The 284,431-nt window shown below is 39.3% G+C and overlaps 23 protein-coding genes across 27 annotated transcripts; 8 read left to right on the forward strand and 15 right to left on the reverse strand.

Moving 5' to 3' along the window:
* Nucleotides 1-1,540: 1,540 nt before the first annotated feature.
* On the reverse strand, nt 1,541-29,383 carry pi4kab (phosphatidylinositol 4-kinase, catalytic, alpha b). Of its 2 annotated transcripts, XM_053326165.1 has the most exons (55): nt 29,272-29,383; nt 27,850-27,966; nt 27,243-27,336; nt 26,767-26,855; nt 26,596-26,668; nt 26,178-26,440; nt 25,937-26,003; nt 25,070-25,218; nt 24,909-24,974; nt 24,706-24,802; nt 24,408-24,599; nt 24,183-24,283; nt 23,904-24,033; nt 23,242-23,371; nt 23,050-23,145; nt 22,760-22,943; nt 21,654-21,757; nt 21,218-21,386; nt 21,088-21,138; nt 17,153-17,261; nt 15,626-15,762; nt 15,411-15,544; nt 15,232-15,314; nt 15,079-15,149; nt 14,780-14,904; nt 14,609-14,690; nt 14,301-14,384; nt 13,909-13,998; nt 13,446-13,565; nt 12,474-12,488; nt 12,242-12,334; nt 11,868-12,024; nt 11,635-11,762; nt 10,405-10,563; nt 9,830-9,981; nt 9,627-9,734; nt 9,367-9,494; nt 9,038-9,196; nt 8,808-8,887; nt 8,491-8,690; nt 7,975-8,065; nt 7,081-7,248; nt 6,730-6,783; nt 6,492-6,612; nt 6,245-6,374; nt 5,263-5,406; nt 5,083-5,153; nt 4,891-4,997; nt 4,665-4,769; nt 4,386-4,511; nt 4,160-4,280; nt 3,164-3,323; nt 2,993-3,082; nt 2,815-2,898; nt 1,541-2,697 (listed from the first exon to the last, which is right to left on the reverse strand). In XM_053326165.1, the coding sequence occupies exons 1-55, from the start codon at nt 29,368-29,370 to the stop codon at nt 2,646-2,648; spliced, it is 6,309 nt and encodes a 2,102-aa protein (XP_053182140.1). In that variant the 5' UTR covers nt 29,371-29,383; the 3' UTR covers nt 1,541-2,645. The 2 variants fall into 2 exon arrangements, with proteins under 2 accessions (XP_053182140.1, XP_053182141.1); XM_053326166.1 differs by lacking the exon at nt 12,474-12,488.
* serpind1 (serpin peptidase inhibitor, clade D (heparin cofactor), member 1) lies at nt 17,574-20,643 on the forward strand. Its single transcript, XM_053326167.1, has 7 exons — nt 17,574-17,633; nt 17,818-18,088; nt 18,311-18,954; nt 19,040-19,188; nt 19,375-19,499; nt 19,698-19,842; nt 20,038-20,643. Exons 2-7 carry the CDS (start codon nt 17,826-17,828, stop codon nt 20,227-20,229), a joined length of 1,518 nt encoding a protein of 505 aa, XP_053182142.1. The 5' UTR covers nt 17,574-17,633; nt 17,818-17,825; the 3' UTR covers nt 20,230-20,643.
* Nucleotides 29,384-29,879: 496 nt separating the features above from the next.
* Nucleotides 29,880-34,917, forward strand: snap29 (synaptosome associated protein 29). Of its 2 annotated transcripts, none has more exons than XM_053325087.1 (6): nt 29,880-29,974; nt 30,677-30,910; nt 31,042-31,235; nt 33,136-33,221; nt 33,317-33,421; nt 33,735-34,917. In XM_053325087.1, exons 2-6 carry the CDS (start codon nt 30,677-30,679, stop codon nt 33,893-33,895), a joined length of 780 nt encoding a protein of 259 aa, XP_053181062.1. In that variant the 5' UTR covers nt 29,880-29,974; the 3' UTR covers nt 33,896-34,917. The 2 variants fall into 2 exon arrangements, with proteins under 2 accessions (XP_053181062.1, XP_053181061.1); XM_053325086.1 differs by lacking the exon at nt 29,880-29,974 and adding an exon at nt 29,997-30,151.
* A 4,542-nt stretch (nt 34,918-39,459) lies between these two features.
* Nucleotides 39,460-52,060, reverse strand: si:dkey-178e17.3 (somatomedin-B and thrombospondin type-1 domain-containing protein). Its single transcript, XM_053325859.1, has 5 exons — nt 51,773-52,060; nt 44,146-44,331; nt 43,575-43,665; nt 40,202-40,360; nt 39,460-39,780 (listed from the first exon to the last, which is right to left on the reverse strand). The coding sequence occupies exons 1-5, from the start codon at nt 52,020-52,022 to the stop codon at nt 39,675-39,677; spliced, it is 792 nt and encodes a 263-aa protein (XP_053181834.1). The 5' UTR covers nt 52,023-52,060; the 3' UTR covers nt 39,460-39,674.
* Nucleotides 52,061-55,400: 3,340 nt separating this feature from the next.
* si:dkey-178e17.1 (tricarboxylate transport protein B, mitochondrial) lies at nt 55,401-74,024 on the reverse strand. Its single transcript, XM_053325357.1, has 9 exons — nt 73,728-74,024; nt 64,273-64,380; nt 62,335-62,434; nt 58,489-58,627; nt 57,922-58,006; nt 57,671-57,775; nt 56,837-56,952; nt 56,658-56,731; nt 55,401-56,266 (listed from the first exon to the last, which is right to left on the reverse strand). Exons 1-9 carry the CDS (start codon nt 73,840-73,842, stop codon nt 56,152-56,154), a joined length of 957 nt encoding a protein of 318 aa, XP_053181332.1. The 5' UTR covers nt 73,843-74,024; the 3' UTR covers nt 55,401-56,151.
* Nucleotides 74,025-75,075: 1,051 nt separating this feature from the next.
* cltcl1 (clathrin, heavy chain-like 1) lies at nt 75,076-104,509 on the reverse strand. The gene is made up of 31 exons (XM_053326272.1): nt 104,396-104,509; nt 97,746-97,953; nt 94,204-94,472; nt 93,139-93,300; nt 92,794-92,907; nt 92,533-92,706; nt 92,088-92,285; nt 91,523-91,723; nt 91,165-91,317; nt 90,863-90,985; nt 90,257-90,394; nt 89,988-90,152; nt 89,632-89,812; nt 89,316-89,479; nt 89,097-89,222; nt 88,683-88,825; nt 87,115-87,349; nt 86,900-87,022; nt 86,661-86,806; nt 86,204-86,387; nt 85,546-85,738; nt 85,287-85,444; nt 85,010-85,174; nt 84,124-84,399; nt 83,866-84,015; nt 83,646-83,777; nt 83,440-83,550; nt 82,785-82,955; nt 82,233-82,454; nt 77,681-77,756; nt 75,076-76,906 (listed from the first exon to the last, which is right to left on the reverse strand). Exons 1-31 carry the CDS (start codon nt 104,435-104,437, stop codon nt 76,701-76,703), a joined length of 5,109 nt encoding a protein of 1,702 aa, XP_053182247.1. The 5' UTR covers nt 104,438-104,509; the 3' UTR covers nt 75,076-76,700.
* A 2,306-nt stretch (nt 104,510-106,815) lies between these two features.
* Nucleotides 106,816-117,712, reverse strand: si:dkeyp-117b11.1 (B-cell linker protein). The gene is made up of 19 exons (XM_053325141.1): nt 117,531-117,712; nt 115,141-115,166; nt 114,994-115,028; nt 114,864-114,889; nt 114,320-114,413; nt 114,133-114,200; nt 113,996-114,047; nt 113,781-113,882; nt 113,171-113,199; nt 110,360-110,396; nt 110,156-110,210; nt 109,882-109,912; nt 109,674-109,707; nt 109,461-109,566; nt 109,259-109,296; nt 109,009-109,052; nt 108,835-108,903; nt 108,167-108,325; nt 106,816-108,042 (listed from the first exon to the last, which is right to left on the reverse strand). The coding sequence occupies exons 1-19, from the start codon at nt 117,537-117,539 to the stop codon at nt 107,926-107,928; spliced, it is 1,131 nt and encodes a 376-aa protein (XP_053181116.1). The 5' UTR covers nt 117,540-117,712; the 3' UTR covers nt 106,816-107,925.
* A 4,720-nt stretch (nt 117,713-122,432) lies between these two features.
* On the reverse strand, nt 122,433-133,829 carry plat (plasminogen activator, tissue). 2 transcript variants are annotated; one of them, XM_053325352.1, is made up of 15 exons: nt 133,754-133,829; nt 128,637-128,706; nt 128,050-128,092; nt 127,627-127,761; nt 126,695-126,805; nt 125,673-125,847; nt 125,063-125,154; nt 124,785-124,959; nt 124,580-124,665; nt 124,364-124,426; nt 124,047-124,251; nt 123,825-123,961; nt 123,412-123,552; nt 123,124-123,272; nt 122,433-123,008 (listed from the first exon to the last, which is right to left on the reverse strand). In XM_053325352.1, the coding sequence occupies exons 2-15, from the start codon at nt 128,691-128,693 to the stop codon at nt 122,841-122,843; spliced, it is 1,737 nt and encodes a 578-aa protein (XP_053181327.1). In that variant the 5' UTR covers nt 128,694-128,706; nt 133,754-133,829; the 3' UTR covers nt 122,433-122,840. The 2 variants fall into 2 exon arrangements, with proteins under 2 accessions (XP_053181327.1, XP_053181328.1); XM_053325353.1 differs by lacking the exon at nt 133,754-133,829 and adding an exon at nt 130,457-130,510.
* A 4,602-nt stretch (nt 133,830-138,431) lies between these two features.
* Nucleotides 138,432-161,549, forward strand: ikbkb (inhibitor of nuclear factor kappa B kinase subunit beta). Its single transcript, XM_053324592.1, has 22 exons — nt 138,432-138,582; nt 140,420-140,541; nt 142,537-142,631; nt 146,455-146,575; nt 148,015-148,084; nt 150,532-150,620; nt 152,394-152,483; nt 152,570-152,694; nt 153,330-153,437; nt 153,569-153,698; nt 153,994-154,188; nt 154,291-154,405; nt 154,871-154,994; nt 155,107-155,258; nt 155,491-155,552; nt 155,651-155,751; nt 156,150-156,199; nt 156,292-156,391; nt 157,535-157,682; nt 158,815-158,912; nt 159,259-159,352; nt 159,479-161,549. Exons 2-22 carry the CDS (start codon nt 140,437-140,439, stop codon nt 159,536-159,538), a joined length of 2,232 nt encoding a protein of 743 aa, XP_053180567.1. The 5' UTR covers nt 138,432-138,582; nt 140,420-140,436; the 3' UTR covers nt 159,539-161,549.
* vdac3 (voltage-dependent anion channel 3) lies at nt 161,055-171,039 on the reverse strand. Of its 2 annotated transcripts, XM_053324593.1 has the most exons (10): nt 170,912-171,011; nt 168,089-168,205; nt 165,572-165,643; nt 165,355-165,404; nt 164,211-164,363; nt 164,023-164,075; nt 163,662-163,889; nt 163,298-163,448; nt 162,132-162,189; nt 161,055-162,041 (listed from the first exon to the last, which is right to left on the reverse strand). In XM_053324593.1, exons 2-10 carry the CDS (start codon nt 168,201-168,203, stop codon nt 161,950-161,952), a joined length of 972 nt encoding a protein of 323 aa, XP_053180568.1. In that variant the 5' UTR covers nt 168,204-168,205; nt 170,912-171,011; the 3' UTR covers nt 161,055-161,949. The 2 variants fall into 2 exon arrangements, with proteins under 2 accessions (XP_053180568.1, XP_053180569.1); XM_053324594.1 differs by lacking the exon at nt 168,089-168,205 and having other exon boundaries at nt 170,912-171,039.
* A 1,280-nt stretch (nt 171,040-172,319) lies between these two features.
* enkd1 (enkurin domain containing 1) lies at nt 172,320-176,259 on the forward strand. Its single transcript, XM_053325853.1, has 8 exons — nt 172,320-172,515; nt 173,595-173,685; nt 174,317-174,541; nt 174,761-174,933; nt 175,022-175,177; nt 175,414-175,556; nt 175,686-175,822; nt 175,954-176,259. The coding sequence occupies exons 2-8, from the start codon at nt 173,601-173,603 to the stop codon at nt 176,112-176,114; spliced, it is 1,080 nt and encodes a 359-aa protein (XP_053181828.1). The 5' UTR covers nt 172,320-172,515; nt 173,595-173,600; the 3' UTR covers nt 176,115-176,259.
* A 924-nt stretch (nt 176,260-177,183) lies between these two features.
* Nucleotides 177,184-183,313, forward strand: polb (polymerase (DNA directed), beta). Its single transcript, XM_053325081.1, has 14 exons — nt 177,184-177,353; nt 178,403-178,460; nt 179,148-179,214; nt 180,124-180,198; nt 180,312-180,370; nt 180,482-180,531; nt 180,728-180,779; nt 180,894-180,948; nt 181,038-181,110; nt 181,195-181,265; nt 181,380-181,466; nt 181,615-181,682; nt 181,959-182,098; nt 182,238-183,313. Exons 1-14 carry the CDS (start codon nt 177,293-177,295, stop codon nt 182,330-182,332), a joined length of 1,011 nt encoding a protein of 336 aa, XP_053181056.1. The 5' UTR covers nt 177,184-177,292; the 3' UTR covers nt 182,333-183,313.
* Nucleotides 183,314-184,294: 981 nt separating this feature from the next.
* On the forward strand, nt 184,295-186,712 carry dynll1 (dynein, light chain, LC8-type 1). Its single transcript, XM_053325822.1, has 3 exons — nt 184,295-184,366; nt 185,187-185,325; nt 186,326-186,712. Exons 2-3 carry the CDS (start codon nt 185,194-185,196, stop codon nt 186,461-186,463), a joined length of 270 nt encoding a protein of 89 aa, XP_053181797.1. The 5' UTR covers nt 184,295-184,366; nt 185,187-185,193; the 3' UTR covers nt 186,464-186,712.
* Nucleotides 186,713-187,246: 534 nt separating this feature from the next.
* rpl6 (ribosomal protein L6) lies at nt 187,247-191,193 on the reverse strand. The gene is made up of 6 exons (XM_053325801.1): nt 191,027-191,193; nt 190,823-190,921; nt 189,602-189,745; nt 187,816-187,864; nt 187,526-187,710; nt 187,247-187,427 (listed from the first exon to the last, which is right to left on the reverse strand). The coding sequence occupies exons 1-6, from the start codon at nt 191,171-191,173 to the stop codon at nt 187,275-187,277; spliced, it is 777 nt and encodes a 258-aa protein (XP_053181776.1). The 5' UTR covers nt 191,174-191,193; the 3' UTR covers nt 187,247-187,274.
* A 2,483-nt stretch (nt 191,194-193,676) lies between these two features.
* On the reverse strand, nt 193,677-199,890 carry acaa2 (acetyl-CoA acyltransferase 2). Its single transcript, XM_053325062.1, has 10 exons — nt 199,751-199,890; nt 197,714-197,880; nt 197,464-197,592; nt 197,210-197,326; nt 196,919-197,066; nt 196,665-196,840; nt 196,040-196,169; nt 195,348-195,418; nt 195,065-195,219; nt 193,677-194,978 (listed from the first exon to the last, which is right to left on the reverse strand). The coding sequence occupies exons 1-10, from the start codon at nt 199,764-199,766 to the stop codon at nt 194,897-194,899; spliced, it is 1,191 nt and encodes a 396-aa protein (XP_053181037.1). The 5' UTR covers nt 199,767-199,890; the 3' UTR covers nt 193,677-194,896.
* A 436-nt stretch (nt 199,891-200,326) lies between these two features.
* mrpl40 (mitochondrial ribosomal protein L40) lies at nt 200,327-202,815 on the forward strand. The gene is made up of 5 exons (XM_053325344.1): nt 200,327-200,485; nt 200,832-200,915; nt 201,073-201,228; nt 202,117-202,198; nt 202,319-202,815. Exons 1-5 carry the CDS (start codon nt 200,424-200,426, stop codon nt 202,547-202,549), a joined length of 615 nt encoding a protein of 204 aa, XP_053181319.1. The 5' UTR covers nt 200,327-200,423; the 3' UTR covers nt 202,550-202,815.
* Nucleotides 202,816-203,472: 657 nt separating this feature from the next.
* On the reverse strand, nt 203,473-206,232 carry c9h22orf39 (chromosome 9 C22orf39 homolog). The gene is made up of 3 exons (XM_053325701.1): nt 206,167-206,232; nt 204,236-204,403; nt 203,473-204,018 (listed from the first exon to the last, which is right to left on the reverse strand). The coding sequence occupies exons 1-3, from the start codon at nt 206,194-206,196 to the stop codon at nt 203,887-203,889; spliced, it is 330 nt and encodes a 109-aa protein (XP_053181676.1). The 5' UTR covers nt 206,197-206,232; the 3' UTR covers nt 203,473-203,886.
* Nucleotides 206,233-207,417: 1,185 nt separating this feature from the next.
* Nucleotides 207,418-212,018, reverse strand: ufd1l (ubiquitin recognition factor in ER associated degradation 1). Its single transcript, XM_053325106.1, has 12 exons — nt 211,905-212,018; nt 211,561-211,693; nt 211,026-211,058; nt 210,811-210,932; nt 210,400-210,530; nt 210,251-210,323; nt 209,750-209,818; nt 209,585-209,653; nt 209,455-209,505; nt 209,287-209,375; nt 208,333-208,417; nt 207,418-207,970 (listed from the first exon to the last, which is right to left on the reverse strand). Exons 1-12 carry the CDS (start codon nt 211,926-211,928, stop codon nt 207,896-207,898), a joined length of 954 nt encoding a protein of 317 aa, XP_053181081.1. The 5' UTR covers nt 211,929-212,018; the 3' UTR covers nt 207,418-207,895.
* Nucleotides 212,019-213,489: 1,471 nt separating this feature from the next.
* dhx37 (DEAH (Asp-Glu-Ala-His) box polypeptide 37) lies at nt 213,490-223,503 on the reverse strand. Its single transcript, XM_053325125.1, has 25 exons — nt 223,401-223,503; nt 222,735-222,904; nt 222,504-222,616; nt 222,019-222,400; nt 221,580-221,728; nt 221,377-221,469; nt 221,162-221,258; nt 220,047-220,160; nt 219,727-219,943; nt 218,845-219,014; nt 218,584-218,719; nt 218,417-218,493; nt 217,356-217,588; nt 217,155-217,266; nt 216,927-217,033; nt 216,459-216,647; nt 216,127-216,251; nt 215,687-215,803; nt 215,429-215,601; nt 215,221-215,335; nt 214,942-215,079; nt 214,762-214,856; nt 214,171-214,244; nt 213,981-214,078; nt 213,490-213,883 (listed from the first exon to the last, which is right to left on the reverse strand). The coding sequence occupies exons 1-25, from the start codon at nt 223,501-223,503 to the stop codon at nt 213,807-213,809; spliced, it is 3,474 nt and encodes a 1,157-aa protein (XP_053181100.1). The 3' UTR covers nt 213,490-213,806.
* Nucleotides 223,504-224,893: 1,390 nt separating this feature from the next.
* gp1bb (glycoprotein Ib platelet subunit beta) lies at nt 224,894-227,429 on the reverse strand. Its single transcript, XM_053325770.1, has 2 exons — nt 227,376-227,429; nt 224,894-225,844 (listed from the first exon to the last, which is right to left on the reverse strand). The coding sequence occupies exon 2, from the start codon at nt 225,830-225,832 to the stop codon at nt 225,209-225,211; it is 624 nt and encodes a 207-aa protein (XP_053181745.1). The 5' UTR covers nt 225,833-225,844; nt 227,376-227,429; the 3' UTR covers nt 224,894-225,208.
* Nucleotides 227,430-229,556: 2,127 nt separating this feature from the next.
* On the reverse strand, nt 229,557-237,109 carry septin5a (septin 5a). The gene is made up of 11 exons (XM_053324605.1): nt 237,035-237,109; nt 235,465-235,555; nt 234,723-234,809; nt 233,678-233,801; nt 233,378-233,512; nt 233,065-233,182; nt 232,794-232,895; nt 230,948-231,044; nt 230,711-230,846; nt 230,487-230,589; nt 229,557-229,619 (listed from the first exon to the last, which is right to left on the reverse strand). The coding sequence occupies exons 1-11, from the start codon at nt 237,107-237,109 to the stop codon at nt 229,557-229,559; spliced, it is 1,131 nt and encodes a 376-aa protein (XP_053180580.1).
* A 17,088-nt stretch (nt 237,110-254,197) lies between these two features.
* Nucleotides 254,198-278,970, reverse strand: zgc:63587 (uncharacterized protein LOC393431 homolog). Its single transcript, XM_053324607.1, has 12 exons — nt 278,874-278,970; nt 272,548-272,603; nt 271,940-272,039; nt 271,747-271,833; nt 271,162-271,285; nt 269,788-269,922; nt 269,086-269,203; nt 258,419-258,520; nt 258,070-258,215; nt 257,804-257,887; nt 257,560-257,617; nt 254,198-254,311 (listed from the first exon to the last, which is right to left on the reverse strand). The coding sequence occupies exons 2-12, from the start codon at nt 272,572-272,574 to the stop codon at nt 254,246-254,248; spliced, it is 1,047 nt and encodes a 348-aa protein (XP_053180582.1). The 5' UTR covers nt 272,575-272,603; nt 278,874-278,970; the 3' UTR covers nt 254,198-254,245.
* A 2,756-nt stretch (nt 278,971-281,726) lies between these two features.
* Nucleotides 281,727-283,448, forward strand: cldn5a (claudin 5a). The gene has a single exon (XM_053325627.1). It carries the CDS (start codon nt 281,957-281,959, stop codon nt 282,605-282,607), a length of 651 nt encoding a protein of 216 aa, XP_053181602.1. The 5' UTR covers nt 281,727-281,956; the 3' UTR covers nt 282,608-283,448.
* Nucleotides 283,449-284,431: the final 983 nt, after the last annotated feature.

Raw genomic sequence — 284,431 nt, forward strand, 5'->3', positions numbered from 1 at the left:
TGTAGTATTGTGAACCTACCCATAAACAACCATCAGCACCTTTTTCTTTAATTAAATCTGATGGCGTTTCATGAAGACTGTTGGTGTATCTGCTGTGAGAACTGAAAGCATGAGCAGCTCTGTGTGCTGTCAAGGGATCTCTGTGTTTCTTTCTATCTTTCACTCACTCTTTCCATGTCTTACCCTACACATTGTTTGGCCTCTAGCATGTTGACTTGAGCTGTGTCAGCTCTTTTCTCAGGGCTCTCGCTCCCTTCTGCTAACTCACCCAACTGCCCACCCTGAGCCCCTCTCCACAACACCTATACTTTCTGTTACACTAATGCCACATTTATCAAGCCCGAGGAGCCACTGAATCAGCTACATGTTTTATGAGCTGTGTATCTGATGCATCTCTATAATCCACTGATCACCTTGCCTTTTTGAGATTGTTTTTTTTTTTTTTAATTGTTCTTTAACGTAATTCTGTAAGTTTGTTTGCATAATGTAGCACACACCACTCCCAGGAACTACTGTGCATCACACTTAGACAACTGATGTGAAACCTTTCAATCTGAAAAGCAACCCACCTTAAATTTAATGGATACCTCTGGGTTAGGCTGTTTTATTCTACTGTGTTTAACATAACCTGTTATACAAGAAAATATGATTGTGTTTCAAGTCCATGTTTCACTGCAGCAGAAACAGGCAAGCACATGTTGGGCTGCATCTAAACTCAGGCTGCTGTCAGAGGGAAACATCTTCCTCAAAAGTAGGGTCAGCCACTGCATCTGTAAATGCTTCAAGGCCCACTCAGGGTCACTCTCGTTATTTGTGAGAACAGTTTGACAGCTGTAGTTTCAGACATGGTTCATGGTTTCACTTCAGTATTTTGAGTCTTTTCTACTCTCTAAACCCTCTGGAAGACAGGAGGAAATATACTGGGGCAGGTTGTTTGGTTTTTTTGTTAGTTTGGAGTGCTGTTTTCTTTGAATTAATCGGAAATGCCACCCACAGTAACTTGGTACATTAAATGTGTCATCGTGTGCTGCCCTCTGGTGTAGAGAAAGGCCAAGAAAAATATGGAGAAATACTGTATGGTTACATATAGGATCTGACTTTAACTAGGCATGTGCTGTCCACAATAAGGTGAAGGGGGTATTTGGGTGGTGAAGTGGGCAACAGAGACAGTCCTAAATTTAGCTCCCCTCCCAGCTCTATTTAGTAGCAGTGACATTTTCACTGACCTCCAAGAAAGTCTACTTCATCTAATCGCTGTCTGTCCAGCATGCAACATACACAAGTGTGATGTGGAAACTTGTGCCCCGTACTGAGAATGGACTTCCAGAGATGAAAGAGACATCTTGCACCCAGCTGTTGAAATGTAATTTTTCAATGCGATAGAAGGTGGAGATGTAATTTTAAGGTTTTTAAAAGGAGGCAAATTGTGGAAAACCCATGTCCAACATTTTATTATCCCCAGCAGAGCATTTTTCATACTTTTTCAGCATGGCTGGAGGGACCCTTCAAAGAAACACAAGCAGCAAGAATTAAGTTTCTTTAAGTTAATAGATCTTTATTTAATTTCTTATCTTATGCATTCTCATTCAAAAGGCATGAAGATAGAAAAGGAGACAGAAAATGGGTCATGGATATAAATATACAAAGAGAGGCAAAATCTTTACATTCAGTAACATTACATAAAGGCTTAAGCTAACCATATGGACATGGGGCACAGCACTTTTGGATTACTAAAATAATTTAACCAAAAGCCACATTGGTCACAGGCTACATGGTAGTTAACACATAACTTCATGCAACCACCCAACATTCAAACTGTGTCTCGCCTTCATCCAAAAATAATAGAAAAGTTTGATTTATGTGCATTATCTTCCCTCCCCCTTTGGCAATGTTTAATGTACAAAACGCAGCCCCAGTACATCTTCTCTCCTGTAGAAACTGCATATATGGAAACCAAAAAAATACAGACAGTGTAACCCATGTCTATACAGTCAGTCCTCACTGTTAAAATGCAAGACGATTACCATGCCATAGATTAAAGAAGTTTGACCAGTCCATTAAAAAGAGAAGCACAGTAGCACAGTCGAGTACGAGATGACAGAATAGGCCACACTGGTCAGAACTGAAACCTGTCTACATCTGCTACTTAAGTATCCAATTACAATTCAATCCCCATCTAAAATCAACAGCATTAAGAGTTCACATTCACGAACATTAAAAATCATTTAAAATTGGCACAAAACTCTGATAAGGTATTAACTGAACGTGCAGATTACCAGAAGGTTTTTTTTCCATAAGTGCACAGAAGTCAAGATGCTAGTGCAATAATATAATATTAATAATTAATAATAAAACTGATTTCAACAGAACATAATAAATAAAGAAATAGACCACTAAAAAGAAAAAAAAATGATTGAGGAGGAAACAAGAAGCTAAAGCAAACACAAAAGACAACATCCAACAATCAGCTGCAACAATGAGCCACAATCTTCAGTGCTGAACATGAACAAAGGCACGCACGCACGCACGCACACACACACACACACACACACACATACACACATACACACATACACACATACACACATACATACACACATACATGCCATCTACCAGTCAATATGCACATGCTTAGGCACAAACTTTTAGTATGGGATCTGGTTTTGGTAATATTGGATCATGTCGTAGGTTCGACTCCTGTAAAACAACAACAACAAAACAAAAATTGACAAACGTGAGTAATACTTTCTGGAAATCAATATTAACCAGAAAATAATGTGAATGTGCAAATTGTTTAGGTTCTTTTGCTCTGACCTGTTGCTGAGGAAGCAATTCTGGATGACTTTGATGATAAAGGAAGCCGCCTCTTTTTCGCTCAAACCCGGGTTGAAGCGCTGCCTAGATGTGAGCAACAACAGGAAATGATATTAAAACTGCCTGATCACAGTCACACTGGCACACAACTGCAGACTCATCCGCACGTCTGACTCACTTGAGCAATTTTATGGTTTGTCCTCTGAAGCAGGGGAGGCCGGTGTCCAGCATGAGGTTCACTAAGGAGACTACTCCATCCATGTAGGGCCTAATTCACCAGAGGAACTTGTCTTAATGTAACATGTTAGCTATCATCAAAGCACTTGCTTTAGCACTGCCACATACTCACCTGACAGCCAGGTATCCCCTCACACACATCTCCATAAACCATTTGAAGGGCGTGGCCTCCATCTTGCCACCCATGATCATCACCATCTCATCAGTTAGTTTGATGTCTGGCTCCCAACCGAGGTTCCCGCCAGGAGAACTTTCAAACATGAACCCAAAGTCTGGAAAACAGTCAAGTATATATGGACACACAGTCAGGGGCAATGACTTCTTGTAAATGATCTAGTATAGTGTCACAGTGTAAGGATAAGTAATGTCTAGCATTGTCAGTATAAATAGTCAATTGAAAGGGCTACTAAAGGGTCCACATAAGTGTCAAAGAGCTGTCACTTAAATTGTTCAATGGCCTTTTTTGTATTATCCATTTTAATTTCCACAGAGAAACGTACAATAAAACGATAATGTTATATTATAAAAATACTAATTCTGCCATTTTTCAAAGGAAAACTACTGGTTTTAAAATGTAAAAACCCATTTTCCATCCTTCCATGCAGCCATTGTTCTCTATTGAAATAAGTGTTAATAAAGTATACACATCAGTTTGCATAGACTTGAAACTTGTTTGAGATTGGATATCCATTACAGTGAACATGTCTTTTATTTTTGCCATGTTATTTATGTTTTCTTTATTATTATAATATTGTGTGGTGATGCAGTTGTGTGAGTAGGAACCGTTTTGAAAATGGTTTTGGTTTGTGAACTGATAGGGAGGAGGGAAAAGTCTTGTACACATTCACACACACACACACATATAGATTAAGCTTAAAGCCGCTATACATGGAATCCAGAAATGTATGAGTTGTGTGCCCTCTGATGGTAGTCAGAAGGAAGTAAAAAAGGGATGAGGAAGAAAACACCAGTTTTTCTCCAGATTGTCTAAGTTTTCAAAATCTTATATTTTGATATAAACTATAATAACTAAAAATTCTACATACATACATACATACATTGTTCATACATGGTGGCTTCAAACAAACACACACACAAATACACGTACCAATGTGGATGAGGTGACCCTGACTGTCCAACATGATGTTGCCGTTGTGTCTGTCTTTTATCTGCAGCAGGAAGAGCAACAAGCTGTAAGCTGCCATGCTGCGGATGAAGTTGTAACGTGCCTGGGAGGAGACAAGACGAATATTATTATAGGAATATTTTACTGATGTGCATGCTTCAAAGATGACTGTAAAAGTGGCTATGAGGTGGTGAGACATGGCATTTACCTTCTGGAATGCAAGTGTGGATTCATCTCCATACTGGTTCCTGAAATAATCGTACATGCCGAAGTCTGTCTGCCGCCCCAGCTGGTCACGAGACTTGCAGTCTGGGATGCACTCGATCACGCCACACTGTGATCGAATGTCAGCAAAAGGAGGAATAAGAAGGGGAAAGCTAGACTTGTGGTTCCATCATATTAATGGGAAATTTGTTTTGGATTATTAATAGTTCATGCCAGGAAATAACCTGGCAAGAGCATTTAAAAAAAAAAAAAAAAAACTTACTCCAGGAGCCGTGGCCACCACCCTGTAAGGAAACACGTAGAGATCCAGGCCCACCAGCTGGAAGATGTTCTTGAACAGGCTGATGATCTGAAGCGCTAGCATGTCCTGAACACAAATAACCAAAATGGTAAAGAAAGAGAAAAGGAGATTTAGTAAAAGCCAGAGAAATAGTAAAAGCTGACATTGCAGTGTGGTAAGTAAAGGGTGAGTGGTTTAAAATTGAGACCTGTCTGCAGTCATCTCCAACTTTAAAGATGGCCGCCTGCCAGCAGATTCTCTTGGCCTCCTCTTCACTTTTCCCTTCATCCACAGAATCTGAGCGACACTGCAGACCTAAGGGGAAGATATCATAGTATGTTGTTTGTTTGTGCACAAAACGGGCAATATCTATTTTAGGTTCTGTAAACATTGACAGTACCTTCTTTTTCCAGCTCACTGACTCCACATCTTCTAACTTTGAATTTGGCAAGGTAGGGAGCTTTGGCAGCACTGAATAGATATACAAAAAAACCCATAAAATGTTAAGTGAAGCTGTTGTGTTTCTTTGTCAATTCTGGTAACTGTTAAGAGTATAATTGAAGTCAGTTTTGAGGTTCACCTTTGCATTGGGGTTCCGGACTTGTAGTCTATATCTAAAACTATGGCCTCTGGGTTACTGGGAAGATAACAGCCAGGTTGGACTTTGATTTGTGACATGGCTTCCAGGCAGGCCCTCTTCCTCTCCTCCCCTTTGGGAAAAGGTCTGATGAAGACAAACAAAAACACACAGAGTTACCACTACTCTATTACCGACTTTACTGAGAATAGCAAGCATGGGTATCTAACTGACTGAATGACACCAGACAGTTGGGCTCTGCTGTTATTCCCAGAGGAGAGTCACTGAGGTAGAGAGTAACGGAGAATGGACGTCAGGGGACGGTAGAAGTTTGTGGTTAGTCCCTTGATATTTACAATTATTGCCTTAATGAGGGCAAAGGGGGATTTTGACAGCCTCTAGTGTAAGTCACTGGTGGACAGGTAACTCAGCAGCAGAGGGAGACAAATCACAACATACGATGTCTTCCAGACCAGTGAATAATCGGAGAGACGTTGACCAAATAAATTAACAACAAAGGCATTTTGGGAGTAGATCACTGGTGGTTCAAAGCAGGGAAAAGAACAAAACATCTAAACTCAGGGGAAAGCTTATCACTTCATAAACAGGACAATTATCTGTTGGGTTGTGTTACTGAGTTAAGTATGGCACGCAAATAACAGAAAAGTTCAACTATAGGGCTTCTCTAAGGCCTTCGTCAAAGTGTCAGCTTCACATATACTTATCTTTTCCTTCAATGTACCCCACAGTATATGAATTAATTATATAACAACTTCAGGAACCTTTAAAGTGAAGAGGATAGTCAAGAAACACATGATGATGACAATAGTGAAATAAGCAGAAGAATTGAGAGAAGCAGAGAGGGGAAAAAAGTAGAAGAAGCAAAATAAATCAAGAAATATGATTTGTTAAAAGGATTACAAGACTATACAGGAGGAATTTTAATGGCCTACAACATGGTTCCTTGTGAAAAACATGTTCATACTTGATAATGGCTGACACATTGGTGATCTTATTGAAGAAGTCAAATTCTCTCTGGTAGAAGTCCTTGGCTGGCCCAGACAGAGATCCAGTGATCTCCTCCACCATCTGTTCCAACAGCTCACCTATGTCAGCTGGAGAGCAGAGCAGCAGAGAAGATCAGAGTTTTGTAAATGTGAGTGCATAAATAGATGTGCATGTGCTTGTGTGTATGTGAGGGAAAGATTTTTTTAGAGACTGGAATATCTCACGGTCTTTCTGGTTTCCCTCCTCGTCCAGGTATATGTTGGTCTTCATGTTCCAGATGAACTGGTGGGCGAGCAGCTGAGACTTCTGAGCGGCCCACAAGATGTACTCCCTCACATAACCCATCTACACAACAACATGCAACAGAAAAATAAAGACAGGCAAAGTTTTGATGAGTAAATAATCTGAAGATACCTGGGCTTTAGGAGGTAGTAGGATGACTCAAAAAGATCTCGTATTTACCTTGTCATAACGAAGCGCTTGGACAATTTGAGGAATGTAAAACAAAATGGCGTCCTAGAAACAGTGGAAGAAAATATTTTACTGGGAAGGAAAAAAGCATCACTAGAAAGAGTTTCATCAAATTTGACTAGTGCTATCTGATAGCACTGGTTATTAGGAGTAAAATTTAAAGTTGTGGTTAGTGATACAGAATTTGACATATTAGTGTACTTTTTTGGCCGGTTTCAGCTCAATTCTATCTGGTGGTGGATGTCACCTGAGATATTAACAAATATTTCAATCCATAGAGCACAAAAATAAAACTAAAATAACTGCCAATAACATATAATATAATAATATATTTGTGCATACTGGAGGAAAGGAGCGCAGCACTTTGACCCCGTACTGGGCTGTGAGAGGGTGGGGAGGGTACATGGAGGAGAAATAGGAAAGTCCAGTTGGTGGATCTGCTGGGGCCCAGCACAGGATATGACTCAGCTCTGGAGAGTCAGCATCAATTGTGTGCCACGTCACCAGGAACTGAAGAAAAAGGGAGAAAAACAAGCAAAAATTATAGTATGTATAGTAGTATGTATCTCAGGATCCACATTTCTGTATCAAATATGACATCAATGTGATGCAAGGTTATCACCTTATTCCTGACATAATGCTAACTAGCCTCCAGAGAAAGCTCTGCCTATTAGTCACTAAAGTGACTGGAATAAACAACTACAAGATGTCAAGGAGGATCATTCACTAAATCATGAAGGCCCTTGGGAAGGCTGTGCTCTGCCTCCCCTGCTTCTTCTCTAGGCAGGTACAGGGCTCATTAAGAGTTCAATCAGGTAGAAATAAATGGAGAGGACTAGAGAAAGCTGGAGGGAGAGAGTGATTACTTCAATAACACCATCATTTCTCAAGTGACACTATTTGACAACTTTCATTACACAGAGCAACTAACAAAAACTTTATTCAACTTTCTTCACTTAAACTTTTGTTGCAACTGCTGTAAGTCAAAGACAATTATTAGCGCTCAATCTTCCTTCAAGGATGCTAAATTCAAGTCTATTCAAATGAAACTGTATGAGGAAAATGTAACAATGTGATAATCTAAACATTTTGTAATTGCTTAATACATAATAATCAATATTAAATGTGACCCTTTTACCTGCTCTAAATACTATAGAATAAGACCATGCTGTTGGTGAATGAAACCAACAGCATGGTTGAAAAAGGAAATCTTGTCTGGCAGATGGAGAATCTCACCTTGACTGCTTCAGGAACGTCACACACAGCAGCCGGATCCATTCGCACCAGACGAGTCACCTCTGACACAATGGCTTCTGTGTGTTTAAACCTGAAAAAAACAAAACAATCATAATAATAATAATGATAATAATCGGTGCATTCCTAATGAATTACTTCTGTTCAGATAAATTGCACTTCCAAATAAACAATGTTCATGTTGTTTTTTTATGACAACAAAACATTAATTATTTACTGTAATAAAGTCTGTGTAAATACATTTTGTATAACGTGTAGAAGGGTTAGAGTGAGATTGTGAATGCTCTGCTTGCTTCTAGTTTGATCATCATTCAAAAAGGTCTTGCTACAATGGGCAACAATGTGAAGTTAGTTCTGGATTTCAGCTTTTAAAAACTTTATAATAATTATTTTTCTGGGACACTGAGACTAGAGACTCAAATCCATTATCTAGAGGAAGAATGTTTTCTGTGAATCTGGTCTCAGCATTGACTAATATGAGGTTTGGCATGTGTCTACCTGGCAGGCAGCTGCAGTGCGAGGTAAGGTGCTATGCTCCATGCCAGGTTCACGTTGTCCTTCCACTGCTTTTCTGTCAGACTGATGTATTTGGACCTCCAGTTAGCAATGCTGGTCTCCACCGACTGTTCAGTAGCGATGGCAAGCTCTTGAGTTGATAAGGGATTGTACCATATTGTCAGCCGCTCAATCTCGCTGGCCTTGACAGACACATAAAGGAAATTGGACCGTATTAGTTCCCCAAAAAGGTGATTTAAAAAAAATAGAAAAAATGTCATTACTACCATATATTTGTGAATATGAACTATGGTCATTACCAATAAAGCCAGTAAAAGAGTTCGCCGTTTCATGTAGTACTTGTGCAGCTGAGAGCCTCTGTTGCTTTTTTTAGACAGACCTAAAACAATGCCAGAGAAATATATTCACAACACATCATGGCAAAGCTAACTTTTTAAAATTCATTTTTAATAATTTTATCTACAGACTTAGTTGACAGCACATACTGTGTTCCAGCATAGCAAGTTTAGCATGCTGTGTGTTTTTCTACCTGATTTCTTAGATATGGTGGACATCCCAGAGGACAGAGGGTAGGTGTTAATCCATCCCTGAGCCACCTGTTGCCTCTGGCCAACTGCTGCATCAAGACTGCTTCGGCTGTCTGTCACTGTCACTACAGACAGGCTGTTCACTGACATGTCTTGGGGATCTACACACAGACAAATGTAATTTATTATCAATAAATCAATCGGATATCAACTTCACTCTTGAAAAGGTCAACAAGGCCTCTCTGAGTTATAGTTGGAAGATATATCCCTTAACTTCACAAAGACAGAATAGGAAAATAAATTTAAAAAGGTCAATGTCTCAATGCTTTACCTGGAGGAACCAGCTGATTGGCAGCCAGATACTTTTTGTCAGACTGCAGGCTGGCGTAGAACTTGATCATTATACTGATATCTTCTCTCAGCCTCTTATCTGTTTGAGTGGGAAATTTGGGACTGACTCTACAGGAAGACAGAGTTAAAATAACATCAGAGGACAGAAAAAGAGAGACAGTTTTAAATTTCAAAATGAAACTCAGGTTGTTTTTTTTTGTTTTGTTTTTTTACAACAACACAGATCAGAATTATTCTTACGTGAAGTAGTCAAAAGCTGTGGAATAGATCTTTTCTCGCAGTACATTTCTGATGGTGGCATTTGTCACAACATCAGCATGCAGAAGAGTCAGACCCAGAGTCAGCAGTCTGGAATAAATACAGATTAGAGTTTAGGATTGAGTATTTTTCACAGCTCATTAATACAGAATTTAAGATTCTGTTGGAAAAATTAGACATGGCACCTAAATCTTGGTCCTATGGCAGCAACATGTGTGTTTAAGTTGGTTTTGGCTCCTCCAACATTCAGAGACAGAGACCTCTGCAGAATAGTGGTGAAAATCTCCACCTGGTCAGCACTGCTGTACTTGGCTATCTCAAATCTCTGCACCAGAAACTGCAAGAAAAACAGAGAGGAGACATACATGGAGATCAAGACAGATGCTAGCTGTCAAACCTTTGACGGTTTGACTGGAAGTCTGTCATATTTTTTGTGATTTAGGGCAATGAAAGATAATTGTATTGCCCTAAATCATAAAAGATATGACAAACTCCTAGCTACCTTTTTACCAAAACCTCAAATGTTTTGGAAATGATGAACCAAATTTAAATGTTGTATACTTTCTGAACTGATTACTAAATGTATATGGCTGATAAACATGAGCATGCTTATAGTATTTTCATGACTGCAGGTTACATGAACTCTAGATTCTGAAGTTTCTAATAACTTGAACAGAAACACACAGAATGATGGTAAAGCGGCAATAAAAGGACATGAACTTTAGTGGGAGCAAGCAGTTTCTGTCTCAGTGTCACTGACCTCTATCCAGAGGAAGTGAGGGATGACGTCCGGTGCACAGGGTGCAGGCTGACTCTCCTCTGAGACAGCCAAAGGGCCAGTCTCTACCTTAGCCTCCGAAAACAAACCCATCTTCAGCTCTACTGTCATCTGCCACGCTCCTGCCATCTCACGCATGAACTAGAAAGTAAGAAAAGATAAAATGAGATTGCACATTTGATTTATGAACTATGAAGTCTACACTAAGGGCCTGATTTACTAAGATCCCAAATAAAGGTTACTAAATTGCGTGCACAGTGCAATAGATTGTAAGTTTCGTTTGTGTGCGTTTTGCGGGTGATCTACTAACTTTACTTTGTAAATGAAAACAGGTGCAACAGGGTGGAGACAGCAGTATTTAAATGAGGGCTTTGCTTGTCTTAATGGAGAGCTTGGACGAGCAGAAAGTTGCAAGCGCAAAATGAAATGTGATCAGGTTCGAGGTGGAAGAGGTATATTGAGTTATAACAAAAACAAATATTACCAGAAAAACAGACATATGGGAGATTATTTGTGACAAAGTCAATTCTGTTTGTAAAACCAAAAATATTCCACTCCTAAAATATTAACACAGGTGGATAAAATCCGTGTCCTGTGCGTATTCTGTCATTGTACCTCCCATCTCCTCCTCTCCACAGTGACAAAAGTGCAGTGATCAGCTGGTGAATACCTGCCCTTCAAAGGTATTATTTATAGACACAGTTAGCGTCAGAAAAAATACCTTCAGGTTTGGTAAATCACAATGCGCGTGCTAAGTAACATATTTGCATTTTCTCCTCCCTGTATTTTGCACATTGGAGTTGAAACGCCCCATATTACATATTCATTATGGCAAACATACTAAATGGACAGCGCGTACTAACTTGCACATTTGAAAGACGCAAACCTCAGTGCGCCACATTAGTAGATCAGCTTGCATATTTTTTTCGGGTATGGACTGGAATGGACTGTACTTGTATAGCGCCTTTCTAGTCTTTACGACCACTCAAAGCTCAAGGACACATCAACATGTGGACTGGAGGAGCCGGGAATCGAACCGCCAATCTTCCAATTGGAGGAAGACCGCCTCCTGAGCCACAGTCGCCCCGGGTGATGTCCAGTTTGCTCACGTTTTTATACATGCAAATCTTTAGTAAAGCAGGCCCTAAGTCTCTAATCAATTTACATCACTACACAAATTATTCATAGAATATTATGAAATGTGATACATACTGGCACTTCCACTCCGTTGTGTGCAGCCAGGAGCCACTCCCAGCAGGCGATAGCAGTTTCCATACCATGTTCTGTAAACATCTTCAGAGGAGACCAGCACAGATGGTGCAGAAGCTGAGGGTCGCAGTCTGAAAGGTCAACAAGCAGATTGAAATAGAATCAAATAAATAGAGAAAAAAAGATTATCAATTATACAGCTCCTATTAATAACTGAATAAAACCAAGGTACTGACTTTTGTTGGTAATAAGCAGGGCTGCCATCTTGAACATAGTCTGGGTGAAGGCCTCTGGGTCTTTTCTGTCCAAAGCACTGGTCATCTGAAGGATCATCAGCTTGTTGAGGTCTGACTGGCTGTGGGTTGCTTCAGAGAACTGAATCATACCAGCCACCTAAACATCAAAAAAATAAATAGATTAAAATCAAATGCAGAACACAAAATACTTTTGCTGCTACTATTGTTTGATTTACTAATCGGTAAAGTCAAGTTAGTTCATTTTAAAAGCTTAAATCCAAAGCTTTTGCTTCTTTCTCTCTTGTGAACAACAGACAAAACTGTTTTCCTTTATGGCTTCAGAGATCATATAAAAATTTAAGAACAAATGTTACCTCTCCAGTGTACCGGTTGCGCAAGTTGAGAGATGCCATGAAGTTGGAATAGTCCTTCTTAACACATGCTGGTCTCTCTGTCAGCTGTGTGGTCTAGTGAAAAACAAAGTTTAGGGACCACTTAGAGCCACACAATCACAAGCTAACGAGATAAGGTACTTGGCAGCACTATAACACTTCTACGAGTATCATGCTTGAGCCCTGTCTCTCTGTATTCAGTGTTCAGACCAACCTGAGGGAAAGCAGCCTATGGTTGGCCATGTGTTGGAGGGAGAGCACCAGCATAACCAGTTAGCCAAATGGGCAACCAGCCAACCAACCCACCCGTCCATTGCAGGTAAGTAACCAGGTAACCAGCAAATCCGCAAACCAGCCAAGCAACCAGGTAGGTAGTTCGGTGCAGTTTAATAAAGACAAAATACAACAAATGAAGCAAATGAAAAGACAGATATAGCAGAATGCAAGCCCAAGAACACATGAAATGCACAAAAAAGCAAAATAATGTCACACAGACTAGTGAGCATGCACACATGGACAGTAACTACACACCCAGAGCTTACAGAGCGATACAATTCTTGTGCTTTGAAACACATCATAAAACATATATATGCACAAAGGATACAAGACACTTTTGCTCATTGTTAACAAAACTGCAAATGCTTGGACAAAGCAAATAAATGGCACATTTGCTGTTATATTAAAAAGCCATTAATGTTGGACAAATGTTAATAAGCATCAAATAAATAAGGCTGTGAGGCCAACAGTAAGTAGCCAATTTGGGTTTTAAAATTTGCAGCATTTTAAAGTATGTCACAAAAGTGTTGCATCACTTCTAAAAATGTAAACTTCTTCAAGAAGGCACCTGTCACTTCTTGAGACATTTTCAATGCTCTGAAAAATGCTAGCTGCACTTACCTCTGAAAAAAAAAATCGACCTAAATCTTTGATGTATCTCCACAATATGTCATACAATACAGTATTGTTGAGATGACAGACTAGGGTTTGTTTTACAGTCTTTAAATACCTTAAGATAAAAATGTAATTGGTGTATGACCTCAGAATTATTTTGGGCCACAGAATTTCATTTCATCTGAATTTAGCAGAATTTAATTTGACTAGGGAATATAAGATTTACAAGACAACAATACTGTGGTGATAAGACATGGGTTTGTGTGCAGACATGCATGGCCTTCATGTGACTCACGCCTAGTGTAGTACTCAGTCTGTTGTAGCCTGCGAAATGTAGTATGCTCTCAGTGGCCATGGCCAGGCCTGTGTGCTGAGACAGTCCCGACACCCAGTTCTGATGCTTGTTCAAGTACTCCTGCACAACAGACAACAGGTAAGATGTAAGGATGGACAGAAAAAGGGAAGGGGGGGGGGGGGGGGGGCAGAAATAAAATACCAAATATGTTTCTATGGGTGCTGTAGCCAAGGTGGCTTTGCTCGAAATAGAAAGACACAACTAAAGTCGAGTGTTGGAGTTTTGGAGCTGAGAATTTGAGTACATCAACGTTTCTTAGTTTTACTTTCAGTAAAATCTCAAAGAGAAGCAGTAGCTAAAATTAATTTAACCCTTGAAGTCAATCTGTGTCCCAGTTATGGCTGTTTTTTTTGTCAATGAAGAAATCTGTACTTTGAAGTGAAATAAAGGTAAAGAAACTAACCTGTAGGTGAGACTTTGTGACTGAAGGGGCCCATTTCATTGCTTCTTTCAGGATCTCACCACAGCGAGCAGCAAAGTCCTTCACTATGCTCTAATACGAGATAATGAAATCAGACTGAAGCAGTAATCATGAAGTACAGAATATCAATTAAATGTATACACAAAATGCTGAGATGAGGCCAACTCCTTCTTTTACAATTTTATTATTACACGTTGAAAATGGCAAGTTAAACAGATCATATTATAGAAAAACATCACATATCTACCAACCATTGAGGATAATTAAACAATACAAAAATAGTAACACAGGACAATTATGAGGCCACTACTATCTTAAAAACTAAACCTCTGCTACCCTCTAGTGGTCATCTTTGTAATAACAGCCAGACTCACCTCTCGGGCCTCATATGTGTCAGGCACAGTGATCCTGTAGGGAGTGTCTAGAATGTCATAGTATGGCTGATCCTTGTGGATGTCCTGAACAAGAGGAGAAGAAATATGTTGCTATTGAGGCTTAAAGTTGCATCTATTTAAAACATTTCATTCAAGGTTTTACAACTATCACTTCAAGCAGAAATGGTTAGAACTAAGTTTTTGATTATTCATGTTGACTAAAAGATGCACCAGAAGAGATCATTCCTGATGTTTTCATTTCCCCCACATATATTTTGTTCATATATGTCCGAGATGTTGTTACTTACAGCGCTTAATGACAGAGAGAGTGTCTGCAAGATGTCCAACATGGTTTTCAACACACGACCACTCCAAAGGAGATGAGGGAAGCTGGTAAAAATGAAGGGACATACAGAATGTAATTCATGAAGTGCTAAAAGTACTAACACAGTAACACAGAGTAACAGATTATCACTCACGTCTCTGCCAAACCGGAAAGGTATTTGTCTGCCACTCTGCGAATCCTCTTGTGGGTGTGGTTAAAGTTGATCAATAAGAACTGGGCATGTCGCTCCAATTCCTCCTCCTGCTCTTTGGTCTTTGGCTAAATAAATAAACAATATGCATTGACTGTTAATAACTGATCCTGAAGAATTACACTATAGTCAACAAGCATTTTGAAGTTTGTTGCTATTATTCAAAACACCATAAGAAACTTTGCAGAACAGATGTTAAACTAAGCTCAACCAATGGCTCACTGGCCTGCAGTGACACCCACCTTCTCAACCATCATCTGGAGGAAGACGTCAAACACCTTGTCGCTAACACAAATAATGCACTGCATCATGCCTGAGAAAACAGAGAAAAGAGAATTTGAGAATATGAATGATATACAATGTGAGCCAGTGGTGTACAGACTTAAAGCACTCACCAGATTTATCTTTCTGGATAGCTTTGTCTTCAAAGTATCGAAACATGACCTGGAACCTGTCAGGATCATTAGATCGTAACATCCTAAAAGAGTGCAAGAGTAAAATTGAATATTGCAAGTTTCATAAGGGGGTCCCATTATATTAAGAAGGCTAAACTCATCAGTGTAATGAAGCTGACCTCATGTATTCTAGTCTGTAAACTGAGAGCAGGTATGTCGACATGGCAAAGTCAAGCTTATTAATGAGGGCAGATCCTTCAGGAGTTGGGTCCAGGAGATTGCTGATGGTTGCCCGCAGCTCGCTCAACTCAGCCTGGAGGACAGAAGTTTAAAGATTAATCCTAGTGCATCACTATGCAGGTGCGCCATTTAATAATCTCATATTGAACACTACCGGTGTGACTGTGTCATTTTTCAGAGCAGAGTTGTACTGCAGTTCAGAGCGAAGAGGTTCTCCACTGGGGAAGGTGAGAAGAGGAGACGTGGTGGCAATCTCACAAACGCCTTCATACCACTCCTCTGGCCAGAGCCCTGAAAGAAAAAACATATAAATCTAGAAATGGAGGGAACCACTGGTTCTCCATGACTGACACTGATTATGTTGCTGTGATAGGTCCATTTTGAAATAAAAAAATAGACCTGCTCATTGGTTTAATATTAATAATCGAAACTAAAACTTTTTGCACATCCCTTACATTTATTTTTCCCGTTTTTCGCATGACATAAATCTCCATTATAACTGAACATTCACCACAACTTCTTCAATCTACTGTTGCAATAGCCTGGGCAAACAAGTAGGGTTTCCCACAGCACTTTACAGCTTAGGCAGCCGCCTAAGCAACACGCGCCTGCCGCCTTAACTAAGGTCTAATAAATATATAATTAAAATCAAATTAAAATTAAAAAAATTAAAATTAAAAAAGTATATCTATTTTTTTTTTCATTAGGGCCTGAATTTCAGCACGGGATTGCGGGTATTGCGCACAATTTAATTGATTGCCGCAAATCCAACACTTATATTCCTGCACACACGTCTGCAGCGGTGGTTACTGCAGGACGATTGGCTGGAACCACTGTGTCCGACTTTAAGGAAGTTTAAGGAAAAACACAGACTGCTGGTTAAAACATAAATCTACATCATCTGAGGCAGAACCTGCTCAGAAAAACTAATGAAAACAGCACCATGTGATGTCAACATTAAAAACGTTAATCCTCAGACAGGTAACGGACGTTTCTATAGTAACAAGTTTCAGACTAACCGACTCAGAGTATATGAATGGCTCCAAATAAACAGGTGATATTAACGGCTTAATGTGTAAAATGTTGCGCTGCTGTGCGTTTTATCAGCTGATGTTACAAAATGTCAATTTTAAGTCACTCAGATGTTTCTCATTCATCAGACCTGAAGAGAGAGAGTGAGGCAGATTCAACAAAAACCTGATGCTAATGCTACTGAAGCTGAACATCACTACTTAACTGTATAATACTGGCTATATAACTTGTAATTACTATAAAATACAGTTCAGAGAATAAGTAAACTATAGACTGGTAGAATAGAATGGTTTAACATGTGCAATCTAATTTAATCCAATACAGCAGCTCTGCTATACATTTTACATTTATGAAGTTTATACATTTTTTGACAAGAAGGTGAAAATTCTGCTTTATGCTCATTATTGAGTGATTGTGGTGTATTAGGGTGCGTTATATTGAAAGGTGTTCCTAATATTTTGTCCACTCCATTAACATACATGAAGAGGGCAAAATAGTAAGAACACCATTCAACATAATGCACCCAAGTACACCACCACCACTTAGTACCACCGCAGCTATTTAGCTCTTTAAATCAGAGTGTTCCTTTTAATTTAATTTTATGTCAAGCATCTTAACATTAAACATTTAACATAGCTGTTCATCTCACCTGATCCTTCCACAGCAAAACCCATGACCACAGAGTACAACCAGAAGTCTCGGAACAGCTTCTGGAGGCGAGGTTTAGCCTCTTTGATTGGTGGAAGACGTCTGGTCAGCTGCAAGATACAGAAATGGACACAGAAAATGTGAAAACATAAAGCAACTAATGTTGCATTATGATCCCATTCTATTAAATGTAATTCTGAAAGTAGTGGTGAGAAGGAAATTTCATGAAAATTTAACCTTAAAATACAATATTTAACTAAATAAATAAATAAAAATCTCTTACCAGATAACTATATTTTTAAGAATAAGTCAAATTGAATATTCTTAACAAATAAGCCGAATTGTGAAGAGTTAAACATTTTAGTCAGTGACAGCATTTTTGGTCTGTTTGATCTGGTCTATTTGTTCAGGAGGAGACGACGTCAAAGTTCAGTTTTGTATTCAGTTCTTTGCTCTTAGTACTAGACAGCACTTCAGTAAAGGTAAGACATTTTGACTGACTGATACTGCTACAAAGTAAATTTTACATAAAAATGTTTTTCATTCTTAGCCAGCCTCATACTTGTTTTCCTACGCTATTTACGAAAATGTAACTCAATCGAATATAGTAAATGTTGATGAGAACATTAATTAATCTGTCCTAAATGTCGTTTCCCTCTGCCACAGCCTTAAGGATGTGGGTAATTACGGTAATCTCTGTGGCCCTTCTGCTGGTCAGTCCATCCTTGGCTGGGATCAAAGAAATCAGCTCACACTTTAGTGACCCCGTACCAGACCCCAGAGGCTATGAACCAGGAGGGGCAGTGGATATAGACACCATGCCCTTGGAATTCCACAAAGAAAACACTGTCACTAATGACCTGGTTTTTGATGGCTTTGAGGATGAAGATTACATTGATTTTGATAAGATCCTGGCTGCGGGCAGTGACGACTACATGTGAGTATTAAATGTTATAACTTCTGATGGATTGTGTGGAAAAAGTCATTTTGAGAAAATAACTTGTGGTATAAAGCATTCAAATAAAAATGTTTGCATACATTAGGCTGAACAGAGACGGTTCTGAACATTTGTGACAAACTTGCCTTAAAACTAAATACCAAATCAAATTAAGTATGATTCTGTGTTCGCCTAGCTGGATGATGAGCTTGTGTTTTTCAGCGAAGGAGATGAGATTGATGAGATTGCAACACCAGCTCCAGACATTGACATCTTTGCCGAACCATCTGACCCAAAGATTCGCCGTGCCAGACTCCTACGGCTGTTCCATGGTCGGTCTCGCCTTCAACGCCTCAACAGTATCAATGCCCGTTTTGGTTTTAATCTCTATCGAAGTCTTCGAAACAATGTCAACCAGACTGACAACATCCTGCTGGCACCTGCTGGGATCTCAATCGCTATGGGGATGATGTCTTTAGGGGCAGGACCTGGAACCCATGATCAGATCTACAAAGTTCTGGGATTCGCTGAATTTGTTAATGCAAGCATTCATTATGACAACACAACAGTGCACAAGCTCTTCAGGAAGTTGACGCACAGGCTCTTCCGGAGGAACTTTGGTTACACACTGCGCTCTGTAAATGATGTCTATGTGAAGAAGGATGTCTCAGTGAAAGATACTTTCCGTGCAGAGACAAAGGCTTATTATTTTGCAGAACCACAGTCAGTGGACTTCAAGGATCCTGCCTTTCTGGACAAGGCAAATCGTCGCATCCTGAAGCTGACAAAAGGACTGATCAGGGAACCACTCAAGAGTGTGGACCCAAATATGGTGCTGATGCTGCTCAACTACCTGTACTTCAAAGGTGGGTGAAAACATAGACAAACAGAAAAACTATCTGCTTTGTTAGTTGAATCATAATACACACAATTATTTGTTTGTATAAACAGGTACATGGGAGCAGAAGTTCCCCAAAGAAGTGACTCACTATCGCAACTTTCGCGTAAATGAAAAAACAAACGTTCGTGTGCCAATGATGACCAACAAAGGGAATTACCTGGCTGCTGCCGACCATGAACTAGAGTGTGACATCCTACAGGTGGGTGGCTTCACACTGATTTTAAAGTTTAACTTACATTAAACTAGATTAGAAATCCAGATGGTCAACTATATATTTAAAAGGTGAAAAGTCTATTTCAGGTGAAGCTCCTCTTAAGTACACATACTGATCAATAAACAGATGAAATGTGCTGCATGATAATGGTGCCAACTACCCTGTTTTCAGCTCCCATATTCAGGAAACATCAGCATGCTCATTGCCTTGCCTCGGAAGATCACTGGCATGAGGACCTTGGAACAAGAGATCTCCCCCACTGTTGTCAACAAGTGGCTCAAAAACATGACAAATAGGTCAGCATCGCTCTCCCAACAAACTATAATCAATAGCTGAGCAATTGTACTGTACACAATACCATGCAATGAACTTTTTGAACAGAGCTCCATTATATATATCAATGTGGGTGAAAGTGCTTACACCTAGTAGAGATTTAAAAGCGATACCAGGAAGAAATGTCCATTAAGGGACTGCTTTTCTATGCTTTCCCTCAGGACCCGTGAGGTTGTGTTACCTCGCTTTAAACTGGAGCAGAACTATGACTTGATTGCCAATTTGAAGGAGATGGGCCTCACTGACTTATTCCAGGAGCATGGAGACTTCACTGGAATGACCTCTGAAAAGGTTGCCATGAACTGGGTGAGTAAGATTTAATCAGTCGTAATTTCAGAGATAAACAAATAACCAACCTGGTCCTAAAAAGTTAAGTCAAAACATGATAAAAACAAAGGTGACTCAGTCTGTCCCCTGTACACCTTATCAACAACATTCTGCTAATAGTAATCCTTACAAAGTATTTCAACATGACGGACTCCCTCTGATTTCCCTCCCCAGCTGAAACACCAGGGAACCATCACTGTGAATGAAGAAGGGACTGAGGCTGCTGCTCTGACCCAGGTGGGATTCATGCCTCTCTCCTCTCAGATACGCTTCACCGTGGACCAACCCTTCCTTTTCCTTATCTACGAGCACCGCACAGACTGCCTTGTGTTCATGGGTCGGGTGGTCAATCCTTCACAGAACTAACTTGAAGAAAAGGTCCCACTAAAAGTTGAACTATTCCCTACAAATTAAATGTTTCACTTCAGTAAGTTTCAGTGTAACTGAAACACTACTGCTACTAACTGCAGAAGTGTTATTCTTAATACTCAATTACTTTCATTGGAACAAAAAGAAAATGTAACATCAAGTAATGAGCCCATTTTGGGTGTATGTTATCTGTGGCTGAACCTTCAGCCTGTTCAGAAGACTCAGCCTGTCTTGAGAGTTTGTCTCAATGATTCATTGAATGCTTGTTATCATCTGTCTGTTAATGTTTTGCAATGATGTTGGTGGACACGTGAGACATTACGAAAGTGTCATAGCTTTAATGCTGTAATAATAGCAGAAAAACTGTGGAATAATGAATTGAAGGGGATAATAAAATAATATATAACACTACTATACAATAGAAAACCATTTCTGTGCAATGTTGGTGGGAAAAGAAGGTTAATTGTTAATTTTAATTAACTATTACTATCTCAATACTACTAATTTGTAAAACCACTTTATGAGAATTTACCTAAAAACTACAACAATAATGAACAACAACTAAATGAAAAAACTACACTCACAGATTGTGAAGACATTCAGCAGTGAACTGGTGCCACAGATGTTTGTATTGTAGCCAACAGGGTAAATATTTGTTCATGGAGTTAAATGCTAACTAACAGCTTGGATTCATCAGTAAGATCTCAAATACTCCTGTTGAAAGATCTCAAATACTCCTGTTGATCCACAGATTAACTGTGCTCTATATTTGTATTTTAACATTAATTTGTGTGGCAAATCAATTAGGCATTGTTTCTTAAGGGGTAACAATTTGCATAGACATCACATACTCACCACAGCAATCACTGGAATGAGGACTCCAAGATTGCCAGCACTACTTGATGCCTACAGGAGATAAGGAGCAATTACATTGCTGTTATCAATTTCCTGTTGTGTTTAGATGCTTATATATTCAAGCACGTACCTTCAGTGCTGGCCCCTTATCTGAGGCCCTCTCACTGGCTCTCTTTCCTTCCAGACCCAGTTGGACAAACAGTTCTAAAAGGTTCACCATGAGTTCATCCACAAGCTGCTCCCCCTGCAGGTTGGCAGCAATGTTGGCCAGGGCGTTTATCACTGCCAGAGAGCAGTGCCTTCAGAGGAAATGCAGCATACATGATGGGCACAGTTAAAGCAATACTCAATGCAGACATACATATAGGCCACACAAGACCAATGAGACCTATGTACTGTTACTATTTATCTTTTTTTATCAAATATGATGGAGAAAACCAGTGTAATACACATCAGGACAATGTAAATTGCTACTATAGTGTTCTTCTGCTGCAATATTAACATTCTCCAAAGCACATATTCTCCTTTTTTGCCTTGGCAGTGCACTGGTGTGAGCAGATGCTGACCTGTAACCATGATCTCTGTAGTCTTTGGTAGCTGAGTAGACCACGGAACTGGCCTTCACACTGATCTGCTGGAACAGGTTCCACACCTCCTGATAGATGTATTGCTACAGAACAAATGAACACAAAGGGCCCCATTTTAATGATCTATAGTGCATGGCGTGAAGCGTGTGGCACAAGTGCCTTTTGGGCGTATCCAAATCCACTTTTGCTATTTTAACGGCGGAAAAATGTTCACTGCGCCAGGTGCATGGTATAAAAGGGTTAAGTCCCCTCATTAATCATAGGCGTGTTTTGGGCGTAACACGCAGTAAACCAATCAGAGTGTCATCTCCCATTCCCTTTAATATCCAGGCGCGTTGTCACCTTGGCGGATTGTAAATTTGATGACGGATTTACCAGGACTGGTCACATGACTACATTGACAGCTTCACTGATCATTACTGCCATTGACTGACTAACAAAGACACATGCACCACGCCTGCCATCCGCCGACCGCAAGATGGGGCCCATAGACAGTTAAAGCTTTTAATGCACCAGTGGCTTCCAATCTTAAAAATGAGAAAGAATCTGTATTACAGATCTGTTAGCTGCTCTTCAGAGTCATATTATACTTACTTAGTTACATACTAAATTATTTACATAGTCACAACGTTTAACACAACAACAACAACAAAACTGGAACAATAAATACATTTGTGATCTTAATCTGTTGTGTAGGATTGGACCTATTTCATGTGCTCTGTAAAATATAACCCATTGCACTCCAGAAACACCAGCTGTCGTCAAAACACCCCATTACTGTCAAACAGGGTGGTAACTGGAATACTGAAACCTACTCTTAATGCACACTATACTGAGTAAGTAAACAGCAGAGCAGCAAGCACAAAGAAACAGCTGCCAGCGTGTCAGACCCTCTGGGTAAAAAAGGATTACTGTGCTTCTATTTAAGCAACAGTTACACAATTTCTAAAAAATATCACCAGAGATGTTTAAAAGATCCCACCAATTCCGACTAACACCCAAATGGTCTACGATTCTGTGTATAATGTCAAATACTAGAAGCAAAATGCTGTTAAAATGTTGCATCACTTTGACTTTCAACTCACATTTCCAGTAATGACCATGCAGCCAAGCTGGTCTATGATGAGTACATCCAGCTGTGATGGAGGCTGGCAGAACTTTTGCTGCAGGATTTGTAGGATGTGCTCCATGACTTTCGGAGTGTCTCTCAGAGCCACTGCAATATGGCCCAGTGCTCGGATGGTGTGATCTGGGATTAGGTGGGCATCCCTGACAGAGAGACAACAGGATTTTTAGATTGGCTGATCATTAGTATTAAAAGATTTTGAAAATATTCCATTTGATTACATTTCTTTCAACCAGAAACATTGCTCACTTGTCATTCTCCTGTGAAATGTAAAGGCGATTGGAGAGACTAGCCAGAAAGGCCTCCACTATCACCTGATCCATGGTCAGACCAGCTTTCAGACATCTAAAGAGACAAAATAAACACACAGATGCGAAAAATGAACGAGTACATAATAATCATATTATTTAATCAAAGCTGTGCCAGGTGTTTGCGTCTGACCTGCAGATGTTGTCAATGGAAATGTCTCTGAGCTGCTCATACATGGAAGGCTGGTCTTTCCTATTTGACAGAAGATTGAAGGTGGACTGAGAATGCTCATTGGTCACATTGATCCTGATTTCACCTGCGCCTTAAAAAGAGATGAGAACACAGGCAGAAACATTAATGACAAGGTTTTATTAATTTAAATACACATTTTTAAAAACATGATTCTGTGCAGAAAAAGGTTGATAGTATTTAAAGAGCATGTTATCTTTTATAACAAATTAGCAGCTGATCTATGCAGCAGTGGAGAACAGCACAGAAAAATCAGTAACCTGAATTGCATCCCCAATTGTCTGTATCTGTAGCTGCTTGTCGATGAACACTATGTGCAAATCGATAGTGGATTGAGAGACGGATGTGACAATGACACTGTTATTGATGTAACTTTGTCACTGGATCATCAGACATCAGATGCTTTGTTCTGCACTGCTGTACTAAATCCCAGCCAGATATATAGTACCCAAATTCTATTTTCCATGATAATGTCATTTAAAGTGAGTCACCATAACACCAGGGCTGGTAAAATTTGAACATTTACTTGCCATTTGGCTGCTGGACAAAAAAGTAAAATTTTCACCCTAGTCTAGGTCAAGCGGTGGATGTGAAGTAGACAGTACCTGTGTTGCACTGGCTGTGATACTTGTAGAGTTTGATAAGAACAGGGGAGGGAACCACCAAGAAATCCCTGAGAGAGGTCGTGGCAGAGTGAGCCACCACTGGAAACCTCTCACACAGACGGCCCAGGCCCTGAGGCATAGAAGGGAAAAATGTGAATCATCATGATATCATTACTTTTTTCCTCAAGTAATGTTATGGACAAAATAGAACCTTGTGACACTTCACTTAAATTTGTAGACAATATCTTAGTGATCTTTCAACCATGTAGCGTTATATACCTGTAGGCAACAGATGAGCAGGGGCATGTGGGCGATGATGACTTTACTAGAGGTTTTTGACTGCAGCTTTTCTGACAGTTTTGTGCACAAATTCTCGGCTCCTGAAAAGAAAAAGACACCAGGAGGGAAATTTTATATAACCAGTACAAATAAATACATACAGTATCTCTCTGGTTATGACATCTGAACACACTGCTCTGCTCACTCTCTGCTACAATTGATTACCTTGCTCATCTTTGACGGCCCACACCATGAGGTCCACGCAGGCAGCGTTGGCCTGGCAACGAAGCTTGAGGGGACTCTGTTCCCCCGGCAACCCCCCAGTGTCATGAAGTACCCGCTGCAGCTCTGATTGACTACTGCTAAACTGCTCCAATACAAAGTCGTGCACTTCCCGCACAAATGCCGGCTGCAAGGCTGAGATATGGGAAGAGGGTATGTAAATTTGAAAGTGTTGTTTATTTAATGGACTACAAAAAACACCAATTAATACAGAATAATTAAGACTTTTATCATGCTTTACCTTTCATGTAGTACAGTGTGTCCCGCAGCATTTTGAACACACACACATAGAGAGGGTCACTGAAGGTTTTGTAATAGAGGTTGATTCCAGGATTAGACTTAACAAACAGAAGAGACAATGACAAAGAAGATTACTTAACTTCACACTAATTTTACATTTAAAAATGTATACAATCAGTTTTATAACAGTAGTTTTATAGTTACCTCTGTAAGTTCATTCACTGCAGCATCGAGTGCTTTCAAAAAAGAGTCTGAAACAAACTTCTTCACCTGAATGTGGACAGAACACAGTTAATCATACAGAATGTGGTAAATGCATTATGTCAGTGTCAGAGTTATGTTAAACACATGACAGGCCACTGTACCATGCAAAGGAGCTGTCGGAGCAGATCAATAGGCACTTCCACCTCGTTTTCTCCTGTTCCCATTAACAGAGGAGACATTGAGAAACTGGAGCTAACTGTGGAGAAATAGTAGTCAGGGTCTACTGAGCTACTGTCTGGGAGGTATGCACCTGAAATGAAAGGGACATAAGAGACATGAGGCAAGCAGGGGGAAAAAATGTAATATCTAAAACAAGGATGCGATATTGCTGATTCAGATACAATGCAGAAATTAATATGTGTCTATATAATAATGAAGTTGATCATCAGAATGCAGAATAGTCCTCAAATAAAATAAAAACTTTGATTCTGACACCAAAAACTGAAGATCATGGGGAGTTGATATTTTTCATCATCAAAGTCACCTGAGGTAAACTGGAAAAATCCTAATCTGATGTCATGTAAATCTATATTTGGCTAGTAACACAACTGTAGGGCTGCTCTGATAACCCTTTGAACAACAGCCTCTGAATCAATAGGAATGCAGGAAAATTGATGGATGGACTATCACTAAAACCACTACCGCCATGAGTGTATTTGACAATTGGGAGCAGGAAGTATAATAGACAGAGGGTTATGCTGTTTTCTGTATGTGGTTACCAAGCTTCAAAAGTTTCACCCAAACTAAAACTCCAATGTTAACCAGAAACATTGTGCATTACTGAATATTTAAGTGTGATTTTATACTTGATGTATCCCAATAAATATCATTCATAAGCCACACAGGCAAGTGTACAGTTACTACATAATGCTAATGGCTGAGAATGATAAGATGAGGAGGAGTTGGTAGAATGTAGGTTTCCATTGGCAAATTCAATCAAAGCAGCTTGCGTTTTTCTTGTGTTTTACCTTCAAAGTAATGTGGGCCAGAGGTTGTAGGAGAGCACGGTGAGTGGCCTCCTGAATCTGTACAGGCCTACAAGAGAGCACATTTTAACCTCTAACCAACCAAAACGAAGTCACTTGTCTCACATTATAGAAAAGAAAGGCATGAAAGATCATCACGCAACCACATTTAGTTGTTCTAAAAGGGCTAAATACAGTTTTGTTGAGTCCAACTAGCTCTATCACAACACACACATACACACACCAGTGCAGAGGAATCCAGGTTGGTCCCGGTGCGTCTGCGCAGAGTATCACTCTGACATACTGTCAGCAGTGAGGAAGGCAGGATGGAGCGGAAGTCATTGAAGGATCTGCGCCGCACTCCTTCGGTTTCCTCTGTGACACAGCGGGCCTGGGGGGAATCTTTGGGGAACAACTTGGACAACAGGGATTCATCTGTGTTGCTGTAGCGGCCAAATGCTCGAGTCAAGCCGAGCAGACTGGGCAAAATGTACCTGCACAGGTAGACTAGAGGCAAGAGAGGGTCTTTGAGGTCTTCCATTCTGAAGGAGTGAGATTTTGCATTATGGTGTGTGTGTGTGTGTGTGTGTGTGTGCGCGCGTGTATATGTGTGTGTGTGTGTGTGTGTGTGTGTGTGTGTGTGTGTGTGTGTGTGTGTTTACCTTTTTCATGATTATCAGGTGTTTGGCACATCTCCTGTAAGGCCTGCATGACTTCCATTATAGTGTGCAAAATCTAGAGTGGAAGTGCAATGAACAATCACTCAGCACTTGACTGCAAAGAAACGTGTACAGTAAATATAAAAGAGTATTATCACCACTTCTTAAACTGACCTCATGTCTGGAGTCTGGGTCTCTCTGTGCCACATCTGCTAAAAGAGTCACTAAACAGAAGCTGAAGTTTTCTGCAACCGGCAGAGACTCTGAGGAACAGAATATGACAAAAGACACAAACACAGGCAATTTATAAAAGGTATGCAGTAAGAAAGAGAAAAACAACTACACTCATCAAAATATGAAATTTCAATCAAAGTCAAACACAAATGAGGATTAGCTATCAGAACTAACAAACTGTATTTCCCAGTATGTTGTAATGTCATATATGGTCAATAAAATCAATGTCTTAAGAAGTGGAAACTGGTGTTTAATGGTATTTTATGGCTTGATCTTGACCTACCTCATCATATGTTGAGACATTATTGAAAATAAAAAATAACAATGACGACAAACATTCTTTTAGCAAGCAATGTAGTAAGTGTGAGCACTTTATTGTCGAACTAAAGGCCCCACTGTAAGAGGATTGTTCTTACCCTTTCCTTTCTTTCCCAAGCTCTCTTCAATCCATTGGACCCGTGGTAGCCCTTTCAATAGGCTCAGCAAGTAGGGAACAAGTGTGTCTTTGTGCTGCCAGTGTACAGAAAATCATTATACACCACAAACAACTGCACTTTGTGTGTCTAACAAGCACTGATTAATCATAAATGTGATGTATTTTTTATTCCAACATTAAATCAAATCTGAATCAAAGAAAACATATCAAACAATACTTTAATGAGAAGTGAGATCTCTACATAATTAGGTGGCAGGAAAGCTTTCCAGATCATATGTAAGTGTGATGAGGTTAGAGGCTTACAAGTCCAGCAGCATGTCTAATCACCAGTTTAATCAGATTAAGGGAATAAGCTTATTGCAGTGATATATGCAGAATCCTGCGAGAGGCTGCCAGAAAAAGCGGAGCAATAATAAAGATATAAAGATATTAATAAAATCTAAATATATCAGGCTACTGAATCTCCTTGTAATTACTTCTGTAAATTATAGCTTTAATTGTACCTTGTTATCCTTTACCTGCGAGGGGAATTTACAGACTTTGTTAAAAAGGCTCAACAGCTCAACTTTTTACTGACTACCACCCACCTGTAAGCCTGAATCCACCAGAAAAACAGCCAGGGCTATGACAGCATCTCTGCGTCGCACATCTAGAGTGAACACACCACGGACCTCCAGTGGACACATACATTGTAGCTTCTGGACCTAAAAGAGCACAAAGATATTACTTCTTTAAAAAAACATGATTTGATATAAACATATGATGAAAACCAAACTACCCACTCTAATGATAAGCACCAACTGTATTTGTGTAGTGTTGCAGTGTTGTATAAGTAGTTGGTTGGTTTATAAATTGTCAGAAAATGGTGAAAAATTTCAATCTCTATTTCACAAAGCTCAAGATGACGGCCTCAAAGGTCTTCTTTTGTCTCGGTTCAGTTCACAATCCAAGGACATTCAGTTTCCTATCATAAAAGTCTAAAAAAACAAAGTATTCACATTTGAGAAGCTGGAACCAGAGAATTTAAGAAGACACAAAACGATTTTTTTTAATCGAAATAGCTGGCAAATACTTTAATGGCTGGCAACACATAGATTAAAGAAATAATCACTGCAGCTCTATTTTAAAGAAATAGTATATTATCACTATTAGTTCTGTACATTCATTACATTTCTGCACACTGCTCCAGGGTAAATACTTCATTTTTTAAATTTGCTTGTATCATTTTTATACCTTTGATGTCTCTTGAGCTGCTGTAATACTTTATTTCCCTCATGGGAATCAATAAAGTTTACTGCTGCTAACAAACAAATGTGGGAACCATAAGCTATTATGTTGCTGCTTAAGATATCAATGGTATATTGACACAGGCATTTATTGATATTTCCTACAGTGCAAGACAGTCACCTAACTCTAGCTCAAAATAGCAGGGTTTTTTCCAGTATAAACACACATGTTTAATAACCCATGTGCTCTAAAATAGCAATACCAGTGACAGAATATTCCCTTATATGGTATTTGACTGCAATAAACATTACTTTTCCCAGCACGTCTTTTTTTTCCAAACTGACTGATCCATGTCAGACAAGTAGTGTAATGTAGATCATTATCATTGAAACAGGTAACTAACCATCTACCATACTGAACAGAACAGATTGTGAGCTCGCTCTCTCTCATCTGTGGCTCTTCACCGTGTAAACCTGTTTGACTGCAGTGCTGGTCGAGCCTGACTGCTGCAGTAACACAAGCAGCGACGCCACTTTCTTCTGCATTGCTCTCTATTCTATTACAAGAGCAAACTATGTAGGGAAGACCCGTTAAAAGTGATTCATAGCTACAAACGCATATACACCTGTCAAATGTTACCTTTGCTGTCACGTCAGTGATCAAAATAAGCCACCGCCTGTGCGGAAGCTACTACACCCTCAACAACCCTGTTGCTTATCGTTACTTCAGCCAATTAATACAAATGTATAGTTTGGAGCTCGCTCGCCTCTCCTTTTCCTCACCTTTTCGACCGGTGCGGGATGGTGGACGGCTAAAGAGCGGGCCAGCGACAGGACTGTGTTGAAATAAAAGCCTCTCGTACCACCTCCCGTTACAGACATGTTTACCTTTACATCAAACGAGCGAAATTCATCGAGAGGAGAGAGGCGAGCGGCGGTAGTAGCGCTGACTGAGCCGCAGTACGGCAACATAGCTGGGACAATCTACACTGCAATATTCATATATTAATGAATTTTTTTGTTTAACCATACAATTTCATTTGCCTCAGATAATAAGTGACAAATATACGCTGTCGTTTAGTGTAATGTGTAAGTGCATTTCTTAATAACCTCTGAATTCAGTATCACTGTTTTATGCGTTTTCCTTGCGCATGATTAGATGTTGGGACAACAGAGCAGCGACGTCACCAAACATGACCGGTGTTATGTCGAAATCTGTTCCACTTCGAATAATGTTCCCCTCCTGTTAAAACTGTGTTTCTCATAGCACTTCATCTGCGGTTGGAGTTATGTAACGGTTACGGCTAGCTGGTTGGGGTTAAGGTAAACTTTGGATAACTCAGAAGACGACTGGTTGGGATTATTTTGGAGAACGGGTAACACATATTGACGGGGGAACCAACTTTGACATAACACCGGAAGTGCCCTGTTGCTACCAGTCAGCTGATACAGCAAGAACAGCGTCTACGGCTCCCGTCGGTCAAAGGTTTGTCTGTTAAATTGATATAACATGTTTCTCCATAGTTTCAAATTAGATATCATCTGCTCCACGCGGAGAGAGGTCAATTTTGATCATTGAGTGTGGTTTGTTAGGTTGGCGTAAATTAGCTAAGTTAGCATTTGACGAGCTAGCCAACACCCATCAGCTTTAAAGCCTCATATCGTAAGTTAGCATTAATGTTGATTATACTTTCCGTCACTATAAGTATCATCAGGCTTATTATACGAGGCAATGAGTAATTAAGAGAGACACTTTGACGCACTGGCACTTTATTAGTTTAAAAGTCGTTGTTTTGTGTTGGAAGTGATAAAAACAGGCGATCAGAAGTCAAAAACATTGTAAATATGTTGAAAAAAAGCGACTCCTAATGTGACCAAGACAGTCATTTGAATGTTTTATTCGATCGGTGTATAAAGGTTATTGTTCTTGAAAACTGGAGTCAATTATTCGTGTGTCATTTTTGTTCCAACATTACTTCATCGTTATTTTAAATCCAGGTATTGTTAAATGTCGACTACCTAGCTGTTGACAGAAATAAACGTGGTGTGAAAGTCCATTCTTGACCTTGGAAATACAAGTTTGACAAACAAGAAGATCATGAGATAAGGTTGAAAGCCCTAGAGAAACTAGTAATTTGGACCTTGAGTTTAGAATATTTGTCAAAAACACACTGTGTCCGCTCCACAGATGGCCTACCCAAAGTCCCACAACCCATTTGCAGATGATGACGATGAAGAAGACTTTAAGCCTAAAAGTAAAGGGGTCGATGACGACCCCTACGATGGATTGAGTGATGCAGAGAGGAGGCAGAGGTACCTCCAGCAGGAAGTGATGCGTACAGCTAAGTCTGCTGTGGATAGTTCTCACCGTTCCCTCGGCCTCATCTATGAATCAGAGAAGATGGGTGTGGACACAGCAGAGGTATGTCAAACTAATCCAATTTGTCTTGACACAAAAAAATTATTGTCCCAAGAGTGTGCCAAGCAACAGGGAAATTCTTGGAGTTTCTCTCATTCTCCTCTCTCTCTCTTGCTCTCTCTTTGTCTGTGTAGGAGCTAATGCGTCAGGGTGAGGTTCTAAAGAGGACAGACAAAATGTTGGACAACATGGATCAGGACCTGAAGACCAGCCAGAGGCACATCACCAGTATCAGGAGTGTGTGGGGTGGCATGGTCAATTACTTCAAGGGCAAGCCAGAGACGAAACCACCACCACCACAACCAAAGGCCTACGAGGCCAGTGACAGGTACAGTTTAGTCCTTTATTGTATTGTATGTTGTAATCAAGTGCTGTTTACCCACATCTGTAAGTATAATCAGGCTTATTATATGAGACAATCAGTAATTATGAGAGACACACTAATTCTTTATTGTTTAAAAGTCGTTTTATTGTGTGGGATGTTGTATCTAGCAAAGCAGTGTAAACTTCATACTATTTAACTTGTGATGACATGAAATGAAGAAAAGCGACTCTTAGCATGTTCAACACAGTAATTTGAATGTTTTATTTATCAGTGTATTAAGGTTATTGTGTTGCATAAAGTTTATATATTGTGTTGTAATCAGGGCTGTAGTGGAGGCTAAACTTACACAATTACCGTTTACCCACATCTGTTAGTATAATCAGGCTTCTTATACGAGACAATTATGATAAATTATGAGACACACCCACATCTGAAATTCAGAAATAGTATTTATACAGACTTTCATCACAACTACTAGCTCAGACTGACTCCCTACCAAAAGTTTCTGTGTAGCTTCTAGGAACACTTATTTTGTTGTTCTATTTGAAAACTGTATCCTTGTATAAAACTATATAATAGATAAATAGACTGTATGAGACACGGAGACAGTTGTTACTGTTAACGTGGACCAATAAACCACCGCCTAGTCGTACTACGCAGGTTTCTAATCAAACAAACCCTCCATGCTGAAGCCAACAGGCAGACTAGGACTTGAGCCACTTTCATGAGACAGACGGAGACTTCAGAGGATCTGCAGCATCTATTTGACAGAATACAATGAAGTAGCTAGAAAAAACCTTTAGGCAGATGAGGCAAATTTATTTGTAAAGCACATTTCAGCAGCAAGGCAATTCAGAGTGCTTCACATAAAACCTAAAATGCATCAAGACAGAATATAAAAGCAACACATGCCATTTAATTTACGTAAGTGTTGTTTTAACTGTCCAGTTTATCAGCTACTGCTTTACATTACAGTAATGTTAATGTAGCTTGATAGCTGAATTGCTGATGCATTCCCATTGTGTGTCATTTGTCCACAGTTACTGTAATTAATACCATACAAGTTTTGCTTCATGCTCACTCAGATCTTTAAAAGGGAAGGTTTTTAACAGTGTCAGAGTGAGTCAGTGAATTAGGTGAGAGGAAGAATCGCAGGATGTAATGCTGCTGAAAGAAAAACATGAAGAAAGTAAAGTATTGATGGAGGAAAGAAAAATACAGTTCAAGTGTCAGGTGATGAAAAGACATGAACAAATTGAAAGTAGGAGACAGAAAAAACTGGTAAGGTGTGACTTAAACCTACCACCTCTAGATACTGGGTATAGATGAATTACTGTTCTGCAAATATTTAAATATATGATATATGATAATATTAAAAGCACAATCTGTTACCCAAATGTAAACTAAAGGACATCCCAACAAACAAAACACCCCTTTTAATATAGGTAGAAACACTACACAACAACTCTTATTAACATGATGTTTTCTTAAGCGGTTATAAGGTTGCTGACCGCAGTAACTGTTACAATAATTGTACAGATAACATCCGTTATTAGGAAACACAAAATGCTGATTCATCACTCATTTGACTGACTTGAGCAAATTCATTTCACGTTAGTCAGTTTTGTTATTGTAACACTTTCATCACCACATATACATATCTGTGACACGCCAGCCCCACAACAAAAATAGTAGTTTCAGGCCTACTCTCTTCTGGATCAAAGCCATGTAAAACTTCAAAATGTAGCTATCCTATCCTTACATCATGAGTTTCTTTGTGTATAGATTTACTTGTATTCCATAAAATATTTACACTTTTCTCCAGTTTTCCCAGTTCTTGTTATTGACTGTCCTTCACAGAATAGTTAAACAATCCTTATCTGAATTTGTCATGTTTTTTCAGATTACAGAGTGCCTTGTCCAGCAGCAGGGAGCATGAAGATAAGTACCAAGCAAGTCACCCAAACCTAAGAAAGCTGGACACAGCAGGTACAGTGAGAGTTTGTACAATAATCATAGCCCAATTATACAGAGGACTGACTGACACCTGACACCTGACACCGTATCTGCTTTGTTTGTTGCAGGATTTGGAGCTTCTGCATCCACAGATGACACCTCATCCAGACAAAATGGATATTCTCAGAACACATACCTCAAGCAGGCTCACCAGACCCTGGACACAAACTTAGGTAAAACTTTAGATTAAGTAGATATACAGTAATATTAAATGCAAGTGCAAGTACAAGACAGGCACAAGGTGGTGATATTTTTGGTATTGTAATCCTGTTAGTTTTTCCTAGATAATCATTATAATTGTTTTAATTCTTTGTGTAAAAATACATTTAAATACACTACACATGCTTTTTAAAATTTACCTCTACATCAAAACACCAATATGACTAAACATTTTATTATTTCTAATGTATAAAATAAACTGTTATGTTGTTCTACCAACCTACAGTCCAATCAAATAACATCCAATTTTATTTGTGAATTACCTAGATGAAATGTCTGATGGCTTAAGTAGGCTGAAGAGCCTCGGATTGGGTCTCCAGTCTGAGATTGACGACCAGGAAGCCTCCATCGATTCTCTGCTGAATAAAGTTGACAAGATGGACGTCAAGATCCACAACACAAACCAACAGATGAAAAACCTTAAATAAAACAAGTGCTATGGATTTACCACATAGAGACAGAACAATAGCATCCTCTCACTTGGCTTTCATCCTGGCCTCTAACTCTGAGTGAACACATTTTTTATCCACATTATTTTATTCTTAAGTGACTGACTGGTCATTTCCAATTCATTTATGTTCCAGTTTTGTCCAATCCGAGTTTGCCTCAAAAGTTCCTCAAACCACCGATTTATATTGTGACATGTTGATAGAATGAATTGTGTCCCCCACACACTTGCACATACCTTATGGAGACGCCCCACCTCAAAATAACTGTGATTATTTTTACCTGCGTGCTTTGAAGAGAAGACTCTCTCCCATGTGTGAATTAGGTTGAAGGGCTGTCTGTCCTGTTAAAATTTCTGTATGTTGTCAGGTCAATTTGCATTTTTTAGGGGCTTAGAGTATCACTTTGGTGATCAAGAAAAGCTGAACATGGCTCATGTCCTAAACTGGAATGTTGTTAGTGTTTGATTGATGTGTCAACACTAATTCTGGACCTGCTTCCAGCTATATACAAACACACTTTGGCAGTCTGCTCAAGTCACGTTTGCCTTACATGTGAAAAGTATGTAGACTAGTAAACACTAGCTTTTGATTCTGTGCCATGACTCTGCCTCTGTTGGTACATCTCCTCATGAGATGCTTACTTTCATTTGATCCTCTGACATTTTTTTTGTTTGAATTATTTTTATGTTTAGCGCTTTCCCTTGAATTTTACACATTGTTTATACAGATTAATATTATATCTGAATGTTGCAGGATGGGATTGAGTGAATGATGAACACCACAAGTAATGTGAACAAGTATGCTTTGAATATAAAACTGAAACTGAAGTAAAATCCCATGTCTCATAGTTTATATATATATATCTACCCAGGTATTTAAGTCATGGGTGGATGAGCCACATTTATGAGTTTCAGAAATTAAAATGCAAATTAATGAGCATTTATGTTTTTGTCATGCATATCTTGTATTCTTATCAAAACCACAATAAAGACATTCATCAAGGGAGTCTCAGGTGTTCATGAAGTGTGTCTGTTACACATGGAGCAGGAAGTTAAAGTGACCACAAGGTGACGCCACAGTTTAAATGGAGCATGTTTGAGATATGTTGCAACATACTGATCATCATTCATTAAACTATGCATTAATGGTGTCAGACTGCTATTTTGTTTTTTTGTTTTTTTGTTTTTTTTTACTGCATTTAAGTGCACCAAGAAGGTGATATTGTTAGATAAATGTAGAATCAAGTGCATTTTTAATCCACATACACCGTGACTACTTTAGTGTACCTTTCAACTTTACTCTATTTTATTGTAAATTATCAACTTAAAGCCAGACTATTAAGAAAAAATTTGACCCTTCAAGAAAAGATTGATGATAGTTTCCTTCAATAAGATCATTATACAATATGCATGTTTACCGTTGGCTCTGTTGTGTACCAGCTGTGTTGCAGTGCGTAGCTGAGGTCCTCCAGTCAAAGCATCTATTCATTATCATTCTTCCGTGTTAGACCAGCTGCTCCTACAGAGGCAACAAGCTCTCATTAGGATGACTTGCTAATTACAGTCCAGACTTCCCAAAAACACACATACACACAACATGGGGGCAATGCAGGGTGGAAAATGGGGGTACCAACTACCCAGGGCCCCAAGCTGAGAGAGGCCCTTACATGTCTGGACTGAAAACCCTTTTTTGTGAGGTGACAAGTATGTATTTGTAAATATTGATGTGCAACCAATATGTAATCTGCAACAAAATGAAATATGGAGGAACACATGTCTAAGGTTATTGAAACAAAATGTTCTTCTTTAGACAGAATTTGGATGTGAGGCTAGTGTTATGATCTGATTAGCAACACCTTCTGAATATCAGCAGAGTACCGAGAAAACCTGTTGCTCTTACCTATGAATTACTGCATTAATTCATCAGTAAATGAATGTGTTTGAGATGAGAACAGCTGGACACAAGTGTGTGTTGATTTTGGTGTGGGGTGAAAGGAAAGTGGACGTCTGCCCTGATACAACCTGTGTATAGAGCCCATAAATCCTACAACCATACACAGTAACACAGGACATCCTATTACAAGGTGATGTGCAAAGGATGGTAGATGGAAACATTAAAAGTAGTGTAGCATTATTCACATAGTAGGAAGAAAGGGAAAAACATCAAGGATCTTCCAGTAGACAAAGCGGTGATACACATAATTCAGCTTGCTTGACCAGCTGCCATCTTTGTTTGGGTCAAAGAAAAGAGAGAAGGAAAACCTGATTGGAATATCTTTGTAGCTCCAGGATCGAAATTTACAACATTTTCTTTATGTCAATTCTTTTTTTTCTCCATAAAATAAAAAGTTCAGTTACTTGGTTAAAAATTCTTTAACACAATATGTTTTCTCTTTCATTGATAAGGCCATTTTCAGTGTTTTGAATACTGAACCACAATTGAATTAGTTGTATTGTCACAAATTATGCTCATAGGTAAACACCTTAAACTTAGACTTGAGGTGAGCACAGAGAAACCTTCAGCAGATTAATGTGAAAACAGCTGTATAGTATCACACTCTACATTTACATCATTCTGCACTGTGAAGCTCAAACATTCAGGTGAAGAAAAAATAAGTAAAACCTATATGTGACTCAGAGGGGACTTTAAGCAATCGTCCATGTTTCTTATATTTTTCTTAAGCATTGGCTTATTTCTGTGACTCAAATGTGATCATGTACAGTTAGAATAACATGACTATGTGGTGCCCAAACTGGGGCAACAGATAAACCTGCTGCTGAAGCCACCTCAGGTACCACACATCCACCGACACCACCAATAAACGGAAGTCACCCCTGGGTTCTTTTCCCTTCACGCCATCCATGGGGGCCGGGAGGGCTTTGAACAGCTGTCTTGTCAAAAGCAAACAGTGGCCGTGCTGTGACAAAGGCCGTCGGTGCTGGAATGCCCCCCTTTTCAGCGGGCGTAATCCCAGAACACACTGCTGTCGGAGCCCATCAGGCACTGGGCCAGAGATGGGCCTTCCTGCCCTTTGGAAAGCGGGTTAGCAGCAGAGGCAGGGCAGCCAGGGGGGTAAAGCCTGCTTCAGAAGGGATGGACTGTCAGGCTGACAGCACTCTATTGCCACTGTTGTAGTAAGAGAAAATAAAGAGTTGTGCTGACAGAGGGGAGTTTGGTAGGGAGCTGTGGAGAGGGATGAGGGAGGGAGGAGTACAGAAAAAGCGGGGAGAACGGCTGGAGAGATTAATGGAGGAGGTGAAGTTCAAGATGAAACACATGAAAGTAGCCAGGAGTACAAATTACTTTCAAAGGATTTGTGTGGGGAGTGTTGATTTGTTAGATCTTGCTTGTCTCATACAGATCAGTGCCATGACTTTATGATTGAGTACACAGAAAAGTTTGAATGAAGTTTATTTTCTATTTTCCAGACAAAAAAAGCATTTAATTTATAAAGAAAATGAACGGCCTTAATAAATAAGTAGCATATGTATGATGGTAGTGTTTATAACTTCACACCTCTCAGTTCCTCTATTGAGCCTCTTTACCTTCCTGTTTACACACCTGCTTGTGATGAAGGGTTACATATTGTACAGTAAATAACCAAAAAGTATAAATAAAGTTTTTTCCATAAAGCAAAGTAATATAAGATACATTAGAAGGCCCTGGCTCTGGTATGGTGATTTAATTGGTATTATTTATGTGCAGGTGGTAAATGTGTAGAAAATGTGTCAGCAAGGGCAAGGATCATAAACAATCTTCAGGGTCAGAATCAAGGTTTAGACACCCCCCCCCTCCCCCATGTTCAGTCAACTACTCCGTATATCAAATAAAGGATGAAGAAAGCCACCTCAAATCAGCCACCTTGTTCTTGGATATTTCTTCTTCTTTGTTTTTTTCAAATCTAAAGATGATGTAAGACATCCAGTGTCTCAGGCCTCATGTTTAATCTGTCCACACATCATCTTTGACAGTTACGTCATAAAAACCGTACCCCAAATTGTAGGAGAATGTGGTGCTAAAAACATGATTATACACATAAGTTGTCATTTTACTTTGTCGTCATACCGTTTACACCGCAAGACAGAATGCCAAGAATGCAGCAAAAATATGTTGATGGCTACATGTTTGCATAAAGTTACGTATGTTCAACGGCGGCCTTCTTTTAACTGTGAGCGGCTGCATGTAAACACTGGTCAGACTGAGGGATATACTTAGCACTGCTCACAGCAGTAATTGCAGAGGGGAGAAGCCCTCTGCGTAACGTAGAAAGAAAAAAAAGCAGTTTCAAGATTAATCTGAATGCAAAGACATTAGTTCATTGCAATTAAAAACCTACATAAGAAAATATGACAGGAGGGGGAGAAATGACAGTATAGTTGTTTATTTTCACTAATGGACAGTGTACTGAATATGCCATGCTGTACTAATAAAATCATCACTTGTTTTATAATAAATAAACACACAAACACAGACACAGACATGGGGAGAGAAAGAGAAAGTCACAGCTTTCCACAAAGAAAAGACATTTTCTGGTATAACAATTGTCCTCTTCTTAAACCAGCAGTATAAGAGATGTAGTAAGGCATATTGAGCCTGTTGTTAAGTCACAAATGTAACACTGTGGTTAATTTGGTGTTTCTTCTAAAGGAAACACATGGGGAGAGAGGAGAAAGTAGTGCCGGTCAGAGGGCAGACATGTATCTTTCCAGGAAGCTCAAGGGAGTGCTGGGAGGAGGTTGTGTTAATTAATAAAATGGGAGTAACAAGGCTGCCTGTGATGGTTATATTGGATGATACTTTGCTGATATAGCTCCCCTGTCAAGGTAACAGGATTTCTCAGCAGGGAGTGAGAGAAAACATAGTTATGAGGAAATTCCATCAAGTCTTGGATACAGGGGACACAGAACCACACTGAGATTCTCTTAAATGGCTCTTTTTCCTCTCCAACAATATTTGCTCTAAACAGATGGGATAGATTTTTAGCTCTGAGTCACTGAAACTACTAAAACAATCAGTGACTGACCATCAGAAGGGGCAGACATGATAGAGGGACCTTAATGCACAAAGACACAAATCTAAGCACCTGAGAATCAACTGATCATACCTGATGTTTGACTTGACTTGTTGGAAAAACGTTTTAGATGAGAAGAAATATGAATGAGGACAAAACTGTAAGACACAAATATTTTTGACTCAAGGATTCTAGCAATGGATATATTTTGGATGGACCAGTTTTTAGCATTTCCAACCCACTGGTGATTTAGGACCCTTTGGATTGGTGCTTCAACTGGGTGCAGCAACTGCTGTTTGGTGTTAAACTGTTGGATACAAAAAAGTGTAGCTATATAGACACAAATGCATTACACATAACAATCAAAAGTAGAAAATGTATAAAGCAAAATAATATATTTATATATTTATACATTATGCATTATCAAATGCACTTGCATTGATGGAGGTAGATAGCAAAGATTCAGAGGTAAAAAGGCATATAGATGTTGCTGTGCTTTGGAGGAGAAAAAGTACATAACGTGACTGTAAATTCTGAAGTTAAATGCAAGAATTTTTGTGTGCTTAGTAATAGTGTATACAGTACAGAGTATGAGGTGAAAGGAAAAAGTGGCAGGATGCTGCTGATCTCCTTGAGTTACCCATCCAGCAATCTGGATCGGAAGCGTCTGGCTTGGCTGGCAGTTAGCAGGAGTTGTTGAGGACGATCTCGTCCCTGCATACAGATATCTGGTGGTTGTGTGGCGGCTCACACAAAGAGCAGCGAGTACGGAGGACACCGGCAGCCTTCAGAAGAAGACTCCCGCACCCAGGAACCATGACAGCCTGGGACTGAAGCTGCTGCCCAGAATGTTCTAGGAAATACAGGATATCAGACACATAACAATTTCAGTGTTACAAACTTGCATTATCTATCCAAAGAATGATATCAGAATATGTATATTATTTACAGCAAAATGCCATCAGCAAAATGAATTCACATAACCACCCCAGAAGAAAGTGGAGCTTAAAGGAACAGCTTGGTTTTTTGGGAACTTTACACATTTTTCTACCTACAGTATAATCAACTCAGGTAAAGACATTGTTTCACCAGAGTAAAGACTGATGCATCGTCAAACTAAGTAATTACTTGAGCTTAACTAAAATCATTATCATCCTTTATGGAAAAAGTTGAAATAATTGCTAATTCCCCATCCTTCCTTAAAGCTTTACGGATCTCAGTAGTGTAATGAATGAAAATAACTAATGACTTTTTCTTTCATTTGTCTTGTTTACCTGGTGCTCTCCAGGCCGTCTCCTCCACAGCGGTCTGATTTTGACATGGCGTCACTCTGACACTCTGCACAGACCAGCCTTTCTCTCACCAGCTGAGCACTCCACAGTTTGAGTTTACACGCTGCACTGGCCTGTTTCACCCGCAGGTACACACAGTAACTGCAAGCACAGAGAACAGAGAACAGAGAACAGAGAGAGAGAGAGGGGGAGAGAGAGAGAGAGAGAGAGAGAGAGAGAGGTGTCATAAAGAGTTGATGGCTGCTGCTAAAAATGTGTTCCATCAATCTGGCAAACATGGTAGTATTCATGTTTGAACTTAACCTACAAGTAATTTTGTGAGAACTTAACAAGGTGCTGCTCACACAACTCTGTAGCTGAGAACTCAACATCTAACTTCCTGTCCCTTGGATTTAGCTTTGGATCATTTTTATTCACTCATATGTCACTATAAACATCAGCCACAATCCTGGCAAATGGAAAATGGGCAAGATAGGTTTAAACACTTCAAAGCTTAGCTTGGTTATTGAAAGCCAACTGAGAATCCAGCCCAGCAGGCTATGCTTGATTATAAATATAACTAGACAAAAGACGAATCAAACTTTCCAATAATACATTTGCTTCATTTGAAGGAGATCCAGCAGTGTCACGGTCACCTGCAGTATCCTAATATCAACACGTCTCAGTCTGTGTGCTGGAAACAATAATAAGTCTTGTTTTTCTGCTTATTATCTTCTCTGGCAAGCACTTTGAACTTCTGTACTATTTATTTTGTCTCTGATTCAGTCAGCTGTGACAAAACATCTTCCCCAGTGAGGGTTTTCGTCTATCTATTTCGTTTTTTTCCTCAGGGTGATTCCTGAAGGCTTTCTCACTAACATACTAACTAACTAAATATCTTTTAAGATGCAATATAATTATTCAAGTCTAATTTTGAGTGTTTACTTACAATATGGTCTTTCATCTATGCAGTCCAGCTGCAGTAACAATTAAGAATGCTTTCCTACAAGGTGAACAAGCAAATGTGAATAAAAAAGGAATGAATAAGCAATATAAAGAGCAGAGGAAAGTGAAGGAAAACATTACCAGCATTTGTTTCAAAAGGCTCATGTTATTTTAACTCCTTCCTGGGTCAATTACCATGACAACATGAGCGCCTATCACTGCACCAGATGTCTGTATGAAATCAATCTAAATCTGTGTCATCTGTGCATGGCTCACATTTATGAGTAATGCGCTTCCAATCCCCTGATGTTCTGCATTTAAGTCAAAACAAAGGTATCCAATGTCAATTTCATTCAGTGTGAAAGGCTGTGGGCTGTCTGGAAACCTGCCATGATTTTATTCCCTTGATTCTAATTTTTCTTCGCTCTGAGAACATCTGCAATCAACTCACATCAAAGATGACATCTATGCTGGTCGGCTGTACCTTTTACATGGATTATGGTTTCCTTATCAGTAAAGGTCAGCTCACGATGCAAATATTCAAAGATGGCGTTCTCCTACACATCAAAGTAATCTCAAGGCTCTGCTATGTTAAAGGTAGAATATGTAGAATGAGCAGAACAACGCCATCTAATGTCTCGAGATCGTAGTCGCAACAACCAAAAAGTAATTCCAGCAGTCGGGTTGCCAGGTCCGATGGCCGGATTATATTTTAGCTCTAACTCTGTAAATATACCACTTTATCCACATGTCTAACCTTTTTAGGCGAGAAAGTAGCCCTTTAGATCCACAATGTGACGCTAATTTGTCCAAATAACATCTGCTTAAAGTTTTGTTCCTGCGAATTCGGAGCCACTCAAGTTAGCCGTAGCGAGTAACGAACTTCCGGTCATTTTCACAAAATAAAATACCCTCGCTGTAACTGACTTGAAACCACCGAGGTACATTACATTGTAACACGCCAGTGGGAGTAGCAGCAATGTCTCTGCATGTACTGCCTAATCCTAAACACCGATTGGCTTGTGTGTGGTGTCGTCAAAAGCAGAAGAGGCTCACGGTCGTAAACATCTAGTCACGTGTACTCTGAGATGGACGCGCAGGTCAGGAAATGACGTAAACGGACCGTATATGGTTTGTTATTTGTGTTATTACATTACGTGTTGGACTAAATACATGGACATATTGAGGAAAATATTCCGGTTTTATGGAAACGGATTTCATATTTCACAAGAATGGATACTTGGCGAGCTGTACAGAAAGTCCTGTGTCATAAGATGATCGTTGTGGATAAAGGGAAGACTTTGAAGGTATGTAGGCATTATAGCTTTTCTCACTTAGCTGAGTGGCTAGCCAAGCTAATCGCTAATACTATTACGGCTGTGAGCAACCATATAAGTCGTGAGTGGTCTTGAATGAATCAGAACAATCTAAGCTTTCCAACAATGTACGGCATGAGTATATATGTTTAAGGGTTGGTGTTTAAAACATTCAGAAGAACGTGTGGCTACCTCCTAACATCCGTCCCGTCCCGTGAACGGAACAGCGTGCGTTAAGAGGTTAATGATCAAATATCAAAATCCGAATAGCGTCAGAAAGTCAACCCACTCTCCACATTTCCATTGCTACCGTTTTGATACTTCATGATACACTAACAAATAGCATCTCATATGAAAGCTAAAACCCTGGCGAGTTCAACAGTACCACTATTATTGCGCTAAAAACGCAGTGAACCAGCAGCATACAAAGGTAAACAACCACTTATTTACAGCGACTAACAGATATTCTGTCTTACCTTCGAAATTTTTTTTTTATAGAAAAGCAATACTTTAATTCTGTACCCCTCAAAACGCCCCGTGGCTGTATTATTATTATTTTTTTTTTAAATATAGCTTTTAATAAATATTCTACATATTCAACCTTTAACCTTGGCCTTGGTGTGTATTCTCTAATCTTTTGGAGCACAAAGTTGATCTTAAAGTGACCTTTGAAACTAAATAAAATTGAGAAAAAACTGATAACAGCACACACACTGAGGTGAAATTCAGTATGTATTCTGTATTAGAGAAAATGAAATGAAGCCTTGGAACTTGGAGCTACAACTGAATAACTTTATGCCAGAGTGAGTTAATTCGCATCTGAATGTTTTCTTATATAAAATGAGTGCAAGTTGTGCATCTAATTGTACAATCAAACTTCTGAAACATGCACAGATTGCATTTTTGACATGAAACTCCTCAGTTGCTAAAAAACCCCTCAATCTCCATGCAGGGCATACAATCATTCAGTACTTTAAACCATTCGGCTGTAATTACCCCCTCCCTGCATCCATTGCACATGAAAGCCAGTGCTACAGTGAAAACTAAGTGGGCTGACTATGTCAGCAGAGAGCAGTCCTGTGTGTTTGTTTGCAGTCTGATAATAGAGGCCTTACCTGGCCTTCTCCTCCTTCATCAGCATGTGTGGTCGCCTCCAAGGGTCCTTGAAGTTCCTCTTGAAAGAATCAGGCAGGATCTTTGCCACCTCTGCAAGTCAAGATTGTGCGGGTAAAAATTTGGACATAGAAAAAATAAATGATCATGACAAATACATCTACTGAGGAGCATCTTTTCAAATCGCAGAACAACCAGTGGGAGTACAGATTTAATATGTTTTAGAGCAAATCATTCCTTTGTATGACTCAAAATTACCTGATGAATCAACTTAAAGTGATGTTAAGTGGTTTTCCTTGGAAGTCCTCTTGGAAAAGTAGTGTTGTGGTGTTTTATTACTGAGAAAGTGATGCAACAGTTAAAAGCATAACTGAGATGTCTGAAATAGTGCAGCTGGAGATAAGACCTCAGAGCAGATGTGCACAGATGTTGATTACAGTCAAACATTTCACAAGAGTAACACCAGAGAATACTGGAACACCAATTTAATATGTAACAGAGTTCTCTGAGCAGGGCTGCGTACATGCATAAACACACGCTTGTACGTGCACGAAGAAAAGGTCATGCTCTCACCTTTTGCAGTGCTGCATATTGCGTTGTTTCCAAAGCATCCTCGGCGCTGTTTGAGGTCAGGACAGGGTGTGCCTCCATTTCTTGGAGGAACAGACACTTGGCGACTCCTTTCTGTGCTGCCAACCCCACACGGAGATGTGCATGATGACCAGGGACCCCATGATCCCACCACACAGTCAATGGCTGCTAGGGAAGCAGGGAGATACAGAGATCAGCTGAAAGTTTTAGGTTGAGGGATATATTTAAAAGCGTAAAAAGCATAAGAAAAAGAATATTTTTTAAGAACAGCTTTTTACAGCTCTCCTATAATGACAAGTGGTCTACTTTAGAAAAAATAGTTGATCTTTAGCCCAGAAATAGCTGTTAACTTTCCCTTAATCTGTGCTGTCATGTCGAACTGCATGACTGAAAGTGTGAGCTGCAACACACACCCAGATAAAGACTTACACAGTAGTGCACTACTGAGCATTTACTCAGGTAAGTGGGTGGTAAATGAGTGACTGGGTCATTACCATCTACTAATGTCAGACTGGCAAACCCCAGACTCAGGAAGTCGGCGACCTAGATCACATGTGTGGGGCAATTTAAATAAAAGGCTAATTTTGCATCCTGTTCTCTCTGGTTTCCTTTCGCTCCATACTCACGCACACCAGCAAACATGACACGCCACATACACACAGAAGCAGCACACAAACAGGCGTTCTATTCGGTAGGCTGATTTAGCCAATTACATCAGGCTAAGAGGAAGCTGTATTAGTTAGATTGCTGCTCTGATCAAAGCCAGGGGTCTCCAGCAGTAATCAAGGCTTGTCTAACACAGAGATTTAATAGTGGCAGACATTTAACAGCCCTGCTTCAGGGAGGAAGTGCACACTTCATAAATACATGAACAGAGAAGGAGAGAGGCAGATAATGATCACAAAAAACAAATTATTGGAAGCAAAAATACACATATATGCAAGCATACTTTTTCATGAAGCTTGATATTTGCAGTGTGAGGCTTATGTTTTTTTTCAGTGTAGACAATAAAAGTTTAGCACAAAAAGAGCAGGTGCACACAGCATGAAGCTCTTAGATGTTCTTGGTGAAATTATAGGGAGGGAGAGGATAAATATACCATAACTGAATCTAATCCTCCCTTGCCATCTAATCTATCTCACTCTGTCTTTATAATACACACTCACCCCGCAGTACAATGCTGCAAGTCAATACGTGTGTGTGTGTGTGTGTGTGTGTGTGTGTGTGTGAACAGGAGAAAGAGAGAGAGAGAGCTTTCAAGGTGCCGCCTGTTCTGTTCATTCCCATGGTCCTGTTGGGGTTTTGGAGGGGGGGTGGCTGTCTCAGTGACACAGCCGATCCACAAAGCCACTGTGGAATCTCTGCATTCCTGCACATTAGTGCTGCCCACCTGACACCCGCCTTTCCCAGATCATCACACACACACATATACACACACACATCGAAAACAATTTTTGTCAGATAAACCCAGACCTCTTGGTCTTGTTCCATTTTCAGTCATCATTCTAAAACACACAGACACACATCCCTGTGTAGACTTGTAGAGTGACATGAACTGTTTTCTGGAGAAGTCTGAAGGGCGTAATCGAACAGCCCAGTCAACTTCCTACTCATGCCTCTTCCTCCTCTTATCCTTACTCTTGTCTCCTCGCCTTTCCTTCCCTCTTCAACATCCTCTGACGTTCCCAGGCTCAGTTTTTATTTTGCTGTTTTTCTTTCTCATAAAAAGGGAAAAACATGAGCTACAGGGGCAGTTGAGATCTGTACTGCAGAGGGTGTGTGATGAAACCGATAGGGTCGGCGGGTTCCCGCACCCGAGGGTAAACAGGACTATTACCCCCCTGGAGAACACTGACATACACACAAACAGGACTAAAGCCATGTCTGGAAGTCTCGGCTCACCGGCCCCCTGGGCCACCAGAGGTCAGAAGGTAATTAGCAAACTGTGGTGGTCCCCCCACTCTGTTTCTGGTACCACCAGTGCGACAGTCCCACCACCCACATGATAACCCTGCTGACAGTCTGACACAGCCTGACCCGCAGAGCTTACAGCCACTCTTGTCCCCTGTCCCCATTGTTGACGAGAAAGTCCCCTGTTGGAAAGCGTGCCACCACTTCTGACCCCTGACCCCAATACAGGAAACAAATGGCAGTCCTTGTCAGCATGTTCAGCGTCTTTGTCTTTTCAAACAGCTGATATTTTTACAAAGATTTTTCAAGTAAGTTTCCCCTCAAAGGAAACTTGTGGAATTAACCAGAAACAATGTTGTATATGCAAGCTTTATAATGTTTATTAATGTTTTGTGACCTTTGAAACCGGAAATAAAAAAACAAAACAAATACTGGCCACAGAACATGCAAAAGCAAAAGCATGGGAGCTCTACAGAGGAGAGGAGAGATTAAAAATATGCTTACTATGGTTAAAATCAGCTTCTGTTAAGAAATAATTGAGAGTATAATTGAGAATAATATGGACTTAATGGAGGGATTTTATGGTAGTATTGGCTAATTCTCCTGGCAGTTGGCAGAGCTTCAGACAAATGCCTTTAAATGAACCCAACCTCTGAATGTGTATCCAACATCAGCACTTTTATCTCCTAACTTGTCAGCCAATCTTGAGTCACACTTGCTACAGTGAGATAATAGCACACTATCAGTCTTTTCAGATTGGCTTTCCTTTGCCTTTCCTTTTTCTTTCACTCTCCCTGAACTTTGCTTCCATTTTAGGGTTTCACAACAAAAGAGTTATCAGACCTGCCCTGCCAATTTGCTTTATCTTCTTCTCACTTTGTCCCACACTCTCCCTTGTTCTTTCTCCCCATCTGTCCCCCTTTTTTTTAAGTCCTCTTTTTCACTCTCCCACCCCCTCTCTTTGCCCCCCCCCCCAACCTCCTTCTCTCTGATGAGACCCAGATGTCCAGCTGCTCTGGAGGACCATTGCACCTCCACAGCCACCCTCCCTCCCATGTAGAGAGCTGGGCCTCAGCCACATCAGACAAGCCTTATAATGTTGAGCAACACAAGAGATATCTATAAGCTTGTTAATAGGGTGAGGGACACGAGACTAAGCCTTAATAGCAGGATAACACATAAATGTTTCCTGTAGACACCTTGAAAAGAGGAACCAAATAAACCAACTAATTAAAGGAATTTATTACAAACACAGCTGTGACAGATTTTCAGTTTAAATTGTAGGAGCTGAGAGGTGTTGTGTATTTACATTGGATGGCATCCCAACACTTTGTCATACAGAAATGATTATAGCTTAAGACTTTATACACAAACATGTAAGAAATAGCTCCACTCCTTAACAACAAGGAATAAACAACCAAGAAAAAGGAGGCAAAATAGAATAAATAAATAGAATAGAAAAACATCTGAGAAATGAAACTATAAAACAGGGTAATGTGGTGTTGAAGTTTACACCTTAATACTGCATCAGGTTCTGGATAAAAAAACAACTTGAAGACTGAAAAAGGAAAATATGTACAGCCACTCTGGGTTTGAACTTTGTCTTATGAACAACTTTTTGGCTGAGAGGTTGCAAAAATCAAGCAAAAACAGACAAATAGATTCCCATTCAAAATGTCTTTAGGGAGTAATCCTTACCTGCTCTGTTCAACATGAATAAAGCTGTGTTTTGAAAGAAGTTGGTGATGTTGAATTATTAGATAAACAAAATTGTATTCACCTCCACTGTGAGGCAGTACAGACTGAAATGTCAAAACAAGAACATCTCAAACCAGAATTAAACCCAAAACTAACTCCATGACTAGACACAACTAAGCAAGATAATGCTTCTTAATTTGGGTAACTCTACCCTTTACATTGAACAAATAATACAATAATGGTGTTTTCTGGTTATGTGGAGGCCAGATGAAGGATGTCAGGAGAAACTTCACTGTTGGTACCAGAAGTTACAACAGCTGGTCTGTCTCAGCCTAAAAAACATCCACTATGTACTTGCTGAGGTCAAAGAACATGTGGGCAGTAAAACAGGGAAAAAAAGGGAGTGAACGTAGGTGGACAGAAGCAAACATCACGGCATGACAATGTACAGTGCCCTAGAGGAAAGGAAGAGAAGCAGAAGTGCCTGCTGAAGAGACAGATGAATGATGAGCAAACCTCTGGTGGCTCTGAAGAAACATGTCTTCCTGCTGAGGTGAGAACTACCAGACGCCATAACAGGAGAGGAGAGGAGCTGCCCCCTCCATCCTCTTGTGGACCAGCAATTAAAGGCTTACTCTAAAGCAGTGATGGAAATTATGTGATGTACCAAATGTACTCCCACAACAGGAGATGACTCCCTACTTGGATTTTGAACTCATTGGTGTATCCACTTTTCTCTAAATGGCCTCCACCTCAATTGTTTGCATTTCCCAGAATGTCAGTCCACAACCCTTAATGTCCTGTAATCTTATAGAAGCTGCTTTGGCACTGCATTGAATTCATATATACTTGTCTGTCACTGCAGAAGTATGCATCTTTTTCTCTCCCTCTTCTATGATACATTTCTCTCTATGTTTAAAAATAAGCTTTCTTTCTACAGACTCCAAAACTAGGAGCTCATCATTGCTTAGTCAGAAAACCTTCTACAGCCAAACTGGAAACAAATTGATGAGACATTTAAACATCTTCTTCTGTCTCCATTTATTAGAAAGATAAAAACGCACTTTAAAACTGTCAGTCTTTCTAAGCTAGGAAAAAATGCCTGGAAGCTTAATTCAGCAGTTTTCCAGGTATTAGTCTGGAAAACATCCAATGATAATCAACCTCAGCAGCTGAAAATCAGGCCAATCTTCAAATGATGTAGTTGTTATGGGCGATTTAGATCATGCAGATGACAAAAAAGCTTTTCTTGAATTTTGAGTGAGTGCCAACATCTTGAAGAGAAACCAAAGAACAGCCCAGTGAGTGGTACACTCTGCTAGTCTGGTGCAGAAAGAAACCAAGATATTACCAGAAATGCACGGTACATCACATTAAGTTATGCAACTGTGGAGTGGATTATATTCCCCTCTAAAGTTTCCACTCACTTTAAATGGGCTTGTAACTCTTAGCGGAGTAATACAATCTGACTTGTGCCATTAATCATCTGTTGCTAGTAGGTGTGCAGAAGGATCGTCCAAACTGTTTACACAACACACACATTCCTGCCAGATACTTCATTTGAACGACATCTCTGGAGAGAACAGTATCACACTCTGAAGAGCTTTAAGTGTTGGTGTCTAAGTGGTGCAAACAGTCTATGTGTCCCTCTTTGTCTCTCCTCTGATGTCCGACTCTGAACCCTTTGCTCAGCCACATCTGGCATGGGTTAATTACAGACTGTGACAGACAGTACACAGACAGACTCCTTGATGCGTTACAGGATCAGGATCAGAATCAGATAAAGTCTAATGTGGGTAGGAAAAACACTGGATGCTTTGATGGAAGTGAGACAAGCTGCAAGCTGCCTGCTGTGTTTACACTGTAAAGATGCTCAGGTTGCAAAGGGAGGAAGTCAATGTGTGTTTCTCAGCATCAATACACCCCCATTAATCCATACAGGGATTCAAAGGGTGTAGTCAAGTTCATCTATCCTCATCAAGACTGCAAAACCATTAAAAAAAATAGACACAATATTCAGCAGACATGTCTTACTTTACAGTTATTCTGTTTAGTAAATCTCAGGAAGAATGTTCAACCTGACACACCTGCTTCACACACCTGCTTCATACCATCATCCCAAAGACAGATCTGCTTTTTTCTGTTCTGCGTCACATCAGGATTGACCCATCAGAGCAATATATGAGGTCCACAGTGCTAAAATCCTCATCTGACACGTGAGTGAACCGATGCACATGGCAGCCGTTTGCTGACCTCTGACAGACCAGCTGCTGTTAAACAGTACAGTGATGACTCAACCCTGGCTGAGGTCCTGTGCTTTTTCTGTTCATTTTCAGCTTGGCAGACACATGGGATGGATCAAGTGATACCTACAATCAACTCTGGCCAGTTGCTAGATGATAAATGTGGTCTCTAGATGCCTCTGACCAAAAACGCAAATTATTTTAGAGTCTATAATATTTCGTCCTTGTCTAGCTGCCTGTAGCCACACCTCTACTCTTAAGCAACACTGTAATGTGTTTATTTATAATATCTATTTCCAGGCAAAATCTTCCTTCTGATACCCTGATGAGAAGAGATCTTCAGTTCAAAAGTACAAACTGAAATTTTACAACTTCTGCACAGATTTGACAGCATTTAAAGGAACATACAGGTGCTTCTTGCATGTTGTACTACATTTACTACAAATTGCATATTATTTACATTGCAGCTAATCATTTTCACAAGTAAACACAGTCTAATGCCAGTTAAAATTGTACCAGAAATGTCTGCACTAGAAAAAGACAAAACACCACACTGACCAAAATAATAGCAGACATGATGCTGCTTGAGATGGCTCATGCAAGTGTAAAGACTTTACAAGATTTTTACTGTTTTAATTAAAATGAAAAGATTCCCAAGTTGTAAAAAAGAAAAAAGGGGGGAAAAGGTAGAAGGTAGAAGGAAACTGGTTTATATGTGCAAAGACACCACTGGTATGGCCTTTTGGAGATGAGTGAAGTGAGCATATTAACATTTGGTTCACTTACCTTTGTTGTAAACAGTGAAGTAATAAAGCGTATTACTGCTTTCATCAGAGTACTTTTGTACACATTTTAAAGCAAGTGACAACAGTCTGGATGAGCCAGCCTGTTCATATCACTGCACAGACACCACACTCAAACACAGGTTTACTGTATAAACTAAACGTGCCTAAATAGAGGGACCGCTGCAGTGTTTAAGTGCTCTTTGAATGTATGACTGTCCCTGTAGGTGCTTGTTACTGTGCACTTAAGACAAGGATCCCACTCCAAGTACATCCGCATACAGATAATCGCTCCACATGAACTTAAGATGTTTCAACATAAGAGCTGCCTCAGTTACAGGTTGGAGTGTTTCCTGTCTGTCATTTCTCAGACACAGCTCTACTGTAATCCCAACCATCTTTGGCAGTTTGTTCCCATGGTGACCATTCCCTCATTTGTCCATATATAGCATCGGCCAGGATCATGAGGGGAGCTTTTATACAGTTACCCAAAGTCACATTTTAAGGATTTTGTGGATTATGATTTGATGACCTTGATATCCCTGCATTAACTTATTGTTGTTGTGTCCACTGTCCAAACACTTCATGTCTCGCTTGTGCATTTTAAAGCTTTGATGTGAAGGCCAAGGGTCAAACCTACAAACTAAAACACACAAACACATACAACCTGCTGTTGGAAAATACACTATAGACTGGCGATACCCTCCCAGCAAGCCTCTACACATCACCTCTAGCTTGTAACTTAAAACAAACAGCCATAATGGGCGCAATAGAGACAACTATGTGTAGTATGTCTCACTGTCTCTGTGTCACCTCAATGCCAGCCATCCCTGGCTCATAATGAAAAAGGATGTACAACAGGAGTCACTGGACAGGACTCGACTGGAATAGGCAGCCTCAACAGGTCATGAAAAAAAATCAATTGAAGTGATTAGATGTCAAATTTCATTGACCAAGACGGAACAAGCAACTCACCAGATATTTGGCACACACGCTGATAATCCTCACAGCAGTCTCCAGTTTTCTGACAGTAAGTATCACAGTAGCACACTGTTTTTCTCTTGGTGTACTCAAAACATTCGTTATTTCGGCCGGTGCAGCAGTTTGGGCTCTCCCTCTCCCTGCAGCCCGCTTCAGCCTGTGGAACAATCACCCCGCAGAAAAACGCTAAATATCCAAAAACGACAAACCCAAGACCCGCTGAGCTCCATCCATGCGCTCCCATGACGGAAACTTTTCTGTGTCCACTTGTTCCACACGCACACACTCTCCGGTGCTTCACTCTGGATGGCGTTTAAAACTGAAATATATTTATATGTTTTTGTTTTTTGTTTTTCTAAAGACACTGATGGTATTATCTATATCAAATCCAAGTGCAACATGGTCCTTCTGGTCAAGAAAATTAGATCTCTTCTGCTTTGACACCTACATAAAGCACTGATGCGTAAATGTGGAGCCTGAGTGCGCACCAGCTCTCCTCTATCTGCATGTCGGACACCGCCCCTTTGAGCTACTGTTGGTTATTAGGAAAGACTTACAGTACCAACCTCTCTCTCTCTCTCTCTCTCTCTCTCTCTCTCTCTCTCTCTCTCTCCCTCTCTCTTTCTCTCTCTATCGCTTGTTTGCGCAAGATGTAGCCTAACTCAACAAATGAGTGGCATTACCGAATATGTATTCTCTCCAAATGTGTTGGACCACCGCTGCTAGGATACAAGCACGATGCAAAACAAAAGACAGTTAATTTTGGGGAAAGCCTGCCAAAGCACATAAAAAAGACCTAATAATGATACTAATTATAGTGGCTTGCTCCGTTGCACAAAAACAAGAACCAAAGACATCTAAAGTAAACCGAAATATCTCTACTCGAGTAAGAACAAAGCACAGTATCTGATGTCTTTTCCATTACCGTATCTGTAAGTGCATGAAAAGTATTTCAAACCGCTCAGATCAGTTTAGCTTCTTATTAATAAATACAAAATCAAATTCAGCACCACGGACAGCGGCGCGGCCACTATATATCCAATTATTAAATTAAAAAAAGAAGTTAAATGGGAGGGAAAAAATCATGCAACAGCTGGTGCAGAAAGTGAGGATGTCCCTTTGAGCTGCAGCAACAAAATGATGTCCACTCCTCTCGTAAAACTAAGAGCATCCATCCTATTGTCAGAAGGACTGGAGAACAATAACGTTACTCACCCTTCACTGGTTCTGAGTGAATGGAGGCAGGGGGAGAAGCAGAGCGAAGGGTGGATACTGTAAAAGCTCACCGGGACCAAAAAGACAGAAGAATATCTGCATTATCGTAGAGAAAACATTACTTAAGTAACCGATGTTATAGATTATGGATAAATTAAAAGTAAATCACCTGCTTCACATTGAGTTTAAAAGTAACATTTTTGAAGAAAGCCAGTAAGAGGTGACAATTTAAAGGACAGGTTCACCGTTTTTCCAAGTCTGTCTTAAAACTGTCAGGTGCCCAAATGAGCACTGAAATGTTGAAAAAAGATTTTCTTCTGTTCATAATGACCATCAGGAGAGCCCCATCAAATGTGTTCATCGCAGAAGTGATAGGGGATAAAAAAATCACTGTCCTCATTTTCTTCAAAAACTGACTTAAAAGTTAAGCTTCCAGTAAGTATTCTTAGTAAAAAAAAAAAGATCTCTTTGTGTGTATTTAAACTGTATTTAAACAGTGTATACGAGTACATTGTATAAGCCTTAACCTGCAAAATTAACAGCAACATACATTAGACAGTGCAGTACCATATAGGCAATGGGTAAAATATTTCATTCTACAATTAAGCCCAATGCCACTGACCCACTTGGTGTTTTTATGAAGCACATCTTGAGGGATAAGAGTTCAGGCCATCAAGGCTCTCTACCTGACTGCTCTTAAAAAACTGGGAATCTTAACTTTTCTGGAGTTCAAAGATTATCTCAAGGCCTGAGCTGTTTGTTTGATGCCTGTGAGCCTGAAGACTGATGAGAGATTTTTTTTTTTTTTTTGGCAATTTTGGACCAATCTTCTCTCCAGCAGCCGAGAGGATAGATGGAAGAGGAGGGAGTGATGATGTAGGATGAAGGGAGGTTGGTAGGTGCTCTGGCACTCCTCAAAAAGCCCTATTGTGCAAATATGAAGAGAGAGGAGGGCTCTCTCATCACTCTTGTGTGTGCCAGACGAGAGAAATTCACAGATGTGTTTCAAGCTCTGGCAACAGCTCCCCCCAGTGTTTAAGATTAAGTTTTTGGCATGTACTGAATTTCTTTGTCAGAGTTCACAGTTCTGCTCTCAGTTCAGATGCTCTCTTGGGAAAATGAGCTTTATTGGTATGCCGCACTGCTTTATACACTAGGGAGTAAACACGCAGGAATATATTGGGAATAAATAATATAAAATAGCCTCAACATATCGTGAAATAGATCAGTTGAAACCTGAAGTTATTTTAGGTCAAATTTCATTGATTCAAAGTACATGTGTGTGACTGTGAAAAGGAGAGCGATAGAAAGAGAGTGAGATGGATAGTTGAATCACGCACTATGATCATCAGCCAAGACTGGAACAATGAGTTCCCTGTTCAGTTCCTACCTGCCCCCCATGGTTTGTCCCAACATGATCTGTTGTAACCAAAAGTGCAGAACAACAGACGGAAGCAAAAAGCAAGGATAAAAAAACAACAGCCAGTCTGGATGCTTTCAAGTTTTCAGATGCTTCTTGTTTTAATGACTTTTGAAATCCCCCTACAACAAAAACTTTTTATATTAAGCACGGGCAAAGGGGGAACACAGCGTTTATTGCACAAGCTTCATAAAGACCCACATACACAGAAACACACACCCATACACAGGCACAGCCTTGGAAATACGTTGACTTGCTATAACAATGACATTTTCTCTTGGCTACAGGATGTGGCAGTTGGGAACAGTTTGTTTGGCCAAACGGAGAAATAGAAAATAACAATGAACATAATTTCTAGGATTAAATTAAAAAAAAACTAAAATCCATCATTATTTGAATACAATCATCACAGTGATATATGTGACTGTTTAAATGTCACTAGCGGTGACAAAAGGAAGAACGTCTGATAATCACAGATAAGCAAAAAGGCACGAGTGAGAAAATGTAAGTAAAACACAAACCCTGAATGACACGTGGCACTGGAAATGGATTTTAAACAAATATTGTAGGGAATGTATGTAGAAGACAGAATCACAGCTTTTGAAAACTGATTATAACGTAAACAGAAGACAAATAATCATCCGCTGACAGGATGTTAGGATAAAACTGCACTGCCTCCATCAAAGGGAAAAAGAGGTCTGAGTTTTTACTTTGTACGACGTAATGATGTTTGGTCATTTAGACTCACAGTGAAATACAGCAATTGAGTATTTTTCTAAACATCTTAAAACAACTTCACACCCAGATCTGATGACAGAATAAAACAATCTTTACACAAGTGGTACAAGTTTACAGTACACTGTCTCTCAACCATCTAGATGTTTAACATTCAACTTTCAATAAATATGTTGATAAAATAGCTCACAATATGAATAATAATAATAATAATAATAATAATCTCATGTGAATATCATTATGCTACTTTTGCATGTTCTTACTCTGAACACACTTTCATAGTTTTAATAAGTTTGGCTTTTGGCACAGGAATAAAATATACTTTATGATAAAACTATAGTGTTGATAGTAAGATAAATTAGAATCTAACTTGTATAAAAATAATCAGCATATTACAAATGTAAAATCAATGTATTAAAGGCTTAGTTATGGAAGTTACTGCAGTTTATATGACTGAAAACTGCAAAGTGCTGCGGTGTGGCTCTCCCTTGTTTTAAAAGAAGAGACAGAGAGCAGCACTAACTCAAGAAAATCCAGTATGACACCTGCATACAACAGTAAAACAGCTGTGAATGGGGCTATTTTTACAAAGTAGGTTTACAAAGAAAGTGAACCAGATATACTGAAAAAAAGGGCATTGAAATATCCCCAATGCTGTTCACCAGCAGTAAACATTAGGTTTGAACATATTTGAACCAATACACAGGTTTAGTTTCAATACAGACATCTTGAGTATAGTTATTTGGCTTTATCCAATTTAATCCCACTTTGTAAAATTGACCCTTGGTCTTGTCAGGTGTCTTAGTGCTGAGCAGCAACTTCCCAGATGTGGGCAACATTGAGCCTCTTTTCTTCGCTGTGGCCCCTGTCAATGAGCATCTTTGACTTCCTTTACCCCCTCAGCAGTTGGTTTTATGATAAAAGAATAGGTCGACTAAACTCAGATCTGTGTCCAAAGCAAAGGGAAGCTGGAAGCCGCTGCCATCTCTGTACATCCAGCTGTTCATTCCGTCTTCCAAACCACATTCAAGACCTTCACCACCTCTTCGTAGATGATGAAAACTATGGCCACGTCCAGACACACACGGCCCAGCCGAGGAACTGTTCCCTTATAGAAACTAGAGATGGACAGAGAGTGAGATGAGTGTCAGCATTTAGAAGAAGGGACATATATTAATGCCTAATCTATCTCCAGTGACAATCCGGTAAAGCATAGCCAGATCTAGACAATGAACCATCTTAAGAAACACAAAACATTATACACACAATGTATGAATGAATACATTGGACTAATTATTAAATTAGTTTTCTTAAAGTAAACGTTTGCGGCTGATTAAGTTCATGTGTCTTTTTTTTTTAGGATTAACCGAGGCCAATAAATGTTTCCCATTCCCTGTTTGAGCATAACTGGAAACACAATGGAGGCTCACCATGATAAAAATGTTTGTTTGAAACCAACATTATGAACCAAAATTAAACCCAAACTAAAGAAAATGAAGGTTTACTTACGCTGCCAAGCCTTCGTATCTCAGGATCTTAACAGCACAGTCCAGCGTGCTTTTATATTTATGTGCCTCCAGACCCTTCAGAACGAAAGACATCAATGTCAGTATGTGACAAAGTTCAGGACACCAGCAGGACACACAAAAAAGAACATGAACAGTGAACATGCACTTCTATGGATGTACCTGCATCCTTGTCTTGATGACATCTAATGGTGTGTTTCCAAACACGCTGGCTGCTCCAGCTATGGCTCCAAAGGCTCCAGTCACCAAAGGATTAATGGCTTTATTGGGGTTATCACCTGGTGAAAGGACAAAAGAGGAGAATCAGAAACAGTAACATGTATGAAAAGTCACAGGGTGAGAAGCTGGTGAAATCCTGCAGGCGGTTTGCAAACTCTTTGGACCTCAGATGATAGATGTATGTATCCAGACTCCACACAAATACTATATTCTATTTATCTTCATAGTATGCTGTGTCCCAATTGCACACTACATATCCATCTCTATGTGTAATGGGTTTCTCAGAAGGGCCTCTGCTTCCATTATTTTATTTTATTTATTTATTTATTTATTTGATGTGGACACTGCTCATGAAAATTAATGCACATCACAGAGTGCTTCTTTGAATGGGAATGATGCAGCTTCCTTTTATAGTACCTCTGATCATCTGAAGTGGAGGAGAAGCAGTTTTATGTAAAATCATATATATGTACATACATATAAGATTTTGATATTTTACTCATTTTCTGGGCTCAGGAGTTTATATTTATCTTAAATTTGTCAGCTGTGGATGCTGTCAGGCAAGTTCATGTGAAATTACAAGTGGTTTAAGTGGTTTTAGATTTTTTTTACGCTGTGCCCAGCTCTTAATTAAATTAAAATTCTAAACTAAATCTTTAGCATATTCTTTGTACACAAGATCTGAAGGAACTATTAGAATCAATCCAGAGACTCAGTCACTTATATATCTCTTATAATCATGAACAGACGAACACATCCAGCTTAATGTGTACTGACCTTTGTACCAATTCTTCAGAGAGGTCATCACATAGAATCGAATAGCCTGGTTGGACCCTTGTTTGAGGACGGTGGCAGTGAGACCTTGGTATGTCCCTCTCAAACCTGTTCAGACAGGAAGACAAAGGATATTTAACATTTAGTAAATAGCATCCTGTATTGATGGTACAATTACTGACACTATTTCCAGCTGCACTACCCTGTTTGACCAGTAGATGTCAGGTAAACTGTATGAATGCTACGGTTTTTACCTTGTGCTCTGATTATCTCTCTGACTCCGTGGTAGAAGCCCTTGTATTTGGGATTTGCTGAAGTCTGGTCATGAATGAATTTAACCTTCGAAGATAAAAAACAGGACAAGATTAAAATATTGCTTTACTTTAAAGATACAGTATGGTGAAATCACTTTCCTCAGAAAAGACTTTCTAAGGAAACTGATTTCAGAGTATGTGCAGGGTCGCTGTAATGGACCTTAACTGACATTTTCAAAAAGACAAATGTATGATTGACAGCAACTGCAATACACTAGTATACTGCTAATTAGTGATTATCAGACCAAATTTATGTTTTAATCAGTTTTACTCACAATCACTGGCTTAATAGTTAATTGTTATTTATATAAAAAACATCTTCATTTGTGTAAAAAAAAGAACAAATTGTCTTTCTTCTAAAATCAGTAGTGTATCCTCTTAATGTTTTATTTATTTAAAAAGATCTCAAATAGTAAGTATGATGGGGAGATGTTTCATGCCTATTTGTGCACTAAAAATCTAACTGGTGTAATTATGACTCTACCCACAGTGCAGTTTATAACATACCTTGACAGTTTCCATGGGACAGACCACCAAAACAGCCTCCAACACCCCGGCTCCGAGCCCACACAGCAGGCCTCTGGTGCTGTCCAGTCGACCATTCTCATCCTTTGCATGGTTGCTGAGAAACTCAAACACCCCAAACCTAAGAGGAACAAAACCAGCAGGGAATTATTATTCTGTCTTTGATGACTAAAGATGGGACAATTTTACAATGAATTTAAGTACATTCCTGAAAACAAGTCTATGTCACATTTTCAGGTGTTCGTCACGGCCAACCATTTTTGTTAAAAGCCATGAAACAAATATTCTTATCATTGTCCTTAATATTGCCAGCTGGAAGTGACATTTTAAAAGCTTTCAGCTCAGTACTGATTAATGCAGTAGTAAGTAAATAAATAAATTAAAAACTCATAAATGGGAATATTGCAGAGGAAGATAATGAGGGTTCTTGATAATGAGGTGCTTGTATTATGACATTAACTAAAAAGGGCCACATATAAGAAGATGATTGCGCAGCTCTTCATCAGCAGAAATCAGGAAGGTGAGGAAGATGTTTAAGTAGGCATAAAACCAGTTTCCTCTCCATGAAAATAAAAGCAATATGCACCTCAAGGCAAAAGAAAAAAATACAACTTCCAGGCGACTGAAATTTTTAATGCTGACAAACTGCTGGAAGTGCAGAATGTGCTTCCGGCTTTTATAATATTGTCCTGCATGTGTCCTCATTAAAGATGCACCAATAAACTCCTGTGTCTCAGTCAACCAGTGACCAGCAACAGCTGCCATGGAAGCCAGCCCAGAGAGAGAGAGAGAGAGATGTGGTGTCAGAGCGATGAGAAAATGTTGTGCCAGCGAGTCCTTTACAAGAAAGGTTATTTATAGATGGAATTGAATTGAAGGGGGGACGTTGCCCGGTACATTTAGCAAAAGGGGCGGGGGAGGACAGACACTTGCTCTTGATGAATGCTTTGTTTTCCTCTCTGGCTTTTCTCAGTCTGCCTAGACCGTTTACCTGCCGTCCTCGTGAGTCTAACGGAAGTCATTTCGTACCCCTCGGCTCATGTGAGTTTTCTTCTCTGTCTGCTTTTCTACTGCAAGATGTTCTCCTGCTAATTAACCCACCACATCTGCTCTCCCATCTCAGTCTCCACGCTGATTCTTTTGGTATTTGTTGTTTTTATTTTGAAAGACGGGCTCCGCACAATTAACTGCCTTCCACTGTCAAGCAGGAATAAACAACATATAAAATAGGAAGATGTACTTCCGTAAATCTTGCTTAGACTGCAAGGAGACACCAGCACACTTAATAACCTTGTGAAACAAACTCCATTCATTATAAGCTGCTGGAGGGATACGTATATGCTACTGCCAGGATTGCTCCTTTGCCAATTTACTCTCCTAAGTCCCCTTACCCATTTCACAAGTGGACTAAACTTTACAATTATAATATGACACATCTTGCTTTGGCTGACATCCACAGTCTGAGATGAGTCACTCTAGACAGCAGAGTGCTGCCCAATCTTCATTAGATGGTCTTTCTACAAGGTCAACTCTGCTGATGAGAAGAAGGAGGTGAAGGAGAGAGAGAAGATGAAATGGGGAGGGAATAGGGTACAAAAAAAGGGAGGAGAGAGGGATGCAGATGTGGATGAAGGGTTAAGGGGAGGAAAAGGTCAAGATGTCATGTCTGTTGCTCTTCCAGCTTTCTGACAACCCAACAGTAGACTTTATGGCGCATGATGGTGCACAGGCAATCAGTTAATGGGATGGGAGAGAAAGAAGGTTGGAGCGATAGGAAGGGGGAGGGGATGAAGAGATAGAGAGTAAGAAATGAACAGATCGAAAAATGGGCTCAGGGGAAGTGGTGGTCAGTGGAGAAGTGCCAAAGTGTTCTGTATAAATCTAATCTAACTGTCCTCATCTCAATTCATTTTAACCTCTCCACTTTTTTGGTTTGCAAGATGATGAGTAACAAGATAGGAAAGCAGAAAAAACATATTACTCTTCCTTATAAATTACCAAACAGGTTTACATCTTCACCCTCCAGAGAGTTTTCAATTAGAATAATAATTTGGTTGAAAATCATGCAAAATGTAATGATGGGTCAATTAACAGCAGCTTTGTTAGTTAAAAGGGGAACCACTGCCCTAAATAACTGAAACAAAAACATTTATAGACCTGCAACAATACATTTTTCTGTCAATCAACTAATTAAAACATTAGTTGAAAATGTATTGCCAACTATATTTTAACTACTTATTAGGAAAAAGTTCAAATTCTCTAAATATATTCTGGTTTATTTAGTGTTATATGAAAATGAACTCAATGTCTTTGGGTTATAGACTAGTTGGTTATGGTCACCACAAAGATATTTGAGGAAGTCACCTTGGATTAGAACCTTGGAAAATGTGATTTTTGGGCATTTTTGGACATTTTATGGACAAAGCACCTGATCAATTCATCAAGAAAACAATTGAAAGATGAATGGATGATATGATCATGAAAAGTAGTTGCACTACTAAATGTATATAACCTTCCCACAGAAGATTATATTATTATATCCAATGTATACTAGACTCTTCTATATCTAAATACAATATAGTCACATGACAACAGCAGAAGGAGGCCTCAACCTCTCAGTGAAAACCTGCCTTAGAGTAGAAACAAAACCTCTATGACTCGCTCTGGAAAGGGTGCTGAAGACTGACTGACTCATATGCACACATGCACACACGCACGCACGCACACACACACACACACACACACACACACACACACACACACACACACACACACACACACACACATACACACATCCACTGACAGAGTACCAACACAAGTCTCCCTCTCTATATCGCTATTGAGACCCTGCCTGAATTTGAGTGGCATATTTGCTCCGCCTGGCTAGGCCTGTCTCTCCATTGTACAGACAGGTTCAACCCTCCAGCATCAAACACACACACACACACACACACACACACACACACACACACACACACACACACACACACACACACACAAACACAAACACACAGAGAAAGAAAGAAAGATAAAGGGAGATAAGAAATAAAGAAAGGGAGACCAAAAATGGGTGACAACCAAAGCATGTGCCTGTGTGTGTGTGTGTGTGTGTGTGTGTGTGTGTGTGTGTGTGTGTGTGTGTGTGTGTGTGTGTCTGTAGATAAATGTCATTGCTGTAAAAGAATAACATAATTATACTGGCAGGCAGTGTGGCATTTATGCTGTGCATTGTGGGTAATGGACCGGCATAATTGGAGTGTGTGAGTTAGTGGTTCCAGGTAAGAGCTAGTGTTCATTTTACTCCAGCTGTTTTGTTGCACATAACCACAGTCTGTATTATAACAGGCTGTAATGAAATAAATCTATTTACTTGCACTTGTTAGTCCAACATTTAGCAGTTTTGAGTTGTTTCCTGAAGTCCAAATGATTGAAAATGAAATATCTTCTATATTTATGTTTAAAGTCAGTACAATACATGAACATAATTGTGTCAGCTCTGCTCTGCAACTACAAATAGCTAAGCAATTATTTGTTTCAATGGTCCAAGGTTACACACAGATAAGTCCTTACATCACCTAAAATTGATCTGTCATGGAGAAATACTGAAGAGCTACCTAGAAAAAAAAGGGATCACTACAAAGATGAGTTTTAATTTTGTGCATTTTATATAGTAATCTCTTTTTTTAAATTTCTAACAGTGTAGCAAGTAATTTAAGTTCATTTTACATTTCAAATCATTTTTTACTTTTACCTATGATGACATATCCTTGCTAATTTGACCTCTGCTGAACTTCCACTTAAATATTTAACACTCTTTTATTCACACACCTGACTGCAGATTTGGGTATAGATCCATAAAGTAGCGAGCTCAGTCCTCTGTACAGTCCTCTGACACCATGACCCTGCACCGTCTGTCGCACACAGTCACCTAGAAGACGACACACAGACACACATACAATTCAGTATATTGCAGTATTCAATACTTTTATATTACTGTAAAGCTGCAGTGACAAAGATCGTAAAACAAATAATGTAAAGAGCACCGCTGCTATACAGGCATATGTCTTTTCAGCAGGATGCTGAGTGCAGTGCAGCTGTTTTAAGCCCTGTCTTGATATGATGAGAACACACCTGAAACATCTGTCCTTTATTTCTGATGCACTGCCAGTTGCAAAAAAACTGAAGGTGCAAATGTTTACGTGGATGACAAACAAAAAACACATATTGCTGATCTCCTCAAACCTTGGTGTATTCCTTTAATCTTGATTTTTCTCTTTGAAACATCAGTCCAGTAAATCATGTCCTGTTTGCCAGCCAAAAGCACAACTGAGCAGAAAAAGCAACAGCTGTCTTGAGCACTCATTAGCATGATATCCAATCCTCAGAGCTGCAGCCAACTTTAACAGATCCTGTGTTTGTGTGTGTGCTTGGGAACACTGGTATGCGTGGAGGTGCATGTGTGCACTGGTCTGTTCTAAGTCATATAAACAAGCACAGTGACAGCCTGCCAGAATCTCCAATGTACCTGGGGATGATGGGTAATTGGATAATGAGCTCCTGAGAGAGGCAAAGAGACAGGATGACGAACATAGATAGATAGAGAGACAGAGACAGACAGATAGATAAATAGATAGAGGGGGGGGGGTGATAATAAATGATATCCTTACATCAGCTTACAACTAGATTTTGTGAGTTATGTTTATATACTGCTTAAAAATTGTGTCAACAAAAATGTATAATTTGTATGAGTTTATATTATTTTATATTATTATAGCATCCTGAGGTGTCTGATGTTTTCAGCAATGTGTCCAATGTTCCCTGGTCCTTTTGTTGTTATACAGTTAGGCTCTAAGAGAAAATGTAGGTGGACCATGAGTGATGATCTCTATACAATAGTACACTCAGGCCCTGTTCACACCTGGCATTAAAATGTGTCTTGGGTGACCTGATCACAAGTGGGCAGCTCTAAGTACAGGTTTGAATGCACCCAAGATGCATTAAGAACACATTGGGATCTGTTCGCTCAGACCACAGTCAGAGGTGGTCTGGGCCACATATGCCCACATTCTTTTTACAGTAAAGTGGTAGTAAGATGAGTGTGTCATGTAGATACTGCAAGTTTGCATGAAGACCTACTTTTGTTTTCACACCAACGGCATCATATTAAAATGAAAAACAACAAGAAGAAGCCAACAATTAAAATGCATTCTTGTGGCTGGAGAACACGAAACACACTGTCTGATTTCCATTTGGGAAGAGTTTGCAATTGTCTTCTTCTTCTTTTAATTCCTGGTAGACTAGGCACAGGAAGTGCATTGCTGCCTCCTGTTAGTGAAAAACAACAACACATTTGGTCTGGCAAACAGAAATGTTTATTTGCATGTAGAGCAGGGAAGTGATAACCAATGAGTATGTTGACGCCGTCTAATACCAGGTGTGAACTGGCGTGCTTAGAGCTGTCCACTTGTTATTGGATCTCCTAAGATACATGCTAATGAAGGTGTGAACAGGAACTCATGGGTATATTATTGTCACCAATTCCTGTTAGTTCAGGTATTGGTAGCAATAAACCTTCAGTCTTCTTTTTGTCCAATGTCAGGACGCTGAACTGAATTGCTCTAAAGAACCAACTCTAGTTAATTGGTTTGCCATGACTTAACAGTCAAATGAATGGAAACATGTCGATTTCACTAATATTTCACTAATTTCTTAAATAATTTGAGTCAAGGTCCATCAAAACTACTCTTTCATACATGTCATGCTCACCTATTCCTCTGTATTTTGGTGGGTTGGCCTTCTCATCCAGCTGTAGCTGAGTCTTGACATACTCTGTAGGGAAGGTGATGCAGATCTCTATGCCACCTGCAATTCCACCTGGAAACAGAAATCAGAAGATGTTTAATACAAAGAACATAAAAATATGCACCCATGAAACCTGAACTTATAAAATAGTGAGTGGTGAAAAATGAAACATTCACACTGGTCAGGCAGCTTTGTTGACTTCCTTACTAAACATAGCATACCATGTGTGTCTAACTGCAGCCTTACCACAACTGATTCAGTGCCACATTCCCCTATGAATTACAAGGCGGTACCATTACATCATGGATCATTACAGTGACTCCACAAATGGCTTCAACTCCATAAACATTAAAAGCACTGCGGCCGAGGGTAGAAGAGTAACGAGCTGCGCACAGATGAATCAACTGCTGCCACAACTAAACTACACAGCGACTTTACTGTCTGAGGAACGAACAGTCAACACAAGAGAAGGTTCTGTGAGGAAATCTTGCTACCTGTGAAATGTGGAGCTAATTTCTACACTATGTGTTCAGCGTATGATTTCAAAAAGGAAAATATACAGAAGGAAAATCAATGAATGAATGTGTGACTGACTGCTGCAGGGTTCAGTCGATGAGTTGAGTAGATGAGGACAAATGTCCAAAAGCGAGGCTAATGCACAATACAGATGAGTCATGAGGGGAGACTGGAGGATGCAGAGAAGGCTGACATTAATTAAATTATCTGCCTGCAGGGAGGGGCTCCATTACCCAGGCCAAGACCCTCCATTAACTCAATGACACACACACACACACACGCAGTGTAAAGAAACAAAAGAAATGTCTGGCCAAATCTAAAATAATTCTTCTGGTCTATTATGAAGAACATTTTAATGTACACAATGTGTGTTTGTGCCAAGTCAGGAAATGGGAAGTCAAAAATTGAAAAGTCTTTCTTTTGTCCCAAACTGGTCCAACGAGAAGTGTCTTCAACAGGAAGTGGTTGTAAATTGGGTTTCTGGGAATTTCCAGCTGTGACCAGATGATAATATTTATATTTAATGAAGCAAAGACATTTTTCTCCACACATGTAGCTGAGAAGCAAAAAGTTTTACTTAAAAATGTTTCCAATGCATTACGTAGAATGTGAAAAAACTGGTGTGATAAAGCATCGTTTAAATCACTAACAAAGCATACCTTTTTATTTATAGTAAAATTAGATAAACCAGGTGAAGATTGTTAAAGCTGTATTATTTGATATTATCTCACAGACCAAATTCACCATTTCTCAACCACTGGCAAAGTCTATTATTGAGTTCTTAAATCAAATTTTCTTTAAATATCACAATAAAGTTATTTCAACAAGCAACAAGCAACTTACATTGTTTCAAGATACTGACTCATTTTGAAATGCTAAATATGAGATTAGACATCTAAATCGTCTCAACACCACAGCCCCAGTTCAGCAGTGTTTCTCCTATAAACATGCACATGTGTCATTAAGCTCTTGTTTGCCCAGTTTGACACTTCTCATGTCACAGCTGCCGACACAACCTTTATCACTGCAGCACCTAGAAGCACGGTCCCTACTTGAGATACAGTCATATATTTAACCCATGGCATACGTTAGACAACTTAAACGTAGTCAGCAAAATACCAAAAAGCTCCATACATACTTAAAGGGGACGCATTATGCACATCAATATTTTTATTCTGGGGCTCTACTGAATATCTTTGCATGATTTAGACCTTTAAAAAATGTATATTTATCTTATACTGACCCTTTATGTAGCCCCTCAGTTCAGCCTCTGTCTGAAACAGTATGTTTTAGCTGCAGCCCTCCTCCCCATGAATCTACTCTGTTATTATCGGTTAGATTCTGTGAGCTGCCTCTCAGCAGGCTTCCAGCAGCTCCAGAGGCTACATAAACCTACGTTCTCCTTTACTCAAAATCCAATCCAAAATGTGCAAGTGGACAATGACTACAGTCCGTTTGCGGGCATGCACAAAAAGTCTGACGTCAGCAATTTTTAATTTACATTAACCTCACTTTAAGTTTTGGAATACTGACCATGTTATGTCCAATTTAACATACAAAACATTAGAAACCAATTTTGGTGTCTAAAATCCTAAAAAGCATCTGAAACATCTGCTTCTCTCCACTTAAATCTCCTTCACTGTGAGTGGGTGATTAAATAAAGGAAATTGGTAAGTTAAAATAGCTTTAGTGGCTGAACCACAACTTAATATACTAATTTATCCGTCACTCCATATCATTGCATTTTACCAAATTTCTAATATTGAAATATTGTATTTTAAATGTAAATCAATGCTAAATTCAATGTTAGAGCAAAATGCAGCCTTAGATTTAAACACTGAGAACGTATATTTTTGGAAAGTTTTATTACATTTTCGTCTTTTATTTATACTATTTTTATCAGATGATACACATTATTTTGAGTTTTTCACTGAGTATATTTCATGAATTAGATTCACCTAATAAGCACACTTAGTAAAGAGTAACTAAACTGAATCATGACGTTCATGTGACCACACACACACAGAGTTTAAGTGTCAAACATGTAAAAACTAATTCCTGTAATCCTGTTGGGAGAAGTGAGTAAACGTGGCCTCCTGAGACATAACAGAAATCACATGAGTTTTACAACCCTGCCCTCAATGGTGATCTGGGTTCAGTGGGTCAGTTTGTCTCAGGGTAGGAGGAAACAATAAACCTCATTCATAAATTTTCAGTTGAGATGAAGCTGCGTGTGAAAACCAACCAGCAGCCACTCAGACGCAGCGAGTCAGCGACAGATACAAACACAGCACACATGATCAATCCTCATCAGACTCACAGCGCCTGTGAAGGAAATGAAGCTTGTTTGTCTTCTAGTCCATTTTACAGCAGCACATACACACACACACACACACGTTCGCTCAAACATTTACAGATGACACCACTAAATGACTCCAGTAGAGCTGGCAAATGTGGGTTATAGGAGCAAAATGGCCATTAATCTTTATCTTCACAAGCTCGCTCTCCTCTCTTGTTCTTAATTTTTCTTTCAGTAGCACCTTTCTTCCTCCCTCCTCAACCCCCCCAACTACTCCTCTCCACACTGTCATAAAATCAATGTATCCACATAGATCGCTGACACTTACTATTACATGGACAAGAAAGTGAACTGGCATTGGAGTGATATTCAGAGTGAAAAACAGTGTAGTGCCTGATATAAAACTGCCTCCCTACAAACATGTACTGTGATGTACTGTGTAAAAAGTAACAGTCTCACTCACTGACCAGAAAGTAAATTTTATCATTTAATCAATATACTTCATGCTGCTACCACAAAGTGTATACATTTCAAGGCCAAAACTGTGTGGACACCTAGCTGCAGGGATTTGCCCCCCAGCATTAGGGAGTTCTGGTTGATGTTGGATGATTCGGCCTTGCTCGCAGTCTGCATTCAAATGAATCCAAAAGCTGTTGGATGGGTTGAGATCAGGTTCTTCTACGCCAAAATGGGAAAACCATGTCTTTAGCTGGCTCTGTGCATGGATGCCTAATCATGTTGAAACAGAAGAGGGTGTTTTTCAAATTTTGCCACAAAGTTGGAAGCATGCTATTTTCAAAACTATAATTCTCTTCTGTTGCATCAAGATTTCACTTAATTATGGGGTCAAACCAAACCATGAAAAACAGCTACAATGGGATAAGTGTGCGGACAAGGATGTTCACTAGTGCTGCAACTAACATTAGTTTTGATTATATATTGGTCAGCCAATTATTTACTCAATGAAGCAATTAAAACCCAAAGGAGGCATCTTCAAATTGCTTTTTTTCCCAACGAACAGTCCAAACCCAAAGACATTCAGTTTACTATCACAGAAAGAGCTGCAAATGATAAGTCACAGAAAATCATACACCAACTACTACTGAATGTGCACATTCACACACATTCATGATTGCAAGACACACAGAAGTACAGCCACTCATTTTCCCATACAGTGGCACAGAGGAAGCCAGGGGAGCAGGCAGTCAGCCAGCTGACAGGGAGGAACAGTTTCTGAAATCCTGTCCTGCCTCCTTCAGTGACTCTAATTAGCATCCAACACATCTGGTCCACTAAGAAACTTCCTTTTTTAAACAGAACTGCCACTCTAGCATATATTTTGGATATGACAGTTTCTAAATACATTTGAAACTCAATTTCTTTCAAAATATTGTGTTTTTAGACAGTTTGTTGCCTCGTTAAGTCCTGTGTATATTTATAAGCACTGCTGCTGTAGACCCATTTTTTATTTTGAGTGCTGCCATTTTTGACTACATTAAACTTAGACAATAAAACCCAAACAGTCAGAAATGTGTTTCCATGTGTGTATGCTTGTGTGCGTGTGAAAATTAATAAGTAGTTATGCAGCAGAACCTATCTGTTATTCATCCAGATGTTCTTTATTTAGACTATTATCTTACTTTAATTCTCTGGAGGGATGAGAGAAGTGGGGAAAATCTGAGGGAAAGATGTTATTATGTCCACATCTCCAGTCCAAACATAGCCAGAGGACTGATGTACTTCAAACGAGGTGTCCTATTAATAGACACGTAATATTTCTGTTTGCCTCACGCGAAAGATAAAAAAGAATTATTCATCTGACGTCTGGCCTTTTAGGCTTCCTCTGTCCTGAACAGCAGTCCCCAATGCTACACTGATGCTTAATTACAGGAGGGATGTTGATTAATTTTACATGGGATCTGCTTTAACTGCTTATGAGCCTGGAGCATGCAAATTATACAAAGATTTACATGATCAGGACAACTACGTTCAAGCTGTTTTGACAGTGTGTACAGTTGTCGACAAGCCTGATCACACTTCAAGGGCCAAAAAAAAATGTGTTTCATTGCTTCAATTCACATACCTGGTTGATCGATAACCTAACTGGATTGAACTGTTGATTATACTGGTAAATTAACTTGCAGAAGCTTGTAATCCAGTTTTCTTCATTTCGATCACAGAGAATTGTCACTCCAAACCTCTGATCTACGCAGCTTTGAAGCAACGTTCAGTTCATTTTTTTTGGTTTTCTGGCCCACAATTTTACTCTTTTGGCTCTCTCTCACTCTCTCAAAAGCCACAGGTCTACCTAGCAGGCAAAGAGCTAAAGAGCAAGATATTTCCCTCTGGAGTTAGTAGAGAGCAAAACAACCCTGTTGCTCATCTCATGGTAAGAAAAGTGTTTTGGCAAACATCTTTCATGTTTTGGATGTACCAATAAGGCACTTGTTTGAAAATGGATTACCACGCAGTGATTACATAACTTTGATAAATGATGATGGCAGCTAATTGTTCACTGAGATGGATCACCTATACTGAGCAAGTTTATCAAGATGATCAATCTAAAGACTTTCAGAGTGCTTTAGAAAAGGTTTTTTTTCAATATTACGTCATTTATAATTACTGCTATTATAATACATGCTAAATCATCACAGTGGATCATTCATGAACCTCTAAGACTAATGTTAAAAACGGGTGTCTGTACTGAGGTGTCTGTTCTATATTATGAATTCCTGCACTAATTTCTACATTGCCCTGAGTTTGTGTGTCTGTGAAGGCGGCATCTAGCTGACAAGCTGTTACGATGGGGTTGGTTGGGGGATGAACAGGGAACTGCACTGTGATTTATTATCTCGCCTCCTGGTAATCGGGGTCTGTGAGAAGCAGAACAGCGAAGGGGAGTGGACAGTGTGCGTTGCCTGTGACGCAAGGCAACAGGGAGTCAGCGCACACTTTTGATGAGCCCTCTGAGCCTGAGAGATGACAGCCACTCAGAAAACCTAACTGGCTGCCCTGAGGCGGGAGAGAGAGTGAAGGGAGGGAAGGAAAAGGAGGCAAAGAGAGCAGAAAAAGTCACATAAAACAACCTTTGTCTCAGTGGAAATTGCAATTTATCAGGAAATCAAGTTATGAAAGAAACTTTCTCTTGCTCTCCATCCCTGACCCTCCTGAGGAGACTGGTTTTAACAGAAAGCTACACCAGTGCATGAATGCACGACAGTCAGTGAATCAGGACCCATCTATCCCGCTCTCTCTCCCCCTCAGGCCTTGCACAGATAAAACTCGACCTCTTTCCATGTCTCAACTTCAATGGCTTCATCACTAGTGGCTGCCAAGAGAAGACTTGAGCTGACCAATGGGAGCAAAAAGAGCTCGCAGACTTCTAAAAGCTTTACAAATGTACAACGTGCACCCCTCCTCCCCAACCACGTCTATGTGGGCTCTCTAATGCATTAAGCTTTGACCTTCTACTTCTTGCTTTGTCTACTTAGAGCCTTCAGGCATGTACAAGTGATTCTCTCCCTCCACACAGACATACTGCTAACCATAACAGATAAATCTGAAGTAGCATTAGCATGTCAAAACACTGGCAGAGGTGTCAATTGGATTTATTATCCGTCACAGCTGAGTGAGAAGATGTTTTTTTTTATATCCTGACACTGTAAAGCATCAGCTGTGGTTTTTGACTGATAATATCTCAGGTCAATGAGGGTAGTTCATCTATCGCTGAGTCATGCCAGAAAAGCTCTGAAATATGTGCTTTCACCAGACTACACATACTGACCCACGTGTTCATTTCCAAACCTTTGAAAGACAGTGAGAAATCAATGTTTCCTTGTCAGAAAGACAGAGAGGATGCAATCACACCACGGTTGCAAAACGGGACAGACAGGCTCAAGACCAGCTCAACGGCACAGTGGGGGAAACAGGGAGCAACATGGGGCCATATCCAGTCAATCAAGCTGCCTGGGACTGACGGGGGAGGGGAAAGGTCTCACCATAGGCACACTTCCAGTCCTCAGCAGCTGATAGGACGGCTTGACTCAGGAGAGGAGTTTTTTTTTCTCATTCACACTGCTCACCACAAAATCATAAACTCTGCTTCTTGAATAAACTTTGCGTAAGAATCAGAGGGTCTGTGACCATTGTAATGACTGAGTGACATGAGCACATTTCATTTTAACGTAAGAATGAATAAAAGGGAAAAGGAGTTGTATCAAAGAAATACTGTTTAAACTGTCCATCACTGTTTAAATGATTTTTAATACAGTTAGAAAAGCCAAAAGTTACACTCAAATGTCTTTTTTGTTTGACTTTTTTTGTTACACATTATTTCTGCCAATGTTTTGTTATCTAGTTTGCTTGTACCTTGTAGCATGTAACCCTGATCTCAATAATCTGAATTTGAATTTATCATTAGATCAAAAGGTGTTAAACCACAGATTTTTACAGCTTTTTAAATCATCAACATTAGAGCAGCACTGATAACCCAATTAATGGATTAGTCTATTAATAGAACATCAATTGCCAACTATTTTTATAATTGATTCATCGTTTTGAGGGTTAGGGTTTGGTTTTTTTTAAATGATGGAATTCAGTGATTCAAGCTTCATAAAAGTAAATATTGTCTGAGTCTTTGGTCCTCTGTGATATTAAACTGAAAATGTTTAGGTTGTCGACTGCTGGTCGGAACAAAACAAGACATTTTAGGTTGTATCTTGGGCTTTCTGAAACTTTTTAAAAATCATTTTCTGACTTTTTAAAGATTAAGTGACTTAACAAGAAAATAATAATTATAATAATAACAGATTAATCGATAATGAAATTTTGTCAGTTGCAGCCCTTATTTATATTAAATAATATAACAACCTGCTTTCATTCGTGCAAACACTTATTAAATCCTTCACTTGGCATTCATGCAAACAGTTAATTTTCAATCTTCAATCAAAAGGAATTCATCCAAAACACTGAAATATTCAGCATGAAACTGCCAGAGCACAAGGCTGAAATCAGCAGCATGCTGCCAAATCTCAGCATGTTACCTCAATACAGAAGCACCTCCAAGAGCCTCTCAAATCACCTAGAGCTGCTGCCCCCTGATCATCAACACATGAGGGGGTCGAACAGTCGCAGAGGAGGGCAGGAACCTCAGCAGGGATAAACCCACGAATCACAGGAATGGTTAAAATAAGCATGACTGAAATAGTGTTGTGATAAGTCAATCAATCAGTCAGTGTGTTATAATGTCTCAGTCATTTGTCAAGTAAAAATACCAAACTGGTGCTGGTCACAGCATGAAGGCAAAGATGTGTTTGGTTTCATATCAACATAAAATAAATTGTTGTTTTGGGTTAAAGATCAGACTTAGCAGATTGTTTTACTCTGGTCATTTATGAGAGGCATTTTTCATTATTTTTCACCATTTTATTGACTTCATATCCTAAAACAGATCAAATCATGAACAGATGGATTTTGCCTGTTCATCATGGAAATTTTAAGCCAACTTGTACAAGAAGCGATTAAAGAAAACTGGAAATTTAACAATTCCATGACCACTGGGTTGATGAGGATCATGTGATGTGACCAAAAGCTCAATAAAAGCTACTGAACTGATCTAATAGTGCAACTGGTTTCTCAACTGCTGCATCCTAGGTCAAAATGAACTTTGAGCATTGATGTTGAAGGTGCATCTCGTGTTCAGATCACCATCACACATTAGCTGAGACCTTTTTGTGAGTGTCCTCTACCTTGCTGCATACATCACCCCACTCTAATAGCATTATGTGAAGTGCACTTGAGAGTGATCTTTAGATTAGATGGATGAAATCACATCAGTGTAGCAGCTAAAGATCTGACATGACAAAACAGTAGCGCAGAAGAAGAAAACACTGCTTTCATTGAGCTGTGGAGGCCTTTTTTTGCATTTTGCTTGAAGGGTAACAGGGTCAAACATAGATTGAGAATAAGTGGCATCAGATGGAAAATGTAATAACTCTTAATACCTTGTTCACCAGCTTGATGTCTATGTTTAGAAACTGAAATGACAGCTCTCACACAACTCCACAAATCCAAGTCTCTCTCTCTTTCTCTCAGAAGCTTAAAACGAAACATGTCATTTGAAAGAGAAAGGCTCTGATTAGGTTTCACCCTTGCAGCAAAACAAAAATAACACAATGCTATAAAGCGAATATAACTTATTATATGCAGCAGCGATCTTGTTTTTTATGTTTTGGATTAAAGTAGTCTATATGGCTCAGTGTAATTTATGGAGTTATAAACGATATTTACCTATTCTTAGCCTGTTTGTAGGCACATTATGAAATTTCGACATGTTCTTAAACTGCAGGCTATAGACTGGACCTAACAGTATCTTCCCCATTATAATGTGATACCAGGAAGTTTCCATCAGCGTGTAAGGTTTTTATCTTTAACACTATCTGTTATTAGTACACTTCTTCGCTCCGCTGCGCACCACACACACACGCTAGACAAAGTATCTAAGACATTAATAGCGCTTTATTCTACTGCCACACCAAACCACTGTTCCTCAGAGACATTTTGACCAACTCTGACTCTTCCGTGAGACCAATAGTGATGAACTTACCTGCCAGGATCGCCTTTCCCGGGTGAGTTAATTTCGCTTTCCCCGCCGGCGCCGCTGCAGCAGCCAGACAGCGCGGTCTGTGAAACGGGCTGATAAATGTGCCTTTTCCCTGCATTGTTTCCAGAAAACACACACACACACTAAAAAAAATCTACGCTGAGCTCTTTTTAAATGTCGTGAGCTTTTATCTTAAAAGTGGTTCAGTTTGCAGTTTTGTTTTTTCAAGTCGACTGGAGCGCGCAACACATGGAGAGCCTCCGTCTGGTGCGCTTTCCTGGATGCAGGTGATCTCAGATGCGTCTGGCGGACCTCTCTGTGGACAGTGGGCGTATACTGGGACTGTCAAGGAAGTTGGGATCCTCTTAATTCAATGAGCTGTTATTTGTAACCATGGCAACTCTATCACGACAGTAGTGCGTAATAGTGCAAAGCAAACCGGAAGCGAGAAACGGCGGACAAATAGGTGTATCCGTATCCTGCTGCTGCGTGGGGACTTTGTAATTTCACCTCAAGGCGGGTGAACTGAAGCAACCCTCGGAGTGTGTGGTGTGATATGTAGGAGGCAAGCTGGCTGTTTATATGAGCGCAGGGTGAGAGGAGACCGGTGGCCACTTCTGTACCACAACAGAAGAAGGGCGGGGCGCAGCGTCTCTCTCTCTCTCTCTCTCTCTCTCTCTCTCTCTCCTCACTGTCTGGTTTATCATATGAAAGCATCTCTGCGAGGAAGAATAAAACCGGATTGCCCTGTTATTAAATCTTTCACCGCCACAACCTTAAACATTCCCCTGAGCAGTAAGCAGTAATCTGTCAGCCACACCCTTCCCAAACAAAGAGGCTGCAGCTCTCATTGGGACTGAAACCATCAATCAGGTCTGGGCTGCTTGGTGATCAAAAATGTCAGCCTGGCTCTAGTAAAAGTATGAAAATAAACGTGAGGCTGAAAATATGTTGCATAATGTTAAGAGCTGTAGAAGTCTCCACCCAATCCCTAAAAAACACACAAACAATAGAGGCTGATCCCTTTAGAGCAGTGGTTCTCAAAGTGAAGGGGTCCCAGGGGTGCTTGAGTGGTTTCCATGGTGCTAACAGCAATAAGAGGAATAACACAATGACAAAAAGTATGACTATTTTGGTCATTGGTTTTTGTACACTTCCTGTTATAAAAAAATTTACCAGCACAAATCTTATCAGATGAGGCTCCGTAATCTACTCTGTGTCCTTGATGTGAAAACGTTTGGGAACCACTGCCTTAGAGAGACTGTAAATCTTTTCCTGACATGAATGAATGAAAATGCACAAAGGACACTGTGTGTAAACTTTATTCCTCTTTCTGTATGCATGACTTGTGCAGATAAAGGGAGTGCTTCATATTTGCAGCTCTGGTTTCTTTTTGCTTTCCGCTTTGACAAATCCAGAGTGGACACCACTGTAACAGAGCTCAGCGTATCATACAGGAGGACTGTCGGACAGAACGGGGAGTAAACAATCAACCAAACTGTCACCACGTTGAGCAGCCTTGCCTTAAGACCATTTATTATTAACCTGCTGTTTTTGCATTTTGTCCTTTTTCTTACAAAAATCATTACGCTTTGTTTAAGACTACAACAATACACTATAGACAATACATACGGTATTCCATAATATTTGACTTCTTTGATTAGTTAGGTATTTCAATATATCTTAAATTATACACTGCTTTCAGTACAATAATGTTTTTTTTTTAAACCAACTGGCACCAGGACATGAGCTAATGTTCCCCTGTTTGTTTTGATCTCTTCAGTCTGTCTGCTGTTGGGGTGTCATCACCGTTTTCTGTTAGTCGGGTGAGAAAGTTTCATTGTACATCACTTAGTTTTTGACACAACATTAGTAATACTTGATATACTTGAGTGTAACATGAAAATTGTGCTCCTGGTTGCAGCATTATAGTTTGGCAGCACATGCACAGACTACAGCATTTTTATAGCGTTTTTTTTTTTAATCATTTCATCCTTTCTTTTTGTCTTTTTTATCACTTTTATCCTGAAACGACAGACGTCCAGTACCACAGAGCCTGAAAAGTTGACTGATGAGATCAACCGCACACGGTTTTGCGGCTGCAAGGGAGTGGAAATTTCATTGAGTGTCTCATGGTTTAGTGACCTATCCCTCAAAGGCTTTAAGAGGCTACACACACACACACACACGCACACGCACACGCACACGCGCACGCGCACGCGCACACACACACACACACACACACACACAGACAGTACCATAACCTCATAAACAAGTGTTCTTAGTCCGTTTACAGCATAGCCTTGTTTGAAATCAATCTGTACCTGTTGTGAAAGGACAAACAGAAAAAAAACTATTGCACAGTTACCGTCTTTCTAATCAGAGCATGAGACAGTTGTGAAATTAAACATGAACAAACAAGCCCATTTTTTTTGCCTCCTCCGCCTCTTCTATGTATATAAGGCTGTAGCAGTGCTTCTGGAGGGAGGGGAAGAAGCACAAGCCCCCATGCGCCTCAGTAACAAAGTCTCTTCCTCATCAGTGCTGAAAAAAAGAAGAAATAAAACAAAGAAAGCTGCTCTATGATTAACAAAGTCTACATGGAACAGCAACAGGACAGAGTGGTTTGGTGTCACTAATGTTATCTTCGGTAGGTTAATTCCTCTAAGAAGCTGAGAGGTGACTTCATGCTGTGTAGGTCAGTGATGCAGTTATTACGTCCAAGTGGAGAAAGGCGTCCAACAGCCGTGATGCCATCCTTCTGTATTGAAGAGGGGAGGAGGGACAGATGAAGGGCTGAGAAGCAGTTTCTATTGCAGTTCAGATGAAATTGGGTGGTGTCTCGTCCCGGTGAAGTTTCAGTTGGCCAGCTGAGACCCAGAGCAGCACGGTTCAGTGTGGATCAGGTCTTTGTGGTGTGTGAGTGTGTGTAAGAGGGGAGATGGGGAGAGGGGTGGAAGAGACAAGTTCAGTCCTCTACATGTTGAAGCCGTAAGCGGGCTGAGCAGGGTAGCCCGCAGGTGCAGCAGCAGCAGCAGCAGTGGGGTAGCCCGCAGGTGCAGGGGCGGCCGCAGCGGGGTAGCCCGCAGGTGCAGGGGCGGCCGCAGCGGGGTAGCCGTAGCCTGCGTACGCCGGCTGGGGAGCCACTTGAGCAGGAGCGGCAGTCAACATCAGCTGCTGGCCTGAACACACATACATGCACAGAGGGTTGCATGTTAGTTGTAAAAAGTGCTCATTGCTTTACTGTTTTGTCATCAGATTTTAAGTTAAGGTGACATAAAGGCACAATTTCCAGGTCTATGTTTATATTCTGGGACTCTACTAGAATATATTTGCATGACTTGTAATTTTTAAAAAAATGCCTTTTTTTCTAATACTAGCTCTTTATGAAGCCCCTCAGTTCAGCCATTGTCTGAAACAGGCTGTTATAGCTACTGTCTCTTTAAGACACCCCTCAACATTTTACATACATTCATCTCAGGTTTTTTTATTCATCATTAACATAGACATTCAATATAATAACAGTATAAAATAACAGAAAATCACAAAAAGTTTTTAAGTGGTGCTCTTATGGTTCATCGCTATTCTAGCAAAAGAAGAACCATTAATGATCTGACTAATTTAAGACATGCAGTTTCTCCTCTTTGGCACCACCATTTATCCCTTATATCTTGCCAAAAACTGTATTAAGAATCCAATATGAGCGAATTAGTTTTTCCAGTGACAAGCTGACTCCCCCTACAACAAAAATGCCTAAACCAAGGAAACAACAGAACATTCCCTTCATCCAATCAGTATAAATCTGGTAATGATGTGTTTTACCCCAGGCTTCATAGCCTTAGACAGATAAACATTGCAGCTCACATCCTGCTGTTTTCACAGCAGGCGGCAATTTTCTCCTATTTAGGAACCACAAGCGTCTGCCCCTCAGGGTGACGCACTGCCTGTAAACCTACCAAACACCATCGGCTGAGGCTCTGTCACCTCGTCTTCAGTTTTCCTTTGGCTTTCAGCCTCCTCCAGTTTGTCCACCTGAGGGCAACAAAGACAAGAGAGATCAGACATCACTCTCTCATGTTCTCTACAGAACAAGAGAACGTCTTGTTTCATACATTGTAGGTATCCTACAGAAACACTATACTTCATGTACTCAGCTTTGCAGGCCATTCAAATGCTAATTTTATCGCTAATGCAGGTTTCCATATTTTTCTTACTGTCAAAATCTGTGTGTGCAGAGCCAAACCAACAATAAATTGATCCTACTTGCAAGTAGTGGTAGTCTCCAAAATCTCAAAGTACTTGGAGGAATCTAAATTGCAGCACAAAGTCAAGAAGAACAACCACATTTCTGTGCATGCACAGTCTTCTGCTTTACAATTAAACTCCCTCTCCTCAGACTGAAAACATGATCACTGTGTTAAGTCTTTCAAGCCCATTCTAAACAAACTAACATGCTCATACTCTTCATAATATAAGGAACATGTCACCCAGTGCAGCAGTGTGGCTCATTGTCATGTTTAATAGGTTTTTACAACAATGTAGGTCTACGACACAGAGTAATAACATATATCAGGCTTTGGTATAGACACACAATACTTATAAGTAGGATGAGTTCATTGTTGGTTTGGCTCTGGACATGAGATAAGAAACATTGAAAATCACCAGCTATGTCCTTTAAATTATAAATAAAGCTGTTTGCTGGATACCTACAATCTAGTGATAGCAGTGATGTATCTTTTATTTTTTAAACTCAAATGATAATTTCTTTTGTGATGTACTATAATAGATCAAAAACTCTAATACTACAGTTATAAGACTATGCTGGAGTCTTGACAAGTATAAGCACTGACAAGTATTTCTGGCTAACAAAGAAGATTTGTCATACTCACTTTTTAAATACAATACTACATACAGCACTGCAGCTACACTGAAGTTACCTAAGAGAAGATGCCATGCAGGTTTGGTGAGAATTTCTAATACAGTTTCAAGTACAGATGTTAAGTCCACAGTCTATGCACAATTAAAGAGGCAGTTCACACAAATCAAAAACAACAAAAAACAAAACAAAATAATAATTTCCCACTTGACTCCTTAAGATATCTAGCCATTAAGGTATATTTGCTGAGATGTCTGCCATCACCCCAATTAAAAGGGACTTGCTCAAAGCATCAAAAAATGACATTTTAAAAAACGGTAAATCCTCATTGCTGACACAATGTCATTAATTAGAGTCATCCCTGTTTTCCTAATTTCCTACATTAAGAAAACTGTTAACAGGGAGGTCAGTGGATCATCGTGAATAACCAGGACATCGAGTTACTAAATTGTCAATTTTTTTGCCCTTTGAGCATCACAGATCCAGAAAAAATGAAACTATCTTCATGGTTGGATACAACAAGGAGTAAAAAGGGAAATGTTTTGTGATTTGGATGAACTGACTCTTTAAAAAGCAGTATTAGAGGGGGATTTGAGGTTAAAGAAATATTACATTGTGTATTAAGTGAAGAAAAAAACTATACATGCCTACAATGCTGACACTACATTTCCAGCCATTCACAGTTAACATTGTATCAATAAATGGCAATTACAGCTTCCACATGCATCTCATTCGTTGCTGTAAGCAGGCCCTCCTCACAGATTTTCATTGTATGGAGTGTATGCTGCTGGAATAAAAGCTACCAATTAAAAGCTCACAGGTTAAGCTCATCCTTGCCAGGCATGTTTATGCAGTGAGTTTGGTTGCGGTGCCAATTTCCCTAGTCGCTGAGTGCAAAGAAATGTTCAGGCATTGTGCTTCAACCGTGGAAAAAGCTGAAGACAAAAAGGTTTCTGATGTAAGTGGAGATCCGTTTAAACAATGGGCCATGGCATTTAAATGCAGGAATTTCTTTTGAGTCATGATTGGAAGAGATGGGGAAAAAAAGTTTGGAGAAAAGAATGAAGTTTAAATAACACCTGTGAAGCACTTGTCTTTATATGGCTCCAAAATATTATATAGAGAGAGTAAGAATGGAAAGAAAATTCCAAAAGTGCCTGATCAGTGAATAGAAATTGATTTTAGTAAATAAAACAAGACATTCCTGTGCTGCCTGTTTGATTGCTCACAGATGAGAGACATAGCTGCAAAAAAAAACATCTGGTAAGACCATACTGCTATCTCATGGTGTGTGTTTTTTCTATTTTGTAGTAAAAAGGAGTCCTCATTTCACTTCCCGCGAGGCTGTATTGACTCCATTCCAACCAGTTTGGCCAGTGATGTAAGAAACAAATTGTTTGGTCTCTAGAAAATAAACTGTCTGATTAGCAGAAATAAACTGAAAACAATTCCCAGCAAAGTTAGTGTTTGTAGCCCTGCACTGATGTAACAGCTCAAAATTTAGATTATAACTTGTTAACCATAAGTTAGAAACATGGGGATGCATCTAACAAGTCTAGAGTGGCTCTCTCCCCTTAGCCACCTTTATTTATGTTCTTTGGAGAACATAAGACAGGTGGAAAGATCACTCAGTCTCATAATATCGTCTAAACCTTATCAATTTGCGTCAGAACAACTGAAGGTATCAGTATCTGAGAGACATTCATAAAAAATGCCACATAAGACTTGATGCAGCCCCATAAAAGAAGAGTTAGAGAGGTGAGAGGTATCTGTTAGGCCAGGAAAAGCTAATCCTGGTCATGAAGATCTGAAGAATGGTGTGCAGGCTTTAGTTCCCAACATCAACACAGTGTTGGAATTAGTGGGGTCTCAACTGATTCAAGACTTCCATTTCAGACCACACTTAACCCTCTGGATATACAGGAAATATGGCAGCTGGAGGAGTTCAGCGTCACACAATTCAACCATAGTGTAAAAATGCTGGGAATTCATTATCAGCAGCATCCATGATCCTTAGCTGTTGGATATTTACCCAAAAGCAGCAGCTGATTATATTTCCATTGTTAACAGGTAGCTGATACAGCATTGCCTTCATGTAGTGGTTTTCATGAACTTCTGCAACTATTTGGGGAATTTCATCCCTAATCAAAATGTTTTAGGAGCAAATGTCCACTGTAGGAACTGCAAAGGAGTTTAAATTCAACTTTTCTATTCCATTAGCTTGGTGCCTTTTTATATTGCCACTGAGACAGCAGTGTTTTTCTGGCTGCTGCTTCTTTTTTTTCATTAGGTTGTTTCTGCTAGACTGCCATAAAACTTCACCTGAAAATGAAAATTCATTAACCCAAACGAACAAGGACAGCTTCCCAAGGAGGATAATTTGGAAACTGCTTCCAGTCGATAAACTCAAAATTAAAAACATGTTGTGTTGGTGCTGAATTGGAACAAAAGCCTGCACACATACTTCTACTACAGCTCTCCAGGACCAGAGCTAGTTAGGCCGTACTCAGTCTACAGTCCATGCTAGGTTCCTACATCAGAAACCTAAGAGACAAGTTACAACAAAAAACAAACAGAACACATAAGAGAAATAAAAAGAGGGCCAGAGACCGTCACCTGCGCTGCAAACTCATCAACCTGGAAAAGAACCCAAAGAGATGACCTCAAGTGACCTCACATGTCTACAGGTCAACATTTTAGGAAACTGGCAAGACCATGATTCAGAGGGAGTTTAATATTACTGTTAAGTAAACTTAAATACTTGTCTTCTTCCACTTTCTCATCTATTAGTAGACCTGGTATGACATGCTGTATATAAAAATATTCTTCATGACCTGTTGTTCAACACCTCCAGAGCAGGGTTTTCAATGTCTGATGCAGTATGCCCCCCTCTTAGATAAGACTGGGTTTCAGTAATGTGTTAAAAATATTGATAGTGCAACATATTACAAATTCACATTAATGGATTTTGTTATTCTTTGTTTCCGTCTTACTTCAATTTGAGGGGTAATTATGTACTCAGTTTTGGAACTACAGCTTCCACAATCCTTTGGGGATGTAAACAGGATGTACAGACCAATATGGCCATGGATTCAGTGACTTATATATGGGCTACAACTTGAGCCCTGTTTTTTTAGTACCTAGTAGGTAGTATGCGTATTTGCTATTAGCAGTTCCTGTTTACAATGTAAACATGAATGTGCAGGCAACCATCACTGGATTACTTTGATACTTAAGAAAACATAATAATGTGATAAGTCCTGATGTATTTTTTCTATGATTTGTAAGTGGATTCCTTGACTGAGATTTGAAACAAATTGCGTCTGTCTTTCGATCCATGCTCCACCTTCAACTATTTCGCGCCCGCCTGGGGAGGCGCACCTCAGTTTGAAAACCTTTGCTCCAGAGATATTACTATTGTGGATTATTGTCCATCTCTCACCTTTAGGGACAGGTTTCTACAGGAAATTAAACAATCTAAGAAAAATAAATCAATTTTAGTACACCGTAAAATGTAACATGAAAAGGTGTGTGTTTCTTTTTTAGGAATATCCACTAATTAAACATCATTTTGCAAAACAAGTTATAGCATAAACTAAGGAAACTGTGCTGATTTTCAGTTGAGTACCAACCTTGGTGAGGTACTCTCTCATGACCTGGATGAAGTACGGCATGGCAAAGTCCATGATGTTGTGCCTCCAGGCCAGCTCCAGCACCACATCAGGGTGCAGCAGGTCATAAGAGGCGAACAGGCAGGCGGCAAAGCACTCCTTCCTGCCCTCCTCCAGGAACCACTGGAGCAAAGTCTCTGCCAACTCAGCATCTTTAGACTCTGCTGCATACAGCATGGCATCCTAGGCAAGACAAAGGTGTGGAGTTAATTGACTGGTTAAGATAAGATAAGACAGACTTTATTAATCTATAAATCTATATTATATCTATATTATATATATATTATAAGGAGATGGCCATTGGTGACTGATATTTTTGTCCTATCTTAACTTGATGTTTGCCAGTCCATGTATCTGTCTCCAGATAATGAACATAGGTATATCTTAAGTATAAACAAACAGTGCCATCTATGTGGGCTTGGAGGTATTGTGTGTTTGTGTGAAGGATTTACTGTCGGAGTATAACAGGACTTTTCTTTTCTAAAACATTTTCTTTGAATGTATTTTTCTTACCTTGTAGAGTTTGTCCTTCTTGCAGAGTTCTACACTCTGTCTCCAGCGGTTGTTGCCCTTGTACAGGTAAGCAGCAATGCGTCTGAACTCAATCAGTTCATGTTTCTCTAACCTCTGTGCCAGACCAATGGTGTCAAAGTTGTCGTAGGCATCAATGGATGCTCTCAGGCCCTGTAGGTAACACATAATAAAAAGTTACATCTCAGGTTCAGAACAAAAAGCATGAATGGATGAATGGAGACACGATCCAGTAAATTCATTATAACTGGATGTCAGCAGTGCCATCTAGTGGTCACAGTAACTGTAGAGTTTCAACTATAAGTGACATGATACATTTTACTATCAAAGATAATAAAACCTACAACATTAATGTTAACACTTAAAAAGAAAGAACTGACATAAATCACAAACACTGCTCCAAATATGGCTGTCATGAGATCAAAGGAGGCCCAAAGAGGCCAGATCATCAATCAATTATTTCATATGTGAAGAGGAAAAGTCTTACAAATCACACTTATCAATAAGGGAGGCACAGTCTAAATATGAAACAAACAAGTTACTGTTACTTCAAAGTGTATCTGATTAATTGATTAAGTGTTAACGTTATTTTGTCAATTCTCTAATATTAACATGAGTAACAGAATGGCGAAGAGACCTGGTAGTCCTCCTCCTCTGTCAGCAGGTTGTTGAGAGCTTCATTGACGGACTTGTTGTTGTGATTCTGGACAGACCTCAGGTAGGGTTTGACCAACTTCAGCTGGTTTACCTGGTCAAGCAGAAACAAGTCATATCCTGTCATGTCAACAATACAAACTGTAAAGAAAAAAGAGAGAGGAATCATTCATAGAAGCTGACGATTACCTTGCTGAAAAAGTTGACGGCTCGGCTATGATCCAGCCGTGGAGACAGTATAGTCAGCAGGTCATTGAGTAGGATCGGCTTAAACTCCAAGTAAAAGGTAAGAGATTTATAGTACAGCTCCACATTGGCAACCTGAGGAGAAAAAGAACATGTAAATATCATAAACATAAGTAAAGATGTTTGACAAGGAAAGTAGTCAGCAAATACTTCAACAGTTTACCTTAGCAATAATGTCTTTGAAGAGCCCTTCTTTCCACGCATCTGTTGGATGAGACATCATTGTGATGACAGCATTATCGTACTCCTCATATTTATCATAAAGGAAAACCAGCTCTGCCCATAAGTGAGACTGTTCTGCCGCACGAAGTACCTGGTAAGCAAAAGATACAGAAATACGTGGGGTCATGATACATCCACAAAAAACAGGAATCTTCTGTGCACAGTATCCTTGTGTGTGACGCTTCCTTTGATTTATTACCTTTGGGATGTTGACTCTGGACCAGAAGAGCTCCAGGTGCTCTCTCATCTTCTGAGGTTTGAATTTGGAGTAGAGGATGGCAAGTTCAGTGAACATGCCCATGTGAGCCCGCTCCAGACCCAGTGCGGCCTCTAGCAGAGCAATGAGCTCCTCAAAGTACCCGCGATCCTGGTAGTAGCTGATCAGGTCCTCCAGCTCGTCAGCGTGGATCACTATGTGGAGACCGCAGATCTGTGCCAGCCGAAACTCCTCACCATCCACACATGCAAAACACACCTGATAGAAAAAGGAAGGAGGCGAGAACGACCGATGAGAAAGGAAAACAGCAGACATAAAAGAGGAAATACAAGAATGTAAAATATAGCATCCTGTAAGTGCAGTAGTGCAGACCAAGATCAGAACACACAGTCATATAAATAAAATCAATTATTCTTGCTGAAAAGCTGAAACATGATACTAAGGTTCTCTGCCCATGTTCAAAGGCAAATTACTACTTATCTAGTAAAATTTGGACACTTCATTATTTTAATAATCACAAAAGCGACAATATTTAGTTAGCATTCAACTGGTAGAGCTCACATGAAGCTCTGACTATGCTGAATCCGAATATATAATATAAATAAGGTTTTTAAGTTAAACCAGTATTGTATTGTATTGTTCTGAATTAGATATAGTTGCCTATGTAACTCAGAATATAGATTACAGTATTGTTTCTACTTACTTTCTACCACAAACATCTTTCACATACTGTATATATTCTGTATTAGTTAGTTCATATGGGAATATTCCAGATGCCTTGTGCAGCCTTTTACACCCCAAACCATTCTCACACTGCTGGGTTAAGGTTCGATGCGCAGAGGTTAGCTTTATGTTGTGAGCCAGTTACCTCTTTCCATGTCCGTGTGCTGTTGGCTTTCCTGGCACTGTCCACAGCGGCCTGGTACTCTCCAAGATGGACTAATGTAGATGCAAGTCGAGCAAAGTTTGACACGTTGTTGTATAAGAGCTTGGCTGCTTCATACATCCCCTCCTCATAACATCTATCGCCCACCTGTAGAGGGACAGAGAGAGAGAATCACTAGATGTATGTGTGGTTACTAGTTAGGGTTACAATAGCTACATACATAATAGCTTAGCACTCGAGCTGTGATGTCTTTACTTACCTGCTGTATGTGAGCATTGTTGGGCCCACTGACAAACTCTTCCAGCTCAGCCAGACGGTTTGTTTTAGCCAAAGCAAAGATTAGCTCTGTCTCGACGTACGACTCCCTGGCCTTCTTTCGAGCCATCTGGAGGAACTTAACCAAGTCTTCCCAGTTATCTGTGAAACACAAATGACATCTTAAAGATCAATGCTGATCAATTACATTAAAAAAAACACTCAATGTGAACTGCTAGTGATGCTAAAAATCAAAGGCTTACTGTTCTTGCTGGCTGCGTTGACCACTTCCATGTATGCTGAGGGGTCAACAGCTTTAATATAAGAGTCAATCGCCTCTTTGACCAGGTCCCTTTGCAGCTGAGCTCTGGCTAACTGGCTCCACACGGCAGGCTCATTACAGCGCTCAGCAAACTCATAGGCCCGATCTAAGTTCCCTATGTGCTCTATCAGTACCTACAGAAAAGAGGGGAGAGGAAAGAGTTGCATTATATGATATGACATATATGTAACTACACAAGACATAAAACACCAGTAATAAAATTGAGTTTTACTTGTTGTCATTTACTGTTTATGTCCAGCACTAAAGTAAATACTGCATTTTTCACCAGCAGCAATCACCAGCACAGCTCTTTATGACTCATAATGACAAATTAAATTTAGACACCATGATTGATACTTTTAATGAAATGCATGTTTTTGCTGTAAGGGAAAAGTGCCTGCACTAAGGAAGTGCTTAACATTAAAAAGAGAATAAAGATTCAAAATGCAACTTTTGCCAAAGTGGAGTCACTAAAAATATATCTTATACAGACATCAAACTCCTAAATTTAACAACATAATTGTTAAATATAAGAAATAATCTGATGGTACTCAGATAATAGTGTCAAAGCATATCTAGTTGTAATGCATCCATTTTACCTGTATGGCTGAGGTGTTGACATCAAACTTCTTGAAAATGGCAAAAGCCTCTTCAAAGAGCTCATTACTAATGGCAATATTAGCAATATCTGGAGCGTCATAGTTGTCTAGCCTGTTGATGTACTCCATTACACGAGTGCGGTCTGCCTTGATGGCCGTCAAAATAAGCAGGTTCTGAAGGTTTCTGGAAAAATAAATGGGACAGAGAGATTATTATGAAGATTATTATAAAGATGGCAAGTGTGGCTAAATTATCATCAGTGTTATACTTTATTAGTCCCCTAAGGGAATTTTGTTTTGGGGCACATAGTGCGACATGGTTGCATAGCATTATACACAATGGACATCAGTACAATTACAATTACACAGAGACATACTGGTAGACAACACAGGACAGAATTATATCAGCAACTGCTGTGGCTAAATAACCGGGGAGGGGGTGTAAAGGCCGCTGTACCTGTGTTCACTGAAGACAGAGTTATCTAGTACAATCTTCTCCAGCAGCTCAATCAGCTCATTGGGCAGATCTGCAGTCATGAAGGCCTTGACTGTGACTGACACCTCCTCTGGGTCCTGAGTCTCTGACAGAGCTGTTTGCACCACCTGAAATTAATAAAATAAGAAGTTAGCAAAAGAAAACATATTAGTCATTCACAGTCTGCATCAGTTCGGACGTGGAGCTGGAGAAAACCTGACCTGGTCAATGAGTTGTCTCCTGTAGGGGTTGTTTTCCTCCAACACATTCGCCCAAAGTTCTGGATCTTTCCGCCGCACCAAATATCGAGCCTCACTCTTGAATAATGAGTTCTCATTGCACACCTAGTACATCAGAAACACACTTATTTAAGACTTATGTCAATATGATTTAGATAAATGATCATCTGAAATGCTATGTAATTTGAACTACACACTTTGATGAGATCCAGATCACACTGGCCTCTCTCATAGGCCACACAGGCCAAATGGGGGTCTCTCTTCTCACAGTAGCGTCCGACCACAGCACTGTCGTAGAACGGGTTCTCCTTCAGGAAACGCTCAGGTGTGTTGTTGCTGTCGATGTAGATCTTGGCCAGAGCATTGTGGGTGGCTGGCTCCTCGCAGCCCTCGTGGATACGGGACTCCAGCCATGGCAACAGAAGTTTTAACCTGAGAAGAAACAAAAAATACACCATTTTTAAATATCAGCTTAACCAAATAAAATGTTGCGCATGATTTAAAAGATGTATTTAACAGTTATTCATACCACAAGTGATTAAATCCTTAATTAAATGTTTTAATTCTCCGTTTGTTTAATTGTTATTACTCATCAAGCTTAATTTTACTTACCCTCCACTCTGCCTAACTGTCTAGACAGGTTATCATTTCCATAACTTTTATTACATTGGGGCTAGACTAATAAATTCTAAGGGATATTGCATAACTGCAATATGTGAAAATATTCTAGTTAGGCTGGCATTTTACCAAGGGATTATATAAAACTATAAACAATACTGTATATGTGCAATAATGTGGTTGGACTAGTATTCCACTAAGGGATTGAGCAGTACTGTAATGTATAATTCTGTGGTTAGATTAGAGTTTAAATTAGGTGTAATACTGTGATATATTGGTGTCTGCAACTTGTCGGTCATGTCTTTTATCTTTAATCTTTATATCCTGTGTGTATGTTACGTTAGGCAACGTATGAATCTCACTGAAACAGAGTTTCCCCTTGGGGACAAAACCTTAACCTTTACCTTTTAAAGTGCCATTATGAATGCTGTCTGATTATGATTTCTGTTTTCTGTAGTGTAATGTGTAGCTAGAAATCTAGATGGCAGTGTTGTGTGTTCAGCAGTGTTATTCATTTATGCTGTAGGTATTTATGGTCACACTTTCTCAGATTCACTTTCTGATACAGTATGGCAACAAAGAGGGTTTGCACTGGAAATAGCATTATAAAATGATGAACTGAAGAGCTATTTTGCATTATTCACATGTCTTGGGTAAAATACACGGGGAAAACAGTCCCCCGGAAAGGCCCAGAGAGGATAAACAATGGAAGCACATTGATGCTAAAACGGAAATATTTACTTGAGCTTCTGGAGAGCATAAGGCTCCAAGCATACACAAAGCAGAAGACTAAAACAAGAGCCTGCATATTTCCTCAGACTTATTTATGTATTTGGCTTCAACTCTTGTGTTTGCATTCAGTGATTTGTGGTGTAATAAACATTTACATTTTTGCAAGCATGATGCTTTTTAACTTTATTTATGTCTAATATTATTGAGAACAAGAAGATAGTTTTTAAGTCAATATCTGTTTTTTGGCTTGTGTGACTTTTCTTTCTTTCCATACTGTCATTCCTGGGAAAAATTACCATATGAAATAGCTCACACAGACCACAGACATTCCTTGCATCGCCTGCATAACTGCTACATCTAGTCTAAGGAATTTAGGAAGCCATTTATCACTAAGCTATTTATCACTTAGTCTTACCTGTTCCTCTTCTCTACCTCCTCCACAAGCTCATCAGTGGAAAATTGCCCTCGGACCACCATGATCAAGTTCTTAATGACATCCTCAGAACAATCTACATCCAAAAGACCACCTATGACCACTGGCAAACGACTGGGGTTCACCTAGAAACAAGTGCAACAATATTCAAATGGCAAAATGGCAACATATAGGTCAAATAATGTTAGATCTAGAAGTTTAAGATGTAGTTTCTGGTCATGTTTCTTAAATTTGCCATTTTGGTAATGTAGCAAACAGAATATGTTTAGGTTTTAGACTGTTTGTGGGGCAGAACAAGACGTGTCATCTTGGGACTTGTGATGGGCATTTAAATGAAGACAATAATAAGCTGATAAATGGACAATGAAAATAATCAACAGTTGCAGGCCTACTTACTTTCTGCACATAGATTTCAATGTATTTCTGTAGATTGTTGCGGTAGAGGTAGAGCACCAGGTCATGGACAAAGTCAAAGCGATCACACACGATGATGAGAGGAAGCTGGTCTGTTAGTTTGGCCTCCTACAAAGAGAAGAAACTTTCTGTTTTAACTCCATCAACATTGTTGCTGAATGATATGAATCAATTGCTCTCTGACACTGGGAAATCTTTTACCTTGAGGAAATTTTTAACCCTCTCTGGGTCGTAACAGTTGCTCTCTCTACAGATTCTCTCTACTTCTTTGATCTGTCCTGTTTTACAGGCAGCCTGGATGTACTTGAAGTGAACGTCAGGCTCCTGGCTGAAATTCACAATCGACCCAAGGAAGTAAAACAAGCCTTGAATAGAGATGGCACAGAGAGAAACAGCACATAGTCAGCTCTATCTATTAACTCTTAAAACCTACATGAAAATGAAAATAATTTGGTTTTAATTCATGCCAAAATGACCCAAGTCTGCAACCAAAATCCCACCCATTTGTGATACCTACCCTCATAACTCTTGAAGGATTCAAAGAGCTCCACTAATGCCTGAGTCCCCAGCTGCTCGTGATACTTAGATGCTACCTGGACACAAAGCTGCAGGTTCTGTCTGATGTTAGCTGACAGCATGGCTCTTAGACACTCCAACGAGTCGTCAACGGACAAAGAACCAAAGAAGTTCACCAGCCACTAAAAGGAGAATCAGAAGAAGAAAAAAAGAAGGCAGCAAGAAAGTGAGACAGCAGGCTGAGCAGGGAGAAGGAGGAAAAGAAGTAGATTCAAGAGGCAGTTTCACACATCATCAAAAAAAACTGCTCCCAAAAGAGTGGTATTCACAAACATGACTGCACCTCCACAGGCCTACCTCAGGGTTGAGCAGATGTGTGTGCACCACGGCTCGTTTGATATCATACAGGTCGGTGTAGTGTTCAAGAGCTCTCTGCAGCAAACCTGCCTTCTCACACAGCTGAGCAACATGGGCACGGTCATAGTGTGTGAACATCTGGTTGCCCAGGATCGCATCTGCTACCTAAAAAATAAAAAAAAAATAAAATGTACACATACATGGTCATATAAATCATTGTGAATATCCAAGCTGTAGTTGTTTTTTGTCATTTTAGTCTGAATGTTCACCTGGGGTGCATGTATGAGGTTCATCTCAAGCAGGCGTGTCTGTAAGTGTCCTTCAGCTGGGCGGTTGTTCTTTAAAGCATCCAACAGGAAGGAGGTGCACTGCTGGATTAGGCTGCCCTCCATGAATACATCCACAATCTACAACAGCAGAAATCAAAAATATGGAAGATTGAAAAAAAGTTTGGAGAATTTCTACTGCATAAGAATCATGATTGAGTTAGCATGCACAATAAAATTCAGATTCACACATTACTAAGAGTCACAGGTCCAGATGTTTCTGCTTTTTATTTTTAACAACATGTGCAGAGGCCACAACTGAAATGGGCCAGCCAACTTAACTTTGAGAAGCATCAAGTCATCCAGTTTTCTGGTGGAGACTTGGACAAAGTTGTAATGTGGCTTTAAAAGGAGAAGGGGGTCACTGACTCAGTAAATTCCTGGCATTGCTGGCACATCTGGAATAACACAGATGGAGGCTCCCACACTGGGCACTTTGTGTGTTTGCGTGCATGTGTGAGGGTAGACGTGCAGATGTGTTTTTAAAGGAGGGCATGTGTGGGAGGAACCATATGACTCAAGTGAGTAAGGTGCTGGTGTGTGCATTACCTGGTTGATGTTGGCCAGCGGCTCCTCATCCTGGACCAGCATCTGTGCAAACTGCAGTCCCTGGTCAGGGCTGACTCGCATCACATTCCTCAACAAAAACACCCAGTCTGGGGTGTAGCCAACCTACAGAAGTACAGTTGGATTAAAGCTCACTTCTCAATCTAAACATTTTGAATTCATATGAAAAACGAATAGATAGATAAATATACAGAATGATCTTCTGTATTCTCTTATAAACAAGTCAAAGATGCAGTGAATAAACTTGTCTCATATACTGCTCACATAATAAACTCCCAGATTACCTTCTTAGCATACAGCACTATCTTCTGGAACTGGCCGGTCTCAGCGAAGCACTGGATGACCTTGTTGGGGACGTTAGCTCTGAGGTACACACTAAGAGCGAGGGTAGGGTCAGATGCCTTCACCAGATCACCCAGCTCCTCTGAGCACTCCAGCTGCAACAGATATACACTGACCATAAATATCATTGATAAACATCAATGGGTAGGTGGAGCTATAAACAAGCTCCATTTATGAGTGACAGTCTCATATATATGGCCATTATCAGTTTGGAAATCACAAAGAAAAGAAAGTCTACAGCTCATCTATAAATCAGTCCAGCCTTATGAAAGCTGCCTTGTTCTAATCCTCCAGTCGTACCTTGTCCTCCTTCAGCCATTTCTCCAGCAGCTGCTTGCGGCCCTGCTGCAGGACAGGCCTGCACAGCTCCAGAGACTCAAACTTGTTGAGCTGGCCCTGGTCCAGCAGAATGCCAAAGTACTGCAACAGTGGAGATGCCTGACCCGGTTGAGCCGGCACACTCTGAAACTTACGAATGGTCTCGGCTGTCCGCAAGATACCCTGGGGAGGGGCATAGCAAAGAATGGAGGAATTATGGGTAACGGAAAAAACAAGGAAACAATGAAAGAGGAATGGCATTGAATCTTTTGAGTAAGAATTTCATATTTATTTGAGTACATGTAAATAATGCCATACAATGCCTATGAACAATATTGACGTCTTCCTTTAAACATATTCATATGTCTATTTATTTACAAGACTGAATCACAGCAGGTGTAATGTTTTCAATAATCAGCTGAAAAATACATAAATGTCAAGTGAAAACAAACTTCTACCAATTGATCTATATCAAAATATTAATTTGTGCAAGCAGCATTCTCAATGTGCAGTCACTACAACACATTGCAGTAATGGACAGACATACCTTGGGTGCTGATGCAGCAACCTTTGCGGCTTCTGAATAACTTCCCTGGGCAAACAGAGTGTTGAACTTCCTGCCAAAAAGCTCCTCAGCGCCAGCAAGGTTTGACCTCACAGCCATCCTCAAGGCCAGATCTGGGTTCTGCAGCACGTTGGTGGCATAGTTGACAATGTTTTCCTCTTCAACACATACCGACAAAACCTAGTAGGGAAAGATAAACACAAGATCAGTGATGTAAAAATATATCCTTTGAGATTGTTTGAATCACACAACAGAGCAAATTGTTCTGCTTTCCATCATCCATTTCCATCAAAATGTGTGGGGGTTTTTTTGGGCAAGAACATTTAAACATTTAACTTTAACATCAATAGCAGACCTGCTCTGATGCCGTTACAAAAGCCAGTAATTACGGGAATTACTCACTACCTATTTATGGCTAATTTCTCACCTGTCCCTTCTTGTTAACCCCAATAATTCCTGAAGTGGCTTCATGAGGAGAAGTGACGAAGATGGTCTCTGCACTGATTCGGTTCATGTAGATACACACTCCAGACTCCAGGTCGTACAGGTGAATGTAACCGTACTTAGTGATCAGATATATTACACCATGCTTATTACCAATCTGAGGAGAAAAGACAGGCAGAACTTAATATCCACAAGTCACCCTTAGTATATCCCAAACCAGTGGGTATTAGGGGTCTTTTCTTACCTGCATAGCTACAGGAAAGTCTGTCTGGGCCTCCGGAGGAAAGAACACATCCACTGCTTTCTTAGTAAATGGTTGGTTTCCTGCAGCTGGCTGACCAACTTCAATGATGTGCAGCTGAAAGACGAAAAAGGAAAGGAAGTGACCACAGTGAAGTAAACACAAATTAACTATGAACTTTCTTAATGTCAATAGCTTTTTTGGTGATGTGTACCCAACAAACCATGACAAGATCACATTTTTTTCTCCTGATCTTTCCTTTATATGTCACACAGAGTCCTGTGTTCAAAGAACAGACTAAATACACTGTGATAGGATCATCCTTACGTAACATCTAGAGGCCCTCACCTTTCCACCAGCCTGTGAGCGCACAGCAAAGCAGAAGAGGGTGGAGGATTTGGCATTTCCCTCCACTTTGAACTCCCCAAAGGCGGCAGCATGACCCTCGATGGGCTGGGACACTTTCCTCTCAACAGAATAAAGCTGCATCGCCCCAACCACACGGTTTTGCTGCAGCACAAACACACAAAAAATGTAGGTATGTGTAGATAATATTTGATGCATTTAGATCATTAATGTCACCCCAATTTCAATTACAAATCAGTTATGAATAAATCTAGATTTAAGTTAGGAACTGTTTTGTTCTTCGTGGTTTAGTAACATAAATACTTTTTTATAAATGACTGTGCTTAGATTAGGTCCCTTATTAGGTTTTGTATTTGGTTTGTGAAGATTAGAATAAACAACTAGAAGTTTGGCGCTGTTGTACATGGACTTGAAGTAATCAAAGCTGCCTTTTCTAAGGCTCTACGCTATGTGAAACATCCACAGAAGCATTTATGGGTTGTGTTTTTCTGAATCTCTTCTTTCTACTTTTTCAGTTCCCAACCAATAAAACTATAATGTCACTAATATAGCCCCAGTTTCTCTGCTAAACATCCATTATCTCCACTCTTGCTCTCTATTATCTCTATATGCTTCATTACTGACTTAAAGTACACTTAACTTGTTCTAATATAGACTTTTTTCATTTATATTCTGAAGACAAGCCAAAAAGCACTAAAAGGGGGTCTTAAGGCTGCCCGTACACCAGAGCGGCACAAATATGCCAATGAATTAAATTTTCTTTTATTGTGATGTGATGTAGAAACACCTGACTACACTAACATGCACAGAGGTGTTTTTGAAAGCTCTGCATTAGGGCGTGAAAATGTCTACTGTGTGTTACGTAATGTTTCTTTTGTTAAAGCAAGCTCAGTGCACATCTTTTGTACTATGAATATGCAAATAAGGGATCAAAGGGTAAAGTAACATGCCAGTTCCTCTAGAAGACATTTTTCTGGCATTCAAGCTTACATGTACACCTCTACTTGTATGAGGCATGAGTAAATTTGTTCATGTGTGACTTCATACCTGTGCGGAAATCCCTATCAGCAATAGCCACTTCTGTTGTTCGTCAGTTCTGTAGTTAATGATCTGACATCCTGCTAGACTGGCGTGCCGATCGAATACTTTGGCTGGTTGGGAATCCCCCTCCATGCTCCAGTGATATACGGCGGTATCTGTCACCAAGGCGACCGTGTTTACCGATATCCACTTCCAGAACATGACCTCCTCTGTCATGGTGTGAGCCTTCATCTTACTCTTCATCTCAATGTTGAAGATCTGCAGTGTCTTGGCAGCTGAGGGGGAGAGGTCAGGATACAGAGAAAAGAAGTGAGACAAACAGGCAGCAGGTGAGATAAGCAGAGACAGAGATTCATAGACTTATAGCAGAGCTGGGTGATGTAATTTCAAATCAACATGATGATATTTTCACACATTTACCTCAATAATGATACATTTATTGTTATTTAACCCTGTGTACAACAACTATTACTATCTTTACTGGCTATGTGCACTTCTGGAAACTGTATCACATTTCCTGTTGAAATATCAGTTTCTATTTAGGCCTTTTTATATGTGTACCAAAATATTTTTGCATAAATCAATTATATAAACACAAAGAATAACTTGTAATCATATCAATCAATCAATGAGACGTGAATGTTTGTGGTAAGAAGTTGTTCTGTTGTGCTTGTCGTTCCTTAAACTTAGCCCAGTGGCTGCTCTAGTGACGCCCCTTTAGCCCAAATTATATTCCACTTTCACTGACCACCCATAAATCTTGATTTAATAGGACAGCTCACAACTGCACAGAGCTGGGAAAGACTACACAGAACATATAGAATGAAGCAAAAGTGAGACTCTGGAAATTGGTCGCTTTAGTTTTTCTAGCCTGGTCAGCTCACCCAAATAAAATTAAAACAATTCTCAGCTGTAGTGGTATTTAGTCACAGTTAATACTATTTTTGTTTTATGGTCCTAGGTTTGGAGATATCTGTCACTGAGATTTCTGCTTCCAACTAATTGCAAAGGAGGAGAACGGAATTTCATTCGTTATACAATTAAATTGCTTTTTTTTAAACATCAACAGCAGGTTTTTTTTTCCAGAAACTATGTCCCAGTTACTCTGGATGACCCACAGTCCCCACAGTGAATTGTTTACTTTGGAATGACTTCCACTGAAAACTATGACCAAAAGAAAAGTCCCTATGAAACTGTTCAGCACATAGCACAGATTATCCAGAGAGATATGCACTGGAAATGATGCTGTTGAACTTTTTCAGTGTAATGTTGTGAGCACTATAAATTAAATTCCTTTAATATCAATGGCACTGGTGTGGAAGTGAAGGTATGTGATAAAGATATCTCAAGCACTGCACTATACAAATAAAACTGAAAGTCTTCATAGCTTACTACCAGCACAGAAAAGTCAGAAAGTATGTTTTTTTGTATTTGACGTCAACGGAACATTTAATGTTGTAATCCTGTACATATTTACCTGTCTGCCCTTGTTTGGATGTAACTGAATGATAGTACTGGCATGTCTGAGCCATAATAATGTTTCTGCTGGTCCTAGTAGTCTTACAGTACATATTTTAAGACACTCCATTGAATAATTATTACCCACAAACACACAGGTTAAGTAATGCAATGATTGAGGTGAATACTGGAGCTGTTTACAAACCACCATCAGCACACACAGCTGTAATGATACATTTAATGGCATCCCTTGAATGCAACAAGGAAAGATCTGAACGTTGATATGGCTGCTGTAACACACTCACAAGACAGTGTGTAATAGCTTGATGATGCATACCAACACACACCCACACACACACACACACACACACACACTACCAGCATACATCTAGTCATGCTAACACATGTTTAATTCTCATAAAAGTAGGATATATGCCTGCATGTTAGGTTGGAGCAGGCGTGTCATGTTGAGACAATTTACTGCCAGTGCGTCTGCAGAGATAATCCTTTCACAGTTGTCTGTCCTTTTGATTGATCAGTGGTCAAAATAGAAATTGCGTACTTGATGGGGGTGTTTTGGAATCTTTTATGAGAGAGACATGGCTACTGTATCATCACAACAGACTGCCAGACGGGTAGACAGACAGAAGGCAACTCACCGTCTGAGAAAGGACAGAAAGCAAGGGAGAAAAAGCAAAGTGTCAATCAGGTCAGAGTGAGTAGACACAGATAGACCACAGAGAGAGGGCAAACAGGGGCGCATTATCCTCAGAGGGTGGTGGGGGGGCATTATAGGCAAATCATCCTGATCAGCACTTGTGTTTGTGCTCTAAGGGCAAGATTCAGTGGCAGAAAATCAATTTGCACAACCAATTTAGTACATTCAGGCAATAGAACTGAGTGCACTCTACATATTTATAGCATTGACAGAGCATTAGTCATTGAATGACGGTGGTATTCCCACAGCTAAACTAGTACATGGCTAAATCTATTAAAACTACAGTTAATAATCATTATGAATGCCATGCAGAGTTCATTCTGGGAATTTAAACAACAAAAATAATCTCATCGCTTGGTATGAAGCCACTAATTATATCAGTGGTCTGTTTTTTTTCTAAACAACACCACAATATTTTTCATCTAATAGGCAGCAGTGTGGCTGAATGTCAAGCTATGTGACAAACTAAAGGAAAAACCAACATAAAGGGTCTAAGTAAGGTGTTGGGCCACCATGGGCCACCATGGGCCACCATGTGCCACCATGTGCCACCAGAAGGTGAAGGTTAATCATTATAGCATATGATTCACATCCTTTTTTATACTCTACTATTCAGTAGAGTATAAAAAAGGATGTGTATTCATAGATGAGAGCATGGTCATCCGGAAGAGACCACTCCCACCAGGAGAGAAATGTTTTATCATAGGATAAGGGTGATCACTCAGAACACTTTTGTATTGATATGCAGTGACTCTTCCCTCTAAAGGGACAAATGGACCCAAACCATGCCAGCAAAATGCCCCACACAGCAATCCACCAGATCCCCAGCCTCAAAGCAGAAGTCACGCATTCAGGACTGTATTCTCTTGGTGTACGCCACACATGCACTCGCCCACTTGTCGAGATTATGGTGAAGGATGATTCATCTGACCCTATCACTTATTTCAACATCTATGTAGACAAGTGCTTTTTGCACCTGGTCATTAAATGTGCTTTGTTGACCACAGTTTCTGAACTAGTTTACTGATGTCTTTCCCATAGATCTAAATGCAGATGTCACGTAAGTTACTGTTCCTGTTGAAACACCAGCCAGTTGAGCAATCTGTGACTGAGACTCCTGTCATCTGTGCCCCAACAATGAACCTTCTTTCAAAGTCATTTTCCATCTTGATACAAAATCAGAATCAACTGGGCCTGTTAAGCATTTGTATACATGCCGCAAAGCATAATTGGATTTAGATTGCTTAATTGTAACATGCAGTACACCTGTGTGGAAGCATCTGCAGTCGTTATGTTTCTCTGCTCATTTATTCAGGTTTTTCCTTTAATTTGTCACCCATTGTGTATTATGTCTCAGTGCACATGCTCGTACCTTTCAGGGCGATGACCTTGCTAGCGGGGTTCATGATGGCACTGTCAGCAGAGATTGGTCTCCTGATTGGGTTGGTGGGGTCCGTCATGTCCACAATCACCACCTGGTTCTGCTCGCCCACTTTCTCTCTGATGCAGATGAACTTGTCAGACTCCATGGTCAGATAGCTGAACCCAATGTTGGCTGGGTTCACCCCCAGGTTCTGCAACTGGAAATATTACAACAACATGAGCATTAATGAGACTCTTTACTGTACACTTTGCAGTTTTTGACCCAGGACTAAGGTCAAAATGTGGCTTAAGTCTAACTAACTGCTGGATAAGCCTTTTACTTTGTCATAACGCATAGTGTAAAATGGTGAGGAGTGCTAAAAAGACAAAAGTCTAAGCTGTGGGGAATGAATCTTATCAATATTTATTTGAATTCACAACACAATCTGCTCTCAAGGCACCAAAATTTGGCACTGAGTGCCCCAACGTGGCAACAAGGCATGATTGGTTCTACCGAGCGGAAACAAGATCCCTAATTGAAGCAGTAGTTGATCAGCCGTGGCCCCTATTGTCTGATTAAGAGGAGTGAGGGGTCATTAGTCCTTGTTGGTATAAAACAGAGCAGTCAATGGTTTTATAAAAATAGGTTAGGTAGATAGGTTAGTTTTTCAGAAATTGTGAATCACTACAACTGTGAGAGCTCCTTAAGCATACATCATGAATATGCACAAAAATTATGAGGCTGGTGGGACCAGTAGAGATAAGCTGTGGACAGAAACACACACAGGCACATGCGCGCACACACACACACGGTTAAACACATGGATTCCCTCCAGGCTAATGCCTGGAGGAGATAATGTAGAAGTGTACCCATTTCATTGTCATACTTCCAACAATAATTGTCATCCATGAGTCCCATTTTTGGAAGTTTGACTGGTATATAATAATACCTTAGGATGACTCTGTGATGTGTAAATTTGCTCATTGTGTCTCTAACTGACCACCCAACATCTGCCACCATGTTTTTCCATTTATCCGCCTCTGTATTTCTCAATTTTCAGTCTCTTTGCTGAACCAAAATTGGCTACCAGCTGTGGCCTTGTATTAGGGACAGATATGAGAGTGGAGAGTGGCATTTGCCTATTAGCAAAGAAAAAAAGTCAAACTATTCCTTCAATGACACATAACTACACAAATAACAAATGCTTACATTTATTACCATTTATACAGATGCAGGACTACAAATAATTCAATCAGGTTAAAAAAGGGTTTATAAATGTGTTCAAAACTGTTCAAAACATGATGAGCTTGAAATATTAATGTTGGAAATACAAGTTTGTCAAAAAAAAACTAATTAGGTTTCTCCAGAAGCTTTCGGCCACATCTTGTTGCCTTTGATGTTGTTGGACTCAGTTGTAATGGAGAAATATTTCTAAATAAATCAATACTTCATTCATAAATACAATAGTACATTACATAAATACTTCACATGAGGCATTATAAATACTGACAAGTACATTTTAAAATGTCTTTATATAACTGAATAGTGTGGTGTAGGGAGTGTACCTTAATAATCATTGGAAAAGATGAGCCATGAGCTAGTATTACATTTATAGATTTAATGGGGATTAAACCAAAATCTGTTAAAATAATAAGAACATTGAAGACTGCTCCATAGTGTGCCAACACTTTACTGTTTTTGGAATAAAAGTTACACCCTGCTAGAAGTTGAAAATCCCAATTTAACAGAGTCATGCCTTCTCTGTCACGACAACAACAAAAAAGTCTATGGGAAAATAAATATGGCTGACATTTGTCTTGCATGGGGAACAAGCAGCAAGTAGCCAACGAAAACGCTGCTATGATTAAAATAGCAGCAGGTCCGCTCCACTTTTCCAGGGGTATTCCTTAAAAAGCTGTTTTCCAAATAGAAGGTCTGCTGATACACAAAGCCAGGGAACAAGCACACAGGATGTTCATTTGAGTTAATAATCTCCTGTATTTCCTTCAGTATTTTGTGAACTATGCTACTATTTGCAATGCCAATACATCATTATATCTCAATAATAATGATTCAATCCTGACACTGTATGTAAGCAGTCAGCTGTAAGAAAAGTTTAATTATAACTTGATTATCCAAACTAAACCAGCTCGAGACAACATTAAAGAAAATCTCCAGTAGAGATCTGCTGAGTTTGTTTAATAAGGCTCCATCAGCAAATCCTATTAATCAGCATATTTACTTTCCTAACAAGACAAAGTCCCAAGACACAACAGCAACGTACAAACACCGAGCTGATGTCAACTTGTTCTGTGTCAGACCCTAGCAGAACTAACAAACATGAAACACTACCTAGGTTAACAGCTGCTGAACAGGGGTGTTATTGTGCACGTTGCCGAGCTAACTGTGAACAGATAGAGCAGACCAAACACGCACCGATGACTGAACTGACTACATTATGCAGTCTGAGGCAAGCGGAAAGGAATCCTTACGCTCAACACAAGGACTGTACTATCTCACAGTTGGCTGGTGGAGCAGCGAATGTGACTGCTGAGCCATTTAAATCATGTCATCTACAAAACAGGAAGGATGTGACAGTCAGCAGTCAGGCCTCCAGAGACAGAAGTTATCAATCAAGTAATGATCCATAATGAATTATAAACTAAGAAATAGCATTAGCTTTCCATTCACTCGAGGCATGGCTGCAGATTATTTAAAGCTGCACAGAGGGTTGGCTTGTAGCGCAGTGACCTTCAGCTTCACTGAGCTTTTTTAGCCTGTTAACTCATTGTTTTGGTTCATAACTCACAGATGCCACACACACTCATCAAACCTGTTTTCGGCAGCAATCAATGCAGCTTTAATATTATTATATATACTTTTAATTGAATCTTGTTGCAATGGGGAAAAAAATCGTTATTTTGAGCAAGGTGTAATTAAAATGTAAGAAAATTAGTTTTTGGTTGACACATATTAAACATGGTCTCATGTGACGATGAGACGCATACCAGTGGAGCAAGGTTAATGGCTATGAAAAACAGAAAATCAATCTGCAATTATTTTTATGACTAAACAAAAAACTAATCACTAAACATACTCTTGTTCCAGCCTCTTTAATGTGAATATTTGCAACTTCTCTGATTTAAATATGAACATAAACTGAATATCTTTGTGATATATATTAATATCAGGATAATGCTGAGCCCTAACTCCATGTACAAATGAGATCTGCAATGTTATGCAGAAATACAAGAGAAGGGGTTCTTGTAAAGGCCATAGAGAAGACCTGAGGGAGGATTGGTGCCATATGCTGCATCTCCTCTCAAGGCTGCCAAAACTATCTCTGGGAGGAGACAAGGGAGGGAAACTACAATAAAGATAGCAGAGTAGAAGATAAGGATGGGGGTGAAAGGAGGAACTCGAAACACAGTCCAGCATCCTGCAGACTAGGAGATGGGGGAGGGTGGAGGGGAAAGGGGGGGGGGGGTTATAAATGTACCTTTTATGAGAAAAGAAAAAGAAGGGATGAGTACTGTGTCTATACACTTCACTTCCAGGAAGACGGGCCTTTGGCAATCTACAGCTCTGGGTGGGGCGACTGACTCACCAGAGGAAAACCCCCCCCACACACACACACACTCCTACTTAGAAGAACATTCCAGACTAAAATCACACTTCAACTACAACCTCCTGTCTCCTGTGAGCCACAATATACCGCTAGAAACAGATCTTTACGCTCACACACAGACTCCTGTAAGTCATCTTCCCCTTGGTAGCCAAGGTTAACAATCCCAAACATATCACAATAACAAAGGCATAAGAACTTCACTGGTGATACAGCATTGACGGTATTTGGTGAGTCATAGGCTGGATGGATGCACTGCTGAGGCGCTGACACGTCGCATCAGCAGCTGAGGGTTTTTGGATTCATGAGAGAGAGAGGTTACACAAACACAATTAAAACTGAGGAGGAATGCAGCAAAATGACATGGAAGTGCTACCGCTTCACACTTCCTTGCACATTAGGGGGTATACAGTGTAGATAATCATGGAAACATGAACACTTCATGGCTCATTGCACATTAAAGATGGAGACAATGTGGTTGTTGTATGTGTGAGTGACTTCTCTTTCCATGCGCTCATGATTGAGTTTGGTGACTGAACACAGACGCGCTCATCCTCGTTTGTTCCAGCGATTGCTGCGGTCACAGATGCCTTGTTTTAAAACTGAGAGAGGTGAAATCACTTCCTCATCCTGCTTCCTACCCTGATGTGATTTGCTGAACTTAAATGGGGGCCGCTTACCTCATCTGTGCATCACATCTGTTCATTTGACGTGATCGTTTCATCTGCACACATACAGCAGCACACCAGGACACTGTAAACGGCCACAGAGCAGCAGCAGCAGCAGGTTGGATTCTCCTAACTCAACTCGACAGGACAATGTTCAGACGCTTTTGGAGCTGCGGGACATTTTTGCACAAGCTGCTATAGCACATAGGCTGCAGCACACACAGCCAGCAGCAAAGCCACATTAGCTGCAAATGACTTTCGCACTTTTATTTTAACACAGCGTCGTTCTCTGTCCTTGTCTTCCTTCCACAGAACTTGTCTGCAGTTTCAAGCCATGCATTTGGCTCCACACATCCAACTAGGTCACTCATCCATTTAGTCGATTAATGACACAATTTGACTTGCTTTTATGCACAGCCTGGACCTTAGATCATAAATCACACTAAAATAAACAGGCAGGGAAGACAAAAAGTGATGACGGAGACAAACTTCACCCCACAGCTTTGCGTTAATGACAGTGTGAGGCGAGAAAATGAGGAGTGCTGGTTCACCCACAGCTAAAACAATAACTTCCTCCTCCACGTCCATACTTAACAAACGTGTGGACTAAAGAACTGTGTTGAGTGTAATAACCTACATATTTGGACAGGCTGGTGCCTCACCATGGATCTAGGTCTATGTTACACTCATGAGCCCAGACTGTAGACAGAGCTGTAAATACCAGGCCAGGGGGGGGAGAAAAAAAAGCTAAACAACTTGAGGCCCAAAGTCCTTGGTTTGCAAATTCCAAGCATTTTTTACTCTGCTGGAGCCACCTAGATTCACAGGGGGATACGACCGGGGCAGAGCCGGGATTTCACGGTAGAGGTGAAATGCTGCTGCGTATCGCTGTCTCAAGGCTAGATTTTCTTAGCAGATGTAAAAGAGAAAGGTATGCACTGCTGGAAGCAATTTGAACTAATAACCCAGACGTTGCCAGGTACTGCACTGCCCTCCATCAGCACAGCAACAGTGTACCAGCCCTGTCAGTGAGGAGAGGAGCCTGGTAGCCTGCAAGCTCTCTTGGCAGTCACAGTTTGGTGAATAAAGGCTCTTTGGCTGACGAAAGTGGGGCTACTGGCCAGAGGAAGGGAGCAGAGAGAGATGACGGGGGGGGTGGGGGGTTCTGGGCTTTTTCTAGTGAAAGGCCATTTCACTGCCTGCTGTTACCATAACAACAGGCTACAGACAGGGGAGGTGGAGGGGGTGCGTCACAAAGTTTCTCTTTTGGCTGCAAGACACCGAGCGCAGGGGCTGCTATGGGACAACGATTATCAAAGTCCAAACCAGAGGAGAAAAAAAAAAAAAAGGGAACCATGGTGGAAATAGTTCCTTCACAGACGACCAAATAGCTGCCTGTTTGTTTTCCTTTTATTTATTTATTTTAATCCCAGCATAAAAAAGGGGCACTCAGTGTTGTTTTTTCCATCAAGAGGCTGCCAACCAAAGAATACAGGCCCTTTACTCTGTCATGTTGATCATTTTGAAGCTGCACAGATGCTCCTCTATATCATCAAAACACCAACAAATAGGCCTGGAAGATGCAGTTTATCAATATAATACTGATGCTGTGATATGAATCAAGGGGTCTTTAAAGGGTTTAGTTATTGCATCATTAAAAAATATCCTTTAAATGTGGCTTCTTTCTGTTATTACATGCTGCATCATTAAGTGATGCCGTTTCCTGAACATGAAAATGCTTCCACAACTTTACCCACACCTACTTAAGATGATACAGTCTTGACATATTTTCACATGATCAACATTTTATGGTGATTTTTGTCAGTAACGCCCAGCTCAGCAGAAAGAAACTGCACATTTTTTCACACACACACATATATAGAGCCTAATGTTGTTGTTGCTGTGGGTTACAAAGTAGAAATATGTTGCTGCAGGACATGACAACAACATGGTAGCCACAAAGCTTTTTTGGGTGCAAGTGCCATTCAGTTACAATATAACCGTGAACAGCTGAGCTCAGTTTCCTGCAACATAAAGTGTCAAAACACCGCAGTTTCCACCGGCGCGGACAGCAGGACTGAAAATGACAGCGGCGTTTTTCCACTTGAAGGGAAAAAACTGCGGCGTATCCACACACCGGGTCCGCATTGGAGCTGTGTACTGTTCAATTTTTACAAGTCATCATCTGCCCGGCAGGAGAAAACTAGGCCTGTAGCTAAATTGAGCACCACCCTGCAGCCCTATTTCAGATCCCATTTAAATGCGACATGTGCCGTGTGTGTGCGGACTTACATGGGCGAGGAGCTGCGCAAAAAAAAACAAACCAGCTAGAATTCATTTTAGGGGCTTTTTATGCGTCTCCTTACCTGCAGATGTTCCTGGAAACGTATCGGCAGTATCTGAGCCATTTCTGTAGGCTTTTCTGTCTGAAGAATCCGAGAGAAAGGAAAGGGGAAGGGGACCGCAGGAGGAATAGAGGTGGTCTTGTTCTGTATGTGCGCTAAACGTGCCCAAAAGTCAAATATGATGGGCTGTAGTAGGTAGTCTGGGTGGCTTGCGTTGGTTATCGTACGAATCCAGTGACTGCTCCCATTTAGCAGCCCACCTACGCCAGTCCGGAATCAAAAACTCCGCACCTCCGCTAAGGAAACTAGTCCACTTCAACTACTACTGAGCCCCCGTGTGTAAACCAGCTTCTCTTCGTGCCTTGTAAGGATGAGGGACTGTCCTAAAAAAAATTGGTGCTGAGTTATTGTAAGTGGTGACCTTGTATAAGCTACCCGTGGCGAGGGTTTTTCTTTTCTCACAGCTGTCAATGCGAGAGGTCGGATGTGCAGTTTGTACCCCTCCGCCGCAGCCCCTTCCCCCGTCCTCCACCAACTTCGAAATCAGGGCTCGTGACAGGCGCCCCACCTTTGCATGATCTCCACAGAAATCACACATACACCCCCATATTTAAAAAAAAAAAAAAAAAAAAAAGTGTATTGTTGTACGGAGGATACCAGAGATGACTTCTGATGTTTTAGAGTGTTTTCCCCCTTACTGCATCTTAAGAAACCTGCACAAGATATTTTCTATGGCCCAATACTCTCTTCTTCATCATCATCATCATTATGCCTGGTGAGGAGCAGGTTGTGCACAGTTTAAAAAAGATTGCTTAACTATATCATGAATTGTGCTTGTGCTATTAAGAAAAATAGTACATGTTGATTGTATAAAGTGTTGATTTAAACACTATTTGGACACATTTTTGCCTATGGAAAAAAAGGAGGACAGTACATAATTCAGAATTTGGTCAACCAGTCATAGTCAATGAGACCATAAGCTGTCAGTTTGCGGTTTGCCATTACTTCCTTTTAAAAAAAAATCAAAGCAGGCCTATTTGTACTACTGGAGTGAGTCAGAGTTACACACAGGATGTGGACAGCAGCACAGACATCATCGGAAATCAAAAAGCCACATCTCCAAAGGACGAGACTTTCACAATACAGTTTAACTTCTCCTACTGGAAGATAAGGAAGGAAATGAATAGATGCTGCATAGATATTAATGATGGAAATGAGCAAATTGATTTGATATAAGACACAGAAAGTTGTAGCATATAGTGAGTGAAATGCGCAAAATACACAAACCTTTTTTCACCTTGTACATTCCTTTGTGATTTTATTAAGGAAAACATTATAATAAAGTACTAAAACACTAAAAAAAAGCAGAGGATATAATCTAAATCCTGTAATTTACCTGTGATAGACCAGTGGTAATAAGTCTTTGTGATGTTACATTTTATTAATCCTATTTTTAAATGAAAATCTGTAATTTGGCACTTCCTTGTGACCCAGGGGTTTAATAGTGCCTCCATGGGGCATCTGTTGCATCTCTCTCTCCTCTCATTTCCTGTCAGCTCTCAACAGTCACTAACTAAAAAAAGGCACAAAAGATGCCCAGAAAACTGATTACTGATTACTACTTTTCATATAACAAGATACCGGTGGTGATGCTGCTGTTCTGTATACTGTAGGATGTTGTTGGGGTCAGGTTTGGATTATGTATCAGTTTGTCATCCCAGCAGTGTGCCCCACACCCATCTGCCAAATTGCACTGGCTCCAGGAAGTTATTTAGTGCTCATTAACATCAGCAGACTATGCAAATACAGCAGTTACAGTCGCATGAGGCTCTGCTGCTTTAAGCTTAACTCTAACACATGATATGGCCAGATTTAAAACTTGACCCTGTTGCTATCAAAAACACATCTAACAATGCCAATGATTGGTGTGCTCAGCTGAAACTTCTGCTCCGTCTATGTGTATTTTAATGAATTTTAAGTATATTGCAGCGTTAAATTGCCATGGTGACTAAGTTTCAAGGTTGAAATGAATCCATAGTAAATTTTAGTGACCATTATTTCAAGTTGATAGCTGGTGATGAAATAGTTATACTCCATTTAAAGAGTGCAAACAGGTGGCCGAAACAATGAAAAGGGTTCGATATTGTTTTGTTGATTTTTTATACACAAGCACTGATGGTTCTGCTATTTAGTATGTTGGCAGGTCCACGATTTATGTTTTTGGCCACAGAGAAGGTGGTTTCATCCTGACAGGAAGCAGGTGTAAACAAAGACTGCTGGTCAGTTGCCACAAGGACACACACACACACACACACACACACACACACACAGCTCCTGGTGTCTCAATGAAAGCCACAAACCCTCGGCTCACCACGCTGACCCTTATTGCCTGGGATTCAAAAAGTGGAGATTTGACAACATTTACTTTGTTAGAAGTGAGTTTACTGAAACAGCTTCATCAGACATCACACAACACACAAACTTCATAATGTACTTAATCCTTTAAGTGAATTCCATATGCCACAGAACCCCACGCTGGGGTCAGTTTAACATTTAGGTCACTTAAACCAGTTTAACTGATAGTTACTGGCCAACAACAGTAAATCTGAGGACACTATATATAAAACAGATGACTTTTCGTCTGTATTCCAGACTGAACAGACACATGTAACATTCATTATATTGAAAATCAAAGTAATTAAACTAAACTGAAGGGAAAAGATACACACCAAATCTGTACTCGTGACTGAAATTAAAATTATTGATTCATGCAGACGTTTAACGGTTCATCACACACACGACCATAATGATGGAAATCAGCAGGAGGCACCAAAGTGATGGTGAGGAGTTAAAGGACAGATTCAGTTTTTTCAAGTCTGTCTTAAAATAACAAGTGCCCATATGAACACTGAACCAGGTTTTTGCTTGCTGTAATCATTCATTTTGGCCCCTATCAATTATTGAAAGTGTGTTATGAGGGATGGTCAGAATGAACAGGAGGAGTGATTACTGCAAGAAAAAATATGTTTCAATGTTCATTTGTTTTAAGACAACAGACTTGAAAAAATTGTAAACTTGTCCTTTAAACTGCAAACCAATGATCTCTGTGGACTGATATCTTATTACAGTATAAATGTACAGTTTCTGTGTTAAACAGTCAACGAAAAGGCAGTTATGGCAGAGGGAGCATCATTTCCTCATGTAGAAACATCCAGACTGAGACTGACAGTAACACAGTGACACATTTTCCTTCTCACTAGAAGAACAGATAAACCTTTGCAGTTACTGCTAAACTGATGACAGAACAGAAAAATCGCCTCATCAAATAACAGAACTGATTTCAGAGGTTTATATTTCACGTTTATGCTTCTTTCACCTCGCTTACTCTGCTTATACAGTATTTCAGTGCACTGAATGGTTACATCGTCTATTTCATATTTACCAATAACATAAAGACTGTATGACTGATTTCACAGAGTTGTAATTTCACTTACAGAAACTGTGCAATTATTCTTATTGCTTCTTATTTGAAAGAAGCATGAGAGAGGCTTTTAAGGGCGTGCAGGGTGAGTTAAATACGCCATGTGCTTGGCCTGGCTCTTGCTGTCAATCAGACACAGCTGATTATTCTTGTGGTGACTTATTATCTCGTCCAGACTGGTGAAAATCTAAAAGAGAGGGAGAAAGACAAAGAAATAGAGGTGAATTTAATCCTTATTACTGACAGGTACTTTCTCTCTTTTTGAGTATGCATCTCTCTCTCTCTCTTAATCCTGTCCACTATGGCCTCACCTCTTCATTCTTCTTGCCCTCCTTTCCCAGAGCGTAGCCTTGTGTCTCCCCCAGGAATCGGATGGGAATGTTGTACACCTTCTGCTGGTAGAGCACAGCGAGGGTGTACGGCTGGCGGGCGTTCTGGGCCGAGCTGTGTCGGATGAGGAAGGCGCCATCCTTCAACAGAGAAAGAAGAGGTGAGAGGGAAACCAGAAAAACCTGAGCAAAATGGGTACAAAGACTACAACATAAAAAAAGAATGGAGATTAAAAGTCGGGGAGTTGTGGATAGTAGAATAAGGGTTAGTTAATGATGATAAAGAGGTAATAACATCTAATCACAAAGAGGTAATAATGTAGACACATATCTGAAGATAACAATGATGCAGAACTATTTAGTAATAGCAAAGTAAAATTGTGGCAACAATTGATATTATGATAATTGATATTATAGACTGACATTATTTTACTAATTATATACTATCACTATTATATTGATTTATTATTACCTCTTTTTTATCAAAATATTACCCCACTATTACCTACTGAGCTGGAATGTAACGTTGTACCAAAAGACTCAGGACCTTTAGTTATCCATTATCTCTGCAACGCCTATGCCTTAAGCCTTAGAGTTTGTTTGTGTTTGGCTTTACTAACTGTTTCAAACATAGAAACTGTTTGGTTTACCTTGTTGACTCGGCCCAAGAGATCCTCCGCTGTCTTTCTGTTGCAGTCTCCAGCAAACCAGTCTTTGACCTGTGATACGACATGAATATTTAAAAATAAAAGTTATTTGAACCAGTGCTCAGTAGCTACAGTATATAGTAGTTATAGTAGTTATATTTCTGTACAGGGCCATACCTCATTTCCTGCTTGTTTGTTAGCCCTCATACCAGCAGAGGAGGCTTAAAACAGATAGAAACATATTATGTGTCAAAATTTGGGAAATCTATATTTGGCAGCTGCCAGATGGTAAAAAGTATGATCCATGCAATGTTTGGATTACATTAGAGGAATTATCTAAGCAAACCCCGAATGATCACAGCCATCCCTCTGGATTTAAAAACAACCCCTCTCTTTTTTTTCTTTTTTTTTTTTAATTCGAGCTTACCCGCTGGCTTAGTGTCGGCCATGGGAGGATTTGGAGGGCTGAAATAAAGACAAGAAGGCTAACATTATACACTGGATTTAAGTTGATGAGGTCAAGTGCCATAAACACCTGGAAATGAATGTAAATTGTTGCATTTCACAGCTTTTTAAACTAATGCTCCATCTGTCTTTAGTTCATTCACTACAAATATATTGCCTCTTACCTGGGTTTAGCTTCCTTCAGGCTTGCAGGCAGAGGAGGCTTAACACTGGGTGCTGGTGGAGGAAATTTGGAAGGAAATGTGGCGCGTCTTGCTTCAACTGAAGGAGCTACAGAGGCAGGATGTGTTGCACATCATTAACATGACCAAAAGGATTGTTTCTTGGTGTTAAAAGATGCTGTACTGACGTATGAGTAAAGGTGATGTTGTCTTTACCTTTTACTTCATTCAAAGACGGCAAGAGAGAATTCTGAAAGGGAGGAAATGAATGTTACTGCTGTTATTAAAGCTTAATGTCCTGAAAGAAAACTTTCATTTCTATTTCAGCCTGCATCATTCAGACAGTCATGCTTTAAATAAAGACACAGTTTTGCATAAGAAAACGATGAGGTGAATAGTCACCGAGATGAAAAATCACACTCACTGATTTAGCTCTGGGAACTGGAGGCTTCATCCTGCAGATAGAGTAGAGGTTAATTTAATTGCATGTTTAGTACCAGGAATTTAAAAACATCCCTACTACAGTATATCGCCCACATTTGCATTTAGCTGGAAAAGAAAACTCAGCAGCATCACTGTCTGAAGGGAAATGAAGTATGAAGGCATGCAGACAGATTATATCTCACATCAGTTTTGTCGGTAATGTCACATCAGGTTAGTGTATATCAACATGTTCAAACAGGCTGACAGGCACCTACATGGGGATGGAAGAAGGAGGCATCCTCATTGGACCACGAGGGGTAGGAGAGCAAGCTGAGGAGCAAGATGAAAGGAAATTATCATTTGTATTAGACTTTCGTGAAATGTCACTATCTTCCACAATACATTTATAAGTAGTCGAAGTGACTAAACTTTTAATCGACATATTTGAGTTACTTTTTGTGAGATGTGATGCAACCTACCAGCTGTTGGTTCTAAATATAGGTCATCATTATCTTCCTGAAACACAAAAATACAAACAGTGTTCATTGCCAGTGAATAGAAACAGTCAAAAATTAATTTCTGAAGATAAATACTTTCTTGAGAAATGTTTTATGGCACAATGACTGACATAACAAACAATGTGTGGGACCCATGCACATCTTTCTTTACCAAGCGCTTTGCCCAAAAAACTGAAAACTTTCTGTTCTTCAAAGACTTTCAACTGTATAGGATGCTTCCTTAATGAATATTCTTCTTTAATAACAATTAGATCAAGTAAAAAAAAGTACAACGTATACAGAGGTGATTATGATGGACATATCCATCCAGAGAACGAACTATCAGGTTAACATCGGACTTAAAGGTAGAATATGTAGAATGAGCAGAACAACGCCATCTAATGTCTCGAGATCGTAGTCGCAACAACCAAAAAGTAATTCCAGCAGTTGGGTTGCCAGGTCCGGTGCCGGATTTTGTTTTAGCTCTAACTCTGTAAATATACCACTTTATCCACATGTCTAACCTTTTTAGGCGAGAAAGTAGCCCTCCACAATGTGACGCTAATTTGTCCAAATAACATCTGCTTAAAGTTTTGTTCCTGCGAATTCGGAGCCGCTCAAGTTAGCCGTAGCGAGTAACGCACTTCCGGTCATTTTCACAAAATAAAACACCCGTTGCCTTTTATTATTAAGAAAACCATAACGATAGAGTTGGTGCTTTTATTTTGAAAACAGGAAGCGAACATACCCTCGCTGTAACCAGAGACATTATAATAAGAGAAGGACTTTGCTGTAACTGACTTGAAACCACCGAGGTACATTACATTGTGGGAGTAGCAGCAATGTCTCTGCATGTACTGCCTAATCCTAAGCACTGATTGGCTTGTGTGTGGTGTCGTCAGAAGCAGAAGAGGCTCACGGTCGTAAACATCTAGTCACGTGTACTCTGAGATGGACGCGCAGGTCAGGAAATGACGTAACGGACCGTATATGGTTTGGTATTTGTGTTATTACATTACGTGTTGGACTAAATACATGGACATATTGAGGAAAGTATTTCGGTTTTATGGAAACGGATTTCATATTTCACAAGAATGGATACTTGGCGAGCTGTACAGAAAGACCTGTGTCATAAGATGATCGTTGTGGATAAAGGGAAGACTTTGAAGGTATGTAGGCATTATAGCTTTTCTTACTTAGCTCAGGGGCTAGCCGAGCTAATCGCTAATACTATTACGGCTTGAGCAACCATATAAGTCGTGAGTGGTCTTGAATGAATCAGGTCAATCTAAGCTTTCCAACTATGTACGGCATGAATATATATGTGTAAGGGTTGGTGTTTAAAACATTCAGAAGAACGTGTGGCTACCTCCTAACATCCGTCCTGTCCCGTGAACGGAACAGCGGGCGTTAAGAGGTTAATGATCAAATATCAAAATCCGAATAGCGTCAGAAAGTCAACCCACTCTCCACATTTCCATTTCTACCGTTTTGATACTTCATGGTACACAAACAAATAGCATCTCATATGAAAGCTAAGACCCTGGCGAGTTCAACAATACCACTATTATTGCGCTAAAAACTCAGTGAACCAGCAGCCAAAGAATACAAAGTTAAACAACCACTTATTTACAGCGACTAACAGATATTCTGTCTTACCTTCGAAGTTTTGTGATGAAAAGTTGTACTTGAGAGCAAAAAACGCTGGTTTTAGTAAGTCCAACACGGCCGTGTTTGTTTACAACTCCATTTCACCCAGTGCCTGCCTACAGTAGCTGCACCGGAACAACAGACAACCCTGGCAACCCGCAATTCCGGCCGCTAATTGGCTGGTACAGTGTACACAGAACGTCATTGTCGAATCCGTCAAAAAATTTTAAAAATATTAATTCAGACTAAATTTTTTTTTTTTATGGGAAAGCAATACTTTCATTCTGTACCCCTCAAAATCCCCCGTGGCTGTATTCTTTTTAAAAAAATATAGCTTTTAATAAATATTCTACATATTCAACCTTTAAGTAGGGAAAGTATAGTTTTTGTTTAGCCCTGTGTACAAAATTAATCTGTTTCAGTTTTAAATGTTGTGGTCATGATCTGCCAATTTTAAAGACTACATATTTGAGAGGTGATTATGACAAATACCATGTACTTTATGAGTTCAGTTGAGTACTCTGCTCTTTAAAAAAGCAGTTTATATTCTCCAGAACAAAGTCAGCAAAGAGGCAGCACCCCACAGTTAAAAAAAACAGCAAGAAGAATCACCTCATGTATCAGTGTTTTAGAGGATTATGATGATTCATTCACAATCAATCAGTGACTCTTTTTGCTGTTTTTAACGATGAAGAACCACTTTTTCCTGATTTTGTTCTGGAGAATATACTGCAGTGCATGTACTTTATGTTTGACAATAGATCAAAGTGATGAGTATCATTACAGTTTGTTTGAATGTACTATAAGTTATACGGTAGTATAGAATACATCCAAGTGCTGTTGAATCTTTAAACATATTCAACACTTTGAATATCAAAAAGTTATTAACTGATCTTCTTAAGTCTGTTAAACAATTCAAAATATAAATGCTGCTATTGTTTATTTCTTGACTTATCATTTTCATCTTTATTGTGTTGTTTTGAACCATAACTTAATAACAGGTATCACTGTCTGCTTAGTCTATTGTTGTTTCTTTGGGTTTTTTATGTGTATGTCCATATACTTGCTTGAATGTAATAAATAATAATATAAAAGCATAAAAGAGTCTACATGCTAAAGTTAGCAAACATCAGTTAAACTCACCTGCTCTTCATTTGGATCCAGATACACATCTAAAATAGAGAAAGAAAATACTTGAAGCAACATGTGTGCTGATAACTAATACCTGTAGAAATCTGTGTTGTGGTCTATGAGAAGAAATCCTACAGACAAACCCAATCAATCAGTCAAATGACCTAATCTTTTAAATGTCTTACTTTTGACTACACTTGTTCTGCAAAGAAATTATTGTGGCCTTACTGCAGATCAGTTAGTTAGTACCTTGTGAAGCATTGAAGCTACAGCTCTAGTGACACTAGGTGGCACTATCTTTGTATGATTCAGTCGTGGTGGAAATCTCTTAACCATTTATTTACCCAAACCAAACTGCTGTTGCTGCTGCTGTGCACAATGAGGATTTTTTGAGAGATATCACATCAGCAAATATAAAACCTTATATGGAGTGGGATTATCAGATGACTGTAGTACTGTAAAACAAATATTTATTTTAGTGTATGTCATTATTTACACACTTAACACCTCATTCAAGCGTTTACCTTCCTCCTAGTCATCAGTCACAATCACTGGTCCTTCACAAGCTGATGAAATATTTACATGAAAGAGTTATTAATGTTGGTGGAAGCAATTACTGCACCTTCCTCAGTGTTGGGCTCAGGAACTGGAGCAGGAGCAGAACGGACTGGTGGGGGAGGCATCTTCTTTCTCCCTGGTTTGTCATTTCTGTTTACCTCAGGTGCTGTGAGGGAAAAGGATAGGATGCTGCATTTAAAATGATCAAGAGAGGATATCAATGAAAAACATCAATACATGATTTACAGCAAATGAAATGAATTCTGCTGACTGACTCACGTTTCTTGGTGTTGAGGTCAAAGTAGAACTCTTTAGCACGCTGGTGAGGTTTCTGAATGACAGAGGGGAGATCATTTTACAATAACATCTCAAAAACATGACACATGCAAACTTCCAGGATACTAAGCTGTAGTTACCAAAGGTTTGCCCATCCTGGGTGGAGGAGCCGCCTGCCTTTGTGGAACAGCAGGATTGGATGTCCTTTCTGCAAAACACATTTTTAGGGAAAATGTTGCTTTTTGTAAGTTGTCAGAACAGGGATTTGCCACTGTTTTCACCCTACCCCAATCTGTTCTGCAGTAATGACTGTAGGTGCAGTGTTACCCAGATAAACGTCCTCTTCCACTTGTCTCTGTGGGACTTTCACCGGTGGACGCTCACAGGGAGGCGCTTCATACGTGTCACCTTCCTCTTCATCCTGCCATGAGCAATTATAAAGTTTAGCTACAAATCAAAGGTGCAGGCATGGAGACTTTTAACAAAAAAGTGATTGCCACAATGATCCTGATTTTTGTAAAAGCCAAAGATAAAAAGCCAATTAACGTAGTTTTGAGGGGAAATAATAAAAATACATTTGAATATTCTAGCTTTTCAGTCATGTGACACCAATAAAAAGTGGAAGTTTTATTTCTTTTTTACAGTGTAGGAAATCTGAAGTTTTTATTGCACTTTATATTTTTGGAAAAACAGGTGTGAAAATATTAAACCTCACAGCAATATCCTCCATGAAAGGAAGCATCACAGTTTATAGGCAATGTAGTGACAATATAATATATGAGTGTTGTAAATTATTTTAAAAATGTTGAACCTTTAATAATAAAACCTATAAAACCACAAATCCAAAAACTTGTTGACTATCTGTACTCACAAACTCATCTTGTGGCCATCCAAACCCTGCATTGTGAAACAGGTAAACAGTCAATACATTTGTAATCCAAGAATTCAAGAAACAAAGTGAAGAAGCATTAAAATCCAAGGTGAAGTTGAAGTTATATTACCTCTTCTTCTGGGTGGAGCTGGAGGTCCGCTGTGCCTGAAAAGAAGAGCAGACATAAGAGTCAAAACATGCTGCAGCACCATGAGCTTCACTCATCGTACGAGAGCTGTAATACAAATTAGGTTTTTCTTTCAGTCACTATACTTACAGGTTCTTAAGTTTTCCAAAGAAGCTCTGAAAAACACAGAAAACTCAAATAAATATTTTGAAGCTGTGTTAATGTGAAAAAAGCAAAATAATCCGAACTGAAGCCTGCCTTGTAATCATTTACTTTTAGTCAAATAATATTAGTCATCAACATAATCAGGTGTGAGTCAGTGATTCATTTTTGAGATAGGTCACTCTGATGGACAATAATTCAAAAAATTATAATCCCTCCCATGAATCATCCAGTGGTGCAAAGTAAGATAGTACTCAACACTATATAGTTCAAACTGGCTCCGAATGCTGCATCAGTAATAATAATAATAATAATACAATGTAATATAATATTGTGATTTTCACTTTTTTATGATTTTTAGATTGTCCTTGTTTGGCTTTTTCCTCCTTTTTTTACCTTTTTTTTTACCAATGTGATTTTCTTCTTTCTTAGAATAATAACATAAATGATGTGCTTGTGAGTTTAAAGCTGATTATAAATGTAATAAATTCTCACTCTATATAAGTCCAATCATGTGTATTATTCATACACTCAATAATTGTTTCATAGGTGGATTCATAGCTCCTGACAAATACATTACATCTCAACCAGCTGGAAAAAAACATCCTTAAATCTGCTTACAAGTACATTACATTTACAAGCAGATATTAAGGTATTCAGTATCCTCATTGTCCTTATGGACCTTGTATTTCTCATGAATTGTATCTCTCTAACTGCTGCTACAGTTGTTCACTGATCAATGCTGTTTTGAAGCAGGAAAATAATCAGTGAAATCACAGAAGAGTTAATCTGCAGGGATGTGATGGTGGTTGGCAGTTGGAGGCGGAGATAAACACACACGTCAGGTGAAATCAGGAAGTGAGAAACAGTATCTGTGTTTTCCCACAGTGCCAGGTCTCAGCAGGGTGACTGTAGAGGGAAGTGCTGATGTAAAATAAATGACGAACAGACGAGAGGGAGAGAGGGGGGAGGACTACATGAGTCTCTCTTTCTCACACACACACACACACAGACAGACACATACATTTGCACACTTGTATTTACACTCACAACACTGTTACCTACTGTTGATAAATGATGAGCAGGTTAGAGGTGATTAAAAAGGATGAAGATTATTTATGACCTTTCCCATACGCAGTAAATCCAAAAGCATCTGCATTTTAAGGCGTGCTCAAGTCACAGTGACAATGTTCTGCTTTGTGTTACCGCTGTCAGCAGTAACTCCTCTCTGATGGGAAATGTTAGATCTACCTGCTAAGTCTCACAGAATAGAGTTGTCACCAAGAGGAGGAAAAGGAAAAAGCCACGTAACCATGAAGTGAAATCTGATGCAAACAAGGGAAAGAAATTCAAATTTTTCACTTTTCAGACAATAGAAATAGTGTATCTGTGTTATCAGAAGCAATTATACTAGAGATGATTGCAAAGTAATTAGCTTCTGTAATTTTGAATTTTTATTTTTTAGAAATGTTAAGTCCAACAGACACTTATGTTATGTAACAGTAATCAAGATCGGACATTTTGTTCTAGGCAACGGAGATAAAGTTGGACCAAATACTCCCCATCTACATTAAACTGTAAAATTAATCAGAATCAGGGACACAGACAATCACAAAGTCTTTTTGTTGTGATCAACTGATTTTTCACCAAAATATCATCTTAACCACAGCACGTTTAAAACTACTGTATGTTCGTGTTTACTGAATTATTGAAATATTTAATAGGAACTGAGAGCAGTATTGTCGCCACAAAAAGAAACAACACAGGGAAATTATATCAGATTTGACTACAAGCCAAATATGACATGCATAACATGCCATATTCAAATATGTAGTTTAACTGTAACTGTACATGTATGTCTTTAAATAGAGAGGCAGATAGAGCTTACACAAACCATCAAACTTCACAAGACATATAGTGAACAACAAAAATAGCACCTGTGATCAGTTTTTGTTAAAGTTAATTAATCATAGTCCTAATCCATTACACCGAAAATATGTTAAAGTTTAATTCAGGTTAAACTTGTTTGAGCTTTCAGGCAGCTTTTTATCTCTTTTACAACAAAGCAGCATTAGTGTACTGATGCCTGTAGGTGTGTTTACCTTCGGTTAATCTGCAAACACAAGCTCCCAGTTATTTTCACTGTTTGCCTTCTTCACATTCCCACACAATCACAACTTACCTTAAACAATGTCTCTGAATCCCGTGGAAAAATGTTAGATGAAAAGTAAATAACAAGGAAGGTTTACAGAGGGCTTGGTTGCTACTCTATAGTACAAAAACTCTGCCGTGAAACACACACTCACTTCCTTCTCACTCCACCCAAAGTTAGCAGAATGTAAACCAAAATATGACAAAAAAATAAGGCAGTACATTACCATTGTCATGATTTGGGGTTCGAGTCTCACAGCTCAAGTCATGAGGAAATGTCTTTGTTTCTGTTCTTGGATGCAAATGGTTTTAAAGATTGAAAGCGAGCGATACAGAGAGAATGTGAAGAGCGGCTATAAATGATCTCATTTGCATTTCCTACCTGAGTCAGACAGGCAGCCTCACCTGCTGCTGGACTGTCTGCCTGTAAATGAGCTGTAGCTGCTGTATAGCTTAAACACGGCTCAAAATCTCCCTACAGGAAGCTGCTAATGTCTATATTAACAGCTGAATTTGATATCATATGTTGCAATTGGTAAAGAGCATCTATTTTGTATTCCTAATGCCACCTAAAGGGGAAAGAAATTATTAACCTTGAATGCACAAACAAGTCATTAATGAAACTGTCATTATGATAGATCTGTTAAAAAACACATAAACTGCCTTGTTCCCACACTCAGAGTTTAACTTCCACCTTTAAGACTTGAAGCAGTGTGTGAGTGAGTGTGTGCAGAGTGTACTTAAACCAAAATAAACCATCTGCTGCTGTATATAGGTGTTAACACCAACCCCATTCATTTTTTACCTCATTGTTCACCTCTGGACATTGTTCTCATGCTAAATTTCTCATGGTTATATTAGGATGGCACGCCAACCTTACTGCTTACAAGAAATGTAAATGCCAACCTGAATGAAACTCTTTGTGATTTACCAAGTAGTTGCAGGTTTCACTGAATTTTACATGGAAATGTGAAAGGAGCCAGAACATTATAGACTCTGATGAGCATATTTATGTTTTTAATTATTATACAGTAACTTTTTCTCTTAGTTTGTGTGTCGCTTTATTTCCAAAATGCTGACAGAATTTCCAGTGGTTGAAATTTATTCAAAGGCTAATACAGTTCACATTTTTTTTTCAAGTCAGTGTTAATACATCAGTCAGGTGCTCATATAGAAACTGAAAGAAGTTTTACTCACTGTAATTGTTCATCCTATTTACACTGGCTATAAAATGGTCCCCTTCAAATGGGTTTCAATGTAAGTGATGGAGGCCAAAATCTACAGTGTGTTCAAACAGTCATTAAGTGCAACAAATGAACTTAAAAGTTAATCTGAAGCTTGTGAGAGGCCTCAGCCGTCTGAGTTAGTCATATCAAGTGGATATCTGCCACATTTACAGTCTTTTTAGCATGAAATCCACTCTTTGTGTTCCCTCGTCACCACAACACGAGGAAGCATATGACTCTACATAAAAGCAATAATAATAAAGCTGCAGAGAGTAGACCAGTTAAAAGCTGTCCCTTTATAACAAATATTACAGAAAACCACAATGAAATGGTGTAGGCTGTTATTTCTTTTCAAAACTTAATGTTGTGGTAAGACAGCTGAGGAGTGTCATCCAATATAAATGACCATCAATAAAATTCTTCTCACATTGTAAAATCTTGAGTTGCGGAAGAACGCTTGGAATCTTCAAACATGTAAATAAAAAACAAATGTCAGACAGACTGAATGTGTAGGTGAAACACACCTTGTTTCATTGGTCTTTTATTAGAGATGAATTAAGTTGTCCTTAAAAATCTGTAATTGCAGAAATATTATGACTCCAGAAAGAGTTGAGGTTAAGTCTCCTACCTTCTAACAGTCTGAGTTAGTCATATCCAGTAAATATCTGCCACATTTACATTGCAGCATCAAATTGCCTCTTTGTGTTTCTCTATTGAGCTGTGGTGGAAGTACAGTAACGAAAAAAGGGATTTTGGTACTAAAAAGACTGTAATGTTGAAATATATCTACTTGATTTGACACATTTGGACAGCTGATCATTCATATTAGTTTCAGATAAACTTTTAAATACATATTGCACAGAAGAAGATGGATTTTGTCTCCAATCACTTATATTGTAAGTGCAACATGAAGGGACTAATGGTCAGTGTAATGATGAAGCGTCAACTTAAAACCACTGAGGAGCTACATGGACAGACTGGTAGTGTCTAGTGAAATAACACAGTCCAACTTCTGCTTCTTCCTTTTGATTAGATATTTATTACTCATTGTTAATGATCTTCAACGTATAAAAGACAAGAATCCATAACCAGTGTGTGCATGAATCTCCATTTCACCAATACAGCAAAGAGTGTTCATATAGAGTGGTGGTCAAAAAAACTATTTGTTCTCTTCCAGTAACACCTTAAACCTGAATAAAAGTTCCCACTTATAGTAAGAGCAAGGAAATAAAGCGAGGAATCTCTGTGTGTTCTTCACATATCTCGAAAACTCTTCATTAAATCTACTTCACACTGGCGGGGTGTATTTCTGGACGTGCAGTGTTAAATATGATGCAATTTGGACAAGGGACACATTGAATATTAATAAACTTTGAGTAAACAGGCAAACAGCTGGACCGCTCAGCTCTGTGTCTCAGTTTAGGGCTGTTTGATATAAACACCGTCACATCATATAGTGGGGCGGGGCTTCTGAGCTCTGACTTCTAAAGTGGGACAAATGCACACACCCCGCTCAGTTAAACTGCCCGCTACAGACATATGCTACAGAAGCAGAGGCAGTAAAACTAACCAATAGAAGCGCAGATACATTTGATTGCCAGCAGAATCGACCAATGGAACTGCTTCAACCTCAGTTTAGTCCCACTGGTGAAGTTTCTGTCTGGATTTAAACCATCTAATTTATTAATTTATCATCCTCATACTCAGTCAGTATGAACAGGATGAATGATTACAGCAAAAATAAACCTGTTTCATTTTTCATTTGGGCACTGCTGTTTTAAAACAGACTTGAAAAATTGTGAATCTGTCCTTTAATGACTTCTGCTTTGATAATCCTTGATCTGTCTTATTATAATTTATCAGTGAATTCTATAGACAATAAATAATCAGCGGTTCCCTGAAGTTGTTTAGATCATATGCATTAAAAAAGAGTGAATATGGATTTCATTCATGAACCTAATGAGTACCTCTCCTTACTGATGTGTTGTTCCTATGTTACCATGACAACAACAAGTAGTCATCAGCTGAGGTGTTACTGGATATTAAACACTGGCTCACATTTTATTTACTTATTTATTTACTTATTTTACACATTTTTCATTACACATTATCAATGTACAGAAAATGACACTTGAATTTGACATAATGAAATTATATTAAAAGTGCACAATAAATGCAGAATGACATGAAACTGTTTACAGCACCCTTGTCCCATCCTCAAGGCACCCACTTTAGCAAACCTCTTCTATAAAGTGTTACACAAAGGTCAGAAAGCATAATGCATGTTTTGCCCTGAGCACCAAATGTTTAAGGTACACACCACATAAATGCAACATGAATGTAGGCAGGGACCTTTGTTTCGTGTCATTCCCCTCTCTCACCACTCATTTTCTCTTTCCCTCTACATTATCAACTGTCCAATAAAAACAAAAATGCCACAAACAAAAAACACAAGCACAAAAGATGTATTCCAAATATTTATTAACGAAGCAGTAGGTTGCCAGACATTGTGGTTATAATGGCAGAGACAATAAATTATTACACTACAGTACACACATTAAAATATATATTTAAGTCTCTACAAAACAATAGAAAATACATATAAATATTAATTTAGTACAAAACACCTAAAACCTAGTTTCCCCTTGAGAGTCTATCACATTGCAACTCTAAGAAAGATAAACAGAGTTTGTTAAGAAGATTAGCTTTGCAGTCAATAAGCAGTTAAACATTAAACAGAGAAAACAGCCCCCAGACATTTCCAATATAAACTGTATATATACATGTTACTGTATATACTGTACACTCTGGGCTCAACCCAGCTGCCTGGTGGAGAAGTGCTCTGGGAGTCGGATATAAAAAAAGATTTACTGCCTTTGCAGTGAAGCTTAATGAAAAGGACATGTTTGTTGAATGTTGAATGCCCGTCCTTTCTCACTTGTAAGGCAACAGAGAGCTAAAAGAGCAAAAACTGCAATAAAAACAAGCAGAATCTGAACCAGCAGATAGCTGTCATATTGATGAAGGTCTGGTATTTTAAAAAAAAAAGGCTTACAACTTTTCAAGTCTGTGTTAAAAACAACTGTCAGGTGCATATATGGACACTGAAGCAGTTTTTTCTTGCTGTAATCATTACTTCTGTTCACACTGACAAATAAAAGATCTTCTCCAAATGAGCTTCTAGTGTAAATGATGGGGGACAAAATCTGTAGTCCTCGTTTTGAGCGGAAATGTATTTAAAAGTTTGTTTGAAGACAATATGAGGCTTTAGCTGCCTTGAGTTGTCAAATAATGTGGTCACAGTCTTTTTACTACTAAATTCCCTCTTTGTGTCTTGACAGACAGTGGTTTCCTGTTCAGCTGCACAGTGAAAGGATCGTAACAAAAAGATTGAGTTTGACACTAAAAATATAGTAACTATGAAAGATATTGACTTGATGTATCTTAAATGGACAACTGAAGCTTCATATTAACTTCAAAGAGACTTTTAAATGCATTTTTGTGCAGCAGGCTTGTGGACTTACATTGTAAGGGCATTATGAAGGGATCTTCTAATGGACAGTATGAACAGGAGGAATCATTACAGCAAGACAGACTTTTAAAAATGAAAAAATGTATTTCAGGCCTTTAAAATAAGCAAATGCAGAACATTTTGCATAAAAACTAATCGAGTGAACATGACATCAGATCTAGCAGACAGGTCACAATCAGGAAAAAGACATTCCTGTGACTATGTGACTTATTGTGCAAACAAAATTCCTGTGTTGAGTGAAGCGTTCAATAAAAGTGCTACTGACCTCAAGTATATCACTGTGACTTCATAGTATAAACCAGCACAAGGCCAGCCAGAGAGAAGAGGAATATACTGGCATTTCCTATTTTATTAGGTTCACTGCCTGAACCTCCAGTTTGGTGACAGCCCGCTCTCTGCGCTGGGTGTCCAATGGTGGCAATACCAAGAGCACAATTAAACTTTCCCATGCATGAAAGGACAAAAAATATCATCAAGATTAAGATGGCCCAGAAGGAGGAAGAAGAGCTTGTTCTGTGTTTCTGTCCATTGTTACTGTTGCAATCAAAACAGTGACAGGAAACAAACTTGAAAACATGGAGCTACACTGAGTGTAAAAACTCATGACTGAGGTCCTTCCTGTGCATCTCTGAAGGAGTGGTATTAAATCCAGTTTGGATTCAGGTAAACTGGCTCTGAACATGAGTCCTGTGGATTTTAACATAGATAAACATATCTATGTATGTTACATTACCCACTCTATTCATCCAACAATGTATTCTTTGCAAGTCTGTTTTACATTAGACTGGGTTTTCCTTAATTTTGCCATTAATCCAGCCGATGAAATGAGTGACACGGGTGTAGACACCAGGCTTATCTCTCTGCCCACAACCATCGCCCCAGCTGATCACACCCATGAGGGTCATCCTGTCATTGTTTCGGCAAACAAGTGGGCCACCAGAGTCTCCCTGTGGATGAAATTCAAATGGACAGAGAAAAAAAATTAGAGAAATGTAACCAGCACTATATCATCCTACCACTGATTAAATGACGATTTTCACTGCAAAAGTCAGATGCTCTCACCTTGCAGGCATCATCCAGGCCTCTGGTGTCACCTGCACACAGCATGTTGGAGGTAACCAGCCGTCCAGACAGCACATCTGGGACGCAGCGCTCGTTGGGCCACAAACGAACAAAACCTCTCTTGACACGCTCGGAGTTCATTGCAGCAACTGTGGAAAGGTGGAGTGGTTATTGATGTGGAAAAGCTTTCTAGTGCTGCCCTCTGCTGGCCAGTCACATAAACATCAACAAATTGTCTCAGAGATCATGTGTGCCAAATTATTGAAATGAGAGTGTAGGTTTACTTACATTCAGAGTCTTTTCCATAGCCTGAGATCTCACACTCAGTCCAGTCAGGCAGCACCAGCCCTGGTTCAGGCAGACATGCAGGATGAACCTCTGGAGAGTTTACAGCACACATGCCAATGTCCGTCTTGAGCTTCAGCAGAGCTGCAAGAGAAAAGTGACCAGAGGAAAGTCAGTGTAATGTCCTGGTACCATGTGGGATGAAAAATAACTTAAACTTAAAATTTTTATAAGCCTTTGCTGCCCACAAAAAAATCACTGAAAAACCATGGCAGCTGAAGTTAGCCTACATAATTCAATTTTCATGTTTATACTTATATGCATGACATAATAACCTTACAAACAAGGTCTTCCACCAAAAGCAATAAATGAGTTACAAAATTACATGTTTCCTGTCCCTTGAAAAGTTCACTCACCTATGTCATAGTCAAATGTTTCTTTGTCGAATTTCTCATGGATCCAGTACTTCTCAACTTGAAAAATCTGCTCGCCGCTTGAATTCTGCTTCCGAAATGTTCGGCCCAGAATCACCTCCAAAGCCTCTGCTTTTTGTCTAAAAAAAGACATGAAATATGTTAGTATGCTGCGTAAAAGACTGTTTAAATGACGTGTGAGTGATGTATGAGAGTCATTCCTACCTTTCCTCGAAGCAGTGTGCAGCAGACAGGATCCAGCAGGAATCAATGAGGACTCCTCCACATAGGTGAAAGTGTTGCTTGCTACGGGTACTGAAAACATTTATGGCTGCCTGCCAGGGCTGCTCCGTGATGTCGCTCACTCTGCCCCCAAACATGCGGAAGGCGGGGCGATTCAGGGTGTTGTCCAAACGCTGGCCACAAGTTGCTACAGAGAGGACAGGTTAGAGGAGAATGGTTAAATAAAATTTAAACATAAGACGAAATTGACTCTTGGTTCAAGTTTTCAGTGATTTTCAAAGGTAGTGAAGATATCTTACCTCTGTTATTGTTAGTTGTGGGGGCACGAGGGTCGAGAGTGGGGATCACAGGTGGCCGTCTCGCTAAAAAAGAGGCATCAAGTACAATTAGCCTGATGTCACACTGCTGCATGGAGAATTGTAGCTCATACAGATCTAATGTGTAGCTGACTTCTAGTAGACTTCTCTCTTTCCATGCTTTAACAACACTGAAACAATAAAATCAAGTGAACTCACAGCATTTAGGAATGTCACAGAGCTCCCAGGTCAACTGCATGTTTTTGTAGGTGTGACACCATGGACCCACATCACCATCTGGATTCCTGTTTCATAAAGAAGGAGCGATGCAATTAAAACCTGAGATATCTGAGTAATCGTTCTGCATGCAAGAGAAACATGTCATGTGTGTTTGTTTCATGATATTGTGTTTTGGCATCTATACCTGCAGAAGCTGTGGCTGCCCAATCCCAGCTCCAGTGCATTTGATCTCCATGCATTGTTGTGTTTGCGCCTCACAGCAGGTGAGTCCCATTGGATACAGCGAGAGCCGCTCTTAGTGACAGCTTTTGTTCCTCTGTAAGACTGCCCGGAGCCCATCGTACACTCTTTGTACTTATCTATTCCAAATAACACAGGCATAGAGATTTGTAAGCATTCAAGTGTTTAATTATTAGTGCTGCTTACTATATATATATCTATTAGCTTTTTGTAAAGCTGTACCTTCTCGACACTTTGGCAAAGAACAGAACTCCCAGTTGATCTGAGTGCCTTTATAGACGTAACACCAGGGAGTGCTGTCACCGTCAGGGTTCCTGAGAGAGAAAGAGAGGCAAGTAAACATTTTGGCCCACAATGATGACGTAAAAACACTTCCTAATGCCATGAACAATTAACAAGAGGTATCATATGCCATATTGTTGTGCGTGACATGCAACAAAAACATGTTACACAGGAGACACTGAGGTTCACGGTTGAGCATTAGCAAATTCTTGATTCTATTTAATTCTTATTTTTTCCTACCTATTTTTTCTGTTAAGTCACTTATTCATTTAAGTCCCCTGTTGCTGAACCATGCCATTTACATTGTGCTTTTAAATCAAAACCTTGCTGAGATATTACACAGATAGAAAGACATTCAGCTATAGTGCCAAAATGAGATAGATCACTAAATTCAATTAAATTCAATTAAACACCAGAATCAAAATAAATCATTCCTGCAGTGTTCATTAAAACTGGACAAGAGTCTCTTATGGTGCATGATCATTCTCGATTTAATTGCATGAACATAATTAGAAACCATAACTAGAGATGGGTCAGCTTAATTTCATACCTGCAGAAATTGTGATTGCCCAATCCAAGAATACTGGCGTCCACTTTACTGGCGGTGAACCTCCTTCCCCTCAGTGATGTAGAGTTCCAGTTGATGCACCCTGATCCTGTATGGCTGATGCTCCATGTGCCACGGTACCCTGTGCCCTGCCCAACCACACACTTCTCATTGTTGTCTGTTGAAGAGAAAGACAAATTACAGCTCAGTTACTAAATATGGTGTCTCTCATTTATATATAACACTGAAATCATTCTCATAACTGACATAATTAAATTATCCTTACACAATAAACCCTGTTTACTGGAACATTTAAAATATTTGGCCAAATTATGAAAATGTTCCTATTGCTTATACAAGGCATTAAAGTCACAACTTGCGTCCTAATGGCAATTATACCATATTTTTCCAATTAGTTGTTTAAAGCAATGACCAAACATAAACTATGATGTTAATGAAATCAGATTTATTGAGTCTGGCCCTCTTAACTCATTGTTCGTTTAATGAAATCACTTGGCTGTCACCATTGGGGTTCTGATAATTTTCCCACTAAAAGGGCGTGGTGTCCCAAAAGCCTGAAAAAGTAGCCCGCAGAAACACAAACATTCATACACCAGAATGTCTTTCCATGGTTTAGAATCTTTTTCTTCTTCTTCCCTCCAGACCACGGGCTCATGACACCTACTGCATGAGTCACAGAGTCAGACTGTGACCTTATCAAGAGTCACTGACAACTTTGTTGGACATTCAAATCAGTGTTGTGACACCAGTTCCCCCGAAATGGATTTTTTTTCCTACAATTTTGTCTTAAACAACAGTCAGGTGCCCATGTATTGAAACAAATTTGTTTGCTGTAATCATTCCTACTGCTAATACTGACTATTAGAAGATCCCCTCCAAATGCATTTTCAATATAAGTGACGGGGGACACTTGTTACAGAACTTGTTGCACAGGTAGAGTAATAAACAGCCGGTGAACATAGAAAATGGTGAGAACAATGTATTAAAAACTAAAAGGTACTTACTGATCTCACACTGACGCCCACTGAAGCCTCGGGGACACTGGCAGATGTAGTCTGAAGTGTACACGGCCTCCTTACAGATCCCTCCGTTATAGCACTGAGACGTGTAGCAGTCTGGAAGGAGCAGGCAACGAGCCGGTTAGTCAGTCAAACATCATCAAGTTTTTCAGTACACAAACAATTTGAATGATCAGAATATGATAGATTGGCCAATAACATAAGCGTATATGGAAAATCCAATATGTGAGTTCATTAATATGTGTCACATTTGATGTAATATGAAGTAAGAATTAAGTCTAATGTCTAGTGCCTGCTAACTGTTTTCTAACACCTGACTTGCTGTACAGTCACGATGTGATTTACTTTCTTCCTGGAGAAAAACTGTCTGTATTCAATCACCAGTCAGGTTTTTCATTTATTATTTCAACATTTCCTAAACGCTAGCGTTCAGAATAACAGCACCCCACTCCCTGCCAGCGGTATGAGCTCACAGGCCGCCTGTTTGTCAGACTGAAATGTGGTTGTAATTTGTCTGAGGGAGGGGTAACCATACTTCACGGCATTCGTCAGTGGGGGTGAAAGTGCGCATGAGGGCTGGTCTGGCAAGGAGTATTTCAAACAATCTTAGACTAAACTACTCCCACTCCAAAACACAGAAACCAGGCAGCTCTTCACTTGGATGCACTGAAATAACAGGGATGAGCGAGGCAGGCCAACAAAAAAATAATCATCTGAGGTTGTAATGGCAAGTTAGAGTAAGTTAGTCACGGAATATACTAGAAAACAAAAAAGGTCAGAAAGGGCACAAACACAGATTGACGGACACATTTAAATATCAGGCGATTATGTTTTGGTTAATGACAACCAAAAAATTGGATGAGTGAATCAGCTGATCCACATGTTTGTGTGTGTGTGTGTGTCCATGTCAGACTCACTGATGACGGGCACAAAATGACAACGCTCTCGTCCACTTAATTCACAATGGCAATATTCCACACGTTGTCCCCTCCATCGCAGCCAACTGTCCCCAAAATTACGCACTGCTGATGACTTACTATCCACACAACGTGCTGAAAACACACACAAGCAATAAGTATAACACAATCAAACTGGATGGCACACAGATTTACACGTACAAGCGGCTACAAACACGAAGGTACACAAACAAACATGAACATGCATAAAAACATGAATGACACGACAGAATTGAAAGAATTTGAGGATGATGATGGTGATAATGGTGGTGAAAAGACAAACAGAAGCGTGCGGGTGCTCACAGGAGGTGTCAAAGGGTGATGAAGGCTTCTCGATATGAATTATCAAAAGTGCCCGTCTGTTTGGCTGCCGGTTGGGCTCACCTCTATAAAAACGAGTCCCTCTCTTTGAGCGGAGCAGCTCCACCTGCAAGAGGAGAAGAGAGTGGCGTTTACTGTGCAGCAGTGCATGGAAAATGGTGGTGTGGCATTCTAACTCGGGATGCCAGTGTTTTTATTGAATTTCTTTAGTATGATATGAAAATAAACTTGCAGAGCCTTGAAACTTGCTTCCCATACAGTAGATAAACATTAAGCTGCTTTTATGTTTTGGTCAGACATCACATTTAGATACACAGTGCTCCAAACTGCTCTGGTGACTTCATGAGCTATGTTGTCAGAAAATCAAACACTGGTGATGATAAATGGTTTATGTTAAGCAGTCAGCTCTTCAGATGTCTCTTCAGATATATGAGATGTCTGAGTTTCATGGAAGCATTTGAATGCACCACCAATAAGTAGCAAGTTTCAAGTCTCTTTCTTTTTATATTCATACATATATGGGAAGATACCAAGCCAAACATTTCACAAGCATTCAGATAAACCCTTTTAAAATCTGTAAGACTTGTAGTTAATGGGTTGAAATATGCGAAAACCACATAGTAATGTAATGAGAATGATGAAGTACTTACATTGTCCGCTAGACAGCAGCAGAGAGCGGACAGGAGCATTAATAGTGTTCTGGTCATGACTAGTCAAGTGCTGAAAATAATAAATAAATACATATTAGAAACAATTGACAAAAGATTTTACAAGGTAATAAGATACAGTTTACATAAAAAATATGAAAGCACTGATACACAGAGAAGAAGCACAAAAGTCATTTTTTTAAGTCTCGATGCTGATGTGTGCATTTTGACACCTGATATCTGACAGATCAGAATAATGATTAGACATTATTTAACATTACAGTAAAATACAATTTTAAGAGGCAGAGCTTTTTTTTACCCTCACATTAATTTTTTATAAGTGTTCTTTGTATGTCTACATACACATACATACGTGTACACATATATATACACAACGTGAAAACATTGTTCGAAAACCAGAAAATTCCCTCTAGTGCCTGAAAAAATAAACAGTGAGGTGAGTGAGAGGGGGTTTTATTGTTGAACATCTATCCAAATAAATCTTCTGTGTTGTGAATCTGTCTTCAACACCAACTCAACAATTGCAGGAAAACAATCCGACTCTGGTCTCCATGTACGCTTCTCTCAACTATACTGTTTCTCTATTCAGCTTCCTTCCTCCATATACGCCTGGTACTGTGAGACACCACTTGGAAGGAAAGGGTGGGACAGGTGGGGTACTTGTGGGAAACTGGGGATCAATCGTAGTTCCTTGAAGTGGTGTTAACTTCTTGACTCACATGGGAAGTTGTGAGCCTGCGCAGGACAGTCTGATAATGGGTTCAACAGGTTTGTACTGTGTATGTCTCTGCTGCCCTCTTTAAATTAATTTCCTAGATTTGCTTTCTTATCACCAGCCCACTCCTTCACTGTATTATTCACATTGTCATACCCTAACACCAGTCTATTTATCATAATTTATCCCCATTGAGAATAAACAGGACGCAGATTATCTTCTAAAAAGTGAAAGGAAGGCATCAAGCAGAGGCCACAAGGGAGGTGAAAAGGGAGGTCTCCCAGCAGAGTGCCATTCCTTCTCTTACAGAGTAAAACAACAGCTGGACGACAATTAAGTGACTCAGTACATTAAAGGCAAAGAGGAAAAGAAACCTAGTATTAGAAAAAAAGTTAATTTAATTCATATTTCACTTTCATATTTCTAAAAATAGATGTCTAATATCATTCTTGTTCCTCTTTGTCTTTGTTGTAAAGGAGACACGTTATATAGAAAATAAGTATAGAAGAGAACGGCTGTTTCTCCCCAGTCAAGTATGAGTAAACATGAGTCACAAGAGGAGGAGGAGGGGGTGAGGGGAAGGACGAGTAGGGAGGGGAAAAATGGGGAAGAAAGAAAGTTGCACACAAAGAGGGATACAAAATAAAAAAAATACCTCGGTGTAAACATGCTTTTTAAAAAAACTATAAGAAATATTTTCTACATGCATGCAAAGAGACAGACACACAAAGATAACCATCTACAATGACACTTCTATTCTTAGGAACGTTTTTATACTCTCCTCTCTCTGTCGGCTGGTTCTTCACTGACTCACCTTCTGTGGTTGACTGGGCTAATACAAAACAGACCAGTGTTTTGATATAGGCTATCTGTGAGGTAAAACGTCTACGTTGGCACACACACATGCACGAGCAAACACACTCTCACGCACTCACATACACAAAGTGCTCAGGAACGTGGAGCTAATCAATACACCTACACACAAAGATTTACTCTTCATTCTGCACATTGTTCGTTTAAACAAAGACTCCCTCTCAGGATTTGACTTTTTAAAACACAGACATACACTTTGCATTCACACACTCACCATTTACAGGACTGGTCCCTTGAAAGCTATCCTTGTGTCAAACACATAAAAGCTACGTTGCCTTTGCGTTTGTTTTTTTTTTTGCTCCCCCAGCTGAGCCTCACTGGCAGGGTGACAACAGTCCAGTTTCCTTTTTGTTTCCTTTGTGCAGATGCTCCATTTAGTCGCGGAGCGCTGTCAGCTAAAAACATGTGTTTCCTGCTAAATGCACCCCAGACACTTCAGGAACGTGCGTACATATCAACACACGCACACAAACACACACACATCAGGCAGGAACATATGTGTATCCCACCCATCTTAAACTCTGTGGTATCTGACATGCAGAGGCCCTGTTTGGGTGTCTTTAACACACTGCTCCTGTGACTAATCCACAATGCAACTGTCCTGAGTTTTTACTGTTTCTGTGGTCTGTCTCACAACATTTAATGAATATGCGCAGAAATAAATACATAAACTAAACAAATGAGCAGACAGAATTATGTTTGAGGGCTTATTTACAGGATACAAAGTAAAACTGTAGCTGCTCTTTTAGATTAATGTGCATACAGTGAAAATTACTCCCTAGAGGGGATTGAGGTTACACCCAAATCAGTTAAAAGTTAAAACATGTACAACAAAGCGGGCTGCCTGAGGATCCTGTGGTTTCTCTTAGTAGGTCAAATATGAATGGAAGAAATTAAAACATCTTTGGAGTAGAAGCAGCCAGCCTGTGAGTCAGCTGCAGCTTCATGACAGCAATTATAAGATGCCCAACTTCAGCAGAACAAACACATGCAACAGATGATAATACACACACACACACACACACACACACACACACACACACAAACAGCTGCACACAGAAAATGTACATCCAAAGCTGAGGGTAAATGGTTAACCTCAAATATTATTCATTTCCTATTAGTGTACAGTGTATTTCCTGCAATCCTTGGCTCCTTGCGGTATAGGTTCAATGGACCATTAGCGAGGATGTGTAATGATGATGGTGTGCTGAGCTTGTAAAGGTTGTAGGCGAGACATTCTTGTCTTCTGGTTACATGGCCAAAAAGTCAAAGCCTAAAATGGTGAGAGCATACTTGCATCTAACTGTGAAATTCAAATTATAGTTTGCTGTGCACTTCAAAGTATTTCTGAGGTTACTTTGCTGTCTCCCATCATAAACTGTCCTATGAGAGGTTTGATGGATCATCCTGACACCCAAGGAAGCAACTGGCAGTTTAAACACCTTTAAAGTCAACATTGTGGCGCATTGTATTAGTATTTCTTAGAGAGCTCAATATTTGTTGGACCAGTTTGTAAAACAACACTATTCCCATTGTCTTACCACAGCAGGCTGGCAGTGTCAGTTTCCGGTAATACATTTGATAACCACAAGATGTTTTTGACCCTAAAACTGCATTCAATTCAACTTTTACAATAGCTTTAGTTGAGGTGTTCCTCCTTCAATTAAGATTTCTGCATGGATGTAAAATGTTTGTTGATGATGAGTTATGACGCATGATGCATGATGTCATTTCGGTAAGCTATTTAGCAGGCTTTGTGCATTCTTTACCCGGGGGTTTTTCAGCTGAGCTTCATTAAACCAGCTGTGATCTGGCTCTGTAAAGTCCCTCAGAACAGAGAGCTACATTGTTGTCTTCCTGCTTCCCTCTAGTCTGTGCACAATAAGAACCCTTTAATCCTCATCAAAGAAGCTACAGAAAGTAACTACACTAACACACATACCAAAAAGGCAGGTAAAAAAAAAAGCAGGCGATGACACTGGAGATTAGAATAAACCAAGGAGATGATGGAGTGTGAGACAGCTATGTGGAAGGAGATAAAAGGATGGAGAGAGTAAATAGAAAAGAGAGATGGGGGAGAGGGGCAACCAGAGTGAGAGGAAGTGCCAGAGGTCAGCAGAAAGAGAGTGAGTAGTCTTGAGTCACACCATCTTCTAGGATGGGACAAGGAGAGATGGAGGAAGAGATAAAAATGGAAGCATTGATGGGCTTTATAGGAAGCACTGAAGCCATTAGATGATGATACAATCCTTAAATTGAATCAAGAAAAGAAGTGACATGAACGAGTTTTTGTTCAGATACAATTCAAACTCTCAGCTCAGTTATGAATTCATCTTCTAGGTATTCATCATCATCTTCTACCCATTGTTACCACAGACTGGTGAAGCCTTATCCTCTGTCTGACCCACTCTTAGTTTACAGCTTATAGACCCAACCCGCTGATCCTGTGAGTCACAAACTTAAGTGTAAGGCAACATATTCACAAACCCAACTGACTGTACTGCCAGGAACGCAGATTAATGGATACAAACTCAGTTTTCCCTCAACATGCCAAGACGTAAACAGTACAGTCCATGTGACGAGAAGCCTTAGTGCTGACGGATGCTGGGGAGGAGAATTCCCAAATTGCCAGCTCACCCAACTCATTACCCAGATAAGAAAGCAGATGTCTGATGCTGTGCAGCTTTTGTTGTCTCAGAGTGGTACATACATGCACAAACGCACTCTCTGTATCATAGCAGGGACGTTCTTTGATAACACACACACTGAGTCCAGCACCAGAGTACAATACCACCTTGTTTCTGTAACATTTAGAGAAGCAGTTACAGAACGCTCTGTGATCTTGTGTCACAAAAAGAGATTTGAAATTACCTTCATCACACAAATTAACTAACTTTGAGTGCTTGAGAATATAAGTATGTGGTTATTAATGTTTATTCCCACTATATTAAGGTGGAGGTGGATGTAGAGAGCTATATTAAGGACTCACATAGTTTATGTGGAAGCTGTATGGCTGTGCAAACATAGGGTACATGAATATCACCTTATGCATAAAATTTACCACACTCCTCATAGTCTATGTCTGCTAATATGGAAAGTCACAGTGTTAAGTTTAATGTTAAATCAATTCTTAACTACAGTGAATTTTAGATTACTTTTTCTGATCAAATTTTTCATTAAATATGACAAAACTCCATGTTACAGTCTAATGATAAAAGAATCTACTGTAAGACTGTGTATAATTATATTAAGATATTGCCAAAAAATGGAGTGTCAATTTTATATAACATATTTACTCCAGTTCCCTTCGACACAAAAAATAACAATCATGCAAAACGTTTAAAACTCTGTGATTATCTGAGTCTATCATACTCCTCAACCTCAAATACTACTGACCAATTACGCGACCAAAAAAAACAGTCTGGTGCACAGTGAGGATGGAGCCGCATCGCCCAGATTAAAAAAAGCAATAGCATCAGAGTTAAACACATAAAGGGAAATAATCTCTCACCCAGTGTAAACGCGTGTAAAGCGGTCAGTGTCAGCTGTATCTCTGCAGCGGTTTTGTAGTGTCCTTGGGATTTGTCGCTGGGACTGGTGTCTTGATCCTTCTGCTGTCTGCTTTTTATCGGAGCAGTCGGTGTGTGGAGGGGGAGGTCTGCTGCCTGAGTGACCTCAGCAGGGAGGCATGGCAGGCTGGCCGGATGATGATGGTGATGATGATGCAGCCTGCTGGGCGGTGCCGATACAAGACGGGACTGTCCCAAGTACGCCAAGGTGCAGCAGGACAAATAATACTTTAGAAATTGTCTTCTTTGAGTTGTATATAAGCTAAATATTTAACTTTTCTCGATGTCTTTTGCTCTAAATACGAGGACAAAGGAGATTTCAGTCAACACCTTCAAGAAAATGTTTGCTTTAGCCTATAATGGCTTATTTGCTTAAAGTGTGCATGGATTCCTCCATTCCTGGTATGACAGTCCCAAAATGATGTCTTCCCCACAAAATTTAATTCACAGAGTTTAAAATTTCACACAAATACCATGTTTAAGTCAAATTCAAGCAATTTCACAACTATTATAAATAGTTGTGTTGTTTGTGTCACTTAAAGGGAGTAGGCCTATAATGTTGATATACTGTATATTGATATTAGAAAGGTATGGTATAGTGTAGAAGCAGCAAAAAGAAGCACATATGCACATTAGAGATAAGGTTAAAAAAAAACACTAAAACTATATTAAGACCATTTCCTATATAACAATAAGCACAAACAAAAATATAGGCACTATACAGTATTTAATGTATACAATGTAGAAGTAACACTATACATAGAGTAAATTGGTATCTTTAAATGATTATTATATTTTATCATAATGTGTTCCCATGTATAAGTGCTCAGAGTTTGATTTGTGATAAAAGTACTCTGAACCTATTGCAGCTTTTAAACTGACTATGGTAGGTGTTAAATGGCATGAAATTTGGCATATAATTATATTATTATACCCTTTTTTTCATTAAAATGTTGTTTCAATGTGTTCCCTGATGAGCCAGATGAAGCCCACCAGCCATTGGTCTGACAATAAAGTTGTTCTAATTACTACAAGTGCTACTAGAGTTTTTTCTTCCTTATTTCCCTTCAAGTAGGTAAGGTTGTGCCAGAAATCCCCACTTTTCTTCTATGGTCTGGTGGGATGGACTATTTGGTAGCACTATATCAATGCGGTTAACCAGTTGGCACCAGGAGTAATTTGTCACATACACATCCACTTTATTCAACCCATCCCTTCCTCAGGAAATCAGTCAATTAGTCCTCAGAATAGCTGCATCTTTTCTTAGAACAACATTGATTTTATTGGCATTGTATAATTCATGTTCATTGTTTTTATTGTCGGTTAACTCCACATTAAATAGCTGAGAACATGGTACTCGAGGATATGATGGGTGGTGGTAGTTAGTTTGGCGTCTGTCCTCTTTTGTTTCCAGCTGTGTCAGATTAGTGCTCACTCCCACTTCTCTTGATGAAGAAAATCACACAGACACACACAGAAGTTTGCACAGCTATCCTTGTTAGGACATTGCATTGACTTCCATACTTTGTAGACAACCTCACCCTAACCCATATCCTATCCTTAAACATAACCAATTCATGTCTTACCCTAACCTTAACCTAACCTCAACCAGGACCTCAGAAATTACATGTTTATACTGGAAACAGTCCCTAAGATGTAATAAAAATGTACACATACACACCCACACACACACACACACACACACACACACACACACACACACACACACACACACACATTTAGTTGTGAAGTCTCCTTTAATGTAATCTATTATATATGATACAAGGTGAAGGTTATGCCATTTCTTACATGAATAATGGTATGAAATTCATTAAATTGGGTTTAACTTTTTCTGCACGCCTCCACCCTTGTGTGGAGTGATTAAAACATTATCCATAATTTGACTGCCCATTGTTACGCATTGTATGGCAATGAAAGGTGTTTGTAAATTCTGTGGATGAACTGCAGAAACTAGACAAACCACTGCTTTAAACATTTTTGTTTATTGTCTTATTGCGTGGGTGAGTGTTTTCACGATTCTGTGAACTCAGACTCTCCAGATTCACAAACAAAATACCAAGTTCCCCGTACAATGACGTAAAATCTGTTGACTTGTGAAGTTGGTGCAGAGGCACATCTCAGAATTTCCTATCTGATACAACAACAGAGTCTAACATACAGTGAGCAAGAGGCTATGTCACATAGTTTTTCAATCCTGCAATCAATCAGTGGAAGTATAGCCACAGACTACAGACTATACTGTACTTTTACTCTGGCACTACTTAGCTTGAATAGGTAATTCCCCTTCCTCTCTTTTTGTTTAACTACATTTATGTGACAGTTGGAGTTACTAGTTTTAAATTAAGATTTTAAAAACCAAACATATAATCAGTATGACAGAGGCAACAGATTGGCCAACAGAGGCCAATCTGCATATTTATGGTAGTTTAAATTGAGCTTTTTACCAATACTGCCACACTTAATTCTCGATGACATTTGCATTACTGGAATGGAGCCTTATTTCTCCTTTTATATACTTTTATGTACTTTTAATACTTCCTCCACCACTGTACTTAAAATTGTTGAATTTTAAAAACATTTTTGGTCATAAAGATTTTTTTAAAAGAATAGCTTAATGTAGCTATTAGCAACACATAAGCCTCAGGCATCTATAGTAGCCTATAGTAGCTAGCTTGGTTAGCAGTAAACTGGCTGATAAAAAAAAAGGTAGTATATAAAAGATGTTTTTCTTAGTAACATATCTGACTGAATGGTGGATGTAGAAATAAAGAAGCTGTATCACATCACACATGGAAAATAAAGACGTGAAATAACAGGTAATTGGGAATTTAAGCTATGTAGGTTTACATGACTAGACAAGCCTAAATGTAAGACAATACAGATCTTTTATTATTAGTTTTCCTGATTCCAGTGAAGTCCTCTCTGTTGTGTGCTGTGTCCTCACTGGAAGAGATCTGGAGGCAGCACCATATTTGGTTACTCTAAACAGGAAACCTTTTTTTGTCTTTTTGAGAACATTTCCAATCTGATCTAAATCGGATCTCACACACTCGAAGAGCACGTCAAAGAAACGTCAGATGCATTCGTCCTGAGAAAGATGAAGTTTATGGGTTGCATCAGAATGAGTTTTCTGGTTCACCTGTAATGTTCAAGACAAACAGTTGATGAAATGACACTCGTTCGTACGTTGTGGAAACTCTGAAATGCAGGCTCTCCAAATAAAACATCCACTGGGTGAGCTATGTTGCAATTTCGTCACAGAGGGATAATAATAGGCTATTAGATGTGAGTATCTGGTTAATTACAAAGCAAATAAGAATTTATTATTTTAAACTACATGTTGCTGTGACGTTTTTATAACTAATGTCAGATTGTCCGATAATCATTCCAATGAAATCTTATCTTAGTCTCTCTGGTAAATCTGACAAAGACCTGACTAAAAATGATAATATCTGCATCACATTACAGTAAAACCAATCCTTGAGAACAGATAATAGTAATCATGTTTTTGATATGGCTATTAATGACAGAAAAAATATATGAACAAAAGATTAAAAAAACACTTTCTTACCAAAAATGGAGAGGGTGAAATTCAAGGAAGAGACATGAAGTAATAAGATGAGTTGTAAGGTCATGTAAACAGATATGGAGTAACTCTGCCATCCTTAGTGGGAATTTGATCCAACCACTGATGAGAAGTTGTGAAACTTGACTGTGAAACTCGACATTTATTAGGTATCTACTCTTAAAATAGTGGCAGCCATTTGCTCCATCAGTGCCTGATTTGCAAGGTTTAAAAGACTATTACCCACATATTATACTGTGCAGTTACTGGAATTTAATGGACGCCTGCCACCAGCCAATCAGAGTAGTAGCCATTCATTTTTGTATTATTCATTGCCAATGTTTTTGATTCATATTTTTTCTTCAAGGTTAAAAGAACTGTTTATTTCAAGATAACCCATAGGAACAATGAAGTCAGGGTCATCAAACTGCTGAATTTAACAATTCCCTCTCACTATTAGACATATATTACACAGGGTTGGCACAAGTGGACGACTTAATATTTTCACATAGGCTAAAGCACTGATTTTTTTTAAAATATGTATTTATTAGTAGTAATACATTCTACACTTCAATTAAAATCTTCTTTTGGATGTTCTGTAAACACTGTTGTCCTTACCTAGAGTTGAATAGCCTACTGTTTAAATGGTGTAAGTAGGCTACTTTATGTATTTATCTAAATCTTAAAAATATGTTTGTTTGGTTTTTATTTGTAAAAAAAAAATACTTTTAATTAAATTTATTTTTTAATCCATAGGAACAATGCATGTTCGTCTGTGATTAAACTGCTAACTTCCTCTCACTATTGGGACAACATCTGTTAATTGTGTTCAATCTTAAGGTTTCAAAGTCGACTGTAGGTAATTTTGGTTTACTAATGAGTAATATTGAAACAGACCACGTCATATTGGCCTAAAACGGATCATTTGGTGAAAACCCCTCGTGAGCCGATCAGCAGCTGGATGTGAGCCGAGGACTCTGCCTCCTCGTGGGCGGGTCCCGGCAGGTTTACAGGAAACACGAGTATGAGGAAGTACAAGTTTTTGAGATTTGTTGTGTCGCCAAATTCACTACACTAAAGCGTTTAAAGTTAAACTCGGTTTTTAAAAAAAGAACGGATCCACACTGTGGTCAAAGAAAACCAGGTGTGAAAGAGTGTGAATGAACGCTGGCGACGAAGTCTAAGGTAGGATTTAGTTAAAATAACAAGATCAGTTGGGGCGCTTGTGTGCATGAAAAATACCACCGGATCAGAGAGAAGAACATATAGTGGTTCAATAACCTCAGAGAATACAATGTGAACGTAATACACAAAGAAACTCTAGCTTCTGTGTATGAATCATTTTAATTGAGTTATGAGTAGAGAGGTGAGATCAGTTTTCACAGCAGAACATGAAGTCAAAGTGTTGAGAGGCCTGTAGTATGTAGGATACACTGTATAGCAACTGTTGATATGTAATAGTATATCAAGTAAACACAAATATACAAATGCATTGATTATTTAAGTTGTGTAGATCTGTTTGAGATGAGCTGTTGCTAAAAAGAACATTTAAACCATGTTCATACAATCAGAGCTCAGTCTGGAGAGTTTGATGCATGAATAGTATTGTAGAAACCAATTATCAATAATAAATGAAAAATGAACACAAGTAATAACAGTTACCTTTTAACCACTACGGGTGAAAGTGTTTTAAAATGACATCAAACATAACTTTGTCACCTCTACACTGTAATTTCTTATCAGCCAGCATATACAGTATGCTTCTGTTATATGTTTTTAACACCGTAGCACTTTTTAGATTCACTGCAAATGAAAAGTGCACTACCAATTAAATGCACTCTTATTATTAATGATAATAATAATACTTTTTTTCAGTTGAATAATCATTTTGTCAATAAAAAATGAAAAAATGCTCGTTTCTTAGAGCCTTCAAATGTCTTGTTTTGTCTGATAAGCCATCCAGTGTCCAAACATTCAGTTAACGGTCATGTTCATCATGACACATCAAAGTTCACACATTATGAGAAGCTGCAACAAGTAAATGTATTAGATTATCGAAATAGTTGATGATTCATTTTCTGTTCATCAGCTAATTGACTAACCATTACAGCTCTAAACAGTATATATGTCAGTATATTGGATAATAAGTTCATATTGCCTGCAGATTTATCGGTGGACTGTACAATCCACTCAACACATTTAAGTTGTCACTGGACATTGACCACTCCAGTGGCTCTTTGCATGGCATTTATCATCTCTGTGTCTGGTTCATATGAATTAAATATCTCAGGATCCACTGGATGGATTTAATTAAATTTGGCGTAGACATTAAGATAATTATTCTGAATTTTGTGATATTCTGTCCGTGTCTAGCATCACCAGCAAGTTAAAATTTACATTTGGCCAACACCTCATACAAGACTTCCCCCCCAAGGAAATACTTATCCCATGGTGATCTTTTATCGAGGTGGTATTTGTTCCCGGTGAGGTGGCCCACCACTGCGGGAGCTGCAGGATACTGCCTAACTTAAGTACTGACTAACTTCCCAGCAGCCACAGCTGTGCTTTGAGATTAATACCAATATGGGCATGGCAGAATTTTAAAAGGAACATGCTGAAAGTTGCATGTACATGACAACAATAACATATTAACATACACATTGTATACATGTTAAAATTATAATAGACAAAACCTTTGAGGCTATTTATGTTCAAAGCAGCCTTAAGTACACATGAGGCTGATCCCTAGTCTGAGATGTCCTAATGTATACTGTACTTCATCAGAACTGCTCATTGGTTGAATAGCTTCAGAGACTCCCTGTCCACTGTACAGGAGTTAAGCCCTGTCAGTTTGGGTAACAATGGATCTTTCTTTTGGTACATGGTAATAATAGGAATATTAAAGTTATCTCCATTTATCATCCATCTAATGTTAAGAGTATTTCAGCCTCACAGGATAACTTGCATGACTGAAGACACCGAGTCTTACTGAGTTATTGGTTGTGTATATTGTCTGATGTAGGATCAGCTGAAGCGGCCATGAATCGAGTCCCCCTAATGCAGCAGCAGTGTTGTGGACCCTGGGAGAAGAAGGAGCGGCTGGGGACTGGAGGCTTTGGAAATGTCACAAGATGGCAAAATAAGGTACACAACCCTGGCATACATTCTCATTTTTCCAGGTATCTCCAAAAAACACTACATTTCCTCTTCAAACTCGTACCGATTGGCTGGAGGACTATACTCATGAATGCCCTCCTTAGCACAACTCTACATCTGAGATACATCGTTTAGTAATCTGCAAATTACTGCAATGATTCACACAACATTCATATGTGACAGGCATAGTCTGACCAAATTAAAAATATTCAACAGCGCCCATCTGACCAGGGAGCTCTTGCTCAATTTTATCCAGAATTTTATCTAACCAGTCAATGGTGCAACCGAGTCCCAGAAACTCCTTTTTACTCCCTTGCCTTAGTATGAGACAAAGTTGGCTGAAGCGGTTTGAAACATTCTTGAAATAGATCCAGAACCAATTATATAGTCTTTGGTGACGCTCATGGAGATCTGAATCCTCAATTCTTTAATATTTTATAGGATTAATACTATTAACCATTACTACTGTTATTTATTTATTTATTATAATTTATTCCTTTTTTTCTTTCCACTCTTGGGGTTGTTGGTCAGTCTCCCAGGTGGATGGGGTGATGCAGATGTTGGTACAATTTACAATATTTACATATTTGACAAACCAATAAAACATTTGTGTAATAATTAGTTTCATCTTTACTGTGTTTTGGAAAATCTGCTTTTATTTATGGCTGTGTGATAGTAAATGATAGTGCACTGAATTACTTAAGAAGCCTCCAAAAAGAGGATGTTTACAAAACAGACGATTACACAGAGTAGAAATGTTTAAGCACCCTCAGCAATCAGATAGAGGATAATCGTTTTCTGTTTCCAGTAAACATAAACACAAGCATCACCATTAGTGCAGTTAAAAAAACATCAAAATGGGGAAAAAAGATGCAGCAACACTCTCTGATTGAACATGAGGAATTCTCATACTGAGTTCAGTTTGCTCAATCTGTTTATATTGGTTTTTAGTGATGAAAAATAATGTTTTTAGAAGAGAGCTTGTGTTTATTCAGTTTGTGTAGGTGTTCACCTGCTCGGGTTTTGCAAAAATGATGACATCGTTCCAGGAAACAGTGCCCTTTGTGCACCTGGTCCTGTAAGAATTGTGTCTATTGTAATGATATCAGACCTAGTCACAGGATGAGAGCATTATAGAGTTTCATCACAGGCAAGCAGACTCTATGGGGACATGAGCACACCCTCTTAGTAGACCTTCCTCTTCCTCTCTTCAACTGTGCTTCAGTTGTATTACTCACCTCACGTTCAAGCAAAAGTGAGGCCAGCTTACTGCCAGTCGTCACCATGTGAATGAACTGTAGCACAGCACTTGAGATCTTTTCTCTTTTCGATTTTAAATATTAAAGATTAATTAATTAAACAACCACTTCTCATCACTTAAAGTAAAGTAAACAGAAAGCATCCTGTTGCTGCTTCCCATTTCATTGGCTCCAGCTCTCCTGCAGCCATCTGGAGGATAAATGGTAAAGAAAGTGGATGGATGGATGGATGGATATAATTTAATTGTGCTGCTGTTTACAGTATGTTCATATTAAGGCTTAATGATGTGTTGTTATAAACATTTTAATGCCAGTGAATAAGCAGTGATCATCAGTGCCAAAGCAGATAGGGCTGTGGGAGGCAATGGGAGTGACAGAGTTGGGAAATGATTTCACTGAGGACGGCACAGTTGATGATTAAACTTCTTCCGTGGGAAATTTCCCATTTCCCTCTATCAATGACAATACTGTAGGTTATTATTAGGTTGTGTAGATCACATTATGGGAAGCAGAACGGTTCACAAATTTAAGGCCTGCTTTCAAATGATCTGGAAATAATGTCCCTGCTAATTTGCCTTTCAAAGTTTTATATCTTCATTTACAATCTGTTAACAACTTTAATTTTAATTCCCAATCAAATGCTCCTAGGTAATGTCTCTAATGTGTGTGTGTGTGTGTGTGTGTGTGTGTGTGTGTGTGTGTGTGTGTGTGCGTGTGCTTTCAGGACACGGAGGAGCAAATTGCTATAAAACAGTGCCGTCAAGAGCTCAGTGAGAGAAACAAAGAGCGATGGTGTCTGGAGATCCAGATCATGAAGAGGTCAGTTCAACTGTATTGTGCGTCACTCTGCAGGTTTCAAGATACGTAATGAAGCTTCCTTACAGGGGACATACCACACACATTTCCAGGTCTTTATTTATATGCTGGGACTCTACTGATATCTTTGCATGATTTACAGTTCAAAACCTCCTTGTTTATCTTATACTGGCTCTTTATGCAGCCCCTTTGTTAACCCTCTGTCTGAAACAGGCAGTTTTACTTCCTTTCAGGCCCCCCTCCTAATGAACCCACTCTGTTCTGATTGGTCAGCCTCATGGAGCTGGCCCTCAGCAGACTTCCAGCAGCCCCACAGGCTACATTAACAAACAGTAGTAGCAGGATTTCTTTTTCTCGTTCTTTACTCAAAATGGAAACTTCTGAAATAGTTACATACGTGTTTGAGGCCAAATCTGATCTGCAATATGCGAGTTAACGACATGAACATCCTTTGCAACAGTCTTAGCAATAAAAGCTACCAAAGAACAGCATTTGTGGGCATTTTCAATATGATGTCTTCACAAGGAGAAAGTAGAGAGAACATTGCAAATGGAGCATTCAGTGTAGATTGAACCCTGGGCCTTTGAATTGTAGAGAGCATATTTTGCATATGTTCAGCTCATGTTTTGGGACTTTGACCGTATTTAACTTAAACATCCAACATCACAACAGTATAAAGCACCAGAAAAATCACAAAAAGCATGTGATGTCCCCTTTAAGGTTAAGCTAAGATCATGGTCACAATAAACAGACATTTATCTACTGTGAATCTTTGTAAAAATGAAAAATGAAATCAGGTGGGAAGCATTTCATTAGCAGAAGTTGGGAAACAAAGGTATTTTTAACTTTGAAGGCTATAAAGGAAATGAATTCAACCCTCAGTTTCTCATGAAATCTTTTTTCATGCAGCCTATTTAACTGATGCTTTCACTAGATCTGTACTAGTCTTTTTGGCCAAAATAAAAAAATGGGGTCTTTTCTGAATACTGCTACTGCTGTTACTATCACAACAGCTAATTACCTGAATCACAAATTCCTTTTGAACAAGTCTTATGTCTTCTGAATGATGACTAATATTTCTACTTCTATTTAAACATAACAAGTCTGTCTGGTTGGAGGGGGGTTTTTTTTCGACGGATGCGTTCCTTACGATATGTCATATTTCAAAGGAAACAGAAGTGAAAGTTCTTTACATTTGTCATAATTCAACATGATTTCATGATTACCCAACTGCTTTGACTGGTTTTATTAAAGGACAATGTCCTTTTCAAATTGACAATTAGAAGATCCTTTCATAATGCACTTACAATGTAAGTGATGGGGGACAAAATCCACAGTCCTGTGTCCTGTGTGGACATACTGTGGATTTAGGCCCCATCACTTAGATTATGAGTACATTTAAAGGGGATCTTTTAATAGTCAGCCTGTCTCAGTGTGAACAGGAGGAATGATTACAGCGAGGAAAAGCTGTTTAGAGGCACCTTAAAAATTTGTGAGCCTATTCTTTAAGCATCTCGCCTAAAATTCAGGATTTTAATTTTCCACAGGGATGCTCTTTGCTTTATATGACATGTTTTTCAATTCTGCTTCTTTTTGCCAATCAAACTCTATGATGCACTGCCTTAAAGCTCTTTTAGGCAAGCGAGGCTAGTTTTGGTTTGACATTAATGTGACTCACCGTGGTATCTTCCATGACAAACTGTGTGCTTATGAGTTTGACATTTGACTTTTATGCAGCCATCTGTTTTCTCAAAATACAAAAACTAAATTTGTATCCTGAAATAGTGCAAATCACAAAAAACATCAAATAATTATTTCAGCATGGAAGTTTGGGTTATTTTGGTCATTTGGTGGTTATTTCTAACGGGATAATGTGCTGCCTCCGCTTTGCTCCACTTTGGTCTGTGTTTCATGTCTATACACGTCTGTGTTGTGTATTAAGAATTTAATTATGAATGTTCGTTTGTGAGTTGTGAGGTGTGTGTGTGTGTGTGTGTGTGTGTGTGTGTGTGTGTGTCAGTGTTTTGTCATTTGCTGGTGCAAACTTGAACGTAAAACCATTTCTCTCCCTGTCCCAGTTTAACAAGTGTGTTGTTTTCAGACAGACGTGGTCATAACCACAAACCTCCCGTACTCCCACGCTCAACTTGTGGAAAAAGCCACAGGGCAGGGGACACATACAAGCCAATCTACTGTGTATTATTACAGCCACTTAACACAGATGAACCCGTGCACAATTACCGAACAACACATCACTTTCACAATGTTTTTGGAACAGTGTTTATAGAGTTTGCAGTAACGTTTATTTTAACATTTTTTGACTGCTGAATGTTGTAGTCAGAACTTAATTTAAAAAAATACTGCATACTGCAGCACAATCTCATACAGGTTCACCAGTTCATCTTACACACTCTTACTTTCTCTATACTACATGATGTGTTTTTTCAAATATACCTAAAAGAGGCAGAACAGAGAGAATAGCTCATTAGCATCAGCTCATATAGCTTTTGTCACCTATTGTATCACAATATGAGTACATTGAGATTATGTAGAGGTTTGTTAAAGTCTTCACTAGAGCCCGACCGATATATCTGTCAGCTGATATTATCAGATATATCCATATCAGCGTAAATGCTGTTCATTTAAAAAATATATCTTTTCAAGTAACATAGTTATGTAAGATATATTTGTAATGTATATTTGACAACAACAAATATTTGATTGCAAAAAATCCTAATCCTAACCCTGTATAGATTATTGGCTGATGTATCAATATCTGAATTGTTTTACTCCCTAAGATTGGTATCAGCATTAGCCACAAAAATCCAGTATTAGTGAGGCCATAGTGTTCACTAATAAGAATAAGCACTATGGTCTTGCATTAAAATACACGTTAATGACTGAAAATAAGCTTTTAAGAGCTTGTTATTGTAGTGATGATCTCCTGCTATTGCAGCTGTTGCAGCACACACTGATTACACCCGCTACAATGTTGTGGTTACAGTGTAAATCATTTCCCTGGTGGATCTTAGTGGTTTGAAGTTGTTATCTTTATGTTTCTTCTTTGCTTTTTTAAACAGGGCTGTCAGGAACAGGTTGTTTCAATTAGAGTTACGAAACAGTATAGAATGGGAAACAGAGACGGAGAAAGTAATAGAGAACAGGACAAAGAGGGAGTAGAGTGATGTTATCATAATTGAACAGACTAGGGATTAATAGATTTGTATCTAACCGTGAAAATATGCAAGTTTAGATACACTTGTTGGCACTGAGATGCAAGTGTGAAATGCAAGTGAAAAAATGGAAAATGAAAGCCTGCATCTCTGAGTGCAGTGAAAATAAATTGTCAGAGGTATAATTTATTTCTGGATATTCCTGGATCTTACATCTCCAGGCCTCTAAAACCTGTTCAAATAAAACAAAAACTTACAAGTTGACCACTCAAGCCACATTCACCCATTCACATGCATATTCATACACTGATGGCAGTGGCCGCCATGCAAGGTGCCAACCTGCTCATCAGGAGGTCTAATGATTCACACACGCATTCATACGCTGATGTTGCAGTCTTTGGGAACAATTTGAGGTTCAGTATCTTGCCCAAGGACACTCGACAGGTGGGCTGGACGAGCTGGGAATCAAACCACTGATCTTCAGATTAGTGGAAGACCTGCTCTACCTCCTGAGCCACAGCTGTCTCTTTTATAAATCTTTGGCATCTATTATCGTAGACCTTTGCATTTTGATTAGATTATGTGTCAATTCACATCACAGTAATAATAATAACGCTGCCCCACCGACTGTCCGCTCGTCTTTACTTACTCAGGTTGGATCATGTAAACGTGGTCGCAGCCAGGGAGGTTCCTGAGGAGATGCATGAACTCGTGGCCACCAACGGCCTGCCACTGCTGGCCATGGAGTACTGCCAGGGAGGGGATCTGAGAAAGGTGAGTGTTGGTGTGATACGTGTATGCACGCTCGTGCAATAGGACACTGGATTAGAGTCCAGACACCTTTGAGCCTTAAATAAGCCTTAAGCAAATCACAATCACAATACAGTTTGTTTTAAATAACTGTATCTCTGTATGTGGGTAAAAAAGTACACTCACATTGAAACTGAAACGAGAACCAGACTTATTTTGTGTTTCTCTGGTATTATCTTTTCTGCTTACTGCTGCTGATATTTTCACAAGTACTAATAGCCTGTTTCAATTTCTACTTGACGTCTGGCTGGCGGGGTTTTTTTTTTTTATCAATGGATGGGTTCTTTACATTTGTCATATTTCAAAGGAAACAATTGTGGCTACAGTTCTGAACAGACTGTGCCCACAGCGTCTTTCAATGAATCAGCAGAGACTTGTTTTGTAATATGCAGGGAGTGAAAAAGACCTGATTTCCCAACTGCATTGATTGGTATAGGATAATTTTTCAACTCTGTTAAAACAACAATGAGGTGCCCAAATGAACACTGTTTTTTTGTTTGTTTATTTATTTATTTTAACTGCACTTGTGGTCTTGCAGCAAAAACATAGTTCTTAGTAAATTTAAAGTACACTCACATTGAAGCCGAAACACAAGTCAGACTTTTTTTTTTGTGTGTGTTTCTCTTTGTTTAGTTTAAGATATTTATATGTGAATGTGACTTTCTGATTTGTTTAGGCAGTTGTTTGCAGTTTATTCCATGGGAAAAAAGTCTTGAGCAGTATTTATTCAGTGTTTCCCCTAAGCTGGCTGCTTTGGGGAGGTGAGTGTCTGGGCAAGGGGGGGGACAGAGAGGAGAGAGACTAGTGCAGTCAGTGTTTCCCCTAGGTTGGCTGAAGAGGTGGGGGGGACATCCCTCCAAGGCAATGGTTGGGGAAACACTGGAAACCAACCAAATATGCAGCCTGAGGCGATAGACAGTATTGGCATCAAGCAGCTAACACAAGATGAAATTGCCAACCATCACAAACCACAATGTCATAAAAATTTCAAAGCATCCCAGATGGTCTAAAACTAAGCCATGGAAGGCAGATGGAGCGGTTACTGGTGACAGAGAGAAGAAAAACAGCGCCATCCTCTTTTGTCAGGCCTGCCACAAGTTTCCTGCAGTGGAACACTTTAAATATATTGTTAAACGTGTTGATTTGCCAATTTGCACAACGTTTTCAGTTTATAAAAATATCTACTAAAATGTTTTGTGAAAAAAAAGTCCTGACAAACACATGATTGGGTACGTTTTCTGCTTGAATCTGAGTTCATGACCTCTGGTAAATGTCGGATGTCAAAAGAGGACACGACAACAGATTCCTTTGAAATAAACTGTATCCATCTGTGTCAGATCACTGCCTTATCCCATTGTTTATGTTAAGCAAGTATCAAGTGTCTGTGTCTGTGCTCTCTGCAGTATCTGAACCTCCTGGAGAACTGCTGTGGGATGAGGGAGGGCTCCGTTTTGATTCTGTTACGGGACATTTGTGAGTATCCTGTTCAATTTCCAGCATCACCGTGACTATATAAAATTTTGAATTCAGATCGATTGCATGATTGATCGTCTGAGCTGGCAGCATGATTAGTTTCCTGTATTACATAGAAGGTGGTGGTCCTAGTGACTAGTATCATGATGTCACCAGTGACCCTAAACCACAAGTCTTAGTCACCATGGCAGCAGCTCACATTGAGGCAGGAACATACGTCAACAATCGACAGACATAATGGAGGAACGCTCGTATCAACATAGCGTTCTGTGTCTCTTACTGTATAAACATATTAGACAGCGGAAACATATGGATCACATATTTGGTGTGGTGTGGAGAGCGGAGTAGCACACACATACACACGTTTTCAGATCATGCTCACTTTTGGGGACATTATATAAACTTCCATTCATTTCCTGGAGACTTACCCTAACGCTAACGAGAACCACCACTTACTTTAACCTAAGCCTAGCCTTACAGCTTTTTCCCAATTGGGGACGCGATGTCACAACGCACTGACACACCTGGAGTACACTTCTACCTCACTGCAATCTGGTACATCTTGTTCATTATTGAACAAGATGTACGAGATTAACTGGTCCAAAGTCTGAAATTTGTCCCCAAAAGTAGCTTATGACACACACACACACACACACACACACACACACACACACACACACACACACACACACACAGATTTGTGACACACACTCACAAAGAAATTCCAATTCCTTTTCCTGTGGCCCATTGGTGGACATTTCCTGATAATGAGTGATCCCCTTTAAACTGTTTCCCCAACGAGGGAAATACACCAGCATGCACACCCACACCCAGAAACTCACTCTCTCTCTGTCTCTCTCTTTCACACACACACACACACACACACACAAAAGTTATGAGTTCCGCTGGGTTGAACACTCATTGCCAGCAAACACACTAGTCACACTTTGATGCATGCAGAGTTAATTAACATTATAGTTTCAGTAGTAAATTGAGACAAAACCTGTCAAACTTTAACTTCAGGTTGCACAGATTAAAGGCTACAGGATGTATACAGTCATACTCTTATTAGTCTTATCAAAGAGCAACTTCACAACAGCCTGAAATGGTGTGTTTGCTAACCTCTCACCTTGCTGCAGTGAGGTAGAAGTGTACTCCGGGTGTGTCAGTGCATTGTGACATCGCTATGGTCACAGGCACAGTTTGCTCAGATGACGCCATGTGAACAAAATATGGAAATTTTGGCACACGGTGGGAAACTGGAGTGGTGTATATTATGTATGCATGAAAGGTACTAAAGGGACTATTATAGGTATAAGGTACTGTTATGATTTATGAATTCTTATGTTATGAGTTGGAGCTGCCTTATTATTCATCATCATTTTCAAGAGTCCATCACTTACGCTGGGTGTAGTCACCTGAAACTTTCAACCTGGCGTGCAGTTACTCTATAACAGGGATGTCAAACATGCGGCCCATGGAGGGGTCCACTCCGGCCCACTTTCCTTCCTTCCTTCCTTCTTTTCATCCCTCCTTCCTGTCTTCTTTTCGTTCCTTTTATCCTTCCTTCCATCTTTCCTTACTTCCTTTCCTTTCTTCTGTCCTTCCTCCCTTTCTCCCTTCCTTTAATCTGTCCGTCCATCATATCTTTCTTCCCTCCCTCCCTCCCTCCTTCCTTCCATCTTTCTTTCCTGTCTCCTTTTCATTCCCTCCTTCCTTCCATCTTTTTAATGATCCGCCCCACATGAGATCAAATTGGGCTGTATGTGGCCCTTGAATGAAAACGAGTTTGACACCCCTGCTCTATAAGGAGGTCCTGTATATTTGCACTATTGACTTAAATTAAGTCTTGACTGTGCTTTGAATAAAGCAGTCAACTAAAATACTCCTGTGGAACTACGGTGTCCCTCTCGAGGAGCCTGTAGTGAGAGGAACAAGTCACCACCAGCTGCTCTCTCTGTAATTGATTCACGATTTCACTACAGGAAATAGAAAAGTTTATCTCACCTCAAAATAGTGATACAAATAAAAGTAATACGATGTTGACATGCTTTTTTCAGAGCTTCTTACTCAGTGGGGGAATTTGTGTGAATGATGCCATTTGGTTTATGTCATTACATCCAAGAAAATAAGTCAAATAATAATGACTCTGCAGAAGAGAAACACAGAAAACATCCATATTTAGGTCACAAAATGACAAATGACCAAGCTCAATGAACACTGGGGAAACTCCCTACACTGTGGAGTCAGTGAGATGAAAGCACCAGAATAGCTTGTAAGTTTACTTTGAGAGCTTTTTTTTTTTTTTGTCAAACCATGGTTTTATATCACATTAGGCCATAAATCTTTGGCAAGTTTTATAATGAATGAATGAATGAATTTGGATTTCATCACAGAGCCCATCTAGTTCTACACTCATCATTTCCCCCTCTTCCTCCTTTCCTCAGCGTCGGCTCTAACCTACCTCCACAAGAAGAGGATCATCCACAGAGACTTGAAACCTGAAAACATTGTGCTGCAGCAGGGCGAGAAGAGAGTGAGTAAAACATCCTGTGAGCCATCTTGTTATGACAAATACACCAAAACCACAACAAAGAGGTTGTACACAGGCAATTTGTCTCTATGTAGGTCATGTGGTCATGTCTCTCTCACGTTCACATACTGCTGCATTAAATGTTTCAACTAATGTCTGCAAACTCACAAGGAGCTTTTGGGATCGCTTAGCTCTTATCGCCCTCTCTTTAGGCCCCTCTTTGTTATATAACAGATCAAAACATGTCACCCTCCACCCTGTAGCGGCATGCAGGAAAATTAAGAACATATATCACTGAGGCCAGACGTTTTAAAGATGTTATATACTTGTGTTTATAGAAATTAAGCCAAATAAACCTCAAGTTTATGCCTAGAGAAACAATGCCTCCAGCAAAATGAAGCAATGAAGAAGACAGTGGTTGCACTTAATGTGGCAAGATGGCTGCATGTGTGCTGTTTGTCTCTTTAATAACCACAAATTTACAAATAACTTGTCAGATCTGCATTCATTAAATTGTTTGGCAAAGCTGCACTGCTTATTTTAAACTTTGGATTGTCCTTATTGAGCAAGCTTGTTGTTGATAAGACACAAGACAACTGAAAAGACTCTTGACTCTGAGAACAGTGGCCCCGCTGCATTGATTAATGAATGGAAGTTGCTTAATACAAAGATACACCATATGTAAAAAAAAAAAAACAATGGAAAAGCAAGTCAACAGTTTTCATGGATCGCTGGAGGAGCTGATCTCAGAAAACCAAGATATCTTCGGAAAAAAGGGCTTGAAAAATGGAAATACGATTGACTTTGGAGCTTGAAGTGTTTTGAGCTCTAGAATGAAAATGACTGCACTGAATATATATCTAAAAACAAGCTATCTAGAGCAGACTATTTGATCAAGATGATTCCCTGATGACCAAGGAAATCATTTGGGTTTGATGTCTAAAGGGAAAGATCTGTTGCCTTAAGGCTTTGTGTGCCACCCGGTGCCTGATCCCATTACCACAAAATCCAAATATTCCTTATTCATCTCTTGGTTTGGTTTTTAATGGAAAAAAACAGAGGGAACTATAAGAGTCCACTCCAAAAAGTGTGTCTGGGGGCATGTATAGTCTCAGTTAGGTAATGGTAATGTAACTGAGGATCCTCCTGGGTTTGCCTAACTGTATAAACTTAATAAGGTAACAATAAACAGGATGATAAGTTCAAACTTCTCAATGTAAATAATGTTATTTATTGAGAACATCTCCCTCTCCCTTCCCAAACAAACAAGACTTGAATCTCACTCAGTTGTCCTTCCCAGCTCCCTTAAAGAAGCAGAAACATGGATATATTCTATCTCATATCATACTTGAGTGGGTCATGATCATTGATTATGCAGTTAATTTCCAGATGCTCTAATTCAAGATGTAACCAAACATTTTGATGGATTTCAGTTTTTCTGCCACAAAAAAGGCCAAAATGTGGCCTGTAACTAATTTGTTTTCAGCCTAGCCTCACTTGTGGCCCTTAACATCTAGTTAAGAGGAGTGAGGAGTCAGAAGTCAATGGTGGGATAAAACACTTTATAAAATAGGTTTTTCAACAATTGTGAATCACTGCAACCATGAGAGGTCCTTGAGAATGCAGTCATCATTGTGCACAAAAATATGAGGCTGATGATTCCAGTAAAATGCAAAAATAACTGCAGACAGAAACAAACACATGTGGTGTGGTTATTGTAGGATAGAGTTTAGACAGTAACATCTTTTTTCTTTTCTCTCGCTCCCCTAATCTTAGTTGATCCACAAGATCATAGATCTCGGCTACGCTAAAGAACTGGACCAGAGCAGCCTTTGCATCTCATTTGTGGGAACACTGCAGTACTTGGTAAGTGATACATTTTCCACCTGACTTTCCCTGTTTTATTCTAAAGAGTTACAGCTGAAATAGTTGTTCCTTGGTCAATGTTTCAGGCTCCAGAGCTCATTGAGAGGCAGAAGTACACGGTTACTGTGGACTACTGGAGTTTCGGGACTTTGGTGTTTGAATGCATCACAGGTTTTCGCCCCTTCTTACCAACCTGGCAACCTGTTCTCTGGTAGTACAACCTTTTACAACTTCCCTTATCTGAACCAAGTTGATTATTTGTTCAAATCATGAAGTCATGTTTTTCTGAACATATTTTTCTGAACTTTCCTCAATAATGAAACTTTTTAGAATTTCCACTTCTTTATCCTTCTCAGATCTCATCTCTGTTTTTGGTTTGGCGTCTCTTACTCTCGCCTTTACAAAATAAGCTGAACAGGGATGTTTTTGAATGTTAAGCATTGATAAGCTTTATTCCAAATAAATGTTATCGCTACGTGACTGGATTTTTAACACATAAGAACTATATAAATAACTCCAAAAACACACAAAGAATTACAGGATATGTGGGTTGTGCCAACATCAGTGCCCCCTTGTTCGTCGCTAATATGATTAATGAAAGATATGACTCTCCAGTGGGGCCTGTTACAAAGAGGAAAAATACTCTCCCATTATTGCAGAAACACCATTTCAGTTCCCAGCACGCAACTGACAGAATTTACAATGATAGATTTATTGGACAAGATGGGAAAAAACGTACATGTGCAAATATAATATAGATATAATTTTTTATTTATTTATTTTTTCTTACTTCAGATGTTAGTTTTTAAGCTTTTCTCTCGCATAATCCATCTGTATCCTTTTTAGGCACAATAAAATGAGACTGAAGCAAGATAATGACATTGTTGTCTATGAGGATCTGTCGGGGGAAGTCCGCTATTCCAAACATCTGCCGCAGCCCAACAACCTTAACAGGTGATTTTATCTGACATACACACACAAACACACACACACACACACACACACACACACACACACACAAACACTCAAACACTCCCTCTTCACTTTTATGATCTCAGTCTAACTTCTCAATTGGGTTTCGACAGTCTGTTGTTGGAGAAGCTGGAGAGGTGGCTGCAGCTGATGCTGAAGTGGTCTCCTCAAGAGAGAGGCAAAGACCCCGACACCACACCCAGCAACTGCTTCTCCCAGCTGGAGATCTTGCTGCAGCTCAAGGTTAGATTGTTTGTTTGTTTGTTTACTTTTTCACAATATCGAAATCGAGGATAAAATACAAAAAGTCAGACAAAAATTGAAACAGGTTAAAACACAAGGAAATGGTCATACAATCACAAGAGATGTTCAGACATACGTAAGAAGGCAAAAGGCTCATTCATTTTGTATTATTGTCATGTTTGTTTTTTGTCAAACAACAAGGACAACGAGTGATACACCAATGTTTCAATTTCAATTGAATTTAGAGGAGTGATGCATCTTTTTTCATTGGCATTATTCAACTTACTTTCCTCAGCTGGTTCACGTCTTGAACATGATGTCTGCTAAGATCCTGACATACTCAGTCTCGGACGATGAGACTGTGGCTAACCTGCAGCTGAAGATAGAGAAAGACACCAACATCCCTGCAGCCAACCAGGAGCTGCTGCTGGAGGCAGGATTAGCCTTGGAGCCTCATGGACTGGCCACGCAGTGCGCCATAGATTACACAGTAATGTCTAACATAAACACTTCACACACTAAGCCTTTACAGAACATCCAACAACACAGTGTGATAATGCATTAGGTCATAATATTATATTTGCGTTGGCAGGAGACAGATGGGCGACGGACAGACTTGCCTCTGGTCTTCCTGTTTGATCGCTCTTCTTGCAGTTATGAGCCCCAGTTTGCTCCTCGCATCCTCCCTGAAAACATCCGCTTTGTCCGTGAGTGCACTAACCCTAACCTGATTTGTTTATCTCATGCAATTCTGTGCTGTTTATCTTTCTTCCTCTCGGTTCATTTAATTTGGAGCTGCCTGACTGGTTAAAACATGAGTAATCAAGCAATAATTTCTTTCTATGGATCAACTATGTTTACTTCACTCAGTGATCTCCACCAGAGGTTTTGTAGCCTGTGAAGACTAATGTGGTCACTCCAAAAGATAATTTACACAAATTTAATTTAAACCACACACACAATGGTAACATAAAGACAAAACAAACATTGTGGTCCTTCAAATGTCTTTGAACAAAATGTGAAATATTTGCTTTATAGGAACCAGAGCACTAAAAAGCTGAAATGCCACCAGGTTTTAGGACCATAAACTTTCAATGTTTATGGCAAAATTATAACATTAAACATCATTTAGTATTTTCTTACTGTATGTTTTGTCTTTTTCTTTCTAATAGAAACAGACCCCAAGACCCTTCTGGCTTACAGCCCTCTGAGGAGGACTTGTGGCCAGGCGTGGCACACCATCCGCTCCCTGAAGGAAGACTGGCAAAGACTGCAGCAGGGGCAGAAAGCTGCCATGTAGGACACACACACACACACACACACAGACACACATGCACACACACTTATACTGTTTGAAAAGTAAATTTATCAAGCACATTTCTTTCTTTCTTTCTTTTCTTTCTTTCAGCATGAGCCTACTGAGACACAACTCTTCACTGTCCAAACAGAAGAATGAGATGGTCTCTATGCACCAGAGACTCATGGCCAAGCTGGACTTCTTCATCACCAGCCTTCACATAGACATGGACAAGTACCAGGAGCAGACAGCTACCGGAATTGGTACTGTGTTTCATAATCACATTGGTAGATAGTAAATGACTAAATTTACTGTAACTATTAGGACTTTTGTCGACCACTAAATAAAAGGTTTCAGATTTGAAGTAAAGAATTTGTCATACATATATATTTATAGCTTAATTTGGATGAGTCATGCTTTTATCTCAGATGGAAAATACACAAAAACTACTCAGTTTGTCAGTGACTAATGATTATTGTATTTTACATCCTCTAGCCTCAGAGAAACTTCTGGGTGTGTGGAGGGAGATGGAGCAGACCGCTGTCAGCTGTGGTCAGGTAGACTCGATTGTGTGTGTGTGTGTGTGTGTGTGTGTGTGTGTAAGGTTTATTCAGCTGTGTCTAAAAATGACTAAAACCCATATGTGGGTGTCCAGGCCAAGGTGAGTGAACTGGATGAGGAGATGATGCAGCTACAGCCAGACATAGTGGATGTGCAGAGGCAGCCGTGGAGGAGCGGTGAGGCGCTGGACACACTGTAAGTCTGAACCAAACTTACTAATAAAAACAATGAAAACAACTGCTTTTTAGATTTAGGTTTATTGACAACATTCTAATATGATATAAAATACAAGATATAAGAGTCTGTCAGGGGTAATGATAAACTTAGACTTATTGCAATGAGTGTCCCTGGTGTCTTCAGCTGTTTGACAAGATGGAGACAGGTTTTCTTTCCTGACATGAAGACATGTTACAAAATAGTCCCTTAACATAGAGAGAGAACAAGACAAGAACAAACAATTTATAAATAATATTTTTAGGAAGCACTCGAGATCACATCAAGAAATGCACCAAATTTCAGTGAAGAAGGTAGTTTTAACACAAATGCTGCCTTTTAAACTTGGATTTTGTTCTCCTTCTGTCTTTGATCCTCAGTGAAGGAAAGGCCATGGAGCTGTTCCGCAAACTGAGAGAGAAACCCAGAGGTTTGGATTTTCCACGCGCCTTTTCACTTTTTACTTAACAGTCATTGTGGTGTCTCTGTATGAAAATAAACCTACTTTTATGACCTGTTCAGACCAGCGGTGCTCAGGGGACAGTCAGGAGGTGGTGCGTTTGGTGCTTCAGGCTGTGCAGTTCTACGAGAGGAAGCTTAGAGACTTCTACACACACCTCAGGTACTCTCACACAACACACTGTGCTCTTATTTAACTCCAATACAAGACTGTGTACAGTGGAACAGGACACATTTTACAGTACAGAAATATATATTTTAGAATAACCCCTAAAATACATCCTTGTGAGCCCTGAGCAGTTCTGTGGATTATGCATATGTAAAGATGAAGTAATCTATTGCGCACTTAGACACATTTTGAACCCCCTCCAAACCTTCCTGAACTTTAGGTGACCATTTGCAGGTCTCTCCAATCATTTCCTATAACAGACTTCCAATCATGCTTCCTCATTTCACAAGAAGGTGTCAAGAAGTTAATTGTCATTATGAAAGTGGAAAAAATTGCAAGTGCGTCATCCTCAAATGCCCTCAGTGCCCAAACCAAAGAATGAAATATTGTGACATTGTTGAAGGTGTTATTTGATCTATGCTTTTATTGCTAAGATAAGTCATTATGTCTGTTGTGAAAGACTCGGAAAGGAAAAAAACCTGTGCGACCAGCTGTGCAGGGGCTGTAAAAGACTTACTAATTTTTGTAGCTGTGTGTATGTTGAAACATTTCTAACCCTTAATAAATGGCATGTCAACATTAATAACTCTAGATTTGAGTGCTTACTATGAAGTGTAAAAAGTCCCAACCTTTTTTAAATAAGTCATCAAATCTGCAGTTATAAATGTTGGGATGCTCTACAGCAGGGGTATTCAATTAAAATTCACTGAGGTCCAATTTGTGAAAATGTCCTCAAGTCGTAATGTCTGTGTTATTTTTCAGAACCTTGAAGTAGCATATACAGTAGTTCCATCAGTATCTGTGTCTAGTGGGTAGATTGTAGACAGTCAAATAAATACAATAGAATTCATTAGTAACTTGTGGGATTCAAATAAATAATAGAATAGATAAAAAACAATAAAAAAAGAATAACATAAATACACATGTCCGAATGCACAGATTTGATTGCCTGTATTGTTATAGCTTATTGGTCCATCAGGAGTTAACAGATGATTTATTAAAAACTCATACAGACAATACTGACAAACATGTTTTTGTGTGTGTGTGTGTGTGTGTGTGTGTGTGTGTGTGTGTGTGTGTGTGTGTGTGTGTGTGTATGTGTGTGTGTGTGTGTGTGTGTGTGTGTGTGTATTGCAGTAAGACAGCGGTGTGTCGTCAGCGTGTGATGGAGCTGCTACCAAAGGTGGAGGGTGTGGTCCAGAGGATGGCTGAGAGTGAACAAGTCTTGATGAGTCTGCAGGAGAAACGACAGAAAGAACTGTGGAACCTGCTCAAAGTCGCCTGTGTGAGGAAACATAAACAGCACACAGAGTCTTTCTAGGGGATGCCACTTAACCGCATTTCATTTATATCATGAGTTTGGTTTCCAGAGACAATAATCACAGAACAGCAGCATATCAGCAAATGAAGATATATTTCTCTTTGACTGAATATACATAGCTGTGGTTAGATAATACTTAATGTACAAGCACATCTTTTGTGTTTCAACATAATTCATTTTAATTATCTTCTGTAAATGAAAAATGCAGAAAGCTAAGCTATATTAAGCTTTTTAATATATTGTGATAATTTTATCTGCATATTGTGATAATGTTTATTTGCATCTTTGTTGTTATTGTCTGTTCTTATTGTTGTGTTGTTATTGTTGTGGCTAGTGTTCTATGTTTGTGGCTTAAGTTATGACCTTGTCCTCTGCATACCATGTCGTCACATTGTACCTCCCTTGTATTCCTAGTGTGTCGCCACTTTTTTGTTGTATGTGTCTGTACAGCTGTACTTGGGTACTGTTTGCCCCTCTAAACAACCCTTCCTTTCACAGCCCCCCCATCCCCCTCCCCCTCAAGAAACTGGTGCTTCTTGTCAGGCCATCATTGAAAATAAGATCCTGTTCTTAATTGATTCGCCTGGTTAAATAAAGTTTAAAAAAAAAGAAAAAAAGTCATGAATACTTGTTAACTCGCATTTTAAGCCTTGAGTTTCTATTTTGACCATCGCTATCTTGGATTTTTGGATCCAGAAGTGACCAACCTGTCGCTCAAAGTGATCACACCCTTAATTATAGTTAACTCTAAGCCTTAATCAAATTTAAACTGGTGAATTATATAAAAATTCACCCCCTGTACAGGTGTCATCAACGGGGAACTTAGCTAAAGAGACAAAAATGCTTTTTCTACCAGGCTTTAAACAAGTTTATGTGATGTTAATGGCATTTTAAGATGGGGGATTGACTCACTTTTGGAGCCATTCAAGTAGCCATTTGGGAAAAATTACAGTTTTTGGCACTTTGATTATGGCTTATTTTTTCAGCCCAGAGGTTGCTGCTTGGTTCCTCATGGCATCCAGAACAAATAGATGATGTATTCTAGCTTAATTAAAACTAACACTAAGATTAAAATGTATCCTCTTGTCTTCTGCAGAGTAAGGTTCGCAGCCCGGTAAGTGGGAGTCCTGATGGATTACGAACCCCTTCCTCAGTACCACCTCTACTGACTCCCAGACACAGCTTACAGCAGTTGTGAGTGCTATGCATACGCGCACGCACACACACACACACACACACACACACACACACACACACACACACACACAAATACACACTATGGTGTAAAGGAGGTGTAAATGAGGTTTATTTTGCACACGCAAACTTTTATGAAAACACACAATTTCCCAACATTTTTTGATTCATGCATTTTCTTTGTAACAAGCTGTGGGTTTTCTTTCAATACTGATGATGATGACTTTAAGCTTGCCTTCACACACTCCACCACCAACCACCAGATATGTATTTCTTGTACATACATAGATGAACTTATCAGAAACATGAGTAACATGCTCATGAATCGCTTTGGGTGTGTCTGCAGGGATGAGTCTCTTGTGGAGGAGAGCAGAACATTCGAGAGTCGACTCCAGAGTCTGCTGCATGACACCATCCAGGAATCAGAGAGTGGTATGGAGGTATGTACACAATCACACTCCCTCCCATCAAAGTGCACTTCCCTCTCTTCTCCTGCTCTCTGCCATTATATGTGATTACTATTACTTAAAGCTAAAAACACCACCCTTTTTTTGTTTTTGTCGTAGATGCTGAGGGAGTGGACGTGGCTGCGTGGAAGTCAGAATTTCTCCAGTGACCTCTCGTAAATTTTATTTTCAATGTTTGCTTATATGCTGTACTCTACTGCCTCTGTGTGGATGGGATGTTAAACTACATGAGGTTGTGCCAGCAGCTGTAATGTGCATATCACAATTTATGAGCTAGTGATAGCTGCTGGCAGGTATTTGCTTTATGAGGACTGATTGTAAATCCTGACTTTATAAAACGGATCATAATTATTATTATTATTATTTCTAATCTGTTGGGCACTGAAGCAAATTCTCTGATTGTGGTAAATATCAGTGAAATTAAATAAAGCAGGATTATTTATTTGCCAAACTAGTTTTAATAGAACAGGTAATGTTTTGGGTAAAATTTTATTCAACATGCCCAGACCTAAAGCAATCTGTTTTCAAAATTATAGTTCATTCCTACGCTTTGAATATGCTGTATGTGGAGAGTATTGCAGACTTTACAAAGCTTCAAACTGAATATCTCTTAACACAGTGACCCTAAACACTCGTCCATGAATGTAATTACCCTGTGACCAAAATATTACAGCTCTATGTATTATATGGGATTTGTATCAGGAATCTTACAGTATTTTAAAACGTGCAGATCCATAATGAGTTTAAAAAAGGGTTTTAGTTATATTTTGTAGACGTCTCGGACTTGAACAGTATCTAAATGTAAATATTTTCTGTATTTGCCTCATTGGACCATATTTCAATTTAGTAAGACAATCATGTAACAACATGGGGGGCTACTATCATTGTATGTTAAATGACTGTATGTATGTGATTTTTTCATTGATGCTTAGTTCTAGTGATAACTATAACGTGACACATTTCAGTAGCCCTGCTTTTTGTTTTGGACATATTATGATGTTAAATCAGAGGAAAAAGACAAAACAAGCAGAGAATCACCAATATCTCACCTTGATTTATGGTGATGATGTTTACATATGATGTACAGTATAAAACCTGATTTTGAAACATTTCCTTTTCTAATTGAGATAATAATGTTAAGACATAAAAAACTGTGTCACATCGTGTAGCTAAATTGTGAAAATTGCTACAAAGGCAATTCACTCCATTAACTACATTTTAATAATCCTCTCTCTCGCTCTGTCCGTTATTTTTGAATTAGTTTGTGCTGGATATCACAGCTACTGCTTCGTGATCTCCTTCACATTTGGCTCCAAAGCTGCACCTGCTGCGATAACATGCTCATCTTAATCCCAACTATTGGAACAAATCATTACTGCATATAGGTTACATATGCATTAAGTGATGGGAGATGTTACATATTGTACCAGTGATATCTGTTGTCTATATGTGTGTATACTTTATGTGTATTGCATGTTTAATAGCTTTTAAGATTGCAATAATGTCAGAAAATAGACATATTCAGACATTTCTATCATGATTTTTAAAAAGAAAGATACATTTTGTAACTTGAATGTGTTTTATTGTATAGTTTGACTAGTTTCTATTTTTCTGGGAATGATGTCAAACAAAAAAACAGAGAAAATACATAACTCATTGAGACAAATGCTGATCATAGTGTTTGACATTTCTTTATTCCATTAATTCAATAAAATCATTTGAGGTCCTAACTGTTGGCTAACTTTCCTATACAAAGCACAGCACAGGTAAAGTGAAATGTAGTGGTGAAGGTTGAACAGGTACAGGTCACAAAACGAGACAAAGAGGTGACACAGAGCTCCAAACTGCCATCGACCCTTTTTTTTTTTTTTTTTTTACCAAACAGGAACCTGAAAAATAGAAATTTAGGCAACTGAAGGTTCACAGTTCACAGCTGTGTTACTGAGGTTAAATGCTAGAGTCAAAGGCTGAGAAGGATCAGCCACTCTTTGTCTGTTTTGCTGCGGTCTCTTCAGCTTTTACTGCATCCATTTACAGTCACTGTACTTGTCAATGTGACAACGAAAAGTCAAAAACTTCCCTCCAGCCTTGAAAGCATGCAACAAAACCACAATCTATCAAAACACACATCCTCTAATAATCTAATTATTATGTCTAAAACCCAAAAATATCTGAACAAACTGAGCTGACCACACAGTTAAAATAAGAGGGTGCTTTGAATCTCATTCACTCATGACTTGGCTGCTGTATTCTGTATACATAGTCCAGAATTGGTGGTGGAATCTGTAAATAGTGGAAAATGGAAAAATCACTAACACAAAATGATGCTTGATTCCTTTTTAAAATAATGGTACTGGAGGTCTTAGGTTTGCAAGGTTAAGGCCAAAGAATGTGTGTGTGTGTGGACTGTGTCTGCGTGCATGTATCTGTGTGTGTGTGTGTGTAGGACTCAGAGGGAAGATGTGTTTAAGTGTCGCTGAGTGGACCATTGAGGTGTTGTCACATTTGGGCTCTTTATTCTTCTCTTATGTTGCTTTCCTCTCTTCCTGTCTGTCTTCACCGCAGCATCTTTATGCCTCCAGCTCGAAACCCATGCCGACCTTGTGTCCGCCGCCGTTAACGTTCTTCCCGTCAACCAGAGCTGAGAGAGTGAGCTTCACTCCTGTAGGGAAGAGCGTCAGATTATGTATCAACCATGCCGGTCATGCAATCTTACAGAAGCCAGTGATTAAGAAATAGGTGATAAACTAACCAGGCCTGAGAGTTTGTGTGTATCCAACTCCAACGAGGCAGGCGTTGTTAACTTTGGCCTGTGAGGAGAAATGAAACATCATGGAACAGGTGAGCTAATTGTGAACACAGCATTAAATTGTAAAATCTTAACAAAAAGATGCAATTTTGACCAATTTGGACAGCTGAAGCCTTATTTTATATTTGAATAATCTTTTAATTTTTTGCACAGAAAGGGGCTTGTGGATTTTGGTCCCCCATCACTTACATTTTAAGTGCATTATGAAGGGATCTTCTAATGGCCGGTATGAACAGGAGGAATTATTATGGCAAGAAAAACATGTCAGTGTTCATTTGGGCTCCTGACTGTTTTAGGACAGACTTTTGAAATTGTGAATTCATGTCTATACAAATATGTCAGCTTGAGATCAGCAACTGCAGAGGAAGTTACCTGACAGATTAACCCTAAATTAATCTGACTGAAAATCTTGTTTCCCCGGTTTGTCCCAATTTGGCATGTCTTCTCTTTCGTCAAGTTTAATGTGAATGTTGAATTAGTGTTTATGGTAAATGTAATCAGTTGAAGCAATAAATTCCTCTGTGTGTGCTATAGTCACCCACAAAGCTTTGTTTCCTGCTCATGGAGTCATGTGGGCAGGTGCATACATGTACCAGGATGCATTGTGTGCAAGCTTCTAAACCGCAACCTCCAAAACCAATCTGGCAATGGAGTTACAACGGCTGAAAAGCTAAAACACTGTAAGACATACCCTCGTCCATAACATCCTCTGCACTCATATTTTGGGATGCCATTTTTTCTATTGGAAATGTAGCTCGTTTGCAATATATGGGAAAAGTTTTTGAGCACCATCTAAAGCAGGCCCCCTGGCTACCTAGAGACTAGAAATCCAAGCTGAAATAGCCTTTAGTTCTTCTTTGCCCCTAATGACGTCACCGTACACGTCAAATGCCGCCGCTGGTGCCGGAAGAACAGAAGAATTTTGCAGCTGTGACCCAGAGACACATCAGCAACAACTGTAGGCATTTTTCACACTATATCCCTACATCAGATATCTAGAGATAAGGTTGAATATTGGCAAAATGGCTGTGCAGTTCTTGTCAATATTAATTCTAGTGGGGAGTTTGTTCTTAATTAATTGTTCATGACACTTTAAAGCCAGTTCTTACAGACAGAGAGGCGTCCTTATCCAGCTGGTATTTGGCTCCAATACCAAATCGCGTGTTGTTGCTTCCGGCTGTCCAGGCCAGGTGGACCGCTGTCTCCATGTTGCTGTTCACCTTTTGGTAAATGGAGCCGCCAAACTCTGTGCCGTCGTTACTGAAATACAACAACAAAACACACTGTAAGAACTGTGAAAAACAAACAAGAAAAAGCAGAGATCAGGCTGAACTTAATGTTTTCTTCTGGGACAATGCTTCCTCTCTAATTGTTCTATCTTCATCACATCCCTTTGAGGCATTTCTGTGACCTTTGGCTAATTAAACAAAACTGCCTTTTCTAGACTCTGTTCACTGAGATGTAGTAACTCACACGTTGGTGTGAAGCTGGAAGTCACCGGCCTTGTAGCCCAGGGCAAAGTTGTTCTGGGATAGTTTAGATTTGGCAGTGTCAAAAGCCAGCTGGTAGCCAGCCAGCCAGCCCTCGTAGCCCAGCACAGCAGCTGCATGGATGGTGGGACCGGCCATGTCAAAGTCCAGGTCGCAGCCCACATTGACAAAGTCACGCTTGTAAGCAGTCTTCAGTTTGGCACTCTTCTTGCTACAGACATTGCGTGGAAAGAAAAGAGTAGATAATATAAGTATACTGCATTATTAATATATATGTAATATACTGTGCATCTGTATTATTTGTTCCATTGTTAACCTCTGATCATGAACAGGATTGGTCTTACCCGGTGTTGGGCACAAACGACGTGTCCAAAGCGAGCTTCAAACCCTTAGCCAGCTACAAACAAGAGGACATGGAGACACATAATATAAAATAAGGTCTGTTTTTAAAGCTTTTTCAGACTAGTTAAGTAAAATCATATATTCCTAAAGTACTCCATGATGTTTTTATAATATATAATAATCATGCTACCTGGTCTTCCATGGTGATTTCTGTGGTGAGAGTGTTGTCTGTGTTCCATTTCTGGTTGAAGTTGAGGCCCAGCTCCTTCACTTTATACTTGGTCTCCAGGTGGCCTCCTGACTTCCCTGTGTCTGTGTTGTTGGAGCCAGAGGTGGCAAACTCCTGTGGGACAAAGAAGGATGGAACAATGATGTGGGAGATGGAAATGGAGATGGAAAATGAGGTGGGAAGGGGAGCAGAGAGGCACGTGGCCACATTAGAGCTCAGCTACAGACACTAGAGGCAGAGATGAGAAAGCATTCATTCCCTCCTCCTCCTCTGCCACACAATCCTGAACAGGTTTGTATGGCTGGTTATTTTTTTAAGAAAAGCTACACCTTTAGGGGATATACTTCCTCAACTGAGAATGAGAAGATGTAGAGTTGAGTTGGGAAGGAAAAGTGAAAATATAGGTAGGACTGTGAGGGAGAGGATGGTTGTGAGTGTGTATCTTAGTACAGCAGCTGGGGGTAGTGGTGCCACTTTAGATGAGCTACTGCTGCTGCAAAAAAACACTTGGCAGAAAGCCTGCACACATCATCTGCACACAAACACTACTGGCTTACGCTGCAGTGGACCTGTGTTGCATCATTACATTCGCACACACACTCTCTCTTACCATCTGACAGGAGCGTCCAAAGAGGAAGCAGAAAAAAAAGAGAAAAGAGAGAAAGTTAGAACCACAGAGTTTACAGCAAATGCGGCAATGTATCCGCTCACTAGGAAAAACAAAAAGCAGCACCAAAGAAAGGGGAAACCTGTGAGTTTGGTTTGGTAGGATGTGGGAAACTCTGTATGCAAGTGCTCATTATGGTTTTACCATGGCAACATGTTTATGGCAACCAAGACACACAGCATGTCTGGACTGGAGCTAACTAAACACTTGGTGAAATGATACAACATCCTGCCCATAGGAGGAGAGGATGAAACTTGTTGGACAGCAGTGTTATTCTGCTGACACTGGCTGTTAGACTGAGTACATGTCAGGCTGCAAACACACTCTGATATGGATTGCTCTAAGGCAGTGAGTCAGCCATTTGATCTACACAGCAGAATGCTAAAAGAGAACATGAATCAAACACATCAAGCTGACAGAGATAACAGTTATACTTACAACACCACTCTGGGACTTGGTCTTAACATCCAGCTTCAGGACTCCATAGCCTGGCGTGAAAGGAAATTGAGGAAGTTAAAAAAAAGAAGAAATTACAAAAAAAGGGTGAAATAATAATGTATCTTTGTGCTGCACAGCATGACTCTGAAACAGCTGTAGCAAAAATAAACATCTGTATTTAAAAGGTCACAAATAAAACAATGTTCTCTGTACCTACCATAGCCCTTATTGAAGATGTCTTTGGCAGATTTCCCCAAGTCTGAGTATGAAGGAGGGACAGCCATTGTGCCTGAGGAAACAGATAGGCAGCTTAAGTTTTCCACGTTGATTCAGAGCAATAAAGCACCTACACATACACACACACTTCACTGCATTAATCTGACTGATGCAACATAAACGGATACTCCAGCAATTTAGTAATGCACCTCCACAGAGTTGGGCAACACATAACAGACAATAGGCAAAAACAAGAGAGTATAGGTCACACTCCAAAAACCCTACATTAAACCACAGTAAAGGCCAAAATCTTTTATATTGTTCCAGTTTGTAAAACAGATTTCATGTTAAGAGGCTCAGGTTTTTTTCAGGTTCCCTCCAGAGCAACAAAAAATATTTTAAGTACTGGTAGGTCTGTCACAATAATTACATTATTGACTTATCGTACAATAATGTAATTATCAACATCATTATGTCTATATATCGACTTATTGTATGATACATGGATATGACCTTGATCATTTTTTTTTACCTCAATATTGCCACACTTCACATTAGCAGCTAAGAGGCTATTAATGTAAAATTGGCTAAGCAAGTAGTTGCCTCCATTCCTCACTGTGCACGTCCTGAGAGGAGACTGCAGAAGAATTAAAGGTAAACTCTATCCTGGCCCATAATGACAGTCTGTGGTTTTATGGAAGCATAGCGCCACTCTCCAATCCCACCCACAGCCCCCCTTGCATTATTATGCTATTATATTATCATTAAATCAGTGGTATAAAATGATCTTCAAATGACAATAATATTGTTTATCGTGATTATTACTGAGACAATATATCGTCCAACAAAAGTAGTTATCGTGACAGGCCTAAGTACTGGAATTATATAGATATTAGATAGATAGATATACTTTTATTGATGCCAAGCTGGGAAATTACAGTGCAGCAGCAGCAGCATTATACACAGTGACGATAACAACATATAGTATAAGAATATAATGAACAAACTATACATAATAAAATAGCAAAATAGCAATAGCAAATAAAATAAAATAAAATATAAAATATATAAGTTCCTGCCCTTATGAGGAGTAACTGATCTTCACTAAAAAATGTGTTTTGACTGTTGTTTCTTCATGTGGATGTTTAAGCTTCACTGTGCAGAGTTCAACACTATAAGGCTGTTTTCACATTCGTCTGCTGAAGATGGAAACGTTTGTCTATTCTCACTGAATCTGAGTTTAAGGGCTGGGCCTTTGAGCAGGAGGTGTGACACCACTTTTATTCTGGAGCCAATCATGCTTTAATATGCAACTTACACTAGGGTTATGTAGAAACTTGAAGCCTCCAGTGCACAAATATTGACAATATGAAGTAGGAAACACCTCTTGTCCATCAGTTTAAGTTTTAGTAAAATATAAAATATTCTTATATTAATCAACTCTGGCATATTCATTCAATTTTTAAATGTGGGCGGAGGAATAGATGGAGTTTGAAGGTTTCTAAATTAAACATATTATTTTTCCAAGCAGAATAACTGGATGTTTAAAATTCAGAGGACTGTCCCTTTAAATCAATATGCTAGACCTAAAGCTCCCAACAAATACAAGCTGAAAACTTCTTGCGACACATGAAGCTCTACACCCTTGTAGAAGCAACATGTAAGTGCTGTATTCATTCGCTCACAGACAGCATCACACATCACGCTTTCCACTAAATATTTACTTGCAAACAGAGCCAGTATACATAGCGGGACGCTGCTGCCTCAGCTGGGAGACCCTTACCATCTGGAGGAGGCCTGTGTGGACACTGGTGATATACAGCTTTTCTCCTCCCCCTCTGTCTTCCATGTTACCCCTATTGATTGCCTGGCAGCAGTCCATTAGCAAGCAGCAGAGGCTGTTAAAGTAATGGGACTGATTCTCTACGAGAGAGCATCTAAAAATGTGCAGGAGCAAATATTTAAAGGACCACAGAACCATCTGATAGAGGAGTCTTCTGCATGACTTTCTGCTGTGTTTTAATATTACAAACATCCCTGTAAAGCTCTGTGCTACAAAGATATATAATTTGTATGGTGTGTAAAGAAATACTATGCAAGCGATGGCAGGAGAGCTAACATAAGCAGCAGCAGGTTTGGTTAGTCAGCAACTAAGAGTCCTGCAAACCACTGCACTGCACCGGGCTTCAGACAGTCATCAGGGTCCCCTGAGTCAGTGTGTGTGTGTGTGAGTGTGTGCATAATTCAGTGTGTGTGTGTGTGAAGATATTTTTTGACAAGGTGACTTTGCAGGAGCGAATATCCTGCATTCACTTATAATGTAAAAACGGTCTGTTCTACTGTTCCCCTAAATGTTAATCTCACTTATCGCATTTCTTCTGCAAAGGATCAAAATGTTGTCACCAGAATCAAACACAATAGAATTAGACAATCATTTTGAGAAAGATTAATGTTGATCAAGGGACCCTGATGATGCGTCATCTGTCTCTACACATACGCACAACCCCCTCACACTCACCATGTCCCTTGTGTGCGTGGTGTTGACATGTCACACACTCGCCTTTGTTCTCTGCCTGCATGTCTTTTCCTGTCTTGTCCTCCTGCACCACACTCTCCACTTTTTTCTCTGTCATGTCTTTTCAGAAGAGAAAAATGCAAGGAGGGGAATAATAGAGAACTTTGGCAAAGTAGTCCTGCACTGTTTTTAGCAGCAACAGCACAATATGCGGGCTTGTCTACAGCCGCTGCCAATATTAGCGTGTTGGTTGAGCATGCAGTCGTAGTTGGCGTGTGTTCTACGCAGAATACTGTCCAACTATTGCATCACATTGTACAGTATGTGCATACACCTGCAAATGATGAACGTATGTTCTTTGTGCGCAACATGCAAACAAGATAAGGTCTGTGAGCAGAACCTGAGAGATGGCACATTTATTGCTGATATGATGGAAGATTGCTACAAAACGATAATCTACGACAATGCACCTACGAGAGCACAGAAAAAAATTGCACATTGTATGGATAAGTATGGATAAGGGACTTGCCAGAAAAACTGCTTCAACTGCACTTTTAAAAAGCCCATGAGTCATTCACCTCTCTTGTGTCACCTATAATCAGAGGAGCAGAGGCCTATATGTAATCTGTCTCCAAATTTGCCCTTTCCACATTCATATGTCGTGGTGTTGGTTAAGATCGCCATCTTTCTAATGCACAAACACCTGTCATACCTCATAAAACGTGTTAAAGAGTCCTGCCTGTCTCTGCGTCCTGCATTTCTCATACTCGGAGCAACTGTGTGCCAGCTGAGCAACATTTTGCTGACTGCGCACAATTCCTAGACTGTCTTTGTCACTTCACCTTCTCAACACTTCTATCACCGCACAGACCATTTTTGACCCTTTCGCTCCTGGCCTTCATCCCTTAGTCGCAACAGTCTAAATTTAGCCTCCGGTAAACCTGACACTACGACACATGGGCCAGGGATTTCAAAATGGGTCCTCCTTGCTACAGGTTCAGTCTTTTAATGCCCCTATAAAAATCAATGTATCTGTCCTCATTGAGCCTCAAAGCTGTATGTATATGTAAACACACTCCCCCTTCGCCTGTTGTCTAAACCTCTCTGTTCAGCTGCAGCCGGGTGACCGAGCTCAAAGGTCAAAATGAGACCAATAAACAACAGAAACATGTGAAAGGAAAACCACCACACACAAAAAAACAAGATGGTGGATGCAGCTGTTGACAGACAAACACAGTCAAATAGTACAAATACAAATCTCTGTATTTTTCCAATTAATGTGCAGGTTTATGTGTCATTTACATTTAACACATTATCACTTGTGAACAAAGAAGTTGTTTTGTGAAGAGATTCATGAAGAACATCATATTTTGTGACAATTTCAACTCACACAGTCAAGATCTGCCACTAATAAAGCTCAAAAAGTGTAAACCATCTTTTTAGTATATAAAATGGTGAGAAATTACCAATTTTCTTGTATTCTTAAAAGAAACCAGCAATACTGTCTATGTTGTACTTCAAAACTGTCTAGTAAATTATGAAAATGTGTTAATTTAACTCATAATTTAATCTACAACTCATAATGTTCTTATTTATATGTGTAGTGTTTTACATGTGTATGATTAGTCATTCATGTTAGACACGTACTAATTAACAGATAGTGAACCCCAAACTATAAAATTGTGTAAACAGGCAGTTACCCAACCCTGTTCAAACCCTCTGATAACGTGAAACCAAGACAAGTGTGTGTGTGTGTGTGTGTGTGTGTGTGGCATATAACAGGAGGAATGTGTGTGTATGTGAGATAAGGTCAAGAGCAGTCAAGTTACACTAAGACAATTTATAGCTTGGATGTAAAGCGCATAGGCTGGTGGTGATGTGTTTGCTCCATAGTCACATCAAATGTATAATGAGTTAGACCGTTGAGGGTGCACACCTGTTCTTATATCATATGATTACTGATTAGATTTCTCACCTACAAATCAGGTTAATAAATACACACAGTCCTGATTTCAGAACTTTGGATAGCGACCCTATCACAGACCATAATCTCCTATTAATATTAAAAACAACTAAAAAAAACCCCACAGGTTTCACTTTTACCTCCAAGCTGACCTTGAGGTTTCACTTGTATACTAAATACTCACAACTGTCGATGTCTACTGCTCTGTCTATAACAGCCCTGATAGCTACAAATTGTAGTAACATAGGAAGGAGTGTGTAAAGGTAGCAGTGCCAGAAGATAACAGGCCTCTGATATGTGACCGTTCGTGGACCTTGTGCCTTCACAGATGAAAGGTTTAACAAGATTTCACGTGTCCCTGTCCCATAAGCACAAATGAGTGTTTTTTATCTGCCAGATGTGTCCACCTCTGGTTTCCATTGTTCGTGCGTCAGTGAGTGTTGTGCAGCTGCTTACAAACACAGCATAATCCTCACTTTTTAAAAAACACATCCTTTATAATTTATGTTATTACATCGTGGAGGCTGCCCTGCAAAGATACAATATGCCACTTTAAATAGAATAACACCCTCTCTGAGCGCCATAGCTATCAGTACTCGCAAATTCATTTCACCTAGTACACGGATCAATTCAGAGGCAGTTTACAGCTGTGAATTTCAGTGAACTAATGTGATGCACAGCAGGCCTGGACTGGATTTAAAACCCTGGTGGTTGGCACACCCGCTTGCTGCGCTGCCACCCCCTTTATGTGTGACTCATATCTCGCTGACTGTCAACAGCTGTGGAAAAACATGCAGTTAAACCGACATTAAACCATAACTTTTTTTAAAGTAAGATTGTAGTAAAAGTGCATTATTTCTTACCTGTATTTGTGTGGCGGAGTGTGCAGAGTTTGTGAGCGCTGGTCACTGCAGCAGCGGGGCACTGTGAAGGAGAAACACAGACGGTCACACTGAGCAGGCGCAAGTCAGACCTCCGGCCGAGGGAGGGGCCATTGTGCAATTGACATTGAGAAGAAACTTGCAGTTTGTAAATGTTTTACACATGAGGATCACATAGACCACAATGTCAGCACATATGCGGAGAAAATCCATAGTGCTCAGGAAGTTTGGGAGAGGCTTGTCTGACAGTATCATCCCAATGTTCCAATAATATTCATGGTAATAATAGGGTTTATTAGGGTTTATTATATCCCAATTCCAAAACATATTATAGGATACGTATAGGCTATCCTTTTTGTATAGTCACTTAGATTTGAAAACTAAAAATTAAAACGGATTTAAATGTGTCCAAGGCCACTAAAGAACATTCAAATCTGAGAAATCGTGGTACACTGCAACAACTCAACATATTAAAGATGAATGATGATAAATTTAAAATTATGATATGGTCCATTTTTTCATAATAGCCACTGCCAGTGTGAACCAAAGCAGGGGGGATTTATATGTATTTATTAAAGTACTGTACTTGTTTTTGGTGTAATAAGACTCTTGCACCGCTTGGAGGCAATGACCGCTAGCAGGTGACTTTAGTCCAATGTGCCCTTAAACTGGACTGTCAGGCAAACCTTAATCACAGATTGCGTGAAATGTACCAACCTAGTACAGTCCTACGATCCTATGGTTAGCTATAGCCTACTTGAATTTAAGAGTAATATAGTTCAAATGTTGGGTCTGGCAGTGGTAGCCCTAGTAGAATAACTGTTTGAAGGTTTGAAGTCAGCCTGCAAGGCAAAACTCAGCGACCATTATAATACAACAGAAATAAACCTGCTAGAACTTTCTTAAAGGACATCAACACAGGTGAACAGGCTCGGTACTGAAACGCTGTTAAACAAGGGCGATTTAGACCCCTTTTAGGGATGCTCAAGTACCCCTAAATTTGATCTAAGCACCCCTAAAAAATAAATAAATGATCATTGTATTTTTTCCCCTAAAAATTCAAATGGTTTTATTTTAACAGCTTTACTTTGTATAGTTCTGTCATTAATATTGTCTTTCCCTCAGGGTTTATTGTCTAACTTAGAGTTATGTCACATTGTCATTAGGAGCTGAGCCCCATAAAGGTCTGATCCTAGAATCGCCCCTGCTATTAAATATTAAATAATCAGTTACAGTATTGTTATTGTTATCGCGTTATATTATCACTATCTGTAATCCATGCTCCAATCTAATGCGTCAAATATTAACCGACTCTAACTGCAAAATGTGTGGGCTGTGGCTGTGTAGTCTATCGCTGTGTTCCTTGTTTCTAGTAGACCTTTAACCGCTTATCAGTGAAAGGAATTGGATGAATTTTCTGTCGCAGACTCTATTTGGGGAAGTTTTTTCTTCTATCTGATCTAGGTCTGTGCGCGGCAGGGGCTCCGTTGCCATGGTGACGGATATTAAAACAAGCGGCGTTGATCCGAGCGTCATCAGTGTGCGTGGACCAAATCCCCAAACTGATAAACAGGACGATATTAAAGGTATTGATGCTGTCTCTTTGTTTTGTTAGTTAGTTAGTTAGTTAGTTTAGTGCAGTTAAACTGGCTGCAAGCTGCTGTTGTTTACATAGGATTCATCTCACGTCGAATGAGCTCGCGTTGATTAGCTAATTTTGCAACAAAGATTGATCAAAATGTTGATCAGTAGCATTAGCAAGCATTGTGATGTACTTATTGATATGAATGACTTGATTTATTCATTCAATGATTTTATTTGAATTTTAACCTGTCTGTGGGGTTTATTATAGCCTATTCAATTATTTGTATTTTATTGAAAGCTGCAGTAAGCTGTTGCACCCCTGCAGGCTTATTATCTTGCTTAAAGACCTACTCCTTCCCCCTTTCTTTGGATTACAATTCATATCTGATATGTTGTTTCCTAGGGCTGGGCAATATGGATAAAATCAAATATGACAATATTTTTGACCAAAATGTCTCAATATCACAACAATATTGTAGGTATGACTATTGGTTGCTTTCACAAAATATTTACACAATATTTTGTAATAACTTATCATCTGTAATGTGGATATAATGACAAAGTGGGTAAAGGCAAATAATAAAAGAGCAAGAACAGTTTGATAAGTTCAGAAAATTACATAATTTCACTGTAATACAACCTTTAAAACCAGGGAAAAAAACCTTAGCCATATCACAATATTATTATGTCCAAATTCTAAGACGATATCTAGTCTCATATCACAGTATCGATATAATATTGATACAGTACCCAGCCCTATTGTGTCCACAAAAAAAGTCCAATCCTTAAAATGTAATCAACTCCTTCTTTCTTATTAGAAGTTCTAATGTATAGGCAAGTATATATTTAATATGATAACTTTAACTGCTGGACACTTGATGTCTTCTACTTCTCTGTAAACTAAATTCTCAGTGTTGTGCATTTCCACATCACACACATACATCATTCTGCACAGTGAAGCTTACACATCCAGCTGTAGAAACAATAAGAAAAACATTTTTGAGTGGAAGAGGACTTTAATTTTAAAGCCAATGTTCAGTTTATCACTGTATTTGCTGACATTGTAACTGTCAATTTACAGCTTCTGATGTGTGAAGGGCCTTCATCAATATCTGGGCCAATCCCCCCGGATCCCTCTCTGTTTCCTCAGTACTACAGACGACCTGCTTCAGGTTAGATACAGTCAGATGTGCTGTTATATTAAAACCCTCTTTAAACACAATTTACTCTGTATCAATTCAGCAATATTGAACAGTAAATATCAGCCTGTCTCTCTGCAGATAATTATTCAGTTTAATAGAAATAACATGCAAAGTCTACATTTTGGGTGATTTTTTTTTCTTTAGACTTGCATGAATACAATTGGTTTGTATTTCAGAATGAAATGCATAGATCATTTGTAAAGGAAACACCATTTGATTCACAACTTGATTGGTACATTATCAGCCAAAAACAGAGTAATCAAGAGTAAAAACTAATTAATTTAAAGCAAAAATATGATTAGGTGTGCTATAAATAGAGTGCTAAATTTGAGAACAATGGCTGCTCCAACATCGTGCATCGTGGTTTGTTTGTGTTTGCTGTTGTATTTGAATGGACATTTTGGGACCACATTATATCATCATTCATGCTTGATTGTATGATTTCTTTTCTCTTAAAGTTTAAATCCTTCACCACTTTTATAAATAATTCCTAGGCACATCCGATCTAGGAAACTGCCTTTTAGTGTAACCTGCTTTCTGAGTGTATTTGAAATAAATATTTCACTGAAGTGACCTCATTTAGTCTTCTGTCTTTTTCCAGCTCGTGGTCGTTTAGAGGGAAACAAGGACGAGACTTTGGCCCTGCTCTCACGGCCACAAGCTTCAGATGCTGTGTTGCACACTGGCTGCTACAGCGCTCGTACCCCAGCACATCCTCCACGCATTGGTCCCAACGCACTCCATATTCTGGAGCGAGGACAGAGAGGGGTCGTTGGGGAACTACTCAAACTAGATGGGGTCTCTATCACACCAGCTCCCAGACAGAGTAAGTGCATTAGATTTTTTAAGATTTGCAAATTGGGTGCTATTCAAAAAAGAGCTTTCCCATTTGGTGTTGAAGGCAGGTGTCAGTGTGTATTCTTATTCCTAGTTTTTCTATTTTTGATTAATAACCAGTGTGAATAAATGTTTGAATGAGCACACCTGACCACATTTTAAAATAATAAGTAATTTAGATGTACTTTGTGACCCCCTTGGCCCTCAGAACAGCGAGTACATGACTTCGGTAAAGAGAATGTGCGTCGGCTGCGGGAAATCCAGAAACGCTGCAAAGAGCTGGAGGCTGAACGAGCACAGTCCCGACCTGTTCCAGTCAAAGCCCTTTGGACCTCCTCCAAATACGAGAATGTCCCATCCAGAGTCATGGCCCAGCTACAGGTAACAAGCATGTCTGGTCTTAAAAGACATAAGTCCTTGAGTAGTGTAATTTACCTCCAGATCCGTTTTAATCCAGTCTTTCATGCAGGTCTCTGGCCCAACTGTTAAACCACAGTGTCAAAACTTCCTGAGGGGTCACTCCAGCAGTGCATCTACTCCTATACCAAGACCAGCCTCAAAACCCTCTCCTGTGGATATGCAACGCCGTGACTCTTGCACCTCTACACAGGAACAGGACTTGCAGGTAAGAATAGCCATTAAATGTGTACTTATTGATACACTCACATTTTACGTTACATGATAAATAACCAAATCAAAGGTAGTATATTGATTATACCATTTGTCTGTGTAAGAAGAAGTAAAGGGCAGGGTTTACAACTCTTGTCTGTTGCCCTAAAATGTTTTATTAAACAAATAACATGAATATGCATCTGCAGGACTTGCTGTTTGTTTAAGTTCTTTATGAATATGTGGGCACAGTTACAGATTAAAGGCCAGACAATAGACTTCATAAAATATAACGCACGAGCTGCAAGAAAGACTGCGCTGCATCGGTCCCAGTCCCTTACAAACCTCCAAGATAAGCCAGTGCCCAGTGCTGTCAAAGGACAAGTGCCACAGTAGTGAGTATTCTCATGCCAGATCTTACCTTAATCATAATAAACTTAAAAGAAGCCTGTTTGGTAGGAACACACAATTTTATTTTGATATACATTAACTGTTCTCTCTCATTGACACTTATACACCCACAGTCTTAAGGAAAGGAAGGAGCAGTGGCGTAAAGAGGAGGAGGAGAGGAAGAAGAATGCACCTGATCCCGCCACTCCAGCCGGTCACACCCTGATGCCCGAGAGTGAAAGACTGGAAACACTGCAGACCCTCAAAGACAGTATGCCTCTGTTGCTCTTTATCTCTGCTTTATTCATAATGGCAACATTTAGTAAAGTGATGTACTGTATGAATGGTGAATATTTGGCTTTCTAATAATGTTGCTCTTGTTTTCTTTTTTTTTCTCCATAGCCCACCGCTCCCTGGTGACAGAGCTGCTGTCGCTCCCACTCAAAGCCGACAATCTGAGTTTTCGCTCACGGCGGGCTCATCTTGATTGTAGGCTTTCAGAAATCGAGGAGGCCATTAAAATATTTTCCAGGGACAAAGTATATATAAAAATGAATTCCTAACACACAAGAAAGAAGATTAGGAGATGGTCCCTTAACGCCATCTGCTGATGGGATTTCTTTCATTTTGTCATTACATTTTTTCACATAACACTGAACCTTGTAACACAGCTTATTACGCAAGAATTGTGAGTAGAGCTGCGATGATTAGTCAATTAATCAATTGGTTGTGAGCTATTAAATTAATCGCCAACTATTTTGTTTGCTTAATGGTGCTTTTTCATCCTTTTACTGAATATCACGAACATACAGACATTCTGCAGTTTTTATAGAAAATATGCGTTATGTGCAATTAAAAATATAATTCAAAATATTGTTGTCCCATGTCTGTTTGTTACTTTTTTATGATTAACTTCTTTAAGGATCCAGCACCCAGTCTTCAAGATCTAATCAGGAATTGAGCGCATTGTGTCTTTTTATGTTTTAAAAATAATGAAAAAACAAAAAATATATATATATTATCACACAAGAAATGTGAAACAGATATATAGATAGATAGATAGATAGATAGATAGATTGATGGATAGGTAGAGATACTTAATTGAGCCTTCACAGGAAATTGCTTGGTTTACAGCAGCTACATCCACACTTTAGACAGCCAGACATAACCACATAGAAACACATCTCTAACTATCCAATGGAAAAAAAACTATTACTAAATATACTCAAAAGTTGTACTAATAAAACAAATACATGTATCTAAAACATATAACACCTAACAATATCTAAAACAAGGGTATCAAACATATGGGACAGGGGGTCCAATCTGGCCCACTGGACAAGTTGGCAAAGTATGAAAATTGCTTAAAAGTCATTCAAATATTTTTCTGCTGCTTCAGACATTTTTACACCCTGATCAGAATACAATTATATAAAAAACAATTCATACTTATTGTGATCAACATATTTAAACCATTCAGATACTTCATAGTACATCAATGTACTGTAGGAACATTTGTGTCGTGTCCTATGGTCGTGTCATCATTTTGGGTATCTATGACGTAGACGTACGCTCCTCCCCTTACGCTGTACGTGTTTCGGTCATTGTTCAGTTTGAGCTAGCAGGCTAATGTGCTTGTGAGAGGCTAGCTAAAGACAAAGACTTGTTTACTTTTCGTTCATTCATGCATAAAAGATAGTTGGAAGTTTCAGCGGACATTTGAGAATTTGTAAATTCAACAATGAGCAAGAGGAAAGCGCCGCAGGAATCCCTAAATGAGGGAATAACAGACTTTCTTGTCGGTATGTGAAGAGGAGTCTTTTGAGCTTAGCTAACATTAGCCAGCATGACATCCGTGTTGATGTTTTTAATAATAATAATAATAATAATAAATAAGCTGTATATATTAGTCAAAATATACTTAAGGATCATGTTATTTTTTACATGTGGTGTCTGTGTTGATTGGAAGTAAAATAATGGTTTCTCGGAGGCTGATAGTCACTGTCATGTCATTTAAATGTCCCCTGCCTTCAGCTGAGTTGGCAATAAACCAGATGTGGAAGAGACATTCAGATCATTTACTTAAGTAAAAAGTACCAACAAAGCAATGTAAGAACTCTCACAACAAGTAAAAGTCCCCCATGAAAAATCCAACTGAAGTGAAAGTCCAGTAGTACAAGCAGCAAAATGTACTCAAGAATTAAAATGAACGTATCAATTTTGTCCCTCTGGCTAATATAGTATTATATATGACATCATTAGACTATTAATAGTGAATTATCAGTGTGTAAGCAGCATGTTACTGTTGTTGGAAGTGGAGCTAGTTCATATACAGTTAGATGGTTAATTTAACTGGTTCCCAACCTAGGGGTCTGGCCCCTTCAAAGGGTCACAAGATACATCAGGGGGGTCATGAGATGTTTAATGGAAGAGGAAAGAAGAAAACACAAAGTTCTGATACACAAGTCTGTTTTCATTTTTTGAACTTCCTTGTTCCCTGTAAACTCACATGGTTTACAGGAAAAATCACTATTTGGTGGAGCTGTTAACAACTCAGAAACATCTGAAATGTGACCCCAACTACACACTACTCCTAGTAAGATGTCAAAAGCCAAAAAACACTGGTTTAATCTTTAACAATATGTTCTGTGTTTAAAAGCTTGTTATATTTCCCTCAGAAATTTTGTGGAGTGGAAGTGTAAATCAGCGTGAAATTGAAATATGTAGGTAAGGTGCAAGTACCTCAAAATTGCACTTAAGTACAATACTTGAGTAAATGTACTTAGTTACTTTAAACAAGAGAAGGATGAGAGAAACGGGAAGTCATGCAGTGTTTTATTTTTGTTTCCAGAACTGGCCAACTACGAGAAAAATGTCAACAGGGCGATACACAAGTCCAATGCTTACAGGTAAGCACTGAAGCCTCAGCAGTAATGAGGTGAGCTTTGTACAAGGATGATGGTTTCGTGACTGTTCATGTATTAGCATGTAGTGACAGATATGTTTAAATATACACATTCATTGGTTGTCATAGAAACACATTCACTCAGTTCGCAATTTAGTAGTTACACCCAGTTATTGAAACAGCTCTGCAATAAATCATACCTTTATGATTGAGACTGTTAATAGAGGAGATGATTCAGCTTCATGGTCATGTTGAAGGGTTTTGTTTGTGGTGCAACAACTTTTACTTTGTTTTTTTTGTCCATCGCATTTATGTCAAATAAGGTAGACTAAAAATTGAACACCTCAATATGAAACACGTGTAACGCAGCACTCCTCAAGATAGTTTCAAATAAAGCTGGTGTGTTTAGGGCTGCCACTATATTCACTTTATTGTCATTAAAGACGACTGAAGACACAACAAAATAGTCACATTTGAGAAACTGCAATCAGAGAATTTGGACATTTTAGTCTTGAAGAATCACTCCAAACAACTAATGCATATTCAGAATAATTGGCAACTAATCAATTATTCGACTAATAATTGCAGCTCATGTATTTCACCTTGTTGTACCTAGAATTCAGGAGAAATGTGTTTCTATTAGTGCGTTGTTTTGCCATTACAGATAATTTCTCTTGTGCTTTGTCAACAGGAAAGCAGCTTCTACCATTTCAAAGTACCCCACCAAGATTAGAAATGGTGAAGAGGCCAAGAAACTGGTATGTTGGTGTTTTTTTAACACAATATAAATGCCAAAAAAAAAAAGATATTGTGACAATGGTCTGGAGGTTTAATGAGATTTCATATGGCAAACACATAGTAAAGTAGTGTACCGAACTTCAATAAATCTGTTATTGTGAAGCTTGATGTATGGGTCAGAAAGTCACCCAGTAAATGTTTCAATTGAGTGGTTTCTTTACTTTCTTGGTTGTTTTCTTGGTTCCAGTCACTTTGTTCACCCTGTGATCACTTTCATAGAAGGCATCTTGAAGCCAGTCGTGTTATATGCAGCCACTATAATGTTTATATTAATACGAATTAATGTCAAATAGAGACCATTTAAAAGTGATGCATCAGCTGAGTATTCTGTTATCTTTAAATGGCTGCAGTGACATGAGACAGGACCACCATCACACCATTGTCTGCCATAAGTGGAAAAGCCAGAGTAATGTTCAATCTTCATCCGAAGTAAATTGATGATGATTGCTTGATTTCCTACTTTACATTTAATTATTCATATTACAGTTTTCTAATTACACCATAACAGTTTTTGTTGGCTGTCCACTCCTGTGTTATTTTCTTGTTGACATGTCAGATTCAGTGTGTATTATAGTTTAATTTTAAATTCCCTCAGTAGAAGCTCTGTTGAACTTGGGATCAGGACAAATGCTTGTATCTTAGCTGCTTTCAGATGATTAATTACAGAGTAATGATGTCTGGAAACTGGAAATGACTCCATCATTGTTTGTCCTCTGTGCGACTAATGTGCTCATGTTACTGTTGTGTGTTATGTGATGCCCTCTGCTGTAGCCTAAAAATGTCTGTCAACAGCCACCCTGCACATCTTACATAATCCCTGCAGATTATGATGTTTAGCGCCCTCGTGTTGGTTTTTTACATTTCAATAGGATGGTGTTGGAGCTAAAATAGCCGAAAAGATTGATGAGTTCCTACAAACTGGGAAGCTACGGAAGCTGGAAAAGGTGAGTCTTGGGGCGTGGGAATACATAATTCATGCCACATTGTATCAGTTTAATAATACCTTAAATGTAGCACCCTACTCAGACTGATGCACTACTTTTATATTTTCTTTTAGATTCGAACTGATGACACCAGCTCTTCAATCAATTTTCTCACTAGAGTAACTGGAATTGGGTATGTGTTAAATGTTACTAAATCCAATTAAAAAACCTACTGATTGTTTTATATGGACATTTACTCTTACTTCATATAATAAACCCTTAATCTCTTGGCTTTCAACTTCAGCCCTGCTGCCGCCAGGAAGTTTTTTGAAGAAGGGGTGAAGACATTAGATGGTTTGTTAACCAGATTACTCACAAAATGTTGCTTAAGCTAAATCTTGGTCTGCAGGCTTTCATATTTTATCTGACATACACTATATTGTCAATAAATTGGTTCATTAAATGTAGCACACTATGAATGTGGGGTTTTGGTATTGAGGTTGTTGGGATTTCAGATGAGCAATGTGCTTTTTTATTGTTTTATTTTTAGATTTGAAAAAGATCGAGCACAAGCTAAACCATCATCAGCAGATCGGACTCAAGTGAGTTTGGCTAAATGCTAAAAAGTTTGTAACTTTTAAGTTTAAAAAGGTCATGAATATCCTTAAGACTTCTTCTCTTTGGCTCTGTTTAATGGATTGTTTTATTGCCTTCAGGTATTTTGAGGAATTTGAGAAAAGGATTCCACGAGCTGAGATGGAACAGATGGAGGTGATCAAACATTAAGATTTTTTTATTTTGACCATCAAATTAGTTTTATTTAAAGTTTTCTTACACTGTGTGCTCATGTCCTCATTTAGACTCTTATTATTGGAGAGTTGAAGAAGGTCGATACAGAATATATTGGAACAATCTGTGGAAGTTACAGGCGAGGTAATAATCACAATCATTTTCAGTTAATTATAGCGTTTTATACCCTGGTAATCTAATATTGTTTCACATGTTCATCATTTCCAGGTGCAGCATCCAGTGGTGATATTGATATTTTGCTGAACCACCCAGACTACACCTCTCAGACTGAGAAACAAGTAAAACTTCTTCACTGAAGCTCAGTTACTGTGTTGTCAAAACGGTTTGTTTCCATGCATCATAATTTCACATCTTTTTACAATTAATTTTGTTCCATTCATCATCTTTTCCAGCCCAAGCTCCTCCATGCCGTGGTCGAACATTTGGAGTCCATTGGGTTTGTGACTGACACTCTGTCCAAAGGAGACACCAAGTTCATGGTGAGGCTGCTGTTTACTTCGTCCAATGTGCTCGTGCTCTGCTGTGTGCATTTGATGTTGTGATTGGTAACGCAGTTAGTACAGTAACTGTACCCAACCCATATAGCGCATGACTGTGGTCACGATGTGCTTGATCTTGTTTTTCTAGGGAGTTTGCCAACTGCAACAGAGTGATGAAGATGAGGAGGAATTCCTTCACAGGCGTATTGATATAAGGTGCCATTTTTTATTTTGCTTTTAACATTTATATTGTAGGCTGTAGATACTGTGTGTAGAGCAACATGGTTAATGTGAGTTAATGAGAAGGGATCCAGTGTGTTGCTAAAGAATCCTTAATCCAAATATGTGACTGTTTTACATAATTTTGTTTGTTAAGGGGATCAGTACACGATCATGTCTTTACCTCCTTTAGCCAGAGGGCCCATTTGAATGTGTAAACCTCCTCTATAAACCGTTCTGCTCTCTGACTGTCCTTTTGATCATTGCCTTAAGGTTAATTCCCAAGGACCAGTACTACTGCGGCGTGTTGTACTTCACAGGAAGCGATATCTTCAATAAGAACATGAGAACTCATGCTTTGGAGAAGGGCTTCACTCTTAATGAGTACACCATACGACCACTTGGAGTCACTGGTGAGTCTCAGTCAAATATGCCAAAAATGAACTTCTGAACTCTTTCCTGGCCATGTGTCACTTTTGCCATGAGTTAGTAACTAATGATTAATGCTTTCATCTTTTTAATATCAGTTATTTTTTTGTGGCTCTGTTGTAGGTATAGCAGGGGAGCCTCTGTTGGTGGATAGCGAGAGAGACATCTTTGAGTACATCCAGTACAAATACAGGGAGCCCAAGGACCGCAGCCAGTGAGGCAAATCACAGCTTTGATGCAAACAAGACGTGGAGCGTGTTTACAGATTGTGTACCCGTTGATATACCATTCAACTTTGTTACCGGAAGAAATACTATGAAAATAATTTTAAGTGTCTGGACATTTGTTTCTGTCTTTAAACTATTATTATGCTCAGCATCTGTGACATTTTAAACATACACATACACATACAAACACACAGAAATGATCTCTGGTTCATTTCTTCATTGTCAAGTTTCATTGTGAAGACTTTGGGGCTTGTTTTTAAAAAGAAACCTTTTAAATCATGTTCAACAGTACTTCTTACCTCCCACACTACTTTTTTAATCTATATACTAAAAAGGGATTTTTGGATGCCCGTACAACAGTCTACAGAGAAGCAGTCTAGATGTTGGCTGGCTTCTGTTACAGTCACTCCCATTATGTTTGTTGCCAATATTTTGCTGTAAAATAGTTTTCCTTAAAAATAGTGCCCTTAAAAATAAGCAGTTGGCTGCATGGTGCAAAGATGTGCTAATGTATGGTTGTTTCACATTTTGACAACACAGCAGAATAAATGTTTTTCTCCTTAACTGTGTAAATGTAATGCGTGTCATTTTGAAAATATTTCTGATCAGGTCTGGGCAAGTAAATGAATTTGTGGTTGTACTGTTAAATTCAAGTGGGTAATAAATAAGACTTAGACTGTTAGGTCTTTCAACCAAAATGCATTTTTCTAATCGATAAGTGTGTAAATATGACTGTTAAACTGGTAGACTTGATAAATATTTTATTTGGTTTTGTGAAAATGATTGTGTTTTTTTAGGTCAGAAAATGATCGTATCTTCAGGGAAAAACAGTAGATACAATAAAGTCAGGTTACTGTGAAAGAAAAGTATATCCCGGTGATACAGATTTCAATCTGTAACACGCAACTTAAATATTAGGTTCAGGAGGTTCATGAAGTTATGTATGTGGATGGTTGTGAATAAAGAATTGTAATAATACAGTTCAATTTTTGGTCTCCTGCTCAGTGATGGGAAATGTTGGTGGGAATTGTAGAAACAACTTTTACTTGCGTACAACTGAAATGAATTGATATTTGTACATTATGTCTTGTATTTTCTGAGTGGTACAACACATTTCCATATTTACAGTAGTCTTGATACATATTATTGTGAAAATGGGTACTTAGTAAGGTGCAGTATAATGTGTTTCTTTTTTTGGCTGGTTTGCTTTTACAGTGATATATTTAACCATTACATCTGGCAAAATTCCAAATAGTATTGCCAAAAATTGGTGCTAACCACACCATATTAATATCAATGACAATATCAGTATGCAAATTTCGCATCTGTCTACAACCAAGTACCGAACGATTAACTGCAGATATAACTAATAAAATAAAAAAAATAAAGTATTATAATTATAATAAAATAACTAAATAATTGTTAATTACTCTCTTGGCCACTATAGCCTATCTTATTTTGTCACGTTATAACGCTATGAAAGCTTCCTCTTAACCACATAATGTCTTCTTATCATGACACTTGCTGTAAAGAGTAAAATTATACGATAAAGGTTTCCTATACCGCTGGCATGACAACGTTTTTTAGTAAAAAATTAAAATGTTTTGACGTACTGTCATTTTGTTATCTTATTACCAAAATATAATTCACAAATGTCTATAATTAGAAACAGGGGAAAAACAGGATAAAGTTAAATTAATTCCTGATATTTATCATCTCGGTGATATCCCTAAAGTCAGGCATGGGCCATGGGCAAGTTATTTACAACGGTTGCCTCGGCAACGATAGTGTCGCAAGGCATGCTGGGTCGAAATAAAATGCAGGGAGAAACACCGAAAAGATAGCCCCGAAACAGCCAATGACGGCGGTGTGTACGTTAATATCAGCCAATGGGAGCACGTCGAGGCAGCAGTCTCTAACCGCTACACACCCACATTAGTTTTGTGTCAACCACTTCGCGGGAGTTGTCACTACAGGAGCGGTCGTCTCTTTAAAATTAGCCAAGCAGTATACGGAGACTACTAGGTAAATTTAAAGATTTTTGCATGTAGTAAGTTATAGGAATGTTCATGTATTTTACTCTGAATGTTTTTAACATTTGTGTCCACAGAAGACTTATTTTTTTCTCATTTTGAGGGATGAATGAACAGTTAGTTATGGAGCTGTAATCAACCACTCATCCATCGCTGTATAACGTTATGCATGTGACGAGATGTTACTACCAAATCCTTTCATCTCCACTAAATCCCAGCGTTAGTTACTTCAGTTAACGTCAAGTCTCCGTCATGCCAACGTTAACTCGTATTATCAGGAGAATCGGGTGTTTATTTATTTTATTAATTTTTTTTGGCATACTGCTACGTTGAGGTAAATAAACACACATTTAAGTGCTTGTGTAGCGTTTTGGTGCGTTACTTGGCAGCGATGTGCTTTCATTTTTTCGCAGGATTTTTTGTGGGTACATTTTTAGACGATAATCTTAAATGTCTTGCGTATCCATAGAAACTACGCAGAGCGCGCATCCTTCGAGAGCTTGCCGCTGATGGAAGTTGTTACGCAACACAAGTAGAAACGGCTAGTTCAAATATTATGTGTCACTTATTATGTAAGGATAACTTCGTCATTAACTAGCTGTTTTGTCCCCTTTTCTGATCGGTGGGGAGTTGTTTATGCACTCCATACAAATACCGATAAAGTCAATCGATGATGAGCGCTGTTTGGATGGTCAGGCTCTCGAGTCGATCGCTCTGTGTGTGTGTGTGTGTGCGTGCGTGTATGTGTGTGCGCGTGTGTGCAAATGCGCTTGAGAAAATGATTAATCCTCCGCTGTGTTTTGGTTTCCCAGGGCAACCATGTCTGACAGAAAGGCAGTGATCAAAAACGCTGACATGTCGGAGGACATGCAGCAGGACGCCGTGGAGTGTGCCACACAGGCCCTGGAGAAGTACAACATCGAGAAAGACATCGCTGCATATATCAAAAAGGTTAAAAAAAAATGTATTATTGTTATTTTTAAAAACACTTTTGGCGCATCCAGCATCCTCCAGGTTCCCACAGTGCAACTTTGCCCTACTGGCCTTTAAGCAAAAAACGTAGTTTTTGGACGAAACTGGCCTGCTTTTTGCACAGCAGTGATGTAAAGCTATTTTTGCACTCAATGACCAACCATCCTGTGCATCATCCATGTTACACACCCAGCCTGGTGTTACCAATTGTCTCCACTCTTCCTGAGGAAACCTGGTCCTCTTGGAGCCACTGTCTTGTAAGAGGCCACATGGCCCCTGACATTCCTACTCATTGTAGAGAGAAAAACACCCTTAAAACATGTATTATTGTTTACAGATAGATGATAGCGACTTAACTTTATAGTTGGCAAATTCCATGTTAATTAATTGTTGAAAGAAAAAGTCATTAGAAGATACAGTAGGAGACAGATGTGATCATTATCAAATGGCCAGAGGCATCCACTGTTCATTTCACTGAACTATTAAAAAAAATCTAGAAAATTATCTCCTAACAGTAATGTAGCGACTAAGATTTAAATGGATAATAGTCTAGTCTTGTCGTATCAGCCAGCTCTATCTTAGTTTGTACCTCCTATAATTCCTCCTAACATAGGTACACAGTAACTTTACTCAGTAACATTACTGAGACTGGTAGGAAAATATTTTGGGCAACATTCAGTGATGTCATGCAATATTTAATCTAAGCGGGCAAGTCTCCTCTGGTCTGAGGAGGAACATTAGCTGTGACGGCCAGTCAAGGAAAAGTGTACATTGTTCATTTCACTCAGCTCCAGCATTAATGAAGTGAAGCCACAAGCACCATAAACGATGTGATGGTCTGTTAAAATATAATATACAGTGTGATTGTTACACTATATGCTTCATATGTACACCTCATTAAACAGTATTTAAGATTTCTCACTTTTCCTCCCATGTGTCCTCACGTCTCATGAAAACAATGTGTCTTTGTCCCACGCAGGAGTTCGACAAGAAATACAACCCAACCTGGCACTGCATCGTTGGGAGGAACTTTGGCAGCTACGTGACTCATGAGACCAAACATTTCATCTACTTCTACTTGGGTCAGGTGGCCATTCTGCTGTTTAAGTCCGGCTGAAAGGGGAAGGCGTTTTCTCAATTCAGCTGACCATACATACAGTACTGACTGACTCGACAAAGGCACTTATCATTCCTTGGCAAGGGGCCGCTGCCTTTTTCTGTGCTGCTTTCTACTTTGTTTTTGAGGATTAACAAAAAAAAACAAAAAAAAACATGGCCATGTAAAAGAGATGAAACACTTGTATTTATTTTTGTCTTGTTACGTTAGACATGTCATTTTTTAATTAAAGCGTTGCTGTCAAGCTGGGTCCAATGCTTGGTGTGGTTATTTCATCATACTTTGAGCTAGGGTGTTTATATTATACCTGTGTCAGATGAATAAATTGCTCATTTGTGGTGTGAATGTACAGAAATTTGAGTTATTAAATGGGGACTAAATCATGCCATTAGCCAGGGTGGAGTAATGTCTCTGAACTCTCATGGTCAGCATTACTCAGCCTTTGTATCTGAAGTCAATCACTGGGAGTGTAAAACTGGCACATCACACAAGTGTCTCATTCTCAATAGGTTGAAGCCATTTAGTCCAATAGTTTAAACTGCTCTATAGCTGCTTTAAATCAGTTTCAGAGCACTATTAACCTTGAACATGTTTTATAAACTTCTTCTGGTCTTATGTATTTAGATGTCAGTGACTATTTACATATACACATTTACCACAAGACACCATTAATCTACATGTATGCCCTGTTTGAGCTCTGGACATTTTTAAGTAGCTGCTGAAATGACAAATATCCAACCTATAAAAACACTTTCAACAGAAAAGAGACGAGTCATAATGTAATATGGTGGTACTGTTTATTACAACACATTTAGAAAACCAGCTTGTGTGGGTAGACACCATTAGACAGGCTAAAGGAAGAGCGCAGGTATCCTTTCATCTGAGGGACTTTCTTGATGAGGGGCAGGAGCTGAGCATCCACAGCTTTCTGGTCCTCTTTCCTCTGCTCTGTCAACTGGTACTTCTGCAGAGAGATGAAAGAAAACAAAAGCAGTGAGTTTTTTCTACCATAGATACATAGGGGGAAAAAGTATTATGGAGGTAATATCCAAGTTAGTTTACCTCTTTCTCTGTGTCAAAGATCTCTCCCTCCTGGTGACGGGGCCTCCTCAGCTTCTTCTTCTTGAAGTAGGCGTCGTTCAGGGTTTTGGGGATCTTCATGCCAGAGATGTCGATTTTGGTGTTTGTGGCGATGACGAACTTCTGGTGAGCCCTGCGCAGGGGGACTCTGTTCAGGGCCAGAGGTCCTACAAAATCGAGAAAATACCAGTGTTAGAGAAACATCAGTTCTTACTGGCAGTGAAACCACCCGCATTATAATGTGTGATAATGTGTGTCGTAAATGAGCTTACCAGTGACAAGCAGGAGACCACTTGAGAGCTGCTTCAGGAACACCACACGCTAAAAATGAAAAAAAAAGTGTCATTTCACATACAGCTGCTGCACTGAGGCCATTTACCAGACAAAACTGCCATTTCATCAACACCTACAGAAGACACCGATCCTTATACAGCTAAAAGAGTACAAGGATTATATTTATGCCATTTTTGATTAAAACAGCTGCAATTCACTTTAAAGCCAAGCAATTTAGACTTGGATAAAAAAAAATTAAACATTTTTTTTTTTTTTTTTTTTTTTTTTAAATCTACTTGACATATACTCCCAATTTCATCAAGAGGGCTCCAACTGTCAGCTTCATAGCTGAAACATTATTTAGGTCAGCCACTGCTCCAAGTGTGTGTGGGCACACTCGCATGCCTCCATAACTTGTTCGTGTAGCATTTGCAAGCGAGCGAACAGGGAGGGAGGGACTGTCTGCCGCAGCGAGGTTGTGTGATTATAGTGATGTGTCCAGTACGCCAGTTAAGCAGAACATTTGTGTGGGATGCACCACTACAGTTGGAGGAATAACATCTTTTATGATACAATACTGATGGAAAGGAGGTAAACCAATGTTACGTTTGTTAAGCTGCCAGTTAACAGCCGTATCTGAAAAATGTCAAAATAGCAGAGGATGTCTGGTACAGGAAATAAATTGTGTGGAGCGTTGGTGCTTCAAGAGCCATTTTCACTATTCTGTAAATTGAAGTTATAGAAAATTTCAAATGAGAATTGCAGTCCATTATATACACACAATTATAGTTTACTATTCTGGGTTTAATTGCCAGTGTGCCTCTCAAACTGTAACTCTGCATTAATGTTATGCTAATGAGCTGTCTACTATGGTGTGCTCCCACAAGCTATTAATTTGAACTGCTGACTCAATGTTTGAGGTGTTTTCATATACAATGATAATGCACATCTGTCAGACAATGGACATCTTTCCTGGTGATGTAATGGCTTTAAAATCAATGCCTGCTCTGACTGCAGTGAAATGCAGCTGCTGTATATTCACATAAATACAAGAATATCACTAAAAACAAAAAACACTGCTCCTCAATTGATTGTTTTTTATGATAACATTTTTTCCTCCTGTGTTTTTATTGCTTGTGTACTTATTTATTGTTCATTATCCTTTCTATTGATGTTCTTTTAATTTTTTGCTATCCACTTGCTGCTGCAATAATGTCCATTCCCCCACTTTGGGACAAAAAGGAGTGAATTTATAAATGGAAAATATAAATTCATGTTACAAATATTAAACATTTTAATGGCATCAGAAGTTATTGTTGATCATAAGTTTGTTGTCTTGTGTTGGCAAAAGTGTTAATTAGCCTGTCAATCAATGAGAATCATTCTGAATATGGACAGTGGATTTACCCTTTTCACTGAACCTGGATGACAGTTCATCCCTTTACGGCTCATATTGACCAATTCGACTATCCAAGACTGCATCAGCATCAAAATAAGGTTTCTAATATGATAAAGGACAGATAAATGGTCCTGTTTTGGTCCACAGAGACAGCAGACTGATACCTTTTGACTCTCAGAGGGGACTTTTCGATCAGTTGCACAAAATAAATGAAATCGTGGAAGACATTTAAAGATTGTGGGTCTGTATAGTGGCACAGAGCATCATGTTCACTGAAAGCTTTGCGGCACCTCTTAGACAATTGTCTATTTTTCTAACCTGTGCCGTGTATGAAAATGGTTTCATACACACCAAAATTAAGGCATGTCCTTCATAAGGGTTCTCACCTTTCCACGGTGGCGACCAGTGAGCAGAACGAGGACAGATCCTGGGACGATAGAGGAACGCAGCTTCCTCTTGTGCTGGCTGAAGGGCTTCTTCCCATGGTTCTTCAGTTTACGGGGAACATCCTCTGTGGGGTAGTAACGGGGCTATACAGGAAGAGCGAAAGCAGAAAGTGTTATCATTTTCATCCCAAAAGGTGGGTTAGGACATTAGTTAAGGTCGTAGAAAGAACAAAATGACAACATGCATGAATTTTATACAATTTTAGAGCCATGAAACAGCCTAGAAAATAGACTCCGAGGGTATGGGTCTTTAAAAACAGTAGTCAGGATCCCATATGAACACAGAAACAGGCCTTTTCTCGCTGTAATCATTCCTCTTGTTCATACTGGCTATTAAAAGATCCCTTCAGATGCGCTTTCAATGCAAGTGAGGGGGGGCAAAATCCAGTGTCTCCACACAGCAAAAACACATTTAAAAGTTTGTCTGAAGCTATCAGATAGGTGACAGCTATCAAGTGGATATTACCATTGTTACATTGTATGGGCATTAAGTAGTGATCTTCTAATGGCCACTATAAAAACAGGAGGAATTGATTATGACAAGAAAAATCTATTGCAATGTTCATTTGGGGTATTTGACTTAAGACAGACTTGAGAAACTACGAAACTATCCTTTTAACTCTGTTCAAGAAAACCATTAATAAATATGCAACATTATCCCAGTCTCCACCTGCTATTTAGTAGTTAATGTATAATACATTAATACCAGTCAAAGGTTTGGACACACTCATCCACTTAAATGAGAAAACAGTCTTTAAATGTTCATTTGGACACCTGACTGTTTTGAGTTGGAATTGTGAACCCATTCTTTAAGTGCAATGCAGAAAACTGCATGAATGTTACTCTGCCCAGTTCACTTCAAACCAGCATGAGGTCAATGTGTGTAGACTGTATGTGTTGTGTTTTTGCTGCTAGCTGAGGTTTTAAGTTTGTGACCACTTGTGTCTCCTATGAACGCAAAAACTCAATACTACACCCAATATTTCGTTGAAAACTCTCAATAGCAGCCGATACAAGGAGTTACTTAGGCCATCTGATTTTCCAGGACGTGTTTACAACTTTTTTAAATTATATTTCTCTGTAAGCGATGACATTTACAGTCCCAACTGTCATTAGCTGTACAAAATAAAATCAGAATTTTTTAAAAGTCACATCACTCACCATCTTGCGCAGCTTGACAACACGAGTGCCTCCATTCTTGTCTCCCCCAACAGTCTTGACAACTGTGGCCTGGGGTTTTGTTTTTATCTTTTTCTCAGTCTGCAATAAATACAGAGTAGTAATATCAAAACCATGTGCAATTCACAAGTATAATCTGTGTATTAGTTCCTTCATCACAAACTTTGTTTAATGCTCTTTCCTCACCTTGGTCTCAGTGGTCTTGGTCTTCCTCTTGTACATGGCCCTGCGGGCGTACATAGCAGACCGGGAGTAGCGCCCGATGCCCCGGGCCAGAACCGGGTTCCGGCTCCCGTGCTTCTTCTTGGCAGACTTTTTGTCACCCTCTGCCATCTGAAACAGAGCAAGGTAAAACAGAGGTTAGTCAATGTAACAGTGTGACCATCAGGTGGTACTTCCAAAACAGTTTCTATGATACTACTGTTAGAAATCTCTTCTTTGAGATATTGTATAATTCAGATTGACATTTCATATTAATTAAAGTTGGACACTTCTGAATATGTAGTGGTGGAACATTTGCATTAAAATAACAAAATTAATCTAAGATGTCCACAGTTGCATAAAATGTAAGTTATTGTGTAAATAAGATAAATAGGAAATAACACATTGAACATCATCCCTTTCAAACACTGGCTCTAGCTGTTTGATAAACTTGTGCTCTTAGTGCTATAAGCTCTACTATCACCTACAGGAGACTACCACGTTATTTTTATTTATGGAAGCTGAAGCAAAAACAAAATGGTGTTTCTTCTACACCTAAATCTGAAACGTGATGGTATACTGCAGGAAATTAAAAAACTACAATTAAACCATGTGTATTTATTGCCTGTCTCCAGAAACACTGCAATAGCAGAAGAGGCATGACAAGTATCGTTAGCTGCCATTTAGCAACATAGCACAGTTGAGTCACATTACATGCTAGATAGCCACTCGTGTTAACCAAATTTGAGTGTATTTATATTAATTGAAAACCTAACTACACGACAGCGGAACATTACTATACACCGTAATATTTCAAATATACAAGACTTAAGTCATACACGTTTGTTAGCCGCCAAGCTAACACGAAGGCTACCCGACGGCCTACGACTACACATCAAACTGTTTATTATCACACAAACACGGCCGATAAATCACAGAAATAACGATGTCTAACGCATCGTATAGGTACTTAAATTCATCTCCCGCCATTAGATGATTGTAATTTTTATTAAATAACGCAGATGAATACAGATTTTATTCTCACAGTCACACGAAGGCAAGCCAGTCTTACCTTTGCTATGAAAAAAAGACCGACATCCGGGGATGTGACGTATATAAGGACGCTGCACGATGACGTTGACGCACGTAGCGTCGGGTTTCGAGGATGTGATGGTAATTGCAGTCCTTAAGAGTTTTTTCCTGTATGCTCATTTATAAATGTTGTGCTTGTTGTTAACCACTGGCGCTCTCCCACATTTTGGAGACACGTTTATTATTCAATTCTATTTCCTTTAGTTAAGTAATTAATTTTTCTGACTGTATTGTAATGTTTCTATCAGGTTATACGAGCTAAAAATAGAGTTGTTCGGAAATCTACTTGGCCTTTTAAGGAGAAATCCAGACACAAGCAACAATAATCTTTTCACAATTCCCAAAATAATTTCTGTAAGAGCTAAGCAGAAAAACATACCCTCCACATACCGTGAGGCAGTTTAATTTATTTCATACTGCTCATACTTTCACAGTGTTGTAAGTTAAAAAAATAATAGCTCCTACAATTTATTGTTCATGCAGACTTCATATCCCCCTTTCCTGCATTGTTCAATAAACTTTTTAGAACAAGAAAAGTATTTTTTTTAAATAAAGGTCATTGCAATATAAAATATCGTTATGAATAGAAAGCATGTGAATGTGCTGTTCATTTACATAACATACTATTCAATTAATTTTTTCTCTATGGTTGTATGTAATTGTTTTTTCTAAATCATTTTGACCACATGTAACAAAAGAATGTAAAATAAAATAAAATATACAGTTACAAGCCGCTTCATTAGGTACATCTGTGCAATCTAATTTAATCTAATACAACAGCTCTGCTTTAAATTCTACTTTTTTGAATTTTATAAATCTTTTGGTTTATGTTGACATTGTCAGAAAGGGGATAATTCTACTTTATGTTTATTACTGAGGTCGTACTAAGTGGTGGTGGTGTACTGAGGTCCATTATTATATATTCATGTATGTTAATTGTGTGGACAAAATATTAGGAACACCAGTCAACATAATGGAGCTCAGTACACCACCATCACGCAATAAACATAAAGTAGAATCACTTTCTTCACAATGTCATCAAAAATTGAAAATGTACAAGCTTCATAAATGCATGATTTAAAGCAGAGCTATTGTATTGGATTAAATTAGATTGCACAGGTGTACCTAATAAAGAGGCCAGTGAGTGATATGTACATTAAAATGTAAGATTCTGATTATGAAGATTTTTATTAATTGTCTTGATTTTTCTTGGTTGCAAAGAACATACCCCAATTTGTAATTGCACTGTATATTTTCTGTTTTGATGTCTGTGAAGCACTCTTTAAAGGTAATTATCATTCATATATCGTTAAAACATAAACTGAAGGTCTATTTACTCTCATACAGATAGACACATGCAGAAAAAAAACAGAAACCTGATTATGCAGACCTATGTTAACAAATAAAATCTGTTACTTAAAATAAAATAAAAAGATCAGAACTAAAATAAACGTAAGTAGTAGTTTTTTGTAAAATCATCTCAAATTCTTAACTATAAAATAAAGACCGCAGCAGATGCTACATAAAAACAAAACTTCACACGTAAATTCCAAACTGTAATTTATTGAGGCTTTTTGAAACAGATATACAAAATTGTTTTTTTCTGGACAAACCACAGGTCAGACATGTTTCGGCACAACTGTTCCCTGATAATGGAGTGGATCAGAACATTTTAAGGCAAATATTGTATTTCCTCTTATCTCAACACAGACAGTACTTGTTAATAGTATAATACATGGGTGACTGTAACTAAGGAGCTAGCTCTGTATGTCAGTCACACACAGAAACCAGCACAACTAGCACAGACATGTGGGTCAGAAACAGGAGTTAGCTCTTAATATTCACTTCCAAGGCAACTCTGACTGGAGTATTTATTGTACATTTTTGTATAAAAAGACTGAAAGAAGTGACAAAGAGTAAGCAGCAAAAAAAAAAAAGGGCTGATTTATAGAAGGACTGGGCAATATATCGATACTGTGATACAAGACTAGATACCCTCTTAGATTTTGGATGAGGTAATATAGTGAGTGTGTTGTCTTTTCCTGGATTTAAAGGCTGCATTACAGTAAAGTGACTACATACCAAACTGTTCCAGCTGTTCTATTATTGTCCTTTACCGTACAACATCCAAATCATAGGAGCTGCAATTTTTTTTATGTAGGTAAAATGTGTCACAACATACTATTATAAATGAAGCTTTGCTGTGCTACAGAAATGCCCCAGCCTACAGATCATATTCTCCAGATATAAAGAAACAGCAAGAAATCACATCATCATTTGTATTTTTTTTTTCAGTGAAGCTGAAAAGCAAAAATTACCATTCCCACTAAATTCATATTGCAGTCACAATGTCTGTTAAAATAATCAGGATGTGATTTTTTTGGGCATATCATTCATCCCTAATATCCACATTACTGATGATTATTTATCAGAAATCTCATTGTGTAGATATTTTGCGAACACACCGATACTCGTCCCTACAATATTGTTGCAATAGTGATATTGAGGTATTTGGTCAATATTTGATTTTGTCCATATTGCCCAGCCCTGATTTATAGTAATGAATTATTCCTCTTTGTGTGTCAGGGTAAGCTGAGCATGAGTGCTTCATTGTAGAGAGCATTTGCTATTTTATGTGTATGTCAAAGACTTGAAATAATATCATGTTTAATTTTAGTATGGTTCAATTATATTTTTTGAGTGGACGGTGTGTGTGAACTACATTCCTCTACAGGCAATCTTCTGAGTGTACGGCTTCTTCAGTTAGCATTTTTCGATGATGATAGCAATGCCCTGTCCACCTCCGATGCAAGCAGAGCCAACAGCGTACTTGCCCCCTCGTCGCCTGTGAGGGCAAAAATAGAATTAACCCAAGCAAATCAATTTACAGACATCTCAGCTGATTTATTGCGAGAATAATAACATTATTACCTGAGCTCATGAACCAGGTGTGAAGTGATACGTGTTCCTGAAGCTCCGAGAGGATGTCCGATGGCGATAGCTCCACCGTTGACGTTGCTTTTCTCAGGATCCAGTCCAAGAGCCTTGCTTACAGCCAGGTACTGAGGGGCAAAAGCCTCATTCACCTGTGTAAAGAAGATGACATCAATGACACAAGTGAGTAACTACTATCTGAATAAATCAACACATGTTAAATATAAAATGTATGACATGAACTCAAGAAGGATTCGAGTTTTTAACTGCAGTGATATACCTCCACAAGATCCATGTCCTTGAGAGAAAGACCAGCTTTTTTGAGTGCTTCAGTGATTGCAGGAACGGGGCCTAAGATGATTTAAGGAAACCACGTCAAATAACACAATAGCATATTTAGACATTCATTCATTTTATTTTAAAGGACTATAAACATATTACTTTATAGCTTTTTACTGTTTTTGTGATCTCAGAACCCATCGACTATCTGTCTGATGACAATTTAGCCTCTGAGGGCAAAGTCCAATATTTTCGGGTATCAATAACAGATAATTGATATCCGGGCCAAGACTCCCTCTTCAGTGCATTGGTTGTTGTTTACAGTCTGATTAGCAATTTGAGACACTTCAGTCAACATTTCGGACAATCTCTATAAACAGATATATGCATATACATTTTTAAGCTGATAAAAAGCTAAATCGGCATCAGATGACAGTCAATTCTCCCTCTTTTGCTCTCCACTCAAACATGAATGATCAATACTAATTTGACTACAAAGGGAAACCAGAACACTTCCAGTACCAGAAACAGATTCTGCTTTCATATTCAAATATAATTACAGAGATTACCGTTTTTGTGACGTATGATGTGTATGACGTCACATCTGATGTTGATTTTCATGCGAGCTGAAGACAAACTTACACTTTTGTGCAACAAAGGTGGAAAATTAAGTTTTTTTGATTTGTCACTCACCAATTCCCATAATGCTGGGGTCGCAGCCCGACACATGATAGGACACAATTCTGGCCAGCGGAGTGAGCTTGTGTTCTTTCAGCGCATCCTCACTTGCAATCACCACAGCAGCAGCACCATCAGATACACCCTGCAGACAAAGAGGACCACATTGGATATAGTAATCATCATATTCACTCATTGTAGGCATGAGAGTATTCAAACGCACTCCTGAAACGGTCTTACCTACTTACCTGATCTTAACATATCCACACCAACAAATAAAAGACTTTTGGTCAAATGTATCAATGCTTTCTTATTTCCAAAATGTTTCTGGGAAAGAACAAATTAACTAACAAAACAACAATACTAAGGAGTTATGGTTTGTGGTGATAGCTGATGTCCAAAACACCAAATAAAAAATATGTCATGTTTCCAAACGTCTTGTTATAGTGTAAGATGAAATTAGGATGTCGGAAAATAAGTCAATATTTTTGGCACACTTAAATAAGGTGCTTTCCCACAGAGATATCCATAGTGAGGCATTCTCCATTGTTGGCAGGTGTCCGTTCAGTGAGTCTGTGAGGAGATCGATGGAATAATAAAAGTTAAACTGAAGAGTCAGCACATAGCAATGCGGACTTACCGACGCGTTGGCAGCAGTAACGGTCCCTCCCTTCTTGAAGACAGGAGCCAGTTTAGCCATCTGTTCCAGTGTGGTCTGAGGACGAGGGTGCTCATCCTGAGCCATGGGTACCTTTCCCTTCTTCGCTTTCACATCAATGGGAGCAATTTCTGCTGTGTAGTGACCGCCCTCGTGAGCTGGAGACAGAAAAAACATCTTAACACGCGAACCATGAAATTACTGAAAATATATTTTAAAAATTTGTTTTTCCTGACCTGCCTTCCACCTTTGTTGCGTCTGGTATGCGTAGTTGTCGCAGTCCTCTCGTGTAATCTGGTATTTCTCTGCCAAGTTTTCTGCTGTGATGCCCATCGGGATTTTGATATGAAGGTCAGTCAGTCCTGCCCACAAAGTGTCCTCTAGCTGTCGGCAGAGGAAGGGAGATATTATCTTTCTGTCAAAGGCTTTTAGGAGTTTTATAAGCTGCCTTCATGATGATAGTCATACTATAAGCATCAAGTGATTGGTGATAAGAAAGTCATTAAAAAATAAAAATAAAGGAAAACCTTGAGATCGAATCCGAACTTTGTACCAAATCGTATGTTGCGAGCAGCGTATGGGGCCTGGCTCATACTCTCTGAGCCCCCACAGAGGACCACCTCTGACTCCTTTAGGCAGATCTCCTACAAACACGAATAGACGGTAAAAAACAAACTTCCTTTAGGTATTGCTTCAATCATTTATAAATACACAATAATGTTGTTGTTTTTTCTACATTTATATTACTGCCAGAGCATTTTGGTCTTGGTGGCGTACTCACATGAGCACCATTGATGATGGACTGGAAACCAGATCCACACAGTCTATTCACAGTGAGAGCAGGCACTGGGATGGGAACACCACACCTCAGACCAACATGGCGTGCAATGTAGGGTGCATCAGCTGAGCTCTGAAACGGGGGGGAGACAGAGAGGAATGAAATACACATACTGGTCAGTATGTATATATGTGTTAGTCCTTGTGATCACAGTCTGTTAAATGTGACTGTTGATCTTTTTGATTTAAAATACCTGCATGACATTTCCCATGATGACACTGTTCACGAGCTCTGGTGCCACACCGCCTGCAGCGAGTGCGGCTTTGGCTGCGTGCTCAGCCAGATCTGTTGCACTGTGATCCTTCAGAACACCTCCATAGGTGCCGAATGGAGTGCGCTTGGCAGCAACAATAAATACACCTGCAAGGAAACAGAGTATTTTAATATAGCAGCGAAAAGCTCTCACCACCCACCACTGAGCCAGAGCCAGATCACAGCGTCAGGAGGTGCTGGGTGGTACCCAGAGCAGTGATCGTTGGTATCAAGATAAAAAGATAAAAGAAGAAACATCAGATGCACCAACAGGGAATTGTTCCACTGTATCAAGGTTTTTAAATACAGTGCACTCTTCTTTCACATTAACATTTCACATGCTTTCACACACAATCACAAGGTTAATGTTTAACCTTCCTGTCGTCCTCCCAGGTCAAATTGACCCAGTCTGTTTTGACTGTTCCTTCTTTCCTCCCTTCCTTCCTTCCGTCCTTCCTTCCTTCCTCCCTTTCTTCTTTCCTTTCTCCCTCCCTCCCTCCTACCTTGTTTCCTTCCTTCTTTCCTCCATCCTTCCTTCCTTCCTTCCTCCCTCCCTCCCTCCCTCCTTTCCTTCCTTCTTTCCTTCCTTCCTCCCTCCTTTCCTTCTTCCTTCCTTCCTCCCTCCATCCTTCCTTCCTTCCTTCCTCCCTCCTTTCCTTCCTTCCTTCCATCCTCCCTTCCATCTTTCCTCCCTCCCTCCTTTCTTTCCTTCTTCCTCCCTTCATTCCTCCTTTTTTCTTTCTTCCTCCCTTCCTTCCTTAACTTGAGGACAACAGGAGAGTTAAGGATTGTTTTCTTTTAACTTTTTAATGAATTACATATTGTATGTGTGGATTAAATAACTGTATTAAACATTAAATTACAGTCACTCTAAGGGATCTGCAGTGAAACAGATAGGGAAGGTGCTTTTTTCATCTGCAAGTTAAACATGTTGGTTAACATGTGTGGTGCCTTCTTTGAAAGACAGACTGTACAATAGTGTAACCATGTGCATACACTAAAAAATCAAACACATTTTCCCTGGGATTTCAGTGTTAGCACAGAAACCAAATGTCAAAATTATTTATAAATCACTGTGACTAAATATTAGCGTAAAAAGTTTGTCCTGACAAAATTGAAACTAACCAATTTACTAAAAAGACCATAAATGTGGCAGAAATCCACTTAATGAGACTATGACTTCTGAAGCCTCATATTAACTTTAGATAAGCTCATTTTAGGTATAATTTTGACCTCCCAGGTCACGAGGACAACAGGAGGATTAAGACTGCCTTGAAAAATTGTAAACCTATCCTTTAACTTTAGCATGAAAGTTACTTTAGAAAAACACACAGTGCTTCAATAATACCAATGGCATGATTTCTATCTTAAATACTGGTTTCTCTCTAAGGTAAATCTGTCTGACCTCTGGCTCCCACCAGGATGGTCAGGATTACTTGACCTGCCATTGTAATTCACAGCGTTTGCAATGAGCTTCTTTTTAAAAATTCTGTATTGACTTTTTAGTAAGCTATCATGTTTTGAAGGTGGGTGTTAATGTTGTGTGTCAAGTTCGTTGTTGTCTTTTAAAGTTTAGACTGTTTTATGTCTGAGGAAAGTGCATTAAATATAAATTGTTTGTGGACCCTAAAAAACTAAAGAGATTTACAGAAAAGTGTAAAACATCTGTCAGTGGTGAAAAGCAACACCTGATATTATACAGTACTTTTTAATAAAGCAAATAAAGGTGAAACCACCTAGTCACCTTTCGCCTATTTTACATGTAACGTTGTGATCAGCAACTTTTCATGCTGTCCTGACATTTAGATTTTCCAATAGTCGACTTTACAGTGGTTACATTCGTTGTATATTACTTTCTATAGTAATGGGACACTAATTAGGATTTCGCTCTAACATCAAATATCGTCAAAGCAGCACAGCTTACTATTTAATCTTGCACACTTTCTTTGCTTCTTACTCAATTAAAGAGTTTATTTACCTCTGAGGAGCGCCATGATGATGATTCAACAGTCCAACACAGTCAGGATCAAACTTTTTCGATCGGTTTCTTTTTGAATCAGCCTTAATTAGTCCGCAGTTACAATGAAAACATGAGGTAGTCTGATATCTGCAACCTTTCCCCCAAATAATGCAGCCAGGATGCAATTTTCTTTCCTAGGATGGCGACGTTATAGCCCGCCCACTCTACTCTGATTTGTTAGTTCTCGTTTCATTCGTTGGTTTTATTGGTTAGAGTCAGGTATGAAGAATGGGATTGGTCCTTCCCTCGCCTTCCTAGAAAAATAATGATCTCCTGACGCCATTTTCCACTCGGGTACTAAGATTCGACAAAAAATATTACATATAAGCAGTAAAATCAACATATTTTATTCTAATTATTTTATTTAAAATTTTGAACACCTCACATTGTTCTTCTTTTATTATAGTATGTGTGAATAATGCAAGATTTCACGCCGTATATTATTTTTCAGCGCAAATAAAATACACGAAAGTGCGGCGACGTCATCCCTCTGCGTAACGTAAACGTGTGTTCACCATAGACTGTATCAAGCCGTCAAAGGAGGGCACAAGCGACGTGATTTTGACTATATGTGAACATTTATGTCCTTCTGAGTATGAGATTTCACTGAAATAAAACACACAGTGTAAACATGTCTGTGGCTTTATCGCGCTGCCTCTGCAGAGTTTTATCCCGTCAACCCTCTGCTTCTAGGTGAGTGTCTCAGCTGGCTAACATGAAGCTAACAGTGAAGGTTATCCACTAGATGTGTTTACTCAAGTGATACTCTACTTAAGTACAATTTTGATGAACTTGTACTTTACCTGAGGGCTTCTGTTTTACAATACTTTTATATTTCCACTTTGCTACTTTTAACAGCTTAATCTACTATTCCGGTGAAGACTTGACACAGTGGATAATATAACAAGCTTATAAAATACAACACATTGTTAAAGATGAAACCAGTGGTTTACAACCTTTTAGGCTTTTCACGTCTTACAAAAAGCAGCAGGTGGCATGTTTTGACCTTGTATTCTGTTTGTTGTGTCTTGTTTTGCAGGTTTGTGTTGGGAGAAAATCACCATGCTGTTCAGAGTCCTTGGTTTGCACCAGCGATGACACTGAAGACATCTGCTCCTCTGAGGTATGATAAACTACTGATGAGACAATAGTCAAATTTTGTTCAGAAAATTGTATCCAGTTTAAATTCCCAGTGCAAGTATTCTACCAGCTCTATTTGAAAACATACCTTGCCTTTGAACGTGTGCACTTAAAGGAGTTCTTTGTGTTTTTTTTTTAAGAGCGGAGCCCAAAAAGAAGAAGAAAGTGGACCCCAAAAGGGAGCAGGCAATAAGAGACAGGCTGAAGAAAAAGCTGAAGAAGCTGGAAAAGGTTCCACCTGAGCTCATCCCGATAGAGGACTTCATCACTTCATCCCAATGCTTGGACGAAACAAGGTGCAGTTCATTTCACATTGACAAGTGACTATGTTAGATTTTTAGTTGATACATTGTTAACTTATGCAGCACTGTCAGGAAGCAGTGTGCAAAATTAATGAAAGAAATCCCTGCACACCTGAGTAGTTGCAGGTATGTTGGAGGAAAGTGCAATCAAAAAATGCAGAAATCTCCCACACACTGTCTCACTCACTGCTGTTTGTTTTATTAAGTAACGTTTTAAATCACCTAAATTGTTCTAGTGTCAAATTTTTAAAATTTCATTGATTCATTCTTGGACATGGGTTTAGAGATGGATGTGACACAAAAACAAGATTGCAGTCCTAATAACTGTTCATACAGTAGCTTTAAAAGCAGTGTTTTGCCATTAAGACTCCCAGATATTGAAGAAGGTTCACTACTTTTCAAATCTGTCTTAAAACAACAGACAGGGGCTCCTATGAACATTGAAAGAGGTTTTCCTCTCTGTAATCATTCCTCCTGTTCATACTGGCTATTACAAGATCCCCTTCAAATATGCGTTCAACTTAAGCACATTTGTGGCTAAAATCAACAGTGTGTCCACAGACATTTTGTGCATAAACGCATTTAAATGTTTATCTGAAGCTTAAATAAGGTTTCAGCAGTCTGGGTTAGTCATGTACAGTAGATATCTGCCACATTTACAGCCTTTTTCAGCCTCTTTGTGTTTCCCTGTTGAGCTACAGTGGAGGTATATCAGCAAAAAGAGGAATTTTGGCACTAAGACTGTAATGTTGACAGATATCTACTTGATTGGAAAAACTTTATGCATCATTTGTCTTTGACTTACTGTATCTTTGTTCTTTCCTTGCTATTATGATACCTGCAGAACTGAAAGTACTATAAAATGTTTAATTTCTTACAAAGGCAACGCTCCGCACCAAAGCTGTCGTTTGATGAAAGTGAAGGTCGAGCCCTGCTGCTGAAGGAGTGGTCTCGATACAAACAGGTGACCACTTACTATTTGCAGATATGCTTAAATGGAAAATATTGCCTCTGACCTCTGCACTCCATTACATCAGTTTCTCGGTCTCCATTTGTCGGGTTCACCAGTGTTTTGTTCTTGCAGGAGCAGCACATGGCTGAAATGCAGGCTGTTGAACTTGCTCTGAAGGCACAGAGGGAGGCTCTGGAGGAGCTGAAAATCGAGTCTGAGGGGCTGTACCAAGCAGCCCTCAAACCAGACCTCCAACTCTTTCCTTTCACTCATGAAGGTCCCACCTACACACCGCCAAAGACCAAGTTTGAGGCACCGGAGGGGAAGTACAACGACACCACTAAAGTCTACACCCAGCAGTGATGGACACGGTGCAGCTCGTGTGTGTGTGTATTGTTTTTTGTTGTTGAGTCCATGACACACCGTTTGAACAGCCTGCAGGTGTGAAAGACTTTCATAGACATAAATCTTCTTTTTGAACTAACAGTATGAGGCTTGCAATCATTTCAGCTCCTTTGTGTGTGTCGGATGCAAGAACTCTCATGCATATTGTTTTTTCCACATTCATGCCCCTGTATAAAAACTTGAAAGTAATCTGATATTAAAATGTACATTTTTTATGAATTCAACTTGTTCAAAATTATTTAAAACTTGCTACTAAATAATAAATCCAAACTGAATCACATGAAAGCATAAAACTGATGCACAACTCTATGGGGTGAAACTTTCAATTATATTAATGTATCGATACTAATATATATTGTAATATACTCATCACAGGAGTATCCACAGCTTTATAAACATGATGTTCACAGAGCTGCAACAATTACTCAAATAATTGCCAGCTATTAAAATTGGAAAATATTTTGTAAATTACTTTTGAGTCATTCTGCAAAAGGGAACTTACGAATTTTGATTCCAGTTTCTCAAATGTGAGTATTTTCTTGTTTCTTTAGTCTTCTGTGATAGTAAATGGATTATGTTTATGTTGTAGACTGTTAGTTAGGACAAAACAAGACATCTGGATCTTGGATTTTGGGAAACAGTTATCATGTGTTACCATTTCTGACCAAACCATACCTCTTTCTGCACCAAACAAATAACCAATGAATTAAAGAAAATAATCAATAATAATAATAATAGTGAAAATAATCTTTAGGTAATGCTAATGAGACTACTAACATCCTTATCAGAGGTCAGCTTTCCTATTGATGCCAACAAAAGCTGTGGTGCATTTTTTAAATTTAACCCACATTAAAACAGTGATTGGCGAATCCTTCATTATTTGGATGAATTATGGAATTTATTAATCACATGACTCGACCCAGTATAGCTTCTTCTTTACCCAAAACATTTAGGCACAGTGCAGTCTGTGCTTCAGTCTACACAAACAATGAAGAGTTAAATAGTTTATGACTGGAACAACACTTCCTTCACAGAGACCATCCTGTAATTCACTGGATGAAAAGCGGCTGTCATCTTCATGTCTGGCCACTGGATGCTTTCACCACTTTTTATTACTTTACACAGATCTGAGTACAGCTTGAGAAGGCCGCGAGTGTCGACCAGTCTCTCTCGAGTACATGTGGCTCTTCAGGGTTTAGTTATGTCCATGAAGTGAAATACAGTACATCCTGAATCTCCGTTTAATTTTGCTTTGGCCGCCACGGAGCAAAGACGGCAGGATAAAGTGTGACGGTTCAAGAGTCCTGAGGTTTTTCTTGGTTCAGGGGAAGGTGCCAGTCTCTGGGAGGGTCTTGCCTCAGCTGCCACACGGGGGTGAACTTCCTCTGCTCTGCCACTCTGTCCCTTTCACTATTCTGCAATGCTTCCTATAACACAGACACAGAAGAAAAGACTACTGAGTTCACTGGTTTCATTTAGAATAGCATTAAAAAGTCTGGTCTTAAAACAAGACAAAGTTGTACCTTTAGTCTTCTGTGATAGTAAATGGATTATGTTTATGTTGTAGACTGTTAGTTAGGACAAAACAAGACATCTGGATCTTGGATTTTGGGAAACAGTTATCATGTGTTATCAAAGTTGTACCTTGGCCTCAGTGTTTTTGTATTTCTCCCACTCTTTGCAGCTGTTGTAGTCCTCTTTCCACTGACGGCAGGATGGGGAGGTACCGTAAGTGTAGTAGTTGTGGAAACGGTTCCACAAACTCTTGCAGTGCCTGAATTCACTCCAATAGTCATCACAGGCCCGGGGCGGCTATATGGGGAGACAGAGGTGGTGTCATCACTAATGTAACTGAAACATGTTCATTTCCCCTTCCCTGGATATATCTGATGTCCTAATAGGGCCACACAAATGAAAATAAGAGTTCAACCTGGTGTGTGTGCACAACTTGTACCAATGGCTGTAGTTTTAGAGGTGAGGTTGTGTTAAAAAAACTCCATAACCGTAGACTCTATATACTCCATTATTGTTTAAACATTTTGCAACAATTGTCCATGTAGTACACACACATCCAGAATAAGAAAGCAAGTACTGGATCAAATAACTAAATCTGTAACAGCAGAAACTGCAGCTCCCAATGCAGGTGATTTAATAGGATATCACAAGTGATGTGCCGAGCCTTCTGCCCTTTTTAAGGCTTGAAACGTCACACACTAACAAGCTTGAAGAAGAGCAGATGGCTTGAACCATCACTGGTGATATCCTATTAAATTACACCTGCATTGGGAGCTGCAGTGTGCAGACCTTTTTCTGCTGTTACAATAATTGTCCTCCATAATGATGCAGTGTGCTTTTTCTTTTAATCTTAAAAGGGGAAGAGCATTTTAAAATTTATATTAGATTATTGCACAATTCATACACAAATGCATATTTTGCTAAACAAAGCCTGTGTAATTCTTAAAGGAAAATGTCAATCATTATTATTTAGTTACTGAGTCGTCCACTAAGAAGGTTTCTGTTATTTTATGCTGCCACATGTATCTTGTATATGTGTAATGTATCTTGTGATGATTGTTAACTCTCACATGCTGTTAATATTCTGACCCTTCGCAGTATCCCCTCATAATTAGTGTCTATACCTGCACCACAAATCTAACTGTATTCATGTACACCTGATCAGTTATTAATAAATGGGTGATTAATCCTTAATGAAGCTTTCAAAGAGCACATTCACAATCACACCATATTATGGTCCATCATGAGCCTAAAACCAGAGAACAAAACAGCCATCATGACTTGTTATTGAATGTGAAGGATGCCTCACCATTTTTGCAAACTCCAATAAAATGTCAGGATAAAAGACAGGAGTTCAGGGTCTATTTAATGCTCTCAAATGAAAAAAATGGTCAAAGTCTGTCTGTGACACTATGTATAAAAGATAAAAATGTGTATCAGGCACACAAAAGATATTTACATTTTTGTATATTCTGGTCATAACATTTCAGGCATTCTCAAATGTAACAAAATGGGTCAAATTTGATCTGTAACACTAAGTATAAAAGATACAAATGTTTAGATATTTACACTTATGCATATTCTGGTTCACTTCAGGGAAGGCCATACATTTGCAGGCTTTAAGTAAATCATTTCGGATGTATTAATGCTCTCCAATGTGAGAAAATGTGTCTAATTTAAGTATGTAAGGGTTAAATAATACATGTAAAAATGTCAGATAAAGGTTACTTCATACTTTAATACTAAAATGTAGCATAATAGGACGAGAATAACATGTCTGGGGTTGTCAAAGATGCAGTACGTTTTACAGAAGTCTACATTGATTTATTTTTACACTTTAAAGGAAAGCATGACTGACTAGATGTGCTCGACCTGTCTCATTAACTTTGTTAAGGTTATATTGACCATTTAGCAACGCTAGCTAATCACCTTGCTGACTGACAAACCTGTTTTCTTTCAGATGTGGCACTCTACCGTCTATCAATACATACATAGATGAGTTGAATCGGAACATCTTTATAAAAAACGTAATTTATAATGTAATTTATTTGATACTTTACCCTCCAGTGTAGTTTTTCTGGCTGCTCCATTGCTAACTGTATACTATCCTGAACGCGTTATTTTCCCCACCCGCATTCTGTGAAGACCCGCCCAGCTCAGCCGCTGATTGGCTGTGATCATGATAGCCTTTAAACTAAACAAATCATCTCACTCCTCAGGGCTAAAATTAACCAATTTAACCAACGACAGCAACGTATACTAGCCAGTCAGAGGCAGAGGAAGGCGGACCTTCGCAAGTGATTAAAAAAGGCAACCTGAACCAGGAGTACTTCCGGCTTCATTTCTGTTTTTTTCAAAGTATTTAAACTAAAATAACAAGATTTTTTCACTAATAGAAATGCAACAAAACATCCCATTTGTTGCTTTCTTGTGGTAACCATAGTTATTTTAAATGTTTTAAAACGTAAAATACATATAGAAAGAGATACACCTGTTTGAAGATAAATCATTCTTGGCTTTTACATCCAGATTTGTGGGATTCAGTTAATTTATTGTATAAAGTACTAATTATTTAATATAACTTCAAATTGTATCTGTTCCATGACACTTACTGTAATAAGACTTATATATTTCTGCAACGTGGCTTGCCCAAATTCATATTAGGTACATAGATTTCTTTAAGGACAGGTGCAAAGTTTTCTTTTTAAATCTGTCTTTAAACAACAATGTGCCCAAATGAACACTGAAAGAGGTTTTTCTCACTGTAATCATTCCTCCTGTTCATGCTGGCTATTAAAATATCTCCTTCAAATGTTCTTTGAGTGTAAGTGATGGGGGACACCTGGACCAAAAATCCATGATCTACATGGATAATTCAGATACTGAAGCTTCATTTAAGCTTCAGATAAACTTTTAAATACATTTTGTACAGGAGGACTGTGGATTTTGTCCTCCTTACTTAAATTGTAATTCCATCATGAAGGGATCTTCTAATGGTCAGCATGAACAGGATGATTGATTATGGCAAGAATTAATTATAATATATTGATCACCTAACTGTAGTTTTAAAGACAGAAATTGTGACTCTGTCCATTAACTCAGTTCAAGAAAACTTTAATCAATGAATATGGAAATATTATTATATCATCATGGTCTCTTATTCTTTTCCATTGTGTAGTTAATTTACAGCACCACTCAAAAGTTTGGACACATCTTCTCATCCATTTGAATGAGAAAGTTTGTCCAAACTTTTGACTGGTCCTGTAAATGTTTGAATATTACCACATTAAAAAAAACACACTTTCAGCTACTTTACATTTCAAAACACAGTCCTTTATTTGTCTATAAATAAACCAAAGGGAAAAAACTTGCATTTTCCTATAACTCAGAAAAAAAATCTTCAACCACAAAATTATTTTCATTATTAATAGAAACTTAAGTATAGAGCTATTATTGCTCCCATTTTATCATTACAATGGGACTCAGGGTAACAGAATATTTGGAGGAGATTGCAAAGAAGTGAACAACATTTCAAATCTGATATCAAAACAACAATTCTTCACATCTTGGTGATGAACTGTAGTGATGCATGGTATACACACCGAGCTCAGTTTCTGCTGCCAGAGCTTTAATAAAATATAATCTCACCTCAACAGCACAACTGCAAATTCAAAAGGGACAAAGACACAGAAGCCCTATGCATCTGATGGGCAGTTTACTTTGCTGTTGTAGGTGATGACAGATATGGTGGGTCTGTGCACGCAAGTTGGTCTCTCCATTTGGGATTCTTCAAGGCTTTCTGCCCTTCTTGCGTAGCGACTGTCCTTCTCCAGAGAAAGCGATGAATCTGTTCAGGGCATCATCCTGACAGGATTAAAAGAGTTTTTAAAAACAGTGACAATTAGAAAAGTTCAACATGAGCCTTAAATATAGAAAACTGATTTAAAGACTGCTGGTCAAAGTCAAAATAAAAACTGCCGCGCAGGTGATCGAGTGGTTAGCGCGCATGTCACATATGCAGCCGACCCCAGTTCGAATCCCGGCCGGAGGTCCTTTGCTGCATATCACACCCCCCTCCTCTCTCCTGTTTCCTGTCTGTCTACTGTTAAATAAAGGCGTCTGTGCCAAAAAAATCTTTAACAAAAAAAAGGTCAAAATAAAATCTAGTTTAGTTACAGCAAATACACCCTGACTGAGCAACTAACAAAATCATTCACAGTACTTACATCATCAATAAATTTCCTGGGCTGAGGCTTCGAGTTTCTGATGAAGGTGATCCTGCCCATTTTGAATTCATAGTTGGGAATGCCTCTGTGTGATGAAAGATTAGAAGTCAAAATTTATTACCAAACATACTTTTAGATGTGGTTCACCTTTCTGCTGTTAATGATGTCTAAAATGGCTTTGTGTGTGTTAATTGGTAATAAAGATGGAACAGGTGATACTGAGGGCCTTCACACACTGTGCCATTTTGACCATTTCAAAACCTGAATGTTCACATTGTGAGGTGAAAAAAAAGACAAAATGTTGACACATCCCTGCTTGTCGGTTAGTCTGTTGTCACATTGTGCATGTAGTTGAATGCCCAGGTGACAAAGTAGCTGGATAATCAAACTGAATAGCAATTTCTTTTTCTCCTCATCATCTATTTGAATAACTTAAAACATTTTGGACAGGACTAAGAACAGACTGATTGTGCTCTGTGACACAAAAAAGAGCAACATTTGGACACTGAAAAGCAAAGTGCAATTTTAGGCCTGGAGAAATCTAAATTAGGAAAATTTAAATGTTGTGAATCTGTTCTTAGCTTGTCAGAGGCACAGTTACTGTTTCCAGACGTTTTTTCCAGAAATGTGACCTTGAATGACGTCGTACAAAGTCACAACTAAAAGTGACAATTTCTCACACTGTAGGAACATTGTCACAGTGTCCACCACAGTGCATTAGCTGCCACTCAGCCACACTGTGTCATAATGTATGACTAAATTTAGCTCACCAGCCAATTGAAGATTTTGTCCTGTTAGAGTCCTATCTAATGAAGTCAAAGTACACAGTGTTTGTATTAACCTTACAATTAAGCACACTTATCATTTTGAATGATTAAACCTCTGTGGAGTTATAATCTTTCATTTGCAGGCCACTTCATGTCCACATGCATCAAATACTGAACATATTTTAACCTTTTGATGTCGCTCAGGGCGAGAGGAGCGGGGCTGGGCTCGATCCCTTTCGTTTTACCATCCAAGCGGTTGCCAGAGCCAGTGAAAGCCTGTCAGAAACAGATTAGAAGTTAATCAGCACTCATGAAGACATTACTGAGCCTCTCACCCACATCAACAATCACTCACTCTGAATCCTGTGTCCATATCAGCGTAACTGCTGGGATCTGGTTCTTCCTCCTGAGGAGAAAAGAGAGATTTGTCAAAGTGTTCAGAGTGCTCAAAGATTTTACAGGTGCCTTTTAAGTTAGACACTTACCGTTGGTTCTTCCTGGTGCTGAGGTCGTCTTTCAGGCTCCTTGTAGCCCAGTGGAGCATCAAAATCCACCTGAGAATCAGAGTGAGTCACAAAAACCCAATTAAAGAACCCAAGTGAATAACTGACTGATTTTTAATATAGCAAGTAACATATGGAGGGACTTACATTCATATCGCACTCAATGATGGATACTGCTTTATCTGGCTTGGTCTCCATTACTCTCAGCTCATAGATCTGAAACATATCCATTGGTCTTATTAGCAGCCAGGCTTAAAAAGAAAATCATACACAGAAACATCTTATTGTTGCCCAGAGGTGCCCATTTCAGAGTTGCTATAATCCTTATTTATTTATTCATTTAAGGACTGCTTCGTCCTCCTTTTCATCTCCATCTTTTTCTCTTTCAGTCATGAACACAGACACAAACACACTCATAACACACGTGTCCTCCACATTCGTTCTTGGCAGCAATAAGTGGTTTGCACTTTTCTAATACTCACTGTTATTACTGTTATGATATATCCATTAACTTTAGTATTATTATTATTTGTTATGTTTGTTTGTTGTGGTGGGTTTTGTCTGCTTCTTGTCATGTTACCTCACTTCGTGCCTCATCCTCTGTATTTATGTATTTTGTGTCACTTTGTACAAAAGAAAAAGTCTCACCTTTTCATTGTAGTTGATCGCGATGACGTCACCAGTTGTCAAGCAGGCAAAGTTTCTCAAAGCATTCTCCAGCCTGAAAACAGGGGGAAACATATTTCAACAGTTCATTTAAACACAAACGTTTAATGTCCCCAGTTGATATATCTTACACTGCTTTGGGGTTTGTGATGTCCAGGAAGTCGGGGCTCTGTGGCTGGAACTTTGAGTAAGTGGCCACCATAAGGTTAACACTTTCCACTTGGACCAGACCACCTTCCTCCAGCAGCAGATTCTGCATCATCTGAAAGGAGGAATACATACAGAGTGGCTTTTAAAGTTGTGGGAAGAATGAATTGACAATAAAAAGTCAAACTTCACTCACAATACAAATCATATAGTTAAATTTAAACTTCGATTCTCTCAGAAATTCAACATCTTTTTCATTAACTACTTTTTACTTGAACTCCTATTTACTCCTCTCATATTTATGTAAAGTAACTTTTAAAAAATATACTCCACTCCTGGTGACAGCAGTAACATCTCTCTTCCTTGGACATTAACATTCAACGTGTGTTTCTCACCCAGTGTGGCAGGTAGCAGATTCCCTCGTCTGCCACAAACTCCAGGACACCGCAGTGCGTCATTCTGTCTGAGTTCTTGTTGGTCAGCTTGAACAGCATCGGATAGGTGATGTTAAGTCTGCCTGTACACGAGGAAGACACAGAAAGGTAAGAATCATGTAGGAAGTACATACATGAAGCAGTATGAAGAGGTGCTTCATTTAACTTGCACTTACTGAGCTGGTCCAGAGCGGAAGGAGGCATAATTACTAAAAGGAAAGAGACAATTAGTCGATACATTAATAAGGAATAAGCTCTCATAAATATCTTCTCTGTCAAGACACATTTACAGTCTTCAAATTCCTTTTTTGTTTCCTTGTTGAGAGACTTTGGGGCTAATAAGACTTTGATCTGAAAGATATCTCCTTGATTTGAGCTATTTGGGTGGCTGAAGCTTCATATGAGCCTCAAATATACTTTTTTTCTATTAATTTCACCTTTTTCATTTTGTACTTACATTATCATCACTTACATTGTAAGTGTATTATGAGGGGATCTTCTAATGATCAGTATGTACACAGAGGGAATGATCAGAGCGAGAAACAAACATCAGTGTTTACATGATAACCTGACTCTTGTTTTTTAGTCATACTTTATATTTTCTGGGTTTTAGATAATTACAGTTATATTTCTTGGGTTTGGCTTAAATGTTTACATATTCAACTGGCAGTGTTTGGACTTTTAAGGGCATCACTGAGTATAAATACTGACTTTTGCCTCCTTTCTCCACGTCGGAGCGGTCATTGGGACCAGCCAGCATGGACACCGAGTAGCATCGGTACTGAGTGGAGAACCGATTCTGGAAACCACGGGACATCGGGTGGTCGAATACGTGGAAGGAAAACTGTGGAAAAGGCCCCAAAAATCCTGTTAATAAAGTAACCAACTTGGACCATGAGTTGGCAGCGTTTCCCATCATGACAGGGCATCTTTCTGCTGCTGTCGTGTTGTTGTTAGCTGCTGCTAAGTTAGCTCAACTGCTCCGATTACGGTTTGTTTTCGGTATAAATGTGTCGTCAGCGACGGACAAAAGCAAAAACAGAGCGCATACTCACCATGTCGATATCTCGAGCTGACATAAGGCCTGAATTGAGATGTTTGATTGTATTTCACTGGTTTAAAAAATGCATATGTGCTGTAGATTTCCACTGTTGTCTTCCGCTTCTTCCGGAAGTGTACGAGCTGACAGACGGAAGTGACGACATGGCAGAGGCCAATTGAAACGACATTCTGTAGTACTTAAGCAGATGTGTTTGTAGTTCTACATCAAATGTTGTTTTTGTTACTTGTAGTGGTAGAAGAAGTAAAAGTATCAATCCCACAATGTAAAAATATTTTATTATAAGTAAATACCTTCATTTAAAATCATATTCAAAGGATAATTTCACAATTTTTAGCAGTCAAGCCCTCAAATGAACATTTAACTCGTTTTATATTGCTGTGATCATTCCTCCTGTTCATACTGGCCATAAGAAGATCCCTTCATAATGTACTTTAATAATGCAGAGTCATTTATGAGTTCATCATTGATATTTTGAGGTGTTAAGAGTCTTTGGAGTACTCAAAAATGTAAAATATGTGTGTATATACAATGGTAAATTGGCTTATATAGCACTTTTCTAGTCTTTTGACCACTCACACTACATGTCACATTCATCCATTCACACACCATTGACACAGCCATCGGGAGCAGTTTGGGGTTAAGTGTTTTAACCCAAGGGTACATCATCGACATGTGGACTGGGGGAGCTGGGAATCAAACCTCCAATTGGTGGACAACTGCTCTATCTACCGAGCCCCAGCCTAATCATTGGAAAACTTGATCTGCTGCAGAGGGTCCTGTAATACGATCCAAAGCGCCATGAAAGCTACCAAATGTGAATTGTAGTGACATTATTTTATCAACTGCTGTTTCTAAGATCAAAAAAGAAACAGGACTGTACCTGCCCTGACATCCTCAGGGTTACTTAACAGAAAGTTCCTCCAGAGCCACAAAAGACATTATACAACAGTGTTCACAGGCTGATAAATAGTCCTCATTAGTAGTAAACAGACTTTCATATGTAAAATAAGTGAAGCTCCAGTTTAATTCCAATGAATGACGTATGAGTTTATATACACCATGAATAAACCAAAAAAAGTCAATGCTCCAGCAACACTTATAGTATGGAAAAACTTTATTAATAGACCAACCGAGTAGTATTTAAATAAGGTATTTAAAAAGCAGAAAACATTTTTAAGAAGTAGAAAAGTATATATATATACAAAAATAATCAATAATAGTAGTACCAGTATCAGTCAATGGGTAACCTACCCAGGTGGTTTGTCCCAGACAGGCAGGAAGGCAAGGGGAATATCGAATAATGGCATGGGTTTTCTGGTTCATGGACCAAATATGGTGTCACCCATGCCACAAATGGACATGACCCTGATTGATAAAGGCCACAGGCTGAAACACGTTGGTCTATTAATAAAGTTGTTCTATACTACCAGTGTTGCTGGAGCTTTGACTTTCTTCTGTCTTTTTTCCCTTCTCCATGCACCTTGGAAGTAGGTGAAGTTGTGCTAGAAACCTCCACCCTGTTTATACACCATGAATAAATCAAACACCAGCCTTTCTCAGAGCCACAAAGTTTTAATGAGTCTTATGAAGACCAAATCAGATATACTGTAACTGACAGCGGCACACTGATAACCATTTTAAAAGTCATTATAGAGCTCTGTTGGACATATTTTCTGCCTGAAGAAAACTGTACAAGTCATAGATAAAGTATATAAAATACAAACTGGTGAAAAGGGCAATGTTGTGTAGTGACAGCTGCACTGTAGAACAATCAGTAGAGCGAAGAAATCCTTTTGACGACTAAGAAGGAGGTTCTGCTGATCTGTAGTTCAATGTAGGTCTCTGATGAAAAGTCTGTAATTTACTATTCCCTCTTCTTTTTAGATGCAAGTGTTCATAGCGGAGGCCAACTTTTGGCTACTTCTTGATGCAGAGCTTCAGGGAGCCACTGGCAGTATGCAGACAACAGGACTGCAGGAGAGGGAAAACACAAGAAGAAAACAATACAATTAGATACAAGATGACTAATTAAATCAGACAAATCATGCCAAGCACATTCAATCCTCACATTTCTCTTCAGTCTTCCAGGTGGAGAGCAGAGCTTCTCTGCAGTCAATTCTCTTTGACACCAGTGCTCCCAGTACAGCCTCCGTCCTGGGCTGCAGCCTACAGCAGCAAAGTCACATCAGTCAGAGAAAAGTGGACATAAAAGTTGATTTTTGTTGACTGAAGAAAGGCAGAAGAGGGTACCAACTTACTTTGCCCACGTTTTCAGCATGATGGAGGGGTTTGAGAGAAGGTGGCCACTGTGTTTCTTTAATTTAGGACAAACCTGAAAAACCAGGCCAAGTATTAGTTTATATACAGGACATGATGAATAAAATATGCAGATTCCAGCAGATGATGGTTAACCACATTTAGACAAGATTTGAGATTTTTACCCATGGCACTTGGCCACTTGGCTGGCAATCACAACATGTCCGTATACTGTTTACTGAAGTTAAAACTGTCTAAAAGGTGTGGATTGATTCACTTATTTAACCCTCACATACTGTCCATCATCATTATTATTAGTCTATATAAAGTTCTGCAGAAAAAACATGATTAATCCTTCACAAAGCTTTTAGAGAGCAGAGTGTTGGTTCTTTAGTTTTTAAGCATTTTGTTTATGGAGAAATATATTATGGTTATTTTTTAATTACACATTATTTTAATCACAGATTAATATTATTATATGTACACTAACATTTTAAACTGTCAGATTTTATTCAGGCTCTGTTTGCTGCATCTGAATTACATCTGAAGCACAGACAACAAGAAACAAGGTCTTCCAGGTTTTTCTACAGTACCTGTCCCTCAAGCAGAAACCTGGCGAACAGTTTGTAGCGCTCGATGCCATCTGGATATTCCTTCTCCACTGCAGGCAGCTGCCAACCCACACGGACTGCAAGAAATACACACAGGAGTTATTTTAATGTGGGCGGAAACAGCTTGCAGAATGAAACGTGGCTCTGGCATTCACAGCTTACAGAAGGTGCTTGAGCGGTGACATCTGATGGTGCCTGTGGAGGAACAAACCCACGGTGATGGAGACTCCAGAGGCGTGCCGAAGTGACAGTACTGAGGCAGAAGTTGGGGAACCCACTCTGCTTCCACTGCTGACACACCTGACGGAAACACAACAGAGGACAGAAAGCTGGTTAAATATCAGCAAACACAGCAACAATAAACTGCATGTTTATATATATATATATATATATCTTAAATTTCTTCAACTATGTTTCTGGCATTTCACAAAGTTCATTTACCTCTCATGTACATCTTGCTGGTCTCCATGATCTCCTGATAGACGATAAAATCGGGCAGCTTTTTGAACAGCGCAGAAGTTGGGTGGATGAAAACCGGTTCGTCCATAAGCGGTGTCTATGAGTAGAAACAGATACAGAGGAGGTGAAGGAGAGCGATACAGCAGCATATTTTCCAAAACCACCCCAACTTGCTATCTTCAGCACTTACCTTGTATCCATTCTTCCATTTTGGGTCAAGAAGATCTTCTGCCTGTACGCGCCTAGCAAGATGATCTCCCAGTCCGGCCAGAACGATCTGCCGCAAGCAAACCACCTGATGCTCTGTAGGTGGAGCCATTTTGGGATTTACAAATACTCCCACCTCTGGACACACTGCATTCACTGAGATGAAAGAAGACAAATTATCAGGAGTGTTTCTGCTGGACATGATGCGCTCAGTTTTCGGTGTTTTTCCACATGTTCGTACCTGCATTTGTAAGTTGTCCTCTGAGCCGCCGGATCTCCACCATGGATTTATACCTCAGGCCATTCTCCTCGCAGAACTTAGGCGTGCAGCCGGCAAATTCACAAGCACCAACAGCACCTGCAGTCACATGTGTGCACAAATATATTAGGAACACATTAGAAAAGCTTAATAAAAACATCATGTTAAAACCCAGCATCACTGATGCTTTGTTGCACATGTAACTACACCTAACAGTGATGTCAGAGGGTCCTGGAGTCACTGCAGCAAGGTGACTACTTAAAGTTAAAGTCAAACAGATGTTCAGAGGTTATTAAGTTGTATATCTCCTGAAACTGATTTTGAAGCCATGTGACATTTAAAGGCCAACACATGACCAGACTCTGCTGCAGTCTACACCACGATACTCTCCAGCCTTGTAACCTGAACGAAGGTAAGCTTACCCAGCATGACCATGAGGTCCCCCAGCAGGAGTGAGGCTCCTTGCCCAGCCCAAAGCCTCCTCATTTGAGTCAGCCGAGCCCGACGCTGAGCGAGCTCGGAGTTCTCATCTTCACTACCTGCAGGTCTGAGGAGAGACAAATGTGTTTGAATATAAAATGATGAATCCTGTCTGAAAGGAAAACTGAGCTTTAAAAATGCCGCAAACCATAGAATTGTTACATTTCAGCAAGTGAAGAGCTCTAGGCCTGTTTTCCTCTGGAATATATTCACGGCCACACTAGAAGTTTGAGCTCTTATAGAAAGGGACATTAGCCTAAACCTTTGTCCTTACCTGTTAAGGTCTTCAAAGATCTCCCTGACTGTCATGGCTGCTACCACGGCAATAACGTAGGGCAGGCAATCCTGCTGCTTCCCGAGTGCTAGCATTTTAGCATAACGTGGTGCGACAGGGAACGAAGCCATCGCGCTGCCCAGGGGGGTGATGGGACAGCTCAGTCTTGCTTGCTCTATCTGTTTTATGCTTAAAAGAAGAAAAAAAACAGTTTAGACAGTGTAGACATGTGATATGACTAGTCATTTGTTCAATTTGACTAATGATCAGACTGGGTAAACTTTAAAAATAAAAAGTTGATTAGATGAGAGGATTTAAGTAAAAAAAAACATGATCTGACTCTCGGGGGTCGCACCATCCCCATCACTTTTACCACCAGATGTCACTGTAGTGTAGCGTCATGTGCGTTATGGTGAAGAAAGAGTAACATAAGAAATCCAGAGAAAAGGAGGGGGATCCAACATTTACCTGCCGGTGCGAGGTGGCTCCTTCAGAGCTCCCAGTGAGACTAATAACTGCTCTGCTGCAATAAGAGCCTCAGCAGAGGGAGACGTGGGGAAGGGGAAATTGACCACCTGAAGACACAGAAAATATAAAAGGTGTTTGTACAAGATTTTTACTTTATGTTCCCTCTCTTACAGCAGTATTTCACACCACAGCCTGCCGGTGAGTCAGAGCTGTCCAGTGTTGACTGACCTTGTCTATGTTGAGGTCTTTCATCTGCAAAACCAGATCCTCCACAGGCCTGCGAGTGATCTCTGCTTCTGAGAACAGACTGAAGTCTCCAAACACAGCAGACGAGTACAACCTGCAGAAAGACCATAGAAACTGATGAAATAAACTCTTTTACGTACTGAGATGAGACAAAAATGTGTGAATATCTTATTACACACTGACCTGTAGCAGTGTCCCGGCTCTGTTCGTCCCGCTCTACCTGCCCTCTGATTGGCTGAAGCCTGCGAGGTCCACGACACCTTGAAGGACGACACTCCGGTCACTCGATCGTAGAAACGTTTCTTAACCCGACCGCAGTCCACCACGTACTTGATGCCGGGGATGGTCAGGGACGTCTCGGCCACGTTGGTTGCTACGACACACAGACGGGTGCCAGGTGGAGAAGGCCTGAACACCTGCAGCCACGAAACAAATACAAGATAACATGGTCAAAGAAAAAATAAATAATGCAGCAGTGGACAGCTTTAAATATTTTCCAACTTCTTATAAACATACTTAGGAAACTTTCCAGCTGAGAGAGACCATATTATCTCTGCTGTAGTTTGTGTTAGAAAACTATTTATATTTGAGTTCAGGTCATTTAAACTTAATACTGTTGGTCGTTCAGAATAGTTACAGGTTAGAAAAGATTACTAATGAATGACAGCAACATTTTAAAAGTTATAGTGAAATATAAAATAAAATGAAACAATTACAACTTTTATATTTAAATACATTACATATTTTTATATTTTTATATTCATATATAACAATATATCTATTTAATAATCTGTGTTAATATCATCATCATCATCATCATCATCAGATCAGTAGATGTCTGTAATTCTAGCTATTATTTGGACATTTTTTATATTTGAGCTCAGTGATTCCCAGTTTACCCTGAGATCCTGAAAATAATCTGAGGGGTCACAAATGACTAAAGGGACTAGAAAAATCTATTACAGTAAATTATTAATTTTGGCATTTTAATGTTAAAATACTGCATACTTTCACCTCTTTGGGCCTGTAAATATCTTCAGAGTTGGACAAAATTCAAGGGGGAAAAACACTCTTTGGTTGGACTGAAACTGTCACAGTATGAATTTCAGTGATTATTTTAATGTTTTATTGCCAATTTTTACGTTTGTCACTAATAAAATATTCCTCGATGCTAAAACAACCAAAATTCTTCTCCAGGATCTTGACTTTCAGCCATTTCAGTGCTAACACGATAATAATCTCACCTTTGCCTGCTGCTCTGGGGCCAACAGAGAGTACAGAGGGAGGACATAGAGAGGAATGGAAGGGTCCGCCTTCTCCACTACAGAGACAAAACACAGCAGGATTAATAAAAAGACACTCATCTGAAATATATCCCTTTATATTTGAAGAATGAAGCGGTTAATCTTGCCTTTGTCAGCAGGATCGTCTCCGATATCCAGGTCAGAGCCTTCATCCTCATCCTCTCCGATTCCTGCGTCTCTGTCCTCGTCCCCTTCATCCACCGGCAGAGCAGAGTAGTTATCCAGGTCGATACGAGGCAGCGACTGGAGGCAGAAGGACGTCACACATGTAACTTAAAATATGTGTAAAGAAGCGCTATCTGTGGAGGACTGAGGGTTATTACATACAATAAAACAGGTGTCTTGAATTCCTAAAATGAAGTACTTACAACAGGCTTCTTCTGTTTGGCCTTCTTAAACTTCCTCATTGCCTCTGAGCTGTCTGCCTCCTCATCCTCACCGGTCGTTACGTTTCCCTTCCTGAAGGGGAAAGCTTTTCTCAGTTTTCTGCACAGACCGTGAACCTCCGCCTGACCAGTGAGGAAGACCAGGATCCCACCTGAACGACGAAGACATGGGATCAGGTTAATCAAGAACAACCTGAAACAGTGCAGATCCAACTCCTGAAACAGCTTTTCTGCTTATTTACTGCACGTTGCTATGGAAACGTGCTTAATTCACATGTAGAAAAAAATGGAGTAATATAAACTTTAACATTTCATGTCTTCGTGCATCCCATAATATCTCAAAAAACACAACTGTTAATGCAGTGAACTACAAGATCCTCACTTCTCTAATCTGATTGATCTCATTTTAACACGACTTGTTCAAAACAAGACAAGTATCCACTCGGTGCCTAAAGAGACGATACTCTAGCCTACATTGGGTAGAAAAACTGAAAATGACTGGTTTATATAGCTTCCCCTTAATAACTATTCACACATAACTGTAACAAAAACACAAATGATTATCATTATTGTCTGTTTGAATCCAATATTAATATCATCAATAAAGGAGTCCATCTTTGTACGGGTCATGTAAGAGACCAAACTGACTTTAAATTATCCATTAGTAATTACATATATGTAGTATCTAGTTATATATAATATTGTATAGGTATAGTAGTGTTTGTTAGTGAAAATAAGGGCTTTTTTAGAGAATGTGAACATCTTAAAAAATACTTTAAATTACTTTATGATCTTTAATGTAACCACCTATATATTCATTTTGTTTTATATGGTTTACAAAATCTGAGAAGTGTGTGTGTGCACCTGGAGGCAGCATGCGGTGGATCTTGCAGGTCTTGTGGAAGGCCTCTGCGGTGTAATCCTCTAACGGGGTGCGTTTGTTGAAATGAATAGCGACCGGGAACTGGCGAGCATCCACCTTGATGACGGGCGGAGGTATCTTAAACAGTTTCCGGTTGTCTGTGAAGTCCTCCACACGCAGAGTAGCTGACATGACCAACAACTTCATGGGCAAACCTTTCTGCAGAGGGGACAGAGAGAGAATATGAGCGTGAAATAACAGCTTAATGATGCTATATGTCATAAAATGTGTCAAAAACATCACACACAGCAGTGTGAATCACCTTATTTCTGAGAGGAACGATGCGAGACAGCAGTCCAATGAGGATGTCTGTGTACACACTGCGTTCGTGTGCTTCGTCTATGATGATGGCACTGTACTTCTGCAGCAGGAAATCCTGTGAGACAAGACAGTCAAGAGTTACAAGTTAGGTTGAATAAAGAATTACTGACACATGAAGGCACTTACTGAAGTAAAAATGCTTTCAGTAACAGTTGTAAGCTATCTTAGGATTCGTATTTATATTAAAAAGCTATTTAAACTGGGGTTGAGCATAGCTCAGCGGGTAGAGCACCCGCCCTATGTGTTGAGGCTATAGCCCTCGTTGCAGGTGACCCCGGTTCGAATCTAGAGCCGAGCGGTCTTATCCTGCATGTCATTCCCCCTCTCTCTGCCTCCTGTTTCCTGTCTATCTCCACTGTCCTGTACATTAAAGGCAAAAAAGCTCAAAAAAATATACTTAAAAAAAAAAAAGCTACTTAAACTGTAATATTTTAGATTTTGCAGTATTTGATTTCCTAGGGATAATAATAGCCAGTTCCTGGCTTCCGATTGGTTAAAATGTATAACATGCAGCATGTGCTTGTTATGCAGCCTTGATAACACACACATCTTTCGTGTTTGCTGTGTACATGCCTGTTGTTCCTGTCCTCCTTATACTCATGTTTGTTTAGTATGTTTTTATTTTGTATTATTACTGTTATTGAATAATAATTATTGTATTATTGAACAATAATATAGTCACTTAAAATGGGAACTTTTTCTCAACTCTTTTTGTGCTGTTTTGTTAAACGTCAAAGACAAAATGTCACGGTTTAGTTGAACAATGCTGAAACTGAAAATATGGATGCAAAAGCTTATGTAATTTTATAGAATTTTTGGGATTGGCCCAAATACTAAATTATATTTGTTTCTGTAAATTACACTTGGAAAACTTGGCAGTATACGGAGGGTGAAAAAGTCGGGACATATTTTATACCCACAATGGACAAAAATCTTTTTACACATCTAACAGTCTGTCTCTCAAACTGTCGTCATCTGTGCTGTGAAACAATCATCATGAGGTGCAGCAGCAGGTCTCAGTCCTTCAGTCTTTCTAAAGGAAATTAAAGGTGATACCTTTTGAATCTCCTTCAGCAGAACACCGTCTGTCATGAACTTGATCTTGGTCTCGTTGGTCACGTTCCCCTCGTATCGGATCTGGTACGACACGACTCTAAACACAAGCCGACACGCACCGTTAAAAAACATGTCGTCACAAAGCAAAACATCTGTGTACTCTGTTAGTTTGTTGTTTTCAGAAACAAAGTCTGCGGGTCGATTGGTTTTGTTACCGTGTCGACAGGTTCATCTCTTTGGCCACTCGGTGCGACATGCTGACAGCTGCTACTCTTCTCGGTTCTGTGATGCCAATAATGCCCGAGCCGCTGGAGGAAACGAGCATGAAGAGACACGTAGAAATCAATCACATGACATCAGATATGAATGTGTATCCATGTGTCAGTATTTCTATCCAGTTACAGAGAGGATGCATTACCTGGCATAGCCTGCCTCATACAGGAACTGAGGCACCTGTGTGGTCTTTCCACTTCCTGTCTCTCCACAGATGATGCTGCAGGGATTCTCTCTGACGGCCTCCATGATGACCTGCTCCTCCGCCAGCACCGGCAGCTTCAGACGGGACTCCTGCAGAAACGCATCGAAATAAAGACAACCTTATTTACATCATACCTTTCAACAAGACAATCACATTTGATTGATTGAGATGATTGATGATTTAGATAAGATATAAAAAGGCATTAAGATATAAAAGAGACACAAGACATTATAAAAAGAATAAAATACACAATAAAAATATGCTGAAAGAGAATAAAATTGAAAGCTCGGCTACATTGCTTTATAAACCAAGGATATGAAGCAAACTCACAAAAGACCAACTTTATTAACACACATTTTTTCTCACTTTAAGGTCTCACCTGTATTTCTGGTAATCTGTCGACTGGAATGAAGACGGCCGGCTGCGACAGCTTCTTTATTTGTGCTTTCTCCTGATCTGAAACCTTCTTCTCACTCGTCTCTTCTTTCTCTGTCGTCTGTTGTTCTTCTTTCACCTTCTGTTCAGTCTCCTGACAGTCAGTGGCGGTTTCCTTAGCCTCACTCGTCTCCATGGTCTCCTTCCCTTCATCATCCTCGCCAACCTCATCCTCGTCAGATGATGTGTCCAGATCACTACTTTCTTCTGCCTTCTGTTCTTCCTCGTCTTCATCCACCTCTTCTTTCCATTTCCTCTTCCTGTTCGCTCCACTCAGGCTGCTGATCTTTGGTGCAGAGTCTCCATCTTTTAGTTCATCTGGTGACCTGGAAATGATCCCAAAAATATATAAACTCCTCGTCCTCCACTGAGAAACAGACCAATCATACTCTTTTTATTAGAGTTAACATGATGCATTTTTGTACTCACAGTTTAGACTGGTAAAGCTTCTCTCCCGTGCCCAGTTTGGATGTGGTGTACAGCAGCTTCAGCTCGGACTCTGGAAGCTGAACCTCAGCCAGCTTGGACAGGATGTCGGCTCTCTGATCGGGACAGACAGGACAGGTAAGAGCGGCGAGCTCTGGTCCTTTATATCATTTATTATATTTTACAGCTTTGACCACTTTTAGGAGAACATGTTTGGACTAGATCTTCTCTCACCTGAGCTTTCTTCTCCTTGCGCTCGAGCACCTTCTGCAGCTCTTTCCTCTGTTTCTTTGTCAGAGGCCTTTTGGAGGAAACAGGCGCCGCTGAGGCTTTCTTCTTCTTGGCTTTGCTGGCTGGAAGGACCAAGGCGTTGCTCTCGTCTACACCCTTCAGTCTGTCGCTATCTGATGAAAACAAAGATATCAGAAGTCAAGACAAAGCTAAACAGATATTAAATTGGAATGAGCACAGATTTCAATTTTTCAAGTGCTGCCAAGACGAACATTAAAACAGATATCTTTCAACATTACAGTCTTTTTAGTGCCAAAGTTTCTCTTTTTGTTACTATACCACCACAGCTCAACAGGGAAACACAAAAAGGAAATTTGCTGCCTGTAGACAGTAAATATGGCAGAAATCCACTTGAAATGACAAGCACAGACTGCTAAAGCCTCATATAAGCTTCACATCAACCTTTTAAATGCATTTTTGTATAAATTAACGGTGTGGACACACTGTGGGTTTTGGCCCCATCACTTACATTAAACTCATAAAAGCACATTTAAATAAGATCGTTTAATAGACAGTATGAACAGGAGGAATGATTAAAGCGAGGTGTCCATATGAAAACCTGACTGTTGTTTTTAGACAGACTTGGACTCACATTTCTCTTTTTTTTACCTTTTAGTTCCAGCACAATTTCTGCCTTTTCTCCATCTGCAGCCTGCTGAGGGTCACTCTGCTGCCTCCCCTTCCAGTTGTGTTTCTTCTTTATTTTCCCCATTTCTAATTGAGGTATGAAAATTCAATTCATGCATTTAAAATCATAACCTAGACATTTTACATTTAAGCAGCTAAACATCGATGTAGCATCAGTTAGCTAAACTAGTTTCACTGTCACAGAATAGTATGTTTAAACAAGCGACTAAATCTTTAAAAGCAATATAAAATACAAACCTTTTTTTTTAAAATCTCAGTAGGTCACACAATATAGTCCCACATTAAAACACTAAATGTTATAGTCCAGTCTTAAACATGCCTCACGTGTAAACATGTGTGAGTCCTTCAGCGAAAACTATCCGTCGCTACAACAAAACGAAGAAAGGTTCCGCTGCAAGAATGACACATTTCATCAAAAATATTAACCAGTGTTTGTTAATGTACCTACATATAAAACATAATAATTATTGTATTGTTTGTTAATTATAATTTTATTTCTAATATGTTTGAGTCTGGCCAAATAAATCCGATAATTTCGTCTCAATTATATCAGTATTCATAAAAGATAGGTTACCAGATGGATTTCATTCATTTTCTTTATTGATAAGATCCAAAGTATAGCAATCTCTTATTTAAAAACAAAAACAACAAACACACAATGTGGGATGTTTAAAAGCTCAAAATACAGTCAAAAGACAACTCTGTATGAGACCAACAAAATATAATGTATAGAATAATGTGTAGTATTTTTTGTAGACGAACAACTTGCACAAAATGTTATTGAATGGCAAACTTTCTACATCTGAAATAATTGTTAAATACATTTTTGCTACAACAAGAACATATACAATTGTGGTTAAAACATTTTTAAACAGTTTTAGCCATTTCTCTTCATTCCTCTGGTAAATTAATAGCTTACACCCACTAAAGAGGCACCTCAAGGTATATATAAAACGTTTACACACATACTTTCATTATTATTCTCTTTTTAGCTTTTCAAACACACAATCCTGTGCAGATAGAAAACTGAAATTTCATATTTAACATTGTTTTATTAATCAAATTTAAAGGATTCTTATCAAAATGTTTGTTATAATGCATTGGTATAGGAAAATATAATTGGTCGAGCAATAGTGCCTTTATTTGAATTTAGTCTGTTCTTTAGTAGAATATAAATGATATACACATGTGTGAGAAACAAAATCAACATAAAGCATATTAAGGTGTTGAACTTTTATAAACTGCCATAATCTGGTGACACAGCAGATTATTCCCATCATTTTCACACTCATCAAACCATTAAGAGACCCTGCTGCCCTGTGTGGAAGCATCTGTATCTGTATATTCATATAATTTATAGTCACCTGACTTTGGTCTTACTTGTATTTTCTCTAACATTGTATTTTTGATTGTTGTGCAGCAAAAAAATCAAGACTCGTTCCTTTTATGTGCAATAAAACTTGGCAATAAACCTGTTTCTGTTTTATTCAGGTTTTTAACTGTAATTGTGTGTTGAATTAAAAAAACATAGGTACAGCTTTAAAAAGTCATAATACTGTAATACACTGACAGACTTGGCAATAAACCTGTTAGTGATTCTTATCTGCACTGGTCCTTTAATTTGTCGCCTGTTTCTGCATGAAAAGTAACTTTGTGATCTTAATCTGAGACTTAAAAGTATCCGACAGGCATTTTCTCACCAGTGTCCAAATGATAAACATATTTTACTTCTCTTTACTTCTCTACAATCACACAAACACAGCTCAAAGTCAGATGCTGCTTTCCTTTAAAGACACGTAGACGTTGCTCCTCTGATCCTCCCCGGCCGTGAAACTCTCCTCTGTGGTCCTCCTCGCCTCCTTGGACATCCTCTCAAACTTCCTCATGAACATGACAATGGCCACCAGCAGAACCGCCTGCACCAGCACGAATATAAACAGGCACACCTGCGAGGCCAAAGCCAGGTCACAGTACCAGTAGTAGCATGAGTCCAGGACCTCCTCCTCGGATAAATACACCACCAGCCTCCCTCTCAGATTGGGAGGGGAGGTGCAGTTGACGCCCAAGTGTGATGCTTGGCTGGCAGGCTGACGCAGCAGCCAGGCCCGCAGGTAGAGGACCCCGCAGTCACACACCCATGGGTTCCCATGGAGGGAGACTGACTGGAAGGAAATTAGGTTGTCCAGCAGCCCGTTAGGGAGGTGGGTCAGCAGGTTGTTATGGAGACGGAGGTCGGTGGTGCCGGCAGGGAAGCCAGTGGGGAGCGAGGAGGAGGTGAAAGATCTGCCGCTGCAGTCCACCTGACTGCCATGACAGGAGCAACCGTGAGGGCAGGCTGATGACCTTTGACCTTCACAGAAGAAGATCAGACACAGGAGCAGAAGCCCCTTCATCCTTATCAATCACTGGAGAGAGGAGAGGAGAGGAGAGGATAAAAAGGAGATAAGGAGATGGTGAGAAGAGGTGAAGAGGAGAGAATATAAGAGAAGAGAAGAGAAGAGAAGAGAAGAGAGGAGACATTTATTTCATTTCAAGTTAAACTAACCACAAAGAGCCATCTATATCTCTTGATGACTGACTTGTGTGATGGAGATGATATTAGGATGCAGGAAAACTGAAAGAACAGAAAACTCTTCTCTCAGTGAAGGATGTGAAGTGAACATGAGTGTTAAAGGACGAGTTCACAGTTTTCCAAGTCTTTTTGGATGCTCAAATTAATACTGAAACACAGTATTTTTTTCCCTCCTGTTCATATTGACAATTAAAAGATCCCTTCATGACAATATATATATTTTCAGGTACTTTTTATACCTTCATCATAGGGACAGTAGAGAGATGACAGGTATGCAACAAAGATCAGCAGCCGAATATGAACTGCAGAAGCTGTGGTTATATGGCATGAGTCTCCTAAAGCTAAATATCTCAGTGTCCTATCCTTTAAGGTCTGCAAGGAGTGAAATGTTTGATGTTGTACTATAATATATAATATCTTTTCAGGAGGAAAAGTGTGCAGAAAATCTCATTTTCCACATGACAATGAACTCCTGTCTATCCATTACTATATAATATTCTATATGTATATAATATGTATCTACTAGTTTCACACCAAACATATATTTTAATGGAATACTTATTATATATACTGTAGAGCTTCAACAATTAGTCAATTAATCAATTAGTTCTCTACTATTAAATTAATCGCCAACTATGTATATAATCTATTAATCATTTTTCAGAGTAAAATGTCCAAATTCTCTGATTCCAGCTACTCAAATATGAATATTTCCTGATTTCTTTAGTCCTCTGCAATAGAAAACGGAATATATTTGAGTTGTGGTGTTTTGGATGAGACCAAAGACGACATTTGAAGACGTCATTGTGGGTTTTTGGGAAACAGTGATCGACATGTTTCACCATTTTCTGACATTTTTTAGTCCAAACAACTAATAGACGGATTAATTGGTAATAAAAATACTTGTTTGATGTTGCCCTAATAGAGTATTGTGTACTTAAATACCACATTCAAACATTTAACATAAAATATATATTAAAGCAGACATTGTGTGCTCATACAGCTTATAAATAATACATATATTTTACAACACTTCACTGTGTAAATTAGGGTTTCTCAACCTTGGGGTCAGGACTTGACACAGGGTCGACTGGAGAGCAGATAGAAGTGCAAGAGATTCCTAAAAGTGATGTTGTGTATTGACATCAATAAGAAAAAATATCAAATAAGTGTAAAATATGTAGGAGCATTTGCTTTTTTAAAATTTCCTTTATGCTCTTTAAAACACAAGATGAAAACAATATTTATAGGGTCAGATATTTGTAAGAGAAGAAGTCATAAAATACTGAAACACTGTGTTAAAATATACATTTATAAAAGCTACAGAATTTAATCTTCTTAATATGATCAGAGGAGTCATTTACCTTCAGTGCTGCGTGTCTTCAGTAGAGGACCGTGTTTCTTATTGTCACTCTGAGAGGCCGAGTGCGTTACTGTCAGCTGGCACTCACTGATAAAAAACACCAACGCATGCGCACACACACACACACACACTGTACTAACCGGATATTAAACATAACTCAGTAACACTTTCTATTATTGGTACTTAATTTCCTGAGAAGTTTCCAGAAGGTTTCCTGGAGTTTCATCTGTAATTTGGTCCCAAATAAAGACAGAGGTAAATTTGGTTTAAAAAAAAGTATGATTTTATATATATAGACCCAATTGTTTACAAATAACAAATTAACATAAAATGAATATGAATTTGGGTTTAAATGGAGCATTTCTTTCATCAATATTCCAATTTTCCCTACATTTACTACTAAATTAAAGAGTTCTTTCCTGAGAATTTGTTCTAAAATTACAGAAATCATCATTTCTCACATATTGTTAAGATGTATATCCGCAGTTTAAGAGTTTCTGGGACAACTTCACCTATTTCCAAGGTGCATGGAAAAGGGAAAATAGTCTAAAAAGGTCCATATCTGCATCAGAACATGCAGTAAAGGAGACAAGATGTGTATGAAAATTCATATCAGATAAGTTGTGTATGAAGAGATTTCTAACAAGGATTGCTAATTACAAATAACAAATAATTACAAACATTTCTATCAATCACACTAATTTTATGTCTTCTTATGTGATGCTTCTATCCTCTCTGACTGGCAGCTCTGCAGAGGAAAGACTGGCTGCAGGAGATAAACATATGAATCAGCAGATAATGTCCCTGCAGCAGCGTCAGACTCTGAGCTCTGCTGATCTGACTCTGTGACAGCCGGAAGTGACAGAGGATGCAACGCTGCGCTCACTGGATCTCATCTTGCACAAACTCGATAATCTCCAAAGAAACAATGCACAGGCAGCGAGGCTGGAATGACGAGAAGCAAGAGCGTTTATTTGTCATACTTTTATAAATGGGGCACAGGCCAAGCTCACAGCCTTCAGGCAACAGATGTACTTTCTCTCAGTCTCTCTCTACACACACACACACACACATACACACACACACACACACACACACACACACACACACACACACACACACACACATACTCATCTCATATTATTTTAACTCATACACAAGAAACACATCTCCAACTCACTTTCAAGGGGAGATATTTAAAACAAAAGCAAAGACACAGTATTTGCTCCTCATTATTCGTCTATTTTTTTTACCATGCCATAGTGGCAACAAAGCACAGGTCGTGATGCATTTTAATACGAGCACACGACATTGGCTATAAAGCAGTAAAAATAGGCCCACAGCATTTAGCGGATATGAGTAATGGCAGCATGCTTACACATGCACCCTGTACTGCACCTACCCTCTCATTATGGCAAAGGCTCTCCATTCACAGTTAGCCACTGGCGATAAGTGCATTTTCAGCTCAGCCAGCAAATATAAAAATGCTGGGAGAGGATATTCTGACTTGCCATGATGATAAAATAAATGTTTATGAAGGTATTTATGACCATTGGAGAGCAAAAGTTTGATTTTGACAAAAAAACAAAAAAACAAAGTCACTGTGGTACCTTTATAAGGACAAATGGGACATTTTTGGACGGATACCTGGTGATATCAAAGGAAATTCAAGAAAGAAACTCACACTCATGCACCCAAACATACACTCTCACATACAAAACACATGATAATAATTAAAAAAAACAATATCCTTGTTCAAATCTAAACATCACTGACAACTTAAATGTCTTTACAAAACATCTTGTAGCACACATATTCAAACCCTGACAGAATATCCAAAAAGTTTAGCATCGCATTTATAAATTAGATACACCGAGTAGTAATTTAAATTACGCATTTATATTATATATGTTAAGACTGTTAAACGACAGCGGGAGGGAGAGGGGGGGGGGGCTCAAAGTGGGCGAACGGATACGCTTCAGAGAAGGAAAAAAAACCCTCTGACAAAAAAAAACAACCCTCTCAGGCAGACAAACTATACAAAGCACCAAAACTCAAGATAAATTTACAGCCAGAGTCGCCACTAAACACATGATATCCGTTCAGATGTCTAAAGGTCTCCCTGTTGTTGGGGACAGAGACAGGAGGTGGCGCTGCAGCACAGCTTTGCTCTGGGAGGTCATCACTGGTCTTTCTCGTGCATCTGCTGCTGCATCTTATTCAGCATCTCCTGCATCCTCTTCAGCTGTGGACAGAGAGGACGGATTGGAGGGTTTAAGAGAGTTAATGCAGTGAAGGATTTAGATTGAGCAAATTTAAAAGTAGTTTCTATTATGCTGCAAGTGCATCTAGATTAGATGCTGAGGAAAGTGTTTGTACTTTTAGGATTAGGCTGGTGATTTACTATATTTTTCTTATGTATACATGCATTGTGTATGTGTCCAAAGCCTGATATATCTTTTTTTTTATTTTTTTTTTTATAGATGTTACACTCTGCCTTACTATTTGGTTAATTCAGCTATCAGACTGTACAACACCACAGCTCCCTATACCTCCCATATACTGTATATAGTATTTTATTTCATTTTATTTTTATCACTTTCACCGATATGCTGCTACTTTTTTTCCCACTATACTGCTGTGTCAATTTTGAATTTCTCCCAATGGGGCTAAATAAAGATACATCTTATCTCATCTTATCTTATCTTATCTTATCTTATCTTATCTTATCTTATTTAAAATGCATTGAGTTGGAAGAATAGTTCAATATTTTGGACAAAAAATAACTTATTTGCTTTCTTGCCGAGAACAAAATGTTAAATTATTTCTTTAACATAATAGTTAACACTTTGGATTTAAGATTTAAGATTTAAAATGCAATTAACAACCTTTTAGTCACATTAAGCTTCATTCAGTCATTTCACTGTAACATTAGCAGCTGTCTGTGCTCGAACTGAAATAGCGATACATCAAAGTATAAAGACAGGAGCTGAAGTCGGTGCTAATCCTCATCTCGAGTAAAGATATGTGACATATGCATAAAAGATAACAGCTCCCCATCAGCTACAAAAGAAATGAAAACATTCACTGTTTGTCCAATGTTGTGTCATACCTCCTCATCTTTCATTTTGATTAGTTTCTCAGTTTCCACATCTGGAGTGGACAGCGGCAGGATGGGGATGGGACTCTCCATACGGTTGTCCTGAGCCAGTTTACTGAGAGAAGAAGAAGAAGAAAGAGAAGAAAAGGAAGAGGAGGATGAAGTAGGCAAATCTGAAGTGAAATTTGTTAACATCAGCAGTTTTCTGTGAGGTTTACAATACCCTCTCAACACACCTGGTCATCTCCTGTATGCACTGTGCTCTGTAGTTCTCGTAGTGGACGTCGCAGGTCACGTCTTTGAGGTCGTGCATGTGTGAACGAATCAGCATGTTCCTCAGTTTCACAAAGTCACAATGCGACTGGTTTTCCACTGAAAACAAACAAGTAGAATCAATTAATAATCCGAGCTGTGACATTCACAGTTTATTATGTTTAGAAGTCTGTGAAATATACACAAATATATGAATGTACCTTCAACAATCCCCCAGGGGTAAAGTCTCCCTCTCACTCTCTGCCCTCGAGCTTCCACCACTGTGTTACTGCCGATCACAGCGAACGGGGTGCACTCCTGCACACAGAGACACACATGAAGGAGGGATGTTTTTTGTTTTTTTTAATTCATATCTATCCAGGTGAAGCTGATCTAATCTGTCCTGCCCTGATACAAATTCACAGAGTTACATGTTACACAACACAGAGCAGCTCAAGAGAACCGTGACTATAACCGCTGAGACAAGTAAAAAGTTTGTTTTCTTTTCCGAGCTCAGATTTCCTCAGCTGATCAGTGGATTCATGTTTCACCTTTGAGCTGCTCACACAAAATACTTAAAATATTTTCCACTCTATTCTGGTGCAACAACCAAACATTTTCCATCATGATCCCCTTTAAAAGCTTAAACACATCAAACATAATAAAGCAGTAAAAAAACTAGTGACATAAAGAACCAAATTGAATGTTACTGTAAAAACGTTGTCAAGAAAATGAAATGCAGTGACATTTTTAAACAGCTGAGTTACTGCTGAGCAAATAAAAATACACTAACAATCACTTTTTGCTGCTATGTCAACAGTAAACATGAGAACAAGACTGATCTCTTCATATTTTGGAGCTGATGTTTTTCTTTACTTCCCTGCTAAATCTGTCCATCTTTTATTATACAATCAATCAATGCAGCATGGTCCATAACACATGAATCTTGCTGACCTGTCTTGCTGGCATCAGAGGATTTATTTTTCTTTTATTCATGGATTCATAACCCTTTTTCACTGCAGAGTCTTTGGACTCTTTCAGCAATCAAGAAACACCTGATGCCTAAATGCTCGAGCTCCTTTAACTTTTTAGCACTTTGTTGATTGTTGCACTGCTGTCTCATGTGTTGTCTTGTTGTTTATGTTATTTCGGAAGCACTTTTCTACTTCCAATTGTTACTTTCTTTCCTATATTCTGTTTAGTGCTCTCTCTCTCTCTCTCACTAGTCTTGTACCTGCTCAGCTACCTGAGAGTTTGTACCACAGCTTTTTCAGAGTCAGTGTCCTCTAAAGCTTGACGTTCACGCCTCATTTATAAGTTGCTTTGGATAAAAGCGTGTACCTAATGACAGCATGTAAAAAGGTAGATAACATCAATGATGGCTCAATTCCAGCAACTATTAAACTGCAGTGCAGAAATGAATAATGTTATTTGTATCACCTAAGTCAGAAAGTGTCTGCTGTGAAAAAGACGAATTGAGCCATGAAGGTAGTTTTTCTTTTATGTGTCCATGTTATGACAAATATGTATTTGAGATTTCTGCTACCACCCGATACGTAGAAGGGGAGTTTTGTAAAGATGTAAAGTAATCAGCTGATCAATGGATTGATTGATGGACAGGAAATTGATTTATCATTTTAACACATTGTTTTTTTAAACCAAAAATTCCCAAACTCTGTAGCTGCAGCTTCACCGATGAGGAAAATAAAACATTACCATTTTTGTGATATTTAATCTAACTTTTCTGTTAGAAAACCTGTATCTCGATCTCTCTGGATACTTCACAGAACTTGCTGTGAACCACTGTCTGACGGACTTTTCCTTTGTTAAAAAAGTTCAGTTCCTGTAAAAACTGCTGCTGGAAAGATACTCTGCTACCACATCAGTTAACGGAGCAGATGTGAATATAAAATCAGGCTGTTTTTAACTTATTCAGATAAATATTGTAGTAAGAATGAAGCGAGCAGTGTGTTATTGTGTCAAATTGTGTCATTGCACTTATTTACTGTTGAGTATAATGACTGTAATCTGCAGCAGTGAATCAGAGGATAATCTGCCCTGACTCACCTTCAGCTCTTTGTCAAGTTGTTTGAACTCTTCATCCTCATCGGAATCACATTCAGGGAACTGGTACACTTTGATCCCAAACTTGTCTATTTCCTCTCGTATCTAGATTTACACACACACAACACACACACACACACACACACACACACACACACACACACACACACACACATACACACACACACACACAGAAAAATGAGAATAATTACAGTCAATAGGGTGCAACACAAACATGCTGAGTTCACCATGATGCTGCAGTTGTGGGACTCACTCGGTCTTTGAGCTTCTTAATCTCGTTGGGCGTGAGACAGTCGGCTTTTGCGATGAGAGGAATTATGTTCACCTTTTCATGCAGAGCCTTCATGAACTCAACATCCACGGGACGCAGCCTGCGGACAAAAAACCAGAGTCAGCGTCAGAGTGATTAAAGTCCTTCACATCAAAACAAGTGATGTTGATGTATAGTGTGTGTGTATGTGTGTGTGTGTGTGTGTGTGTGTGTGTGTGTGTGTGTGTGTGTGTGTGTGTGTGTGTGTGTGTGTGTGTGTGTGTGCATGTGTCTGTGTGTGTGTGTGTCTTATTACCCGTGTCCAAATGGGGGGATAAAGTAGAGGCAGCAGTGGACTCGGTTGTCCTGGATGTTCTTCCTGTTCAGTCCACTCTCGTCTCTGAAGTATTGTTCAAATTGCTGATCGATGTAGTCTGTAATTGGCTTCCAGCTACACCACACACACACACACACACACACACACACACACACACACACACACACACACACACAGAGAGACACACACACTATACATTAGCATCACCTTCAGGTTCAGTGAATTTAAGCGAGCAGGCTGAATCAGGCACATGTCAGGTCAGCGAGACGTGCAGCTCACCACTCGTTGTTGTTGACGGCGTCTCCAAACCCCGGCGTGTCTACGATGGTGAGCTTAAGCTTGACTCCTTTCTCCTCAATGTCGACTGTGTGTTTGATGATCTCCACGGTTTGGTTAATACGCTCTGAAAGACACCGACAAAGAGAAGGTGAGCTGAAACAGCAGATCTGGGTGTAAAAATAAGCCCAGGTGGATCAATTAAAGAGGTAATTGCTTTTCTGTTTTCTTTTGCATAATTGATTGGCATTATTAAACTTGCTGCAAATGCATCTACATCTACTATGTGGCACTGGTGGATAAGGCTCGTGAAGTTGAAAATTTTGTGTTTGTTGACAAATGTGTAATTTCTTACTTCTCTACCCAGTCTGTGGTTCTCAACATTAATCCTGTTAAGCATTTCCATAAATCTGTACAACTGGAACATAAATATATAGCTTCATGTTCGTCAAACTAGCTAAATAAATTCCTAAAATAGCTGTGTACTGGAGTTTTAACAAATGTTAGTCAAATAGGAGTTAATATTTCATTTGTCTAGGACTATTTACAGCTGCAGGTTTGGTATATGAGGGAATGAAAATAAACTACAGTGGCAGTATTCATCATAATGAGGGAACTGTGTGGTTTTTGGACAACAGTGGAGCTCTATGACATATCAACCACTGACTACACAGATAAAAACTTGTTCACAGGATCAATTCATCGTTGATTTTGGTCTTTTCATGGGAAGAAAAGCAATACGACTGAATTGCAGTATTTTATTCAGAGTATCTGAGTCATGTAAAAGCGTCCACTGAAACAATAGTTGAGCAGGATTGTCTGCAGCACCAAATGTTGCAATTAATCCAATTACAAATGAGGAAATGGAACTTGACTTTGTCACTGCAGCTGTCTGACAAGATTTAATTTAGGACGCACTGGGTTATAAAAATAACTTGTGACTTCAGAGCACATCTATTGACCAATCACAGTCGTGCAACAAACATCCACAGAGCAGAGCGTTTCTACTGACTGATACACAGAGATAATAAATAGCATGAAGACTCACCCTCAGCATTCAGTAACTTCCTGTCTTTGTAGAGGTCTGTGAGGAACAGGCTGTTGACCAGTGTGGATTTACCCATACCGGACTCTCCTGCAGCAAACACACACGCACACGCACACGCACACGCACACACACACACACACACACACACACAAGCAGTGAGTTATTATAATGTGTGTAAACCTAAGTAGCTGAACTAGATATAAATAATCTCTGTTGTTTAGTACATACAAAGAACCTAATGCAGTCTAATACAACACTGCTGCAGACAGATGCTGATACAACTTTATTCTCATTTAGAGGCTGTAGTTTATAATCTCTATTTATATTAATTGAACACCTCCAAATATAACAAAAACTGAACCATGATCACATGATTCATTGCAGAGCTGTTGCTCTCTTATTGGGTACATGTAAGTAAAACTAATGCAGTCTGATATAACAGCCATCTAAAGAGATGCTAATTCAACTTTATGGTCATTTAGAAGCTGTAGTTGTAGTAATCGCTATATATATTGATGAGGGCAGACTAAACATCTCTTAATACAATGCAATATAATTCAACAGCCTCATAAACTATGGATCGCCTCTCTAAAACAGTTTCAATAAAAACTGAACCATTATAACACTATTCATCACAGTTCTCTAGTATCAGACTGCACTGCACTGTACTTTTAGCGAGGTGAAGCTAATAAACAGCCCACTGAGTGTAAGTCAACTAAGATCCATCATGTTTCAAACTGACCTGCCACCATCAGTGTAAAATCGAATCCCTTCTTCACAGACTTCCTGTGGACCTGGTTGGGCAGAGTTGCAAAACCAACATACTGTTTCTCCTGGAAGACAGAAAAAGAAAAAGTATTCAGTGTTAATTCATGTTTGGCTGCTATGAATGCTTATTTTTATTATCAATTTATCTGACAATTAATGGAGATTGATACAATTAATCGAATAACTGAATAGTCACATTTTCTCTTTTTGTAGCTTTTAAATTGGGAGAATTTGATGCTTTTCTTTAACAAGTTATGTGATGATCAATTTGGACTTAAGGAAACTATGATCAGCATTTTTTTTAAATGTCTGATCTTTAAGGGACGAAGCAACAAAATGAATGAAAAAGCTGCTGCTTCTAATTTGTGAGGATTTTCTGCTTTTCTTTGACGCATGTGACAGTTAATTAAATATCTTGGGGGTTTTTTTGGAAATTGTCATGGCCATTTTTCACTATTTTCTGACATTTTTAAGCCAAATGATAGACAGATTCATCAAATTAATCAATCCACTAAAGTTAACAAAAATAATGGAGAGTTCCTGCCAAGTCAAATTTCTTGGACCTCAAATATCAAATCCCCAAATGACTCACAAAACAAAGAAAAGCAGCAAAGAAAAAGGCACAAAATCTCACATTTGGAAAACTGGAGCTGCTGGAAACACTTTAGAACCCTGAATAATGCTTTATTGATTATCTAAATTGATGCCAATTATGTTTTTCTTATTCGACTAATTGAATAATCAACTATTACTTCCAGCTCCACAACAACACATCAAAAACTAAAAGGCTGTAAAACAGATGCAGAGACCAAATAACTGTCAAACGTGAAGACAAAATGGGTCTAGCAGCCTCTGACGCAATTAAACGACCACAACAGACAGAGTCTAAAATGCACAACATCTACGACTGCATGGAAAAACACGTGCACAGCTGAGAATAACTAGCAAGATTTTCCACTAAAATGTCTCGCACAAGGAACCACTGGATACCAGTCACTACAGTATCTGTGTCAGACAATATAGTTCTCAGTCCTGTAGGTTTTCTCTGCTGCATCTGGCTGGACGTCATCTTTACCCTTCAGTACGTGCTGACATGTGCAGATAAAAATACACACTCGAGGCCCGTCGGCCGCGGGAGAGCAGAGGGCATTCACACATGGACAGAAGCTGCATTGAATAGACCTGAAAAGCTCTTTTCACTCTGCAAAACACACAGTCAGCATCCTCAAACACTGTCATAACTTGTCACAGGCATTTCCAAAAGTCCCCCTCGGGTGGGACTTGCACACACACTCGGACCACAGGCGGTGCAATCAGTGCATGGCACACACGCTCGCCAAAGCTTCAGATAAATCAAAGAACAATCACGTAAGCGCCTGGGAGAAAATATAAATCATCTCAGCAGTTAATCTGTCACGATGTTGAAATATCCCAAAGACGTCAAAGATGCTGGCAGTGATTGTTGTATCCTGAACTTTTTTATTTTCCCCCACTCGTTTCGTCTACTTTTCACCCGTTTTCCTCCAGAAATCCAACTTTTTTACCTTCTGTCTGGCAGTTCTCACTCGTGGGCACAGCAAACGTTCCACCAGTTTCTCTTGCAGCATGATGGCATCCATCCTAATCCGCTCCAACACTGACAGACGAAAATAGCCACGGGTCTCAGAAAGTGAAAAAAAAAAAAAAAAAAAGAAAGAAAGGAAAAAAAAGAGCCCAGCAGGGGGACAACGGGCTACAGCAAAATTTGAAGCCCTGTTATAAAAACTCCTCTCACTCTCCGTCTGCTCCCAACTTGTCTCACTTCTTTCCTGTTTGTGCACACTCTATATGTGCCTTTGTTCCTCCTACTTTCCTTCTCTTGCTTCCCTTTTTCTTTTCTTTTTCCCCTGCCCTCTTTCTCTCTGTCCTTCCTCTGCCCTGCAGCGGTCCGGTTCTCCCTGTTCAGACAGGTACGGAGGAATTCTCACGGAGAGAGGGAGGGAGATGGAGAGAGAAATGGAGAAAGAGAGGCGGTAAGAGAGAGGTGGCAATTTGAGGGAGGAAACAAGGGAGGGATGGAAGGGGCTGAAAAAGGAGAAAGGTCTAAAAGAAACTCATTCATTCAGCTTGTATTCCCCCGTCTCCTCCAACCCCTCCCCACCAACAGCTCCACCAGTTGGAAAGTACAACTTCGCACTGACAGGAAGGCCCACCAACGCTCGAAGTGAAGAAACAGACAGACAGACAGATGAGGAGAAAGTGTTTACCTCAGCGTTAAAAGATGTGACACAAAAGAAACCTGTTTGAACTTGACAGTGACAAAAGTGGTGGTGAGACTCAGAACAAACAACAGATAACAAAACAAACGTCTCCACATACCTGCGGAGTGACATAGATGATTACTTCATCATGGAAAATTAACTAGTCAATCCATATTGTTCAGTCAGGGCTCTGTGTGTCCACTTTCATTATTAACACTGTTTTACTTATGTTAAAAAAATGATGTGATATGCAGTGGTGGAAGAAGTATCCTGCATTCAAAATAGGTAAAAGTTCAGAAGTATTAACAGAAAAATGTTCTCAAAAGGTCTCTGTCAGTAATGATTCATAAAACGCATTTTACAGGTTTAACCAGTCAACGTAGAGGCATTATTATTATGATTATATATTACCATATTTTTATGTAAGGTAGGTATTTAGGTCCCATGGCACCTCCAAAGGATCATAAGATTTAAGGATTTTGATTCATTTTTCAGACTTTTCTCAAATCTTTACTTTTATTTTGTAGAATATTGGATAATTTTACCTCTCTTGGTCTCAACATTCATTTAAATAAAACCATCTGAGATGTGTAGAGGGCTTAAGGGGTCACGAGTTAACCAGTGGTTTAAATCTTTAACAATGCACTGTATTTTAAAAGCTTGTGTTTCTGTGTAAATCCTAATCCAAAAAGCAGACTAACTTGTAACAATAGCTGTTTGATAAAGGCAGTGGAGTAAAAAGTACAATATTTCTATTCACAATGTGAAGGTTGAATAAATTATAGATACATTAAAGTACTAGTATCTCAAATTTGTACTGAAGCACAGTTTGAGTAAATGTATTTTATGATGCTCTGCCACCAGCAGCTGGTTTCAGTCAAAAATTCGGTTGCTAAGCAACCACTGCAGCAGTCTAATTGACACTGTCAGTCAATGAGTGCATCTACATGTGCATCAATGTCCTGGTTTTGAGTCTTATGCTGTTTTTTTATCATCTTTGGGATACAGTGTTTACATGAAACGTGAGAAAAACCCCTGAACACATGACCATATAATAATGATCAAAACACTATCCTGGTTTCTGATCGTCTGCCTGCAGGTGTGTCTTGATTACTCAGCCATCAGCCACTATTACGTGTTTCACAAGTATGAAGAAGGTGTTCACATTCCACAGTCTCCTGTATCAGTATTAATTCACTCAATGCTGATTTTAGTTCTTATATGTCACATACTTTACATCAACCTAATGTATTTTGCTCAGTCATTTAAATAAAACAGATATCCATGGTGTAATGTATGCTAAATGTATGTTGTATGTATGAGTGGGCATGGGGGGTGGGGGGGGTGGCAGGGATTCAGTGAAAACAAAATTACTAAGAAGGGATGCTTTGGTTTAAAAAAGTTGGTCTAGACTGTAAAGAAAAGAATGTAAAGGAGATCAACCCCCATGTTGACCGTTTGTGTGTGTGTGTGTGTGTGTGTGTGTGTGTGTGTGTGTGTGTGTGTGTGTGTATATGTGTGTGTAGAGGTGATCGAGGTGCAGTCGATTGCTTCCAGATGTGACGGTGGTGTGTGTGTGTGTGTGTGCGTGGGTGTGTCCAGCTCATATATGATGTGGGCAGCAGAGCTTCAACGTTCTTTGAAATAAAAGAAGCTGACCTTTTCTTTTTTTCTTCTTTTTTTCCCTTTCCCTATGTAGGCACACCCCGTCATGATGCCACGTACAGGATGTTACAGTCCTGCTCCACACCACAGGAGGGAGACAGAAGACTCAACTTGGATGAAATGTATCGAGTCTACATGGAACAATCCTGCTTTTTTTTCAGTCAGCATGATGCGAACATCAGCGAGTGATGTAAAAAAAGAAAAGAGGAAGGAAGTATGAGGTTTGGGGTGTGAAACGGGAGCAGTACAACTAAAATATGAAAATAAAGTCTTATTAAAATGGCAAAGGTCAGAAGAGTTGAGGAGGTGGATATGCTGAATATCTACATTTATCATTTGTGTTATAATGTGATTAAACTTTGAAGAACAAATTGTTTGAAAATGTCTTGTTGAAGCAATAAAATTAAGGATATGCAGTACATGCTACATCAGATATTACATCTTGAATGTCTATCTAGAAGCCAAAGATCTTAAGTCACACAGTTGAAAGCTGCTATTCTTCCTCTGGCCGCTGAAGTTGGTTGATTAAAAAAATGTTCAGTAGAAAATGGTCTATGTGATCTGCGCAATTTGGTTAAAGTGGAAAGTTTCTTTTGTATCGTACCAACCATGATGATTTAAGCTAGTTAATTTAGATCAAGCAAGTAACAATTAATTTTGGTGGATTACTGGATTAAAGTTTATTTTGATATTCTCATTTTGTGTGAACGTTTCTTCTCTATATTTGCTGCTTGGGTTTGGAAACATATGCGGGACTCAGATGGGCTGGAGAGGATTATACGCATGACACAGTAATAAAAATTTAATTCATTCATTCATTCATGCTAGATGAAGGGTTTAAGTGATGGCGACTGAGTGTGTAAGTGAGTGTGTGTAAGGGGGGTGGGGGGTGGGAGGGTCAACCTGAATAGAAGAAAGGAACAGATGTCTTGAAATGGTATTACAATAGCACCCCTAACTAAAACCAACACCCGCCCCCCTCCCAGTGTTTCTCAGGGTCCAGCTGTCCCCTCTCCTCATGCACACACACACACACACACACACACACACACACACCTAAGACTTGTCAAACACACGATCAAACTCATGAAACATCAACAGAAGAGAACGTCAATCACTGCATGAACATCTGGGGGAAAGAAACTAAAAACGTGCACACAATAATCAACGTGTACCAAAAACGGGCCTGATGGGTAATTTTAAAATACAGAGAGGGAAAGTAAGACGTACGGCAGGTGCAGAGGGACATTCAAGACAAATCATGAGTCATGATTAATGACAGGAAAAAGGGATGACGGCTGTGATGTTCAACTGAAAAGCCACTTCAAAAGTAATTTGTTTTCCTTTCCTTTTTCAGGATCTCTTCATTTTAAATTGTGCAATTTCTTCACTGTTTTTTAAATTTTTATTAAGTAACATCGTCTTACCTATTTTCTCCCCTTTTTTCTCCTTTCTGTAAAGCACTCGGACTGCAACTTATACTTATTTCCTGTGTCAATAAGCCATTTTTACATCAGGAATTTTGACATGTCAAAGTAGGAGCAGCACAGGTTGAATTATTGATGACAGTTAAATTGCATTCATGTGAGGCACACCCTGGTTCTGGTATTATGTTTTCACTGACTGAAATAAACCTACCTGGGACGATTACTGGAATGTTGCCAAAATTAATGGTATTAATTACACCTGTGCCTTTCCTGCTTTGAAAGGTCAAAATGTCTCCTGTGTTTTTTGTCTGTTTATCGATATAATATGAAACAAATAAGTCCATCTTACTCCTCCGAGCTCAACGTGACTTCTTCCAGCTGCATATTTGTTGTGGACAACCACAAACATTTGTCATTTCATGTCATGACTCTTAAATTGTGACTTAAGAAGTTAACAATCATTTAAAAGTCATACTTAAAAGAGAACCAGGCTTCTTTTTGTTGAGTCTACGTGCTAAAGGTGTTTCACTGACCAGCTGAGCTGCATGATGAAATGATAATGAGATGTCATCAACATGCCAACTAACTTGCTGAACTCTCTGAAGAAAGACCTGCTGTATTCAAACATGGGGTCTATCAGACATTACACCTACTTTGTACTTGGAAGAGAGTCCAATGTGCGGTCTGATTTGGAAATATGGGTTCACACATACAGCTCCTTCGGGTAACATTTGGAAAATCCCAGGGTTGCAGTGCATGTAATGTGGGAAAAGGGCTTTAAACTACTCAGCTACTTTTGGCAAGAAAATGTGCCGTCTGAAATGGACTAAGGACACTCCTCCTACTGCCATGATGTGGTATAGAGATGTTTAATGTGTTTCCACATGAAACAAATTAACTCTGTACTCAACGTAATTGTTCAAGAATTCATAAACCGACAGATCTCTGATTAAACGTACAATACACTGATGAAAGGACTCTCTGGGATTGAAGCCTTTGAGATGGGACAATGAACTGTGACCAATGATGGACCAATGATGGGACTAAAAGCTCAAATCTTCTAAAACAAAGAGAAGTGGGGTGAGGCTGGACCTTTCTGCTGTTATGTTGTTGAGTTTTAACTTTAACTTTAAAAAAAAGACAAATAAACTGTTGGCTGACACTCGATTAATTAATTTAAAAATCTGAAATAAAAGCACTTTGTCTGCTGCTTTGCATTAATCAAATCTGTTATTTGGACCACAACATGTTTAAAGAGATGAGGAAGATTTTTCTTTTCTCAACAAAAACAAGAAGAAGAGCCTTTTTGTCTGTCGCAATATGCTTTTAGACACTCTGCTTGTTTGTTTGTCACTCTGTCAGTACGCTGGACGTTGGTGCAGAGGCAGCGATCCAGACATCAGACACTCAGTCAGCAGGCAGCACTAAACTTCTTCCTCTCGGTCATTCAAAGTCGTGGCCTTAAAGGAAACGACTCTCAAAAGAGCTCAGCAGTCAGCTTCATTCACTGCCAGCGAAACACACAGATTACACACAAATACTGAGACTAATCCAAATGCATCCGGTCCAGCAGAGTACCCATTGCTCCAAGATACTTTGAAGAGGCTACTGTACAGCTATAAGTCACCAAAACACAGACACACACTGTAAGGCTGAACAAGACTCTTAAAATTGATATTTAACAACTAACTTCAGACTACACCCACGGAGAAATCACTGTAGACTGAGATTTTTCATTCAATCCAGTTTTAAACTGCTGGATCTCTTCTGATTGGTTCCACTGATTAACATGTTTTTACAAGATCTCTATTTTGAGTATCCGTTGTGATGTGTCCCATTTTGTGAGGACCCAGCGGGCACAAGACTGTCTAACTAATGCAGAAGAAGTACTTCTCAACTTTAATATTACTCAAAGAGAAGTACAGTCATGAAAAACTACAAAAGAAGAAACTCCTTTAAAGACTTTTTTTGCTTGAGGAGACTTACGGCCAACATGAAAAGGTCAACGTGGCATCTTGAGTGTAACATTTTTAACATGGACACATCTGCCAAACAATTCCTGTCTAAAGATAATCTTCTCTGTTTTAGAGTCATTACTGATGTAGCACTACACTCCTGTTATATAATGTTGATCTTATGATGGATGGTTTAAATGAAAAGGATAAAAAACCAATGAAGCTAAACCAGAGACATCTTTAATGTGTTTTATAATCAATGCATTCTTCTTCCTCATCAAAAACTGCCGCCTACATTACCTTCAATGCACTCAACTGCACAGATTCAGGTGTGTTATCCAAGAAGCCGCTAATGTCGCCTCAAGCAGAGATGAGGAGCAGGTCTGGTAACCTAACTTCTTTGTTACTCCACGCCTTACGCCTAAAGATTTTTTTCCATTTTAAAACTTGTAGACACCAACTGAAGCTGATTTATCAGACGTCATCACCTCCCTCTGGAGCCACAAAAGTCTTTATAAAACTTTTTCCACACGTGCAAAAGTTCTCTAAAACATCTGGAAATACATTTTGATGTGTCATATTGTTGGAGTTCCTCTTTAAAGCAAGTCTGCTGTATCTAACCTTTACTGTGCAGCGGCGACTGTGCCCACAAGTGGTAATTACAGGATAATAATATGTAGTGTAACAGCATCACAAGGCCGGACGAGTCGTTCAGTCAAAAAACTGATTAGTTACATAGAAATATACTCATCTAATTTTTGTGAACAAGCGAGGGCTGCAAGTAGCAATAATCATTTTCATTACCAATTATTTCTTAGCTTAATCAATTAAATGTTTTGTCTGTAAAATGTCAGAAAGTCAAATAGTGAAAAAACACTCGCTACAATTTCTTAGAGCCCATGGTGACATCTTCAAATGTCTTGTTTTGTCAGATCTACAGAAAATAACCCAAAGATGTTTAAGATCATGTATGACACCGAAAAGCTTAAAATGATCACATTTTAGAAGCTGAAACCAGCACGATTTGGTATCCTTGATTTAAAATATGACTACACTGATTATTCGATAAACAAAATAGTTGCCAATTATTTTTTTCCATCTAGTAATCAACCAATCATTGCAGCTCCACAGCAAACCCCCACAAAGTATTACATTAAGCAGGCATCACTATTGCTTATGTAGTCAACTTTTCAGGAAGGATGTGTTATTTCATCTTTAAGTTCTGTTTAAAAAGCATCACTATAAACAAGAAAAAAAGATTTAAACTTAACCCAGGAGGAATATTAATTTGACTGAGCTAAAACAATAACAGAAAAGCATCTCTGTTATTCTTGGTCTGCCAAAAGTAACTAACTACAATCTACTTTCACAAAATCTAAGTAAGTGAAAGAAGAATTAGTGGTCGACTTGCCATGATGTTGAAAATCAGCTTGGGTTAAAATCGGGTGTTGTGTTCCCGGTTTAGAGCAGCCAGACGGCCTGAAATGTAGCAATGAAGAGCAGTGACCTTTACTGATGACTTCTCTGCATCTCCCAACCGTCCAGCTGACACTTTCACACCATTAACCCCCAATGCTTCCTCTAAATTGTTGCCTGCGACCCACTGGTGGGCCAGTGAGTGAGGCAAGAGAGAGGGGGAGGGAACGATAAGGGGAGATAGGAGGGATGAGAGTGGGGGAGACAGAGTGAGTGAGGGGGGATAAAGACAACATGAAATTCCCCCCTCCTCCCTCCCTCTGCTGTTTTCTCCCCTCGGAGATGAAAAGCCTGTGTGCTCTCCTCTTTAACATGCTAATCTGACAGCATGTAATTGGTCAGGCGACAGTAAAATTGCTTCACTGAAGGACACTTGGCTATCGTGGGCTAGTTTTAGCATCCGCCTGTTCAACAACAACAACAGACTTCTGTGGGAGCATTTCTTTGACCCCAAATATTTAGCCAAAGGAATCAGCTGAATATATAACAGGGAAGAAGGAGAAAGAGACACATGGATGAAGTCTCAAGCTGAAAGTATAAGTCTGGTCATGATTTCTATTTTTCTTATTGCCAACAAATTCCCAAAAAAGACCAACAATTAACTGATCCCATTTTTAAATGTATCTAGAGGTTTATATTGTGTACTCTTCTCTTCCATAGACCCCAACCTTTTTCCAAAAACTATTTAAAACACCCAAATGAGACCCCTCTCTTTCACTGGATGACATGTTCCTTCATTACTTCTCACTAGATTGTTTATTAATCTGCAGCAACAAATAGTCCCCAACGAATGCACTATTTACTTCTGTTAGAGTAACATTTGCTACTACAGTGCCCAGCTGTTTTAAAAAACAAATTAGCTTTTCTTTTTTAATCAAGTTTGATTAATAAAACCATATATTTATTAAGTGTTTTTAAAGGTGAATGTCCCCTGTAAAAACCAGAACCAGAACCAGTTTTGGTCTTTTCGTGGGTTTTGCAACATGATGAACTGATTATTTGATTGTGTGTCTATATCAGAAACTTCGGGGCATGTGAAAAATTCCTGATTGTTTTGTCTAAGCAACCATTAAACCTCCCTAATTTTTTCCTTTTCAGTGATAAAAAACAGAGAAAACGCTGAAACATATCATGTTTAATAAGCACAAATTTGGAAGTTTGGAAAAGAGCCACCTCTTGGATTTCTAATCTTGTGATGGCTTAAAAAGTTGAGTTTAGGCCAATCTTGACTTTAGAAACAGAAGATGACAAAGAAAGTCAACTCAATATACAAATATTCACTTTTTTTGTCAGGTTATGTTTTCAAGGTCTTGAATTACCTGTCAAGATCAAAAAATCTAGATCAGCTCTTCCTTGTACTTTAAGAGGAATATTGGCCAGATCTTTAATGCAACATTAAGGTGCTTTCTAGTCAAAAATGAACTTAAAAGTATTATCAGATTTTTTTGCATTTTATGAATTTTTGCTGTTTGTAACACCGAGAGCAGTTATGAAATAATCCTAATTCTCTTCATTTGTTTCATTGGATTACTGCTCAGACACGTTATCCCTGTTTCCAAAGAACTTGTAATCCCAAACATATCAAGGCCAACCCAATACTTAAAAAGATTTTTTTCTTCCGAGAGTCGTACTATCTGGGTCAGCTTTGAGTTACTTTCCAAAAGCTCTTTGAAACACATAGCCGAGGCATGACAAAAGTGGAGAGGAAGATGTGACTTGCTTCAGGTATAAAACGAACCAAACACACCGACACGCACAAACACTCACGCTCCACTGGATCTCTGGCATTACAGTCATGTTTGCAGCATGAGTAAGTGAAACTGTCGGCATGTGAAGACACTGCAGGGCAGAAACGCCTCAAGCACCTGAACAAGTCAAAGGCACCGACTATCATATAGAAGAAAACCGCTCAGTAGAAATCATACAGAGGCAGAAACACAAACACATGTTTAAATGTATCTGTTAGTGAGGACATTTATAACATAATATATTCCCTGGTCCCTTACCCTTAACCCATTTTTAACCTTAAAACCAAGTCTGAATCGTCAAACAGCCCTTTGAAGATGTGTCAGAAAGTAAGGACCAATCAATGTCCTGACTTTCTCAAAACGTCCTCCCTTCCAGGGTCTAACAACTAAATTGGTTGTCACAAAGATGAACACACAAGTATGCACATACACATGCAAAATAAAGATGACAGAAATTGCTATATTACTTGATAAAGCTGCTTATTTATGATTAAGAGTTAATAAGATAGAGAGATAATTATTTTAACAGACTGAAGGAATGTATAAAGTGTTTTTTGATATAGCGTAGTCATATGTTCTTGACTTCATCTCAAGTGTCTCTGGTATTCATGTATTTAGCAACCTATTTATTTGATGTACTTAAATCTTGTGAACAAACAGCTGTCCGGTCATTACAAACTGTACAATACTATACTATACTATACTATACTATACTATACTATATGATACGATACTAAACAATATAATACTATGTGCTACGATACGATATGATTCAATATGATACGATACTATACGATACAATATTACACTTTATGATATATACTATATGATATGATACGGTAGGATACACTATTATACAATAGGATATGATTCAATACACCACAATTCTATACAATGCAATACTATAGGATACGATACAATACGGACTCACATGGAACGATACGGAACAACACAATAGAAATGATAAAAAATGATAAAATACGACTTTATTGTTAGCTCACACTGAAATTACTTGTCTGTTTTAAGGCAATTCGATTTAGGAGGGTGACACACGCACATTAAACAAGGTTATGTGTATAAAATGATGCCTACGATGCAGCCATAAAAAACAGTCTTGGATTTGAATAATTCACTCTGTCGTTTCAGTGAGGAGCTGAACTACTGTGGAATAAGTTGAATGGTCCAACCCTGAAACTACTTTTTTTTTTTTTTTTTTTAAAGGAAAACTGGCTGTTAATATGGCAAATAGTGATCAAAGAAGATCACTCCTCTTCTTCTCTGCTAAAGAGCAAGAGGCCAAGAGGGGCTCAATCCACAGTTTAAACACCCAACCCAACCCCCCGAGGTGTGCCTGTTCTTGCTCTGCAGCTGGTCCTCAGTGACCGTCCCATCTGTGGCAGCGAGACTTTGCGTCTCGGGAGTGTTTGGGTTAAAGAGGGGAGGGCTGAGTAATGTGTGGTAGAGAAGAGAAATGGTGAGCTGAGTGTATCTGAAGTGAAAAGTGACTCAACATCTGTTCGCTGCTCCGGGGAGAAATCAGCCTCACTGATGAGCTGTTTCCTTTTCACAGTGGTGATGACAAGGTGTGGCGACTTCCTCAACATCAGTAACATGTTTTCTTTGACGATTCATTTTGATTAACCAATTATTCATTCCTCTTATGAAAGTCCAGGAAATTGTGAAAAATATCAAAGAGCCTTAGCTGATGTCTTCAAATTACTTGAGTCTGAAACCTAAAATACATTCAGTTTGTATATGATACAGAAAAGCTTTACTTTAAGCCTGCAGTACATAAACATTTAACAAAGGGTTTATAACACACTATTATGTAGGATTTATTAAGTGTTAATTAATACATGGTATTTGTATTTGCTATAATTTTGACGTTAATAAATGCTTGTAACACACTACAATGTTTGTTTTTTAGCACATATACGAGTTTATAAATGTATTTGTTCATAGTTACACTTCCTGGTTACACTGGAACATAAACAAATATTTAATGACATCACAGCAAAACATAGTTGTGATCATATTAAACATCTTTGTAGGAGAAGGTATAATTGCTTACAAATAAGGTGCATTATAAATCCCTATATGTGCATACTACATTTTAGTGTGTTATAAACCATTTATTTAATGTTTATATACTTCTTATAAATGCTAAAAAGGGGACTATTGGTGTGTTATAAGTGTCTTTATAAGTGTTACCAGAGGAGCAATACATTCTCACAATTGAACAGCTTCTTCACTCTTTATCTTCTTTTAAGTCACTTCTGAAAATTCACTTTTAGTGTAAAACTTTCTCATAATCTTTATTCATTTATATACATATTTAATGTTATGCTGTGTTCCTCTTGTGACTTCCATGTACAGCACTTTATAATTGTTTGTTTTGATATAAATACACTTTATTGTTATTAGTACTATTATCATTACTTGTTCCTGTATGATTGCTGAACATATGTGAGAAAAGCCTGTTGTATCTTTTTGATTCTGACCCTAAAATTGGAAGTTTCTATTTTAGATTAGTAGAAATATCTCAATATTTACATTTGGTCAGCAGACCTTTTTTAGTTATTGGCGGGTATATGAATGTTGAAGCATCCTACGTTTGTTACTCAAGTGCTTCACTAAGTCGACATTTCACAGTAAGCAGCTGATAAAACCAAATCTTTCTCTTTCAGCTCAGTTTCAGTTCTGATCAATGATGGAAAATGTTCAGCGAATATCTGCCCACACACAGAATAATCACCATACGGGATTGTGGGTAGGTCAGATGGCGTTGTCGTCCACTCTTTCATATCAGAGAAGGAGTGATGAAAAATGGATTAAAAAAAGACTGTTGCCTGGCAACGTCATATCATAGCAAAGGAAGTGATGGGAACATTCAGGCGATGTGAAGGGAAGGAGGAAGAGAGACAGAGAGGAGAAGGGAGGGCAGATTTAGGATTTAGGATTATCAGTTATGATTCTTTGATCAGTTATGACCTCAACCTTCAACCAGTCACTGAATACCATTAAGTTGCTTCCCAGCTCTGCTCTTCCTCCTCCTCTTCCCCTTCCTCCTCCTCCGCAGCCTGGCTGGCCCAGAATATGAGAGATTTCTCTTAAAGTGCCCAACAGAGTCAGATGGAGTCGAGTGTGTGGGAGCGAAGACAGGATGAGAGCCAACACCAAATCTCTCAAGGTGTAAATATGGAGTAGTAATCTAAATAACTGAATCACTGAGAATCTGAGAGGCCATGAATATCGACGTGAGAAAACAAACAGTTGCTTTGAGTGTAATTTTAGGTTATTTTTACGCTTTCTGCACAGAGTGGACATCTGCAACAATCATACTAAATTAATCCAGGTTTTCCAGCAGTCTAGTCATAAGCTTGTTTGTGTGTGTATGTATGTGTATGTGTGTGTATCTGTGTGTGTGTGTATGCAGTGGTACCATGTGACCATTTCAAAAACTGGATTAAGTCCAACTGTGGACCGAATTTCTGAAAATCTGACCAGTTTACATCTGTAAACAGTGAGGAGGACAAAGGTCAACGGGAGACTAAATACTTGAGAAAAGATACTAAACACTGTGCAAAGAGACAAGGGTGCAAGAATTTAGAATTAATTTTGTTTACAGATACAGCTGTTATCTAAAAATGTTCTTTATCTTTATATACAAATGTTCACAGTTCACATTTTTTCATGTTCATCTAAACATAATAATTTAGGTTCCCAAATGAATATTGTATTATTTTGCTATAATAATTCAATTATAAGCTAATTTGGAGGCAATCTTTTAATTTCCAGTATGAACAGGGGCAGTGACACTGAGCAAAACTTGTTTCAAGGTTAATTTCAGCACCCGGCTGCTGTTTTAAGACAGGCTTGAAAAAATTGTGGGTGTATCCTTTAAGCATTGAGTCAGAGTACTACTTTTGCCTAAAGCTAATTACACCTTTTCTATCTACATACTTTTCACACACATCAGGACATTCAGCGTCTTACTCAAGGACTCTTCAAATGAGATCGATGCAACTATACTTCTACTTAAACATTAAATTAGTTTTGTGTCAGGTTTATTATTTGATCAGACAACCCCACACACTCTTATTATTTTATTATGTACACCAAGCTAAATCTATAGGAGAAACCTTTTGGTCATGCTGTAGTTTGTGGTGCTGCTGAAATGTAAATGAGACATGTTTTAATATTTTGTGCACCCTATTTATAGAGTACAAGTTACAGTTCAACAGCAAAAAAATTTACAAACCTCCAAGATGACCACAAAGTCTAAAACTCACCCCTCACCTCAACTGAATTACAGTATAACCATCATTAAGGTTGTATTTATGGCAGGGCTCAGAACCGCTGTATTAGACCATGGTTTAAGCCACATGTACCAATAAACCAGCAGCTGTAGAAAACATGTTTAAACAGGCTCGTATATATAAAATATACCACAATTGGTAATTTGTCATAGAATATTTGTTACTATAAAGCTTATTTATGCATTATTATTTTATTCATACATATGTTCTGCATCAGAAACAACTACCCTCCCCACTTTTTGTGTCTCTAGCCTATTTATATCACACTGTTGTTAACAAACACTATCTTAAAGTGATCTGGATCTAAAATTTAAAACACACTGAGCACATGCAAACAAATGCCCCTCTACCGCCATCAGACACTACATGCTAGAGGAGGAAGAGGAGGAGGAGGAGGGCCAGGGTCATGATAGATGCGACCTCCCCTGCAGGCTCATGTGGCAGCTGTGTTTCTCAGCTGAATTGTAGCCAGGAAATGTTCATTACAGGCAGCCAACAGTAGCGACTGCAATAAGGACTCGTGTTGATGCAGCACTGACAAGTAGGTCAGTGTATGACTTAACTCGGTGACCGATAATCGCCAATAACTCTGCGGGCGGATGCAGGTCAGAGGAGGGGAAGGATAGAGAGGAAGGATGCTGCGTTTTGGGTACCATGTTGGATGCTCGCCTCTTGTGCGCCTCTGACGCACCGGCCTGCTTCACATACGCGTCTAAAAATGAAACCTACACCCCCCCCCCCCCCCCCCCCCCCCCTCCTACTCCACCCCCCACTACCACTGTCAGTCTGGTGATCACTGCTCAGCCTGTGATGGCATGGCCGCGTTTAAACCCCGATAGGCACACATTGAAATAAAACGCAAAACATATATGGCCTATAGCCTACGAGTTAAAAACGTAGATATTGGCTGATGCTGCAGTAGCCGTGGCCATGCTCTGCCAGGCTGCATCCTTACAACATCCCTACAATGCATTCTCAACAACGCTGAAAACACAGAGTACATACATTAAAAGACGTCTCTTACCTCCGCGCTATCCTCTATTGGCCATTACAGGATGGATGAGAGGAGGAGGCGCAGGTGCAGGGATGCAGAGCGACGCCCAGAGAAAGAGAGATATAAAACGATCATCGCACTGATTCTCATTAAGAATTAAAAAAAAAAAAAAAAAAAGATTACTGTGAGGTGAATACATGATAAATAATGCTCACCTGTTTTAACCGGGATCCGGCTTTTGTATCTGATGTTGCTCGTCATGTTGGTCGCTCTCCTCCCTCGATTTTTACCGAAGCGACGGCTCACTGAAAGCGGCCCCACGACTCGCCTCCGAGCCCCGGACAGACAGTAGGAGGGCGGGGCTCAGCTGACAGATCAAAGCTCCTCCTCCTCGTTGTCCTCCTCCTCGTCTTCATCACCACATCCCAGTCACCCTCCCTGCACACAGCTTTCTACAACTAGATAGTCCTACAGGATGCCATGAGGTCAAAATGATCACTGGCATCAATTCAAGTCAATTCTTCATTTTATAAAAGATTAACATAAATGTATTCTAGTTTTGAATAAAGTTTGCAAAATAGCGAGACAGAGGGTTGAAGTTCCTGCGAATCTGTCCCAAAAAATGTATGAGTAATGTGTCACAAGCTTACACAATACTAGCAATATTCAATATGCCATAATTCAAGGTCAATATCAGTGAACTCCCCCCAGGAAACTTGGTGGGTGTTTCCTGCTTTACGCCTCACATTTTGTCCAGAAACATAAAAATATTTTGAATATCTCTCTTCAGATCTGTGATGCTACTAGGAAGCAAGTTCACGCTGGTTAAGGATTCCCTGAAGTCTTTCTTTCTTTAAAAATGTCAATGTGAATGTTTCCCTTAGACATAAACACTCACAAACATACTGCAATTACTCCTGCCAAGGCTAACACTTATTATTCATATCAATGGAGTGATTTACAACTTACCTCCTACAACTTTAAGTTCTTCTTCACCGGTCGTCTGATGCACTAGAAAAGGGCTGAAACATGCTGAGTGTCAAAAATAGACACATGTAAGGCTTTTTTAAATTTACACTCATATCTGACTTCTTGTTCAGTTGCATTTGTGCTTTGCTGACGTTTTGGATCCAAAACTTGTTAAAAAGACTGAACATAAATAAAAGATCTTAAATATCTTTTCAGCTAAACTGTGTTGCAAGAAAACAACTTGGATCTCTTCCCTGAAGTCCATTCTTTGAATACTCCTCTGAAATTTTTTAGCAGGGTGTTTCTTTTAATGTCCAATAAGTTGTGAGGAGGCGCAATAAACTGAAGCTTCACCCTACACGTTTCACATATGTAGAAAATCTTTAAACTGTGTATGGCTATAAAATGTTTTTGTTGTTTTTTTACTTACTTTTACAGACTGACATCAGTAAGAACTATATAATAGAAGAGACCTTTGTTTTCCAGGAGTTACTGCCAATTGTTAAAAAAGAAAAATATGACTGTAAAATTGACCCAGATTCAAAAACTGTTGTTTTTTTTTTCTCTAAACAAACTTTATTTAAGAAGAAATACAAAAAAAATGTTGAAGCCTAAAAACGGACATGTGGTTAACAAGTCATATTCATGGTTGTCTTAGTAACTTCGACAAATACTTGCATAGGAGAGCAAAAGACAAGAGAAACAAAACAAAACATTATGAATGGCACATCAGTGGCAGCAAAGTTAAATGGTTTAGTCTGCTGCTAACAGAAGGCTGGAGGGAGTTTACTTACAATTGCATAATATAGTAATTGATTTTTAGGAGTGGAAACGCCCAAATACACAATGACGACTCGTGTAGTGTACGAACAAGAAATTTTACACTTTAAATAACATCATTGAAACTAATTTAAGCTCGTATATAGTTTCTGGACCGGATAGTGCGATTAGTTTTCAGTCTGTTGTGATTTGGCACAGACATTAAGATCATTCAATGATAACAAGATCACAAATATATTAACAACATGGCACTTTGACATATTTTCATACAAGTTTCTGAGTGTTTGTCTTTATAACAGCATAGTATAAGAGCACTTTTTTTAGTAGTTTGTGTTGTTGGCTTTATAATATTTCTATTTTAACACAATTAAGGACAAATATATTCCCCTGGATATCCCGGCACATGAGCAGCACATTCCTCACTCTCGACATGGAAGGTAACCTGCTTATTAACCCTACTCACTGTGGTGATATTTGTAGTTATTGCATGATTGTACAAACAGTATTCAACTAACATTAAAGCTGCGAAGTGATTAAGAGGCACTAAAGGTCTGAAACCATCAAGAGGTAAAGATGTTGGACTACAGAATTACTCATAAAGAAAGACATGAGAAGCAAACAATTATTAAGTTTTAAGATAAAAAAGTGTTCAAAACTAGTTTAAAACTGACAGCAAATAAATGGAAAATGGCGCCATCTGAAGACTGGACTAACTTTTGTAAACATAGTTAGTGTGATGGCAAAACCTTTTAGTACCGTTGTCGCTGGCAGCTCTGTGGACCATAATGTTAAGATTTAGATTAAATTAACAGATATTCCTCAACAGTAATTATCCACTATACGAACATTTCACCGTAAGTGAAATGTATACAGTTGCTCTCGGTAAACTAGGACACACAAAATCGTTGATATATGGACTGAAAGAAAAATAATCATCAGTGAGAAGCTCCTGAACATCTGATGGATGGATGCAGAGGTGCGGAGATGATGATGATGATGATGTGGATACTCCTGGAAGGTGTGAACGGTGGCAGCGGACAGGGATGGACTCAGAGGAGGACCAAGAGTTTGTGTGTGTGTGTGTGTGTGTGTGGGGGGGGGGGGGGGGGGGGGGGGGGGGGTGCGTGTGTGGGTGTGTGTTGGGGTCTTGGATCACCGTGCTTCCCTTTTGCTTGGACCCTTTCACTCATCTGATTTCATCTTCATCTGTGCCTGCATGTGAGCGATCATCTCTTGCATGCGCCTCAGCTGCAGGAGGAAAAAAACAAAATCAAGATCATGATGATGATGATGGACAACTTTTATTTTGTTTAACTGATTGTAGCGGCTGAGAAGAAGTAGCACATTTCAGTAAACTATATTTTCTAAACATTCACTGATTAAAAGGTCATTGCAGGAAAAAATCCTTTGCTGGGAAGTGAAGTGTTTTCCAGACACACCATCTTAATTGGAATAAACAGATGACAACATTGATATTTAGAAAGTAAGAGTAGAGTTACTAAAACACACTAAAATATCGCCTTGTGGTTGTATGCCTCCACAAACCAGACAAGTTTCAGTTTATATCCATGTCTGTCCAAACTCATACAATATTTGTAGTGAAGACTTTGAAATAATTAAATAAAAAGGCATTAAGTGTATTTTCCTTGTATGTGTTCAGATGTTTGGCCTATAAAGTTGATTCTGATAAGGCACAAAGTTGTTGCCATGACATCAGACGATGGTTCAGATATGGATGTTGCTGCAAAGGCGGTACAAATTCTAAAACGTGGATGTTTCACACAGATCTTCATCTAAACAATCACCACAGTTTCAAGGTGAACACCAAACATTTGTGTCAATGATTCAGTTTCTAAAGAAATGTTAAATATGGTCACAATCTCCCCTTCTATTCCTGAGCTATGGCGTTGAATAACAGCCAGAAAAGTGTTTCTGCAGAACATTATATCACAGTGAAGCTGACCTTTAACCAATCACTTCATCTTTTTATCCTGTTAGACATCTGTGTGAAACTTTGTCTTGATTAGTGTAAATTCTTGAGTTATGGTCAAAAACGTGTTTGGTGAGGTCACAGTGACCTTTGACCTTTGACTGCCAAATTCTAATAAGTTCATGTTTGAGCTGAGGTGAATGTTTGTGCCAGATGTAATGAAACTCCCTCCAAGTGTTTCTGAATGATCACATTCACCAGAATTGAACGTACGGACAGACTGAAGCATTTTTGCTCTTTTTAGAGTTTTCAGGTTCTACTTTACAGCATCAGGAAACATTGGCTTTTACCCCAATGTGTGTTTAAAACCAAAACCGAAAGTCTAAAACTGCAAATATTACTTTTTTTAGAGCTCCACTCAGGTTACCACAATGACAGAAAGAAAATGCGCTATCTATAGAAGGAACTAAACTTACTGATAATCTCACCAGAAACGTCTCCAAAAAATGAAAAAGCATCTCACAGACGACCAAGTTATATTTCAAGATTTTCTCCACTTTTACAAAGTAACCTGCTACACTGCTATAACTGAGCCTTGCAGAAGGTCTTTATTCAGTCAACTGAAGAGTAAATAAAATGTTTTGATAAAATGGATATTAATAATTACTTTTTATTTCTATTAGGCTGTAATAGCAGTAGAATAAATGAAACATAAAATGAATGCCAAACAATCAATTAATAATGATCGAAAGGTAAACAAATGTTAATGTGAATTGAACTCGACCCATGAATAAGTAAATGATTTGGGGGGAAAACTAAACTAATTCACACAGATATATCGTCAATATTTGTCACCATCTTGTGGCTGAGGAGAGAACGTCATATGGTTCATGTTAAGAGATAAATTAAAGCTAGAGATCGACTAAAACAAGATTAAAGAAATATAAGGACATATTCTAGGTAACACTTTTTGATAGGTTGTTTAATTTCTTAATAATTTCTTACCATATTTCCTAAAATGAATTATGCAATTTAGGACCAATTATAGGGAACATTTAGTCAATGTTATGGGATAGTTTATACAATTACCACCCTTCATTATTTGAGAAAAATTAGATCCAAGCATTTTACATCTGTTGTGTTCTGCAACTTCCAGTTTACGCTACAAGTTAATTGAAATTCATTAATTAGAAATGTACCAATTCAACATTGTCTCCATTTTCCACATATTACAAAACCACATATTTCTCTCCAGGAAATGTAATGAGAACAGTTACATTTTAGGAACATATCTTAAATCTTTCTAGGAAATTATTAGTGAATGAGGGACCTGTAAAAGAACTCATGTATAGAGTCAAAACAACAATAGTTACTGTTGAATTTATTTCCTCTGTTGAATTTATTTCCTCTGTTACCCCTGACACCACGTAAACAAATGGACCACTGTCTCTCTGGCTTTGTTTTGGGCACCAAACATTACTGAGGTCATTCCCACCATAAAACTGGGCCAGGACATCCAGGCAGGAAGTGATGGTATATCCTTCCTGGGCACATTGTTTACAAACAGTTCTGATTGCTCCCCGCCCATTCACTACAGAGCACTGCAGCAGGTCAAACTGGCCAATCAAAGAGCAATCAGGAAATAGGTTATTGCCTGGTGACCTGCAGGCTGCGTGGACTGAAAGGTAAACAATACATATGAATGATTGAAAGTGGAAATAAATAAGACTTTTCTGTTTAGAGTCAAGAAGTTTGACCTTGAAGTTCCCTTCCGGTGAAACAAGACTCAAACCACAGTTATAACAGTAAGGGCACACATGTTAGAGAAGTACTAGAATGATGATGCAGCAGTTTTTCCACACATCTGCATTTTCACGTTATTACCTGTTGTGTTTTGTTGTTCATGGTCACTTCAAACATCGCTCCTCTATATACTGACCATGAAGCAAATCCCTTCCTAAAGCCACCACATTGTAAGAAACAGCAGAGGAAATCCACAGTCCTCGTTTGGTGCTTAAAATACAATGTTAATTTCTGATGACGCATCTATATTCTAAAAGGTGTCTTCCTGGACTATTTTTTTTCTTTGCTTGGATGCAGTGGAGGGATACATACTGGTAGTCGTGCAGGTTTATTGAACCTTAGTTTTCTCTCCAACAAACAAACCTACATAGAACTCACAAATGCACTTGTGCTATACTGAAAAGATAATAACTTTGGGAAGTTTCCTTATCGATTTGAGAAACCCGAGGTTCAGCTGAAGTTTACAATGCATGTTTGTTATGAAAGATGACTGTGGACAGCAGGTAAGGATAGCTTTACCACCAGTATGGACAAGAGGAAGGATACAAGTAAACAAAACCATATTTTGGTGTTTATATGGCATGTGAATATTGGGTTAACAGGGACTTGAAAACATCTGAGCCAATCCTTTAATATGTTTTTGGTGCCTGCACACCTCCATTTATAACTATCCAGCTGTTATTAGATCACCAAAGACTCATTTCAGTACAAAGTGAAACCAGGGACAAAGACAAAGTTTGCTTGGAGCTGCATGTGTTCTTACCTCAGCCTCTTTCTGGAGCAGGATCTGGTCCTTATCCACCACATCCTCATCCACAGCTCTGCTTGGAAACAAAACACACAAGTTGAGTTGAGTTGAGTTTATTTTGCACAAATAACAAATGAAAGAAGTAGAGAAGGATTGTACTGTGAGTGATTTAAAAAACCCCAAAAGGCCTTTTGAAGACGTCTTACGGGAAAAAAAGGGAAAACTTTTCTTAGCTTAAAAAAAAATAGCAACATCTCACCTGCCCGCTCTCTTCAGCCTCTCTGAGCGGAAGTTCTCATAATGCAGATCCTGAGTGACTTCCTGCAGGTCTTGCATGTGAGTCCTGCAACAAATAGACATGCAATCCTGTTGTCACACACTGGGAGGCAGTAGAGCTTTGTTTTTTAAACTTCTCGAGTGGACTTTACTACCAGCTTAATGAGGAAGAGCTTATGTCAAGGTTGTAAAAGACTTTCCTTCCCTAAATCATATTGCTTAGGAGATTTTATTGCCAGGGAGACTCACACAAGCATGGTGCGGAGCTTGAGGAAGTCATTGTGCTCGGGATTCTCCACCTCCACAACTCCCCACGGGTAAAGACGGCCGCGGATCTTCTTTCCCTTTACCTCAATCAGCTGGTTGGAGCCAATCACAGCAAAGGGAATGCTCGCCTGGGAAAGGAAGACAAAAGGTCAAAGGACAAAGTCAGAGGAAGGGATATAGGAAGAGACAATAAAGGTATCAGAGGTGTGGAGATGCAGTGAAGGCAAGCAAGGATAAATGGAAAAGGGACTGGTATCTATCACTAAACCAGAAGATGGAAAAGTCGTAGTTTAACATCAGCTGGCAGTCAGCTGTGTGTGCCCCATCTCACCTTGAGGACTCTCGTCTGCTCCTTGAACTCCTCATCCTCATCAGAGTCTGCATCAGGTAGCTGATAAATTCTGATCCCGTGCTCCGCGATCTCGTCCAGGATCTGAGGAAACACAAAAATATGGGGGTGAGCCAGCCGGTTCGTGACCTCACTGTGACCTCCAGACATGTCCCGCTGCACGGAGAGAACTGGACTCTTGAACCTCACCTTTCACTGCAGATACTGACACTTTTTAAAAAGGGAAATGTGTGCTCTAACCATTCAGAAAACCTGAAAACTTTCTCCCTGTCTCTTTTCTTCTTCAAAATATCTTTTCATAAAACTGTAAAACTTTGGCAATGTTTAAAACTCTATCTAAAATGAGTGAAAGTATTACTTGCAAAACTCTCAGGTGATTGAAGCATTAAACAGATTTCAGTAAATCATCGAAATATATAAATGAGCCGTTTACATTCTGAATGTTATGGAAAAAAATACAGCTGGAGCTCTGACCCATAAACAGAAAGTAAGAGGGCGCTTTAGACTAATAAGAGGGTGTGAGTGAGTACCTGTTATTGCAGCAACACATTTAATTAAAGCACCCCGTGGAGGGAAAGAGGGGTGAGACCGAGAGGCAGGTGAAAAAATAATAATGGTCTGTGTGTGTTTAAGTTCTGAAAGAGTCCGAGTCCTTTATTCGCAGGCCGACCGGTGAAGAAACAAGCTTGAAACAAAGGAGCTTTCTTCACTGCTACCTCAGCGACAGATGTCAGTATTTATTATTCTAAACATCAAAGGTGCATTTGTCTTTTGTTTTCCAGTGAGCAGTATTTTTAAATCCACAATGTAGTCTTATGTAATGGAGCCAAGAAATGTCAAGTGTTGTTTTCCTGACTTTTTGGGGACTTTCATGTACTGTACTGTATATAATAGGACAGTGGTGAATCAGCCAGGAGCCTGGGATATGAGAACAGGTTTTCCTACAGAGCGGAGCTCCTGTTTGAGCTCTTGTTATGGCTGTCGCTTGTTTTCTCAGTGAGCTCAGAACGCACTGTGTGTGAGATAGTGTGTGTGTGGGGAGAGTTGGGTATTGTTGTGGGGCAGATCTAAAAACAAACAGGCTTTGCAGGACTCAGAGGAGAGCGTGACACAGGACCAGAGCCTCTTTTCCTTCACTCACACACGATTTACAGATCCCTCCAACATGGACGCTGGATAAACATCACTCTGGTGGGGCAGAGCGAGGAGAATTTTGGGAAACTTTGCTCACAGTGGGAAAATAAACATATGTGACACAATGGCAGGAAAAATGAAACAAACAACAAATCCAGTTACACAAGCAGATAAGATAGAGACCAATTCAGATAAAAAATGATATAAAACAGGAAAAATTGAACTGAAAGACCACTAAACAGCCAGTACAAACATCCACCATTAAGCCACTTCCTAGAAGGACGCAGCTTGGGACATATTTTATGAGTGCTAACTTCCACTAAATATCCCGAAATGATAAATAAATGACGTGCAATCATCTGTTGCCAGACCTTGCTAAGCCAAAAGTTGCAAAATGGCTGTTTACCTGAATTATTGTGCTCTGTAACGTGTGTTTAGTACAACCTGGCACCTATAATCAAGACCTCTCGGGGGATAATCAAATGTCAAAATCACTGCCTGCTCCAAATCCCTGTTGTCTCCTGGTGATTTACTGTACACAATGTAGGCCATAGTCCTTAATGTTACACTAGTCTCTCCTCCTCCTTGTAGTTGTGTATTTTCGTTGGCACTGAGATGTTGGCAGTGGGAGCCATTTTGACTTTATGACCATCCTGTCCGGTTATAATACAGCCCCCCCCACCCTCCCTCCCCTGTTATGGTTGGCCTTGCTGGTCCACTCAATGCTGTCAGGGCGGGGGACAAAACAATGCCACACAAGACTCTGCCTCGGTATTAATTAGAAAAGGAAGGCCAAGATTTATCGCCCTACGCTTCTGGCTCACCTCGCTGAATATGAAGTATTGTTTGTGGAAATATACCGTCACATTGGGCAGTCATAAGAGGGTGGAGGGGGAAATTTGATGCTGCCCAACTAGAAAATTGGTTTAAAATGAGACAAATTGTAGCTGAATCATAACAGACATGTATTTCCAGTGTAAAGTCACTTCTAGGAATAGCAGCATCAAATATACTGTAGCGGTGACCCAAATATAGCACACCTGCAGGTCTATACATAGATATAATTACACAGTGGGAGACATGGCTAAGCAATTTTTGGTTGTTTTTTTTTTTGCAGTTGCGCAGCAGGTCTAACCAAAACCTCCAATCATAATGAAACAGGGGTGCAAACCCATCATTACAGGGATCAGCCATCAAGCTGCAGAGGGAATAATATTTTCGTGATTTGCTCATTCACACCCACAAAAATACGAATGACTCAAACACCTGCGGAGCAATAAGAATGAAATGAATCCTGGACAAACAACAATGTAAGAAAACAAATGTCACTAAGAAAAATACAAAGAAACTAAAAGACGGGGGATTGTGGCGAACGCTCAACAGGTAACCACACTCACAAACACACAAGTCACTCACAATTACACAGATTTGTGGTGCAATTGTTGAAGACAGAGTTGAGCCTCCTCTGGCCTGGCATGGTGTATGTGTGTGTGTCCATTAAACTAAAACTCTTAACGGGGAACAATACTTGGAAGTAGAAACGTACCACAGCATTCTTAGGAAATCAACAATGCAGAGAGAGAAAAAAATCAGAAAAACAAAACAATCAAACTGCATCTCGACACTAATCAACCCTGATTGAGAAGAGCAAGGATCGGGAACAGACCAGCAGCACGTTTACGCTGTGTTTATGTAACCTCGTAGCTGCCTGCCAGCTTCTGCACAGCGGCCATGGGAATGAAACGGTGCATCACTGCCATTAGAGGTAGTATATCTGATTAGCTTTCAGTCCCTTCTAAACCTGATTTCATACTGAGACAACACCTTGAGGGACGGAGGCCCCTTTTCCCCCCCCGGGACTGCAGAGTTTATTAAAGGAAAATCCTGGCTATAGTGAAGTCCATTTTACTGAGAGATCTCAGCCCTCGTGAGGTTCCTGAAGGTCCAACTGTGCGTCTAGGTAATAAAAAGTACTATGCACCTTCTAAATCCCTTTCGTTAAATTATTTAAAATTTCGGTGGGAGGGTTAGGGTTTGATTTATCGTACAATAACATAACAATCAAACATCATCATGTCTATCATATTATCGTATGACACATGGATATGACCTTGATCATTTTTTTACCTCAGTATTGCCACACTTCACATTAGCAACTAAGAGGCTATTTATGTCAAATTGGCTAAGCGAATAATGTCCCCCATTCCTCACTGTGCACGTCCTGAGAGGAGACTGCAGAAGAATTAAAGGTAAATAACTCTATCCTGGCCTATAATGACAGTCTGTGTTTTTACAGAAGCGTAGCGCCCACTCTCCAATCCCACCCCAGCCCTTCTTGCTTTTTTATGCTATTATATTATCATTACATCAGTGGTATAAAATGGTCTTTAAATGACAATAATATTGTTTATCGTAATTATTTCTGAGACAATATATCGTCCAACAAAAGTAGTTATCGTGACAAGCCTAGGAAGGGCTTGTGTGGATTAAAGTTTTGATCTCTGGAGGATGAAATATATCCTATATAAATATAAATCTGTTCGTCTGTGGACAGGACTAATTTAACGAAGCACGAAGGTCAAGTATCAGCATTCAATATTATTAAAAACACAAGGTGAGTTTTACACCAAATGGCTTACACTACAAAACCCAGCATGTGGAGAAGTGTGTTTGTGTTTTATTATTATCAGAGTTCTCAATCGCTCCAGTGACACATTTTTGCCGTATATGGTTTTCTGCCCATTTCCTTGTTTACAATTTTGCCTAATTGCTTCACATTAGGAGAACACTTTAATACAATCATGCTTGAACACACCTCCTTATATTATGAGGATTTCCACACTGTATTATTGTGGAAGTGGGAAACCACACAACAATAAAATAATAAAATAATAATAAATAAATACATTGCATAAAGCATAACCTCTGTAAACAGGTAAATATGAAATAAGATATCAACCTCCAGGTAAAAAAGGCTTCTATTACATACAGTAAATGCCATGTATTTAGTGTATATCATCACCTACTAAGTAAGAGACAAGATAAAATATGTTTGGGTCTGGTTGGGTTACCGCTTTGGCAAAACAGTTTCCTGAGGGAGACTTTGCTATGATTGCTACCTGATCTCATCTAAGAAATGTGTCTTTATTTTATTTCAAACTGTTAATTCAACAGTTGAAAGTAAAAAATCTACAGTCTGAAAATATTTTGTATTAAACTCTAAAAAAAAGTTAACATCTGCAGAACAATCTGACTGCAGCTAAATCATCAGACTTCAATGTGTCTCAGTGACAGTAACCAATAAATACTATGATGAGTACCAGTGTCTCCAGTTATAAACCTAAGTGTCTAATGGTTGAAGTTTCACACTGCAGACGGTAGCCAAACGTGGATTTTAAGTTTATCTGCCCAGAAACATAAACATTTACACTGTGTGAAGAGAATTGATCTGTGCATCACTGTAATTCATATTTTGGACTTTGAAGAAACAACACACATTAAATACCTAAGCTACAAGACTACAAGACAAACAGTGATGATGAAAGGAGAAGAAAAAGCTAATGCCTAGGCTAGATTCCTGCAACTACTCTTGAAAAAAGAAGTTTCCAATTTTAATTTGCTAACCTTAAGACACACAAGAACAAATGCTTCTCTCTTGCCAGGAAACGCCTTTCAACTAACCGGCTCTCTCCTGCCTGCAGGGAGTCTGAGGGGGTGACAGAGCCCCAACAATACCTGATCTAAGGGGGGGTGGAGGGATTTAGACCTCATACCAGCCTCCTACACACACACACACACACACACACACACACACACACACACACACACACACACACACAGCTGACTGCTGCCTCACTTTCGGAACTGGTATAATCTGGCTTCAGGTCCAGGAAAAGTTTACGTGGTAGGTGCACAAATACTCGGTTTGTAGGTGAGGTGAGCTGATCAGCAGAAAAAGGAGGATGGCCTGGCAAGAGAGGCTGAAAATGTAATCTCATCTCCGCTCCGACCTGCAGACTGCCCACTCAGATATTCTCTAAAAGTACAAAGACAGCACAGACCGACACGTAGCAGCACCAGGAAAACAATACCTTTTTGTTCACAGGATTAAAGACACTTGCACACATGCACAGAAACACATTCCAGATATATTCAGTCAGAGTTGGAGACTTGAGTGGACAGTCCAGACGGGAGCTGACCAGACCATAAACAGCTGGATTTGTTCAGATGGAAAACACAGCGGAAGTCACCACGGCCATAGTAACGTGAAGGCATCATTGAGGAACGGTGGTCAACACACACTCGCTTGCATGCATGCACACACACACGCACGCACACCCTCATTCCTTCCTATTGTCTGGGCTAAGTATTAGTACAGTTAAGACCACCCACCTCTCCCTATGATCAAAGAGCATGGAGAGGAACAATCAATCTATTCATGTAATCTTGTGTTTAAGTGAGATTTAGAAGGGGACAGTGGGTGCGAGTTTAGGATTTCAACCACACTTCAGGTTTTTTGACTTGGTCTAGTAATCAAAAGGATCTCAACAGCTGAAAATCACTCATTAGCAGCACTGTAAAGTCTGGAAAACATCTTTCCAGGTTGATTTTCCAGTGTTTCTAAATGAACAAGGAAACCTGCTGTTTTTTCACTGTAGTCTGCCACAACTTTCTTGACAACTTAAGAGTAGATGATTGTGTGTAAAGATCTGTTTGCTCCGTGAGGAAAAACGCATATTTATTGTTTTAAAACCTGCAGAGACGTGGAGCATGCCAAGGCACAATGACTGCTGGAGAGCAGAAAAATAAATACGTCCGCGTGTTTGAAACACTGGCAGGAAAAAGTCACAAGCTGACCGAAGACTTACACACACTCTCGCTCACACACATACACACACCGGATGAGTGAGGTAAGGATGAAGTAATAGGCACTCAATCTTTACTCCTGGGGCATCACCCTAAATGTCCACAAAGAAAGTACATCAAAATTGGAGGGAAGTGAAGCTGAACATCAAACCTGAAGTAAAATAACACACCATCAATCAGTCCCCTATACCTGGCTCATAATTTCCTTTTCTTTCTCAACAGACTCAGACACTCACGTTTACCCCTGTGTTAAAAATGCTTCACTTTCTGTTATTGCAATTTCAGAAGACACAGTGACAATACTGGCCGGTGCGAACAGTCCGGGGCTGATAATGTGTCCCAGCGGGGCCGTAGAACTGGTTCACACAGCAGGAGCGCGGCGGAGCGCCCGGGGGAGACGACAGTGAGCCAGACAATGAGGGGAAAACTGTGACAGCGCCTCGGCCGGGGGTGAAATATAGCAGCTGAGGGGACAAACTTGAGGGAGGGAAAGTTCTGCATGGGAGACAGTGAGCAGAGATGGATGGGGAAGGACAAAAAGGTGTCTGAAAGAAGAAAGGAGAAGGGATGAGGACGCTGAGGGAAGTGACAAGAGAAGTGGGGTGAAGGCACAGAAGAGAGGAACACAGAAGCGAGTGAGGGAGGGAAAAAAAAGGCTGAACTATTGTTATTGTTCGAGCCTTGTGCGAGAACAGAGGAGGAGCTGAGTTCTCTAGCCCTCTCTGACCTCTGGCTTAGGAGAACGGCCTTCAGTCTTCACACAAAAGAAAAAAAAAGATATCACACTGTTTTAGGATGAAGCTAACCTTTTATTACTACAGTGAAATTAGCATTGGGTATTAAGATGTTTGAGTATGCTTTTTCTTCCTTCTTGTGTAGATAACAGGTGGTTTCAATGCTTTTCAGTAAAGTGTGAAAAGAAATGTGTCAAGACTTAAAATCTCTTGGACCCAAGACCATAAAATGGGTAATCCATCACGGCGTATGCTCAGTTTTTAGTATAAACTGTCAGAATTGTTTTGAAAAGTCTTCCAGGCTCACAGTCTGGTGGTGAAAACTGAGTTTTGGCTGTCAAACAGAACGAGCTATAAGGTTAAAAACTCCAACAAGAAGGCAAGTGATGAACACAAAACACCATGAAATATTTATTAATAGTTATGCATTTAGACGGGTTTAGGAGACGAGATCTTGTATGTCTGAGCTTCCCACCAGCACTTGAATGCATCAGATTTAAGGACTTGGCTTTGAGCTGTATTACCACACTGTTAATGTGACGCTGACAAATCAATTAATTATTCCATCTACAGAATCATTTGGGAAAAAACCGACACAAATAGTACTTTTTTATTCAACTAGAAGTAGGCATCTTTGCATTTTTGCTTCCATCAAGTTTCCAGTCTGAACTAGCTGGGTACCATTGTCTATGTTCCAACTGAAAACAACCAGTAAAGCTGTTTGAGACTAAAGCCCTACACAGGATATGACTGCAAGGTCCCAGACTGAGAGGATCAGCCCCTCAATATACCCTCCTCGGGGCAATTTATGAGCTAGAGACCACAGCGACCCCGGTGAAGGAAATTGGCATTAGAGCAAATTTAAAAAAAAAAAAAAAAAAAAAGACACAAAGAGGCAGAGGAAGAAAGCAAAAGGCAGCTGAGCGAGGCAATGCCAGGAGAGGAAAGCAGCAAGGAAACAAGTGAACGAAGGGGATGAAAGCTGAATGATGGGAGGTTTGTTCACTTTGTCCGTGAACCTGATCTGCAAAAGGCAACAGGTTGTGTCTTGTCAGTGGAATAGTCTTGACACATTGCAGGAAACTTATATTGTTTTGTACAAGCTGTTTCCCCCTAATAATACGAGAAAGGGCTACACAAGCTTTAAGAAGGGGGGGTCCAAATAACTGAGAGACAAATGGCTTGAAACGGTGAGAAAGTGCCTAGAGAAAAAACAAACTAATAAATACTGTGGGAGGAAAGCTGGGGGTTATCAATCATTCTCCTGCCCTCAGCTTTCTGACGGGTTCTTGGCTGCTGGCGCTCTGACCTCAAAGGAAGGCCTGCTGGCCAGTCCCAACGCACAGCACTCTATGACAGGAATCAGGCGTGTATACCTAAGAGCCACTTGAGTTAATCTGATCGAAGCAACAAAATACCACTTGTTTACCTTAGAGACACTTAAAGATATGAATGGACATATAGCTTTGCATGAATACGTTTTCGTGCAAACAAGAAACCAGATTATTGTGATAAATGTTAAAGGCAGGAAATTGGATAACGGGTTTATATGACTGCTATTGTCTGACTACTCTGAATTGATCTAATATTAGTAAGCAATCGGATTTTCGACTTTCCTCCCAAACCACATCTTTTGTAGAGGTAAAAGCATAAATCAAATGCAAGTCACTGTGTCATAAAAAATCTGTGGACCGACAGAGCGGGGAGAGGACTCACTCTGAACTGTGCAACTGTGTCTGAATTTTACAAATTAACTACAGTACAGCTGTGGAAACCTACTGAGTTTCCTTAGATTAACTTTTCACTTTATTAGCAGGAGGACCAAAACATTTTCAGTTGTAATTGGGACAGCATTATTTTGCTGCAGGGAAGAATGTAAACGAACATTCAGAAACCAGATCAAAGACATAGATGTGAATAGGAAGAATTTAGCGGTCTCTCTCTCTTTTTAGAAATTGGAAGAAAGATAAAAAGTTGTATCTGCCCCAAATTTTACCAAACAGGAGACAGCTCAAATTACATGCCCTCTTAAGGGATACATGCCATGTCTAAATGTGAGGAAGATAGCCCAATTAAACCAGCTCTATTTCCTGACAGTAATGGCTTGTTCAGGAACTAACTGACATTAAATAAAACAGAGCTGAATCAAACATTTTTTCACTGTTTAACCAGATTTCTTTTTTAAACTTATGCGTAAATGTAGTGTAGGAATTAAAACAATTTTAATAGCCAGAATGTTACGGATATGTGTGCTTGGTTTATATGCATGTTTGTACATTTTGTTTCTTAGAGCTGCTAATTGCTCCTTAGTGTACACTGGGAAATGTCTGTTAAGGGAACACTTAGCGGATCATGTTAACAAACCCTGCTTGACATCACAGCAGCAAAGAGGTCAGATCAGAGTGATATTGTAACCATGTTTTCACTTTATCACTTTTCCTAACAATTCCTAACTCTCTCACTATTCAATACACTTTTACACTGAGGAGGCAAAACATGAAGAAAATAAGACAAGGGATGGGTCAGAACTCTGATCAAGACCGTTGACCTACCGCACGCTGAAAGCCAACAAGTTAGGGGGTTTTCTGTACTTTGGGGCGGGGGTCAGTTGTGGCAGGAAACATGGTTTTGTTCCCATCTTAGTGCCAGAAGAACACTCAGAAGGTTTGAGGAATGTCACAATACAAAACAAATCTACAGTATAATTTAGCTGGTAGGTCTCTTAAGGTCAATGAATTTTACCTTTGGGGCTGGAGTAACTCTGCTTCTTATTAAAAATATAGTATAAGCACCATTATGGAGTTCTTATAAATGTGGAATCATGTTGTCTTAGGATATATAGGAAGAGTGAATATATGTGTCCTAAAGCTGTGACCTTTTCTTTCCCTAAGATGCTGCATCAGTGATTTTAAGCAATGTGAATGTGGGAGCCTTCAACAAAACAGACCCACTGCTTAAGAGAACAGAGCGGAGCTGGACTCAGCTGAGCAGCCCAGTGCCTGCCAGACCACCGGCTCCGAGACCTGAATGAGAGGCAGGTGGGGGGTCGGGAGACAGGCTGACTTACAATTAAAAACACACAGGTTGAGAGAGCTGTGACAAAATAGAATTCTGTGACAAAAGCCCACACACCGCCTGCATTTTTTTGTGAACTCAGAAGTAAAGATTGACTAATCTGAAGTGGTCATCAACAAATTGTTCAGATTTAAAAGTCCAACTTTTGATTGTTTAAAGGAATAATGATGCTGTATCAGAGAGGAAAAGGAGTAACACAGAAGCAGGATTCCCCTATTAACTCAGCCTGCATGGAAGAGGTTATCAGCTGAACACATTGCTGTGACGGGTGTGTGTTGTATCGCACTACTGTGTCCTTCCACCTCTGGACAGCAGGAAGCTGAGGAGCGTGCAGCCAGGCAGACACTTGGGTTGGCTCCAAAAGGAAGTATCTGGGACGGGTTGAGACTGGATGAGATGTGCCCCGTCGATATTATATACAACACTCTTTTCCTACTTCAGTACCTCCTACTCTTTCCTCTCATATTGTCCCTCCCTGTACTTTTGAACAATCTGGCGGTATCATCTAAAACACAAAAATGTAAGCTATATATCACTGCAATCACCCAGGGAATTGCATGTACACCGTCTCACACAAATACACAGATGTTTGACACACTGGGCTGCCAAAGGGGATGGATAAGTGATTTCGCTATTATTAGTATATTTTTTGGTAATGTACTTTTAATTGCTAAACCACACATCTACCTGGATAAAAACAAGCAACATAACAATTATGAAAACAACAACTTGGCAACAGCTGTTTAGTGTTTACTTACTTGTGCCAAGTCGCAAAGTTTATGAAATTTTCTGTATATAGAAAACAATAGGCAAGTGTAGATCACATATCATTAAACCTACCCTCCTCTTCAGGCGATCCCTCTCCTTCAGTGTCAGTGTGTCAGCCTTAGCGATGACCGGGACTATGTTAACTTTGCTGTGGATGGCCTTCATAAATTCCACATCCAGAGGCTTTAGACTAGGAAAGAAAAAGATGATACAAAAGGAAAAAAGGACGATTAAAACACAAGAGGAAGAGGCAGTTTTGATAAGAAAAAAACAGACCTGTGAGAAACTGGGGGCAAACAGAAAATTCAAAGGTGATTACGCAGGATAATGTAATGTAAAGCACATGATAGCACTGAGACAAAGCAAAAGTCATCCAAGATAAGTGGCTGCTTCTGTGCTAAATGTAAAACTTAGTGAAAATGAGATACTACAGTTCAGGCAATCCCCCCCCCCCCCACAACTGATGACCACCACAACTATGCATTATCCTAAGCAGAGTGTAGGCTAGCTAGCGAAAGACAGCAACCACCGCTAGCTTCGATGTTTGCATGGTTTAATCTTAGCTAGTAGCGTTCCTATTAAGCGAGAAATGTCTTGTTTTGGAAAATCCTAAATGAGGAAGCTCTGATTTATCATCATCAGTCATGTGCTGGGCGACTGCTGACTGTTAATATATAATATAAAATATATTAAAAGACAAAAGTTAAATATATACATTTGACATGTTTCAGAAAGGGAACCATAAATTGTAGTTCACAATTGTAGTTTGTTTACCCGTGTCCAAATGGAGAAATGAAATAGAAGCAGCAGTGCACCCTGTTGTCCACTATGTGTCTTCGGTTGAGCCCGCTCTCGTCATGAAGGTATCGCTCAAACTGATTGTCGATGTACTGGATGATGGTCTTAAAGCTGACGTTGTAAATAGAAACAGAAACAGAAATAAGCAGAAATAACCACACGAATAACCACGTAAAACACAATTCGCAATTCATGTAGTGTCGTCTCAAGAAGATTAAGCAGTATGTAAAAGGGATCGAGGAGAAACTGTCAATCAAAGGCTCTAAATAATAAACTAAATAATAAATAATAATATACTAAATATGATGAGAAACTTGAACTGTGCCAGAAACGTTTAGCTTAGAAAGATTTGATGTGACTAAACTACAATGAGCAGTTTTAGAAATGAAGAATAAAATACAGAGTATAAATATTTTGGAGACTCAAAGTAAGTGCTGTGGGGTTGCATGTCAGGAGATAAATCACTGCTGTCATATTAAACTGTTTATCTCAGGTTTGGGGTTTCAAATCCTTCCCAGGAATGACTTCATTACCTGAAAGTGACTGCAGTTCTCAGTGATCTCTTGATCCCTCACAAGAACTGACTTGCCTTTTTTCCTTTTCTGATTTTCACAACTTCTGTTTATGACTTATTGGCTTGTGCAATATGGACAAGGTTTGACTAATGAATACATTTTTCCATCTTCTAAGCAGACAGCACAGTATAAAAATGTTCTAGGGTCAACATGTAGTCCTTTCTATTTTTGTTGAAGCTTTATTATCGCTGGTAATGTAGCTTAACATATCAACAGACTGTCTTATGTTTGCTGTCCAGCAGCAAAAATACTGGTATGGTTCATGAACATGAGTAATGACTTAAATTACCTTTGTTCTGTTAAAGAGCCTAATGACTTAACATACTTTTAATCTTTAATAATATAAATATCAAGAGAATTGCAATATACACCGACTGCAGAGTGGAATCAAAGGAGAAATGACTGTTTTTCTTGTATTTGACCTCTTTTGAACTTTTGTGTTTTTGGTGTCCTTCACAGGAAAGTACATGGGTCCAGGAGTATAATAATACTGCCATTAAGGCCAATCAACAGGAAGTGGATCTTTCACAGGGAGGCTACATTAACACCACTAACATGAGAATGCCACACAAGCAAACACACAATAAAAAGTGCCTTTAAGGAAGTCTAGACAGAGGGAATGCAGAGGGAGGAGAGGTAGGCTATGGGGAGTTTAGGATGAAACTTGAGAAAGGGAGTTGTTGAAGACAGGAGGGAAGGATGAGAGAGCACACTGGACAGGAAACATGATCCACATTGTTATCACATCTCACTCCTCTGCAGCATACAAACACACCAGTCCTGGCTGTTGATGGCATCTCCATATCCAGGGGTGTCGACCACGGTTAGGCGAAGCTTCACTCCTCTTTCTTCGATCTCCACGGTCGACGCCTCAATTTGCACCGTCCTCTCAATCTTCTCTGTTGAGGATGACCATAAGAATAATTGGCAGTTGAAATAAAAAGGACACACTTCAGTACCCAAGTAGATTTAATAACATTAATATAACATTCCTGCCTCCGTTACATGCTCTGTTAAACAAACCGCACGCTGCATGAACGACTCATACCTTTTAAAGTGAAATCATATGTTTTTTGTCACTTAAACTGAGGTATGTGTTTTCTTATTTGTGCAGAATGACCGTGGAGGGCCTGGATAATTATTTTAAAGCCAAAACAAGTCCTAACCTAAGTCAAGTCATAAGAAGGGCTGGGTCATATTTTGAGACTAAGACATTCCCAACATTCCTGTTGAAATAATGCTCTGCTGGAGACATCGCAGCAGACATTTCTCCATTATTACAGTGTGCGTATCTGTGTGTGTATGTTAGCGTGTGTGTATGTTAGCGTGTGTGTGTGTGTGTGCACATGGGGGAGTATACCTGCAGCACCAGGGATGTAGCGTTCAGGGTAGAGATCAGTAAGAAACAGGCTGTTTATAAGTGTCGATTTGCCCAAACCAGACTCCCCTGAAAAACAAAACAAAATCATTAATCTGGCTATAGTCTAAATTATATATTATAAATTATATATATTATGATTAATTAATCTGAGCGAGAGAGAGTAATTACCCACCTACAACCATTAGGGTGAATTCAAACCCTTTTTTCACAGATTTTCGGTGCACTTGGTTTGGGAGGTTGGCAAACCCTACATAACCTGCTGCATCTGGGAACTGTAGGGTACAAAAAAGACAATAAGACAATACAAATGGTTCAACAAAAACTCTGCAGTTAATAAGGAAGCATTACACTATACACAAAAATATGTAATCCCTCTTTTTTTTTCTTGTGTATGAGTAACTGCATTCCAAGATTTTATTACTCCTTTCTTTGGCTCCGTAAATCTAGCTAACCAACTCCTCCCTGACATTTTTCATGGGTTTATAATGTGCATATGTAAAAGGTGCGAGCGAGTCTATAAGAGCGAGATTGATGATGATGCATATAATTGAGAAATTCCAACAGGCAATAAAGCCCAGCCATGAAACACTTGACTTACATTTATACAGGATATCCTCTCTGGATGCCTGTGCGAGTGTGTGCATGAGATTACGAGTGCTATGAGTCTGAATCACCACTGCCTTATTAGAGACCCCCATGTACACTCTTAATCATCAATCATCTGTTACAGTGTACAGTACAAACTGTGATGATGTAATGACATTTTAGCACCTTACTTACCTTCCCTTTTTCTCCAGATTGAGACATTGCTACCGTTTACTGGATGGCTGACGAGCCTGTGAGTGATGAAAAAAAGAGGAGTTAATGATGAATTGTGCCTATAAAAAAGTTGCATATGACTTCACTCCTTCTAGCAGCTAAACACGTCTTCCAGGAATACTGACTCTGTCTAAAAAAATAAAAACATTTAAAGTCCAATACTTGGCATAAAGTAACATACTGCATATGTTTTTTTATTCACAGTAATTACTTATCCACAGAGTCTGCTCATAGCAACAAGAAACACATGTTTTCATGAAGTCAACACAGATACTTTACACCAGTGGTCTGGCAAAAAGAAAATCAATACCAATACTGATGATGTGTGATATTGTATGTTTATATACAATATATAAAGTCATTTTTTGGGAAAAATAATGGTGACACAATAAGCAGACCAAGAGTTAATTTTAATTAATTCAACAAATTTGCCATCTGAAAAATATATCGATAAAAAAGACATATATAAATCCAAAATTGACATAAATCTGTCCAATTCATTGATTTTCACCAATCAATTGCCATGCAAATAATGGCCTTAATATTCGCAGAGATATTCTTGACAAATGTATTCACTTCATGGTTTAAATTGTTATGTGGACCAACCCAAATTAGACTTTTAAAGACTCCCACACATCCACCAGAGAGACATTCGACAGGTTCAACAGAGACCTGATTCATCTTTATATCTTAATCTTGTCATCCACTAGGTCTTTTTCTCTGAAGCTTACCAGTACTGTACACCAATAATGATATACAGTATGATATTATATGTTTATATAGAGTATGTAAAGTACATTTTTTGGGAAATCAATGGAGACAGGATAAGTAGACTACATGTCAGTCTTAATTAATCCAGCAAATTTTTGCCATCTAATAAATATATTGATGAAAAAAGTCATATATGAATGTAATATTGACATAAATCTGTTCAATTACTGGAGATACGGTGTACAACTTTATATCATCTTATGGTTTGAATTGTCATATCGTCCACCACAAATTAGACTTTGAAAGACCGCCACACATCCACCAGAGAGACATTCGACAGGTTCAACAGAGACCTGCTTTATCTTCATCTCACAGATATCTTAATCTTGTCATCATGTGGATCCTTTTCTCTGAAGCATGAGTTACATATCACGACTCCACCTGATGTTTCGGAGATGTTTATATCAACAAACTATGAGTTCCGACATTCAAGCTGACAACTACACTGCTCTGTTAAGTCGTGCTATCACATGGAAGAAGCAGTGATAACGAGCTGTGGACAACACCTCTGTTCCCAGACCTCCATTAAAACTGTTACACCTCTGTCGTACCCCCGTGCTACCGCCTCAGTCTATAACCCCCCGAGCAGACGACAGAGCAACAAGCCGGCTTGATAAATTAGCTACATAATGACGGAGCAGGAAGAACAGGCTCCATTTTATCACCAACACACTGGCCCTTGATAGGTGGAGTGTGATAAGCATTAGAACGAGGCAGGCTGCCGTCTGCTGCCAAACAGAGATGCACTCCTGTTACGTAACGTTAGACGTGGGGGAAAAAAGGTGGCATGGGAACCTGAAGTGACCTTCCTCCGCTGGCATGTGACACTTGGGGAACCATTTCACACTGTTCAAAGTATTAAAGAGTAGCTGGGGGGGCCTTGGTGTCTCCATGAAAGTGGGCAGAGATCTGTCACACTGTCAGGGTGGTTTCACCACACCGAGAACAATAGATGTTTATCCGCCTGGTTCCTGAAGTCTTTCCTATACAGGGCAGCTCGGCCTGGGAAGGAGGGGGAACACGTGCCTCACCTCGCACCACATTCACCACAGAGCACATGCAGGACAGCGAGGAGGCAGAGAGGAGGAGTGGCGAGTTAGGGACATAGAGGTCAAAAGATTAAAAAAACGATGACGAGTGTACAAGGTCCTGTTAGAAAGTTAAAAAATGTAAAAATGATCACTGATTGGGCATGTTCGCCCAACAGAAGTGTCACAGAAACCACTACATAGTATTATGACACTAATTAAACTCGCATAAAACAAAACATTTAAATAAAACACAACAAATGTAAAATATATTGGTTCATTTTTAGCCAAAAATACTAAAAAATCCTTGATTTGAGCTTGTCAAATCTACTTATCTACCAATTTTCTTCTTTAGTCCTACTAGTTGATCCTTTGTGATACTAAAATGAACACCTTTGGATTTTGGACTGGCAGTCAGAACATGAAGACATGTGAACGTGTCTGTTTGAGTTCTGGGATTTCACCAAAGCATGAATTCAGAAGAAAAGAAATCAGCCAATGAATCATTTAGAGCTAAAAACTGTCAATTAACTATTAACCATTAAATACAAAATAAAATAATAATCCTTTAATCACTTAAGTCACCTTTTATGCAAAAATACCCAAAATGTGAGTTCTAGGTTCTCATGGGTCAATATTTGCTGGTTTTCTTTGTTGTCTATAACAATAAAGTTAACACATTTGGGGTTTTTTGGGCTGTTTGTCACAAAATGTCGGAATACTTGGTCTGAAGAAATCTGTTATGACAGGTTTTACTACTTCCTGACATTTCATATAAAAAGCAAGCGATTCATTAAAATAATCACAAGTTTCAACCCTGAATTTAACACAACATGAATGACATTAATGAACAAATGAATGTGTTTTCACTGTTAACATCACTGTTCACAATAATTAACATCTGAGTTAGTGTAGGGGCCCACACAAGAACATCAGTACGTATTTCACACACACACACACACACACACACACACACACACACACACACAGACCCAGACGGGCTCTGTGGGAACCAGTATTAGTCCAGCAGCCGATTAATTAAAGTGCTCCAATATCACAGTGCTAATATCACAAAGACAACACTACAGGACAGACTGGCGGGAGGCACACTTCAATAATAATACTCTCTTAATAACGGCCATTTAATCAGCTGGGCCGTTGAGCTGCTTACCCACACCGGCCATTAACGGGGCCAGACGTGGAGGGTGGGGTGGAGGGTGGGTTAAACAGGCCAAAAGGGAAAAATACCACTTTACTAAAGCCGAAGCTCAAAGTATGTAATGCATTTAAAGTTGATTTATTGGCTGCAGTGAAGCCGTGAAGGGGCAGCGACGTTAGGGGTCCCAACTCTCTATCGCTCTCTGTGGATTATGGGTCTCTCTACGTCTACTGGAAACACTGCGACAGTAATTTCACACCATGGAGATTTAGTGAACTCAGTGGCATAACAACAAAAAAAATGGTAATTTACTGGCAGCTGATCACAGCAGAGGCCCCCACATACTGTTTACGCAGTTGACTGAACATAAAAAAAGTGATGTTTGGCTTGTTTGGACGTGTAAGGGCCAGTGACATATAAGGGTTGGCAGGATGAGCAATTCAAAAATATCTTTAAAACATTTTTTAAAAGGTTTATTAACATGTACATTTTGTATTTTTGTTGGTTTTACATCATTTAAAATGACATTTGTTTTTTTTTTAACCAAAAGTAAGGCTGAATGCTCCTGAAAATGTCCCATGGTGTAACCATGAAGAATGATAAATATTAAATATTTCATCCACCTACAGGTATTTAAGTGTACTTAAATAAATAAATAATTACTGCATTTTAAAACATGAAATGAAAAGAAACATTTTTGGAATATTTCTACATTTAAATTTTAAAGAATGTTGTCAATATTGAATAGGACATACACTAAAAACAACAATTTGTTTCTAAATTATTTGTGACAAATGTGTTACTAAACATAGTGTTATGTTGCTAAAAGTGGACTATATTTATTCCACATGTTAGTTCACATTTATTTTCCTGTGTATATAATCAGATTTTTATGAAAAAATACTGGTTACACACTTTGGCACTGAGTTGCATCAGGTCATTGACTCATAAATAAAGTAGTATTGGGGGAGTGGCAGAGATGATGGGAATCAGTAATAAAGATATGATAGTGTGTTTTTTTATGCTGTAGTTTTAGTGTTTCATAATATCCCGAGAGAGAGGAGGAAAAAAAAAGGTCACAATAGGCGGAATAAAAAAGCCTTTCAACCAGGAGGAAACCAGCAGGTCTGCTCGTAACACATACACAAAGTTTAAAGTACAGGATGGGACCATTTATGAAGATGGGGGCAAGAGAGGAAATGACTAAAGACTAGTGGGAGTCATACAGCATCAAAATGTTATCTTAACACAGCTGCTCGAAGGCACAATCGAGTTAAGAGGGGAAAAAAAACAGATAAACTACATTAATGATTAATTGTGAAACTAAAAATGAGGTTACAGTAAGAGATGCAGTTGATTTCTGGTCACAGAGTCATTTTCAAAATGTTCAAAATTTGCTGGTTTTACATCACTGTTTTTTTTACTACATATATTTGAATAAGATAAAATAAGACATTTGTGGATGACTTCAGGATGTTGTGATGCGCATTTTTCACAATTTTCTGATTTTGAAGTTTTATTGACCAAATGACTTATTGATTAATCATGATTACAATCTGCAGCTCTATTATACTTAATTATATTTTACATTAATCTCTCATACGTTGTCAGGTAGTATCATTGGTAGTCAAACAACGGACAAATCAAGCCCTGTCAATTTTGATAAGTGATTAATCGTTTAACTCGTGTTTCTAACAAAAGTGACACATCTACTTGTCCCAGTTTGTCATTTTTCACATTTTGTATCATTGTAAACTGAATATCTTTGGGGTTTGACTGTTGGTTGCACAAAATAAACAATTTGAAGATGTCACAATGTGACCTTTTTCACTTTATCGTGGCAATTTAGAGACTCTAAGATTAGCCGAGTGACTGAAAGAGACAATAAGTTGGACAATAATGGAAATAACTACGTAAAAAAGTCGAAGGTTTTTGCAATTAAAATAATATTAGTACTTAAAGTGTCTCTAAAGTTATTTCTAAGATGTGTATTTTTGTTTTACAGTCTGGTGGATTTAGGCGTCCTACTGTTTAACAACATCATTCATTCCTGTGACACAATAGCACCAGTCCACTTGGGTCTTTCAACATGAATCAGGTTTTGTTTTTCCATTCACACTACAGCGCAAAGCAAGAGGAAACATCCCACTTTGTAGTTTCTAGTGTCAGACAGATGCCTTCCCTGGCGCTCCTGTGCCGGGCAGTGTTGGTGAGATAAGGTCGCAGGAAGAGTAAAGGTCAGGGAGCGGTGAAGGCGCAGGAATCAGAGGTCCAGGATTTTCTTTCAGCACCTAGAGATGTTGTCCTACTGATGGCAACCTGATCTTTGCTCAGATGGGTATAAAAGCAAAGTCATTTTCTGAAATAAAAGTGCAGCTGCCAGCCTGAGATTACAGCTCACATGGTCTGCCGTGGTGCCCACTCAGCAAGAAAAGGAAGTGCAATATTCATGTTTCCACTGAGCCAAAAACACAATCAAAGATGGATGATAATTCTTCAATAGTGGCCCTCCGCCACATCTTAGACAGACACATAATGAGAATATGTGATTGTTTCCCTGTGTTATTGTGAAGTTGTCTAAACAAGAAATTTATTTTGCAGCAATGTGCTTTACAAAAGGTCAAAGATTTATCGGATGTTAGAGGGCGATTTCAGAGTTCAAGAATGTTACACAAAAGGGGATTTACAGGAAATTTGTGAAAGTCAATGCTGTGAACGACCCCGTCCTATAAGGCTTTTTATATGGGAGGTGGATTTAGGAAACTGTGGGGGAAACCTTCCCTTCAAGATATCAAGTGGGGACAATGGGACAATAAAGGAGCTGAAGAGTGATTTCTAAGTAGGTGTTGGGCTATCACTATAGTTTTTGAAGAGGTCATGTTTGATAGGACAGCTGTGTTAAATAATGAGGGAGAGGCAGTTGACCAGGGGAGTTTTGAAACGTGTGTAAAGGCCTCTGTAACATTTGGATGTCCACCACACCCAGTCTGACAGACACTGACTGACTTCACCAAACATCCACTGGGGCAATGGCATTATTTACCATTAAACAACTTAGCTACTTACCCACATTAGAGCTTTTAAAGTTTAGACACCAGTTTTAGACACCCGTTTGATAAACCTAATGTAAGTGTAACGCAGCAGGGAAACTTTTTGTTAAGGTTACATGTCAAAACTTTGTAGCGAGCCACAGTTGTTCCCGCGGCTGGTGTCATGTTGCCAGCTCGGCTCCAGCTTTCACTCTGTCGTCTTCCTCCTGCTCCTGCCTCATACACAGCGATTGGGTTTGGACAAAATAACTAAAAAGAACCACAGAGCAAGTGCCTTACCTGAGTGTGTGACTTTGTAATATTCTTATCGACAGGAGCGTTTTTTTTGCTTCTCGCCGCTTGTCCCAGCCCAGGAAGGGAAACCCCGGAAACTGTCCCAGTGAGTCCGCCCTCGTCCCATCGTGCTGCGCCACTGACGCCATTACGGCTCAACGGTGGGAACAGCGGTGCCACTGGAGAGCGTTTGCCTGTCAGATCCAATATGGCTTCCCCAGTGTTACAGTTTCTTTAAGGAATATTTCTCGTAGTAATGACTTCTCCGCACACAGACGCATAAATTCGTGGGAAATGTTTAATTTACCTTAAATTGTTACAAATTGCATTAAGCCTAGTGGAAAAAACATGTTAGGACTGGCAAAAGTCAACCCATGTCTATGTTTCAGGGTTTTTTGTTTGTTCGTTTGTTTGTTTGTTTGTTTGTTTGTTTGTTAGATATTATTACCAAGAATTGTCCATAAACTAGGCTACTTTAACAGACAATCAACGTTACAATAACTCCAGGATAACTTTGTACTTTTTTATTCACATGAATTACTTTACATATTAAGATTTTGCATACACAGCAGATTTTAGATGAGCTTGAAACATTGTTGCCTATATGCTTTTTAAGATACTCACCATTAGCCAATATAAAGGATTTAAATCAGTTACTAATTGATCAGTGAAACTTGAGTAAAACTTTGATGCTTTATGCAAAATATATAAGAAAACACATCATAAAACATCAAAAAACATCATAAAGGGCCATATTTATGAAAAATGTATTTGAGTTCTGAGATTAAAGTCAGAAAGAACTCAAATACATTTTTCATATGTGGCCCTAATCCATTTCCATACTGGCCTATATATAGAAACATGCAAAAAACATAACAAATACAAACAAATCAACAACAACTGATAAACCAGAGCAAACCTGATTTAAATGTTATCTTAAATAGCTATAACGTAAAAGATGTGGTGGTTGTTATTTTTCAATAAAAGAAAGCTTTAAAGCCTATTTAATTGTTTTGTAAAGACTGAATACATTTTAATGATGAAGATGAACTTTTTTTCTTCTTCTGCAGTTTAAAGTGTGTCAATTAAGTGTGTAATCGGTGTTGGAAGGGTTACTTTAAGATTGTATACCGATAAAGACCTGTTCAAGAATTTTGTAAGTAACGTAATCCAAGTACCACAATATGAATTACTCCCTGTTACTTTATGATTACTGCAATACCGAACATGCAACAAGGGCACATTCATTGGTGCAAAATTGGCCATTTTCCATGCAAATAAAAAACATCTAATTGCGCTCTCTCTCTCTCTCTCTCTCTCTCTCTCTCTCTCTCTCTCTCTCTCTCTCTCTCTCTCTCTCTCTCTCTCTCCTTAGGTTTGAATGATTTTGATATTGATATTCAATCATATCAAGGGCAACATCTGAAGCTCTGATGGAGGTCAGGGTTCATCTATAAGTTCTGCTTTATTACAAACAATCCCACCTATAAACATGAGCCTGTGTGTAACAGCTGATCTATGTAAATGTGCAAATGAACATTAATTGCCATTAGATCCGGATCGATCTGGTGTTAATGAAGTTACCACTGCTGTATCGCGTGCGTAAATGCGCACAGCCCTTTTCTCAGTTTGGAGACACACTTATTGTTTCAGCTGCTGAATGATGCTGCAGCCAGCTGTGACATACAGCCAGCTATGACATACAGCCACCTGGGTGTTGCTCTCAGCTGCAGATTAGCGCAGATTAGGTAAAACGCAGCAGATAGCGGTGCAAACTGCGCAATTCACGGTGTTGTAACATTCTCAGGTAAAACCTGTGATGAAACAGCACCTGGCCCGCTGGCTGTGTGGAGTCTGAGTCTGAGTTTTCTTTGACTCATTCAGTATTGAATGTGTTCGGTGACCAGTGACCCACTGTCAGGTCAACACTTTACGCACACACTGTCATATCAGTGAAGAGCAGTAATGTGCGCTACAAACTGTCATCAAGCTGTTATCAGCTCAAACTCTTTTATAACTGCGAGTCTTTGGGAGCATAACAAACATCCCTACCAACTTTTAAGTTCAATGTGTGTGTTAAGTGTGTGTACGTGCGCCCGCTGCACTCGTCATGCGTTATCATCCTCTATTCAGACCATCGTAGATCAGAGAGATAATTTCCCCTTTGCTCTGTTCACGTTTGGGGCTTTTACAGTGCATGGCAGTAGTTCTTTATTGTAAAATGTGTTTTAAAATTGTAACCCTGGGGGGTCCAAAGTAATAATTTTAAAAAGACATTTAAGTATACAGTATGAGAAACAACAGTGTGGCCTGAGTGCGTGTGAAAACAGCTCTGATTATTAATGCAGACTCTTAACTGGGGGGCCCACAGTGGTACCTGTAATGAGATTACGTCTTTTTTTCTGTAACTGTAGTGAAATACAGTTACCTTTTTTTGTACCCTAATTAAGTAACGCCATTACATATATTCAGTTACTCCCCAAGCCTGTGCGTCACACACAGGCAATAACAGGGTGGGAACTGGTCCTTTTATGTAGCTATACCACAGACAACTGGCATTATCCTCTGTGTCTGAAAAATCAATAACAAGCACCCTGATTCACCAAACCACTGCATTTAAGCAGCTCCATACTCATACAACACCCCCAGTGCGCCTTCTCTCCCTCCCTGCCCCCTCTATTCATTGTAAATAACTGTTCAAACGCACAATGCGCTCTGGACCGCTTTATTCAGGCTCACAAATTCCCTGCGTTTTCATTGGTCTCTTGGGGATGCGGCTACAGCTGATTGGAGGAAAGTTTCTCCTTGAGTCCACACACCCCCACCCCGCAAATATTCGTGGTCCAGTGCTACTGTGATTCCAGTTGTTTTCACATCGCCTCACTAACAAAAGGACCAAGAGCTGCTGTCTCTTACATCTTTGATTTAATGTGGTGAGTGATGCGCAAGTAACAATTTGACACTCCGCGAGGCGAGAACGAAGTGCTCATCAAGAAATAAAAAATCGAAATACACCTTGCCCTCAAGAAGAGGATCCAGGAGAGAGTTTGAAAAGTTTCGGATAGACCTGTTAGAACGAAAAACGAAAAATGGTGTCGGCCGGACTGGAGATCGTAGGACTGTCGCTGTGCGTAATTGGCTCGCTCTTGGTGATGGTTGCCTGCGGGCTGCCTATGTGGAAGGTGACGGCTTTCATCGAAGCCAACATTGTGGTGGCTCAGACAATCTGGGACGGCTTGTGGATGTCGTGCGTGGTGCAGAGCACTGGCCAAATGCAGTGCAAGGTGCACGACTCCGTCCTCGCACTCAGCCACGACCTGCAGGCGGCCAGAGCGCTCACTATCATCTCCTCGGTGATGGGAGTGCTGGGGCTCATGGTTGTGATAGCAGGGGCGCAGTGCACCAACTGCATCCGCACTGAATACGTAAAAGCCCGGGTGGTGAACGCCGGAGGGGCCATCTACATCATCAGTGGCCTGTTTGTGCTTGTGCCCCTCTGCTGGATGGCCAACAACATCATATCGGACTTCTACAACCCTCAGGTTCCCCCATCTAAGAAGAGGGAGATCGGCGCTGCGCTATACATCGGCTGGGCAGCCACAGCGATGCTGCTGATCGGAGGAGCGCTGCTCTGCTGCTCCTGTCCCTCCAGCGGGAACACGGGATATTCGGTAAAATACGCACAGCAGACCAAGAGAGCCACGCAGAACGGGGACTATGACAAGAGGAATTATGTGTAGCTATGTGGCTCGTTGCAGGCGGTGCGTAAAAGTGACCTGCAGCTTTTGAAAAACTCTTTTTTGACGGACGTTATCTTTGCACCTGCAGTTTTTTTTGTTATGTTTGTTTTTTTTTTAGAAATCTGAACTTTGAAAATCAATGGAAACACCTCTGCTGTTTTACACTGGCCTTTCAGTAAGCTCGGACCACAAATTCACAGATCCTTTTTGTATCTACAGGAGATTTTTAAAAGACTATCAACTACAAGAGGTAGCTCACGACAAAAAGGAGTATCTTTGTTAGGTACCTGCTTTTGTAAGTCTTCGAAATTATTAGTATTTTGAATTGTTTACTGTTGTAACTACAAAGTTTTTGCTTTTCTAGAGGAACTCTTGCCATTGAATATACGCTGTTGCTTTGCCTTGATGTGCACTGTCAGTACAAACCTGTACAGTAACAGAATGAATTGCACTCTCATACATTCAAACCCATTTCCTTTAGTGGAATTACGCCGACATGTTGAGGACTCCAACAATGTCCAATAAGAGAAAGAAGAAGAAAAGTGCATGCATGGTAAAGCCCTAATAAACTATGGACAGGCTCTTGTGTTGTGCAGACGCTGATGGCGTTGATTATACAGTTTGCAGTTTAATTTGGACCTGTAGATCCCAGACAGCCTGGGATTTATAGGTCACAACATGACATGTTACAGTCCGTTATTCGGCTGCACTGAGCACCTGCAAAGTTTTTGCATCATTGTCACTGCAGGAAATCTGTTTTCTTTTCACAAATTCTAGGAATAAACTTTGTTTTCTGTTGGTTTGTTGACGTTTCATGTAATGATTCATTATTCATGTATACGAAGATGCAATATTGTTTCATTTTATTAAGATTAAACTGAATATATTGTCTGAACTCCAAAGTGTGTTCTTAAAACAAAACTGACAACTGACTTGTGATGTTCTGCCCTCCACGGCTGTGCGTAATGCATGCCGTTCCCACCATGAATCCATAAACCCCCACGGCGGGAGAAAGTATTTTGGTTAGCCATAGAAATCCAGATGACAATGCCCATTCAGCTAGAGTGGGGCTCTGCTGTTCAACTCACAATACTCCACGACCCCCCTCACAACCACCACCACCACCCCCTCTCCGTCCACCCCCACCCCTCCTCACTCTCAGTCAATGAAAAGCTTCAAATTAGAGCTAAGGAGAAGTTGCTGGATTCGTCTTCCCGCAAGTCACTCCATTCATCAGTCGTCAGAGCCCCATCTCCCTTCAGAGGGGAGATGCTAGGATAGAAGAATAGATTATACACCATCACTTTGAAGCAAGTAGTTTATCCAAAGCTGCTTCATGGGCACCAAGTTTATCCATACACTGGTGATGATATTGTTATAAATGTAATAAAAAGTTGAGCTTGTTTAACTTGTGACAACAATAGAAAAACATAATACAAAACGTTTCAGTGTGTAAGTAACAGGCCTCCTGTTTAAAACTGTGACTGGATTATGAAAGCTTATCCATACTTGTTTTGCTGGTCACTTAAGGATCTTAGCAGGTCATATGCCTTCCTAAAAGTTGAAAATATGGCCATGCAGTCAGGTTATGGTGTGATCAATGCATGTTCAGCTGTGCTATTAAAGATGAGAAAACATTGACTGTCAGGCTGAGGTACAGTTTAAATGATGAAAGCATGCCCTCCACATTTACACTATACACCTGTCTATTTACTGGATTTTAGACTTGACTTCAGGTGCTGAACAAAGAGAACAATATTAATATCATATCCACAACACATCTCTGAAATCTGAAATTTAGATATCATATCCTAAAATTATGGT

Source organism: Scomber japonicus, chromosome 9 (assembly GCF_027409825.1).
Source record: "Scomber japonicus isolate fScoJap1 chromosome 9, fScoJap1.pri, whole genome shotgun sequence".
Lineage (NCBI taxonomy): Eukaryota > Metazoa > Chordata > Actinopteri > Scombriformes > Scombridae > Scomber > Scomber japonicus.

Bases quoted from the DNA above. Each gene is read 5' to 3' on its own strand.
- serpind1 (XM_053326167.1), top strand. From the start codon at position 17,826: ATGTGGGTAATTACGGTAATCTCTGTGGCCCTTCTGCTGGTCAGTCCA. The intron at 18,955-19,039 runs GTGGGTGAAAAC...TTGTATAAACAG, and splicing joins CAACTACCTGTACTTCAAAG to GTACATGGGAGCAGAAGTTC. The intron at 19,843-20,037 runs GTGAGTAAGATT...TTCCCTCCCCAG, and splicing joins AAAAGGTTGCCATGAACTGG to CTGAAACACCAGGGAACCAT.
- pi4kab (XM_053326165.1), bottom strand. From the start codon at position 29,370: ATGTCTGTAACGGGAGGTGGTACGAGAGGCTTTTATTTCAACACAGTC. The intron at 22,944-23,049 runs GTGAGCAATGTT...TCTCTCTGTCAG, and splicing joins ATTTCACAGGAGAATGACAA to GGATGCCCACCTAATCCCAG. The intron at 15,150-15,231 runs GTGAGTGCTTTA...CTGTTTTCTCAG, and splicing joins TATCCAGAAAGATAAATCTG to GCATGATGCAGTGCATTATT.
- snap29 (XM_053325087.1), top strand. From the start codon at position 30,677: ATGGCCTACCCAAAGTCCCACAACCCATTTGCAGATGATGACGATGAA. The intron at 31,236-33,135 runs GTACAGTTTAGT...ATGTTTTTTCAG, and splicing joins GCCTACGAGGCCAGTGACAG to ATTACAGAGTGCCTTGTCCA. The intron at 33,222-33,316 runs GTACAGTGAGAG...TGTTTGTTGCAG, and splicing joins AAGAAAGCTGGACACAGCAG to GATTTGGAGCTTCTGCATCC.
- si:dkey-178e17.3 (XM_053325859.1), bottom strand. From the start codon at position 52,022: ATGGGAGCGCATGGATGGAGCTCAGCGGGTCTTGGGTTTGTCGTTTTT. The intron at 40,361-43,574 runs GTAAGGCCTCTA...CTGTGCTTGCAG, and splicing joins ATGAAGGAGGAGAAGGCCAG to TTACTGTGTGTACCTGCGGG. The intron at 39,781-40,201 runs GTAAACAAGACA...TGTATTTCCTAG, and splicing joins GACGGCCTGGAGAGCACCAG to AACATTCTGGGCAGCAGCTT.
- si:dkey-178e17.1 (XM_053325357.1), bottom strand. From the start codon at position 73,842: ATGCAGGGAAAAGGCACATTTATCAGCCCGTTTCACAGACCGCGCTGT. The intron at 62,435-64,272 runs GTGAGCATGACA...GTCGTCTTCTAG, and splicing joins ACCAAAATACAGAGGAATAG to GTGACTGTGTGCGACAGACG. The intron at 57,776-57,921 runs GTAAAAACCGTA...CTGTCTGAACAG, and splicing joins AGAGATAATCAGAGCACAAG to GTTTGAGAGGGACATACCAA.
- cltcl1 (XM_053326272.1), bottom strand. From the start codon at position 104,437: ATGGCTCAGATACTGCCGATACGTTTCCAGGAACATCTGCAG. The intron at 83,551-83,645 runs GTAATCGTCAGC...CTGCTTGACCAG, and splicing joins CCGTCAACTTTTTCAGCAAG to GTAAACCAGCTGAAGTTGGT. The intron at 77,757-82,232 runs GTTGGTACTCAA...TGTTGCCCTCAG, and splicing joins TGAGAGAGTACCTCACCAAG to GTGGACAAACTGGAGGAGGC.
- si:dkeyp-117b11.1 (XM_053325141.1), bottom strand. The intron at 114,414-114,863 runs GTGAGTACAGAT...TGCTCATGGCAG, and splicing joins GATGGCCACAAGATGAGTTT to GATGAAGAGGAAGGTGACAC. The intron at 110,211-110,359 runs GTAGGTTGCATC...CTTGCTCCTCAG, and splicing joins ATATTTAGAACCAACAGCTG to CTTGCTCTCCTACCCCTCGT.
- plat (XM_053325352.1), bottom strand. From the start codon at position 128,693: ATGACCAGAACACTATTAATGCTCCTGTCCGCTCTCTGCTGCTGTCTA. The intron at 127,762-128,049 runs GTGAGCCCAACC...GTGTGTTTTCAG, and splicing joins AGGGACTCGTTTTTATAGAG to CACGTTGTGTGGATAGTAAG. The intron at 125,155-125,672 runs GTATGAAATTAA...TTTCTCTCTCAG, and splicing joins GGCAATCACAATTTCTGCAG to GAACCCTGACGGTGACAGCA.
- ikbkb (XM_053324592.1), top strand. From the start codon at position 140,437: ATGAATCGAGTCCCCCTAATGCAGCAGCAGTGTTGTGGACCCTGGGAG. The intron at 152,695-153,329 runs GTAGTACAACCT...TATCCTTTTTAG, and splicing joins ACCTGGCAACCTGTTCTCTG to GCACAATAAAATGAGACTGA. The intron at 153,699-153,993 runs GTTAGATTGTTT...TACTTTCCTCAG, and splicing joins AGATCTTGCTGCAGCTCAAG to CTGGTTCACGTCTTGAACAT.
- vdac3 (XM_053324593.1), bottom strand. From the start codon at position 168,203: ATGACAGAGAAAAAAGTGGAGAGTGTGGTGCAGGAGGACAAGACAGGA. The intron at 164,364-165,354 runs GTAAGTATAACT...TTTGTCCCACAG, and splicing joins CCAAGTCCCAGAGTGGTGTT to GAGTTTGCCACCTCTGGCTC. The intron at 164,076-164,210 runs GTAGCATGATTA...TCTTGTTTGTAG, and splicing joins AAATCACCATGGAAGACCAG to CTGGCTAAGGGTTTGAAGCT.
- enkd1 (XM_053325853.1), top strand. From the start codon at position 173,601: ATGTGTGAAGGGCCTTCATCAATATCTGGGCCAATCCCCCCGGATCCC. The intron at 174,542-174,760 runs GTAAGTGCATTA...CTTGGCCCTCAG, and splicing joins CACACCAGCTCCCAGACAGA to AACAGCGAGTACATGACTTC. The intron at 174,934-175,021 runs GTAACAAGCATG...TCTTTCATGCAG, and splicing joins GAGTCATGGCCCAGCTACAG to GTCTCTGGCCCAACTGTTAA.
- polb (XM_053325081.1), top strand. From the start codon at position 177,293: ATGAGCAAGAGGAAAGCGCCGCAGGAATCCCTAAATGAGGGAATAACA. The intron at 177,354-178,402 runs GTATGTGAAGAG...TTTTGTTTCCAG, and splicing joins AATAACAGACTTTCTTGTCG to AACTGGCCAACTACGAGAAA. The intron at 178,461-179,147 runs GTAAGCACTGAA...CTTTGTCAACAG, and splicing joins CACAAGTCCAATGCTTACAG to GAAAGCAGCTTCTACCATTT.
- dynll1 (XM_053325822.1), top strand. From the start codon at position 185,194: ATGTCTGACAGAAAGGCAGTGATCAAAAACGCTGACATGTCGGAGGAC. The intron at 185,326-186,325 runs GTTAAAAAAAAA...TGTCCCACGCAG, and splicing joins TCGCTGCATATATCAAAAAG to GAGTTCGACAAGAAATACAA.
- rpl6 (XM_053325801.1), bottom strand. From the start codon at position 191,173: ATGGCAGAGGGTGACAAAAAGTCTGCCAAGAAGAAGCACGGGAGCCGG. The intron at 189,746-190,822 runs GTGAGTGATGTG...CTTCCTGTATAG, and splicing joins TTGTCAAGCTGCGCAAGATG to CCCCGTTACTACCCCACAGA. The intron at 187,428-187,525 runs GTAAACTAACTT...ATCTCTCTGCAG, and splicing joins TCTTTGACACAGAGAAAGAG to AAGTACCAGTTGACAGAGCA.
- acaa2 (XM_053325062.1), bottom strand. The intron at 195,419-196,039 runs GTGAGTGACAAA...AAATCATCTTAG, and splicing joins CCCCAGCATTATGGGAATTG to GCCCCGTTCCTGCAATCACT. The intron at 195,220-195,347 runs GTATATCACTGC...TTCTTTACACAG, and splicing joins AGGACATGGATCTTGTGGAG to GTGAATGAGGCTTTTGCCCC.
- mrpl40 (XM_053325344.1), top strand. From the start codon at position 200,424: ATGTCTGTGGCTTTATCGCGCTGCCTCTGCAGAGTTTTATCCCGTCAA. The intron at 201,229-202,116 runs GTGCAGTTCATT...TTTCTTACAAAG, and splicing joins CAATGCTTGGACGAAACAAG to GCAACGCTCCGCACCAAAGC. The intron at 202,199-202,318 runs GTGACCACTTAC...TTGTTCTTGCAG, and splicing joins AGTGGTCTCGATACAAACAG to GAGCAGCACATGGCTGAAAT.
- c9h22orf39 (XM_053325701.1), bottom strand. From the start codon at position 206,196: ATGGAGCAGCCAGAAAAACTACACTGGAGG. The intron at 204,404-206,166 runs GTAAAGTATCAA...CTCCCCATATAG, and splicing joins CAGAAAAACTACACTGGAGG to CCGCCCCGGGCCTGTGATGA. The intron at 204,019-204,235 runs GTACAACTTTGA...TCTGTGTTATAG, and splicing joins ACAAAAACACTGAGGCCAAG to GAAGCATTGCAGAATAGTGA.
- ufd1l (XM_053325106.1), bottom strand. From the start codon at position 211,928: ATGTCAGCTCGAGATATCGACATG. The intron at 210,324-210,399 runs GTAAGATATATC...CCCTGTTTTCAG, and splicing joins ATCACAAACCCCAAAGCAGT to GCTGGAGAATGCTTTGAGAA. The intron at 208,418-209,286 runs GTTAAAATATGT...TTCATCACACAG, and splicing joins GCCCTGAGCGACATCAAAAG to AGGCATTCCCAACTATGAAT.
- dhx37 (XM_053325125.1), bottom strand. From the start codon at position 223,503: ATGGGGAAAATAAAGAAGAAACACAACTGGAAGGGGAGGCAGCAGAGT. The intron at 214,857-214,941 runs GTAAGCTGTGAA...TATTTCTTGCAG, and splicing joins TCACCGCTCAAGCACCTTCT to TCCGTGTGGGTTGGCAGCTG. The intron at 214,079-214,170 runs GTAAGTTGGTAC...TTGCTGCTGTAG, and splicing joins ATGCTGAAAACGTGGGCAAA to GCTGCAGCCCAGGACGGAGG.
- gp1bb (XM_053325770.1), bottom strand. From the start codon at position 225,832: ATGAAGGGGCTTCTGCTCCTGTGTCTGATCTTCTTCTGTGAAGGTCAA.
- septin5a (XM_053324605.1), bottom strand. From the start codon at position 237,109: ATGGATGCCATCATGCTGCAAGAGAAACTGGTGGAACGTTTGCTGTGC. The intron at 231,045-232,793 runs GTGAGTCAGGGC...CTCTGTGTGCAG, and splicing joins AACTTGACAAAGAGCTGAAG to GAGTGCACCCCGTTCGCTGT. The intron at 229,620-230,486 runs GTATGACACAAC...CTCTGTCCACAG, and splicing joins TCAAAATGAAAGATGAGGAG to CTGAAGAGGATGCAGGAGAT.
- zgc:63587 (XM_053324607.1), bottom strand. From the start codon at position 272,574: ATGTCTCAATCTGGAGAAAAAGGGAAG. The intron at 271,834-271,939 runs GTGGGTAATTAC...TTTGTTTTTCAG, and splicing joins ATTCACCCTAATGGTTGTAG to GGGAGTCTGGTTTGGGCAAA. The intron at 257,888-258,069 runs GTGAGTCTCCCT...TATTTGTTGCAG, and splicing joins AAGCTCCGCACCATGCTTGT to GACTCACATGCAAGACCTGC.
- cldn5a (XM_053325627.1), top strand. From the start codon at position 281,957: ATGGTGTCGGCCGGACTGGAGATCGTAGGACTGTCGCTGTGCGTAATT.